This window comes from Lepidochelys kempii, chromosome 24 (assembly GCF_965140285.1).
Source record: "Lepidochelys kempii isolate rLepKem1 chromosome 24, rLepKem1.hap1, whole genome shotgun sequence".
NCBI classification, from domain to species: domain Eukaryota; kingdom Metazoa; phylum Chordata; order Testudines; family Cheloniidae; genus Lepidochelys; species Lepidochelys kempii.
Window position 1 is genome coordinate 4,550,904 of NC_136403.1, and position 283,540 is coordinate 4,834,443.

The window sequence follows — 283,540 nt, forward strand, 5'->3', positions numbered from 1 at the left end:
AGGATCCACTCACTGCCTTTGCCTTCAGCTATAGATGCCTGATGCTTTTACACCTGGGATGCAATGACCCAGATGGTTCATCAGCATTCTCTGAGGCTGTGCCTGAAGACAAAGGACTCATCTGAGAAAGCCAAAGGAGGGCACTAAACCAAACAGGTCTGGGGGGAAGCTGTTTTGGGGGTTCTTCTTCTCAAACAACGAGGATCACCTCAGCAACATTTGAGTCATAGAATATCAGGGTTGAAAGGGACCTCAGGAGGTCATCTAGTCCAATCCCCTGCTCGAAGCAGGACCAAGCCCCAGTTTTTGCCCCAGATCCCTAAATGGCCCCCTCAAGGATTGAACTGACAACCCTGAGTTTAGCAGGCCAATGCTCAAACCGCTGAGCTATCCCTCCCCCCCTTAATGTCATGAGGTTGCAGGGCAAAGTTCAGGCATTTAATGTTTATAATGCACTAGCCCCCTCCCCAACATCTATTGCAATGGCCATGCCCCAAAGAGCTTACGATCTAAATACATACTCAAGCCGGACAAAGGGTATGAGAGGAGATATGACGTGGCTACGGTCACACAGTAAATCAGAGGCAGGGATGGCACCCAGGGCTCCTATTTTTCTAAATCGAGCCACTGGACTATGCTGCCCCTGTAAAAATGACTCTCAGGGCTTGAATTTACTTCACTGCGTAGCGTCACAATCCTCCGGTTGCGTTCTGAGCAGAGACTGAGTCCAGGGTCTATCATTCTAAAGTACTGGTCTCTATTTGCAGAGCTACAGAATCAAGAGCTATATTATTATTGTTAGGTTCTACCTAATCCATCACTCTGTCAATGCAGGAAGCTTCTCAAGAGTACATTTTTTAATGCTTAGAGTTAGGCTGTTCAAATGCTCCTGAGATACCAGCCTGGCCCATGTCACGCTGAAGCCTTTTTAATCTCCATTTGTAAGGAAATATGCCTCGGAGAGATTGGCAAGATCTCAAACGTATCGTGCAGGAGAAAGCCAAGCCGGGAGGTGATGCTACAAATGATGATCTGGTGTATAATTTATAGGTTGGTCCAATAAAAGGCCCGACATTATCTGACTTTTACATGTCTCAGGCAGATATTGATGCAGACATCCCAACAGAGAATGGGCCCTGTTTTTATAGGCCCTGAAGTGGTGAAATACTGGCCCCAGCAAATCTGCAGCTGTGTGCCCATAAGCCAGTTCTATGAGCGAGAGGAGAGATGGGATTTATTTTTGAGTCCCTGGGGGGAAAATTTGACACAAAGAAATTTTTTTTCTCTTTTTCGCCCCCAAATGTTCTGCTTTTTGTCAAAAAGCCTAAACTGTTAGGGTTCAGGTTTTTGATGGAAAGCTGAACACTTTTGACACAAATTGACTTGGATTCTGGGGAGGGGGATGCACTTTCCTGTTTTGTCGGAAGACATTGTTCATTGGGGGAAAAACCAATTAAACATTTAGCTATAAAAATAAAATTAATACAAAAATACAAACTAACATCAACTCTTTCTATTTGGAAAATAAAAATGCTTCATTTGTGAGTATGAAGCAGGTAAAGGTGCACACAGAGAGAGGGGAAACTGAGGCACAGAGTGATTTGAAAGAAAGACATTAGGAAGCTTTATAAATTTTAAGGCCAGAAGGGACCACTATGATCTTCCTTTCTGACCTTGTACATAACACCCACCAGACATCTTCCCTCATCCCTGCATTGAGCCCAACAGCCTGTAACTGACCTGGAGAATATCTTTTAGAAGGCTGTCCACTCCTGAGTTAAAGATTTCAAGCGATGGAGAATGCACCCCATCCCTTGGTGGACACAGTCACCTAGCTCACTGATCTCAAAGTGCCATGTAAAAAAATCACAGTTCCACTAGGCCCATTTCACAGACGGAGAAACAGGGCCGCAGAGAGGGGAAATTTAAACAACAGCCCATTGGCAGATCTGGAAACCGAATCCAGGTCGCCTGACTTCTGGCCACTACACACTGATTCGCGCTGGCTCAAATGTTGTCTATACAACGATACTAGTGGGCACAAGGTGGAATCTTCTTGTGAATGGACCTGGGCTTTTCAGGTGCAGAACCCGCAGGTGCTTTTTCAACTAGGAGTCTCTATAGAAACGATTTATATAAATCACTGTGAGCTGTGTAGGATCAGATTTTTAAAGATGCAGACAGACCCCTCGTGGGAGTTTCAAAAGTGACAGGTGCCTAAAGGCCATTGATTGCAAGTGAATGTTGCCCCTAACTCAAAGTCCCAGCACCCTGGAGTGCAGCTAGTCCTCCAGTGCCTTCCCACAATTCCCCCTGTGCACCCAGAAAGGACAGAAAAGTTCCCCTACAATTCACTGGGAAAGATGTCCTAGAACAGTTCAGCTTCCTACAGCTCAAGCTAACTCAGCAGCAAAGTCCTACGCAAAGTTACCAACCGGTTAAAGAAGCATCACCGGGCACGTTCGCTGGAGAAAGGGACGGCTGTCGGGATGCTCTGCTGCTCGACAGACGTGAGGACAGAATGTTACAGATGCGGGATCGTGGCAGTCAAAGTGTCATACACAGGATGCAGGTCTCAGCATAATCCTCTTTGGTGGTGTAAATATTTCTATTACAATCACACCTAGTGATCATAGGCCTGCTGTGCAAGGCGCTGTACATTCACTTAGCAGAGGCAGTGCCTGCCCCAGAGAATTTATAGTCTAAATAGAAAAGACAGGCCAAGGAAGGATTATTCTTCCCATTTTACAACGGGGGAACTGAGGCCCACAGAGAGTTCACTCTTCAAAAGTGCCTGCGTTTCATTGAAAGTTAATGGAATTTAAGCTCTTAAATCCCGGAGGCACCTTGGAAAATGTTAGCTTAAGTGACTTGCCCAAGGTCACGCAGGGAGTCTGCTGACAGAGCTGGGAACTGGACCCAGGTGTCCTGCCTCCCGGTCTGCTGCCTCAGCTACAGACCTTCCAGCACTTGTGGGGTTCTGTTTAGCTTTCACCCATTGTGTCGCTACCTGGTGCCACCTTGTGGCTGAAAGGAAGAATTACTCCAAGTTGTTGTCAGTGGAGGTGCATGGCTCAAACTAGCTGTTGCTACAAGATCAGTGAAGTTTTGGGGTCTGGTTTGTTTTTTGTTTTGTTTTGCTTTTACAGAAAGTGAATTTAGTGCAACCAAGAGCAGCCAGGAAAAAGAAATTCTCTGTTTTAGAGAGAGAGAGAGAGAGAGAGAGAGAGAGAGAGAGAGAGAGAGAGAGAGAGAGAGAGAAAGAAAGAAAGAAAGAAAGAAAGAAAGAAAGAAAGAAAGAAAGAAAGAAAGAGGACTAGCACAGAGTGTGGCGGTATAAATAGCCACCTCCAACCATCCAGTACCCATGTGAATCCTGACCCAAACAGGTCAGATCTCTACTGGGTCAAATGAAAGATTTGCTGAACGTGACACAATCTTTTCCCCAATTTTTCTGGTATTCACCCAGCTCCAGTAGAGAGGAGAATGGAGGCATGAACCCGGCGCACCCACCCCCCCCAAAAAACTACCACTCTGATGAGGCAGCATGGTGGCATTTCAGAATTGAAATATTGTGTTTTTCAGCTGAAATTTTTCAGTTTTTGGCTGAAAATGGAAAAGGTTTGGAGACCTTTTTTGGACCTGAAAGAATCAAGATTTTTCCACAGAAAACAGACACTTTTTGCAAAAAATTTTAACGTATCTGAAACCCCAATTTTCCATCCAAAAACAGTTCCGATGGAAAAATGTCGACCATCCCTAGGCCTGTACAGCTTCTGTGTAGGAAGCAGCACCAGGCATGGAACAAAACAGGGCGGACCGTTTGTGCTTTGCGTTAATGCTTTGTCGTTTGGCTCCTGGCTTCCCAGAGAGACGATGCCCATGCCCCTGCATCAGAGAGGCTTGCTAAGGAGGCAAGTGGGTGGCCTGGAGGATCGAGCGTGGGGCTGGGACTCAGAGACCTGAATTCTCCGCCTGGTTCTGCTGCCGGGTGATCTTGTGTTTAAGTCACTTCCCTGTCTGTAAAGTGAGGATGACGCTACTGACTGCTTTTGTAAAGTGCGACAGGTAGCGCATTTGGTCTATCAGCGGGAACCTGCCCCTGCAGCACAAAACTCCGTGCTGCAGAGATGTGCAACCACCCCCTCAGCTGTGGGGTGAGAACCTCGATGTCTTTGGCTGTGGCAATTCTTCGGCTGCATGAATTAGAGGAGAATCACCCTCGGTACTCACCCCTGATAGGTCTTTCATTGCTTTTCTGTGCACCAGCCACTGGGGGAGGGGGGTAAATGCACATGCAAACACACATATGCACGCTCTGTACAATTGCTCAGCCCAGCCACTAGACAGAAATGACCCGTGCCTAGGGATAGTGGGGGGTGCAAAGTGAGGGCAGACAGCTTCAGCAGATGTTACTGAGCATGCTCAGTCCATGTCAGCATGCTCAGTACAAGCCCGGCAGCAAATTGGGGGCGGGGGGGCACATGATCCAGCACGCTCCCCCCCCCCATGTCACCCCTCTAGAAGCGAGTTGTACAGACGTACACCTGTACAACTGCTCTGCCCAATTAGGCAGTTTGTTTCTCTAGTATTTAAATGCAACCAAAGGTCCATTTGACCAATGCAAACAGATAAATGGCCCTTAGCAGAATGCAGCTCCCAGTTATTTCTGGCAGTGCACTCTGGGGCATGAACCCAGAGCAGAGGAGGTGTGGGCGGGCTGGTGCGAGAACAACCGACCCCTTCACGAACACCCAGAAGCTAGTGCAGAATGCAGCCACCTTCTCAGATAGGGTGAGAGCCAGTCAAAGGTCCAATCCTGCAAGGTGCTGAACAAAGCTGAGTGGTGGTTCCAGAGAGGATGGTTCTAGACTATTCTCAGTGGTAGAAGAGGACAGAACAAGGAGTAATGGTCTCAAGTTGCAGTGGGGGAGGTTTAGGTTGGATATTAGGAAAAACTTTTTCACTAGGAGGGTGGTGAAACACTGGAATGCGTTACCTAGGGAGGTGGTAGAATCTCCTTCCTTAGAAGTTTTTAGGGTCAGGCTTGACAAAGCCCTGGCTGGGAAGATTTAATTGGGGATTGGTCCTGCTTTGAGCTGGGGGTTGGACTAGGTGACCTCCTGAAGTCCCTTCCAACCCTGATATTCTATGATTCTATGAAAGCTCATCAGTGTCCTTTGGAACCAATTAGTTCGTCATCAAAAAACTTTAAAATGTTTTTTTTTAAATACTAAGTTTCCAAAACTTTTCAACAGAAACTTCTGATGCAAAATGGTGTCTGTTTTTTTGGTTTCTGGGCGTGATTCTCATTTACATAGAGGTGCCTTTACACGGCTGTGGCTGTATAAAGGAACCATCAGTGAGTGTAAATTACACTCACTTTAAGACCCCTTTGCACTGCTACAGTGAGTGAAAAGAGCCTTTACATAAATGAGAATCAGGCCTTGTGTTTTGTTGATTGGTTGGTTGCATTGATGGTTTTCATTTCCCCTTTTATGGCGGTATCACCAATACTAAGAACTTAGCTTAGTTGCAGATTGGGATCTGTCCCCCCAAAATGTGAACATTTTCCAATTCTGAAATCAAAAAAGTTGCATTTCCAGTTTTCAGTAATGAAAAATAAAAATAATTCTGTGTAAAAATTCTTTTAAAACACAAAAATGCATCCCCTTTCAAAAACCACATGACCAAAAAATCTTTAGAATTTATTGCAAAATTAAAAACAAAACAAACAAACAAAGAAAACCCCTCCCCCTTTCCAATCACTCTAGAATCTGATCCAAAACCCACTGATATCAAGAGGGACCAATTCGTCCATGTGTCCTAGATTACCACCCACTACATATGCCAGGGCCTTATATGGCCTCTTACTGTAGTAGCTAAGCACTTCACCACCTTTAATGCACTTATCCTCAGAACACAACTGTGAGTGCTGGTATCCCCAATTTACAGATGGGGAACTGACGATTAAAAAGCCCAGATCCTAAATACGTTTGAGGTATGGACCATCCTTCCCTTCCAGCTGTTTTACTGAGCTAGAAGATGGAGATCCCATGGTGAAACTGGTTGAAAAGAGGAAGAAAATTACACCCCACAATTTGATTATTTTCCCCCTCAGATTTCATGGGGTTTTTTTTCCCCAACTTTGAAATTCCATCAAGATTTAAGGGGAAAAAAAGTGATCCACTCTATAGCTGACCAGAAAAAAGGTAAAAAATTGGCAAACATGTCACTGAAATGCTCCCCTCCCTCCTCCCAGTGAATTTCGAATTTCCAAATGAGAAAACTCTCCCCCCGCCTCCCCCCCCCCCCCCGGCAAGCTCTAGCATTCACACAGTCACGCTCAGAAAGAAGGGGGGGGGGAATAACCAGAGGCGAGGAAAGTTATCAGAAACGTGTATTTTTTTTTCTTTTTAATAGTAAACCTCTTTACAACAAATATAGTGAAAGAGTTTCCAAACAAAACTCATCAGAATTTTTCATGGTCATTTTTTTTTACCTCTTTTTCTTATCGTGTAATATACAATAACGCATCACCATACAGCACAAAGAAAGGAATATTGAAAAACCAAAACGGACATCTCACCGACGTGCTGCTGTCCCTGGGAAGGAGCCACTGATTGTCAAAGGGGTGGGGGTTGGGGGTGGGGTGGGAAGGGACAGGACTGGGACTAAGAAAGCAAGGATGTACCAAGAAAGAGCTCCCAGGGGTTGGGAGATTAATATAGAAGGCCAGACCCCAGGGATTGCAAATGCCTAGAGAAAGATGGACCTAACCAAAGATCCTGGATGGAAATTTACAAGCTACTAGCATGTATCCACCTCTCTACTGCCTTCTTGCTTTCAGTGGATCAATGGACTCCCAACGATCCAGATGTATCAAAGAGGGGCAACACCCCAGAAAAATTACCCTTCCCCACATATCTCTCCTACACGAAGATCATGGATTTTTTTGTTTGTTTTAAACTGATCTGCTGCCACCCAAGAGAACAGAATCCCTTAATTCACACACAAAAAAGGGGAGGGTCTGGGGCATGGGAAAGAAGAGGTTAAAATATGTATATATATATATATATGTATATATATATGTATACTTTTAGATACAGAGTATAGCTTTTTTAAATTGCCTTTCTAAACAATAAATAAAACTAATAAAGGGAAGTGCACAATTTACTGAACGTTTGCACCATCACGGGCGGGAAATGAAAGCTGCCTGTGACAATATAGGAGGGCTGAACTGTGTAGGCAATTCGACTAACCACACTATATATATGTTGGGGTTTTGTTTTGTTTCTTTAGTGCATAATTTAAAGGGTTTATTCTATTTTATAAAGGTTTTTGCACATAGCCCAGAGAACACTACATCTATCCCGATCTATCTGACTTACAGGGAGCGAGGAGGGTGGGGAGCTGGAGAGAAAGAGGACCTGATGTTAACATCATCCATAAGAGATCTGAGATAAGCGTGCCATGGTCAACCACAGTGCGGCCACAATCCTGAGAGTTTTTAGCATCATGCCACTAGCTATTCTGAAACAGGTGGCTATGCGGGGGAAGAGGTCCTGGGCTGAGCTGACACAAAGAGCAACTGCCCCAAGCGTGTCCAGAAGTGTACTTTCTGGTTTCTCCTTCCTAGATTCTCATTTACAATTTTACATAATTCTGGCTGGGTAAAGGGACCATAAAGTGGGCACAAATTTATACACTACGACCTCCGTTCTGCTGCCACAGTTGTGTGAAAGAGGTTTAAGGCACACAAAAGTTGTTCCACTTTATACCAATATAGTTAGACAGAGAAATTCCCCCCAAGTGTGGATGCAAGTATACTGGCATTAAGGGGTTTATATTGGTACAGCTATTCCCATATGGGAAGGGGAATACATGACCCAGTACAAGGCACCTTTATACCGGTTTAACTGCATACACACTAGGGGTTACACTGGAATAACGATATCAGTAAACTAATCATCCTCCCTAACTAATATACTGGGACAAAATCTGTGGGTAGAGCAGGTGTCAGTGTAAATGAGAACCAGGCCTGTAGACAAGGGGTTGGCAGATCACTTTCCCTACCTTTGATCCCACTCAGTTGTTGTGGGCTTGTTCTCAGATTCGTTTTCTCTGCTGGAGAGAGTGAAATGAAAGGATCGGACAGAAATACTTGAACGGGACAATAAATACAAGTCTGCTCAATTCTCATTTACACTGACGCACTTTTACCCGGCCAGAACGGCGTAAAGGGGCCTCAGGGTAAATGAGACCCAGTGGGACAGCCAGCGTAAATCAGCGTAGCTCTATTGACTTCACAGAAGCTATCCTGAGTTACAGCAGCTGAAGATCTGGCCCATTGACTCCAATGGAGCCATACTGATTTCTGGGAATCTGGCCTAGTTCCTATAACATGTAGAGGGGATACAGAAGAACCGGCTCAGATTTGCAGGGAAGATTGTCTCTCCCCAGGACAGTCACACACAATTTCCTTTCCACTAGCAAAGCGAGGTTTATTTAACAGACAGGGACCCCCCTAGTACTTCGGGAAAGTTCTGATCCACACCGGACTTGAGGTAATGAGGTCTGAGTACTCCTGTTTCTGCTGCAATGTGAGGACTTCTCTGTCTCTTATGGGGAATACAGAGGAGGGGGTGCAATTCACCCACTCGCAGATGGGCCAGCACAAGGCGTGTGCATCACTTCCGATCGATTTTGAAGGCTTAAATGGGATTCCTGTGGTTCATGCTGGCGTCTCTGAACAGGAGGGGAAATTCACCCAAGACAACCACCCGTGTTCTGTCTGGGGCATGATCATGACTCCCTTTGCCAATACTGCTTCCTAGCGGTTCATTGCTGGCAGTGGGAATCAAACCTGGCACCTCCAGCTTTAAAGGCAGGAGCCTCTACTGCTTGAGCTAAAAGACCCCCTTAGCCAAGGTGGTGGCAGGGCCAGTCACCTCCGTGTGGCCCAGACACCACTAGCAGAGAACAGAACGCCACAATGAAACTAAGCAATGGGGACACCTGGACTGGAATGCCACCAATCTGGCCTTAAATCCATTTCCGTTTTCATACGAGCAGGGGGACAATCACATCAGAAACCACAGACTCAAGTAGCGGGCCAGATGCTCAACTGGCATAAATCAGCATAGCCCCGTTGTCTTCAACAGAATTCGGAACACATTTACTCCATCTGAGGACTTAGTTGCTACCTGCTAAAGCCACTGGGAAATACAGTCCTGATTCCTCGCTGCCTTTAACCTGTGCTGACCCAGCATGATGCTGTCCCCTGTAGCGGCTAGCAGCTAGAGCAGTTTATGAGTTTTACTGCACACAGGCTAGCTCAAACAGGAGTAAGACACTCCTGCTTTCAGATCCAAGGTCTCAGGTTCATTCCTCAGACAACCCAGCCCGGAGAGCTGTAACACACAACTGGCCTAGTCACTGACACCCATGCAAAGCTAGTGCTTTACACCCTGACTTTGCACTGGTGTAACATGCAAAGGAGAGGGAGAATCGGACCCTTGGACTTTCAGAACTTCTCTACGAAGGATCTTTCTGGGCTCTGTTACAAGCTTTCTCTTTGCTCAAGCCATCACCAACTCCTGGCCCTCTCTCCACCCTGGCACGTCGCCTGGATGGGTTTAAATTCTGCGATATAGAACAAATCAGGGAGGGGAGGGGAAGGGGGAGCAGGTCTGTGGACAAAGGAAAGGAAGAAGGACAGGTCAAGAGAGGGTAAAACAAGAATAAGCTGTACAGTTGCGGCCATGTTGAAAGTCAGTATTATTACAATATACTCTGACAAAAATATAATCTCATTTCATATCAATACAACAAAAAAAAAAACAGTTTCCTGTACTGTTACCATTGCTAACATATTGAAACTTGCTATTTACAATTACAGTAGCCAGGTAAAATACTACAAGTTAAAGATCAGAGAGAAGGGAAGAAAGACCGGGAGACTGGAGCTCCAGAAGAAAGGAAAGCCAGAGGAAAGGACCTCTTCTACAAACTGTTCATGGCTTCTGGTTTTCAGATGGAAAGAGGGATGACAGAGGTAGTGAGAACGTTAACACTTAATTAATGGGGTGGAGTGGTTTTTTAACAGAGGGAAGGAGGGAGAGCGAAGTTGTGGGGGAAAGGATGGAAAACAGGTGAGAAAGGAAGAAAATGTAGGACCTCGCTCTCAACCCATGTAAATTGGCTTCATCAATGAAATGCCACTGATTTACACCAGCTGAGGATGTGGCTTATGCTAAGATGTAAGAGAGAGGAGGGAAATGTTATTTTCTAGGCTCTTGGATATCTGCGGTGCCAGGACAGGTTGTTCCTTGCCCAGCTCCCACTTACCAAGGCAAGCTGGCCAGATCTGACCCCATCCTGCTTTCCCAATGCCCCCCAGGGGCAGCTTTGGGGTGAGGGGGGAATGCAGGATCAAGCACTCTTCTCTCTTTCCTCGCACAGCTAGTCAGGATCTTATTACGGCTGCAGGGGGGCATTCCCCAACCTGATTCCCATCTTGATTCGAAGCTTCAGTTTGGACTTAGAGTCTGGCCTTTTATAACAGTAGAGATGAGCCCTCCCCGCACCTCAACAACCTCTGAATGGCTCTGCTCCAAACCCGGCTCGCTTTCCTCATGGGAGTAAGCCCTGTGGATTTCTCTCCTGCCATCTACAAAGGGGAAGTCCCATTCAGCCTTAGCTTCCCCCCACGCTGGGTCCCACTATCACGTGTTCTAGCAGGCACAGGTTGGAGACCAGCGGCCCTGTCACAGCGAGCGCTGATCTACACCCTCTCCCCCCCGCAAACGGGGCCTTTGACCTTTTCAGCAAAGCTGCTGCAACACACGGGATGAGCCTGCCATGTCCCCCTCTAGTGGCTGGTCTGTGCAGAGGATAAGAGCTTGCTACTGCTACCAGCTAAGGGAGATACTCCTTTTGCTCAAGTGAAAGAGGCCTAGGTTTTGGGTGCTAAAGGTCCTAGGTCGCTCACTGGCTCATCTTGCATCAGCCTTGTATAGAGACCAGGGTGGGGGTGCGGTAGAGTATTTAAGTTTATGCCTGTGAGGCATGAGGCCTCCTTAAACCCGACTGGGGAACCGAAACTCGAGTGCAGGGTCGCCATCTTGCCAGTGAGCCGTTCCCCCTCCACATCCAAGGCAGCCCTTGGTGTAGGGTGGGAGGCAGCCACCAGGCCACCACTCAAGTGCCAGGCACACCCAGCTCCCACAGCCCTGTTCTGACCAGTGCAGGATCTGGCTTTCCGCCATCCCTCTGCCAGCCTCTCCTCACCCCCACTGCCACCAAGCCATGCGGCTGCACGGTCGTGCACCAACCCAAATGGGGAGCAAAGGCAGACAACCGGACAGACCAGAGAGGAATCGGGCAGCTCCCTCCATTGTCTCTCGCCCTCCCATGATTGTATTGGGCAAACAGAATTGTTGGCCAGCAGAGAATATATTTCGGATGCTTTCAATGGACGGGATCTCTCAAAATCCTACCCAATGTTTGGGGGAATGAACTGGGAAGAGAGGACGACATCATGATGAAATGGGGAATGGCATGGAACAACAGGCATGGGAAGAAGCACACCTGAAACCTTTTAGCAAACTGAAAACAATTCTTTGACTCCATCAGGTTACAAAACCATGTAAACGTTCGCTAGAAACCTTGTCGCTATTAGGGATAGTTAAGCAATGTAGGGAATTGGCATTTACCAAAAAAAAAAAAAAAAAAAAAAAAAGGAGTTTAAGAACTCCCATGTAGCCATATATATTTATATATATATATATTCTTTTCCTGCAATATCTCTTAAGAGAGCCACTAAAAGAAATAAATATTTCTCTCTAGATTACCCGTCCACGTGGTTATTAAAAGTTTTACAATGTTTATCCTAGAGCTGGTCAAAACGTTTCAAATTGTGAAATTTGTGAGGGTGGGGTTTTTTAAGCCAGTCAATGTTTATTTTTCAAAATTTCAATGGAATTTGCTGGCCCCAAAAAAGAACTTTTTTAAAATAAAAAAAAAATCAATGTGTTTATTCAGATGGATGAGATTTTTCAGCAGTGTGGAAGTTAGACAATTTTCTTTGCTTCCTGCTGCCCAACACAGTTGCTCTTGGGTTGTTTTTTTTCAACCGGCTCTGTTTACACCAAATTCTGCCCTCAATTATATCCCCACGTGAGCTTCTGGGTAGTAATATTGCTTTATGGTTGTATAACTGAGGGTGGGGTGGGGGATTAGCATAAGACCCTTGGTGTGCAAAATTTCAGAAAACCGTATGATTTGTTGCTGATAAAATATGTACTATGGAGGAAATTTGGGCTAAGCTTGAAGGAACGAGTGGTCGTAGGAGTGCCGAGTTTGAAGAGAACTCAGTTAGCACAGCCATCTCCCCAGCACAGGGATTCCAAAATGATGCCCCCTCCCCCAATGCTGAGAACCTCAGCATGGCTCCACTGGCTCCAATTTACACCAGCAGAGGATTTGGCCCCATGTGCTTCGCTGCCTAAGTCCAGAGGTGGGCTCAGACTGCAACAATGCTCTGGATTTTGATCTCTCTGATTCACAGCTGCCCGGCCCCTTGTTCGCTCATTGACGTCAGTGCAATAGGAGTGTGACACTACCAGATGAAACGGCAGTGTTTTACACTCACTTTGCAGCGGTGCCAGTGATTACAGGAGAAGCGGGCCCCTTGTGTTTGGCTTTCACCCACTATAGAGATAGGACCCAAATATGAAATTTGCATTCAGAGCCGACCCCCGAAAGTGAAGGGGTGGTAGGGTCCAGAATTTTCCTGTCGGCTTATCCCCATTCAGTACTTCATTCAATCCAATTTATACCCCTTCCCATATGCAATGGTACCTGATTGCCACTGGGTAACTCTGTTAGGAGTTTGGCTATCCATTTGCTTCCAAGCTTGCATTCTCCTTCACCCAGGCCCCTTTACACCACTCTGGCAGCATAAAGGGGCCTTAACGTAGGTGCAACTGTAACTGACTCTGACTTTGAGATCCCTTTACTCTGCTGGGGAATCAGGCTCTGTAAAATGTATCTCCAATCTCTAGTCTGCACTCTGCTCCAGCTTGAGCGAGATCTTCTCTCTGCCCTTCTAATGCAGGAGATGCCATGTCCCATAGCCTGATTGCACCTTTGACAATATTTTGCTGAAAACCCAAATTTTGAAAATACACCGATCTCTGAAATTTTGCTGCCCCTGCTCCGCACCCCAGTTCCTTATTCAGAAAGACGTGAATCAAACCTAACCCCTTTCCTTAAGGGATGACAGGAAATATATTATTATTTTTGAAGTGGCCTAAAATTTCCATAAGCCTTAGGGCTCCAAAACCCATACGCATGACCACAATCTGGCCCAACGCAGTCATATGGTCTCTGTCATGGCCAAACATAAGCACACTCGGGTTGAAATGAACAGCAACCAGGGCACCAAAATGCTACAACTCCCAGGAGCACCATCTCTGATGTATATGGAAGAAACTCCTGATCCAATTTCATTCACTGGAATCTACTCGACAAAATATGACTTTGAACAGGAGCCTAGCGTTGTGTTTGATTCTTAATTTACCCAGGAAATCCTCAGTGCACGTCTTGATTTGTCTCACGCCCCATCCTTGAAGGACAATTTTGTTCTCCTGATGGGTTAAAACAGTCTTTGATGGAGCATTTAACCTATGGTTAAAATCTGTTCATAACCTAGGCTATGCCCTACATTTTTGGTGTTGGTAGGGAAGGTACCACACATCAAAGCAAACCCCACATCTGAGTCGCTTGAGAAGTAAACCTGTTACACAAAGGACTCTTTAGGTTGCTCTGGCCGCATAAAGCAGCTTTAAGATCATGCCACTGTAGCTCTTCCACAGCAATGTAAAGAGATCTTAGTGTAACTTCAAATAGGCCCCTTGTATTTAACCCCAGAGTATGGATGTTGAAGGATCCACATAGGTTTCAAGAAGGAAAAGATCAGAAACAGACTTTGGTAAATAACCACATCTTTAGAAAGTAATATATCATTTTTTGAAACATATCAGTGCATACTTCTTATATGAAAATATACACAATTGTATTTCATTCTCAAAAAAAAAAAAAAAAAGGAACAATTAAAAACAAAAGCAAACTAGCCAAACACAATATATTAGCTGTTTTTCATTGTTGTCATCATTTAAATTTTTTTTTTAACGCTACACTTTGTTCAGGTTACACTTTTTTTGTCTTTTTTTGTTTGTTTTTGTTTTTTGTAAATGTTTTTTTTCTTCATGCATTTTACACCTTTTATAGCTTTTGAGAATAAATAAGCTCCATTTGCTTCCATATCTCTAAAAACTGCAGCATTTGAACTGTTTGTCATTTAAATCGTGCAATTTTTTTTTGCAACACCCCTTTTTAAAAAATGGAAAAAATATATATATATTTTTTAAAACTAAACCCTATACAACGCAAAATTCCAAATTAAAAAACAAATTATACACAATGTAACTGTCAACAGTACAGTGGAGCACGAGAAATAAAATTAAAAGATCAGAAACATATTTATAGAAGCACAAAGGAGGGTGTTGATTTCTTAGATTGTCATTCTTCTGGTTGTCTTTTGAAAATCAAGAGGCGTTTACTGGATTCTACAGTCTGTGGGGAAATAGAGAATAACCCAGACCAAAAAAACCCAAAAATCATTTCACCCGAACGGTGAAGCTAATGCGGTTGTCAAACCCCACACCCCCCACCATCAATTCCCACGGTGCAGTCCCAACTTTCCCACAAGCCGTATTTCCAAACAGGTTGAGCCAATGCACGTTTTAGAGTCCCACCACCAGATTTCTGAAGATCACCTTTGAACCTCGGCTTTTTATTTATTTGAAATGTTAGCTGCTTGGTGCCACAGTTTAATGCCATTTTGTAACTGATTTAGCCAGTCAATTGGTGGTCTGTCTCCATCTCTCTCTCGCTCTCAAAATATATATATGCATCCAGGTTGCATTTTTATTTTCCAAGCTCTCAGCTCCAAGGTAGACATGTCAAGTTGGGAGTTAGAGTATGAAGTTAACGAGCAAAAAGATTTTTCCTCAGGTTTGTTCTACATTGATGTTCGAGCAGGTCAGATGGCTGAGTACCAGATGGTCTTTTATACCTGTCAATGGAGTTAACCATTTCGGATCCTCTTGACTACAGAATGCACTGAGAGCTGCAAATGACATTCCACCATAAGTCTCCCGACAGGAGAGAAAGTGTTTATTTGCAGGATAGTGACGGAAAAATAAAATTGATGAGAAATGCTTTGTAGTCTGCTTAATTTCAAAGCAAGGCCATGAAAAGCCTTTGGATGGATGGATGGTACCCATACATCGCTAACGTAATAAGGTGGGCGTGGTCTGATTTTAATGGTCAGCTAAATTTCAGATTGGGGACTTCAGCTTAGATTGACATATGGAGGCAATACAAAACCTGCCACAGAGACCTCCCACATACTGCCCAGTTTGCAACACAGCCCCCCGTAGCCTGGCAAAATTCCACTCTGGATTGCGAGCCCATAGGGAAAGTAGTCAGCATTTTTACTGTGGGAAAAAAATCTGTTGACATGTGGAAACTTTTTTAACAGAACAAAAAAATAATAATAATCAAAACTTTTTCTCAAATAAAGTGTTGTCAAAGTTGCAAATTGCTCAACTTTCGAGGTCTCTTTGACAAGCAGACAGAATAATTTGTTGATTTGTCCATCATTATGGCGAGTAGGATTTTGCTCCCAAGCTGCTCCATTTTCACGATAATTTTGCAAGGCAGCAGCAGTCCCAGAATTCACCAAGGGCCAGATCCTTGGTGTAGATCAATGGAAACACACTGATTTACACCTGCTAGAGATCTAGCCCCCAGGATGAAATTCATCCGTACGCAGAGGGTCCGACATGAAATGTGTATGCCACTTAATTCCTATTTAAGCCCTATGGATTGGGTCTAATGCTCCTCTGGCCTTGATTGGGCCTTTGCACATAGAGGAATTTCATTTAAGGGAAAAAAGTCATGGTAGAAGTTATCTATGCAAGAACCTGCTAGCGAATTCATCTGAATTGCCAAACAAAGCGCTAAGTTAGCATCTGATTAAATAGGACAAGCAGCACCAGTAGAGAAAGGCTGATGGGCCTGGACAATGAAGTCCTTCCTTGAGTCATAGAACCATGCAGTCAGCGGCATAGCTACTGCTATTCATTGCTCTGGAATGACTCCCCGAGGGCAGGTCAGTCTCTGTGCACGTTCAATCCATGGCCTTTCTAGTGAGGCTGCGAGCAAAGGGGTCTAATTTGCACCAGTGACTTTTGCGATGAGAGCTCATGACCACTCGGGGAATAAACTGAAATCTGCCAAGGAGAGCTGAGTTTTAATGGCACAGATCTATTTAGAGAGGCTTTAGATCTGGGAGAACTAGGCCAAAAAAAAAAAAAATTAATGAAAAACTAATTCAACAAAAAAAATGGCCTTTTTTTTAAATAAAAGAAAGAAAAATTTCACCTCTCAAAATTAGATTTTGTTTACATTTTCCCTTTTTTTCCCCCGAAGAAACCCTGCGTTTATTGCATTGCATTTTCATGTAACTATTCATTTTTGGGTTTTGGAGGGCTTTTTCCCCCTCTCCCCTTATTGCTAATTTTGGTCGGCCAGCGTAGTTGTGTGGAAGGGTTTTTCCAAAACTGAAAATTTCCTAAACCAAAAACTTTCATTTCAAAACTGAAAATGTCCATTTTTCTAATTGAGAATTTTCAAAAATGGATCAACAACCAAAAAAAAGATGAAAAAGTTCCATAATGTTGTGGAAAATGTTGAAAAACAAACAAAAATGTCCTGTTTTGAAACCATCTCGCATTTTAGGGCTTTATTATTCTTATTCTTTAGCTGCTGTAATCTCAACAGGTCTCTGCTTCTCGATCTTCCATCTCGCGCTGAGTTGGAAGTATTCTAAAAGTCTAGAAACTTCTGGAATAAATGATGGGCTACAAGAAGCCGACTACACCCGCAAGTCCTACCATGACTTTTTCCTCCTCCACTTTGAAGTATTTCTGGGCCTGTTTGGTGGATCTCAAAGCCACTGAGCTTGTAGATGCTGAAAGAGAATTCGCTTTCTCAACTACCTCAAGGAGCAGCGACGAATGGTAGCAGAACTCCTCTGGCATGGGTAATTAACCCAGTGAAAACAAAGCTCCCATGCACCAAGCTGTATAAACACCACTGCAGAACTGAGATGCCCTTGCAGGTTTGGTGGGGGACCATGATCCCAAGCGGAGGATAAACATAAAAGGCAGGATGGGAGATCAGGTAAGGAAATAAACTGAGCCCTGATATTAATGCTCATCCATTCGCAAATGCAGGCGAAAGGAGGGACTCAAGGTTTGTCAGCTGTTATCTGCGGGAGTTCCCAAAAGCCCTTCGGGACAAGATTCCTGAGCTAACTGCACTGGCTTCCCTTCTCATTTCAATTCGCTGACCCCGGGACTGTGGTGGGGAAGGAGGCAGGAGTGGGGATACCCAGAGTGGAGAACAAAGCATTTGAAGATCTTACCTAATGATGAGAGAGGAACCTGCCTGTCCACAGCCTCACCAGCGTTTGCTAGTTGGGCAATGAACTGGAGGTACAGCACACATGTGTAAACTGAACCAATATTCACAGGGAGAAGAATGCTCCCCTCTGTCGCCACTCACCCCCCAGTCTCCCATGCTCCCTGTACCTCGGATGACCATGCACGTTGCCCATTCCTCAGCTGGTGTCAATCTGGCGTTTACATGTCAACGTACACCAGCAAGGATGTTGCCCTTTGGTTTACTTTATTTTGGGGAGGGAGGCTTGGGGTGGGGGGTTAAAAGTGAAAAATGTGTTCCTGCCTGCTGGAGATCAAGGGGCAAAATAAAAAAGATCAGAGATGTATGGGATGGGAAATTAAAGGAGTAGATTATTGAGGGAGAGGGGAGTCTTGGCATTTCTGATTGGAATGTCCAGCGGCTGCCATTTAAACACAGCTGTGAACCATGGTGATGCCTTGCAGCTGTGCCAAGCCTTATGTGACACCAACGTGGCAAAGGGGTAAGTTTGAGTGACCTGAGACCCGCAGTGGAGAAATATGCCATCTCCTGACTTTGAACAGATCTTCTAATTCCACACACTACCCCTAGAGGCAATAACCAAAGGGGACAAAGGCCCCATCAGATAACTGCTTAACATAATCACACGGCTCCCGGCCTACTGAAGTGAATGGGAGCTTTGTACCATTTACTTCAATGCAACCAGGGATTTGGCAGGATGGCTGGAATTCAACCCACGCAGATACGCCAGCCCCATGTCTATACATCACTAGAAACCCCCCAAATAGGACTTAAGTGGTACACGGGCCTCTGCCTGGGGTGAATTTTAGCCTACACGAATATGCACTAAGCACATAAGCTCTCTCTCAGCTCAACCCTTAGGCATATATCTTGCTACCACTGAAATCAGTGGCAAAGCTCCCATGGACATCAGTGGGAAGTCAGATCAAAGGATCTGGTCCCTTACAGAACGTATTTTTTTGTCCTGCTAATTCATAAACCTGATCAGGGTTTTATCAGTCTCTGTTTGTACTATGACTCGGATAAAGTCTTATAGTGACAACGTTGTCATCCGTAAAGGTTAAGCAGGAGAAACGTTAATTTCCCTTCCACAACGTGTGTGTTTCTGCTCATTGGATAGTATAAAGCTTTAGCTGAGCCGATTACAGTATATCAGGGTCGGGTCAGTACAGTACATTGGTGGTAATATTGTCAGGAGGGGATGAAGATGCATGATCTGTTCCATCTGTGATGTAGCTAACTGCCTGAGCCACTGTGACAGTAGAAATCAGCTTGAATGGCTTGCACTGGAAGAAAGTATCACAGGGCGATGCCCTCACCAGTTTATACCGTGCTGACTTTTCACAGTTGAATCCCTAATGTAAACCGTTAAGTTGGAGTTTTTCAAATCACAAAGAAAATTTTAATCAAGGTTTTGATTTTAAAAAATAAATGGGAGGGAAGAGCAGTAAAAGGCTTGCCGTTTTTTTTTTTATTATTTTTACCTATTTTGCGACCAAGCGATAGTACAGCCCAGAACTTTTGAGTTTCAAAATGATGACCAAAAAGTTCTGGATTTGGATGAGGGGGAGGGGAAGGAAAACAATTTTCAATGAAATTTTTGTACATTTTCCCCTAATTCTTCAACCAGGTGTAGAATTGACCAGAACTTTCCAATTTCAAATTACTGGTGCAAATTTTGCATCTTGAGGAAGAAAAAGAGTTGATGACATTTTTGCAAATATTCCCCACTTGTTGTTCAAGGGCCTTTTCAGAATTCTTCAAATTTCAATGAAAAATTAGAATTTCAATGAAAAAAAATCTTTAGAAATGTCCATGAATCATTTTTCCTGTTTTTTTAAATCAGCTCTAATTTAAATCTACAACTTCACCGACATCTAATTAGTATGAATTTTAATTGATGTGAGATTTAGACATTTCTTTATCATTTTCCCCATCTGTCGTTGGCGAAACTGTGTTATTAAAAAAAAAGATCTTTTCCCCCACTGTAAATATTTTTTTTATTCAGGTATATGCAATAGTTCCCCTTTGTACCATTCTAGACCTCAGTGGGGTGTCCGAAAAACTGCCATCTGCAAAGGTGGGTGGCACTAATCTGACGATCTATCAGTGGGGATGTTTTCTTTAATTAAATTTAATCGGAACTGCCAGAAAAAGACCTAAAAATCAGGGGCCTGATTCTCATTTACACTAAGGTCCTCGATATGGTTCTGGCAGTGCAAAGTGACCTTTAAGTGGCATGGATTATACTAAGATTTGCTAGACTGCTCACCAATTATACAATGCAGCTCAGGTGACTTACACTAGCTGAGAATCTGGCCCTATAGATTGCACTGGGAAAGCTCTCTTTGCATGGATGATTATTAGTATTCATTTTTAATTTGGCAACATAATTGGAGTTGAAACTGATTAGATGAAGCCAAGCCTCCTAACTGGCATATTGATCAGTATTCTGATCTTTCCAAGCGTGCCGGGCTGTGAGAGTGAGCTACATACAGAGCAGAGATATGGCATCTGACCCACCAGCACTGGCAGGTTACCAGTTCATGCTGGGTGACATCCACCCCTGTTGTGCTGAGGGGCCAGGAAAGGAAGGCATCATGTAAGTCTCACTGAAGTGCTATGTTTTTGAGTGGAACTTAAAGCAGTGCATATACCTCACACTGGCCATTCTGCATGGCAGTCACGGTTACCCTCTGACTGGGAGCATGGGGTGCAAAAAAATCTCAGCTGTATTTGAATTTGGCTGCAAAGGGCTTGCACATCAGTGGGAGTTTAGAGTGCACAGAGCCTTGTGAATCTGGAACTAAAATGTGCATAGGGATGTGTGTGCATAAGAAATTCTCTGCATCCAAATAGAAGTCTTAGGTGCAGTTCCTTCAGCACCCTTCTCATCAAAGGCACTCTTCTCTCACAATTAGGTCCAACCTTACAAACTGGGCACGCATCTCGAGCCCTCCCCGACTTCCAATCGCCAGTGGGTGAATTTTATCGACAACAACCTAGCACGCACGCCCGACACTTGCTCACTGGGATAAGTGATTGATTTTTTTTTTGGTGACACGTTCCTTCCCCCCCACTCCCCCTTATTCTTGATTCTAAGCTGCTCTCAGCCATGGAGTGCCTTACGTATTGCAAACGTTGCCTGCTGCACTAGAATGAATGCCTACAAAATCCTAAAGCTATTTCTCAGGCAGTTTATAATATGTCCCCGCCCCCAACCCAAACCCAGTTAGCTCCACCCCGGCCCTCCCTTTTCCCCCCTCCCAACCCTGCCACTGGTAACAATCCCACCCCCACACCCACCCCCCCCAACACACACATCTGCCCGCCCCCACCCGGACATGAGCAGAAAGTAGCTCGAAGAGAGTTGGGACTGGTTATGTTACCCAGGTGTCCAGCCGCACGCGCTTTACGGACGGGCTCTCTCCCTCGGCCTCGGTCGTGGGTCTCAGGAGGCCGAGGGACGAGCCGAAATCGGCTCTGGCGGGGTCATCCCGCTCGTTGCCTTCATAGGAGCTGGCGTTGCTGCTGAGGCTGTCGACGGGAGAACGCCCCGTCGGCTCGTGCCGGCTCTGGTGCGGGAAGGAGCTGAGCGGCGTGGCAGTGTTACGTTCCCGGTTGGGCGAGACAGGCTCCGACTTGATGCTGATGTTGGGGTTGGTGTTGACAGTCAACGTGGTGGTGTGAGATAAGTGACCCCCTTGTCTGCGGGTGGCAACGGAGAGATGGGGAGTGGAGAGAGGGAAAGGGGAGACAGGAGAAAAGAAGGGAATGGGGGAAGGGAGGGGAAGACGAGGGGGAGAAAACGTAGAGGGGTGTACATGTGGGATAGTGAAGGAATAAGAGACAGATGCAGAGAAGGTGAAAAAGAAAGATGGAGAAAGGGGAAGAGAGACATATTGATAATTAACATTTGTAAAGGTCTTTTCTATCATAGAAATTCAGAGATCTTATCATCCATCCATCTCAGTGCAGTTTAATATTATCAGTCTATACAGTTGAAGCTGAGACAGGGAGAAAGGAAAGAACTTGCCCCCAAATCACCGAGATCTGGGGCAGACTCAGGGTGAGAACCCAAGTCTCTTAAAGCCCAGCCTAATGCCTTAGCACAAGACCTGGCATCCTCCAGCCCCATTAAGGCCCCTTTATGCTGCTCCCTCACGAGAACCTGGCCCCTAATGTTCAGCAGTGAAACCCGCTGTGTTAGCAATCACAGCACAGCATCAAATGTGCTTCCTCGAAGGGCGAAGGGCGTCTGTGGCATGAGGGAGTCATCGGGGTTGCCTGGAATTAAAAATCCTAGGGTGCTTCTATAACTGGTCAGCTGCCATGGATGGTTTGATTGTTCTGGGGCCAGAAAGATGCTACTCCTTGCTACGCAGCTATTGCCGACGGAATAGCTTGCTGCTGCTAGTGGGCTCGGAAAGGCCATACAGTCATGGAGAACGCACTAGACGGGGAACCAGGAGAGGTGCACTCTGCTCTCGGCCACGCTGCCGGCCGACATGACCCTGAACCTGTCACTTCCTCTCTCTGGGGATCTCTTTCCCATCCCAGCCTTTGTTTGTCTTGTCTAATTAGACTCTAAGCCGTGTAGCTTGAAGCTCGTCTCTTTCGCCAAGGGAAGTGGGTCCAATAAAAGATACTGCCCCACCCACCTCGTCTCTTTCATATTCTGGGACCAACCTGGCTACAATAACACGACAGAAAACGTTAGTTGAAAATGACAAAATATGAATTAAAAATTTTCACCGGGATAAACCATTTTCTAGCCAGTTCTATTAGGCTGTCAGCTCTTTGGAGAAAAGACGGGCTCTTACTATGGCTTGGTCTATACGAGGAAATTAGCTTGGCAAACTATGTCGCTCAGGGGTGTGAAAAAGCCAACCCCATGAGTGACCCAGTACAGACCCCCAATACAGACAGCACTAGAATTCTCCCGTCAGCCTAGCTACTGCCTCTCGGGGAGGCGGATTGCCACACTGACGGGAGAACCCCTCCCATCGTTATAGGAAGTGTCTTCAGGGACGCACTACAGTGGCACCCCTGCGTGTAGACAAGCCCCCTAAATGTCTGTTGCAGCCCCTAGCACAATGCGGGGGGATCTTGGTTAGGTCCTCTAAGCACAGTTCTGTGTTTGTACAGTGCCTAGCACACTGGAGTGCTGCTGGTCCATGAATAGGGCAACTAGGCACTATGGCAGGGGCAGGCAAACTTTTTGGCCTGAGGGCCACATCGGGTTTCCAAAATTGTATGGAGGGCTGGTTAGGGAAGGCTGTGTCTCCCCAAACAGCCAGGTGTGGCCCGGCTCCCGCCTCCTATCCGAACCCCCTGCTTCTCTCCCCCTGACGGCTCCCCCGGGACTTCTGCCCTATCCAACCCCGCCCCGTCCCCTTACGGCTCCCCTGGGACTCCTACCCCATCCACTACCCCCTGCTCCTGGACTGCCCCCAGAACCTCTGCCCCTGACTGCCCCCTGCCACCCCATCCAACCCCCCCTCTCCTTGCTGACTGCCCCCCTGGGACCCCTGCCCCATCCAACCCCCCCCCCCCCCGTTCCCTGCCCTCTGACCACCCCAACCCCTATCCACACCCCCGACACCTGACCAGCACCCCCCAACTCCCCTGCCCTCTATCCAGCGCCCCCTGCTCCCTGCCCCCCCAACCGCGCCGCCCAGAGCACCGGGTCAGGCCGTGGGTCTGCAACTGCGCTGCCCGGCAAGAGCTCGCAGCCCCGCTGCCCAGCGCATTGCACAGGCGCGCTGAGGCTGCGGGGGAGGGGGAACAGCAGGGGTGGGGCCGGGGGCGAGCCTCCCGGGCCAGGAGCTCAGGGGCCGGTCAGGAGGGTCCCGCGGGCCACACGCAGTTTGCCCACCTCTGCACTAAGGCAATACAAGTAAACCATCGTCATCATATGAAGTGACCAGCTTTACACGACTGAGCCTCGGGCCTATGACACGCCCTTCTGATTCCAGCCAGTAGATGGCAGTGGCGGGCACACACCCAGTAGCCGGCTGACTGCAGCATTGTCCTCTGTGCCTGTAATCCGAATACACTCTGATCCCCTTCCCTGCTCCCTGCCACGCGAGAGACTTCAGCGCAGTGGCCACCCAAGCAATGCGATTCCGTTACAGCAACTGGGCCAAATCTTCAGCTGGGGGGGCTCCATCGCTGCCGATTTGCACCTGCCGAGGAGCTGTCCCCCTCCCCGCAGTGTGTATTTCGGTCCTGCCGCGGGCAGCTATTGGGGCCGGTAGCAATGAAAAGTGTTTTGAGGGGAGAAGAGCAGGAACCCGTCCGGATTGGGGACTGAGGATCAGGCCCGTCCAGATTCCATATAATGTGAACAAACAAACTGTCCCTGTCTGGAGTGAATGCACCTTCCCAGCAGACAACCCAGCAGAACACTCTGCCCCGCTCAGCTCAGGCCAAGGATGGAGAAAGGTCACACACCCCTGCACAGACAAGGCTCCTGCTCATTCCACTGACAGCTCGGCCTGAATGCGCGGCGCTTCGCTTGGTGGATCAAACCTGGCAGCCTGCCTTTGGCTCCCCGACAATCCCCCAGGCTAGGATTCCGGCAACCTGGGTCCAATTCCTGCCTCCACCACCTGTGCGTTGTGTGACCTGTGGCCAGCCACTGTGGCTATGTCTGCCCTGCACCTGGGAGCAAGATGTTGCTTTGAGGTTATCACTCGGGGTCTCAAGCCCACCCCCTCCTGGGCTTGAGAACCCGAGTTGCAACATCCACACAGCTTTCCTTAGCGCACCAGCCTGAGTCTGTGGACCCCAGCTGGGAAGTTCACTCTCAGATACCCTTAGGGCTTGTCTGCATGGGGAAACTGACTGAAGTTGCTCCCTGTGTGGACACTCTATTGCAGAATAATTCCTCTGCTTGGGAAGCACCCTATTTAGTCCAGAATAAAGTGTCCACAAGGGGAGATATTGAACAAAAGCTGTTTGGGTCAGTGTCCGCATGTAGACAAACCCTTATTCTTTCTGGGATTCAATTTCCCATTTGGGAATGAGGATAATAATTCCCCCTTTGCCTATTTAGACTGCAAGATATTTGGGGCAGGAACTATCTCTCAATAAGGGTATGTCTACACAATAAAAGACCCGTGGCATGGGCATGGTTGACCCAAGTCAGCTGACTCAGGCTCGTGGGGCATGGGCTGCGGGGCTATAAAATGGCAGTGTAGATGTTTGGGCTCGGGCTGGAGCCTGGGCTCTGAGACCCCGCAAAAGGGGTAGGTCTGGGGGGAGGCAACTGCGTCCCATGTCCCCATAGCAAATGAAGCCTCTGGCATTAATAACAGAGTTCAGATACAGAATTCCTCAAAGCTTGTGGCTGTTTTGGTTTGGTTCGTTACAGGGATATAGTATGGGCCACCCACAATGTGTACATCAATCTCGCTACTGCTAAAACCTGGAGGCATGTCACTGGCCCATCTTAACGACAGTGGTGTCTGTAGCCTACAGTGGAATGTGTAACTGCACCGTATTATTACTCAACAGCAGCTTCAGGCAGCAGGTCCGACAGGTTCTGAACTGGTCGGGAATTTCACATTTCGCTTTGAATATTTTGCTTTCCTCTAGTGATGACACTCAAGAGAGCTAGGGCAGGTTTTCGACGGAAAAATCAGGTTTTCTACTAAATGAATTTTTTTGGCCGAAAAGTGTCCGCTTTCCACAGAAAACTTCAATTTTCATCAAAAAAACGAACCACTTATTTCAGCCCAAACACTGAAATATTTCGATTCACATCGCTTCTGTGGGGCCACATCGGAGCCGCAGCTCAGGTTCCTCCTGTCCCTGCTCTTGACTACATCTCCCATGCCAGGGACTCCCATGATGCAACCGCCTCCCCTCACGGGGGGGGGGGGGGAAACCATGGTGCATCATGGGAAATGTAGTCTGTTGAGGAAGCCCAGCTAGAGAAAATGGGAGCGTTAGGCACCTGTACTACAGCTCCCATGAGGCACCCCAGCAGAATAGAAATAGGTGAGTTTTTGATTTTTCACCAAAATGTCAACCATCTCAAACATGAAAGAAATAAGAATGTGTCCTTCTAGAGACATGTCTGGACCAGAATCTCAAAACACCTAAATTAAGGCCCTGTGAGGTAGATCAGTATCATTCTCCTCATTTTACAACTGGGGAAACTGAGGTACAGAGCAAGGCAGTGACTTGGGAATCCATGGCAGAGCCAGGCATGGAACCCAGGAGCGCTGGCTCCACATTCCCTTTGCTCCAACCGGGAGGCAAAACTGCCTCCCCAAATCAGGAATAACTGCTATCAAAATACACATCTGCCGTGTGTGTTCGAGGAAACAAATTCACTGAGGACTGAAATGCTTTCGTCTAAGCCAAGGCACAGGGCTCGATAGAGGGGTATCTGGGGGACAGACTGGATGGTCTAATGATCCCTTCTGGCCTTAAGCCCCTATGGAACCATGCAACGATGAGCCGCTGCTCAGCGGAGGCCCTCCTCCATTTCCCTTACATTAAGTTGCTTAGTGATACAGGAACAAGATGCTGCTGCTGCTGCTGTTGTTGTTGTTGTTGCTGCTGATGTGGCTGTTGCCAGGCCGAGATGTTGCCAAGCGACAACCCGCTGGGTGAGCTGAACGCCGGGAGCGAGGGTAACTCTGCACTGGTCAGCGGATAATCTGAAACAGAAGACATGCTCTTCAGAAGCAATCCCTTCATCGCCGCTGTGGCCAAGTCGGTCTCCACACCGAATCCTGGGCTTGGCGCCTGCTACAGAAGAGGGTGGAGAGCAAATCCTTCTCCACGTTGTAACAAATCTGTAAGCAGCTCAGGGACCTCGCGGGCGTCACCGTGACAGGCACAATGGCTGCTTGGAACAGCCCAGCAAAACTGGGGATAGAACGCATATCCTCCTAGTCCAAAATCACAGACCCCTTCCGCTCGAGCTAAAGGAGAATCACCATTCAGTGTGTGCACTATAGGGCTCATGACACACAAACAACATCTCTGATTCCATCCAAGAGACTGCAGTAGCTCATGCACACACAAAGGGATTATATCCAGTACATGGAAGTGGTGTAGAAACACACACACGCTGATTCCATCCAGTAGAGGGTAGTGTATATAAACCACACACACACACACACTCTATATCCAGTACAGAATAGTAGACTATAAACACAAAAAATGCACACCGATTCCACCCAGTATAGGGCACTAGTGTAGACCCACACACAGAAGTACGGGGCAGTGGTGTACACATGCATACGCTTACCCAGTTAATTACACTCTGTACAGTGCACCAAGCAGGGACTGGTACGTTCCATTGATTAGAATTAGTTTACATCTGAACCAAAGACACACGTGCTTCTTAATGGAATAATCAACCTTTTATGTTTGATCAGCGTCTTATTTTGTTATGAAAGCTCCTTGAGATGCCTCGCATGATAAAAGCGGCTGCAGACATTGATCTTGCCGCTGTTTAATTGAGTTAGCTGACACATCAGCAAGGCCATCACTTTAACATACTCCATGTGATCATACTGCATAATCAGATACAAGCTATCTTTGCTTCCAAATCTGCTCCACTCCACCTTCCAGTGCCCAGCAGCCCCCTCCTCTCCTTTCTTCTCCCTCCAGCCTCAGCCTTTCAAAGATCTTGTCATCTCCTTATTTATACCGTGGTAGCAGCCAGAGGCCCCAATGTGCTAGGTGCTGTCCATGCCGAAGGCAGGAGGAGGAGAAGGCAGAGCGGGCAGCCTGCTGGCTCTAAGCCGGAGCTAAGGGTCAGAGAAAGCTGAAGGCAGGGGTATATTGGAGGAGCTAACCTGCTTCCCACTGGCTCCCAGCAGAGAGGGCTTTGGGGGCTCTTACAAGGACTATTGGCACAAAGACTGTTTGGCCTCCTTCAGGGGAAGTCTTAAAGGGGAAGCTGAGGCAGCTGTACCTGTCATGCCTCTGCCACGCACGGAGAGGGGAAGTGACTGGAATCAGAACTTGTCTACCCCAGGAAGTTGCTCCCGCTCTAAATGTCTGTGTGGATGCTCTTATTTCGGTTTCAACCCGGCTCATTTCAGTTTCCCTTAAGTCGCTTACGGATCAAGTCAACTGAATTAAACCGCTTTCTTACATTGAAATAAGAGTATTTGCACTGATTTCATTAAACTGGTTTTGAAACCAACTTTAGTTAGTTTGGGGGCAACTTTCTCATGTAGACAAGGCCTTGGGCTGTCAACAGCTTGTCTTAATAGCTGCTCAACTAGGAAACAATCTTGCAATGAGCCAACAACTTTATCAAATATCAATAAACTTATAAACTTATGAACAATATTACACACCCTATTCTCATATGCCAGTGGATGGCATTCATATATACTAACTACTAGAGGTGAGCAAAAAATTGGTTGCTTTTAGTTCTGGGTTCGGTGGGGGCGTTAATTTTAATTTTTATTTTTTGGTTTTGTTTCTTTCTTTGTATTTTGTTGTTGTTGTTGTTTTTTTAATTTGGTGGCCAAACCAAAAAAAATTAAAACATAAAAAATCCCAATTTGTTTTGAACCAAAATGGAATTTTTTCAGTGTTCCGAACAAAATGAAAAACCAAAATGGTTTCACTCAGGTCAAACCAAACGTTTTGAACATTAATTCAATTTGGCATTTTGTTTCAAAAGAGTCAATCTGAAATTAAATGTCAAAATAATCTGGTTTGATACTTTCTAAGCAAAAAATTTTGACATTTTGGAGATTAGCGTTCAGGGATTTGGGGGAGTGGGGAGGAGAATGAGGTGCGGGGTTTGGCTGAAACTATTTTGCAAATTTGATCCAAATTCACAAATCGTTTTGGTGCCCTAAAAAATGCATTGTTGGGCAGGAGGGTGGGGGAACGGCAAATTTCTAGTGACAATTTTTGTGTGCGCATAGGTTTAGTAACTACACACAGAGAGATACTGGGCCTTACTTTACATTAAGGCTTCTTTACTCCACCACATTAGCGGATGTAAGTATTTTTTATATATACAATTCTTGTAACCTCACAGAGGCTAGAGATCTCTGTTATGCACCTCAATCCCAAAGAGACAATAACAGTTTTGCCAATCCCAGGTGCGTAAACAGCATGAATCATATCCCTGAAAAACCACACGACTGGCTTAAAAATCTGTTTTTTGAGCATTCAGGAGTCATGTTTTCCAGCTCTTCTCAGCAATCATGAGGGCTAGAAATGTAATTAAAAAACGAGATGACATTTCATATAATCACATGACTCCAGGAGCAGGAACTTTCAGAAAAAGACTAAATATCATAAAACGTGCTGTAAAATCAGGAGAGCTGGCCAGGCTGCATCGCCAGAGAATTGTTTTCTGCTAAAAGAACTGACCTTTGATCAAAGGCGGTTCTGCTGTATTGTCTCAGTATTTGATTCACACACAATAGAACCAGAATTCCTGTGCACAACTCATCAGCCACCGCACCCCACCTCTCACGTTGGGCGTTTGCGATTTCAGTCTTCCCCACCCCTGCAGCGACAAACCTGCCTGCAGCAGCACGTCGCAAAGAGATGGCTGAAGGGGAGCTGAAAGGCCGCCAAAGTTACTTATTCCGATTTGCGGCACACCCACCAGAAAGTCCCACCCTTTATTCTCTGCGACCCTGTGCCTGGCTCAGTCATTTCCACCAGTTGTGAACCGTTCAGGCTTGGTAGCACTTTACAGCCACTGGGCTTGACAGCCACCAGCTTTGGCCAACGTTTGGGGATTGAACGGCAGGATTGAATGTGCATTGCTATAGTTTGAGCTAATTTGGTAGGCTCCGCAGAGCAGACATAGAGGGGGACATATAATACACACGGCTGAGCGGGTTATACACTTCTCCTTGATGGAGGATGCTCACCCCAAGCCCATCTAAAGCCCAGGGCAGTTCAAATTCCAGATAACCCTAACTGGGGTTTGTGTACAGGGGGATACTCAGGAAAATTAATCTCTTTACCAAAAGGTGTGAATTGAAAGTGGATTAGTTAAACCGGATTAAACCCCCGTGTGGATGCTCTCATTCAGAATTCAGGTAGGCTTAACTGGGTTTAGTTTAATTCATTTTGGAAATGGTTATTATTTAAGAGCAACAGATTGGCTCATCCGCTAGCATATGCAGAGCAGAGAAAAATTCTGCATTGTCAAAGAGCGGCAGAAAGACGAGACCTCTTAGCTGGAAGATTTTTGGGGGAAGAGACTGTCCCTCTGTGTGTGTGAGCATGCAGCCCCCAGCACAAAGGGGCCCTGGTCTCATCTGGGGCAGCGGGACCTCACAGTAATATAAGCAATGGTCATCACAATAGCAGCTCTCATACCAAGCCTTTTAGCCAAATATTCAGGCAGCCACATTTGAACACTTCTCCCCTCTGACCCCTATGCAGAGGGGTTAGCTCAAGCCTGTGCTGCATTCATAATCTAGCCTTGCACTGGACACTCTGAGCAAGCTTGAAATCCATGCAAGGAGAGGAGACTTCTACTTGCCTGTAAGCAAACATCTGCTGGGCTACACCTATTAATTATAAGAGGGTGTTCCCCACCCGCCTACTCCAGGCTCTTCCAGACAAACAGCTTCATACAGCATTTTTACAAGATATTCTCTGAGCAGGTGCCAAACTGTGTTATACAAGAAACCAATAAACCTTCCATTCTGCACGGGTGTGGGACAGGTTCCAGAGACACAGTGCCTTTTCTGGGGACAGGTGTTCCATAACCTTCCTCTCTCTTTCTTCCTAGCCCCAATCAGTTAGCATCTGGCTTATGCCCAGAAGGATGCTGGGTTTTGGTCTGGATGCTCATTTGCACTAAGTCTTCTTTACACTGCATTGGAAGCATAAAAGGGCCATGAAGTGGATGTAACTGCCATTAGCACCCACTTCAAGGCACCTTTAGATTGCCACAATGGAGTAATGAGGCCTTAGTGTAAATGAGAATCATGGCCTTAAAATCCTTACTGATGTAACAGTGGATGTTCTCATTATCCATATAAATGACCACTCTTTAAAAATAAAAAATACTGCTACACTCTTATCCTCAGCAATATCTTGTGGCAATGAGTTCCACAAGATGTTATGCATTGTGTGGGAAAAGTCAGCAACATCCTGGCGGCGGGTCCAATCAACACCATCATTTCATGTCCATCGCACTTACCTGTGTTGTATGCTGTGGGCATGGCAGAGAAAGGCAGGCCCTGGGTCAACAAACTTGGAGTGGCCACCGAAACGACTGGCGTGGTTAAAGAATGAGTTGCTTGGGAGACTCCTAACCTCTGTGCATTCTGCTGGGGAAGCAAATGGAGAAGGAATTATAAACTGGATGCATTTAAACCACCGGTGGGTTAGCTTTCCAAAATCTCGTCTGTAACCGCCGACTGCAGGGCTCCTGGCACCTACCCCTGGGCACTGTTCGAGACAGAGCAGTAGGCTAGACGGAGCGCTGGTCTGAGCCACTCGGGAAATTCCTGTACACAGCAGACTAAAACAACAGACCACTTTCAAATCCATCAGTTACCAGCTCTCAGGACCCGTATGACCTCCGGTAGCTGGATCATTTTACGCTGGGTTTTATTTTATTCTTTTCCTTCTGATGTTTAAAATACCCCGGGCCTGATTCTCCATGGCACTAAGGTGCCATTTCCCTGCCAGAGCAGGGAAAAGAGGCCTTCGTTTAAAGGAGAATATCGTTCCATGTAACTTGCCTTAAGTAAACCAGCCAAAGCAAATTGGTTCAAAGAGATGGTTGTTTTTTAAACAAACCAGCAGGGGAGGCTGTAGCAGTGCTTTCAGGGACATTCACCCCGCAGAGAGGTCTCCTATGTGCCACTTATGTCCCACTTAAATCCTATTTTGCTGGCTTGCATAGGTCTCGTGCTGGCACTCTGCACAGTGGTGAATTTTACCCTTAAGAAAAATGCCCTGAGGTTGCTCTAATTTACACACCAGGGGCTGGAAAGACTATTTATCTTAAGTAATTATCTGGCTCCCCTCCCTCCATACGTGAGCATGCTACATCTTTAACGCATTTTGTCCTCACAACCCCCCTTGTGAAGTAAGGCAGTGCTATCATTGTAGAGATGTGGAAACTGAGGCACAGAGAGACTTTGACTTGTCCAAGGTAATTTATACGCAGTTCAAGGACCCTTTATGTTACAGAACAGTCTGAAGGGATTCTGGTGTAATTGAGGATCAGGCCCGAGAAGTACAAAGATGACTTAAAGCTATCTTAACTTCCTCCACCCCTGTATCGAACGTGCCTGAGAATCAGCCCCCAGGACTTCCCTGGGAATCGAGGGTACATCTCTTGGCAGTGCTGGATGGGGCCCCGAGTGAGATTTGTGGGCCTCAGTCATAAACATGCCCCCATTTTAAGAGTGGCCCAAGGCCCACTGAGGCCCCAAACATGCTGCCCTGGGATATCAGCACTTAACCCCTCCCCCCAGTTATTTGGGTGGATCTGAGGGCAAGATTAGGCCCTGTTTGCAAATCAGATAATCCGGGCTGCCTATGCTAATCTGATTTAAATCAGACTCAAGAGGCTTGACTCTAATCCGTGGCACCTGGGCACATGTAACCCAGTGAAGCCTGAAACAGAATCCAGCTTAGACCGTGCTTGGCATGGCACGATGCCCCCTGGGTCATTTAGGGCCCCGGTTGAGACAGCGAGTTGCTGTCTGCGCCCGGTAATGGGAGTTCAGGGCGACAGCTGCCTTGCGGGTTGAGAACGACAAGGAACAAGGGAACCATGTCAGAAAACGGCACATGAAGATGCCGCCAGGAGACCTCAGCTGTGCGGATCTAATTTACCCAGGAAGAGTTCAGAGACGACGAGACGGGTGCTATAGGCCTCTAGACAGAGACAGATTCAGACAGGATTCATGCTCAAGACTGATGCAACTCCCGAGCCTCCCCACTCCACCACTCCTTAGCATTTAAAGGCACCAAACGGTCAGTCAGCGTCTCCTTAGCCTGGCAGCACCCTGACGCACCAGTTTCAGAAGCCAGCTCTTTGCAAAGCGGCAGGTCGGTGAACTGATCGGCTCCAAATAACCAAGAGCAGACAATTATACGGGCTATAATGACTAAACCTTAAGGCTGGAGAAACTGGTTTCCCAGGCGCGCATCCTGCAGCCAGCAATAGCCCGGGCTGTGACCACTGCCCCATGGGTTAAGAGTATTTAAGACAAATGCCTTAGTGGTGGCTAGGATTTAGTTTGGGGTCCAGCCAGCCCATGGTAACAAGCCAAGACGACGATTACCTTCTGGGATTGGGAGCAGTGTGCTGCTCTGACCCTGACCTTCCAAAAGCCATTTTTTGTCTTCTCTGGCTCCTGAGAAGCCAATGTACAGACCTTACCTGAGCTCCTAGGCAAGGGGAAAGGAAATCAGAGCTGGGATCCACCAGCCAAAGGACCATGCACCACTTCAGTCTCATTTCAAGGGCCCGGTTCCCCCACTGCCTTGCACATGGAGCCTGATTTACATTTACACTAAGGCCTTGCCTACACTAGAAAGGGTGTCACTCTCACTTTAAGGTCCCTTTACATAACCGGAGCAGTGTAAAGGAACCTTAGAGTAAATGGGAATCAGGCCCCTTTTGAGTCACACCAGCGCAAAACAAGTGCAAAGATTGGTGGTATTTTGCATTTACTTTGCCCAAGGTAAAGGGCAAGAGAGAATCAGGCCCTTAGTTCTCAGACTAGGATTTACATGGAATTTGTAAGGGTATGTCTACAAGGAGAAGTTATCTCAGAAAAAAGTAGGATGGAAATTTCAGGGCTTGTCTACACCTGGGGTTATTCTGGAACAGTTATTCAGGAATAACTCCATGTATAAAGACAGGTTTCAGAGTAACAGCCGTGTTAGTCTGTATTCGCAAAAAGAAAAGGAGGACTTGTGGCACCTTAGAGACTAACCAATTTATTAGAGCATAAGCTTTCGTGAGCTACAGCTCACTTCTTCAGATGCATATCGTGGAAACTGCAGTTTCCACGATATGCATCTGAAGAAGTGAGCTGTAGCTCACGAAAGCTTATGCTCTAATAAATTGGTTAGTCTCTAAGGTGCCACAAGTCCTCCTTTTCTTTTTCCATGTATAAAGGCTCTTATTCTAGAATAAGAGTGCCTTAATCAGCTTCATCCGCTTTGGAAATTGGCCCACACATGGAGTTACTCAAGAATAGGTATTCTGTTTTAAATTACCTTAATCTGGAGTAAATCTAGCGTGTAGACAAACCCTAAAGCACTATAGCTATTCCAGAATACAAGTGTCCACACAAGAGTTCTTCTGGAATAGTTTTTGTAGAACAGTTTATTGCACAATAGCTATTCCGGTCAATTCCTCCAGTGTAGACAAGGCCTTTAGATTTTCTGCAGACCCTCTGCACAGGAGTGAATTTGAGCCTGTACGGAACAAGCGCTGCTCCTATTCCCTGACTCTGAAGATTCCGGGAAGGCTCAGGACGAAGCCAAACAAACAGCTTTCCCCCCAAACAATGTGAAAAACAACTCCCATAAAGAGCGAACGCAGAGAGGCAGCTTCTTCCGTTCTGCAGGGTTGATGGGAGTGTTACACCAATAGCAAGATGATAAAATTGTAAAGCACACAGGGGCCTGCGGCCCTTTGCCACCACTCTGGCAGGGTAAAGGGGCCTTAAAATAGTTGTAAGTGTAAATGAGAATCAGGCCCCAACACTGCAATCAAGTCAGCAACTTAGGACTCGCTGTGATTTCACGCCATGCCAGGTTATCTCAATTAACAAAGTTTTAGTACCTCACCATGCAGGCAAATTTTGTCAGCATTTTAATGCTCTCCACTCCCCCTGGTTATTTTGACAGCCCTGCAAGATCATTAACTGTTCTGAGTACCACACTTCCATTCAAGATCATTACAACATCATGCATACATGCTCCCAGGTGGAATCTCTTGTCCCGGAAGTCGTGGTGGATGGGGATTGCTCCACACTTCGAATTAAAAGTCTCAATGTTGTGTATAGGAATAAGGTAATATCCCTTTAAATAGTTTGTGAACCCTCATGTGGTGCTCTCCATGGTCTATGGTTTAGAAGCTGCCAGAAACACGCCCACTCTGTTAGCTGGGGTTGATCCTGCTGGCAAAGAGTTAAGAGGACTCTGCTGACTCACTGAGAGGCAGGTGACTCATTGCCATGCCTCTGTATAAAGGAGGTGGGAGAGGTGGTTTATAGGAGGAGGACCCGGGGTGTGGGCTGAGCAAAAAGGAGGGAGCCAAGCAGGAGGAGAAGGTTTGAGCTGACCTTCGTGTTAACAGAGCCAGGGGATTGTTTGCACTAAATGGGATGGGTTTATACAGTAATAATACTGCCTAGCTCTTAAACAGCACTTTTCATCAGCCGATCTCAAAGTGCTTTACCAAGGAGGTCCTTACCGTGATCCCCATTTTACAGCAGGAGAAACTGAGACATAGAGCAGGGACATGTCTTGCCTAAGGTCACCCAGCAGCAGAGCCAGGAGTAGAACCTACATCTGCTGAGTCCCCATCCAGTACTTTACCTACTAGGCCACACTGCTTGTTAGCAGAATGGGAAAGGCACCTGCCCGTGTCTACCTGCAACTTGCCTCCGGAGACCTTTCCATCAGCGCTCTGCCATCCATTGCCCTGTAGCACTACAATGTATGGCTATTACAACCTTCCCTGACTGCCACGACCCTGTTACCCGTCCGCACTGCACCAGAATAGCATCAGGACGAGATGGGATCATTGCCACAAACAAGGTGACAGCACTCACTTTGCTGGCAGGAAACGCTGTAAAAATAATGAGAAGCCGTGTTCCTCTGCAGAAATTAGTTCTTGTGAATGAACTTGTGGGACGGTGAATTCCGATTTCACTTTCCGGTTTTGGGTTTTGGGGTATTGTTTTGTTTTGTTTTTTAAGAGTTTTTAATATTTGAAGAACTTGATTTATTTCCTGCTTCTCTTGTAACGGCGTTAGGCCAGATCCCCAAGTGGTGTAAATCAGCGTAGCTCTTTTGAATGTACTGGAGCTACGCTGATTTATACCAGCTGAGGATACGGCTCCGTGACGCCAATGCTGATTTATCCTAGCTGGGGATCTGGCCCATTGACTCCAGTGGAGTGACACCAGTCTACACCAATTAGTCCAGTCTGGTCCATTGACTAGACTGGAGTGACACCAATGTTAACACCAGCTGGAGAGTTGGCCCTTTGACTTCAATGGAACCGTGCTAATTTAAACCAGCTGGGGACCCCGGGCCTACAGCTTTTCTTTGCCATGCAGAAAATGATTTTCCCTAACATATAGATTCCTAGGGCCCAATTCTAGGTGGCTCTACAAAATCATAGGACTGGGAATTAGAGTTGCACTGACTTTAAGGCTCCTTTACACCACCAGAGCAGTGTAAAGGGGGCCTTGGAGAAAATGAGAATTAGGCCCATGATATTCAGTGCCTTCTTTAACCCTGCCCCCATCCCTCCAGGCCTGGTGTTTAAGGAGTGTTAAAGGAACCAAAAAAACATGTCACCCCACAACTCTAAGGAAACACACACAGCACAAGGCAACTCACCAGATCCAAGTGGTCCTCCGTCTGAATGCAGAAGAACAGAAATAAAGCCAAGAGGCACAGTTACATTGACGCCTTTCGCCAACTGCTTCCAAGCCCAGCTCCAAAGGTCTGATTCTCATTTACACTAAGGCCCCTTTACCCAGCTCTGGCAGGAGAAAGGGGCCCTCAGGTGGCCATAAATGATATCAACATCCACTTTAGGACTCGTTTACACTGCCATAATGGCGTAAAGAGGCCTTAGTGTAACTGGGAATTCAAGTCTTCAGTCTTTACTGCTGCGTTCTCATGAGCAGAAATAAAGAAGCTAATGCATTTATCTTCCTGAGAAACTTCTGCAAAATAGCTAAAGCATGCTCTACACACAGTTTGTGCACTGGTATAATTATATAGTTTAGAAGTATGACTTTTACCAATACGGTTAGACCCATTCAACCCCTGTACAGGAAAGTATAAGCATCTTTACATCAGTCTAACTGTGTCCACACTAGGGGATGCTGCATCCCTTTAACGAGACTGGTATAGTTAACGTGGGACAACTTGTGTGTGTAGACAAGGTCTCAGAAACTTGGTGTGATCCCCGTCTATTATTTTGGATTTGAACTGGCCAATATTGTTTTGTTTTTTCAAAACTTTTCCCTGGCTTTTTGTGCATTGGAATCTTTTGCTTCATTTTATTTTTTGCATAGACAGTTTTGACGGATTCTCTTCAGTCCCAGTCCTGCATACACTCATGTGAGTAAGTAACTTTCAGCATGCAAGGCCTGGGCTACACCTAAAAACATAGGTTGACCGAGCTGCGTCGCTCAGGGCTGTGAAAAACGTCACACTCCAGGAGCACAGCTGCCATGCAGTACCTTTGCTGTTATAGCAGCTGTAATGTAGACATATTCTGAGTGCTCTGACTGGGACTGTCTAGGCTGAGAAGAAAGGTGTGAGGGGGTTTTAAAACCAAGTTAGCTAACTCAATACCTGTGTCTTCACTACAGAGTTAACTCCAGTTATCTCTCAAGTTAACACCACTCCAGTTAGCAATTCCTGCACAGAGGGCAGGTCTACATTGCAAAAAAGCGGTGTTCTTAACTTGGGTTAGCAGCTTGAGTTAAAGCCCCGGGGGAGCCTGGGGTTGACTTTGAGCTCTCACCCAATTTAAAAGCGGAGTTACCGTGTCTTCACTGCTATTTTAACCCAAGTTAGCTAATCCACATTAAGCTCACACCTTTTATCTGCAGTGTGGACAGAACCACAGTGTTGTGTTAGCAGCTGATGGGTTAACTCAAGCTGTAATCTATACCCCTTCACGGGCCAGTCAGCGTGAGTTAATAACACCACGCTTGAGTGAAGGGTTTGTGCGTGTGGACAGGACGCAAGTGAGAGGCAACGCTCAGGTTATAACTCGAGTTTACTTTGCAGTGAAGACAAGCCCAGAATGAACATCCCTTTCCCGCCAGGGCTTGATTCTTATTTACACGGAGGCCATTTTACACCGCTATGGGCATCCAAAGCTGCCTGAAAATGGGTATAAATTACACTTTGTAGTCACTTCATGAGGGGTTTAAAGGGGCCTGGGCATAACTGAAAATCTGGTCCACTGTATTTACGCTTTCTTTAAAACTTCTTTGTGTTACCAGACACAGTCCTAGTGCAAAGCAGTCCTAGTCTAAACGAGAGTCGGGCCCCTAAAACAGAGCCAGTCATACACCTTTACAATCTGAGAATCATCAAATCCTAGCAATGGCGGGCTGGAAGGGACCTCGAGAGGTCATCTAGTCCAGTCCCCTGCACCTGGGAGTGATGGGCTACTCCTGGGGAACACTGCAGTAGTCTATAGCAACACCATTGTAAACTGCAACATTATGGGTCATTACTGGGGAATACTAAGCGTACTTTATAGTAATAATCCAGCGGCACCTCTGTCATCAGCTGCAGCATAATGCACTGTTACTGGGAAATACCGCAGCAGTCTAGAGTAACAAGCCAGTGGTAACACCCCGGCTTGCTGCAGCCGGATGGGCTATGACCGGGGAATCTGGTTGCCAGTGGGAGCTGCCGCAGCCCAGACACTGAGAGAATTCTCCCTCCGCCCCCTCAGAATTCAGCGGCACTCACCAAATGGTGCATCAAACCCTTTGCGCCCTGCGAGGTGATCACGCGTAAGTCCGGCTTGCGGCTGTTGGCGGCGAGCTGCGTGCCGTGGGAGGGTGGCGGCGGTGACTTTGCTGGGATGATCTTGCCCATGGTGTTGCCGTTTGAGACCGGGAGGAGACCCGGCGAGGCTCTGGCACTGACATACCCATTTCCTGCAAGGAGGGGGAAGCAAAGACATTTCGGAAACAGTCGGAGGGGGAGATGTAGGGCTCGGTTCTCCATTGCCCTGCACCTAGGACCCCATTCTCCATGGCCTGGCACATCTTGCAGTCATTTACACCCCTGCAGAATGAGTGTTCAAAGGCTGCAAAGCCAAAAAGTAGGGGCGTGGTTCTGACTTAGACGAAGTCCCCTTTACACCATGCAGGCAGAGCAATGAGGGCTTAAAGTAATTTCTGCCCATTTTGAGGCCCCTTGCACTGCTAGAGTGACACGAAGGAGTCTTCGAGTAAAAGAGAATCAGGCCCAGTGATCCTTCCTTGCTCTCAGCCTTTGTCAGTTGGGTCTCTTCGAACTGGGAGCTCTTTGGGGCAGGGGCAGTCTGACAAAAATGCCCAGCGCCCAGCTTAGTTCTCAGCTGGTCCCACCACCACAGTCTCTGAGCACCTCACAAGCCATAATGAATTTTTGTTGTCATAGATTCCAAGGCCAGAAGGCATCGTTGTGATCATCTAGGCCAGGATCCCCAAACTTTTCACAGTCGCACCCCGCCCCATCCCTGTCCGTGCGTCCCCCCAGGAGCCGGTAGGGCCATGGCTGGGTGGGAGGGGGGCACGGATGGGGTAAGTGGGCCAAAGATGGGGCCGCAGCTGGGGGCGAGTCTGGGTCCAGGGCCGGGAATGGAGCCGTGGCCAGGGGCCAAGGCTGGGGGTGGGTCTGGGAATGGACCAGTGCCGAGGCTGGGGGCGGGGCCAGAGTAGGGCAGGGTGGCGCTCCCTCCCCACCCCCCATGGGGGCTGGCCCAAGCCCCGCCGCACCCCACCCCAAATGTTCTTCCTTGCCCTCCTCCATGGGGGCGCGCCCCACAGTTTGGGGACCTCTGATCTAGTCTGACCTACTGTGTAACACAGGCCAGAGAACTTCCATAACATAATTCCATCTTTTTGAAAAAGAGCCAATCCTGATTTAAAATTGCCAGGGATGGAGAATCCACTGTGAGCCTGGGTCAAGCTATTCCAATGGTTAATTACCCAAAATTGTGCACTTTATTTCCAGTCTGAATTTGTCTGGCTTCAGCTTCCAACCTTTGGATCATATTGGACCTTTCTCTGCTAGATTTAAGAGCCTGTTACCAACTATGTCTTTCTTATGTAACAATGCTGCCCTGGCTGAGGCTCGCACTCAGAGCCTTCAGCATCTGAGACGGATATGCTGGCAACTGTGCGAAGAAGGAACCGGTGAAACTGATTTAGTTTTAAATCTGTGGCAGTGCTGAGATCTAAAGCCAGCTCTCCTGAATTCCAGTCTAGTGCCAGCCCATCCTGGTCATACAACTCTGCTATAAGGCAGAGTAGAGTTGTTATCCCCTTTTTAGAGATGGGGAACTGAGGCACCAAGATTTGCCGAATGTTGCACCAATGTCTGGGACTTGACCCCACCTTTCTAGAGCCTCAGTCTAGAACCGTAACCACCAGATCACCCTTCCTCCCACTTACTGGGGCCTCCAGACATTACTGCAATACAAGTAATAAATAAGGGCCTGATTCTCATTTATAATGGGCCTCTTTGAGCCATTTTGGCAGCATAAAGGGACCTCAAAGAGGGCATAAATCACAGTCACACTGACTTTAAAGTGTAACTGAGAATCAGGGCCCCTTATCCCAACATCCCCGTGAAGTGCAGAGGTCTGCCCTCCTCTGCACACACCTCCCCCCCGCATCCCAGTTTAGAATTTTACTTGCAAAGCACACACACAAAAATGATAAAAAGATTTGATGAATGTCAGGAAAAGAATAAATTGGATGAGATTATTGTTCTGATGAGATTATTATTATTATTATTTTTTGAATAGGCCCCTAAGATAGAGAGACATTTAGCAATCACCAAGATTCAGCCCTCATATTCATCACACATGAGACTGGGGAAAATAGCTCACTGATTGCATTATTAATCAGATTCACCATCGCGCTACGTCTGCATTTCAGGGGGTGGCTTGGTGGCAGTGGTGTTTCAGACATGACATGTGCCCAGCTGGGGTGAAAACCTGCTCAACCTGGATACTGGTCAGTCGTCCCAGAGGTCTGACCCACCTCATGATTGCTCTGGTGCAGGGGTCTTCAAGTGAGTTGTATTGTAATTTATACCCACTGATTACCCTGCCAGATCTCTGACTCCAAATGGTAATGCCCTGACACTGGAGGGAGGTGGGCGTGGGCGTTTACATTGGCCTGGGGCACAAATGCAGTGTTCTGCACAGCTACAAATCTGGAACTGCACTGAAGTCAATGAAGCCACCACACCCCTATACGTGTCTGACTTTGCTGAAGCTGATGGAAATGCTCCCACTGACTACAGCTGGGCTTTGGCTCAGGCTCCGCAGAAGAGGGGAATCAGGCCCAACGAGAACGTGACGATGTGTTGTCAGATTACTGGGCCCAATCCTCAGCTACAGCTAAGGAGCGTTTGACACAGCTGAGCAGGAGGGTGATGGCAAAGCTGTCGTAGAGCCCTCTTTGCTCTCATCCGCTTCTAGGACTGCTCTGTCCTAGCTTGGAACCCCCCAAGTAAGTTAGAGAAGCCTCAAGGCTGCTCTAATTTGCATTGGCTGCCAACGGCCTCCAGAATTTGGCCCGTAGCAGAAGATCACTGGAACATAAAGGAACTCTGGCTGTGCCCCTTTCCTTGGCAATGCCCCTATGCTGGCCCTGGGAAGGGGGTACAGTCAGAGCTGGTACAGTGGCTGCATACCAGTCAAGAATATAGAGGAGGGAACTTCTGGGGGGAGTTGAATCTGCTCTGTATTGAAGGAACATAGGAATTGCCAGACCCGTGGTCTATCTGGCCTAGTATGCTGCCTCTAACCAGTACCAACTGCTGTCGCCAGTACCTGCTGCTTCCAAGAAAGCGCCAAGAACCCTGGTAGCAATGGGATAGCTTGCCCTTGAGGAAGCTTTCCTCCTGACCCCAAATAGTTAGAGGCCGGCTTATGCCCTGTAAAGGGGCTCGGAGGGGTGTGTGCACCCCTGCATCAAATGCAACTCCCGAGCATGTTGGTAAATCAGTACATTAGCCTGGTCCATGGGTGCACTGTGTTCTGCATAGACCATATCTCGTTTGCAAGGCCACCAGCTTTTATATTAATTGATGATGGAGGTGCATAAAATTTCCTGTGCGACCTTCACCGCTTTCAGCAAATTTCTTTTCACAGCCGCTTGCTATAGAGTTTTAGGCAAGACCATGTGCAAGCAGAGTGGGGCAAGGCCAAATAATGTTCAAAACACTTATGTTTTCCAGCGATAAGGCTTCCTTAACATAAGACGCACAAATGGCTCCCATGGTAACCATTTTGCCTTACTGTCTGGGCAGATGTGGGGGTGTATATTGCAGTGGGCTGGCTGATGTGTATGTGCAATACTTCCCTCTGCTGGGTGGAATCAGAACTTCTCACCATGTGTCATAAGCCCTATACTGCTAGCAGGGATTCTCCTTGAGTTCAAGCAGCATGGGCTTGCACTGTAGGAGCAGGAGGATCTGAGTTCTAACCCTGAATAGCAATAATTATGCAATCCCCTGTATCCACAGAGCTGTGTCTTTCAGGGGGTTGGGAGGGGCAGTGCAGGGACAGGAGGGAGATGTGGGCTGCAGGTTGAAGTTCGGCTGAAGAAAAACCTCACACATTTGAACTCCTCTGCATCCCACCCCCATGGTCAGCAGCACGGCTGGCCAGATGCCTGCTACTGTTTGCTGGCTATCTGCCAGCATCTAGCCCAGAACCCTTATGTGGTGTGTTAAAGCCACACAGGAAACATGCTGCTCTCAGAAACCAACGTGACACATGTCAGCTGTTCTGCTCTGTCCCCTCCGCTGACCGCAGGGGGGCAGAGGAAAACAAGTCAGCAGAAAAGCAGGATCTCAGAGCCTTCTGCTCAGGCCCAGTTCCCCTCAAAAGCCCTGGCTGGATTCCCAGCGACATCCATCGCCGCCGGATCAGACACTCCATTGGCCACAAACGTCCGGCACTTCGACCCAGAGACTGTCCTGTGTTTCTGATCCCCCATCTTAGGGAAAAGGGAGGGATATGGAGAGAGGGAGCTAAAAGGCAGCAGTGCTGGTTTCAGATGGCCTGCAGTGTATTACTGCTCTCCCGAAGACCCTTGTCCTCTAGCCCTGCATTGTTCTGCAAAGCAGGACTCAGTGTAAGCAAGGGAGGGCTGAAAACACGGGGCCTGATTCTCAGTTACTGTATTCCTGTACTTGGGCGGGGGGACACCTTAAGATGTGTCTGCACCTGGATCCTGAGATTGTTTGCAGCCAGCCCAGCCCCGCAGGTAAGTTAGAGCAGCCTCATGACTGCTACGCTCTGCTCCCTATGGATCCTGACGAGCACAGAATAGCCACGGCAGAGTGTGCTCTGGCCGTGCCCCCGATCTGCCCCCTGTGAATCCTAGGGATCGGAGAACAGCCGCAGTGGAACGCACTCTGGCCAGGCCCCCTAATCCCCTCTCTCTGCCTGGGGCTGGATGCTGGGTATGGAGCCAGTACGTCAGCTCCACACTGGTTAGGAATCCCCAATGTGATCGAGGCCTGTGGTCAAAGGGAGGAATGCGCCCGAGGTCACAGGTGATCTCACAGTGCTGACTGGGTGCCTGCCAGGCTCAGCTCCCTAGCTGAGGGAGCGAGAACAGAAGAGAGGCGTTAGTGACGGGGACAAGGCTGGAGGAGGGGAGCGACTGCCTCAGGTGGAACCCGAAGTCGAAGGCTGGCCCCAAGATTTTGGAAGCTCCATAGAGCCCCATCCACCTAGTGAATACGAGGAGCGTGCCCCCCTTCCCCACTTCTCTGCCCCAAAATGCTGCCATCTGAAGTTTGCCTGGGGCTTGGTGGGGACAGGGGCTAGATGGGATCTTGGGAATGAGGCCTGGGTTGAAAACAACAGGAGCTGAGAGAATCGCAGGGCTCCCTGCAGCCCCGCTTCCATTTCCTGGAGTGGCTGGAGGAATGAGAGGAATGCTTCAGTGACGTCAATTCTGACATTCATGGGACCTGCCAAGCTAGAAGCTGGAACAGCCGCTCACAACAGCTGACGTGGGGGCCGGGAGGAGGTGGGGGAGTTTCAGGGGGGGATTTGACAGAAAGTGACAGAGCGTGTCTCTGCCTGGAGGTACAGGCCAGTCCTTAGTGTCTCTTTCCCAGCAGCCCTGACTTTGCAGATGAGCTCGAGCAACAAAATTCAGAGCCAGATTTCGAATGCTCTGAAGACCCGGGGACAGACTCTGGTCCCTGCTCCCCACTCTGGCAATATACTGGAGGCCTAAAGGCACCACAATGGGACAAGGGAGGGGCTGTCTGACATAAGCTGCCTTATGGTGAACTGCCCCCACAGCCAACCCTGCATATGGGGCATGCTGGGCCCTGGCTCCTAGTGCATGGTGCGATAGGGATTCTGGACTACATGGCAGCCTGGGATGGGCAGCACAGAATCAGCACAGTGGATGTGGGGTTGGAGTTTGGCCCTGTTCTAAAGGGTCCATGTGGCTGTAGGATCCAGAGCCCAGGGTTTTCAGTCATAAGCCAGCATCCTGAATCCCACTTGGGAGCGTAATTCCAATCTCTTTTACATCAAAGCATTCAGGGCCAAACTCACCCTTGATTGAATCCCCTCTATGCTGCACCAAAGTGACTCACTCTCATTAAACCCAGCCACTTCATTTGGATTTAGGGCTCTTTTTGCTTAATTTTGCTCATTATTATTGGAAGTAACAGCACGGGAGCACCTAGAAATCCAACAGCGATCAGGGCTGCCCTGCGTGAGGGGCTGTACATGCACCTGATATGAAACCGTCCCTGCCCTGGAGAGTTTACCATTGAAACAGACACAACGTGGGACAAGTGGAGTATTATTAGCCCCATTTTACAGATGAGGAACTGACACAGAGGACCCAGTTCTCATTGACACAAAGTCCCTTCATCCCACTCTGGCAGTGGATGTTGTAGTTTAAGGTGCCTTTATGATGTTGGAGTGGTATATAGGGGCTTTAGCATAAGTGAGAAGCAGGCCCTAAATGTCTTGCCCAAGGTCACAGACGGAGTCCGTGATACAGCTAGGAATTGAACGTAGCTCTCCTAAGTCTCGGCCAATTGCATTGGCCACACGGCTACTGTTCTCCTCCACCAGACTAAGCAAAGTTTGACTCAGATTTAAATTCTATTGGGCTTATGTCTCCCCTGAGACATAACTATAAAAAGGGGCAGAGATGGGAGAGAAAAAATTATCCCCTACAGCAGAGTCAGGAACCAAACCCAGATCTCCTGCGCCCCAGACTAGCAGTTTAACCACAGGCCTATCCCGTCACACAAAATTTACTGACCTGAAAATCCACATCTAAAAGACTTGGTAGTGTTTGAAATTGCACTTCAGGCCTGACTTTAGCTGTCTGAGGGGATCTTTACTACCAGTAATAACACCTAGCTCTTTCCATCAATAGAGCTCAAGACACTTTACAAAGGAGGGCAGTATCAATATCCCCATTTTACAGGTAGGAAAACTGAGGCACAGAGCAGGGCACTGACATGCCTACAGTCACCCAGCCCGTCAGTGGCAGGGCTGGCAACACAACCCAGATTTTCTGAATCCCAGTCCAGTGCTCTAGGTCAGTGTGCATCCAAAAAGGAGGAGGGCTGCACTCTTACTCACCAACTGGGCTTGGGCAAGCTCCGTTGGTGTTGTTCAAGTCTCCCCCGAGCATCGCCCCTGGAAAGCAACAAGAGACGTGGAGACAAAGTTAGTTCAGAACTCAGTGCATTGAGCAGTGGTTGACTATTTGCATGTGAGGCAAGGGGGGAAATCAACAGTGTTACATTCCCATCGAGAAAATCCAGGGTAAAATGTACAGCACTTCCAGGCGTGGAAACAATATCTACACAGATACATTCCCTTTGGGCATACACCACAGTCGCTCATTCCAAAATACTAGGCTTGGAAAAGAGCATGGCTTTGCTGTTCCGAGCCTTCCTGAGGACACACGCTCTGCAGAAGGGAATCCACCCCCGGCTCCAGGACTGGAAAGAGGATCTATCACATAACATTTGCACCGAATGGAAACCATTCCCAAGGCGGCTGGAGAGGCGTGATGAGAAGCCTGCCGTGCTGGTGTCATGTGAAGATAAACGGTTGGGAAGAGCTGCTTTTCACTTAGGGCTTAGAAAGCTCTTCCCAAGGAAGGTTTGCTATTCCCAGGGAATCAAGCCCTTTATCCCCTTTGAGTTTGCAACCAGATTTTGAGTTTTGTGAAGTTATTTGCTATTTTGAATTGTTCAACCACATCTCGAGACTGTTATTTCTTCCAGCAATCCGCACTTTCTCTCCCTCACTATAACCACCCAGACAGCTGGGAAAGGAACCCAGGAGTCCAGATTTCCATTCCACTGCTCTAACCACTAGCCCTCACATCCCCTCCCAAAATCAGGAGCTAGAACCCAGGCATCCTAATTCTCAGTCCCCTGCTCTAATCACTAGACCACGCTTCCTTCACGGAGCAGGAAAGAGAACCCAGGAGTCCTGATTCCCAGTCCCCTGGTCTAACCACTACACTGGAATCTCCACTCAGAGCTAAGAATAGAACTCAGAAGCCCACATCCTCAGATGACTATCTGCTCTAGGATTTTCTGAACCAGTAATTTCCAGTGGTAGATAATTAGGGCCAGATTTTAATTTACCTTAAGGTCCCTTTACACAGCGCTGGCAATGTAAAGAGGCTTTCCAGGGGATATACATTACAGTTACACTCACTTAAACGCCCTTCTACACAGCACGGTGCGAAGCAGCCTTCGTGTAACTGACCTCAGATTCCTGATGTTCTAGGACAGAGACACACACAGTACACAGGATTCTGCATCCTCGTTTCAGAGATGCCTTGGAGCCGCGGGCGCCAGCCTTTACCTCACACAAGGCAACCACATGCTCTGCTGCATTACCGCTGCTTTTGATTTAGAAACGACAGTGCGGCTCGCTGTTCTCCTCTGACATGCGTCGAAAAACGCACTTTACACCATGCAAATACAGGATTTCTGCGACGCACAAAAGGGAAGGCTGATGGCAGTGGCCTCAGGGGGACCTCTGAACGGATGGGGAAGGAATGCTCTCCTCTCGAAACAAGTGGTTCAACCCAAATCGATTTTTCCATGCCCCATTTTTCGGAATTGTCAACCAACTGAAAACTCTGTTCTTTGCCCAGCTCTAGGGGTGATACAGGAATTGCGTCTGCCATTTGCATCGCATGAGATCTTTGCTGGGCATCCAGGACCTGTTCAAGTATTATTATTATTTATTGCTTGTACGGCAGGAGTGCTTACGAGCCCGAGTCACGGACCAGACCCTACCGTGCAAGGTGCTGTAGACAGCAGATAGAAGGGGTGAGGGGTGAGAGGAATGAAGACACTGGTGCCCCCTCTTGGCTATTCTAGCATTAGGCCAAACACTCACCCGCGCTGGCTGGCCTCTGCGGCAAACCCGGTGACACAGTGTTTCTCTGCAGGGCCGGCTGCTGTGGTGAGAGGAGTCTTGGATCCGTCAACGAAGAGGTCACCAGCGACTGGGTCACCAAGGAGCCCCCGGGGTTGCTGAACTGTAACGTGTTTTGATTGGTCACCGGAACCGTCACTGGCATGGCGAAGTTCGGAGCGGGCACTGCAGACTGAACAGAGAGGCAGATGAAAGCGGGGACTGCAGCTGAGGGAGTCACCCAAAGGCACTTCGCCAAGGAGCAGGCTTCTGTTTGGTTCACGGCGCGACAACGGGCCAGATCCTCGGCCTGGAATGCAGCGACACTGATGTACACCAGCTAAGGATCTGGTCCAAACATGCACCCTGTTCATTATTGCCCTGCAATTTGTGTGGTCATTTATACGAGTGCAAAGTGGGTGAAAGCTAGCACCATTCTCATTTGCTAGCATTCTGCAGCCACTTTACATTGGTGAAAATGGTGGAGGGCAGTGGGGAATCTGGCCCCAGGCACAAAGGGGCATGGATCCCCTCCAGGAAGACGGAGAAAAAAGGGCAAACGGATGTCCACCTGGGCACACTGAAGCTAAAAAGCATTGTAACCTGCTGCTTTGGGGGAAGAGGGGTGTTGACTAAACGCCTGCATATATTTACCTCCAGAGCTCAGCAAAGTGGTTTTAAAACAGCTCACAGAGAGGTGGAAATGTCTCAAAGCGGCTCCCTTGGAATGCCAGAGCGGGGAATAACGCAGTGCTCTTAGCACTGAATCCACAGGAGACAAGGGCCAGCAGCTTCCCTTCAACCTCTGAGGGAGATAAACGGAGCCCCGTGGAGTTTTAACAGACCAGGTCCTCCGCTGGTGTGAGCGGCCAGGGCTCTTTCGAAGTCAGCGGAGCTACGCTGACTTACACAGCTGTGGATCCAGCTGAGTCTATCTCAGTGAAAAGATCCTGTCGATTCTGCACAGAAGTGTAAGATCCCAGGGCCCTACTCACAGCTACTATCTGTATTCCTGTAGCACCCAGATGCTCTGATCAAGATTGTGCGAGGCTCTGTACGGATACACAGACCCAGCCCTGAAGAGCTTCCTCGGACAACTTTGCTATTCCCTCCATAGTAGTATGAAGTTTGATAGCACCTGTGCTCATTCTCAGGGGAGCACGGTCTTAGGGTTACAGTACTAACCTACCCTCAGACTCTGGGGCATTCCCACCTCTGCCACAGACCCTATGAAAGACCTTAGGCAAGTCACTGAATCTCTCTGTGTCTGAATTCCCCACCCCTTCAATGGGGATAATAATACTTCCTTTGTCTAATCAGATCGTAAACTCTTCAAGGCAGTGACCATCTTTTACGAGATGTATGTACAATGGGGTCCTGTCTTGTCTCACTGTGCATGCTGCAGAAAGGGCCCCGATTATTATGTATGTTCTGTATGGTGCTAGCGCCTAGGAGTCCTGGACCCGGATCCCACGGTGCTAGGTGCTGTACAAACATAGAACAAAAAAGACAGTCCCTGCTCCACACAGCTGACCCCAACTGGAGCCTCTAGGTGGATACTGTAATAGAAAGAGTGACAGATCGAAGCATTTACAAGGTGCAGCTTTGCTCAAGAGAAGCAAGCTGCAGATGGCTCCTATCGACTCCAGTCAGTGGAAAGACCTGGGGCTCTGACCTTCAAAGCAGTGGAAATGCCTCTAATTCATGATCCTTGGCCCCTGGCTCAAGGGACAGATTCACCTCGCTCGGTTCCTGTTAAAGCCAGACTTTGCCCAGATTATCCAATCACTCTATCTTATGCTCTTCATTAGCGAGAGCAGGCACCTGCTTGGAGGCTCTCTCAGGGCTTTGCTAAAACCCTCTTTTAATTCCATTGGCCTTGTGAAGCCAGGAAGCTTCCCGGCCTTTTGGTGTCACCGAGAAGTCATTACAAAAGCGCTGCTGGGCAAATGCAGCTTTGTATTGCAGGAGAGGAAGAACGAGCGTGAGAGAGAATGGCGAAGTCGCGCCTCTGTCCTCCCAGGAGCTCCTGGCTTGGAAAGCCACCCCCCTACCAATCATCCCCCACCTCCTTCAAAGATCTCCAGGGCATCCAGCTGTTTCAGGCAGCAAGCAGGTGCTAAGGACCACTCTCTGCTTGGGGCTTCTGCTGCCACAGATCACTTGACTTGAGCTTTAAGACTGCAAGCTCTGCAGGGCAAGGGACCTTACGAGCCAGATTCTCCTTGACGCTAAGGCCCCTTCACACAGCTCTGGCGTAGCTTTATGGCCACTTTTTTTTTTCCCGCTCATCCCCCCACCCGCCTCCCACACACACAGCCAATGTGGCATAGAGGACACTCAAGGCTGGTCTACACTACAAAGTTACATTGGCTTGACCACATTGCTCCAGGCTGTGAAAAATTTGCAGCCGGAATGACGCGGACCTAAGCCACAGTGTAGACACAGCTAGGGCCAGGTCTACACTTACAAGCTTACAGCGGCACGGCTGTCCTGAGTAGCTCTCCCGTGGACATAATGAAACCAACTCAACAAGCAGCAGCAGCTATGTTTGCGGGAGAGCGTCCTGCCGACGTAGTGCTGTGCCAAGAGAGCTCACGCTGGCAAAACTCTGTCGCTCAGGGCGGGTGTTTTTTTTACACCCCTGAGAGACAAAAGCTTTGCCGAGCTCAGTGCTAATTGAGACACGGCCTAAGCTGGTGAAAGAATTCTTCTGTCAGCCTCGTTCCTGCCTCTTAGACCACGTCTCCATTACAGACACTATGTCGCCCTAACTTTCGTCGGCGTGTAGCCACCGCTATTAAATCGCTTGTGCGCGCGCACGCTTGGCTCCTGGCGTCGGCGGGGCACATCCTCACAGACGCACTTGTGCGGACTGTATTGCCGGGGTGCGGCATTGTGGGAAGGCGGCTGAAAGCCGGTAATAGTCCGCAAAAGCAAAGGTGTGTCTGCACGGACACTGCGGCGTCCTAATTACGTCAACCGTGACTCGACGCCGCTTGGGGAGCTGGTGTTACTCCATCGGTGTCGAGAGGCGCTTACGGGGGCAGGAGCGCAATTTACATGAAGGCACTTCCACAGCTGGGTTGACAGAGGGCAGCTTACGTCGATCTAACCCTGTCGCATACGCCAGGCCTCAGAGAGATGGATACAGCAACAGAAGAAATCCTTCTGTCGTTCTGTAGGAAGTGTCTACACTACATCGATGCAGCTACTGTGGCATTACTAGTGTAGACACACCCCGACTGTCAGTGAGAATCAGGCCCTTAAATGTTTGGCTGTGCACTTCTACAATGCAATAGTGCGCAATAAATAACAAGAAAGAAAGAAAGACTAACGAAGGGCATAATTCTACCCCAGATGCACGTGTGAAACCTGCTGACATGAGAGTTACATGAATGGATTGGAGGACAGGATTCAGCACTTAGCTCTTAACTATCACATTGCGCTTTTGAACCACTAACCGACCAATCTTCCCCATGCTCCTGCCCAGGTGGGGAGAGAGTTGTGCGCACGCAAATGACCACTCAACCAGCAGCTCTCATTCCCCCAGAGGCCAGCAGCTGATTGCAGAACTCTGGGAGCTGCAGTGTTACGGCAGGCAAAGGTTTGGAATGAACACAACAATCCAAAATCCGGGGGTGAGGGGGGGAAGGTTCATTAATCAGCCAAACGCCAATGACTTTTCTTTTTCTTGGAAGTCAGTTTCAAATGCACTCAGAATGCAGAACCCTGTTAAGGCCAGTTTCTCTGTACCAGGGAGTCCTGAGCTTCCCCGGCAGATGAGTTGTGTTAGTTCTCATTATCACACAAAAAGCTGGTTAAAAAGAAAAGCACCTGCTCCAACAATCCACAATTCAATCCTGTTGCAAGAGAGGTGAAGTCAAGGAGGCAGATGCTCTGCTTTTGTTACTAATCAACCTGCTTCTGGGATGCTGCACACTGCAAGGTTTTGGGGACAGGGACTTTCCTTCTTTTATACGTGTTCACAGTGCCTAGCATAATGGGGCCCTGGTCCCAGACTGCAGCCTGTAATCACTACTATAATACAAATAATAAAAAATGCATTGGTTGATCGCACCCCGTTTCCCCATTCGCCTGCCCTTGGGTAACTATCTGCTCCAGGGCAAAGCGAGTGCTGAATGCTACACACTCATCTGGCAGCGTCTTATACCCACTTTGCACTGGTGTAAATGATAGGACAAGGCGTAGGGCAGCTGAGAATCAGACCCACAGATTTGAGGGCCAGAAGTGACAATTGTGATGGTCTTACTCTGACCTCCTGCGTAGCACAAGACATAGAATTTTACCCTGCGATTCTTGTACCAACGAAGACAGTGGCAAAGCCCCAGATGAACTGCATGAGGCAGAATCAAGCCCAAGGAGCTAAACTTTCCTTAAAATCCTATTCCAGGGGCTCGATTCTCATTTACACTAAGGGCGTGTTCACAATGGAAAGTTAATGCAGATTCATGTAGGGTGTGACTTTAAAGTTCAACAGCTGTAACTGAATAACTCCATGTGTGGATGTTCTGAATCAGGAATAAGAGGGCTGTATCCTGTGGTTAGTTTAACCCATTTTCTGAGGGAGTTAAGCTAAGCAGAAAGAAGGCACTCTTATTCCAGAACACAACTGTCAACATATGGAGTTATTTAGGAACAACTCCTTCAGTAGATAAGCCCTAAAACCAGTTTTACCCCACTTTGGTGGTGTAAAGCGCATGAGACAGTTACACTCACTTGAAGGTCCCTTTATGCTGCCAGAGGGGTGGCATGGGGAAAATGAGCATCCGGCCCACAATCTCTTACTGGCAGAGTCTGCCCAAAAAAACACCTCTGGCTTTGCACGAGTGAAGTCTCAAAAAAAGAAAAAATTCACTCCCGTGGCCTTGTAAGGAGCAGCAGGAAGGAGTTGGGGTACTTTTTTTATCCTGCATCCAGCACTTGGAAAACTGCCTTCCTTTCTACTCCCGGCAATGTTAGTTAATTACGGCTGCCTCCCTTGACAGGCTAATCCCCCTGAAGATGGCTTGCCTGCCTCAATAGTCTTTGCTCCCTTGAACTAACCACTAATTTGCAATGCCCCTCTTCCCTCCCTAGACACAAATCCCTTTCATCGCTGTCCTGATGCCACTCCAGGGCCGTCGTCTCAGGCTAAAGCCACCCTGAATTTCTGCCACATCCACTAGCTGCGCCGGGAGCTTTATGGATTCGCATGAATTGAAAGAAAAGTGGCTCCGAACTGGATCTGATCCCAAAGCGGGTGCAACTGTCATAACCTGACCCTCCCTTTCCCCACCATGACTCATATTCATACAGAGGTTCTGAACTCAAGCAAAACTCCCACTGAAGTTCAGAGGAGTTTGCTGGAGTAAAAAAAAAACCCCTCAGGATTCGACTCAGTATTAATCGCAATGGGACCGATTTTTAAGGTTATTGGTCTTAACATTTCCAATGTGGGGGCTCAGAGTTAGACAGCAAAGCCCAATGTATTTAGGTGCCTAACTCCCTTCGAAACCAATGGGAATCAGGCACCTAAATATATCTGAGGATTTGGGCCCTCGGGCCGGAGTCTCATTTACGCTAAGGGCGTCTCTGCTGCATTGATCAGTAAGCAGTGCAACCCACCTAGTGCAGCTGCAGTTACAGTTCCTGTGTCTTATGCTCGTACAGGGAGGGGAATAAGCTGTGCTGGCAAAAGGCACTTTTCTAACTGCAGCCACACTAGGGGCTGGACTAGTATAATGATTTCAGTGAACGGTGATCCCTCTCTCCCAAGCAAAAAGAGTTATACCTGTAAAACTTTTAAGTGCAGACCAGGCCCGAGAATTCTTCATGCCACTCTGACTGCGTAAAGGTGGGTAAATTATACCCATTTTAAGGCCAGAATGGTGCAACTGAGACTCAGGCCTTGTATAGGAGGGAACAACCGTAATGTGTTGTGTTCTCGCCGTGCCCCCGATCTGCCCCCTAGGCCAGAAGAGGAGATTAGGATGGGCACAGGATTGTTCTGCCAGCTCCATACCAGCTGGAGGGAGGCATTTCCACCCACTTTAACACCTCTTTATGCTGGCAGAGTGACCTACAGGGGCCTCGGCATCACCAAGGCCTGTTTCTAACCATTAGACCATTCTGCCTCCCAGACATTCCCTAGCCCTGGGTTTGCTACGCTCGATGGGAGCAAACGAACAAGGCACAGCAAGGCTCCGTAAGCAAAGCCATGCACAGTGGTCACCCTCGCCGCTCTGCATTCTACGTTGCTAGGGGTCCAGGGCAGGATGTGCAGGCCACCAGCTACTCACTGCGAGCCTGTAACTCTGCATCATTTTATCAAACTCCTCATCAATCTTTTTATATTTCTCCTCCGTCTGCGGGGTCAGCGCAAAGACCTCGTCCCCTTCTGGGCTCTCGCATTCCCTGTGCTTCTTGTTCAGCGCCTGTTACGTTGAGAGGGCGGGGGAGGTGGCGGGGATGGGGGTAGGATTGGAAAGAAATCGAACAAAAGAAAAAAAGAAAAACATAATGAAGGATTTCTGGCCAGAGGGGCGCAGTACTTACACCGTATCGTTTGAAGAGGATATCCAGATCCTCGCTGGCTTTGCGGTATTTATCCTCCATCAGGGGGCTCTGGTCAATGGAGTCGTCTCCGTCGGGTTCCGGGCTGTCGCAACCGTTAAAACCTTTCTTTCTTAATGTCTGAAAACATAACCAGGACAGGTTGAGATCTGGAGCAGGGGAGGTACGTTGGAGAAGGGAGAGCCAGCAGGGTGTTGGATGCAGGTGCGTGATGGATGGAGGTGGCAGGGGCTTGTTTAAAACATTGTCACTACCTTCCCAGTAGACCTGGTTTGGAAACGGGACGGGGGGGCAATATGGCTGAAATATGGGGGAAATTTACTCGAAATTTGGGGGGGAGGGGGAATCAATATTTCAAAAAACAAAAGAGTAAAAACATCCACAAAATGTAAAGGGGTCAAAAATTAATCCCAAATTTAAAATATTTGAAAAAGACAAATCATTTCAAAACCACTGGAAAAAACAATCTACAGAACGTTAAAAACTGGATTGGGGTGGGGGGAAGCATTAAAATTTTTATTTAAAAAAAAAAATCACCAAAAATGCAATCAGCTCGACTTCCCAGTTACAAGAAAAGGCCTACAAGGCCGGATCCTCATTTACACCGGGACGCCTCCACATTGCTTTAGTGGGATGGAGCTGCGGTTACGACGCTGTGCCTGTTATAATAATTGTAACTCTTCCGGCTTCATCCTTACAAGCTCAAAGCTCAGCTTTTCCACAGACTCGTTATGTGATCATGGGCAAATCCCAGGAGCCTGGGTTCTTATCTTTAAAGTGGGTGTATATGTAACTGATTGCCATTTTAAGGGCCCTTTACGCTGCCAGAGTGGTGTAAATGAGAATCGGGCCTGTAGTATTTAATAGACAACGGGTCTTTGGAACCCTCCTATAGAATTTAACAGAGTTTTATAAACTAATAAAAACGCACATTAACCCACGGAACTCACAGCCACAAGAGACCACTGAGATTAGCAGGATTCAGAAAGATTAAATTATGCGCCTTACTCTCATTTGTAATAAGGATCTAACCCATAGGATCTGATTAGGATTGTGCCTCTATTTTAGAGGAGAATATGACCCTATGACAGTGCAAGTGGGTGGAACTCCATTGACTTCAAAGGATCCATTTACAGCATGTATTTGGCCCTGTGCCAGCTCAGACACAAAACCTATTCTCCCACCATTATAATGATGGGGGGGGCAGAGGAAGAGGGGGGGACCCCTAATGATATTTCCTCTCCTATTAAAATATTTCCTCTCCTATTAAAAGACAAAAATATTACTTGCCCCAAGCAAAACGGGTGGGTGGAATTCTGCAAGATGGTTTTAAACAGATGTAAGGGGTTTGGGGCAATGTTCAATGGAACCTGCCAAGACCAACACAGCAGAACTGTATTAGAGATGTAGGTTGTGTCTGCACCAATAAATGATGTATCCTTTGTATGGCAATGACCTTCTTTAACTTAAAAAATAAACAAGCTCACATTTTTCATTGGCCAGCAGCCAAATTCACCTTTTGGCATAAGCTGGGTTACAACTCGGTTGAAATCAGGGGGTCAGGTTCTGATTTCACTTACAGTGATATAAATCCGAAGCAACACAACTGCAGGGGAGTGGAGTCACTCTGGATTCACACCCAGGTGAGATCAGAATCTGTCCCGGTATATTTAGCAGCTCTCTCTTTGTCATTGTCTTACCTGTTATTTACCAAATGCCCCCAAATTGCTAGGCACCTCACAAAACAAGGGAAGACCTGATTCTGTGCCAACCTGGCCTTTGGGGCATTCAAAATCTGGACCCAAATGACCCAGTTAGAGCCGATCTCAAAGAAGAACGTTGCACCCAGAGGAAATGCAGATATGAGCTAACCTGACCGAACTCTGATCTTTGCAGTGTTTGAAATCTGGAGCTGAACTTTGTGGCTTAGCCACCTTGGTCTGATTCTCATTTACACTAAGGGTCTTTTTACATTACTCTGCTAGTCTAACGGGGCCTGAAAATGGGACGTATTTCCATGCAAGAGCAATTGCAGGCCTGGGTTACACTTAAGAGTGTTACCGATAAAACGATTTCAGTTAAGAGGGTGATTTAGTTTACTCAAATAGACACAAGTAAAGGCCCTAGTGTGAACAGTTCTACTGCTGTAAAGGTGACTTAGACCTGGTCTACATTTCAAATTTAGGTCGACATAGCTACACTGCTCAGGGCACCCAACCACCATAGCTGTGCCAATCTAGTTCCCAGTGTAGAGGCATCTAGGTCAGTGGAAGAGAGGTTCTATCAACCTAGCTACGGTCACCCAGGGAGATGGTGTTCCTGTACTGATGGGAAAACCCCTTCTGTGGGCGTAGGCTGTGTCTACACTATGGAGCTGTAGCTATGCCGTTATAGTCCCTATCATGTAGACAAAGCCACACCTACGGTGATGTAGCTTGGCCGGTATAATCTCCATAGTGTCGGCACACCTATAGCTACACCAGTATAAACACCTTTGTGCCAATATAATGGCAGCCACTGTATCACTTTAACTACACCAGCATAGTTAAAGCAGTGCGGTTTTGTTTACACTAGCAATGGCTGTCAGGGGTGTGAAGAGGCGCGATCCTTGACTGACAGAACGGAGACAGCAGAAACCCACGCTGTAGACTCAGCCAATAGTCTACACTTAAAATGAGACTGACCTAGCTACGTCGTCAAATGTTGCACCCTGCGCAATCTAGTTAGGTTGACCTAACCCCCCCGTGCAGACATGGAAAAATTCTTCCCTCGACCTAGCTACCGCCCCTCGGAGAGGTGGAGTAACTGCATTGATGGGGAAACCCCTTCCATCGATGTAGGAAGCATCCACGCTACGAAGCTACAGCTGCAGTGCCATAGGTATGCCTCTGTGGGGTAGAGATACCCTCGGTTATACCGGCAAAGATGTGCTTTTACGAGCAGAGCTTGTTTCATGTGTGGGGTTAACAAGCTATACCAGTAGAATGTAACTTTGCAGAGAGAAGCTGCTTCCCCACTAGGATCGCTTTGCTGGTGCAGTATGCTGGTAAACACTCCTAGTGTAAACATGACCTAAAACTATCTAGGGTGGACAAGCCCTTAGCCGGGGAGAGAATGCAAGCCAAGGAGTCTGTAGCAGAGCCAGGAACTGAATCTGGAGTTTGATGGCAGCTCCTTAACTGCAAGACCATCTTTGTACTCTTAAGGAAGTCCCATTAATTGGAAACACAGGCATTCCATGTGGAGGCTCTGCATGCAGACAGTAAGAATCCTTCGGAGAGTTCGTACAAAAAGTTCCTGTCTCGTGTTCAGTAGCCAATTTACAGATTGCATTACATACGCACATTTAATCATTTTATTTTCAAAATACCAGAAGCAATTAGGCATTATTATGGAACCAGCACTTGCCAGTTTTGGGGTTTTTTTTTTTAAAGTCAAAGCAACATAATTTCCTGGAAGTCTTGATCTCTTTTCATGCCAAACTTGAAAGAGAAAAAAAAATGCCTTGACAATTCGCCTCTCATCTTCCCAAACACAGATAAACATATCTGCTGCTACTAGGCCAAATTTTATCTCAAAGAGATTCCTTACCTACACTGTGAGCGCTGGGAAATATGGGTTTATAATGGAATTGACGCAGCGACGGTGGATGTATCTCTCACTTAAGATTCTAAGGTCCTTGGGGCAGGGACTGGCTTTTTGTTACGGAGTTTGTACAGCACCCTAACATTGGGGTTCTGGTCCATTTCTGGAGCTCATAGGTGCTACTGCAAGAAATAATAATATTTTTAAGTGCTTGAGATCTACTGATGAAAAGGTGTTATATAAGAGCTAGGTATTCTATTTTTATTTAATGATATGATGTAACGTTTTCTCTTATTGTATGCCGCTGGTCAAAATAATGGGAAAACCAATTTTATGACACATTTTGAAGCTGCTTCTGTTTTGTTGTGTTTGAAATGAACCCGCTCTTTCACCAAAAATTTTTAAAAAGCAGTATTTGTTACCAATGTTTTAATTGAAATCATTTTCAAAACTGTTTGGGTTTTCAAGTAAGCACACCATTCTGCTAACAATTTCGATTATAAAAGATGGAAAATTTAGCCAAAAAAGGCAGAAATTTTCAGTCATACATTTTTCGTGGCAAGATAAGTTGCCAAAAAGTGTGCATGCATGCACGCACACACACACACAAACCTTTTTTTGTGCATAAAAATTTCAGTCATCTCTAATCCCTTGGCTGAATGAAAGTGAACTCAGTTTCCTTGCTAACTTACTTCAAATCTTAGGGGGCATGCTGGTTTGTTATTGTAGGGTGATCCATGAGCCAGGAATGCATCGACTAGTTAATTATTGCACAAGTGTGCACCATGGCTTGTCACTGTGCGTTGTTGCCTGTTCCATTCTGCTTTTATACCCTGCTCTTCACCGTAGTATCTAGCTTGTTACAGATTGCATATGAATGGAGGGACGCACCCACTAGCTGACTATTGCCTGGTTGCCATCAGTTTTATAATAATGAATTATTAAGTTATTATTATTTTGAACATTAAAGGGCTGTAACGTACTTTCTTCTCTCTTTCCCGCAATGTACACACATACAACCCATGCACACACTAATATACGCCGTCATTTTCAAAATGTAACACATTTTGCAGCGCTCGTATGATCTTGTATTGCCCGAGCTACAACATCTCAGCATCACCTTTGCAAGACAGGAGAAGGCTCCTTGGGCTTGGCCCAACAACAATATTAAAAACAGGGACAGGGCCTTGAGTCTGAGGTGTGGACGTGGAACTGAAGAAAGTGAGTCGGGTTTCAGGAGGGAGCTAGTCTGATGTGACGTCTAGCGGCTCTGGAGTGCAACCTGATCTCCAGGCTGCTACCAGACAAACACAGGCCTTTCAGTATGTAACAGGCCTCTCTGCACATTCAATAAAGATCTCTTTCCTACAACTCTAACTGTCTGCTGCATCAGTTATTGCTCGTGAAACAGGGCCTGTCATAAGCTTCAGATCCCAATGCCTTGGCATTAGGGTTACCAGCTTTGGCTGGATGACTTCCTGGAGGTTTCATCACATGACATTGTCTTTAATTAAAGATTAATCTTTAACTCCTGGAGACTCTAGGACAATCCTGGATGTTTGGCAACCCTACTCAGCACTGCTGAGCATATCAAAGCCCAAACCTCCCAAATCCAAATACCCCAGTACTGCTGCGACAGGATCCGAACAGTGACTGGGATCCTAATTTCATAGCTTAAAGTTACATCTGCGTAACTCAGTTCAGAATCTCAACTTAACTCTGTTGAGTTCCATCGTGGTGAAGGCCAAAAGTATAACTGGGTTCAAAAAAATAATTAGATCTGGTCATTGTTGGGCCTATCCTCCATGAACTGTAGCCAAGATGGTCAGGGGACGCAACCCCGTGCTCTGGGTGTCCCTAAACCTCTGACTGCCAGATGCTGGGACTTGATGACAGAGGATGGATCACTCAATAATTTCCCTTGTTCCGTTCCCTCTGAAACATCTGGCCCTGGGCACTGTTGTAAGACACGACACTGGGCTTTGGTCTGCCCTCTTATGTTGTTAGAACAACCAGGTGTGATGTGGACCTCGTTTGTACACTGTGTCTAAAAGACAAATATCTCCAATCGCATGCGCTTGTGCTGGATGCTTCTCCCAAGAGAACAGCGCCTCCTACTGAGCTGCTCAACCTGCTTCCTGTAGCACCAGCCTCCGCGCTGGGGTATTTGCGTCAGCACTGACTCAGAGAGGAAAGCACGGTCCACTGCCCCTCCCACGCTGCTCCCTGCAGCACAGCACCCCCTAGCATAGGGGTTCAGGAGTAATTCAGAGGGAAGAGCCGGGCCTGCTTGAGTCACTCACACCAATGAAAGCTGAACAACTTCATGCCGTTTTACGGGTTGCAAATGAGGCAATGCGGTCTCCAACGCCACACTCCGGATTCTCTGAGCCAGAGATGGCTGGAAATGCTCCTCCACAAAGAAAGCCCATTCAAGGCATCTGCTTACTCAATTTAGCAACTTCAAATGCAATCTGGCACCTAACAATTCAGAGTATCTACTGCATCTATACTGCAGCACAACTGTATATATATATGGGCAGATACGCCTGGAACAGTTAAACATACAAGGTACAGGCAACAGGGAGTCTGATGTCTAGACCTGAGTTCTAAACCTCGCTCTGTAGCATCACTCTCCTTTTCTCTTTCCTGTCACATCCTGTGTCTGTCTTGTCTATTTACAATGTAAGATCTTTGGGGCAAGGACTGTCTCTAAAGGCTTGTCTACATACAGATTTCCACTGGTTTAGCTTGAGGCGCGGTGTTAAATTGGCACAAAAGTCTGCTCTTCTTCCGGATTACACCAGGTTTATTTGGGTTTAGTTTAGGGTTAAAGTTAAATCAAAAAAGATCAGATGAAACAAACTGCTCTTGAAGCAAAATAAGAGCCTCCACAAAGGGTTTATACCAGTTTAATTAAATCAGTTTAAGAGCTTGTCTACACTTGAAAATTATTTCAGATTTAAGAAAGGGTGTGAATTTAAAGTGCATAAACTGTTCCAGAATAACTCCACATATGAACACCCTTATTCCAGAATAAGAGTGTATTCCAGAATACCTATTGCAAAAGAGCTATTTTGCAATAGCTATTCCGGTTAATTTCTGCATGTAGACAAACTACATGCAGACAACCCCTCACGATGTGTGTGTACAGCACCATCCATATGGCCATTCTTATGTTCTTAAGCCCCAGTCCTGCAATAAAATCTGGCCGTTCCCTACACCTATGCAGACTACTAGGGTCCTCAAAGGCCCCAGATATCAGCGTTCAGGTCGGAGCCAGGGCAAGAGCTAAAGGCTTGGTTTCTCAGGGGTTTATCTGAAGGCCTTTGTCTGGGTCGGGGTGAAGGGTCTGCCAGGGGGTGGGTGTGTGTGTCAGAGACTCCCACTGGGAAGTGGTGCAAAAGGGCAGGTTTAAAGGTCACGATGAAAGAACCCAGTGGTTTCCTGCCTGGAGAGAGAAGCAAGCCAGCTGGTAAGGCCACCAGCACAGGAAAGGCTAAAAATAAACCCAGCTCCAACAACAACAATCGCGTTTCTCAGCAGCTGCGCTTGGCATGCTGGTTCGCTTGGCGACCCAATCACAAATGGAAGTGACTTCCCAGAGCAGATGGGACGTGGCAGCAATTTGGAAGGAACCTGGTACCGGCAGAACCCTAGCTACACCCAGCACAGCTGTGTGGGTGGCCTGATGGAGAGAGATGGCTTGGACGGGTTCACAACCACGGCCAAGGATTGGCCAAGACCTCCGGCTCCCACCCTCCTCACACACACACACCTTGAAAAAGAACCAAGGGATCAAGTTTTAACAAAGTAAAGACTTTCACAGTATTTTTCTTTAGAACTGGTAAAAAAAAAATCTAAATAATTTTTGGTTTGGTTTTTGGTAGAAAAAACTCATCCTTGTTTGAGAATCGGAATTTTTCCTGAAATTTTCAATTTTCCCAGCAATGACAAATTTAGTTGTTTTCTCTGGTTTTTGTTCTAACCTTTCTCCTCACTCCTCTCCCTTTTCGGTGGTGAAATGGAAAAAGCAAACAACAAAAATGGGAGCTGGGAGTAGAAAGGGGGGGGGGGGAACCCCACTCCAAACCAAAATTTCACAAAGCATTTCAAATAACAATAATCCCTATCTCTTATCTAGTGCTGGTCATCAGGAGGTCTCAGGGTGCTTGACAAAGGAAAGCAGTAGCATTATCCCCATTTTACAGATAGGGAAACTGAGGCACAGAGCCATGCATTGACTGGTCCAGGCCAGTGGCTGAGCCGAACGGGGTTTTCACGATCAGCAGCAACTACAGGTCTCTCACAGCGTATATCTCCCTGTCCCATTGCTCTGAAATCTCGAGCAAGAAAATGCTTGGGGGCGGGGGGGAAGCAGTGGGCAGGTGGTTTCCTTTGGCAATGAGGTTACATTAATTGCCTCCCACGTGAGTGGGTGAAACGGAAGATCAAAGAAGGCTCCACGTAACTTTCAAAGAGGTGAATTCAACCCTGGCTGGCATTTCCCATAATGAATACCTGGGCTGAACCTTTTCAACTACCCTAGCTCTGCCCCAACCCACATATATATTTGCCGTCTGGATATAGAACAAAGCCGCAGATGGAAGTGCAAAGGGAGAACAATGTTCAGACGAAATCTCCTTTAAGTCTGCCCTCAAAGACGTTCTGTGTGAGTGCTTAAAAGCCTCTCCAGCAAAAGGTACATAGGGTCCCATCCAAAGCCCACTGAAGTCAATGGATATCCTCCCACACTGACTTCAAAGCACTTTGGATCAGGGCCTGACTGTCTGGCATACCTAACACGATACGGTACTGTAAATTTAGGCTAGGATTGAAATGACAGATCTAGGGCTCCTGTAAGATAATTAAAAGCAGGGTTTGTCTTGTGCTGGGCCAGGTATTACCTACCAACCAGGGCTGGCTGAAAATGTCCATCAAAACGGTGATTCAGAGGCAAAAAGGGGGGTTTCGACTAAATGCCATTTTTCGTTAAAAGCATCTTTAGCTCTTCAGCAGGTCTTGGTTTTTCACAAGATTCAGCCAGAGGAGGAAAAACAGGCCCTTCCTGTTCGAATAGCTGTCTGGTTAATTTGATGGACACACCACACATGGCAGGTACAGAGTTTAGCATGGCTCAGATTCACTGGAAAAACAGCAAATACCTTTGGCCAAGTGGGGAACATTCCACCCTCACAAGCGGGCTGTCTCTGGGGACCAGGTGTTGGCTGGCACTGAGAACAGGTGATTTTACAGAAAGTACCGTACTCCATTAATTATAAAATACCTGCAGTCAAGGGAGCTGCACCAGTTTACACCAGCTGAGGATCTAGCCCGAGGTTCCCCACGAAACTAGTTCCCACTTCCCACCGCTGGCCAGCACTGCATTTACCAGCAGCCAGCCCGCCGCTAACCACGGCTACTTAGTCGGGCTGGTCCAAATGTTTTGAATTGTGACGTTTCAAGGACATTTTTTCATCAAAATGTCAACAAAGAAAATGGAGTTGGGGGAAATTCAGCTCCATTTCTGGGAAAAAAACAACAACAACCATCCCTTCTGCCCCTTTTAAGAGCAGCTCTTGATATTATTTTTTTGTATTCCAGTAGCACCTGCAACCAAGATTTGGACCCCCGTTGCCCTGAGCTCTGTGTTAAGACAGCATGAGAGCGCTGCAGTGCTTACAGGAGGGGAGGGGAAACTGAGGCACAGGGAGTAAGTCATTTGCCCAAGGTCACACAGCAGGTCAGGGGCAGAGCTGGGATTAGAACCCAAGTCTCCTGACTCCCAGCACAGTCCAGTGCTGTATCCCTTGGATCACACCACCTCCCATTTCTCTCTACTGGTTGATTACAAACACGTAAGCCTCCTAAATAATTACATGATCATACACTGCTCTCCCAGCCCTCCTCTGCTGGCTCTCATCTTAGACTGAGCATTCTGGGGCAGGGAATCCATCTGCAGTGGGGAAGCACAGCGCACTTCTGTGGAAAACAACAACGCCATGTGTCACGTAGGTTGCAGATTCTTTAGCACTTGCTAATCTCCATCACGGCCCTTTCTGGCCTTTGGGCAGCTTGTTCGGAGGAGGAGGAAGGGGGAGACCACGATTTGTTCAAGAGCAAGGCTGGTTCTTTCCAGGCTCAGATGACACGCTGCTCTGATGGATTGAAAGTGCCACCAGCTGGAGCAGAGACAGCAACCACGGTGGGCCGCATGCTCAGAGCAAGGCTTTGGCCTCTGGATCTCAGAGCTCTGAACTGCATTCAAAGGACAAAAGGCCGAATCCAGGTCCCATTCGATCAACAGCTGGAGCAGTCAGAAGAGCAAAGGTGGGTCGCAAATGGATTTAAGACAAAATTTTTCACTTTTTAGTTCCATCGAAAAATTGGAACATTTTCAAACAGGAGGGAAAAAAACCATTCCGTTCGTTCAAAATTTTTAGTGGAAAAGAATTCCCAGTTTTCAACCAGCCTTAGTTCCATTGATAAGAACATAAGATCGGCCACACTGGGTCAGACCAAATGTTCATCTAGCCCAGTGTCCCGTCTTCTGACAATGACCAATGCCAAGTGCCTCAGGGGGAATGAACAGAACAGGTGATCCTCAAGTGATCCATTCCCTGTCGCCCATTCCTGGCAAAACCGAGGCTATGGACACCCTCCCTGCCCATCCTGGCTGAGGAGCCATCACTGCTATGTCCATTGGTTTGTCCCTTCAGTGTGGCCTACCACAGATGCCCTTCCCTTTCACAGATGGCAGCTCTCTTATTTTATACCCAGGAAGAGATTCCCAACCTGCTTTGCTTTTAAAGAACAGCTCTCTAACTCAAGAGCCAGAGGGAAATTCAGGGCATGTGAGAGCAAAGGATGCTCACTCAGGATGGGGGTCAACTTCCTTTAAAGGCTGTAATTGAAACAACCCCAAACGCTGGAAAAGTTTGCATCTTGATCAGAACTTACCATCTTCACCCTTGTATGCCGGATTTGCCATCCCCTGCAAATTGCATTATCATTTAAAACCAGCGTAAAGAGCCGCCATGGGCAGCACAAGAATGGCCGGAAGGGAGAAAAACCAGGCCCCAGATAGGGCTTCTGTACGCGGGAAGGGAAGGGAAGAATGCTGTGTGACTTTAAATGGATTCAGAGCGTCCAGTCCCCTGTCAGCCGTGCTCCCGTCCAAGTCGCTTACCAGAAACTGGCACATCAGGCAGGCAGTGAGGAAATGAGAAGCGACAGCAAGGAGCAAAGCCGGCGTGATCTCAACTTTAACCATCACGTGGCTGCCAGCGTGCCTGTCTAGGAGACTCATCTGTCCCTCGCTCGATTAAGGAAACCCCCCTTTGCACTCAGAGAGATTTTCCTCAGACTTAAAAGCTTGGAACAGCCAGAACTTTGCCAGGGCCAGAAAGAGCCACGGGGGCCATGCAGCTAAAATCCTCTGCTGACAGGCGCTGCCATTTTCACTAACGCTTGCAACATTTCTCTGCAGGGCATTTCATCCGAGACGGGTCCTAATGGCAGCTGGAGTTCAAGCAGCCCTCTTAAACTGGGCCAGATCTAGCCCTCTCCAAACTGTGTGACTCATGCCTCACTCTCTCCCGCCCTCTCTCTGATTATCCACTAGAACCTGCAGTATTACTTACATTCAAACATCATGATGCAGGCCCCCGCAAACTCTTGAGATTGGCTTTAAAATCATAAGATTGACTTTAGCGTTATATGTTTGTTTCTTTGCGTTTATTTTCCATCTGATTTCTGTGCTTTCGGATGCCCTGTTTTCAAGCATTTCTCCACAACCATAAGGGCTAGGAACTTGTTTTTTAAAAAAATGAAAACTGAGATTCTCAGTCATCACAGGATTCCAGGAGCTGGGGCTTTAAGAGAACCACGTGCAAGACTCGAGACAATATCATGAGCTGGCAGCACCTTATCAGTGTTTGGAAACCTTTGAAAACTAAGCTGCCACCCTCCTCTCCTTGCCCCAATCAGGAAAATGAAACTGATCAGCCCCATCAAAACCCTGCCATGTGCTGATAGCAGCCTGCACAGCTTCCTTTATACATCTGCCACCCCGTCTCTCATTTTGAGAAATGCTGGTGGACAGCTTTATAATAGGACACTTCTCCTTTCTTCCATGTTTTCATGATCTGTGAGATAGTTCTCACTGCTGACACTCCATGGGTGAGCGCTACCATCTGAGTCAGCGCCCACTGAAATGAATGGGGCAGCAGTTATTTCAGGCTCTCTGCAAATTTCTCCTGTAATAATAATCCCAAGCTCTCATCTAGCACTTTTCATCAATAGATCTCCAAGCATTTCACATAGGAGGTCAGTACCATTATCCCGGGGTCTAGCAAGGGGCATTTATTCTTCATGAGCCTTCTGTTTGCCCTGCACTCAGCAAGGAGACCAGGACATTGCTTCTTGGGTCTCCCTTCCATCGTCAGAGAAAAGCAGGGAGGGATAGCTCATTGGTTTGAGTACTGGTCTGCTAAACCCAGGGATGTGAGTTTAATCCTTGAGGGGCCGTTTAGGGATCTGGACCAGAAATTGGGGATTGGGCCTGCTTTGAGCAGGGGGTTGGACTAGATGATCTCCTGAGGTCCCTTCCAACCCTATGATTCTATGAAAAGAAAACGTGCTTCGCTCTCTGCAAATCACCCATGGAGAGCACAGAGTCACTTGCCATCCTTTCTGGTTTGTGCAACCAGGACACTGGCGATCTAGCTCCAGACCCATCTGGCTGCTGGCGTTTACATGCAGGGAAATAAAAGAGGATGGGGGCTTCTCACTGCAAATCATATGACAAGTCAAGGCAATTTCTTGGATCTACAACATACCAAAGGTTGGGAAGAAGGGGGGTCAGATTCGCAGTTACGCTAGCCCAGAAGCTCAAAGGTATTTAGGCACCTAACTCCCACTGATTTCCGTATCTGGGCCTCTGTTCCTGTACTCATGTCCAGGATAAAGAGAGGCCAGTTTTAAGCCATCTTTGTGCTCCCCATCTTTTAGGGTCCTGCCTGGCCCCCACAGGTAAGATAGAGCAGCCTTTAGATCTCTCTACCCCACACGTATGTGCACACATGAAATCACACACCTATGCTCAAGCTCACATTCACACACACACACACACACACAAACACATGATCACATGCACTCACATGGCCACGCTCACACATGCATATACCCACTACACACACGTTCGTTCACACATGCATATTGGTGTATACACATATACACGCTTGCTCTTGTACTCAAACACACATATTTACATTCACACACACACACATCCTGTTCCTCACACACACACACACACACGCTCACATTCACACACTTGCCTACATACACACACACGTTCACACTTGGCTGATTCTCAGCACCCTTCCTGCAGCTGATACCAGGCTAAATTGACACTTCTCCAGCTAACACCAACCCTCCCTGCTTCCCCAGCCAGCAGCTTGTCTCCTTGCACAGAATAAACAGCTGCCTCCCCCCTCAGAGACCAATGCCATCACCTCCTCCTGGCTCCCACCCTGCACATCCCAATCTGCCTGCAGACCAGATTTTCTACCACTTGGACTTCTCGCTAAAAGTGCTTACCAAGGGTTCGTTAATGCAGATCAGAGCCGATGCTCCATCCGGGACTAGAGACACATAGGCCAGAAGGGAGAGGCAGGAAAGCAAGTCCATTTGGGATAGAGCTTTGCATCTGAGGACAAGGTCACATTTAATGCAAAGGAGACCTCTCTGATAGGGTAGCAGCAGTGTCAATGATACTAAAAGATATTGTATCCCGGAGTGGCATTAATATCTCTTACAGGCACCAACCGAAATCAGGGCCCCACTGTGCGTTGCATACAGCCAGAGAAAATCCCTGCCCCGAAGATCAGACAAGCTAAATGGACAGGACAAAGGATGGGAGGGGACACAGAGAGAGACGGCAAAGTGACTTGCCCAAGGTCACCTAGCAGGCCAGTGGTGTGGTTGTGAATAGAACCCAGGTCTTCCTGTCCAACACACTAACCACTGAGCCATGCTGTCTCTTCTGAACAGGAGGCAAGGAATCCCCATTGGCTTGAATTTGCAGGGGAGGGAGGGAAGCTGTGTAGAGAGTCCAGCGACACATCCTTATATCAGGGGTCCCGATCCCTCAGCTGGTGCAAACTGATGGAACTCCCTTGCAACCAGGTGACACCAGCTTAGCCTCTGGCTCGCCACATCTTAAAGCAAAAGGTCCCCAGCTGCTCTGCGAGCCAATGCCTGACATTAAAAAAACAAGCCACTTGCTGCTGCTCCATGGGGATGAGCCGTCTAATCCCTTCTCGATAGGAAACACCTTAACAGAGATTTATATATGGGCTTGTCTCGTTGGCAAAGCGAAAAAACAATCAGCTCAGGTAGCAAATTAAAAACTCTCTGTCCTCAGGGCTCCAAAGGAGACTCTGCGTTCCGTGCACGCTGGAAGCTCAGTCATATGATGAACCTCGTTAAGATGCTGTTCAGGGTGGAGGGCAGCAGACAGGGAATTGCACCAGGCGCCCAAAGCAGCTTCCAAACCACGACAAGGACCCTGCTGCAATTTCTGGCTGTTACTGCCTAGGAAGGGTCAATGGAACCTGCTCCCCTGAGCCAGGTCCTCAGCTGGAGCAAATCAGCGTAGATCGCTGGCATCAGTGGGAGTCGTCTCCAGCTCCTAAAGATGCAACTTCCTGTCACTCAGTGCATGGATTGTGGCTAAGGGAAAGGGAGCATGTCTTAAGTGCCTCTGAGTGCTGGCTATCCCTGGCTGCCTGCACAGCCTTTTAGGGCTGGGGGAAGCTGGGAAAAATCTTAGCACAGCCTCGAGGCTGCTCTAAATTGTGCTGGGGTAGCAGTCTGGGGCAGGAAGGGTTAAAAAAGAGGTTTAAAAGCCCATCCATATGGGGTCTTCCTCTGCTGGGTGGTTGGGTAGGGGAGAATCCAGTGTGTTTGGCCCCACTGGCAGATTGCAGAGCCCAGAACATCAGTTTTCTTGCCCATCAACTAGTATTTTTCCTCTCCCGATTCATTTTTTTCTTATTTCAGTTTTGGATGCAGATCCATCTATTTATTTGATGCAAACAAAGCATTTCCCCGAGTGCCAGGGACTGACTGACGAAACTCGCTGGATTTCAAGTGTTTGGATCTTGGACCATAAGGAGAGGAGAATGCTGCCCAAAATGTTTATGATATTTTTAGGCCAAGACAAATCTGTCGAATGGTGCGAGCTATGCGGAAATAGCACCATGGAGAAGGCTGGCGAGGATGTTTTATAGACTAGCAAAGAAGGGACTTCACACAGCTCCACTCACGTGGGAGCAAATGGCTACATTTCTTGGGTGGGGGCAGTTATTCCGCCCAGGCAGGGGGATTAATTCTGAGCTCACTGGCACCAGGGTAATTCCACCGACTTGAGTCACAGAGGATTTACACCAGTGCCAATGAGAGGAGTATCAGAGCCATTGTGGGCCTGGATCTAAGCTCGCTCAGGACCTTGTATGGTCATCTACACCAGCGCAAAGCGGGGGTGAAACCCCATCAGATCAGGAGGGCAGACTTTTTCACTGACTTTGCAGCAAGTGTAGATGCAACTACCCAAGGGACAAGGTTCTCATTTACACTCAGTCCCCCTCACACCTCTACGGGAGTGGGCATAAATTACTCTCACGTCAACACTTCTCTATACTGCCAAAGTGGTGTAAAGGGGCTGTCACGCAAACAGGTCCCATAAGAAAGACCAAACGGCATCATCCCTTGTCGCCCAAGTGAATTCCGAGCGCTACAGGTTGTGTGTGTAGACACCACTCTAACTACCCCGGTAGAGTTAAAGTGGTGCAGCTCCCTAGTATGGATGCAGATCTAGCAATGTAAGGTTCTCACACTGGTGTAGCTATGCCTGTACAGAAGGAGAACAAGTTATATTGGGATAGGACAATATTATACCCACATAGCTGCACCCACACTAAGGGTTGTACTGTATATCGGCAAAAACATCACACCCCTAACAACCGTAGTTATACCAGTACAAAAACTGTGAGAGAGACCATGGGTTTGTCTACACTCACATTTGATAGCGCTCCAACTTGCTGGCCCAGGGGGGTGAAAAATCATCCCCCTGAGTGCAGCAAGTCTGAGAGCTTTAAAGCCCTAGTGTAGGCAGGCAGCGCTTTGAAGTTTCCAGTGTAGTTACACCCCAAGTCTACATGACAGACTTCTGGTGGCATAGCTGTATCAGTCAGGGTGGGTGGAGGGGGGTGGTTTCTGACCGACAGAGCTTTGCTGGCACAAGATGAAGTTCTAATGGCAACACTTCAGCTTGCTTCGCTCGTAGGAGAGCGGCTTTGCTATGCGGGTACAGAGCACAGCTTTGCCCGGACAGCTGCGTCCACTCTAGGAGCGCTTTGCCGCTCTAGCAGACTGGTATTGCAATACCGGTAAAGTGCTCCGAATGTAGACACAGCCTCAATGAGAATCGGGCTCCAGGATTTTATCAGCTGAACAAAGAGGTGGAAAGCTTCTTAGTTCAAAGCTTGCTCTCCAAAAGCAATGAGGCATATATTTGAAAGAGAAAAGAAAAGAAAAGAAAAGAAAAGAAAAGAAAAGAAAAGAAAAGAAAAGAAAAGAAGCAAGATTTGGGAGGATTCCAGTCGCCCCCACTGCCCCCATGAAATCAAAGCCTCAGAGAGATGAGGGAGGCTGCCAGATCGCACCACAAGGATTGAAAAGTAGACATGACATGGCCAGAACAGCAGGGGGGAGAGGATTTCTCTAGCAGCGGTCTGAAGAGGTTAAACCTTGCTGCTGCGTGAGGTCCCAGCACCATCATTCTGCCTGCGCAGTGGTTGTGCTGCTCCTTTCAAGGGTCCTTTGCATCCAGGCCGCCTCTAGCAGACAAACTGAATGACTAGAGGCTCTGTGTGCTCTGCGTGTGTTAATTTACGTCCGCCCATAATGGCAATAATTACCCAGCCAGCCCATTCATTTGTCTAAATTTGCCCGGATGCAGAGGGAGTTGTCCACATGCAGCTTCGTCATCAACAGTGACAAACGCAGGGCTCTAATCACAGCTCTCTCCGCTCTTAGGAACATGGCGCCTGTCTCGCTGATGCTTTTGTGCTTGTGAATTCGCTGCTGGGGGAAGGGAGCTGGATCGACAGCTGAGAGGTGGAGACGATTCTCAGTTCTGGCTGCGTCAGTGGAAGTTCTGCACAAACACGGCCATCTTCACTGAGGAGTTACCTCGAGTTGTAACCCCAGGGTTGCCCCAACCCCATCCACACGCAAAACCCTATCACTCCAGTGCAGCGATGCGATTCATTCAAGCAGTCTGGCCGGAGAGGGATGTACAGGCCAAAACCTGAGTGAGCGCAACTCATCGGCTGCTAACACGACCGCTCGGTAGTGTGGACACAAGACAGCAGCACGGAGTGCTTTCCCACAATTCCCCCCGTGCGTCCCTAAAGGACAGACAGGGTCTCCCACAATTCCCTGGGAAAAAATTCACAGAGCAGCTCAGCTTCCTGCAGCACAAAGGACCCCAGGATGTGTCCCCAGAAGTCCTAGCACCACACGAGCGAGTGCAATGCCAGTGTGGACACAGCAACTTGAGGGTTATTTCACAATGTGGCAGTCCTCACCCGAGCTCGGCTCACACAAGAGGAATCACTCAAGTGTAGATCACTCGAGCTAACTCTGCAGTGGGAAATGACGCAGAAAGGTCATCTATCAAACCGCAAGTGAGCACAACTCATCAGCTGCCAATACAGTCACCCTGGAATGTGGACACAGGCTAGCGCTCAAACACACCCCTACGTCTGGTTTTTTTCAACACCCACAACTGGGTCTAGATTTTTAGAAGAGTCCAGCTTCAAAGCTGGCTGGGAAACAACTCTTCCCCACCATCTTGGTGAAAAATGCTGACAAAACATAACAAAAAGTCTCTTTTTGTTGAAAAATTTTCTGCCCTGAAAATTTTAGGGTTGTGACCGTTCCCCCCACCCCCCACCCCCCCGGTTTTCAACGAAAACCCAAATATTTTCATGAAAAAAGAGTGCACAAATACGTGGCTTTTAAAAAAATCTGTTTCTTTTTTGACAAAAATCCAAATATTTTTGTCAACAAACATCTTTTTTTGTGTGGAAAATTTTGTTTTTGATTAAAACCCCCCTGGTTTTTGATGAGTTTTTCATTGGAAAAAATGCAACGAGCAGAACTGGTTGCATTTTTTTCCACTGAAAAGCTTTCACTGAATCAAAAAACAAAAAAACAAACAACCAGCTCTGCTCAGCATCCATCTAGGCACTGGAAGAAGCAGCCCACGAGCAGGGGGTGGGACTAGATGACCTCCTGAGGTCCTGTCCAACCCTGATATTCTATGATTCTATGATTTGCAAGAGACTTCTGCACACAGCAGCTCCCACTGTGACACTGATGGCCAAACTTCCAGAAGAGCCCAGCACCCAACACTTATCCAATGTGCTACACCCTTGTGCAAACCCTGCCACTTTTTTAGGTGCCTAAAATGGGAGCCGAGCTCTTTGGAAAATCCAACCCCCATGGTGGAGGCTGACCCCTTGGAAATTTGTCCCGGAGTGCTTCCAAAATTCTAGCCCAACTACTGTGCCTCATTCCTAATTCGGCTGGATCCTCATGAGGGCAGAGATGGGAGCTCAGTGTCTATCGCCCATACACTCCTTGGCCCTTGTGTTGAAAATGCCCAGAAGGCAGCTAATTAATGTAATGGCTGATGTGTCTCAGTGACCACTTGCCCACTGGAAACTGGACCGAGACCCACCAAGCAGCAACCAAACGTGTCCGAGTGTTCGTCCTGGATTGGATGTTAGCAGCTGGCCTAGAGGTGAAAGGGAATGCTAGTGATCTCCTACATCAATCCAGCCATCTCCCCCAGGCACCTATCCTGTGCACCTATATCTCAGTGCACAACACCTAATCGTATGAAGGACTCCCTGAGTGCGGCGAATACATGCTCCTTTCATGAAATCTGCTCCAGCAAGCTTTCCTCCTCGTGTAAATACTCCCATTGAGATCAAGGCGATTACACAGAGGAGCAGGGATTGTGTGGGGGTAGGGATCCTGGTTTCCATCATCCCCTCGATCCTATTTGCAATTTAGAGCTTTATCTCAAGGTCAAGATACTCTGCTCCATGGCCTCCTTCCATCCAGAACCAAGAGCCCCTCAGTCATGCATTGCTCATGGAAGAAGCCACGCAGTAGACTAGGGTACAGCTCACGTTAAGAGGCAACCATCCATAGCTCAGTCATGATAGTGGCAGTCCCATGAGGCAACAACTGATGCCCACTCTCCTCTGGGGCAATCCCACATTTCCCTTCACTTGCCTTTCATTTGCAAGGGCAAAATACATCAAGTCATGGTGTTTAAAGGTCAGAAGGGACAACCAGATCATCGAGTCTGAATGGCTTGCAGCACAGCCCACAAAACACTGCCCAGCACCCACACACCAAACCCAACAACCGAAGTATCACAGCCCACAGGAGACTGGACTTGAATGAGCCACAGGCAGAGAACAGGAGGGACCGAGGTGCACCAGGGCCCGAGGCCCCTGATTGAGATAGACCCAGATAATCCTGCATTCACACACTGCAGAGGAAGGTTAAAAAACCCAATATCCCTGCCAATCTGACCCGGGGGAAAATTCCCTTCCCACCCCACAGATGGCGATCAGTTAGACCCTGAGCATGGGAGCAAGAACCAGCCAGCTAAGCACCGGAGAGAGAGAATTCCTCCCCTCCAATGTCCCATCCACAGCCGTGGCCGCCCCTCGTGGTTTGGAGAAAGAAGGTAAAGAAATACCCCCTGAACACATGGGAAGGGCTGGTAAATACAAACGTTTGCAGAGTGTCTACATTAGTATTTTCCAATGGGGTTGGTTAACTCGAGTTAATTGGCGCGTAATTAGCTGGAGTGACATACTGCCCCTCCTTATCATTCACGACCCAGGAGTCAGACCCAAGAAATCATGAGTTTGGCTTCAAAAATAATGAGATTTATAAAAGACAATAAATTTGGGCTTCTTTTTATTTGCAATTTGGTTTTGAGCCTTCAGGGTTCACTCACACCACATTTTCCAGCTTTTCTCCACAGGCAGGGCTAGAAACTTACTTAAAAAAAAAAAAAAAAAAAAAAGCTTACATTTCCACATCATCCCATGACTCCAGCAGCTGGTGCTTTAAGAGAAACACCACACAGTGCGAGACAATGGTACACCTGCGAGAGCTGGCAACACTGGAGTTACAGAAGCACCAGCCCCAAGCATTCCAAAATCATGAGTCGGGTCTAAGGAACCATGAGACTGGCTTTAAAATCAGGAGATTTTAAAGAAATAAATAAAGTTGGGATCCTTTCACTCGCCTTCTCATTTCTGAATCTTTAGTGGCCACATTTCCCAGGTTTGCTCTGCAATCTCCAGGGCTAGACACGTCCTCCTTTTTTTAAACAAAAGTTAAGATTCCCCCACCATCACACGCCTTCAGGAGCTGGGACTTTTAAGGGAGACATCAAACACGGCGAGGCTCGCCATTCTAGCAAATCTGCAGCGACTCCGGATTTGGCAACCCTGGAGTTACAAACAGGGCCTCCGACTCTAGCCTCATTGAGGGTGGGGAGAAGGGAAGGCCAGGTCTCACCTCGATTATGTCTGCATTGGTCCGGCTCTCGTGTGGCTCATTGTACTCGGTGTATTTGAGAAGCACCTTGTCCATGTCCGTGCTGGCGTACTGGAACAGCTTGTTTGAGTGGTTGAAGATGATCAGGGCGATCTCGCAGTCGCACAGGACGCTCAGCTCGTAGGCTTTCTTCATCAAACCGAACTTCCGCTTGGTGAAGGTCACCTGCAGGGAGAAGGCAAGAGATTCATAGACTCATAGATAGATCCTGCAGCCTGACCTGCTGCCTCACAAAGGCCGCTGAGCTCCATCCAGTTTCCCCCGGACTGAGCCCAGTGACTTGTGTTTGACTAATGCGTCTCGTCCAGAAAGGCATCCAATCTGGATCTGAAGGGGGGTGGAAAGACTTTGGATCCATGTGGTTTATGTGGGTCATGGATCTCCTGACTGGGCCAGCCATGCTGCTAGCATGGACAGAAAGGGGCACAAAGGTTGCATATCACAAGCAATGGGTAGGCTACCGAGCGAGGCGTTACGGAAGATTTAAAGGGATATGCAGCTGGAGTGGTGGGAGCAGAAGACTGGGAAGGAGTTGGAACCATTTTGGTCATTAACCATGAGAAAGAGAGAGGGGAAAAGGGGAGAGAGAGCGTGCAAGAGACAAAGATAAAAGGGAGGTAGAGAAAAGGAGGAGTGAGAGAGGCATAGAGAAAGGGGAATGGAGTGAGACAGAGAGGGAAAGCAAATCACAAGGCAAGGACTTGCCCTCTTTATGCCTCAGTTTCCCTAACTGGACAATGGGTAGGATAATACTGAGCCTCCCCCTCCTCCTCTAGGCCCTTGTGGGGCCTAACCGATTCATATCCTCCAAGGCGGATGCTACCGAAGTGCAAGGATGATTATCGTGGTTGGAAGTTACATATTGCAGAATCAAGGGAAAATACATTTTAGCAAAATCCCCAACAGAGCCACCATCTGTCTGGCTTTTAAGGCTGATTTTTGAGCAGGAGAGATCTCTTTGGCACGGGCTGCTGTAGCTCAAAGCGCACGCTTCACTGGAAGCTGCGGAACTAAAGCCAAGGGGGCTGATTCGCAGTTCTGCTAAGGCCCCTTTACCCGACTCTGGCAGGCCTAAGGCCAGATTAGGAAAATGGGCCTCGGAGTCATTGAGAATCAGGCCCCGAGGCTCCAATGACAATAAGAACTGCAGACCCAATTCTCCACTGCCCTGCGCCTTGTCCAATCATTTAAACTAGTGCAAGTGGGTAAAGATCACCGGGGCACGCCTCATCACACCAGTATGACAAGGCCTTACAGTGGGTGTCATGGCCTTTTTTGTGTAATTATTTGCTCTTGTGCAAAGGGAGTGGGAAATGCTCCCAAACCCAAATGGTAGCGTTTTACATGCAATTCGCATGGGTGTAAACCACTGCACAATGCACCAGACAAACAGAATCAGGCCTGTAGGTTTCTGTGATCCCGTCTCAAAGGCATCGCAAATTCTGGGCCTGATTCTCTGTTGCCTTGAACCTCGCGCTGTCAATCTATACCAGTGCAAAAGTGAGCAGGAAATGCTGCCCATTCTGATCTGGGCATGACACTTTGCATGACAGGTGTGTGAGTCCCTGGAGAATCAAGCCCTCTCCCTTTGGCACCAAACTGGCACCTCTCGCTACTGCATGACACAGAGGTACCATCTAGAGCCCACTGCACATAACTCCCTGCCATTGTACTCTGCCTTCCCTTGACGGTCACTACGGGTCTTCTGTGCTTCTGGCACACATATAGTGGGTTCTCTCACACAGCATCCCAGCTCCTCCCAAGGCCACAGCCAATGCTGGCTCCTTCCCCCTTTGCTTCGTTAACCACTCACTGCTCTGGCCCTTATTAAATCCACCATTGCACCAGCCACCAATTCACATGCTAAGGGGCAAGGTGTCAGGAGTGCCCCAGTGCGCCACTCTGTAGCCCGCATGCTGCAGCGAAGAGAAGGGGGTCGGTGCATTAATCTCAATGGGTGGAGAAACAGAGAGGAAGGCCGGCCATGGGGTTAAGGTATCGGTTTGGGTATCAGGTACATGGGTTCCATTCCTGTCTCTGCCACAGACTCCCTAAAATAGCTACTTAATCTCGTTGTACCTTAATTCTCCATTAGTAAAATGAGGACAAGGCTCCCTGTCTTCATCCTTTATTTGTATTAAACTAACACATGCATTCTACGATGCCTAAGGGATTTAGGAACACAAGTCCCAAATCTCCCCATGGCGCTGTACATACATGCTCACCGTTCCCAAAGATCTTAGGGTCCAGGGAAAAAAAGGAAGAAGGGGGCAAGTGAGACACACAGCAGGGAAACCTTATGCTTTAGACAGGGTCTAACTAATAGGCTGTGTCTACACTACACACAAAGCCTGGGCTCTGACTCAGGTTTGAGCCCAAGCTCCACTTCCGTCCACTCACAGATCAGTCTGACTCAGGTCAGCAAGCACTTAGGACCTGCGTCTGAGGACCGTGCCTGTGGTGTGGGTCAGAGCCCAAGTCCTACTGGGACTCGGGTCCAATCCCTATCATTTTGCAGTGTGGATGCAGCTCAAGCCTGAGTCAGAAGGTCAGCATAGTGCAGTGTGTATGCATTAGCAGGGCTGAAGCTGGTAGCTGTCAGAGCCAGGATCCTGGAAGAGGTGAACCTCAGATCCGATCCCATCTGACAGTTCCTATGATTTGTCTTCCTGGTCATCCAGCGTCTTAATGGCAGAGCCAGGATGGAACCCAGGTCTTCTACCTGTACTGGCCTACTCACTGGGTCAGTTGCCTGCCTTGCCAGTTCAGGGTGGAAGCTCTAGGGCAAGGACTGTCTCTTCTTGTCTACATTGAGAAATTAATTCAGATTAAGGTAAGGTGCGAGTTTAAAGCGGAATAGTTATTCCTGATTAACTTCTTGCATGGATACTCTTATTCTGGAATAAAAGGTCCCTTATTCCAAAATAGCTTAATCCGCTTCCAAAATGGATTAAACTAATTCACTTTGGAAGTGGATTAAACTAATTTGGAATAAGGAACTCTGATTCCTGACTCGAGCCTCCACACAGGGAATCAAGCAGCCAAAGTTAATCAGGAATAGCTACTCCAGAATAACTCCCCTTACTATATGTTTGTACAGCACCTAGCGTCACGGTTCCCCAATCTCAGTTGCAGAGCTAAGTACTAGGATATTTCATATCAATAATAATAGCAGCTTGCCCCTTCTTTCCAAGGAGCATGGGAGGGCCAGTACGCACACCAGTCCCTTTCTTCCTGCAGGCACTGCTCTTTTCTCAGAGACATGCTGAACATTTGGATACTTTAAACACACCAGGGTTGTCTCTTCCGGTGTCCCAACACATCAGATACAGCCCTCAGCTGGTAAAGCCTTCACCACCGCTGCATCCCCACTGTCCTAATGACCTTGTCCGCGCGTTTTTCCACATCGCCTGTCAGATCTGGAGGGTCACTGCACTTGTGACCGCTTCCCCCATCCTCCCCACCCGCCCTGCCTCTAAATTAGCTGTCATTAACAATGTCGACTAAAGAGGCGTCCTTTGCTGGACGGATTCTCTATTCCTTTTGCTGCTGACAAATGGGAGCGCTGCCTGCCCTTATCTGCTGATAAGGCCACCTGATCCGTGGCAGGCTGCATCTTATTGCACTGTGCACTTCAGCAGAGGGCACGGCAAATGGAAACGGAAGAGCGTTCAGAGGATTGGCTTCTTATTGGATTGAAAAGCCTGGGTCAGGGAAGATTAAAGGGCTTGATTCTCCATTGCCCTGCAGCTTGTGCAGCCATTTGCACCAATGCAAAGCTGGGGTGTAAAACACCGCCATGCTGTTGTGTTTATTTTGCACACTCTTTGCACTGGTGCAAACGGCTGCTGGACAACCAAGAACCAGATCTGTCAGAGCGCAAACGACCTCCGGGCGTGCCTGCAACATCCTGCCATCAATCTCTCCCTCTGTCAGCCCCAGAGCTAAACTCACAACAGATCAGTCTCACATGCATGTAAACTCACTCCCAAATCCCAGATTTCACTACCGGAGCCTACTCTGGTCTGAGCTAGCCCCAGTCTTTGCAGCTTCCTGCTGCTCTGTATAGGGGAATCAGCCAAAACCCTGCTCAGGTGCGTGCCTCCTTTGGGACTATGGTTGGCAGGCCTCCCCCGTTACAAGGCCATAAAGACTGTAGCATGCCTGATGGTCATTTTAACAACTGGGCCCCGATCCTGTTAAACCCTTTCTCCCACCAGTAGTCCAATGACACACCCACAGGAGTAAGGAATACTCAAGAGAGAGCAAGGATTTGCAGGATTGGGCCTTTACCATTCAGACTGAAATAAGCCCAAGTCTCATTTACCCTAAGGTCTCTTTACATGGCCGTGGCGGCGTAAAGGGGTTTCAAAATGGGCGGAAATCCTTTCGTACTGCCAGACATTGGTGTAAAGGGGCCTTAAGTGCAAATGAGGATAATGCCCTTAGAATCACCCTCATGCAATTAGGGAGGGCAAAGAGGACCCAAGCAACCAATACAGCCAATCAAAAACTAAAGCAACGCCCCACAGACTTTGAATGCTTGCAAACAGCTGATGGAACAAGAACCACGTTGCTGAAATGACCCAGCCCAAAATTTTGAACAGCAAATAACTCTCGACAAAATTGTCAGAGGAGAAATAAAGCTTGAGGGAGAAAAAAACTGCTCTTGAATAATGTCCATCCATTAGGAAAAAAGCTGTAAGGTGTCCTTTGGAGGGAGGGACTGTCTCTCCCTGAGGTATGTTCTGTGCCTAGCGGAATGGAGCCCTGAGCTCACCTGGGGCTTCTACCATAAAGTGACACTGCATCAAGTTGGGGAAGCAGAGAAGACCCCACCAGTGAGCTAATAAATCTCTTTTGTTGTCCGGCTCTAACATCAGGATATGTATCTGCGGGCTACACATGCACATGAAGAGAGACAGTCCTGGCCCTGATGAATTTATAATCTCATCCACACGGACACTTAGCTCACAGCAAGCTGGGGTGAAAATCTACCCCACCGTAGCCTGCCGCACGCCAAGGTTACATCTACACTGTGTTCTGGAGCCCGCAGGAGCTCCACAGACTCAGGCTAGCGGGGCTGATGGCGGTGCTCTGAAAGCAGCCCTTTGAAGCTGTGGCTCAGGCTGGAGCCCAGGGAGCGGGGTGGTCCATTTAGGCCCCAGTTCAGGAAAGCATCCCTGGTTCAGATGGACTTCGGCACTTAAAGTTAGGCACCTGCTTCAACCCTTCCTTGAACTGGAGCCTTAGACTGTAGACTCGTGGGGGCAGGACCAGTCTCTCACTCTGATCCCCGGGCTTTGGCAGTGTTACCGGGGCCTTCGCCCTGGTCTGCGCTAGAAAATCAGAACAATCCACACCCCTGAGCAGCATAGTTAAGCCGACCTAAGTCCCTGTGTAGACAGCGCTAGGGCAATGGAAGAATTCTACCGCCTCTCGGGCAGGTGGACTATCGACAGCGACGGGAAGACAGACCCCCTCCTATCGGCGGAGTTAGCATCTACTCTGAGGCACTGCAGCTGTGCGGTGGTAGAGAATCGGTAACGAGAATCGGGCCCTGGCGTTTACATTGTGTTTCACAGCTTCCCACGCGGGACTTCGCTTTGGTGGCCGCCAGTTCCCCTGGCCTCCTCCCTCCCCCGTCTGGGGTGATTAAGTAGAAATGAGATTCGGCTCTAATCGTCTCAGCCCTTTTAAAGTGCAGGGATGGCACACCACGCAGCTGTTCTCCACCACGTGAGGCTGCTAACCCCTCGGAGACTGTGTCTTCTGGGCTAACTCGCTCTCCCTCTCTCTGACTCTGAGCCCTCACGGTCACGTTGCCAGGGTCTCCGAGAGCTCCGGCCTGCTCGACGGCAAATCAAATTACTTCAGGATCAGCACGGGTGTCATCGCCAGACTCCATCTCTCTCTCTGCTGCCCGCTGACAGATTGGGGGAGGGGGGAGGAGGCTTAGCTTTGCTGCATGATAAGGATATCTTGGCAGCTCGAAACTTGTGCTCCCAGGAGCTTAAGTGGGGAGCCCCTGGCCACTCTGGCTCCTGCTAGGAGAAGGAAATTAAAATGCCCCGTGTGGCCACATTTATAAGGGGCAGCTTCTCCCATTGAAAGCCATCTCATGCTGTCGAGTGGCAGAACAGTTTAGTATCTGAACAACTGAGTCCAGGGCTCAGAAACCAGATAGGTGGGCACTAGATAGATAGATAGATAGATAGATAGATAGATAGATAGATAGATAGATAGATAGATAGATAGAGGGGGTGTATGGGGATAGATAAATCAGTGATATTCAACCTTTTTTCATTTGCAGACCCCTAAAAATTTTCGAATGGAGGTGCAGACCCCTTTGCAAATCTTGGACATAGTCTGCAGACCCCCAGGGATCTGTGGACCACAGGTTGAAAAACACTGGATTAGATAATGAGGTATGCATGGGGATAGCTAGATAGCTAGAGGCGGGTTTATGGGGATAGATAGATTAGACACACAGAGCTATACACATGAACTGAGAGCGAGAGATTGAAATAAATCTGATCCTCCCGTCTGCAAAGAAAAGGTTTCTTGAAGAGCTGGGCAAGTAACTCCCACAGCAGCTGGTACGTCTTCTCACGACTCCAGGCGGGGAGTCGGCTCCGCTCTTATTCCTGGAATCATTCCCCCCACGAGCAGCCACGTGACAGCCAGGTTATCCGTGAAAACGGCCACGAATCCCCAAAGCTGCCCCAACGATGTTTTGTTCTCAAGTCCACCGAGCGAACCCCTCTCATCCACACTGAGGCCCCTTGACAGGGCTTGGGGCAGCACAAAGAGGCCTTAAAGCACAGGTAAATTTCATTTGGCGCCCAATTTGAAGCGCCTTCACGCTACCAGAGAAGCATAAAGGGGCCGAAAGGTATCTCTGCACCTGGAGGAGGAATGCCCAGCTCGGGGAGACATACCCGCGCCAGCTCTGATCAAGCTAGGGCAGCTGCGGCACCGCAACCAGCTAGCCACCCCAAGCATGGACTCGTTCAGAACACTACATACGTCCTCCGGTGGCTAGCCCCGTCTGCTACGTCTGCCGCCACACCTACAGTCTCTTCCTAGGCGCTGCTCAAAGTGCAGACGTACCTTCTTAGTGCAACTGAGACTCTGATGCTGGGAATATAGGCAACTGATATTTGCTGACTCTTTTCACCTTCCGTTTAAAAAGATTGCTCTCCCCAGCTGGACGATGGAAACCTCAGCATGTGACTGAGAGGACCAGACACACAGCACAAATAATAGATACCTTGCAAACAGCTCATGGGGTTGAAAATTAGTAAGTTGTTTGATAGACACCGATGCACAAGAAATAGGTTCACAGAAACTGGATCTGTCCGTGAATGATTCAGCTACAGGTGATTGGGTGAAATTAATCCGAAAACTTATTTGTGTTACAACACTGCCTCTCAGGCTGCCTTCAGGGATTGAACCCAGAAAAGTGGATCTGAAAGCACAAGTTTCTAGTGCAGTGGTGGGCAACCTGCAGCCCGCGGGCTGCACGTGGCCCATCAGGGTAATCCAGTGGTAGGCCGTGAGACAGTTTGTTTACACTGACCATCCCAGTGGCTGCAGTTCGCCGTTCCCGGCCAATGGGAGCTGCAGGAAGCGGTGTGGGCCACAGGGTTCTGTTTACCAGAAGCTGGGAATGGGCGACAGGGGATGGATCACTTGATGACTCCCTGTTCTGTTCATTTCCTCTGGGGCACCTGGCATTGGCCACTGTTGGAAGACAGGATACTGGGCTAGTTGGACCCTTGGTCTGACCCAGTAGGGCCATTCTTATGTTTTTATACATGGACTAATCACTAGAGGGGGACAAAGAGCCAAATTTTGTTACCATGGGTTACACTTGCAATGAATAATGCAACCAGCTCTGGGGGACTATTTTAGAGGTTATTTGTATTCCAAATAAAACTTCATTACCTCTAAGTTTATCTGATCCCATTTCTCCAGCCTTCAAATAACAGTAAACACTGTGCCTTTGTGGGATAGAAAAAGTCAGAGATAGAGGTGGTCGGAAAAAAACAGGAAAATGATTTGGCAAAAAATTTGAAACTTGTTTCCATTTCATAGGCTTCAAGACAAACTCAGTTTTTTCATGAACTTTTCCCACAATACTTACTTTTTTTACTCACAGTGTTTTTCTACCAAACCCGCCCTGTTTTTCAGGTTTTCAGTACACAACAATTTTGAAAATGATTTTTGTAAAAACGTCAGGAAAATATATCATGGAAAGTTTTGTGGAAGTGAGGGAGAAAAAATGATACTGTTGATGAAAAGTTTTGTTTTTGAATAAAAAAGGCTATTATTTGACCCCAAAAAAAGTTCACTCAAAAAATGATGACAAGCTTTACTTAGAGGTTTCCATTTTGGGAATCCACAAAACATCGTGCCAGATTCATTCCCAGTCTAATTGTTTCGCCTTTGACTGAGTCACACCAAGCATGAACTTGGAATGGCTGAGGACCTGCAATGGCACGTGGACAGACGACAACTGCACTAAGTAGGTACATAATGCTACCAAGTCCGGATCCTTCACTCAGCTCTGCTGATGGGGGTAGCATTTCACACACTTCAACCAGGTGTCAATGGCCACATAAGACGCACATCCCAAGGAAGAGTCAGGAGCTATAATGATTTGATGCGGTGTCATGTGTCAATCAACAGCCGATACACACTGTGCTGTGAGGTTTCAGTGCGCGGTGATGGGGGTCACGGTTGGAGTTTGTCTCGTTAGACCAACACAAATGCTGGCTATTCAACGCTATTCAGAGTGACCAATAAGAGGGATTTCTGGGAGAGATGGGGCAGGGAGGCGGCTCTTGGCCATGCCTGGAGGTCTGAAGCTGGAAAAGGGAGAGAGCAAAAAAAGCAAGGCCTGGCTGCTCTCAATCCTCTGAGAGAGGAAGGATGGGCCAGTGGTTAGGGTTTGGAAGACTTGAGTTAAATTCCCTGCTCTGCAAACAATGTCAGGCCACTTACCCAAGATTAACAACCCAGTCTCTGGCAGTGTCAGAAATAGGACCCAGGAGTCCAGGATCCCCAATTTAATGACTAGGTTATACTTCCTCTCCAGAAGTAGGAACTGAAGCCTGGGGAGTCCTGCCGGCCAATCCCTGCTGCTTTATCCACTAAACCCACCCCTCCTTCCACCCTCAGGGATAGAACCCCGGAGTCTCAACTTCCAGTGCTTAGTTCTAGCCACTAGCAAAGCCCCTGACATATAAAACCATCAATTACCATTATCCTGCCATTCAAGTCTACCAACATTATTGTGAAAAGGGAAAGAAACCCAAAACCTTTCAACTATAGATAAGCAGACAGGCTGGGATTTACATGGGCCTGACCCTCATCTAGAAGAATTAACCTTATAAGACTAAGAGGGTAATTAAATCTCATGTTTCAGGGCATAAGCTGATCACCATAGGGGTCAGGAAGGAATTACTTCCACACATGGTACTGTGCTATCAGAGGATTTTTGCCCTCCCCTGACACATCAGGCACTGGTCTTTGCCAGACCCGCCTTGACGGACTAGTGGACTGATGTGTTAGCGCAAATCTTATCCTATCCTCTAATGTCATTAGCGACTATTACTGGCTCTCCTCTCTTGTGTTTGGCTTCTGCACTAGGGACTTGATTCTGGTCTCACTGATCAATGGTAACTCCATTCATTTCAGGGGAGTCATCCTGATTTCCTGGCTCAGCAGACAGGAGCAGAAACATGCCCCTGGGCTCTCAGGAGAGCTCGGCGCAGCATGCTAGCCCTGAGGTTGCAAAGGCGCAGATACGGTCGGGCAAGGTCCCTGCGAGACAGACACAGCACAAGAGAGGAAGATTGGTCTTGTAACTAAGGCAGCAGACTAGCTCTCAGGAGACCTCTGTTCAGTTTTAACTTGGCCACAGACGTGCTGGGCTTTGGATCAGGGCCCCAGTGTCCTGGAGTTCCTTACACGGCAGAGGCCAATGATTATTTATGAATTAAATTTGCACAGGGAGCGGAATCACTGGTTACTCCCCAGAGAACATCCCCACAGGAAGGATGGTCTTGTGGCCAAGGCTCTGGAGCTGGATTCAGGGGAGCTGGGTTTAATTTATGGCTCTGGCCCAGACTCCCTTGTGTGACCTGTGATGAGTCACTTAATCTCTACAGTCCTCAGGTCCCCCATCTGTAAAATATTTCCTTGGTCTGCCTTTTCTGCTCAGATCATAAGCTTGAGGGGAGGGATAGCTCAGTGGTTTGAGCATTGGCCTGCTAAACCTAGGGTTGTGAGTTCAAGCCTTGAGGGGGCCGTTTAGGGAATCTGGGGCAAAAATTGGGGATTGGTCCTGCTTTGAGCAGGGGGTTAGACTAGATGATCTCCTGAGGTCCCTTCCAACCCTGAGATTCTAGGATTCTGCAGAGCAGTGTCCATGCCTTACTCCCTGTCAGGGCTGGCTCTAGGTTTTTTGCCACCCCAAGCTCTGAGAACACAACTGCCCAAGCCCCTGGAATTGGGCCGCCCCAAGCCCGTGCCTGCTTTGCTGGTGCCTAGAGCCGGTCCTGCTCCCTGTGCATGCAGCACCCTAGCAAAATGGAGTCTGGTCTAGTTTGTGTCCTTTATGTGCTACGGTAATACCTATAATAATGACGGATCAGTCATCTCTGAGAAAAGGGTGAGTGCCTGGGAACCCTTTTACACTGCACGTTCTTTGGGGCACGTGTAATGCGTTTGTACGGCTGCTATCACGGTGGGACCTGGACTCAAGGTGCTACAGCCATAGAAATGTTAAACAACGGCAATCCAAGAACCTGGCAAATTGCAAGTTCTCGGTGAGGTCTGGTTCTGCTGGGAGCTAGCAGCGCTGGTATGCAAGCAAGCATGTACACAGCAAAGAGCACACATCACACACGCACACAGGCATGTGCAGAGACATCCCACATGCAAAGCAGCTTTAACTGGAAGACCTAGATTTCCAGAGGCAGAGCCATGGCATGAAAGCACATGCATAATTCAGCAGCATCAGATTCCTTAACTACCGGTTAGCAACATGAGAGAGGAGAGATTCTCCCCTCTCTGAACCTCAGGAAAGTTTTCTGTGGAGACGGGGATGGAAAATTTACCAGCTGAGCTGCACAACGCATGGGCTAAGGATGCAGGGCAGACCTGAGCTTTGGATTGAAGCCAGTTTTCCCCACCCCACCCCAGAGAGAATCGAACATTTGGAGTCAGTCCCGCGCAACTAGTTCGGCCAGTTCCATAGTCATGCTATGTCCAAAACACATCCCTGTGGACAGTTTAGATCAGTGGTGGGCAACCTGCGGCCCACCAGGGTAATCTGCTGGCAGGCCGCCAGACAGTTTGTTTACATTTGCATGGCAGCCCGCAGCTCCCATTTGCATGGCAACTGGTTTAGATCTTTGAACTGAAACAATAGAGGGGAGAGAAATGATGGAAGAAAGGTGGAACCTTTGTTAGCGCCTAGAGACTGCAAGTGAAATCAGGGCCCCTTTCTGCGAGGTGGTACATACACATAGTGAGAGAAAGCCCCTCCCCTGAAAATCTTACAATCGAAACAGACAAGGGCAGGAAAAGGTAGGATTATTATCTCTGTTTTTCTGATGAGGAACTGAGGCCTGAAGACATTAAGTAACATGACCACAGTCACACAGGAAGACTGTAGCAGGGCCAACAGCAGGCTGCAGGTCCCAGGACCATGCCTAATGGATAAGGTGTCTGACTTTGGATCAGAGGGCTGTGTGCTTGCCTCTGATCATGGGTTCAGCTGGCCAGGTCTCAGCTATGAACGTAGTGGATTCTCCATCACACAAAGCCTTGAAATTGGAACTGGATTTCTTTCTAAAAGTTACACTGTACTGCTGCCGGAAGATAAAGGGCTTGATTCGGGAATCCCTGGCTGAGTTTCTAAGGCCTGGACTAGGCAGGAGGTCAGACGACAGGATCATAATGACCCTACATGGCCTCAAAGTCCATGAGTCTTCAGAGTGTCAGATCGGCACCCAATCCACTGGGCCACACAACCTGGGTCTGTGAGGGGCTCTGGTACTAAGGCCAATGGGACTATAGAAATACCTAAATAGAACATGGGCCACATCCTGTGCTGATTTACATCAGTGTACAGCCTGTGACCTCAACAGAGCTGAGCCCGTCTACACGAGATGGGGATCAGGCCCACTGTCTTCCAGAGCCTTGCTTTTTTCTTCCAAAAGCGACTTCTTTCCTCTCATCCTTGCTGGGCAAGGGAAGGAGAGGGGGAAATAATTGATTCCGAAGCCAGCTCAGATGACCAATTAAACAGCTCTGCTGCTTCGTTAACTTCCTGGCTCTGAGAGGGTTTTGCTGGGTTTGTTTTAAAAGCCAACTGATACCTTCCTTGATCATGCAAAGAGCGTGGTTCAAGGCGGGGGGGTGTGTGTGTGGGGGGGGGGATCTTTATGGAATCCGAGCGGTGTCAGATAAGAAGCATCCCCATTAGAAATGTTTGTGATTACAGTGAGAGGGTAGAGGGAGAACAAGATGAAAAAAAAAAAAAAGTGAGAGAGAGAGAGCTGCAGGAAAGATAAAGGCGCCCCTTGACTCGGCCCCAGGCAACCGTTCCAGCCAGATGTTCTCAAGCCCTCAATTGTCTCTCTCTTTGTATCAGACCACTTTGTGTTTTTATTATAGGTAACATGTACATGCTGTACTCTCTCTCTTTTTCTTTTTCCATTAGCCCCTTTATAGTAACTATAAATCCCACTGCCAGATTCCTTTTTTTTTTTTTTTTCTTTTTTGTCCTCACGCTGGCTCCCAAGCTGCCTGCATCTCTCCTGCTGGTGGCGCTGCGGCAAAGCAGGAAGAAAGGCGGAGGAGAGAGGTACTACGGGGAGTGAAGCGTAACCTGGTGGACTGGGCCCAGAGCGGAGACTCTGGAAACCCGGGTACTAGCAGCAGAACTGACTTCTTGGGTAAGTCACGTTCTCTCTGGGTCTCATTTCTCCCCCGATTTCTCTATTTAGATTGGGATCTCTTTGCGGTATGTACAGCACCTAGCTCACTGGGGCCATGATCTCAGTTGCTTTTATATTACCAAACACCTAGGAGCATGGACCCAGCCCCTGCGGTGCTTGATGCTGTACAGATACAGAACAGATGGTTCCTGACCGATCTAAGTGTACATCTACCTTTGAGCTGGGAGGGGCGTTTCCTCCCTCTGCTTGAGCTTGCACCTAAAAATAGCAGCGTGTCCCTCGCAGCACGGGTAGTAGCTTGGGGTAGCTGTCCAAGTACGTACCCGCCGCCGACACATTTTTAGGCACTAGCTCGAGCCAGTACATCTCCGGGAATCTCACCTCCAATGTAGACATACCCTAAGAACAAGACAACAGATGGATACTGAAGATGGGGGAATACAAGGTGACAATGACATGGTATCGGTCAGCATGATAGCCGGTGGTCGGGGATCCAGTGCATACAGCCAAAAGTGGTTCTTAGTCACCCGGGGGACATCCGCAGAGCTGTCAATTTCAGCGTGGGCTGTCGTGCTCAGCACCCCTGGAAATCCAAGCTTAAAAATCATGAGCTATAAAGAAAAAAAAGGCACTTTCTCTACGCTTTCTGGTTTCTGAGCCTTTTGGATCACACTTGGGTCATGTTCCCAAGCTGTTCTCTGCAATCGTGAGAGTTAGAAATGTACTTTTTTTAAAAAAAAAGTAAAGCAAGCTAATATTCTCACCTAATCACCTGACTCCAGGAGGTGGAGCTTTGAAAAAAGCACCAGGTATTGTGAGACTCGCAATAAAATTGCAAGCATTGGCAACCCTGAGTAGTAGCTCCCGTGGGAACCAGACTGTCACAGATGTCTTCTATTCCCCACCCTACCTTCACAAGCTCAGCCGAGAAAAGCACTTCACTAAGGTGACAGGCAGGCAGGCGGGAGAAACTGAGTCCGAGAGCCAATATTCCCCTCCTCATTCATTTTTACAACTTCTCCTCATAGTTATTTATTTATTCGATGATAGCAAAGAGGGAGTCCCTGATTGAGGTTCTGTGGTATTAGGCGCTGTACAAACACAGAAGCTCCCTGCCCCGAAGAGCCTACAATCTATGTATAAGATGACGGACCAGGGATGGACTATCCCTATTTTACAGCTGGGGAAACTGAGGCACAGAAAGGGGCAATGACTTGCCCAAGTTCACCCAGGAGGACAGCTGAGAATAGAACCCAGGTCTCATGCGCTGGGCAGTAGGCCATCTCACCCTGGTGTTCCTTTGTCACTAAATGAAATGGGGCAATTGGGTATTAGAGTCGAGTACAATAACTTTACTGATTGGGAAATTTGAGGCACGGAAGGATTAACTGTCTTGCCCACGGTGAGTCAGTGCACAAAGCCGGGAACTGAACCCAAATCTTCCACATCCTACTCCAGCGCTTTAATCTCAAGACCCTGCTCCAGTCCCAACCATCTTCTCACCAAAGCCTGACTAAAGGAACTCACATGGCATATAGCAGCTCAACCCCCCCTCCCGCGCCCAGCCCTCAACCTACAGCTCACTTGGACCCTGGGCTTTGGCAGCGAATTCACTCTTTCCTTTCCTAAAAGGTAATAAAAGAGGGCTAGAAGAGGCTTTCGGACTCCAGGATTACTAAATATTTTCCATTCATTTTAACTTTGAACAGAGCTCCAATAACCAGCTTTATATATGTTCTAACCTTCCGCCCATGTACGGCATTCAGCAATGCACTGGCATGCCAGATAGCTGTGCTGCCCCAATAAAAAAAGCTCCAGCTCCTTTAATAATCACTAATGCACCATTTCCTGCTCGTTATGGAAATAAACACTGCCCTGAGCAAGTGGGATACTTTCAAAAATATTCCACCACCGCCCCCCACTCCCCCGCACCTTTGCCCACCCAAGTGAAACTTTAATGAAGAAAACCTGCAATTTTCTGTTGTTTCACCGTGGAACAATAAAGCTCCTGGAAGGAACTCGCTGCAGATGGTTTAATGGTTTTCCTTTTAGCAGCAAAAGCCCTGCGCTGGGTTAGGAATGATGCGGAATCTCCCATCGAGTTTGACGGAGAAGCTACAGCGACCGACTGTGGGCCCAGAGATGAGACCGAAGACCAGTTTCGGGCTGCAGCCCCATCCAGAAGGGCCGCAGCTGAAGGCAATTGAAGGTGAACGTGCGCGGCACGCTGCTTGCACCTTTACGCCTCGCGTGTCTCTCCAATCGGCGAGCTCTTGGAATCTTTCAGTCCGAGGGGGTGCCACTGTGGTACCGTCCGACCTTGTCCCAGGCTAAGAGCACCCAGGTGCTGAGGTCCACATTGCAAGACTGGAGGCTGGCTTTGAAAGGAAGGCAAAGTGGTCCTCAGAAGAAGCACCTTTCTCATTGCAGGAGACACGGGGGTTCAGTTCCTGGTTCTGCTATAGCTGTCCCATGCGACCTTGGGAAGTCACTTGAAGCTAGGCTTCTTCAAGTTCTCAGCACTGCTGGGGTCCTATTTTCCAAAAAGCCTCTCTCTCTTCTAAGCTATAGAGGTCCTTATCCCATGTGTACCACCGTAGCCTCAAAGCACCTTCCAGTCGTGCGTTACGTGACACAATTAACAGAGGCCATTCAGGCACTGAAAGCAGAGCCAGATTTTCCATAGTACTCAGTCGCTCTAGTTGCGTGTCGGGAGCTGGGGATCTTTGGAAAATCTGGCCCCGGCAGTCTAGATCTCAACTCCACCCCGTTCTAGCCACTAAGCTAAACTTCCTCCCATAACTGGAGACAGGCCCCAAAATTCTCACTGCCCGCCCCTGAGCTCTAACCATTAGACACCCTGGGAGCAGAGCCCAGGATTTCTAACGCTTATTCCCCAGCCCTGACCACTAGACCACACAGCCTCTCAGAATGGGAAATAGAACCCAGGAGTCCTGCTTCCCACTCCCCAGTCCTGACCACCTGACCAAACTTTCTCCAAAACCAGAAAATGGAACCCAGGAGTCCTGACTCCCTGCCCCCAGCTCTAAGCACCGGCCCACCCTCCCTCACCGAGCTTTTATCACGCAGAATATGCACACCAGGGCTTTTATTTATTTGTTTTAATGTGCTTCAGAGGCATTTCTTTTAAACAAAACATCATCCCACGGATTGCCACCAAGGTAACAAACCCACTGGAATCCATAAGGTAAGAACTACTCAATAGGGCATCTGTCACGGTGGGTTAATTTTAAGACCTCACAATTTTGAGGGTGTTCCCTGAAGGTTAGGAGAATTCTGCTGCAGCAGTAACCCACAACTTCCCCATAGCAGCCAACTTGAAGAATCTCCAATGCTAGCTACACAACTGCTGGCAGCAAGTACAGCCATCAGCATGGCACGTTGCAGATGGGGGTACGTTTTGCTGGTTATAAATAAGAGCTTTGAGAGACAGAAAGAAAGGCCTGGCTGATTATCTGATCCCCATTATCTGATCCATCCTCCTGCTAGTGCAGACTCATCCCCTGTGAGATTGTTTCTCCTCCTCCATGTAATCTCACCCATGCCGTCCACGCTCAGGGAAAATGACAATCCCCCGCCCATCGGTTTGAGCGGAGACAGTTGCAGTCTTTTGATGTTGCAGCAAGATTGATGGATTATGGGGTGATCATTATCGAACCCGACACCCTCACCCCCACTCTGTGCTCAATCCACAGGGGATATACAGTGTTACAGCTCCAGATCACGGACCTTTGGCTCTTCAGATCAGGCTGCAGCAGCCGAAGCTTTGAGGTTGAGAGATCCGCAGCTCAGTCCCCTGTGCTCTGGTCAAGATGTCAGCTGGCCCATAGCAAGGCAAGCCCAGGGTCACCCTAAAACTCAGGCAGAGCCAAAGGTGTCACACACTCATGCCCAAAATCTTGCAGCTGAGAAGGGACAGACTGATACTCTGGATGCACACCACGGGCCCGATCCTGAAAAGCACTGATGGGGCCAGCCGGAGGGTGGGGGCAAAAAGGGACAGTTTCCCCCTCACCCCCACCCCGCAGTTTGCACTGCCCTCCAAACTGAGTGCTGCCGCAACCTGGCGTTCGGGGTCGCAGCAAAGCTCAGGTTTGGCCCCGCGGCCCCTCTATCATGACGGTAGAGCCTCCAGGCTAAACCCAACTGGGCCAGGTCACAACCCCCTGAGGATGGGGGGCAAGGGGGCATTTTCCATCTGGAATAAAATATTTCAATGGAAAAGCTTCGCTGAGCTCTAAGAGGAGAACTCCAGATGCAGCGTCTAGCCCCTGATTTCGCATTAATGAACTGCTGTGTTGTAATGCCACTGCTCTGCACCGAGCTGGGGGCTGTACCTCTAAAACTCCCCAGGTGCAAAACCAGGTTGCCAAAGCGACTAGTGATTCTGGTTGCCCTGACTTGAGACACTTTAAAGGAAGATTTTTAGGGAGCAGATGCTCTGCACGGTCTGAAAAATCAGCCTCTTTAAGGCGTCTCAGCTTGGGCAGTCAAAATCGCTCATCACTTTGGAAAATGTAGGCCGTTATCCTCAGGTTACAGATAGGGAAACTGAGGCACAAATAAATGGGAGTTTGGTCTTTGAGCATCAATTGGGGTGGGGTGGAGGGGCAGAATCAGCCCTACAAAACGTATCAAATCAGGAATTACCGACCTGTCGATTTCGCTCATCCGTGATCCGCTGGATCTGGATCTTTTTCCTCCCCATCTTCTCCGGAAATCCTCACCGTACGGGGACGACTTTCTTGTTCAGGGGAAGGGGAAAAATAACCCTGTTTTAAAACGTTTTCATGAAAGAATTTTTTTGTTATGTAAAAGCTTTTAAAACCAAAACCAAAAAAACAAACAAAAATCCAGGTTGCTTTTTTCTCAGTTCATGTTATGCTGCCGTCTGGTTAATTCCAGGTGCTTTGGGCCTCCAGAGGCTGCTTGGAAACCTAGGGAAGAGACGAAAAAAAAAAAAGGAATTAAAACATTTTTCAAGCAAAGCCTTCTAATTATTATTATTTGTATTACTGTAGCCCCTAGGAGTTCAGTCACGAACCGGGACCCCATTGTGCTAGGGGTGGTATAAACAGAACAAAAAGACAGTCCCTGAGCCAAAGTATGGTAGCACCTAGAGGCCTCAGTAAGTATCCAGATGCCATTGTCCTAGGTGCTGCATAGACGCATAGTGAGACACCATCCCAGCCCCCAGGAGCTTGCAATCAAAATAAATTCACCAGCAAAATGACCACCAAAAAAAAGGACTCCAAGCAAAATTCCTAGCCTCAGGACAAACACAACTGCATTAAGATTATTTACATCGACTCTGGTAACAGAGAGCAGCTAATCTCTCTCTCTCTCTCTCTCTCTGTTTATACCATGCCCATCACCACTGTGTCTGAGTTCATGTCTACACAACAGACACTGCTAGGCTACCGTAGCACCCTACTGCAGATGCTTCCTACATCAACGGAAGGTGGATTTCCATTCCCGTAGTTAGCCCACCTCTCCAAGAGGCAATAGCTAGGTCAATGGAAGAATTTTTCTATCAGCCTTGTTGCACCTGGGGAGTTGGCGGGGGATGGACACTCGGCTTAACTACACTGCTCAGGGGGGTGGAAGGTCAATCTAGGCCTTGCCTAAATACTGCTTTAACTCTATACTATACTGCGTGTAGATGCAGCGATTCTGGTAGAAAGGTGCTGACGCTGATGCAGTCATTGCCATACAGGAAGGGGACTAGGCTATATTGGTGCAAGGCTCCTTTATACCAGTGTGAGTGAGTCTGTGCTCACGCCGGTACTGATATTATTATATCAGTTTTAAAAAAGAAATCACCCCTCGAACCCACAGTTATACCAGGACCAAACCCATGTCTAGAGCAGGTTCCAGACTGCCTAACTTAACCCAATCTGTTTGCCCAACCAAGGTATTTCTTATATCATTGTCTAAAAATCTAGGCAACGTGCCGACAAATGAAGACTTGGCATAAATTCACCTGCAGTGGTTCCTTGCATTTTAATTATTTATTGCATGCAAAGCCTAGGGGTCGGGACTGAGCCAGGGGCCTCACTGAGCCAGGTGCTGTACATACACATAGGGTTGACAACTTTCTAATTTCTGAAAACAGGACCCTCCTGCCCCGCCTCTCCCCCCGAGGCCCCGCCCCCTTCTCCACTTCTTCCCCTGAGGCCCCGCCCCCCCTGCTGGCTCCTATCCCCTCTCCCCCCATCACTCACTGCTCTCCCCCTCCCCCAGCTCGATTCTTTCCACTTCCCACTTCCCACTCCCCACCCCAGCTGGGCTCCCTCTGCTCCGGGGCTGGGATGGGAGCTGCAGTCTGACTCAGAGCCTGCTGCCTGCCTGCCCACAAGATGCAGGTAGTAGGCATCCCTGGCTGAGCTGGGGCTGATGAGGGTTAATGACCTTGCATCTCCACCACCTCTGCCTGTGTTAACTGGACTTTTTGTGTCCAGTCAGTAAATCTGACTGGACACTGCCAGGTCCCCTTTTTGACCGGACTTTCCAGTGGAAAACTGGACACCTGGCAACCCTACATACACAGAGTGAGCCACAATCCCTGCCCAAAAAAGTTTACAGTCTAACTAGACACGGCGACAACAGTGCAAGAGAGGGAGAACTTCTGGGGCTGAATCTTATTTACCCTAAGGCCCCTTTATACCACTCCAGCAACCACAGGACAGGGCAACTGTGCGGCCAATCTCTTGAAATGGAGTTTTTTGAATGACCCGTGATGCTGCTCATTTCAGACTCTGTCACATATCACTGTCGAGCGCCCAGTGACTCATTTCGACGGCGGGCTATCGGCTCTCCACCTGGCTGATGATGACGCTGTTAAATGACTGGGTCCATTGCACATGCGCTGATGACCAGCACAAAGGAGCCTTACAGCAAATGGAAATTTCACTGACACCAGGACATATTATACCCATTTTACAGGAGTGCAGAGCGATTCATGGCCAGCTTTCCATAAGACCTAAGGTCTCACTCAGGCACCAAATGGAGCAGCATAGAAGTGGAGAGTAGGCGCTAAGCCCTTTTGAAAATCTGTTCTTTATTAAGTGCCTAGCTGGGAGCTGAAGCACTTTCAAAAATACCCCGAAACACAGGCACTGAGCAACTCAAACCCTGGCTGCAGGTTGTGCAGCAAGTCTGGGATACAGCGGGGAAGTGAATCCAGGGTCATATCTTAGCCACAAGTTCCGCAGGCCTGTTGAGAGAGCAGAGAACCATCCAGGGCACAAACAGGAAGCATTTTTGTACACATGTGAGGATGGGGAAAGACGGCCATAATAAACCAGTGAATTTCTGTTCCTTTTTGACACTCTGGAAAAGCAGGAGGGGGAAGGCGGTTGTTTTTTGGTTTTTAAGACATAAGAAGTCAAGTGGCCGGTCATTAGCCTGGGTCATTTAAATTCTTTGCTGCTTTCTGAGTGACTCTTCAATTTTGCATTTTTAAATATCTGTACCTGAACAGCCAATAAACAAGCTGACATGGAAAGATATTTCTTAAGGGGTACTAGAGAGAAAATTTTAAAAAGAAGCCAAGACAGCCCTGGAGTTTTTCTGTTACTAACACCAGTTGGGTTTGGAGCGCTCTGATCAATCTGGTTTGACGTCTGTGTTTCTTTAAATCCTTCTGTTTAAGATTCTGTCCTCAGAAAAAGCAAGCACAGCAATATGGGGTGGGGGGCAGATGTGTTGTCATTCTTCACACATCACCAAGCAAGGGAATCCCGGCTTTAAGCGCAAAACTCAACTCATTCCCAATTACAAAACCATAACAATAGCTAGCTATTCCTCCTGCTCCAGGAAACCTGGGACCAAGTGTGCAGCGCTGCATGCAGTGAAGAGACAGGTATCAGCTGTGACAAGGAGAGGAAGGATTTTGGGAGGGTATGGGGGAAGCACTAGACTTTTTGGGTCCCAGCTCTGACAGAGACTCCTGAGTATGTCTCTATACTAAAGTCACGGGATGTGACTGCAGCTCGACAGACACACCTGTGCTATACAAACCCGCCTGGATCCCTGGGTAATTACTCTGTTGGTGAGGTCCCCTGAGTTGCCACCTGCCACGGCTCCATGGCTCTGCTCCTCGAGTGAGCTAAAGTTCGTTCAGGTATGTCTCCATGAGCTGCAATCACACCCCCAGGCTGCAATGTAGGCATACCCCGCAAGTCATTCTGGGCCTCAGTTCCTTGATCTGTATAAACGGGATAATTGCACTTCATTGGTTTATTCAGGCTTGTGATCCTGCCTTCGGTAGCACACAGGCAGAATGCTGCTGCAGGGAAGTCCGAGCATAAGGCGATTGGGGGCATTTTGATGTCCCCGATCTCACAATCTTTCCTGTGTTTATCCTCCCAAGACTCCCGTGAGGTAGGGCAATGCTTTCCTCTCCATTTTATAACGGGGAACTGAGACAGCCCAGTGACTTGACCAATGTGACACAGGAAGTTTGTGGAAGAGCAGGGACTTAAGCCCAGGTCTGTGGCTGCTGTTCTACCCACAGCCCACCCTGCCTCTCCTCTCCATGCTTACTACTAGCCCTCAGCACAGTAGTGAATTTCGCCTGCTAAATGGCCCTGGAAAGAGACCTGACCGGCAGAAATCTTTCCAGAGGTTGTTTCGAGGAGGCTGAAGTGACCCAGCAAGGCAAAGCACCAAGCTGCCTAGCATTACAAGCAGCCCCAACGAGACAGCATGTCTCAGCAGGGAGTGGGTCTAAGCTGCATGCAATAGGATTCCAAAGTTGGCAGCTCTTCATTTTTCAACTAAGCTGAGCTGTTCTTGCTCTCCGCATCAACCTTAAAAGCTCTTGGCAGCTTCTTTTTCAGCCCAAGCGTTAGCTCCCTGGCTGGGTTTTGAGCCCCGCACAGTTCCTTTCTGTGGACAGTAACAGCAGCAGGAGAACATTTTTCAAATTTCAACTTTCAAATTACAATTTTTCCTTGAAAACGTGACGTTTTGGTAGGGAAGATGGGGATGATATTTGTGCATCTGCTTTTCCCTCTGCTTCTTTTTACAGGGAGCAATAAAAACAGCAATAATAATATTACACTGTATTACAGCAGTGACTTGAGGGCCTGGATCAGAATCAGGACCCACGTGGTAGGTGCTGTACAGAGACAAATACAGTCCCCGCTCTTTCATCCCAAGATCTCCAAGGACTCCACCAATGCAATTTCAGCCTTACCACACAAAATGACAAAAGGAAGTACTATTTTTTCCCCCACACAAAGCATCATTAACCGGTGGAACTCATTGCCACAAGATAACAGTGAGGCCAAGCAACTTACCCACTGCTCTACTGTACCAAAACTATGAAGAGAACTTAGGAATGTTGATACCTAGGCCCCTGCTCTGACACTAGACCATACTCCCTCCCAGATCCAGAATACCCAGGACTCCAAGTCCCCCTGTCCTAATCACTAGTCTACACCCCCAAAAACCAAGCAATCCCAGCCTTCCCTGCCTCATAAGCTTGCCATGAAGTTTGCCAGTGTCCAATTTATTTCTTCTGCATCAGCTACTTTAATTCTGGGTACAAGGGTTGGTATCAAGGGTATATGGATATCTATAAATCACATTTGCTAATAATGCCATAAATAAATGGCACAGCAGCAGGAATTGGCTTCTTTGTCTGTCCTGTTGACCCAGGTATCAAAGCATACAAGGGGGAAGATTTCTTCTCCGAAACCCACTATTCATTTTCCATGAAAGAAGAACACTCGGAAGCCTAAGACACACGTATTCCCAGGAGGCCACAGACATACAAGCAACAAAAAGTTCCTTTTACCTCCCCAGTACCAAGGGTCTTTCCAAGGACAAGTTGCATTGAAATGACATTTACCAGCTGAACCCCGGTTTTCTTTCCTTCGTTACTGAAACGTGTGCACCTTTCCCTGTGCCGTTAATAAACAGCAGTGCAGCTGCAGTGCTCTGGCAATCGAAGAGCGGCAGCAAAAGGGAAGTGGGACCGATATGATCATGTGAGATGGGGGCCCGCTCTATATGATGATAAGATAGGACACACCATATGGGATCATTAAAAAAAAGAACTAGATACATTCATGGAGGATAGGTCCATCAATGGCTGTTAGCCAGGATGGGCAGGAGTGGTGTCCCTAGTCTCTGTTTGCCAAACAGGGGATGGATCACTTGATGATTCCCTGTTCTGTTCATTCCCTCTGGGGCACCTGGCATTGGCCACTGTCAGAAGACAGGACACTGGGTTGGATGGACCTTTGTTTTGACCCAGTAGGGCCATTCTTATGACCAGTAGCTCAGCATCCCACTTTCTGCCACACCAAGAGAAATCACTGGTCCACCAGTAGCTCACCTTCTGCAGTACCAAATCATACCATGAGGCTCTCTAGCCCCGTACCCCACTTCCTGCTCCACCAGATCAGGACAGTGGTCTAGCCAGCTAAGAAGAATGGTCTAGAATGGTGCTTTTCCACCTGTGGTCCGCAGACCTCCGGGGGTCCGCAGGCTATGTCTGAGATTTCCAATTTTCCATTCAAAATTTTTGAGGGGTCCACAAATGAAAAAAAAGCTTGAAAACCACTGGTCTAGAAGATAAAACTTTCAGCTAGACGGCTAGGAGATCTGTCCCATGAATTGGCCCATGAAGTGGAGCTGTTTGTGTGGTTTTTCCCCATTGAGATTAAACAAAGAGTTCAATTCTTTTTTTTTTCTCTTTTGGTCAAAACATGAAACATTCCTACTCCAAGGGTATTTGCTATTTAAAAAAAGGGTTTCAAAGGAAAATTTTCATTCAACTCAAGGTGGTATATTACTAGCGGTTTATATCACAACAGGAAGGATCCCGGTGCTGGAAATATACATAATGGGACCTCAGCTAGCATATATCAGCCTAGAAATTAGGCCTAGAAACTATCTGACCTAGTAATTAATGGGGGGAAGGGGGTGAGAGAAATCTGTAGTGATTACTCTATCATGGATACTTTATGTTGGTTCTTCCTTTGTTTTCTGGTTTCCTTCATCTGAAATACAAAGCATTCAGGCTGAGAGGGCTCTATGTTCTGCTCAAGGTGTATGAAATAACACAACATACTGCTGTACAAATCAGACCTTTGGTCCATTATCCCAGCATCCTGCCGCTAACAATGGCCAGCATCAGCTGCTTCAGAGGACGATACAAATAACCCGCTAATGTACAAATATGTAATAATCCGCTCCTGAGAGAAATTTCTTCCTACCCTAGGCATTTCTGCCCTGAAGCATCAATATTTACATCCCTTGTAAATGTTTGATCCTATCATATATAAGTGTGTATGTCTTTATTATCCATATAAATGTCTAATCCTATTTTGCATATGGCTACTGCAAGCCTAAATAATATCTACCAGCAGTGAGTTCCACAAGTTAATTATATGATGCATTAAAAATGTGCAAGTTGGCAACATTGCCTAGCCCTTTCTTTTCAAAACCAGGCAGTGATTTTAGGTGCCACCTTAAGCTGAATTTTCCAGAAGTGCTGAGTACCTGCAGCCCCGCAAAAGACAACCAGAGTTGAGGGTACCTAACACTTCTGAAAAGCAAGCCCCAATCACCTGATGATGGGTACATAAATGGCACCCATAACGGTCATATTTGGAGTTTTAGGCCTCAGGATCTAATTCTGCACCATTAGAGTCAACAGGAGCTCCCCACAGGTGTTCTGTTCCACGATTAGCAACAAGGTATTATCGAGGTCAAGAGTTCAGCAGAATTTAAAAAAAAAAAAAAAGGATACTGAAGTTATCAGAGTTACAGCAGAAGCAGTGGATGTTTAGTACATCTGAAAATCAAGTTATAAGTGACTTGCCCCAAGTCACACAAAGTAGCAGTGGCAGGGGTAGACAGCACTCCCCTTCGGGTGTCATAATTTAGGTCAGCTTCTTTAATCACTATACCATATTCTTTCCCAGAGATGGGTGTGGAACCCAGGAGTCCTGGATCCCAGTCCCCTGCTCTGACCATTAGACAACACTACCTCCCAACGTTGGAAGAAAACCTAGGAGTCCTGGCAACTAGCTCCTTCTTTTAACCATTAGACAACAGGCCTGCCTGACCTGGATGAACCAACCCTCTCCCCCGGCATCCTGACCGCCAGTCCTTTCCTCTAACCACTAAACAACGCTGTAGGGAAAAGACATTTTTGCACTGCTTCTGTGACCGTCACAATGGGGAAAAAAAGAATCAGTGACTTTTACAAAATGTTTCCTTTCCACCCCAAACAAACCAACAAACAAAAAATAGCCCAAGACAAATTCAGATCTTTGAGAGGGAGAAGAAAAGGATTCAGAAAAGCGAGGCGTTATTAAGATCCCCTTTGAGATTCGGCTGTCAATGAACAGAGCTGGGTTAACCCTGATACAAAGGGCATGACTTGCAAGGCAGTTGCTGCTCACAGTCCTTGCCTTTTCTTCCCTTTTTCAATAATGAGCAACACTGAGGCCCCCTGAGGCAGAAAAACGAGGCTCCCAAATCTGACAGGCCAATCAAGGCCCCACAGCCCCGGGACGCTAAACTTCTGCTGGGTTTCATCCTGCCTTCTCATATGCCGTGTTTGTCATAAGGCAGGGGAGAGAAACGGAGATCTGTCTAGGTGTGGAACTTGGAGCCGACTGTTCTAAACTCATAGCTTATATCGGAGCAGCCCTGAAGCCACAGTGTCCGGAGCCAAAGTCAGTCAGGATGCCTGGGTTCTATTCCCACCTTGAGGAAGGGAGTGTAGCCTAGTGGACCGGGCAGAGGACAGGAACCTGGAGCTTCCTCCAGAAAGGAAGCATAGGAAACCAGCTGCCATAGAGTCTTGGGGTACACCTCCACTCATAGGTGCAGAAACTAGGGGTGCTGGGGGTGTTGCCGCACTCCCTGGCTTCAAGTGGTTTCCATCATATCCAGGGTTTACAGTTTGGTTCAACGGCTCTCAGCACCCCCCTCTATACAAATTGTTCCAGCACCCCTGTCTACACTGCATTAAAAGCCCCACGGCATAGCTGACTTGGGTTCACAGGGCTACGAAATTGCAGTGTAGATATTCAGGCTCGGGCTAGAGCCCAGAATCTGAGACCCTGTGAAGGGGGAAGATCTCAGAGCCTGGACTCCAGCTTTGGTGTCTACCCCAGCTATTTTTAGCCCCATAGCCTGAGCCTGCTAATCCAGGCTCTGAGACTTGGTGCCAGGGTTTTTTATTGCTGTGTAGACATAGCCTTGGGGTCCATCCCCAGTTCTGGGAGGGACTGTAGACTAGCGATTAGAGCAGGTGGAAGGGGCATGCCAGAACATCGGCTTCTATTTGCAATTCTGGACAGGAACGTTGTCTAGCGGTTAGAACAGGGGGAAACTGACGTGCGTTTTCTTCCCAGGTCAGGGAGGGGGTGCAGTCAGAGCAGAAGCAAGGACTCATGATTTCTGGGTTGCAGAACTGACGCTGGGCACTATTCCTGCCTTCCTCAGGCAGTATTGTCTAGCAGTGAGCACAGAGCCTACGTCAGGACTCCTGAGTGCAGTTACTGATTGTGATACTGGCTGAGTGTATCATCCTGGGAGCAAGTCACTTACCATCTGATCTTCAGAGGTGCTGAGCATGCAACAGCTCCCATTAGCTAGCACTGGTTACATGACTGAAATGGAAAAGGTATCTAAGAGCCGAGTGGGCTTTTTCACCTGGGACGCAGACCCTAGGGCAGCAGCCCTTGATCAAAGTACAAACAAGGGACGAATGGTCAGGCAAAGAAAACACAGGAGACCTGTGGAAAGAACCACCCCATCCAGATCAATCCACATCAATGAAAAACCAGGAAAGGAGGAATTAACCTCACATGACAGATGTTAATTGTGTCATGCCAGCAGCCACTCAGATATCACTGCAGCCGATAAGGCACTGCCCTGAGAGTTAGAAGAGATGGGTTCCATATCCAGATTTGCCATGTAACCTTGGCTAAGTCACATGCCCCCTCTCTGCCTCAGTTTCCCCACCTACCAGTTGGCTATATTGACTGTAAGCTCTTTGGGGCGGGGACAGTCTCTCACTAGATGTCTGTGCAGCACCCACCCACTGCCTATAGTTTAAGGCCAGATGGGACCATTAGATCATCTAGTCCAGGGGGTCTCAACCTTTTGCTTTCTGAGCTCCCGCCCAACATGCTATAAAAATTTGACAGCCCAGCTGTTCCACAACAACGCTTTTCTGCATATAAAACCCAGGGCTGGTGTTATGGGGTACCAAGCTGGGCAATTGCCCAGGACCCCATACCACAGGGGCAACACAAAGCTAGGTTGCTCAGCCTTTGGCCCCGGGCTGCAGTCCCGCATGGTGGCACTTCGGCTTTCTGCCCTGGGCCCAAGCGAGTCTAATGCTGGCCCTGCTTGGCAGACCCCCTGAAACCTGCTCGCAGCCCCCCAGGGGACCCCAGACCCCTGGTTGAGAACCACTGATCTAGTCTGACCTACTGTGTATCACAGACCATTACGTTTCACCCATGTTCCCCTACATCAAGCCTAATCACTTGAGTTCAGCTATAGCATTTCAGTCCCTAGGAGACTAAATGGATGTGTGCCCCAGGCAGAGAACAGGAGAGACTGAGGTGTGCCAATGGCCCAGGCCCCTGCAAGGGAAGGGAATCAATTAGGTGAAGTGACCTTGCATGGAATCCACCTAGTACAAGGAGGCTTCTAGATGCTGCTCTAATGCAGTAAGAAGAACCTGAATAGAAAAGAAAGGAAGCCACTTGCAGGCAAACAGCTCCCAAAGCTGTGGTGGGCTTTATTTTGAGTTCAGCATGCAAGCAGAGGTGAAGATGTCAGTAAAGAATAATCCAGCCCTTGATAGACACGTTCTTAAAGATACTTGAAAATCCACCCATCTGCCTGGCTATTTCAAAGGGAGAGAGAGATAGCCTGACCTGCCCTCGCTTGCAGCGATGGCCAGTCGGTGCAGGGCAATGTGTGGGTGATCAGCTGGCCAAGAGAAGGGACAAGTCACCTGCATTAGTGAGGCTGCAGTTTGATTGATTTACACATACTTTAAAATCCACTGGTTCGTTCAAGTGGCTGGACCAGATGGCTGCTTAGACTAACCACAACAGGTGCTTTTGGCCAGTACTTGCATTCAAAGGAAATCTAGTGAGAGGTCCTTGCGCCCCGCACCTCATGCAGTCATCGACACCAGTGCCAAGTGGTGTGGAAACACTGCCTTCTACACCAGCGCAAATGACTACCCAAGACACAGGGCAATGAAGGCAACAGAAATAAAAGAATTGCTGAGAGAGCAGGGAGGCAGTAAGGTCTAATGGATAGGTCATGAGAGTAGGAGTTAGGAGAGCTGCATTCTGTTTCTGCCTTGGCCACTGGCCTGCTGGGTGACCTTGGGCCAGTCACTTACCCTGTCTGTGCCTCCACTTACCCATCTGTACAATAGGGATAACAATGCTGACCTTTCTCTGCAAGGGACCAATGAAAAATGACTATCAGAGAGGGAAGATTTATGACCTAACACACCACAGGACTATCCCCTCCTAACCCACTGGTTGATTTGTGCTGTCCTTCAACTGTAAATTCTCCAGAGCAGAAATCGCCTCCTCCTAGGTGGATGTAAAGTGCAGAAGATAATGGATCCCTGACCCTTGACTGCAGCCAATCGGTGCTACCCCAATACAAATAATATTTGATTAATAATAATGAATATTATTATTAAGTTGAGAGAGATCAGCTTTGTCCTGATACATAACTTTTGCCATTTCACGCTACACAAGCACATAGCTGTGTTATTCATTAATTGGTTTCATTTATATGAGCGTAGCACCTGGGAGCCCCAGTCACAGACCAGGACCCCATGGTGCTAGGCGCTGTACAAAAAGATGGTCCCCGCCCTAAAGTGCTTACAATCCAAGGATCTAGCCTTCATCCCAGTAGTATCCCAGATCCTCGCGATCATTAACAGATTTTCTTCCCTTCCCAACACCCCTGTGAGACACAAGCATTATTTCCATTTTATAGATGGGGAACAAAAGTACCGTTTATGCAACTATTATGTTTATTATGTAACTAGCCTAAGTCATAGAAGGAAATCTATGGCTGGAGCAGGAACTGGGCCCGGGTCTTTAGAGCCCCGCAAAGGAACTACCCCATACTGTCAGTAGGAATTATTTTGGGGAAGGTCTGTGGCGTGTGTTATCCAGTGGGTCAGACCAGGTGATCACAATGGGCCCTCCTGGCCTTGGAATCTAGGACCAGTCCTTCCTTAGCCTAACTCCAACCAGCCTGAATTTATCCCCGTTCCATTGCCGCCACCGTTTTTCTATCGCCTTTATCTCGCGGCTCTGAGCGCAGGGCACAAAGCGAGCCAGACACTCTTAAGACATGGCTACGGATGAGGTGGTCTCCATGGCAACCATCACCATGCCACAGCTCTTCGGCTTTTCTTCCCTCACTCGCCGGGTTTTTATGCCATTTGGTGCAAGCGGTGGCAAAGAAAGGCGCTGAGAATTGCCCCGGCAGGTTGACTGGCGAGCGCTCGCTTGTGTCAGGGACGCCAGCGGCTCTGCACTAGTCTGACTGCTTTTTCCAGACCGTCTCCAAAGATACGCAGCAACCGCTCGCCCATCGCTAGGCACGGCCCTGCCGTGCCAGAGCCCCAACCCAAACCATTTTTATTACCGTAGCGTTAGCGTGCTCAAGAGCGTGACAACCTACCTTGTAAAATGGGATTGTCCTACTGCAGATGGCAGTTGTGAAGTGCTCAAACACTACAGTGACGGTGGCTAGAGAAGTCAGAGATACAGAGGGGCAGTGACTCACCCAGGGCCACACAGCAAGTCAGTGGCAGAGCTGGAAGCAGGATCTGGCTCTCCTGAGTTCCATTCCAATCCTACTACACCACACCCCCATGGACTACAACTGGGACTGCAAATGGGTGGAGGGGCCTCTTTGTAAAGCACGTTGCAATCTCTAGCTGCCATGCCCTATAGAGGAGGTATGTGTTATTGATATGGCCCCCTGAGAATCTGGCAGTGTAAGGCAAAGGTCAGATCTGATCCAGACGTCCCGGATTCCACTCCAGGTTTTTGGTTCAGGCCTTGACTTCCCAGCCTGCACTTGAAATTTGTCTCCTGAGAGGCAGAATGGGCTTCCAGTTAAGGCACCAGGCTGGGATTCAGGAGATTTGGGTCCAATTCTTTGGTCTCCTGCAGACTCCTCATGTGACCTTGGGTAAAGCCATTCACCCTGTCTGCGTCTCATCACCCCACATGCAAGGTGGGAACAGCTGTTCTTTTCTTGGCTTTTTAGATTTGAACCTCTCTCACTGTGCGGTCCCTCTGCACCTCACGCAATGGGGCGCTGACTTCAGTTGAGACGTCTAGGTGCTACTGGACAACAATAATTGTACAGTTCAGAAGAGACCTATATAGCCAGCCCACCGGCTTGAGGGACCTGGGTCCTTTAAAGGGTGCCCAATACATAACCATCAACTCAGGAAGGTGATAGATCTCTGGTGGGTCCCTTCTGCAAGGCACACAGCAAAGCACTTGGGCTGTGGAACCCGTTAGAGAATGCAGGAAGCAGAGAACTCCAGAATCACTTCTCCCACCTCCTCGCTATTATACAAGAATGACTATCACAGCAATTAACAGACATGCCAATTAAATACAAGCAGGTGCTGGTTAACTCTGCACTGAGTAATTCATACCCGACTCCAGCTAAATTGCTTTAAATTGGAGAGACGGGCGAAGGAGCAGAGTTTGCAATTGGCAAAGCGCGGTGGGGAGGAAGGGGAATCATCTCTGCTGGGAAATATTTTTGCAAAAGCAGGGGTGCTTAGGAATCTGGGTCCACTTGATCCAATTCCCCCAGATTTAGGGAGCGGGCAATTCAGTGAGTGGGTTTGTATCTCATCCAAGTCTCTTACTACTGGACAATGGATTCTATGGGGAAAAGTATTTCCTTTCATCATTTTTGAATCTGCCACCTTTCAATTTCATTGAAAGTCCCCTTGCTCTTATGATACAAGACGCGGTGAATAGAAATTTCACATCCACTTTCTCTGGACCATTTATTATTCTGTACATCTCATCGCTTTCCAAACTAGAAGGCAAATAAAAAACTAAGTTTTATTTATCTTTTAAAAGCTCATTATTTTTAAGGCAAACTCATGATTTGATGGGGGGAGGGGAGTGACTTGATTTTTTTGAAAGTTTAGGGCTGACAACACTGGAACAATCCCTATCTTTGCAGTCTCTCTTCATGGGACCTTTTCCATGCTCCTAATCACTCTGGTCTCCAGGCTGTCCCTGAACCTCCTCTAATGCAAAAATACCCTCTCCAGAGGGGATGCTCAGAACCCCGCAGGAGGACAGTGAGCTCAAAGGCTCAACGTGAAATTGACTAGAAACTGCCCAGCCTTATTTCATTGTTCAAGGTCACTCAAATGTAACAAAGCGAACAATCCATAGAGAGTGAAATGTCACTTTGGGTTTTAAAACCCCTTTCCGTTTTAATCATCTCAATATTATTAGTAATACCGTGACATTTCTTGTTTTAAATAGTATTTTAATAGAACTGACCTGTAATCTTTTTTTTTTTCCCAAAAAGAAAACTTTAATATCTCAAATCAGTGAAAGAATTTGTGCAGACAACTGCATTTTTAAAAGGGTTCCTGGAAAACCTAGTCCTGATTCTCAGAGTAACTTGTTATTTCCAAGTGCCCAACTGAAGATGCTTTAAGGGGCTTGATTTTCAGGAAGTGGATTCTCAGCCCTTTCTGAAAGTCATGGCCCTTTCAGGTCTCTCAAGCTGAGCTCCTGGAAACTGAAGCAGTCAAAATGAGTCGGCTCCCTTGAAAATCTTAGCCTCAGTGTGTTTAGAAAGCCTTAAGTTTCAGATCCTGTGTTCCCCTGTCACAACAAGTATCAGTGGTTAAATCTGCCCTCTTTGCACCAGTTGCAGAGGGTGAGGTCCTCCTGACCTGATATAGCAGAAGCATAGACTCCTGAACTTAGAAAATGGAAGATAAGTAACTGGTTTTAAAATCATATGGATTCTCTTCTAATTTCTTTTCAGCCTTCTTCACTTTTTCTGGAACATATTCAGCAGCCTCTGCTTCAATGTAGCAATGGGGTCTAGTGGTTAGATCTGAGAATGGTGCACACACAGGGGTTCTAGTCCTAGGTCTGTGAAGGAATATGGTCTAGTAGTTAAGAGCGAGGGGAGTGGGAATCAGAACGCTTAGTTTTGCCACTACATCTCTCATCTGCAGAACATTTATCCACAAGGGCATGGAGAGTCTTAAAAAGGGAATGTTTGCAAAGCACACTGAGACCGGTCGATGGAAGGCAGCTCCAGGCGTGCAAAGTATTCAAAACAGAGATTTGGTCTTGCCGGTGTATTGTGCCACTGAGAGTCTCCCGACCTCCGACCCTCAAACCTGCTGTCCCAACTGCAACCCACGCAACGGAGCTGCGCAAAGTTGTAACCTGCCCAGAGCCCTTCTTTTGTCGTTCGTACCATGCCTAGGCATCAGGGGTATGGGGAGCAGGGCAGAGTGAGAGGTTAAGAGGGGCTCATAGATGAGAGACACGAATGATTAGAGGCCTGGAAAAATCTCTCCTACGAAAAGAGACTAAAAGAATTGGCACTGCTCATAGAGGAGATAAATGAGTGGGAACCTGATCAAGTTGATGAGATACTGAATGAAGGCAGATTGGGGGCCATGCCCTATAATGTCAGGGGCAAGGGATGGTCAACGAAAGCAGGATGTTTAAAGCTGATAAAGGGAAACATTTTGGTTTGGACAGCAACATGAAGAGCCAGAGGTACAATAGTCAGTATTTAAAAAGTAAACAAGACTTTTGCAAGAGAAAAATGCTCCTGCTTCCAGACAAAAGCCAACCTCTCATTAGGATTTGGAAAACGCTTTCCTTGGGGCAGGTGTCATAGGGCGTGGCTGCCCTAGAGTGCCCCCTGCTGGCTGAGCATGGCTCTGCAGGTGCTCCCTGCAGCAATTTCCCCTCACCCAGGGATTCACACTGCTCAGGCATCCAGCCGGGTCGCTCAGAGTTGGATCCCTTTCCAGAGGGAGGTCAAACAAAAGGTTCTTCTGTCCCCCTTTGAGCTCCTCTGCACTCATCCCTCTGGGCTCAGGTTCCAGTCCCTTTAGGGTTATCTTTCAGTCTCTCTGGAATAGAGCCTGGACTCCCAGGCTTCTTCTCCATATTCCCTTTGCACATTCTCAGGTCCCCTAAGGTACGTTTCAGTCTTCCCAGCTCTGGGATAGATCATTGACCTACAGACTATTTCCCTGGAGTCCTGCCGGACCCGACTTAAATGGGGCTTCTGTGGATGGCCTTGATTTCCTGCCATTCCTCCCCAAACTGCCTTCTCTGCCCCTTCTATGAGGCCCCGGGCGCTTAACAGGCTGCCACCTGTCACCAATTAGTTCCACCCCTTAGGCTGGAGGCAGCTGATTGACCAAGGCTGGCTAGCCCCAGGCCTCCTGGTCTTTAAGGGGCAGGCCACCCTAGATACGTCCGCACTGCAATTAGACACCCGCAGCTGGCTCAAAATCCCAGGGCTTGGACTGTTCCAAGCCAGCTGCGGGTTTTTAATGGCAGTGGAGGCATACCCCTGTTACAGCAGGTGATCCCTTCACTAAAGGGTGTCTTGCCCCAGCCTCTGAAGCAGCTGGTGCTGGCCATTGTCAGAGAGAGGATACTGAGATACCTGGAGCCCAAATCCAGGCTAACAATTCCTGTATTCTTCTGTTCCTAGATTTGAGTTGCTCAGTTCTTTCTTGCACAGAAATAAAGTGGGCTTAGAACTGGCAGCCGTAGCTCTAAAACCATGCCAAGAAAAAAATCCTTACAAGTAGATTTTCATTATATTTATACATCTGGCTAAGTTCCCATTGAAATCAACGAGACGTACTTGTATCCTGCTGCGGATTTGGGGTCTGATCTAAACCCCATTTAAGTCAACGCAGGAATCTTTCCCATGGAATTCAGCGGATTTTGGACGGTTGCCCTTAGAGCGCAGAATCTGTAAGATATTTACCTCCTCATCTCCTGAATGACTTGTGTCCACTGAGGACACATCAAATTAGAAAGCCCTAGAGTTCACAGATGCCCTGATTTTATAGGGACAGTCCTGATTTTGGGGGCTTTTTTTCTTGTATAGGCACCTATTACCCCCAACCCCCGTCCCGATTTTTTACACTTGCTATCTGGTCACCCTACTGGTTCATACAGTTTTTATGTAGCATCTCACTGTACAACAAGCACCTGGAAGGAATCGATCTAGGCAAGGGATCTCCCCAACATTCTCTGTGGTGAACACTGACAGCATGAAATCACGTCGTTTCATTGCACTACCTTTATCCTCCTTATCGTCTCATTTTACTCCCAGCTGCCCCCCCCCCCGCAATTATCATGAAAGCTTCCTGCTTCTCATGAACTTAAGAGGACAAGCTTCTGATCTCATGTGTGCTAGCGTAGAACTAGAGTAAATCCACTGACTCAGTTACGCTAAGGCCTGGTCTACACACTGATTTTTTACCGGTATAACTGCTGGTTAGGGGTGTGGTTTTTTACTGATACCATTATACCAGTACAGTGTGGACACAATGCTTTATCCTAACATAACTTAGTCCCTTTCCCATCTGAGAATGAACTACCCCAGGATAAACAGTTTTATACCACTATCATTGCATCCGCAATAAGGAGGGTTATACCACTTTAATTCTCCCGGTATAATTCAAAGGGTCCAACTTTTGGGAGTAGACCAGACTGCTCAGCCAGCGTAAAGGGCCTTAAAATGGGCCAAAATGCACTGTCAAAAGACCTAAGTGACTTGCCCAAGGAAATCTGTGGTAGAACCAAGATCAAACCCAGATCTCTTGGGTCCCATGGCAATGTTGAACCAAAAGACTGGCCATCACTACTCCAGATATAGGTTAGATTTCCATTTTCTACAAAATACATATTTAGCTATAATAACCTCTTGAACTTGGCTATTTAACCACAGTTCTTGCCTTCCTGTTTCCTTTTCATAGAGGGCTATGCATGCCTTCTGTGACTCAGTTATTGTTTCTTACTTATCCGCCACACTGAGTCTAAGGATTGTACTTTCCTCACTGGCTTAAGATTCTTGTTGACTAGCTTCCTTTAAAAAAAAAAAATGAATAATCCTCCTTTCTAAAATTTAGTGTCAGAGTGTCAATTTTTGGTACCTTTCTTCCCCCTCCAAAGGATATTGAACTGAATCACATTGTGGTAACTCAACGACAGTTAACTTATTGAACCAAATCCTGGGCGATTCTTGTAGCTTTTTTTTTCTTCTTCACATATTCTAGCTTTAGCTGTTCTAAGAAGCCATCATTTAATGATCTCACAGGCTGGACATTACTGGTCTAAATATCTCAAAAGAAAAGCGGGTCATAAATATGGCAATTATTTTTCATGCAAAATTTAGGGGAGGGGAATCATTCCCTCCCCCCCAAAATTTCCTATGAAGATTTTTCACTTTATTAATGAAAATCTGAAAACTTTTTTTAAAAATACAAGTATTTGGGGTTTTTTGCTAAATATTTGTTTTAAATTTTTTTCTTCCGGTTTCTGTCTGTTTGTGTGGGGGGGAAGAACAGAAAATGTTTTCCAAAATGGAAATATTCTTTGAAAAAAGTCATTTTGGTTGAAAAAAGAGAGAAGGGTGATACAGACTGACAGGGAAGCACAAGGAAACAAGACGACAACCCTGGCCAGCAGGATAAGCTGTGTTCTCGGCACATAGGCATCACAATACAGGAGAGCTGAAGGAGAGATTTAAAGGAGACCACTGAGTAGCTGTGTGGATCTTTACAGGGAGATTTTCCCAAGCACGAGGAGGGCAGAATGCCCGTACAACCTATGCAAAAAAGGGGTGGGTGTTTGTCCCCCTCTAGCGGCTGGTCCCTGACTGTGCTACAGGTTGCAGTTTGGAGGCATTAATCCTTTAGCACAAGCAGTTGAGGTTGATGCTGTTACAGTCTCGGGCGCAATCCCGACCGGCGAAGAGTTGTGTCACTTCTTACCCTATAACGGGTAAGTGCCTTAAGGCTTTGCGACTGTAGTTCTCTGCCTGGGGGGCCCACAATCAGCCAGAAGCACGCGCTTTCTGTCCATTTATTGGGCAGCCCTGGTCCAACACTTCGGATGGAGGCGCCTGCCTGCAATACCCCAGTTCTTCCACCAGGCTTGGTTAACAATGCGTCAGGGGACTCCACATTCTCCCCCAGTCCCAAACTTCCTCAAAAACGTGTGTTCTGAAACGTCCGGTGTCCTGGAACAATCAAAGGAACGTGAACCTTCGTTGCTCCTTTAAAGGGTCAGTGTCTAGCCATTTGTTCCTTTAACTGGAGTCACCAAACAGTTCAGGTCAAACACAGTCCTGGATTGGTTTAGGGGAAAAGGATGACATACCCCCTTACTGGTCTGGAACTGCACCTCGGTTCTGGCGACAAACGCTCATAGCGTCAAAGGCCGTAGGTTCGAATCCCACCAACGGCCCGGGCAAAGTTGGTTAGAGCAAAGAGGCTGGGGAAGGGGGAACCCTGGTCTATAAGAAATGGGACTGAACGCTGCACGGTAAGGGCCTGGTTTTTAAAGGTGATGAGCACCTGCCACTCTCATGGACTCCCTCTGCAGTTCTGAGCACTCGCCCTCTGAAAATTAAACCCAGCACTCATTTGGTGCAAACCCAGCAAACAGCTCGTTGCAAGAGCTGCACAGACCTGCACTAAAGCCCCTACTGCAGAAGCCAGAGACATGACATCATGTGTGATGTCATGTGTGTGTGCGCGTGTTTTCCCCATCAGCCCTGCGGAGACATGGAGTGTAACAAGTCACCAAACGCAGAATTGTTTAGCACCTCTTTATCTGAAAACCAAGATCAAAACCGCACAAACATGTTCAAGTCTCTTCCAAAGCTTCTATTCTGGTTTCAGGATGATGCTATCTAGGTTCCGGTGTCGAGCCTACAGACACGGGGAGGGGAAGGAGAGTGAACAAAAGTGCAGCCTTGAAACAAACTTCGCCCTCGGAAATGCAGCTGCAGGGACCAAGCATCAGAGTCCTGCTCCTCTCGGCTCAGCCTCACGGAGCCAAATTCCTCCCGCCTACGGATGTAAATCCAGAGTAAACTGGACAGGAGTCAATGGGCCTGATTCCACTCTCCCTTCCAGGGATCTCTCAGCAGTGTCGTTCCAAGGATTTCAGGAGAAATGACTCCTGCTTTGCACAGATGTATCAGATTAGAATCAGGCCCAAGGGGTTCCTGGCCCGTTCCAAAGCGGAGTGCAGTGGATTGATTGGATCAGGCTCTTACACCTGTGTAACAGAATCCATCCCCTAGGCATCAGGTACAATCCTCGAGAGGCTCCGAGGATAAAAATTGAGGTTGGATTCAATAAGGCCCCTGAGGAATTTTAAAAGATACATATATTCCTGACCCAGATTCAGGCATTCTCTGGAGAACAGCAGATGCCAGCTGCACAGTCAGCTCTGCTGAGCTATAACAAAACCATAGTCCATGCCAAGATCTACAGGCTCTGTGGAGAAAAGCACAACCCTTCTACAACACTTGAAAACCAGGGTGTGTGTGTGTTGCCGGAGGGGTGCTGAAGGGAAGGGTAAGGAATAGCAAATATACCGGGCCCGCGTCTCTGCCACCCTACACGTTATGCAGTCATTTGCACCCGTGTAAAGAGTGTGTGAAATGCACACACACTTTTCACTGGCGCAAATGACTGCAGGAGTTGTAGAGCACTAGGGAATCACGCTGACTGCCTTTTACCACAGCATTTCCAGAGTGTTCATTGCTACAGGAAGTGAGCAGCTCATAAACATTAATGGTAGTGCGACCTAGTGGATAGCGCACTGGTCTAGAACTCCAGAGACCCGAGTTCTATTCCCAGCTCAGCCACTAACCTGCTGGATGACCTTGGCCAAATCACTTCCCCTCTCCGTGCCTCAGTTTCCCCATTTGTAAAATGACAGCAGTGACACTGACCTCTTTTGTAAAGCACTTTAAAATCTATGGATGAAAAGCACTAGATAAGAGCGAAGGATTATTATTAATGTAACACAACATCCCCGGAAGTAAGGAAACATAATCCCATTGTACAATTGGGGAAACTGAGGCACAGAGATTACATGTGACTTGGTCAGAGGTGGTAACAGAACACAGGAGTCCTGACTCCCAATCCCCTACTTTAGCCGCCTAAATCCCACACAGCCCCAGAACTGGGGACAGAATCCAGGTTCTCTGATTCCCCCTCCTCTGCTTTAACCTGCTTCGGTACTAACTCAGGGTGGCTACAACATACACTCCAGCTGCACAGCTATGGAGCTGCAGCCAGGCCACTAGCGCGCCATAATGCAGACGCTTCCTCCATCAACAGAAGCGGGTTTTCGGCTGGCAAAGCCAATCCAATTCTCTGAGAGGCAGTAGCTAGGTAAACAGAAGAATCCTTCTCTTGACCTAGCCACACCTACACCGGGGTCAGGTTGACCTAACTGCAGTGTGAGATTTTCCCCAGCTCTGAAAGACGTGGCAGGGTTGATCAAATTTTTAAGCATAGACCAGGCCTTAAAATAACCACAGCATGGTCACACCAGCCACACCCATGCACCAAAGGCTGGGAGCAGGCCCATATGCCATCACCACACCAACCAGGGAGATCCTTTGCCTCGAGGGAGGGAGGGGGGACTCAGTGGGGGCCATCTGCACCCACCCTCAGCGCTGCCAGCATGGCCTAAAGGGGCTTTAGTGTAACTGAGAATCGGGCTCGGGATTGTACGTGCTGCAGCTGCTTTTTGGAAAGGACAGCTGGCAGTCAGCAATTCTAACCGGTGATCTCTGACAGCGATATTGCAGGCATGTCCGCAACTCCTGTTCAGAGCCCACTGAGAGCCAGTCGGCTTTTGAGTTTACCTACCCTGAGCACAGGCCGAGAGAAGACTTCGAGAGAGAGTTTAGAAACTCAGGGCAAGCGAGGATCTGCAACTCATTAGCCTGAGTGGTTGCCCAAGGAAAGCCAGCCGATCCTCTCCTGCTCACAGAGAAACACAAGGAAACAACTGGGCTTGTCGGCTGGCCACAGCATTTTCCCAGCTTCAGTGGGACGTTGGCCCATTTACACCAGTTGAAGATCCCGGGGGAGTGGGAGGGGGGAGGGGGAAGCAGCATGGGGATGAGACACCGTCTTTCCAGCACTCCTCCGGAGTCCTGTCTGCAGCCAGCTCCAAAGCCCGTTGAAGACAGTGGAAAGACTCCCGTTGGCTTTGGATCAGGCCCAGAAACCAGTAGGGACAGCATACGGGGTTTATAGTCCTTTGGTTAAGTGGCCTACCTGGCACCCCAAGGACTGCCAAGGCTGGGTAAGCGAAATTCTGGCTTAGTCTCTAAAGCAGCACAGCGACCCTCAACCTCTTCAGACTAGCGGCCCGACAGAGTGGCCACGACTCCCTGGCACCCTACGTGATCCCTCCAGCTGGACACATTGCCCTTGAGAGAAAAGCCCTGCCAGCACCACATCCTGCTGGTTTTCCCCAAAGGTCTCCCACCCCGTGACTGAGCCAAGCCAACGCTGTGAAACGTGGCAAGATTTGAAGCACCTTGAAATGGACTCCAGGCCCAGAGTTTGGAGCCTAAGCCCCACATTCGGCTCTGGAGTCCTGGTTCCGCCCGTTACGGGACTAGGACAAGCTTCCAAGCCTGGATCCCAACTCTCCAACATTCAGTGGCTGCTGATGGCTGCTCACTGGAAACATATTTCGATGTGAACAGCACATGGCATGTTACAAAGTACTTTGTGCCTCGTGTGTAGTAATTATCGTTCCCATCACACAGGGGGGTAAACTGAGGCCAGCAGCTTGCCCAAGGTCTCACAGCATCCAGAACGGAGCACAGGAATAGAACCCTAGAGTCCTGTCTCCAAGCACCCTACTCTAATCACACTCCCTCCCAGGGGCAGAAGAGAACCCAGGAGTCCTGACTCCAAGCACCGTACTTCAATCACCAGCAGGCAGACAAGCCAAGAGCAAGTTGAACTAAGTTATTTGAGTTATTTGCAGCCTGAATTGCAGTTTCTTCGCCAGCAGGGGGAGGGGAAGGGGGGAGTAGAAGTCTCATTCGGAGTTGCTGTTTCCCTACCGTTCTTTATCAATCGACGACTCCCAAGCTGGGGACTCAAGTAATTTTCCTCTGCACTAACTACAGATTTCTAAATGAAGGGAAGTAAGAGCCCATTAAAATTGCTCCCTCGCCCACCCCTCTCGGCTCCCTGCAGGGCATGAAATAACCACCTGCCAAGTCCCCAGAGCTGCATGCCATGGCAGGATCGCTGCCGCTTCCCCTGTCACTATTGTCAGAGCAAAATTTAGATACCTGGTAATGAGGAGGTTTAATGTGACAGATGAGAGGTTGGCTCATTAATACACACACACAGAGAGAGAGAGAGAGAGATGATTATAGGCTGGATTCTGTTCTCATCCACACTGGGGTAAAGCAGGAGACTGTCAGTAGAGTTTCCCCAGTGATCTCAAGAGCAAAAGCAGGACTTCCTCGCAGGCCAGATCTCCACTAGAAACTTTCATGGTTGTAGCATTGTCAGTTACAGGTAAAGCCAGATGAAATTTTTCACACACAACTTTTTGGGGGGGATGGGGGGAAAGGAGGAGAGGAAGGGAGGTAAAAAATGCAGATTTGGTGATGCCTGAATGTTCTGTGAGTTTGTGTCAATTTGGCTAAATTGTTTCAGTCCAAAAAAAAAAAAAAACCCAGAAAAAATCTAAATGTTTTGATTTTTCAGCCTGAAGTGACTTTTTGTTTCTATGGTTCCTTTAATTTTCCTTTACAAAATTACAAATGCTTTAATAGAGTCAAAATCAAAGCCAGGCATGTTGGTTTCATCTGAATGAAAGGCTTTGTTCAAGACCAAACATTTTTCAGCTTGTCTGTTCACCGAAAAGTTTGAAAAAATTCATCTGAAGTTTGAATTGACACAATTCTTCCCCTGGCCCCCCTCCCTCCCAATTGCAAGTGAATCCAAAAGTCCCTTATTCGCACAGCTCTAGGTAGGGGGGTGATTTTTTTTTGGGCCACATTTCTATCCTGGCAAAAGCCCTGGTGTAGACGCAGTTACACTGATCTGCCATGGGGCCTTGGGTTAATCATTTCCACTCTGTGCTTCTCTTTCCTCTCCCAGCCTCGATCTGGCCTGTCTAATTAGACGATACCTTCTTAGGGACAGGTGTTTGTGTTTGTTTACTTTGTGTTTGTACAGCACATAACACAGCAGGACCCTGATCTCCATTGGGGCCTCCAGCCACGACTGGAAAATACATAATAATAATAACAATAATTAATAATAGTATACCAACGCGTAAGCGGCTACCGATGGATCGGGAGGATAAGCTGCAGTCAAACAGCAGTTTAAGTGGGGAAATGGTTTGCACAGAGAGCGAGCTGCCTATGGTCTTGCAGGGATGCGGCTGTGCAGACATCAACAGTAGTCCAGTCCCAGCCACGTCCTCCTCCCCCTCCCCCCAGCTTTAACCACTAGGTGACACCTCTCCATTCCCTAACACCTTTTAAGTCAGTTTGGCTGTCACTGACCATTTCGCATCTGTGGCATCTGAAACTGAGACCTCATCAAAGCTGAAATTTGTTCAGCTCCCGTACCACGGAAGGACCTTGATAGCGATCTCAGATGTAGCCCTGCACACCTGCCCTGACCAAAGAGCTAAGCTGACTAAACCACCGTGATCACCCTCATCACCTAGCTAGCTGTCTACAGACTAAAGCTTCGTCTACACACAAAAGTGGTGCCACTTTATCTGTGCCAATACAGTCAAGGTTTCACAACCCCTGGGTGCAGTTCTACGGACGCAGTTCAGGACCAAGGTGCCTTACAGAGATACAGCCCATTCTCCCTCTTGCGTGGCAAAGAAGGTGCATCATAAGCCCGAATATTTCACACTGGGGTTGGGGAACCAGCAAGCATCATTGGCTTCCCTTGGCCTGGATCTTCAGGAAGAGACAGCAAGGCAAAACAAGGCAGCTCGAGCTGTGCAGTAAGCCTACAGCACTCCATCCGGGGACGTGACCAAAGCTCAGAGACCCCAGCAGCCAGCAGACTGGGCAGATGGATGAAGTGCAGTTTGCCTTCACGTCTGGGCGAGGAAAATTTGCTCCAGCTGCGCTGCTGATCCTGAGAACATCACTGGCGCTGGGCCGCACAGATCGACGTTCGTCTGTGTCCCGTCCCCCATCCCCGCCCCAGCTGGAAACGGCACGTGACAGAGAAACAGTCGAAAAGCCATGGAGGCCTAAAGACAATAGGCAGGTACGTCCATGGCTCAGATCCAGGTGACAGAACTTGAGTACAACACGCACTTCATGAGCCTATCTACCTACCTAAGCTACTTCTCCGTCCTTCATCATCACAGTATCTGAGAACCTCACAATCTTTAATATGTTTATTCTTCACAACCCTCTGTGCAGTAGGGGAGGGAACTAAGCCATAAGAACCTCTATAGAATAGAAGGTGAAGAGAGACTTAGTGACTTACCCAAGATCACACAAGAAGTCTGGGGTAGAGCAGGGATTTGAATTTAGGTCTCTCAAATCCTAACCCCTGGGCCATGGGAATCAATGGAAGGACTGCAGTGAACCAACTGCATCAGAAGGGCAGCGAGTGGGATAGCAGTTTAGAAAGGGGAAGAAGGAAATGCCAAGACGACCCCTAGGACGGTATGGAAGAGCCTAAGAATGAGATTTGCGCCCCCCAAGTCAAATCCTGTGCACCGGAGACTGGAACCAAGGCAAAACACCAAGTTAAGAAGCATTACAGGGTGCAGAGAGGAGGATATGTTCTGAAAGAAAGTTAGGGGCTATCCATAATGGGAGTCGGGTTTTCCCCCAATAATCATAGCAGCTAGTCGTCCTCTCCGATACATGGGTTTTACCCAAGGGAAACTCCACTGGACCTGATTCTCTGTTGCCTGACATCTTGTTCAGTCATTCAGACCAGTGCAAAGCGGGTGGGAAATGCTACCATTCTGATTTGGTACCGTTTTACATCCCACATTGCATGGGTGTAATTGACCTCACAGGCTGCAGAGCAACAAGAACCAGGCCCCATTCAACGGAAACACTCCTGATTTACACCGCCATAAATGAGAGGAGAATCAGGCCCATTACCCCCCAACTCTTCCTTCTCAGAGAGATCTCTGGATGGACAGCACTCAAGTCCACCAGATGTTAGCTATATTGCTTCCTGCTTTACTGCCAGGCACTCAGCTGTTACAGTGATGAAGGCAGTAGAAGAATCTATATAGAATAGAATAGAATAGAATAGAATAGAATAGAATAGAATAGTGGTTCTATGTTTGTACAGGGCCTAGCACAATGGAGTCCTGGTCCATGAATGGTGCTACCGCAATAATGAATAATATTTATAATAATATAGGTAGCAAGGCAACAATTAATGAATACGGCTCAAGCCATGGCATATTCGCAGTGACTGGAGCTGGCTGAAATTTTTGGTTTGGAAAAAAAAAAAAAACTTTTCAGTTAAAAGTGGCCATTTTTTCAAATACAACAATTTTACAAAAACATTTTGATTTTCTCATTGTTTTCCATTTTTCAAACGTTTCTTCTCAAAAACAGGGGGAGGGAGGGTGTTTTAAACTGTTTTCGTTTTTATTTTCTCAATTATTCATTTTTTTCTCATTTTCTAATCGCTGGGGTTTTTTCAGTTATTTTCAATTTCCTGTTACAATTTTCCAGTTATTATTTTCATTTTCCAATGATCCACTTTTGTTTACCACTTTGGGTATTTTTTCCCCTGACCGAGGCGCTACCGACATACAAATAATAGCAATCGTTGTGTTCTATGCTGCGATCCATCACCTCCGTATCTGACCATGTAGAACTAACAGAAATAGCAAAGCCTCTCTGGCACGTCTCCATTTTCAGGCTCAAAGTTCTGCTTTGATTTTTGGAGAGGAGGAGCTTGGTAGGAGTTTAGAGGTACCATGTCATTCTGGATTTCCTCTGAAAATCAGGCATTTTTAATATGTTTCAAGATGGGCATCCAAAATCCTTAGTTACTTTTGAAAATCTTGGCCAATAATATAACAATAATAAACATCATGGGGCTGTGGGTTTTTATTTGCATTACCCAAATGTTAATTGCACTCGTGTGTGAAGCACTGATCAATCAATCCAGATCATACACACAAATGAAATACAGAAGTGTACATAGTTCCCTCCATTCCCCCATCATGATGCACTGATCCTCTAATCAACTCAGACCCCTACACACACACACTGCCAGTTCAAAGCCTCACTTTATGTACTGAGAGATTTTGTAGAACCAGCGCTGCTGGACATTAAAACACAGAGTTCCTTTAGGCACGAAAGTGAAGATTTCCAGCAGGCAGAACTGTTGTAAATAAAGGGGATCCGGTTTCTGATTGATTTATTCATTATTTTTTGTACTGCAGTGGAACCGAGGATGATCAACCAAGATCATGGGGAAACGACTATCTTTGTACAGCCCCGAGGACAACTGGGTCCTGGTCTGTGACGGGGGCTCATACATGCTACTAATAATTTGAGTAATAAATAGTAGTGGTTCTCAATGTGCTAGGCGCTGCAGAGACACAGCCCTTGCCCAGACAAGCTTCTTACAGTCTAAGCAGACAATGCACCGGAGGCGCAATTAACCACCTACCCTCACCCAGAAGCAGCAATGAGAATAGACCCTAGCTTTCCTGACACACAAGCCAGTCTCCCAGCCACTAGACCACACTACCTCTCAGGACTAGCATTCTAATACCAACTGCTGTTAACATAGTGACAAGTTAGGGTGGGAGTCACATAGTTCAGAGCCTGGCTTTGTACCTCTCTATTTTCAAGGGATCCAGATTTTTTTATTTATTTATTGGTTCAGCCATAAAATTTGTACCTAGATTCTGAACTTTCCCTTTTGGGGGTGCGTGGATATCGGGATTCCTGCCACGCTGCTCTCTGATAATAGCAATACTAGGCCTGATTTTCCATTGCCCAGCACCTTGTGCAGCCAGGGCAAAGCGGGGTGAATAGAACCAAATCCAAATCAAGGAGCATTTGGCACGCCCTCTCCACCGGTGTTTTTGACCACACAAGGGGCAGGGAAAACTGAGCCCAGGGGATGGGTCCCTTTTGCCTTCAGCTGCATGACTCATGGCTCCGCCAGGGCATGTGACTGCAAGACAAGGTACATTCGGTCATGCCTATTACCGCATTCAGAGGAACGCGACCGATTCACAGGCACATCCCTGGGCCAGCCTGGACAAAGGCCCTTCCCACCTGCCAGTAAGAAATACAGCTCCATCCCCTAACTCGTTAACAGCCCCCACGCACATATGTCTACAAGCAAAAGGCTAACAGGGGAACCTGGGGACTGATCCTCATCTCTAAGGTCTCTTTACACCCAGTCAGGCAATGTAAAGGGGCCAACTGATACCTACATTAAAGCCAGATTGATACAAAGGAGGCTTGGTGCAAAAGAGAATCAGGCCCTGGGGCTCTTTAAGGAACTGAAATGCAAAGAGACAGCTGGTTATCAGCTGTTGCCACTCACTCATAGGAAACATATTCTACAGACACACACAAAACCTGTCCCCCCTGCTCTGCATAACTGGCCCTGTTGCTTGTAAATTACATGGGTTGAGCTGGGACAAATTGGAAGTGAAAATTAAAATAAATAAGCTTGCCCCGTCTCACAACACCGAAGAAAATTTCATCCGGACTCACTGCATAATGTTTCCTGTTCGCAAAGAAGGCTACCCCAGACCAGATCTGCTTTTATAAGGAAGTGTTTTAATCCCATTCCTGTCCAGTCCTCTTAGAAGCAAGGAATTTTTCCCCGCAGAAGCAGCCTGGCAAACTATTGATGTAAATCAGTGGCCCGCTAGGTACCTCTGGGCTGCACCACATGAACATGTAGTGTGTTCTTGATGGTGACGGGGCGGCTAGACCCTTAATCTTACTGCTCAAAAAAAGCAGGTCTCTGCCACCTAAGCAAAAGGAGAATCACCCCTAATGCTTAGCAGTATAGGGTTATGATACATAGCTGGGCTGTTCTGATTCCATCCAGTAGAGGGCAGCTCTCCCACGCGCTTGTGCTCTCTCTCATACACAAGCCAGTTCATGACACTTCTTGCAAAAATCCAAGTTCTTCACCCACCCCAGTGGAAACGGTATCCTTCAAATCCCAAAAGCCAGCAAAGGCAATAGCCATGTTATGAATATTAACATCCCCTAACACAGCATTTAAGGGGAGCCATGGATGGATGGAACTATTCTGATGGCCTGAAGTCAGGCAGTCATCCTGCCAGCTCCCACCAGCAAACCAGGGCCACCAGGAGAGCATTCAGCAGGGAGGCCTCTGCAAATAGAGGAAACAGTGATTCATTAAGTGGCGCTAATCCTTCTGAGTCACTGCTGAACCAATGCCAAAGGACATCTTGCTGGAGTGGCCGTGATTCTGACCAGACACAGTCAATGTACCTTGGAGGGTAAATATACCCATTGCACAGATGGGGAAACTGAGGCAGATGAGTCTTGGCCAAAGTCATGTAGAGAGTTGGTAACAGAACCCCTGCATAGACACACTTCCTATCAAAGCCAGAAATAGACTCATGGCAGGCTACATTCATTCCCAGAGCTGGCCCCCTAGGAGTCCTGACTCCCAGTCCCCTACTCTAACCACCAGACCCTATTATCTTCCAGAGCTGGGAATGGAACCCAGGACTGACTCAGCTAGGAAATTTGGCCTTCAGACATCTCCCCAATAAATATAGTTCCACAAGACTAAATGGCTTTACTTGAAACAACATTGCTTTATGTATCGTAAATCCATGAGACTCCCACAACAGGCCCCAATAAACCCTTACACAGCTTCCAAACCAAAAGACATGGCTTCACATCCATGGGGTGAAGACCCCCGCACTGTAGGATGGCGGAGTTCACGCGAGTTGCGCTTGGGCTGATGAACTGAGAAAATTCTGAGAGCGGCTCCATATGGAAGCATCACCTGCCGGCCATATGGGATGGCCGTGGATTACGGCTGTATATGCTTACAAACTGGCCTGAAAGAGAAAATCAAGGGCTGAGCTTTTCAAAGCTGCCTCAGGTATGTGGATAGCAAAGCCTTTCGAGCCGGGACGGAGGGAAGCAAGAATGGCCTAGTAGTGCTTAAGGTGTTAGCCTACGGCTCAGAAAACCTGCCGTCAGCTCTCTACTCTGTTATGGGCTTCTTGCGTGATCTTGGGAAATTTTCTGTGTCTCTGTTGAACAGAGATAATATTATGGCCCTACCTCAGGGAGATGTTATGAGGATAAATATCTTAAAGACTGTAAGGTGCTCAGAAGTAGTTGTGGTCATTTAAGGGTGACAGATAAAGGAGCAAATCTATGGCTGATGTGCTTGATCACTGGAGCTGCTCAGAAAACATATGTACGGCAAAAAAAATTCTTTTAAAGAAACAATTTTCATTTAAAAATATTTTTCATAGAATTTTATTGGGGGAGGAAGGCTCATTTAAAAAATGTACAGTTTTCAAAACCCCAGACATATTTGGATGGAAATGAAAACTTGCTCTGAACATATTCATTTAGTGTGTGGGGGGAAGGGGGGACAAAACATTTTTTGTTGAAAAAAAAACTTCCAGACAAAAATGTGCCCAGCTCTATTTGTTTGCATGAAAGAGAGCAAACAGGGACTTGAAAGGTCATTGTAAGTGTCTCAAAACTGAGTAAACTGAGGCACAAAATAGAGATTCATGTATCCAAGATCAATGGCAGAGCAAGGAACAGAACCCTTCCTGTCACTCTAAGTAAAAATGTAGTAGCTCGTTTGGATGGATACAGTCACTTTAAAGATAAAAACAGATAGATCCCTAGGCTGGATCCGGCCTGAGGTCCATCTTGCCCAGTATCCTGGGTGCTATGGGTGCTGCAGAGGAATGTATAAGACCCCAGCAGCAGTAGCTCTAGGGTAACCTGCCCCCCCACATCACGTCTTCTCCTGGTCTCCTTCTGGTTTAAGCCTGAATATTGAAGTTTAGTATCTCCTCCGGAATGTTTATCATGAATTATGACAACTCTGGATATTCTTGATATCCATATCAATGTCTAGTCCCTGTTTGAATCTTGTTACATTTCTTGCCTCACTTACTTCTTATGGCAATGAGTTCCAGAGTCTAATTGTTATTTTGGGGGGCAGAGAGCAGGGGGGGCGGTGGGAAAAGTATTTGAACAAGACCTTGTTTTCCTTCTTAGGCACTTTTGCCCTTTAGTTTTTCATGGAGGTTTTTACATCTACATTATTATTATTTATATTTCAGCAGTGACTGGAGGCTCCAGCCAAGATCACCATGTTGCACAGCCTCTACCCCAAAGAGCTAACGGTCTAAAAAGACAAGACAGGTGAAGGATTTTCCCCAAGGTCACTCGCAGAGCCAGTATAGAACCCAGGAGTCCTGATTCCCAGTGCAGTGCCCTGTCCATTGGAGGCAGAAACGTTTGAAGTTCTGTGGAATACTCATTGGTTTTCTTTACGTTGCCTTTCCACCATAGTCTTCACAGTAGTAGTAACAGTGAGATTATTAAGACATAACAAAACTTAGGTCTAATCAACCCTAACCCTCAAGTGCTTTAGAAAGGGAAGCAAGCATCAATTACCCACTTAGTGAGATTCAGAGAGAAGAAGTGACATGCACAAGATCACAGAGCAAACAGAGCAGGACCAGCACCCTGGGCTCCCAACTGCCAGCCCAGTGCCCCACCCACTGGGCCATACTGCTTCCCATAGAGCGTGAGGCTTCACAGAGAGGTCACTGAGAGTAACACTTAGACAAGACAAGAGAGCACCAGGATTTACCACGTTCTGTTCACACACAAGGCGCACTGACCTTGACTTCACGGATACAAGCATACAGCACATCATGCACAGGAGCCAGCCAACACACTGTTTATGGGAATAAGCTGTACTTTTTTATACCAGCATAACTGCATCCACACTAGGCATGTTTGTAACCCTTTATCTACACTGGCTTCTAAGCAGATACAGTGAAAGGGATACAAAAACGGTGAGTGAACCAGAGAGCTGGTTGGAATCTCTCCAATTTTTCAACCTATCCAATTATTTTTTTGAGTTTTGAAATTTTGAATTCCCCACCCTCCCCCACAAAAATCTAACCCTCCTCCACAAAAAACACCCCCAAAAAATCCACACACAGTTTTCCCCCTAGAGTGAGGAAAAGAAAAAAAAAAAAAAAAAAAGAAGGAAAGAGACTCACATGAACAATGCCAGTCCTATCGCTTGATAGTGCTCAGATACCATGGTAATGGGGGAAGTGAAAAAAACAGAATAGGAGAGGACCCCTGCTCTTCTTTAAAACAACAAATTTGGGGAAATCTCCCCAACTTTGCACAGATGCAAAACGACGGCACAAGGTACTAGAAAAACAGGCCCATCATTAGAAGATTTTCATCCTGATTCTGGGTCGTTGCCGGATGATTTTTTCTTCTGCTACATGTTATGCAACTGCTTCGTGAATAGGTCTAGGCAGCAGAGACCATCAGCCTTCAGCTTTCAGCCGGGATTTTCAAAACAGCCTGCTGGGAGTCCCTCAGGTAGCCAACAGCCCTATCTGATCCAGTACGATTAGGCCAGAAGTTTTAAAAAAAAACTCAGCACACTTCATCACGCAAAGTATGTACGTTCCACCCCTTCCCCCCATCCCGTGTTTGCGGCCTCTATTTGATTGTCAGCTCTGCGAGACAGGGACTGTCTACCATTCTGTGTTTGTACAGCGCCTCGCACAATGGTGCACCATTGTTCTCCAAGTGGTTCAGGAGCCAAATTAGCAATCAATATTACCCAAAAGAGCCACAATAGTGTGACAGATTTCAGAGTAGCAGCCGTGTTAGTCTGTATTCGCAAAAAGAAAAGGAGGACTTGTGGCACCTTAGAGACTAACAAATTTCCGATGAAGTGAGCTGTAGCTCACGAAAGCTTATGCTCAAATAAATTTGTTAGTCTCTAAGGTGCCACAAGTCCTCCTTTTCTTTTTACAATGGTGTGAATTCATTGTTTCATTTACTCTCTCTCTCTCTCTCTCTATATATATATATATATAAATTCTCACAGCAAAATGACTGACCAAGTATTCTTATTATTTTATCAGTTACAATTGGTTAATAACATAGTAAAAGCATCCTGATTGGTTCATAACTTAGACTGTTTAATAATTAAATCACGTGTTTTAATCTCATGTGCTGCAAAGAGCTGCAGGGGACACATTAAAGAGCCACTCGCGGCTGCTGCACCTCAGTCTGAGTATCGCTGGCCAAGTGGCTACAATGGTTGACTGGGACTCATTCAGGAGACCTGAGTTTGATGCTTGGTTCTGACCCAGTGGGTGACCTTGGGCCAGTTACTTCCCCTCTCTAGGCCTCTGTTTCCCCATCTACAAAACAGGGGTGATTACGATGGCGACCTCCTTTGTAAAACGTGTTGAGGTCCACTGACAAAAAGAGCTAGGTGTCATTAACAACAACAATCCAGGGCCATATTTTTCAGAAGACCTCAGCTCCCATCTTATCACCCACAGAAATAGCTTCATATCCGCACATTGGCTGCTGAGCACTTCTGAAATCTCTCCACCTTACTTCGGTGCCTAACTGGGTGCTGATCTCTTCGGAAACCCTTACCCCCAATGGTTGGTGCTGAGTTCTAGGAAACCTGGGCAATTTTGGAAAAAATCCAACTCCGGACACATTCACCGTCCCACCCAAGGAGTAAATTTCCACTCTGCAATACAATAAACCTGATGGAAACAAAACAACCCTGTGCAATTGCTTTTGCAGAAGGGGGTTAGAAAAAGAAAAAGAAAAAGAAAAAAAGACCTCAGACTATAAACAGCCTGGGTAAAACCTAGTAAATAAAGTGGGCTGCTCCCAGCCCTGCTTCCTGTTTGCTTTTGCAGCATGTTCCGGGCTGCCGTCACAGCCCTGAAATTGACCATCTTACTATGTTTGAGAGCTGCCATGCTGAGGTTAGATATTCATCCCTGCACTGTCACATGGAGAGTGCGGGAAGCAGCTTATATCTCCCCTACTCTGGGGCTTCCTGAGCCAGTTGATTCCCAGTGCTGCCCTAATTTATTATCTGTATTGCAGAAACGCCTAAAGGCCCCCCCCTTTGCCCATCAAGGATCATGGCCCCACGGTGCTGGGTGCTGTACGCGCCTACAAAGAAAGGACGGTTCCTGCCCCAAACAGCCTACAGTATAACTTGCCTCCCGCACTGCCATAACTCTGTAGGTTTTGTGGCAACCAGGAATTTATTATTAATAATAATTATTAATCAGTTGTATTACCATAGAATGTAGGAGCCATGGATCAGGACCCCACCCCGGCGCTAGGCGCTGTACAGACAGATTTCAAAAAGACAGTCTCTGCCCCCAAAAGCTTACAATTTACTAATCACACCAGCTATGTCTCCAATTCCCTGCTTACCCCAGAACAGACTCCTGCAGAGGCTGTCGGATCTAGCTCTGTGCTTGGCAGGAGCCATTCCCCAGGGGGAGGGCTTTAGGCCAGCCTCCTAGCAGAGCCAACACAAAGGTGCTGCAAGGGTGTCCGCTGAATCCAGTCTTTCTAAACACCCTTGTCCCTGAAAGATGGGAGCCCTTTCACTTCTTAAATCAGCAGCATTCCTCTTTCTGGGAGAAAAGGGGTTCCCACCCCCGCACTCCACTCCCACAATGCAAACTTCTGTGGATGTCAGGATGCCTGTTTTTAGTTAGGGGTAGGGACAACATTCGGATGTGAATTCTGAATCCAAGCTCTCGACATTCTTATCTGCATGGCTGGGCTTTTGTTTGTTTTTAGGCAGCATGGCCAAGTGGCTAGTGCATTGGACCAAGACTCACAAGACCTGAGTTCTTTTCCTGGCTCTACCACTGGCCCACTTGGGCAAGAGCCTTCCCTGCTTGGTGGCTCAGTTTCCCCATCCCACCTTTTGTCTGACTGGTCTATTTAGACCACAAGCTCTTCAAGGACAGTCTCTTGCTATGTGCCTGTGCAACACCTTACACAACAGGGCCCCAATCCCTGGTGGGGCATCTGGGTGCTACCATAATACACATAACAACTAGCTCCTGACTTTGCTCAGAAAGTGACTCAAGAAGAAACACACACCGAAGGTCTATTTCAGGGGTACTACTACTAACAACAACAAAACCTCCAGCTAAAAAAACAATGCAACAAAACCAGAGAGTGACAATAGATAAGAAGGCTGAACACAGCATGGTTTCTCAGCACAGGGCAGTCTCTCTGAAAGCTGATCGGGTGGGGAGCGGGGGGGAGGGGGGGGAAGGCGGGTTGGAGGACACACGGATGTCAGCTGCTGAGTTGTCTCCTAAACCCCATGGGCCACTGGAGCATCATCCAAGCTTAAAACCAAAACCAAAAAAAAAAAAACAACCCCAACCCCTAACCCAGTTCGGCTGGTCAAGCTAAAGCAAAGCCTGGTTGTTGTTTTTTTTAAAAAGAAGTTGCTAATTTTAAACTCCCCAGTGGAAAGAGTGAGAGGTACTTACAGGAGACAGGATGGCTGCGTCCTTTTCCACGTATGCTCAGCCCTGGATGTCTGCAAGGAATCTCTGACGACAAGGGAGCCAGTCCCAGCCCTGCAGGAAAGCCGTCTTGTGTCCCGTGTTCCTCCCGCCCCCCCCTCGCCAGCGCCTCAACAACTGTCCCCAATCTGTCACTGACAGCACCATAGAGGGAATGAACCAACCCCCCTCCCTTTCCCCAAACACTGTCCTAGAGTGACAGAAAGAACTCGGCCTGTCTAAAGGGCAGAGACAGATGTAAAACTAGAGGGAGGTGATAAAGCGCGGGGGGGGGGGGCGGGGGGGGATGGGAGAAGCCAAAGCAGCCTGCCTGGAAACAGCTGTTGAAAGCAGCGGCTTGGTTCGCTTCCTTTGCAGCCAAAAGAGCAGTGACCACAGTGTGTGTGTGTGTGGGGGGGGGGGGGGGGGTGGTTGGGGCTGCCTAGCAGTTCAGACAGCAAGGCAGTCTAGCATTACCTGGATCGAAAATCCTTCCAATGTCCACACCCACCCATGCGCGCCCCCTGCACTTCCATGCACCGTAATCCGTCCTGTCTCTATCGGCCCACTCGCTCCTGCAATCTCATGATGGAAAGGGAACTGGTAAATAAACACCCAGGGCCGGATTCTTCCACTGAGCTGCATGGCGGGTGGACATTTGCACCAGGGCCCGGGGCCCTGGAAAAGGCTACTGGGGTAAATGGTGGTGAGTGATCCAGACACATGGGGCTTGATCAGAGCCAGAGGATGCCTGCACACTTGAGACTTTTCAAATTAGTTTGAAACAAATACGCAAGCACAGGGAGACTCACTGAGGGTGTGTGTACACATAAAAGTGTACAGCTTTAACTACACCAGTGTAGCTAAAGTCATTCAATGCCCTAGCGTGGACACAGTTGTACCAATATAAAGGTGCCTTATCCCAGTATAGCTTATTCCCCTTCCTATACAGGAATAGCTATACCAATATATGCACTTTTGTACTGAGATAATTGCATCCACCATAGGATACACGTATGGTTAAAGTAGGAACACACATGTAGACAAGAGTTTCTGATGAAGACGGCATGAGAGGCCGTTTCCTAGGAAAGGATGCTTCCTTCTGCGGTTTGAAAATGGATCTCAGTCAGTTGCAAAATACCAAATGGCAATGGAAGCATTGGAAGGACAAAACTTGCCTTACACTACTTAGATGTAGAGTGGGTTTGCTACAGCTCACTTCATCAGATGCATACCGTGGAAACTGCAGAAGACATTATATACACACAGAGACCATGAAACAATACCTCCTCCCACCCCACTCTCCTGCTGGTAATAGCTTATCTAGTGGGGTGGGAGGAGGTATTGTTTCACGGTCTCTGTGTGTATATAATGTCTTCTGCCGTTTCCACAGTATGCATCCGATGAAGTGAGCTGTAGCTCACGAAAGCTCATGCTCAAATAAATTGGTTAGTCTCTAAGGTGCCACAAGTACTCCTTTTCTTTTTGCGAATACAGACTAACACAGCTGTTACTCTGAAAACTACTTAGATGAGTGACAGAAGTGAAATCTAGGGGTCAGAGTACAGGGGCTGGACATCAGGATTCCTAGGTTCTCAGTCTGATTTCTGGAAGATGTGATGGCCTCCTGGTTTTCAGGACTCCTGGGTTCTATTCCCAGCTTTGGGAGAGCAGTATGGTCTACTGGTTGAAGCAGGTAAAGCTGGAGAATCCAGATTTCTGGGTTTTGCCCCTAACCGTACCACTGATTTGCTGTGCAATCTCTGGCAACTCACTTTGCCTGTCTAATGTGAATCAGTTTCCCCATCCATGAAATTAGGATTTACTGGTTAGGAATTTTTCCGAACAGCGAGGACAGCACCGCCCCTTCACCAAAGAGCAAAGCATTGCCCACCTCACCAGGGGCTTTGGGGGGACTAAGGCTTTTTTCCTGGAAAGACTGGGGAAATGTAATTAAAAATTGAGATTTTTCTCCTATGAAAATTTCCATTTTTGACAGAAAGCCATTTCTCATTGAAAGGAAAGTTTCTGCATGGCCAATGGAAAGAACCCAAGATTGATCTCTTTTTTTTAATAGAATGCCGTATTACTATTTGCTTTGCAGTAGCATTTAGTGGTCCCATCGGCTACCAGCTCCTCATTGTGCTGGGTGCTGGACATACATATAAGAGGCAGCCCCTGCTCCAAAAAAGTTTATGGGAAACTGAGGCACAGAACGGGTAAATAACCTGCCCACGGTCACACAGGGAGTCTGCTGCAGAGCAGAGAATTGAATCCAGGGCTCCTTAGAGAACAGAACCTTAAACATCAGGCCCTTATTTTCAGTGCTATGTACTGAAGGTCACCTTTTCAACCCTGGGACACAACAATCCAGATACTGCATAAGCTAAACCAAACCATGAATTCATTCAAACTAGAGATGGAGTCCAGCTCTGGACCCTAACTGTCTCAGAGTTTGGGAAGGGCAGGGTGTGGGATACGGTTTGAGCATAATCTATATCCTCATCAGGCCAGATTTTTAGGGGTAGTGAGCAACCACTGCTCCCACTGACTCAGCGCTTTTGAGAATCAGGCTGATGGCATCCAGTGTAAAAGGGAGGCTCATTTAGTGAGCCTTGTTCCCGGACTGGCACAGGCCAAAAGCACAAGCCCTGCAGATGGACTGCATGGTACAACCAGGCACGTGATTTCCCAAGCACGATTGCAATGGGACGGTGCTGCGGGCGGGGAGAGGTGCAAGCATCAATTCAAGGAAGGTCACTGTCCCGGAGAGCCTTTCTGCACCAGAAGTGGTTGGGTACAAAATGCAGGAGAGGTTTTCTTGGCGTACCTCAAATTGCATTGGACACAGAAACCCAAAGTGCCTATTGATCGCGGACAGCAGTGCCGTGCGTTCCAGGACACGAGGACGTGGCCATGGGGGTTTTAAATCACCCCGGTATTGGTGGTCACATACTCCTGAGGCAGGGTCAATAATGCGCTTATATAATCGCTCGACTCCTCCCACGAGGCTGGCTTGGGGAACGGAAGGGTATGAGTTTCAAAGCAGCACTTTTCAGAAGTCTTCCTCCAACCTCAAACCTGCTGCATCAACCCACTGAGTGAGCCATTCTGCAGCCTCAGAGCAACTGCTCAAAGCCCTGGTCTGATCCAAAATATAAAGCGTATCAGCCACCGGTCCTGGGGCCTTCTGCCCTACAACTGAAGCCTATGTCTGGACACCCGGCGACAACCCGTGTCCTCCAAACAGCACCACTTTGGAACTGAGGCCTGGTCGACACTGGAAGAGTTATACCAACATAGCTAGGTTGGTTAGGTGGGTGATTTTATACCAATATAACTTTAGCCAGTATAAGTCCTAATGTGGATCCAATTACACCAGTCTAACTGGACTTCATACCTGTACACTCAGCTGTTCCTGAACCAGCATAAGCTATACCCGAATAAGCTCTTTTATACCAATGTAGCTGCGTCCACACTAGAAGGGGTTTATCGGTTTAGTTTCACCAGTATGGTTAAACTTACAAAACTTTCTAGCGTAGACAAGGAATGTGCAGATCAGGATTCACAACAAAAATGGAAAGAATGGCCAGGTGGGTAAGAAATAGGATGGGGAAGCTGGGTTCAGCTCCTGGCCCTGTTACAAACCCGCTGTGCAACCTTAGTCCCTATGTGAATCCGATGGGAGCAAGGCACCTACATACCTTTGTGAATCAAGAGGTGTACCTACGCTACAGTGACCCAGCTCTGGCGCTGTGCGTCGCTGTAGCGTGGATGCTTCCTGCATCGACGGACGGGGCTTGTCCATCGATGTCGTTAATCCACCTCAATGAGAAGCGATGGTAGCTAGGTCACCGGAAGAATTCTTCCGTCATCGTCCCCTGGGGTGAGGTCAACCTAACTATGTCACATGAGGCGCAAAATTTTTCACAGCCCTGAACGATGCAGTTAGGTCAACCTAAGTTTTAGGGGTAGACCAGGCTTGGTTCATACGGCCTGATTCTATTTTCTACATCCCAGCCTGATCTACACTGAAAATGAGGTGGACACACCTACATTGCTTAGGGGTGTGAAAAATCCACACTCCGAGCACCATAGTTAAGCTGACCTACCCCCAGGAGTAGAAGGGGCTGGGTTGATGGAGGAATTCCCCATCGCTCGGGGAGGCGGATTACCTACCGCAACAGAAAAACTCCTTCTGTTGAGGCAGCACGAGTCTACACTACGGCGACAGAGCAGCAGCGCAGCTGCTCTGCCGATGTAGCATCCTTAGTGTAGACGTGCACTTAGACCGTAAGCTCTCAAGGCTGGGAACAGTCTCTCTTTACATGTCTGTGCAGCATTTAGTCCTGATCTTGGCTGAGGCCTTTATGCACCTTCTGTAACACATAATAATAATAGTAATAAACACCACATTACGATCCAGCAGATCTTCCACCTCATGAGATACTACGGGATCTTTATACTGATTTTACACTGGCATCTCTCCATGGTTTATTCCGGTGTCATTTCGACCAGAATTAGGCCCTCCATCTTGACCTTGCAAGGGAATGGACAATGATCTCACCCGGTCTTTTCCATATGCAGCCACTATGATCTCAAGTTTATTATCTGCCCCCGATCTGATATTAAAAAGCCATCTCAATCCTCTTCTGAACATCCAGCAAAACCTGCTTGCTCAGCAGAGAAAATAACCCAACGCCACCGCCCCACCGCCCACTTCAAGGGCTGGTGTCAGATTATGTTTAAAATCTCTCCTTGTATTGATTTTAATATCAGATACAGAATATACATTACATGAAACCATAAAACCCTCATAAAACGGTTACCCGGACTTGTCTCTACCCACAACCTCATTACAGACAATGGAGATACAAACATTTACTGTAACAGCAATAAACAGGGATACAAGTTCTAGAAAAAAAATACCTTCTTTTAAACTGTTCCGACACCACCCTGCCTCCCCCCGTTAATGCCACCAGCAATCCTAATTTCCGGGGAAGGGAAGGAGACAGGGACAGGATAAGAGTCTTTTCACACTTATATTTCATGATGGATGAGACCAAGTATACAATCTGCTTTCACAGGAAGGGAATGTTGTCTAGTGGTTAGAGCACAGGACAGGGAGTTGGGGCTCCTGGCATTGGAGAGGAGTGGAGTCTAGTGGTTAGAGCAGAGAAAAACCTGGGTCTGCCCAGGTCTGCCACCTCATCTCAGTGTGGTCGTGGGAAACTCCCGTCACTATATTCGTGCCTCGGTTTCTCCATTTATAAATGGGTGATGATACTTAACTAGCTCTCAGGGTTGTAACGAATGTTTGCAGAGCACTTTGAAAGCCTCAGGTGAGAGTTCTTCCCATAAAGGCAAAGAATTATTTGACAGAAAAATAGATGCTCTGAGATTCCTCTCTTCCGTCCAATAGCTTCATGGCCACACCCTTTACACAGACATCTGGGGCATGATTCCTATTTACAAAGGGGCATTGAAGTGGGTGTCAATCTGTTACACTCACAACTGCTTTAAAACCCTTTTACTTTATCACAGTGGCATGAAAGGCCTTAGTATAAACGGGAATTCAGACGTTGGTCCTAAGAGGCACATGATACCCAGCTGATGTCATTTCGTCTAGCTCTACTGTCTTCAGGGGAGCTGCAGCTGATTTACACCAGCTCAGGATCTGGCCCTGTAGTTATCTCTAATCAGCACTGCTCCCAGACCCCTGCAAGCTGGCACAGCAGAAGACCAGGTTTTCTGCCCACGCCTGAGTTCTTGCATTAACAAGCCCAGCCATTATGGCCAAATCTGCGCTCATCTTGTTCTTTGTTTATTGCAATGTCTTTTGACGTGGAAAACTTACAAACCTTGTTGACAGGACTTATCCCATTCGGGATGCGGCTGAAGGAATAAAGGCTTGGAGACATCCACTCAGTGCTTTTTGTGGGACTCTTTGACCAGCTACAGAACTTTTAAGTGAGTATCCTTCCCGATAAACACACACATCCGAGAGCCTTGTTGTGAGAAGATTTAAGGATCTGATTCTATGTCGTTCTTCAGGTCGTGTATCCACTTAAACCAATGCAGAGTGGATGTAAAACACTACCAAACCCCAAAGGCACTTTACACTAGTGCAGACACTTTCCACTAGTGCCAATGACACTGGCCTGATTCCGAATCACACTCAGGTGTGCTCTACGCACAGGTTTTATACTGGTAAAACGATGTCAGTTAGGGCTGTGATTTGCTACCAAAATACAGTACAACTCCTACTGTGGATGCAGCTATGTCAGGGTAAAGGTGACTTATACCAGAATCACTTTTTCTCCTTCCTTTATGGGAATAGCAATACCAGTTCAAGCACTTTTATACCAGCAGAACTGCTTCCACAGGAGGGGGTTATATCCCTTCATCTACACCAGGACAGTTCAAATGGTACAACTTCCCACAGAACCATAGAAATGCAGGACTGGATGTTCTCTAGACCGATGAAGTGAGCTGTAGCTCACGAAAGCTTATGCTCAAATAAATTGGTTAGCCTCTAAGGTGCCACAAGTCCTCCTTTTCTTTTTGCGAATACAGACTAACACGGCTGCTCCTCTGAAACCTATCCAGACCAGTTTTCAGAGGAGCAGCCGTGTTAGTCTGTATTCGTAAAAAGAAAAGGAGGACGTGTGGCACCTTAGAGACCAACAAATCTATTTGAGCATAAGCTTTCGTGATGAAGTGAGCTGTAGCTCACGAAAGCTTATGCTCAGATAAACTGGTTAGTCTCCAAGGTGCCACAAGTACTCCCTATCTAGACCAGTGTTTGTCAACCTTTTTGATACCAAGGACCAGCTTGCTGCCATCCTAAACTGTGCCAGGGAGATCTCAGAGACCGGCGCCGGTCCACGGACCAGTCGTTGAGAAACACTGATCTAGCCCATCCCCTTGCACCAAGGCAGGATTAAATATAACTAGACCATCCCTGACAGATGCTTGTTTAACCTGTTCTTAAAAACCTCCAGGGATGAGAATTCTCCAGCCTCTCCCTTGGTAGCCTGTTCCATTGCTCCAGCTGAGACCTCGCCAGTGCCGAGTACGGCAGAACAGTTACGGCCAGCCTCTTCCATAGGACGCTCCTGTGAATACATCCCAGAACGCCTTTTCACACGGTTGACTCACATTCCAGTTTTGATCCACGATAACTCCCTGATCCTTTTCAGCAGTACTGCCGTCCGCCAGTTATTCCCCATTGTGTATTATGCATTTGATTTTCCCCTCCCACATGTATCACTTTCCCTTCTCTTTCCCAAATTCCACCTGGCTGAATTCAGACCAATTCTCCCGTTTATCACGATCATTTTGAGTTTTCAGCCTGTTCTCCAAAGCGCTTGCAACCGCTCCAGGCTTGATGCCATCCGTAAATTGTATAAGTGTACTCTCTACTCTGTTAATGCAAATATTGAATAGTACTGGACCCAGGACGCACCCTGTGGGACCCCACTTGAAATGTCCTCTCAGTCTGACCGAGTGTAGCGGGTGTATAAAGAAGCCTTGAGGCCGCATTACACCTCTCTGGCAGCATATAAGGGCCTTAAAAGCATTGTAACCTAGTATTTAGAGCACCTGGGCTCTGTCCCTGGCTCGGTCACAGGTCTGCTGGGTGACCTTGGACACGACACTTCAGCGCTCTGTGCCTCGGTTTCCCCATGTGAAATGGGGATAATGATGCTGACCTCCTTTGTAAAGCATTTTGAGAGCTATGGATGAAAAGCGATACAGCATATAAGAGCTAGGGATTATCATTGTTATTAAAATAGGTATAAATTATAGTTGCATGTATGTTAAAGGCCCCTTTGCACTGCCAGACTAGTGTAACTGGGAATCTGGCCTGTCATGTGGATTCATGGCTAGATTGTCTTTTACACGAAGGCCCCTTCATGCTGCCAGAGTGGTGCAAAGGGGCCTTAAAGGGGAAGCAACTATAATTTAAGATCACTTTAAGGCCCCTTTAAATTGCTTGTGAATGCACTGATGAGTGAAGACCTCTGTTTACACACACACACACACACACAGAGAACAGGTACAGCATGGCCATTGGTCCGGTGCGATTCCCATGCAGATGGCCCCCTGCCAATGTGCCACACTTCTGAGTCCGGTGGGACCGTCTCTTTCAGGGATGAGGGGAATTCAGAGCCTGCTCCCCTCCTGCCCTGCACCTTGTGCGGTCATTTGCATCAGTGCAAAGTGGCTGTACAGTTCTGACCCAGTAGCGCTTCGCTCCCACTTTGTACGAGTGTAACTGACTGCACAAGGGCTAACTAGTGCCAGCAGGTGGCAAGCAGGACCGCAGCCAGCCAGGGCTTGGGCTGAGCCCCAGCTAACTAGTTTCACACAAAGACCACACAGCACCCCTCAGATGGCAATGGTTTCACTCACTACACACCTGGGCTGGATTCAAACCAACGCCTTATAGGCTCTGGATCCCATTAGCTACTTAAAAGGATACGTGCATTTCCCCAGAAGTTGTAGGGGTGGCACCAGTTCTCTGATTTGACCCTAGGACAGTCCCTTAGCTGCTCCCCGGCCACTGTCCGATTCATTTCGGCTACAGAGCCCCCCACTCCTTCCGCCCCAGCATGCAAGTTCTCTTTGTGAACTGAATCCTCAGCCTGTGTTCAAGACGGATTAGGCAGTTACCGTACCACCTATTGCCTGCAACTGGTAACAAACGGAGATTTGGCCACAAACCTCACGCAGGGCTCACCAGTGGAGGCTGGCAAAGCCGCATAGGGGGTGGGCAGCCTCGTGCTGTCGAATAGCTGCACATCAAACTGTTACTACCCCCTCCAGTTTGACCACAGGAAATGTGATCTCAGCTCAGCCTCTCCTTCCAAATAGGGAGGGGAAATTTCTGCCTTCTCGCTCGCACTCTGCAAACAGCAGGCCAGACGGAAGACACTGCCATAATTGGAAGGGTGGAGCACACAGGACACACACTCCCTAAACCTAGCAGCTCTCCAGGTTTTCCCCGCAGCCCAGGCAGAAGAAAGATTCTCTCCTGAAAACACTTCATCCTCTACCCTGTGTACCCGCCCCCCAAGTTCCCACCAATGCTGGGGTCCCAAAACCTTTTGCCCCGTGAACCAACTGGCCAGGGCTCTGCAGGGAAATGGAGGCTTACGAAATACAAGCCAGAGACCCACAATCTTGTCCCGTTAAGAAGGAAGATGCCCTGGAGAGATTGAACCAGGACTTCAGCTGAATTTCAAGGGAGTGACTCTGGTTTGCACCCGCTGGAGATCTGGCCCATTGACATCAATGGCCCCATGCCCATTTACAGAACACCACACTGGACAGGGAGGAAACCTGCTATTTTTCCCCCTATTGCTTTCTGCCTTGAAACAAAATACTAGTTAATAATTAGGGGTCAGATCCTCAGCTGCTGTAAACTGGCGACACGCTCCTTCTTTCGGAAGCTGCACTAATCTGCACCAGATAGGGACCTGGCCCACTGATCCCAAAGGAGCTGCCCCAATTAACCCCCCCACTGGGGATCTGTTCCCAAAAGTCTTCTCTTTGTCAAAAAAAAAAAAAAAAACCAACCAATAGCGGGTGTTAAATAGGGATTTTCCCTCCTACCTGTTAGTCAGACGGCTGCATCTTCAGCTCACTCCAGTCGGCAATTTGTAGCCATTGCCCGTCAATCAAACTGAAAAAGGGAAATGGCTGTCAGTTCCAAGGGGATAAAGTGACGAATGCAGGTAAAGTGCATATTCTGTCCTGACCTGGGTATAAGGGGATACCGGGAATCAGGGCTCCTGTCCTGTCAGGGCATCCCTTGTCCCTGAGGGGCTGGGATCTCAGTGTTCATACTCTGTGCAGTCATTTATGTGTTTAGTTTGGAGGATTTCATCCAGATATTTGTTCTGACCTGGCTGACAATTACAAGAATCCTGACAGAAAGGCAGCTAAGACCCTGATCCTGCAAGTCTAAGGGCTCTCTACTCCTTGGAGCTGAGGGACACAAGACCTTGCAGGCAAGAAAGACAGAAAGAAAGAAACCCTGTAAAAAATATGATCTTAAAGCTTTAAGAAACGGAAAACCAGCTGTCCACCCTGCCAGCTGTTCAGGAATAGCTGGTGGACTGAAAGACACAGCTGAATAGCCCACAGTGCCTCAGGTTGAATTCAGGTGTTACAAAGCCTGAGCAGTCAAAGATTGCATAACCCACTGCGGCTAATGCTTCAGGTCTGTGCAGTTTGCACATTCTGCTCTCAGCCGCACTGGTGTAAATCTCGAGTACTCTTGGAAGTCATGTTTCAGAGTAGCAGCCGTGTTAGTCTGAATCTGCAAAAAGAAAAGGAGGACTTGTGGCACCTTAGAGACTAACCAATTTATTTGAGCATGAGCTTTCGCGAACTACAGCTCACTTTATCGGATGCATTCAGTGGAAAATCACTCACAAATTTATTTGAGCATAAGCTTTCATGAGCTACAGCTCACGTCATCGGATGTGAAAATTTGTTAGTCTCTAAGGTGCCACAAGTACTCCTGTTCTTTTTTTGGAAGTCATGGTTCATGATGGGAAACGCAGTGTGGCTAGGGGAGATCAACCCAGACTGGAGAATGGGGACATGAGATAGTCGAACAACTAATACCACAAGGTACTGCCACAGCATAGCCAAATTGAAATACTTTAGGGTTTGGCCTTCAATTTTTTGAAGAAAACATCAACATTTGTCATGGAAAACTGACACTTCTGCTGAAACATTTAACTAAATCAAAAACCCAGTGTCCTGTCAAAACATGATTCAGATGGAACGTTTTCAACCAGCCCTACCAAACACAGAGCGCAGCCGCTGCACGTCAGTCTGGGATCTGCCTCAACCCAAGGACTCTAGCGGTGGAAGCCCACCAGAGGCCACCCTGGGCTGGTTTGCAAAGGTGCTGAGCACCGACAGCTCCTCCCATTGACTTCAACTCGGATTGCGTCTGCTCAGCACCTCCGGAAATCAGGCCCTGGTTTTGGAGGCCGTGCATCCCACTGGCAACTAAACGACATCACCAAACTCGTTTCCCTTGTGACTCGAAACAGACAGGAACCCAGGTACGATTCTTCCAACCGCCTCTCGGAGAGGTAGATTAAGTACATCGGTAGAAAAGCCCCTTCCACAGATGAAGGAAGCGGCTTCACTATGGTGCCACAGCTGGGCCGCTGTAGTGTAGACATAATAGAGGCCCCATGTTGGGCCGCTGTAGTGTAGACAGTTGCTATAGTGAACGAAGGGGTTTTTCCCATCGCCGTAGTGAATCCACCCCAGGGAGAGGCAGTAGCTAGGTTGGCGGAAGAATTCTTCCATTGGCCAACCGTTTGTTTACACTGGGGCTTAGGTCAGCTTAACTATGTCTCTTGGGGGGGGGAATTGAATTTTTTCCACCCCTGAGCGACGTAGCAAGGCCAACCTAAGTTTTCAGTGCAGACCAGACCTAAGTGATTGGTCCAAGGTCACACAAGGAGTCTGCAGCAGAGCTGGGAATGGAGCCCACTTTGTCTGAGTCCTCTGCTTTAACCACAAAGCCAGCCTTCCTCTCACTGAGCCGCCTACCCCTCACCAGCTCATTTCCTGACGTTACAAAATTCAGCCCGAGCACAGATGGGCCAAAGAACCGCACAGCATCGAACCTCATCCAAGCCCTCCTACCCCCAGCACAGCTCAGGTCTGTTGGAAGCCAGCGCGGGGTTCAGTTCATGGCCCCATCTTGAACCCGAGGCCTTCGCTGTAACAAATATCTCCTCACCAAACGGCCTGGGATAGGAAGATGCTGTACGTAATTCCCCAAAACAGGTGAAGCACAGACTGCTTTCTAGCTGTCAGAATGCATTAAACCTTGAAACGTGAGGGCCAGATCCCTTCAGACATATGAGCTACAAAGTTTTCCAGCTTCTGAAGCAAATCTCCTTAGTTAAAATTGACAGAAAAGGGGTGGAGGGAGATTCCAACCCTATTCCTCAGCTGGATCTGGGGCAGCAACAGAAATATGATGCATAATTAACCTCAAACAGCTTCCCGGCACTTTATGGGCTATATTTTGTGTTAAGTTCAAGTCAGCTCAGATTCTGGCCCATCGCTTCCCTTAACAGAGAGGAGCAGTCCAAAGAAATTAAAGCTCCGGATCTGATCAATTACTCTGTCGCAAGGGGTGAGGGGGATTTTCAAAGGGAGGAAGTCTGGGTCTTATGGTAAGGCACTGGGCTGGAACTCAGGTGAGAGGGATTTAATTCCTGGCTCTCCCATAGGCTCCCTGTATGACCCTGGCCAATCCACTTGCTTTCCCTTTTGCCTGTTTAGACTGGAAGCTCTTTGGGGCAGGGGCCATCTTTCACTACTGGTTTGTGCAGCACCTAGCATGATGGGCCCCGATCTCAGCTGGGGCCTCTAGGTGTTACCGTATTGGCATGTGCCGCTCCCAGTGACCTCTGCAGAGGCCACAGCTGCTCTGAAAATGAGTGCTCTTGAAAGGGGCATTCGGTGTTGGTCTGAGTGCCCCGTGACCTGGGCAGAGAGCAATTTCCCAACACCCTGCAGAGGGAAGGGATGGGGGCTGCTGTGTGGGTGGAGGATGTGTGAATATGTGGTTTAGGTCACTGTGCAGGGTTTGCTCTACAAGGCTGAGCCCTAACCGCGTCCTCTCCCCACACCTCCACCCTCCTCCCCTGCCGCTGTGCTGGCTTCCGAGCACATCCACAGGGGCTCTAAAAGGCAGATGAACATGCAACTCTGCAAGCTCTTGCCTGCAGCAAACACATCCCTGCACTCCACGCACGGCAATCCTTTCAGATCTCCAGCTAATCAGGGTCATTCCAGGCCAGCAGCCCCCCTTATCTGAGTGGAGCTGGGTTCTGTCTTTCAGACCATACATACGACCCACAGCAACACCTGGCCTACCGAGGTATCACACATAGGAGTCAGAGTGTTAACCCTAATGTCCCGGCCAAATCCCACTTTGGGTAATTACACTCTAGCTCCCGTGTGCGCACGGATAACCAGTACAATTACAGCGATGCGAACCCCCCAGTCTGGACACAGTTATACTAGTGTCAAGTGCTTATATTGGTGTAGCTTATTCCTTTGCAGAAAGGGAAATAAGTTATAGCAGTATAAAGGGACCAGTGCATGCACACTGGCGATTGTACGGGTTTCAGTAAAATATTACGCCCGAACCGGCATAGTGATACCAGCACAAAACCTGTGTATACCCCAGGCTTAAATTCCCTCCAGCAGTTAACAGTGTTGCAACCACCGGGCATTCAAAAGTCGCGAGACAGGGCCTCAAAATATCCTGAGATATGATTTTTTAAGACAGAGGGTATTATTTAAACTATACATTTGGGTTCTTTTTATTTGCCTTCTCCTTTTGGAGCTTTCAGCAGCCACATTTTCAAGCTTTTCGTTGCAAGCACAAGGGCTAGAAACTTACTTTTTTTGAAGAAAATGAAAGCTGAGATTTTATTTCTTGAGTCCAGGAGCTGGGGCTTTAAAACACCAAATTATCATGAGGGCCGTGATAAAAATCACAAGTGTTGGCAGCCCTGAGTTGAGTGTATCTTTCACTTCCCTCCCGCAGTTGCTGGGCAGTGTTGCCCCATGTTGCTAAAACAGCTGCTGCATTCCTGCTCAGAGGTGGAAGCATTTCAGTGGCGAGTGAAGGGGTCACTATATTATACATAGTGCTCGATCCTATGCTGCCTTGCACCATGTGCAGTTATTTCCACCAGGGTCAAGTGAGCGCAAAGTGGGTGTGAAAAGCTACTTTTCTCATCTGGCAGCATTTTAGACCCACTTTCATAGAATCATAGACTATCAGGGTTGGAAGGTCATCTAGTCCAACCCCCTGCTCAAAGCAGGACCAATCCCCAATTTTTGCCCCAGATCCCTAAATGGCCCCCTCAAGGATTGAACTCACAACCCTGGGCTTAGCAGGCCAATGCTCAAACCACTGAGCTACCCCTCCCCCCCACTTTGCACTGGTGGAAATGACTGTTCAAGGGGCAGAGGAAATGAGGCTCAATAACCTGGACTACGGCTATCTCTACACCACAAATGCTACCACATCTCCCTTCAGAAGGGGGGGGCTTTCCATCATTGTAATAAATCCACAGCTCCAAACAGTGGTAGCTCGGTGGACAGAAGAATTCACCGAGCCGCGTCTACACCGGGGGTTAGGCTGACCCAACTAGGGTGCTTGGGGCACATCATTCTTCACAGCCCTGAGTCAGGATGTCACTAGGTTGATCTAAGTTTTAATTATAGACCACACCTATATATCAATCAAGTGTCCTTTGGCCTCTGTCTATCATAGACATCTGGCCTCCATTACCTCACTGTCTGAGCATCTCATGCTCTTTAACATAACCTCACGGGTGTGGTGTTATCTCCATTGTATAGAAGGGGCGCTGATGCACAGAGACAGACTAGGTGACTTGCCCAAGATCACACAGGAAGCCTGTAGCAGAGCAGGAACTTAAAACCAGAGCTCCAGCGTCTCAAGCCATGCCTTAACCACTTGGTCTCTTAACCACAAGAGCCTGGCGAGTGTTATAGAAACGCCAGCTATTGTTTACAAAGACCACAAAATAGATAGCAAAAAAAAAATTGTTTCGGTTTATTTAGAGAGACATTTTAATGGAACAAATTGTTCTATTAATCATAGAGCTGTCGGGCTGGAACAGAGCTCAGGAGGTCACCTAGTTCACCCCCCCCGTGCAGGATCAAATATATCTAGACCATCCCTGGCAGGAGTTAGCCCAACCTGTTCTTAAAAACCTCCAATGATGGGATTCCACAACCTCCCTTAGTTCCCTGGTCCAATGCTTAACCACCTTAAGGTAGAATGTTTTTCCTAATAGCCAACCTAAGTTTCCCTTCCTGCAAGTTTGTCCCATCCCCAGTAAGCACAGAGAACAATTGATCGCCATCCCCTTTACAACAACCTTTTACAGATTGGAAGATTTTTCTGTCTCTCGTTACTATGACTGTAAACAATCGCAGCCCTCTGGGAACTGCTGGCCACGTGGCTCATTGTGTTTGACTGCTACGGAGTGACTAAGAATTGTGACACACAGCTAGTCAGTGCTAAAACATCGTTAGTCCTTTCTTCCTACCCCCCACCTTCTTGATTTCCACCACCACTACATCTTATCTTTTGGACTGCCAGCGCAAATCATCAAAGGTCTGTAGGTTCCTAACTTCAATTTATTTCACTGGAAGTTGGGCACCTACATATGTTTCAGGATCGGAACCCCAGCTCTTCGGAGAGGGGATTGTCATGCCTGTGGGTATGTAAAGCTCCCAGCATAATGAAACCCCAAAATGGCAGGCCAGAAGCAATGCAGATAAATGATCAGAGCGCTGGCCTGTAACACGTGGGTCTGCAGTTACCGATTGGCCGTCTGTCTTTGGGGAAGTTGCTACCCTTCTTTGCTTCCCCTTTATCTGTTTTGTGTAGTTAATTGTAAGCTCATGAGGGCAGGGACTGTCTCGCCCTACGTGTCTGTGCAGCACCTATCAGCATCCTGATCTCAGTCATAGGGCCTCAGGGAATGTCTACACTACAGGGTAAGCCCAGAGTTTGAACTCAGGCTCAAGCCTAACCCCCGTTCTGTCTACACACAAATCGCACTAACCCAGGGCTTGGATCTAGGGTCCCAGGACCCCACAGGGGTGGAAGATCCAAGCCTGAGGCAAGCCGGGACCCAGGGTTCAAGCCCTGTTGCTTTGCAGTGTAGACTCACTCACACTGGACTCATGCTCTGGGAGTCCGCCACAAGTACCCCATAATCCCAGGACCCACGGGCAAACTTCCTTAGTCCTCTGGCCGGTCAAGTTTGGTGGACAGCTAAGCTTTTCCACACTGCACCACGAACAAAGGTGGACTGGCTACCTTTTGAGAGGGTGCTTGGAACTCTCGGATATGGATGGTGGGACTCAGGCCCGCACAACGCAGTGAAGATGCTGCCACCCCAGGATGGGACCCAGGGTTCAACAATTCCTAACCTAGGGTTACAAATGAATGTAGACTCTCCAGCCCCAGGTTAACAAACCCAGGATTTGTTAACTCGAGTTCTCCTAACCCTGGGCTTACACTGCAGTGTAGACAGACCCGCAGAGTTTAAGGCCAGAAGCGGCCACCAGACCATCTAGTTTGACCTCCTGTGTATCACAGGCCACAAACCAACACCCAGCACCCACACGCTAAACCCAACAACTGAAATTAGACCAAAGTATCACAGCCCACAGGAGACTATGATGTGCCACAGGCAGAGAACAGGAGGGACCAAGATGCACCAACGCCCCAGGCCCTGGCAATGGCAGAGACTTGATTAAGTGAGATATACCCCGATGACCCTCGCAAGTGACCCACACCCCAGGCTGCAGAGCAAGGTGGAAAAAATCCAAGGTCCCTGCCAATCTGACCTTAGCCTCTAACTGGTATATTTATTTTACACAGGAGGTATTAAGAGATTTGCCTGTGGTCACACCTGGAGTCTATAACATAGCTAGAAATTGAATCCAGGTCTCTAGGGTCCTGACACACGGTTAATAGCCCATTCCACCCTATGGAGCAGCACTTGATGAGGCAAGAAGCTCCTTAGAAAGACATGTCTACCCTGAATCCCATTGGAACTTTGGCTTGTCTGCTGAGCGGTGACATGAAGACTCCTCCCGGCAGCAACTGGACAGAGACCTGACACCCACCCACCCCAAGACATTTCACATTAAAGGCCACCGAAAGGTACCAAGCCATCAAGTGGTAAAGATTTTTGGTCGCTCAGAACCCTGTGCTGGACTGGAGCTGGCAAGCTGAGATTTATAGCTTTTGGGAAATAATACAGGAATCACACAATGTTCCCTGGGAGCAGGTTGGAATCGAGGAGAGCAGACAGCTTTTATTCATGGCAAAGCCAGTCACGTGCTGTAATTCATTCACAGAGTTTAAGGCCTAAAGGAACCCTAAGATCACCTAGTCTGTGTAACTCCTGTATAGCCCAGACCATTACATTTCACCCAGGTGCCCTGTACTGAGCCCAATAAGTTGTGTTTGGATCCAGCACCTCTTCCAGAAAAACGGCCAGTCTTGATTGGAGGACCTCAAAAGATGGAGAATGTACCACTTCCTGTGGTAGTTTGTTCCCGTGGTTAATCGCCCCTCCCGGTTAAAATACATGCCTTAAAATGTATTGTAATGATTGGGGGAGGGGTTCAGAGAGTGTGCACATGCACATTTATCATCCTCTAGTCAGTGCGTTCAATTGGAACTTCTTGTCTGTGTGTCCTATGCCCTATATTGCTATCAGTTAATGGTGATTCTCCTTAAACTCTTGGATCAAGAGACTGTGGGTTCTATTCCCACTACTGCTACGACATTTCCACTGGCTATGACATACAACACGGTGACACCTCAGAAGCCCTCAGTTACCCTGGATTAGTCACAGGATAGTTTAACCTGACAGGTGGTTCTTGAGAAAGCAGGGGGTTGGATTTATGAGAGCCTACTCCAAAGCTCAATTAAATCAATGGCAAAACTCCCTGGCTTCAGAGTCAGGAGGCTCCAAGCACCTTCCTAATTCATCTACATGCCAGAAGCTGGGACTGGATGACAGGGGATGGATTACTCCGTAATTGCCCTGTTCTGTTCATTCCCTCGGAAGCACCTTTCCCCCCGAGGGCTGCAACTATGCTAACAGTTATTGACCCACTGGCGGGGACTGTTTTAAGCACAGACAGCTCAGCCCCCCCGCATGAACCTCGTTGGTTTGCATTAAGAACCTTTGCAAGTTTGCCTGGCTCCGTGCTAGAGTTTCCATTGCAATGCCCTCTGGGTATTTATCATGCCACACCTGGCACAACTCCCAGAAGCAGTGCATTCTGGGAGATTTCAAAAGGTCACGTAATGCACTGTGGCGCAGCAGCGGGGTGGGGAGAAGAGGGGGAGTGAGCATTTTGGCCAATCTGCATCCCAGGCTGGGACTACAGTGGTTCAAACTGACAGAATTTAGGAGCTCACAGCAAGAAGTCTAATCCAGCCGTATTTGGCTCACATGTCATGTTAAAATGGCTTTTTTTTTTTTTTTTTGACAACGGAAATATTTGTCCAAAAAAATAATCATTTTGGCAGAACCTGAAAACAAAATATTTTCAGGGTTGGCTTTTGGGGGTGGGGGGGTGTATTTGTTTCTTCTTCTCCTCCTCCGTCCTTTTCAGGAAAAAATGGGGAAGGGGGGAGAGAGGGAGGAAAGGGAAGGGGAGGAGGGGGAAAAAGAAAATGTTGGACCAAAGCTTTTGAAAAAGATCCTGAATAAAGGGAAAATTGTTCCTTTCTGAAAACGGAAAGTGCTTCTCTTTCGCCCCGCTGTGGCAGGTGTGACTCCCTTTATTTCGGCAGAGACGGAAACAGACACAAAGAGGATCAGACAGACAGACTGAAAGGGAACACCAAGGCAGTGACAGAGCCAGGAAGAGAACCCAGGAGTCTGAATCACCAGTCGACCCACTCTCACCACTAGGCCATACCCTCCTGCAGAGCCAGGACTAGAACCAAGCGCTGGCCTACACACAGTGTTGTTCCTGGGGTAACTATGTTCGACAGGGGACTGATTTTTTTCACCAATACAGTAATACCAGGACCACCCCAGTGTGGACGGAGTATGACTGGTATAACGGTGCCTTAGACCAGTATAGCTTATTCCCCTTGCCATATATAAGCTATACCTGTACACACACTTTTTTACCAATATAACTGCATCCACACTAGGAGGGGTGGGGGGGTTGTATTGCTGTAGGGTTAGTTAAAGCAATACATTTTTAGTGCACAGACAAGGCCCAAGGGTCCTGACCCCCAGACCCCTGCTCGAGCCATTAACCCACACTTCCCTCCCTTCTGTGAGGATTTGCTATGTTATGCCAGTCTGTGATAGGGAGCTCTGGTAGGTGCACGTTCTTTGGAAATTTGCCTCTTGTGGAACAAGCTGTTTGTGCAACGAACCATGTGTCATAGCCAGCTGCTAATGACAATCCTCAAGACCTGCTCCACCCGACAGGTTAACCCCTGCTAACCTCCACCCAAAGGCTGAAGTCTTTCGGTCATTCGAACAAAGTCCCGGCCCCATCATTAAATCAGTCGTGAGCCAATGAAGCCACTGATGTGAATCGCCGGGGACATGGGAACCAGACTCTCTACTGCATTCCTTGGACGGCCCTGCTTGGATAAGGCAGGAGGATGTGGCTAATGGCTGCGAAAGACCAACTCCCCATGGAGAGTTTCTTAAAAGCGGTTTCCCCAGAGACCATGGGGCTCACAGCAGTGTGACTTTCATGCTTAGCTTAGGGGGCATCTGTTAAGACACAGAGCCTGATTTTCAGGTCCTCTGTTCCTGCGCTCAGGATAGGGGCAGAGTGGGGTGGGAAAAGGTGGATTTAAGCCACCTCTGTGCTCTGGCCCCTGGTATCAGCTAGAGCAACCTCGGGGCTGCTCTAACTTATGCTTTGCTCCTCACAGTCCCCTATTGGCCCTGGGAAGCAGCGAGTACCCATAGTGTGTTGCACTTCAACCATGCCCCCAATCCAGCCCCTCCACCAGAGGCTGGGAGCAGATCCCTTATGCCAGCTCCACACCAGCCGGGAAGGCCCTCTGCCCTGGGGAGATTCTAAGGGGTGCATTTCCAACCACTTTACTCTGTCAGAGCAGCCTAAAGGAATCGGAGTGCGACTGAGAACTAGGCCCAGATTGTGGTGGGGGAAGGGTGGCATTACCACAACCTCCCCTTCCCTTTTTTTGAGTTTCCTCTAGCAACGAGCCTGGACCACAACATTTGGTCTCCGACCCAAACTTCCCCATCATTCGGGGAGCATGCGGCTCCTAAGCCATCTCTGATTTTTGAGGGCCTCTGGGTACCTGGCTTCCTGGCTTCCAACGGGCCAAACTTAACACAGAGCAAGTCAGGACCTCATTCTCATTCCACAAAGGCTCCATTACACCACTCTGCCAGCGTAAAGAGGCCTTAATGGGAGGAGAAAACACCTATATGCTCGCTTTAAGGTCCCTTTGCACAGCCAGAGCGTGACCAAAACCAATAAGAATCAGCTCTTCTCCATCTCAGGCCAATAAACATGTGGCCCAATATTCAAAGGCTCCGAGGTGCAGACAGCTCGCCCTGGGCAGAGGGAGTTTCCCCAGCTCTGCATTGGGCCAAATGGGGCTTCTGCCTCTGCGCTGCCTTCAGAAGACAAGAAGGAAGGAAATCTTGTGAAGAGATCGGAAAGTGGGGGCGGTGGGAGGACGGACAAAGCTTCCCCAGCAGAACGGATATGGAGAAGGCTGTGGATTTCCCAGACGCGTACTCCCCTAGGAAAGTTACTGCAGCTGAGAGAACAGGGGCAGACAGCGCACTAAGGGGGAGCCGTCATGGAAAGAGGGAGCTGTTTCCCCCGGCCTCTAGGGGCCTGGTTCTCAGCAGTGTTGAGAAGCCACAGAGGTTGGGGTTGGAATTGCGGGTGCTCTGGAAACCAGACCCTAGATTCCATGGTAGCAGGAGCTGTAGAAGCCGAGGAGAGAGCAGACTAGGAAAGAAGGGAGAGATACAAATGGACACTGGAGACTAACTAGACAAATGTAGGTTTCAGAGAAACAGCCGTGTTAGTCTGTCTTCGCAAAAAGAAAAGGAGTACTTGTGGCACCTTAGAGACTAACCAATGTATTTGAGCAAAAGCTTTCGTGAGCTATAGCTCACTTCATCGGATGCATACTGTGGAAAGTGTAGAAGATCTTTTTATACACACAAAGCATGAAAAAATGGGTGTTTACCACTACAAAAGGTTCTCTCTCCCCCTACCCCACTCTCCTGCTGGTAATAGCTTATGTAAAGTGATCACTCTCCTTACAATGTGTATGATAATCAAGTTGGGCCATTTCCAGCACAAATCCAGGGTTTAACAAGAACGTCCCGGGGGGGTGGGTGGGAGGGAGGGAGAACAAGGGGAAATTACTATTACCAACCGGAGAGTGGGCTTGTGGGGGGGGAGAAAACCTGGATTTGTGCTGGAAATGGCCCAACTTGATTACATACACATTGTAAGGAGAGTGATCACTTTAGATAAGCTATTACCAGCAGGAGAGTGGGGTGGGGGGAGAGAAAACCTTTTGTAGTGGTAAACACCCATTTTTTCATGCTTTGTGTGTATAAAAAGATCTTCTATACTTTCCACAGTACGCATCCGATGAAGTGAGCTGTAGCTCACGAAAGCTTATGCTCAAATAAATTGGTTAGTCTCTAAGGTGCCACAAGTCCTCCTTTTCTTTTAGACAAATGTATTGGGCCAGATCCCCCGCCAGCATAAATCAGCAGAGCTCCACTGACGTCAAGGATGCTGAGCTGAGGATCTGTCCCACAGAAAGCGAAAACGAAGAAGCTAACAAGGAGGTCCAGTGGATCGGGTATTGAGCTGAGGATCCCACCATGGGACTAGTCTTAGCTCTGATGCTGGCCTGCTACCTAAATCCTTTGCTTTACCCCTCACCCTTTGTCTTAGGTGGTACATTCTTTGGGGGGCAGCACCACTCCCAGTGTGACACTGTGTAGGTACAGGCCCCCAGAGGCTGGTTGCTACTACCTGAATACAAACAATAATGAGGAAGACAGTGGATTAGATAGAGAGGAAGGCTAGGTCTTCACTGCCCAGACAGGTGTGTGTTTCACATGGAGATAGCTACCCCAGCATAAAATCCTAGTGGAGACAAGGCAGAGGTGGCTCTTAGCTTGATTTAAGTAGTCGAGGTCAACACTATACACCAAACACAGCTGGGGGATATAGGAGTAAGGTAATCTTGAGATAACTCTCTGGGCTTAAAAACACACCTTTTTTTGCTGCGAAGTCATAGCTACAAAGAGAGAGAGCAAGCAGAAGAGGGAGAAAGACAGGTTAGGAAAGGACGGACGATCCAGCGGTTGGAGTCAAGTTGCAGGCCACCAGAAACTGGGATTCAAGTCCCCGCTCTCCCACAGACTCCCTGAGCAACCTTAGGCAAGTCATTTAGTCTCTCTGTGCCTCAGTTTCCCCATCTGTAAAATGGGGACCATAAAAGTCCCCAAGATAGACAGACCATAGTTGCTCCACCTGGTGGATGTGAACAGGTGTTGGGGAAGCATCATCCCTCCCCCTTTCTTTATTGCTGGTTGGGTGGGTCCCTGAAACATTTTCATGTTTTAGCCTGGGGTCACGGTATGGGCTAGGTCAAGACGCACCGAGCCAGAGGGACAATTGTTGAGTGGCAAGGAGGACTGGTGGGACAGCAACAGAGCAGCTTGACGGACGACGCAGCAGGTGTTGGGAGAGGGGCCACAGGCCACGCCAGGCCCGTGGGATGCAAAGGAGAGAATGTGGGGTGATGTGTGACCGTTAGAGCCGCTGAGTTTCGCTCTCACTGGCCAACTTCCTTCTTGCCAGGGCAGATACAGAAGTGAAACTGACAGCTGGATGGATGCTGGAGGGGGGTGAGTGGGCAGGGGGGGTGACGAGTAGGAGCGGGAGGTGTAAGAAGAATGGGGATTTAGCATGGAGCCCAATGTAAACAAGTCATCGGGCTGAGACAGGCGCCTCAACAGCCAGTTGCTGCGCAACGGAAAATGTTAACGAGCCAAATATTTGGGACATCTACAAAAAACGTTGCACTGACCTGGGCTGGCAAGTACCTGGCTGCAGCAGGACTCTCGGGCCCCCCCACTCCGCACCCTAGTAGAATCAACATGAATCCACCCCTCCTCCCACACGTGGATGCAGCAGGAATGCCCCTCTCCCCCCACACATCTGGACGCAGCAGGAATGCTCCCCAGCCCACCCACCCACCCATGCAAGATCCTATCAATGGAGCCAAACCAGCTCACACCATCTGAGGACGCACGGCACGGCAGAGAGCAGCGGTGCCCTTGGCACTTTACAGAGTTTGCCAGCTGAGGCTCTCGCAGTGCCCTGCACGCATCATTACAAGCCTCTTGCTGAAGGGGAAACTGAGGCACAGAGTGACGACACCACTTGCCACAGAGCGCGAACAGCAGACTTGGAAACAGAACCCATGAGTCTTAGCTCCCAAGCCCAGACCCTATTGACTGCGCTGCATTGCCTCTATCACGTACAGCCATGCTCCCGACCCCTACCTCCTACCCTATGATGCCTCCCTTAGCCACTCTGCACCCAGCATACCATCTCCACCCTGCTCCCCCATTCCTGGCCAGAGGATTCAGCAGGCGAACTTGGCAATGAGAACATACAGGGCGGGAGAGGTGGGCAGACACTGGTGTTGAATTGATTTTAGAGCTGAACCAAGGACACAGAGGGCCTGACAGTCTCTTGCCCTGCGCCTCGGGCAGTCATCTACACCCGGGCAAAGTGCAGAGCGCACGCCCACTTTGCATGGGCGTACCTGGTGACGCAAGACACAGGACGAGGGAGACTCCGGCCCTATGTTTTTCATATTTGCCCTACAGAATGGAACTTTGACCCACAGTGACACCTACTGGTCCAGGCAATTTAGCAGTGCCAAACCTCTCTGCCAGCCAGCCACGGTGCTTCTGAATTACCCAGCACTCTGGCAGACCTCCGGGCACTTTACAAGTGGTAATTAACCCTTACAGCTCCACTGCGAGGCGCTATTACTCCTATTTTACTGAGGAGTAACAGCGGCTAAGAGACTTGCCCACAGTAAATCAGCGTGAGAGCCAGAAAGAGAATCCAGAAGTCGCTATAGTTCTAACCACTTAGCCATACTCCCTCCCAGAGCTGGGAACAGAACCAGAAATCCTGATTTCTAGTCCTCCCTGCTCCAAACACTTGACTACACTCCCTTCCAGAGCTCTGTATAGCAGTGCTTCACAACTAGGGGGCCGTGAGCAGGTTTCAGGGGGGTCCGCCCAGCATGGCCGGCGTTAGACTCGTTGGGCCCAGGACTGCAGCCAGGGGTCCGGACCTAGCCCCATTACCCGGGGCTGAAGCCGAAGCCTGAGCAACTTAGCTTCGCAGGGCCCACCAGGGTGTGGGGCCCCAGGCCACGGCCCTGCTTGCTACCCCCTAATGCTGGCCCTGGCTTTTATATGCAGAAAACATTTTATAGCATGTTGAGGATGTGTCCGAAAGAAAAACGTTGAGAACTCCTGCTGTATAGAACTCAGGAGTCCTGATTCCCAGGCTCCCCTCCCCCCCATCCTAAGCAGCTGGCCCTACTCCCGCACAGAGACAGGGAAAGAACCCAGGAGTCCTGATGCTCTCTTCTCCCTCTGTTTGTTTTGACTTATATCCCTCTAACTGTTTTGGGTCCCTTCTTGTAGTTGCAACCCTCTATGGCCGCAAGCTAACAGCCCCCCAAGTTGACTAGGGGTTGGAACTCATTGCCTGCCTCAGTTTCCCAGAGCCTGGATTTTGCCGCCTTCAGGACAGAATACAGGTCTCAGAAGGCTGGTTGGTGTTAGAGGCAAAAAGGGTCTGTCTACCCTGCACACTAAGCCTGGGATCTGACTCAGGTTTGAGCCCAAGCCCCCTTCTGCCCACACACAAATCAGTGTGACATGGGTCAGCAAGCGCTCAGGACCAGGGGCCTAACGTAGAGTTGCCAAGTGTCCGGTTTTTGACTGGAACACCTGGTCGAAAAGGGACCCTGGCTGAGCCCTCTCCTGCACCCGAAACGTCTCATCCTCAGCCCCAACCCCGAGCCCGCACCCCCCACACACACCCCAATCCCCTGCCCCAGCCCAGAGCCCCCTCCCACACTCCAAACCCCTCGGCCCCAGACCAGTGCAAATGAGCGAATGAGCGAGAGTGGGGGAGAGCAAGCAACAGAGAAAGGGGGGATGGAGTGAGCAGGGGTGGGGCCTCAGAGAAGGGGCAGGGCAAGGGTGTTTGGGTTTCTGTGATTACAAAGTTGGCAACCCTAGCCTAACGCCCTGCTGCGGAGGGAGGGTGAGAGCCCAAGTCCCACTGAGACTCTGGGCCAAGCCCTGCTATTGTGCAATGTGGACTCAGCTCAAGCCAGAGACCCGAGTCAGAAGCTCGGCATAGTGCAGTGTGGATGCGTTAGCAGGGCTATGAGATTTGGGTCCACCAACTGTAATCCCAGGTCTACAATGCAACATGGACACTCAAGAAGTGGCTTGGAAACACCGAGTCCCACAGACCTGGGTTTACAATGCAGCGTAGACATACCCAAAGAGAACCCAGGTGTCCTGACTCCTTATCCAGTGCTTTATCCACTAGACTATGCGCCTAGTGGTTTTACTTAAGGATTTATGGTACCCATTTTATAGTTGATTAAAACTCTGTATCTACTGCAGGAGATTTTTAAAGAGATGTGCCTGTGAAATCTAAGTAAATTACCTGCCCCCAAACTTTGTTAGCGTGGAGTTAATGTTGTCCAATGCTGCCTCGTGCCCTTCCCAGTATGCGGCTAAACTTAAACCTCTGAAACCCAGGACATCGCTAAGAGATGTACTCGTGAACTCGAAATCAACCTGGCACAGAAATGTCAGACACCAGCCTCGGTGCGACTGCCCACGCTGCAGCTCCAAACACCATGCACTTCCAGCATGTGTCAACACCGAGGCAAAAAGGTCACAACATCTAATCGACAACCACATTCACGTCCAATCAAAGGAGTCACCGCTCAGTTTTCTTAGCTAATTTTTGACCTACTTACCAGCAGACCTGGACGGCTGCAAAGCTCATGAGGCATTAATGATTTAAAGGCCTTCAGTTAATCACATGCCAGGTACGCTGCAGTGTTATATAATACTATAGTTAGCTTTAGCACAGCATCACCCTAAACAACGAATGTGAGCCAGTGCTAACCGTCCTCCTCCACTGCTATGTATGGGCCTGATTCTCTGATGGCCTGCACTTTGGGCCTGATTCTCAGTTGCACTAAAGCCTATTTACGCTGCCCAAGCAGTCCAATGGGGCCTTAAAGTGTAATTTACGACAACTTTAAGCCCTCTTTACTCTGTGCGTGAGCCCTTGGGGACACAGGAAAATTAATCTGAATTAATTTTTCCGGGGGATTAGTTAAACCGCATTAAATGTCTGTGTGGACACTCTCATTGAGAATTGAAGTGCCCTTAATTTGGGTTATCTTAATTCACCTTTTATCTTAATTCACTTCCAAAATTAATTAAGCTAAACCAAATGAAGGCCATTTTAAATCCAAATGAGAGTATCCGCACAGGTGTTTAATGTGGTTTAACTAATCCGATGAAGTGAGCTGTAGCTCACGAAAGCTTATGCTCAAAGAAATTGGTTAGTCTCTAAGGTGCCACAAGTCCTCCTGTTCTTTTTGCGGATACAGACTAACACAGCTGCTCCTCTGAAACTATCCAAATTAAATTCACACCGTTAGTTAATTTGGATGCATTTTCCTGAGTGTCCCCATGTGCGCAGGAGAACAAAGACTTTTATCCTGTCATTTAGACCAGTGCAAAGGGAGTTTAAAACAGTGCCACTCTAATACGATAGCCTTTTATGCACATGTGATACACACTGAACAACGGCTTACACAGACACACAGAGCTTATCCACACTAGGATAAAAGGGGAGGGGGGGAGTGTTAAGTCACATTAGCTAACACGTTTTAACTAACATGGTTTAAAAACCTCATGCAGACAAGGCAAATTGTATCGTAAAACATTTTCACTAGTGACAGTGAACACTAGGTTCCCTCCTAGACGTCATCTTAACCGGCTAACATGTGTTACCACACATCTTGTCCTGTCTACACGAGGGTTTTAAAACATGTTAGTTAGGTGTTTTTTAAATATCTTTGAGCCTAGTATGGACATGCCCCAAAGGCCCATAAATCCCATACCAGCACAAACCCTGCATTAGGAGAACCAACCTGCACACTTAGCGCTCCAAACCTCTTAAGTGCTGAAAACTCGGTTTCAGTCCTTAATGAGGACCTTGTGGATGTAACGGAACAGAGAAGCTGTGCGGAGGACAATAAGATCGGCCTAAGCACAAGGCCGATAGGTATGCTGCTTATGCATGCAGTCAAAGATGTGCTAATGTGGTAATCTAGGTGTTTCAGTCCTTTGGTAAATATCAGACTGCACAAAATCTAGGCAGTGCAAATCATATTAACTTAAGTCTCAGAGCTCTTGCAGGCAGGCTGCCACAGTAACAGACAGCCAGTTAACGAGTGATTGTTTGGGGACTCCATTTATTAATGTGTATTACCAATAATACACAGAGGCATGCACCAACTGAGATCGGGGCCCAATTTCGCTAGGCGCAGCACAGATGCATAGCAAGACACATTCCCTGCCCTTAAAATAACCAGAGGCAGTCTGGCTCACTGGATAGGGACCAGGACTGAGATTCAGAAGACCTCAGTTCTATTCCCCACTGAGCCATGTTTGGCACATCGCTTTGCTATACCCTTTGACCGTAACAAATAAGACAAAGGGCGGGAGACAGGAAAATCATCCACCTCACTTTGTAGCTGGAGAATTGAGGCACAGTGAGATTAATGCCAGGTTTTCAAAAGCTCAGTCACTATCAGGTTAATTCGTACAGGCGCCTGGCTGGGAGCGGAGCCCTTTAGAAAAGCCAATCTTGTGTAACCTTTCCAAGATCATGCAATGAGTCTACGGCAGAGATGAACCGAACCCACAGCCACTACCTTAACCAAAGGACCATCCTCCCTCCCTGCTTGGGACCCACTGCAATAAAAAAAAAAATCATTCAAAGACAGTTTTGCTTCATCAGCTGGTGGAAAACTCCATGGCAGCATCGGACGTGTTAGCGATGGAGAAGATTCATTAAGCATCTGGCCAAACTCCCTGCATCGTCATTCCCTACAAGTATGTTTCTTGGCTTTTGATCCACCCAAGCTTCAGGGTACGTCTACACCAGCACAGCTGCAGCGACGCTGCTGTAGTCACTTACGACAGCGATGGAAGGGGTTCTTCCGGCACTCCATTAAATCCACCTCTCCAAGAGGCGGGAGCTAAAAAAAAAATTCTTCAGGCAACCTAGAGCTGTCTACACTGGGACTCAGGTCGGCTTAACTACGTCTCTCGGGGGGGGGGGGTGATTTTTTCATTGGCCTGAGCAACGCAGCTAGGTCAACCTGACTGTCTAGTGTAGACCAGCCCTGAGAGGTCTCCCTCACTTTCTTTGGAAGCCTATTCCAGAGTTTAATACATCTCAACCTCAGAAATTCCCTGCCCCCCGGTACTCAGCTCAATTGATATCAGTGGAGTAAAGCTGGTTTAAGTCAGCTGAGGGTCCGGCCCAGTGAGTGTAAAGTGGCAGATCCAAAACGCATTTTGCATCCACTTTTTATGCCAGCGTAAATGACTGCACAAGACACAAGGCCACTAGCGGGATGTCTGCACTACAGGGCCTACGTCTGCACAGCTATCCCAGCAGAGCCCCCCAGCGTAGACTCAGCCTAGTTTTGCTGTCGGTGTATGTCAACAAAAGCCCTCTTCCCTTGACGCAGCTGCGTCTACACTGTGGGTTTTGTCAGCTTAGCTATGTCACTTGTGGGGCGTGGTTCTTTTTCATAGCTATGTGGATGTAATTTTAAGCAGCAGAAACCAAGACTGAGAATCAGGCTCTCCGTTTGCTTTATTGATTTGTTCCTTCCATTTGTGATTGGAGCCCCTTTGCCCATCGATTGGAGCGATTTCACAAGAATTACAGATACACCACGTAGCGATCAAACCAGTGCCAGCAATGCACAAGATTTTTCGGTGGCGGGGAGGCCACTTTCAAAGGCTCTGCAAAGCTAAAGCTAAGCCCTACTTGTTTCTCCACAAGCCACAACTGCTGAGCAGTTGGGCATGTTCAGAGCAGCACTACGTTTGCAGTGAATTGAATTTGAGGGGCCCTCTTTACCTTCCAAGCGCAGCTGCGTTTCTGTAGCCAATCCACAACACTCTCATCGCACCCTGTTACAACAGTCCTGGTTGCATTGTGCAAGCTTTTTTGTGCTGACCATGTGTTTGTACGGCTGTTGCCAGACCAGTGCATTCTGGGAAAATCCAGGCAGCTATCCCACAATGCCTTCACGGATATAAAGTGCCCGGGAGACGGGCACACAGAAAGGCATCAGCACCACATGCAGCAATGCATTCTGGGATGTCCCCCATGGCACAGACAGCTGGGAAGTAGGCATAGCCAAACTGGTTCCATAAACACAATGAGGCGGGTGCTGCCCGCCTTACAGTGAACCTGTGTGTGGAGCCAGCTACTGGAAGACATCCATGCTCCAGGCTAGGTTGCTGCCATGGTTCCTGAGAGTTGTGTGTGGAAGCAAACTCTCCTTGGAGCCAACTCTAATGCAAAACCAGTTACAAACTCACTTAAAAGCTGTTGTGTCAATGTATATGGTAGTACACAGAGGCTCCACTGGGCTGAGCACTGCAGACACACATCAGGAGAGGTACTCTCTGCCCCAGATAGCCTACAAACTACAGACACAGCAGGCACTGAGTGGCAGGGGAAACTGAGGCACAGAGGGGCAGTAATTTGCAGAAGGTTGCCCAACAGGTCAGTGGCAGAGCCAGGAACAGAACGGAGGTCTCGGACATACCTGTCAAGTGTGCTAACCACTGGGCCACGCTGCCTTTTAAACCTTAGCACTGACTCATGAGAGGACAGGCAGGGCAGGAGCTTCATATAATAGGGTTTAACAGGAAAGAGTCCAGATTTAGTAAATTCAAGCCAGTCTTCTCTCTTTCCGGAGCATTTGCAATGAGGAAACCTGCTGAAGAGAGGAGAAAACTCTGCTACCCGGGGACGGATTTGGCCCTTAGCATCCGGCGAAGGAAGCGAAGCTGCCAGCCCGGCCGATATCAGACAGGCCATATCACCTTTCAGCCTCCCAGAAGCTAGGATTTTAAATCACCTGGGAGGTGGCCAGCTCTCATTAGGGCTACTCACCGGATGAGAGCTGGGTAAGAGATACCCTCCGCCCCCTCCTCACATGCACCCTCCCCGGCAGGGCAAACGGACGCTTAGGGAAGCGGGGGAGGGCTGGGGCAAGCTTCGTTCTCGGGCCCTGGGTGGGGAACGTGGCCTCAGAGCTGTATCGGGGAGTCGGGTTCAAATTCCACGGCCGGCAGGTGAGGCGCAACCAGCGGCAGGCTTCACTCCCGGGCGAGGGATGAGCGAGGCAGGGGCTGTGAGTCTGATTGCGGGCAAGGGCCCTTCCAGAGATGGGCGGAGAGAAGGGGAAGATCAAGGCTCTCGCTCTTTCTTTCTCACACCACCACACTCCCCTTTCACATGAGTCAGCAGCCGCCTGCCCTGTAACTTCCATGGGACATTTTATACCGCACAAGGTCCACGCCTCCGTGAGCAGCTCCGGGCTTTGACTGACGGGTCGGTCTGTCCTCTCGCCATGGAAACAAAACAAACACGTCCGCCCCGGTCCAAACCTTCCAGCCTATAACTCTCCTCGCTCTGACAAACAGAGGCAGGTCATAAGTCACCTCCTGGCTGTAATTAAGCCCTAATGAGTTGAGGCACAGCGCTTTTTCTGGGGGGTTAATAACCGACTGGGGAGAAGCCAGGGGACCACACAAGCAAGTCATTAATCTCTTACCATGCCCAGCACCCAGCTGATTATTAGTTACTGCAAATAAAGACCAAGAAATATCAAAGGCCAGGCCTTGAGATGTTTTACGGTTGATGCAGTTGCTATGTACGGGGCATGCATGAGCTGTAAATTAGCCAGATTGCTTTGAATCCCCTCACGGCTTTCCATTCAGCTTTACGATCATCCCACCTCTGGATCAGGAGAGCTGGATTTCACTACCGAGCCCGGCAGAAGGGTACAAAAAACACCAACCGCCTTCACGACCTGGAGCTTTCAACCCCCCTTAAAGGTGTCTCGCCGTGGAGAATAAAAAGGAGCTTCTGCCCAGAGAACAGCTGGCCTTGTGCTTACGACATCAGACTGGGACTCGGGAGATCTATCTTGAATTCTTGGTTCTGCCACAGACCCCCTGTGTGACTTGCTCCTTCTGAGCACAAAGGCCTATGGCCCTTGCTCAGGTGTGGTTATTTAGGCTGGTACCCCTGTGCTGGTTTGAATGACGACACATGGTGCAGGGCAATGAAGAAGCAAAGCTCAGTTCGTCATCTGTAAAATGGGGAAAATATAATCTTTCCTTTGTCGATCTTGTCTCCGTGAGTGCTTTGGAGCAGGGACTATATGCACTAGAGTTAGGCTTGGCAGAATTCTGTGTTGGCATTTTTATAATTTCGATGGATACTCTCGATGTCATTTTTAAGTTTGGGGTTTTTTTTTCAGTTTTTATCTGTTCAAATTTTCACACTTGCAGGAAGTTAAGAGGGGTTGAGGGGGGTTCAGACAATAACTGTTTAGTGACAATCAATATTGAGAGTCCAAGAATTATAGCTTTATAACCGTTCACACACAGTCAACATCCCCATGTCAAATGATACAACGTAAATACCTTTAAATCACGCTCTGATCAGTCCCCCAGCAGCATTCTTCTTACTTTGCCTGTCTGTAAATTTCAGCAGTCATCCACGAAATCAGTTTGTGTATGTCTGGTGAAATCAACCCTATGCAGGAGGTCAGACACTAGATGGTCACAGTGGACCCATCCGGCCTGGCAACCTATGAATCATGATTGTGGCCTCCAGATGCTACTGTCATACGCAGAATATTGGGCCGCATCACACTATGCGCTTGTACAAACAACACTGCCCTCGACTCCCAGGAAGTTTTAACTGAGTCAGGACCGCAGGACTCTGCTTGTTAAGAATAGAAGGTGCTTTGCATGCTTCCATGGGAGCTAAGCCTAGAGGTCGCAGGGTCTCGAAGCCCAGGTGTATTTTTACAGCATAGTGGTAGGTGGGTGCATCCCATGCTACAGCCCTGCTGGGAAACTCCTCCCAGAAATCACGTGAAAGGCCTTCGTGTGCTGACCTCCCTCAGAGCTGTCTCTGATTGGAATCGGTTTGATTTGTGACTGCCGCAGGATCCAGCGAGCACAAGCAAACAGGGGAGGGGAGAATGCCCGACTTCCAGCCAGGGGTGGACACAGCAACCGCCAGAAAACCAAAAATCTTGCAGTGGGGCTTGCAAATGACAGAGCCACGTCTTCAGCTGATGTACATCAGTGTAGCTCCAAGGCATTCAGCGGGGTTACATCAACTTCTTCCAGAAGATGAGCGCAAATCAGGAATAGCTATTCCAAAATAACTCCCTGTGTAGACACAGGGACAATAGGGATGGTTCAGGTCCAAGAGGAGAGTTGTAAGAAGTCTCAGAATGGACAAGGAACACTGCGATTTCTGTGCCATTAAAGGGCTTTTACAAAAGTGGCTGGGCCTAAAAACTGCCCTGATAGGACAATGGACTAATCTAATAAATCTTGCCTCAACAACTCTAAACAGATGACTTTCTCTGGAGAGGAAATATGATCTTATGGTTACAGGTTTGTCTACACGGGGAGATACTTGATTTCAGATGTGGGTACGGTGCAAATGTAAGGCAGAATTACTATTCCTGATTAACGCCTTCCGCAGATGCTCTTATTCAGGAGTAAGAGTACCTTATTCTAAATTAATTTAATTCATTTCCAAAGGGGATTAAACTAATTCAGAACAAGGCACTCTTATTCTGGAATAAGAGCGTCCACACAGGGAGTTAATCAGGAATAGTTAATCCACTTTAAATCATTCTGGATTAATTTCCCTGTGTAGACAAGTTAGAGATAGGCTTAAGAGCTATTTCTTCCAAACTTTATGTTAGCATGAACTATTTTAACTCTGGATATTAAGGTTATCCAAGTACCCTGGCCCATGGGCCTTACTTACGCATAGAATCTGGCATTCTGCCTTGTATTTGACACCCCTCCTCTAGGTGTCAAAAAGCAATCACCAAATATCATAAGATTGATAACATCACAAGAGGTGACAATGTTGCTACAGAATTGCCAACTTGTACAATTTTATTGTGAGTCTCTCAGTATGGGGTAAAACCTTGGCTCCATGAAAGTCATTGGCAAAACTGCCACTGACATCAGTGAGACCACGAGTTCACCCTTACTGTTTTTTCTTCAAGTTCTAGCTCCTGGACTCATGTGATTAGGTGGTAACCTCAGCTTTCATTAAAAAAAGTAAGCATCCAGCCCTTACAGTTGTGTAAAAGAGATTTAAAAGATGAACCCAAAAGATTCAGAAACCAGAAGTCAAATAAAAAGAACGTAAAATGCAGTATTTTTTTAAAAAATCATGATTTTTGGGAGGCCCAACTCCTGAATGCTCAGGAGTGGAGAATCAAGGCAATATGGTTTATTCCTGTCATCTTCCCCTGCATTATACGTATCACACATTTTTCTCAGAATTACTGTACTATTTTTTTTTTAAATTCAGAATTTTCAGAAACTTTTTAGTCAGGGAACTTCTTCCCCGTGGTGGGCAGGGAGTTTTACATTTTAAAAATACTCTTTCACTTTGAATTGGGCAGTCAGAGGGGGTGATCAGTGAGGGGTAGTCTAATTTCCTAATTCCATCCCCCATGGGATGAAAAGGGCTTAGAAGTTTTGTCATAGCAGGCCTGGTTTACACTTAAAAGTTCTACCATCCTAGAGTGGCAAACCTCCCTAGTGCAGACACATTTATACTGAAATAGAAGGGCTAACAACAGGATAGCTTATTCCAGTTTGGCAAAGCAAAACTATCTACAGTAATATAAAGCACTTTATACCAGTATCATCGTGTAGGGCTTGGAGAACTCCTGCATAACTATTTCAGTAAAAAAAAAAATCACATCCTTACTGACACAATCATGCTGGTAAAGCCTAGATCAGTCTGAAGTTTGTGCTTCATCAAAAGACCAGAATTTGCCCCTGTGCCCCATCAGAGCAGCTGGAAATTAGAGTCTAATTCTCACCCAAAGGCCTTGTTTACATGAAAAAGCTGCATCGGTTTAACTTCAGGTGTGATTTTAAACCATTCTAATTAAACTGGTTCAAATTCCTGTATGGATGCTCATTAAAAGAGTGGCTTCTTTTGGTTTAGCTTAATTCAATTCCTAACTGACTTCAGCTAAACCAAAACGAGTGCGCCCACATGGGGTTTTGCACGAGTTCAGCTAAATCGGTTTAAAAGTCACTAAGTTAAATCAGTACAGCTTTCTCCTGTGGATAAGGACTAAGGCCCCTTTGCACGACCCTAGCAGCGTAAAGGGGTCTTAAAATGTGTGTAAACTACACCCTGGCAAAGCTGGGTAGAAGGGCCCTAATTTCATGTAAATGAGACTCAGAACAATACGTTTTATTTAAAACTGTAAATTGGACCTTAACCACGTCACGCTATAGATTTTAATCATTTTTACTGCCTGAGCATCAGCTACACTAAAGCCGTTGGACCCAACTCTGGACATAAATTACATCTTCATGTCCCCTCCAGTCCTACGATTCACTTGAATATAATAATAAAACAACTTACGCTTATACAGAGCTTTTCATCAGTAGATCTGAAAGCGCTTTACAAAGGTCAGTATCACGATCCCTATTTTACAGATGGGGTAACTGAGGCACAGAGCAGGGAAGTGTTTTGCCCACCAGCAGCACTGGGAAGGGAACCCAAGTCTCCTGAGTCTCAGGCCAGTGTTCTAGCCACTAGGCCCTCCCAGTTCCCCGGAGCTGCTTTGAGAGAGGTGTACAGGGGCCTTAGCTTAAATGAGACTCTGACCCTTACATGCATGAATAACTTGTCTCCTGCTGAGCAGAGCCACTGGGCCTGACTCTCCTCCTCCCTGTTATTTACACCAGTACCAAGCGGGTGTCAAATGTTACTGAACCAATGAAATTTACATTCACTTTAAGGCCCTTTACCTATGTCAGTACAAAGCGGCCTTCTTCCCCTGTAAAAAAGAATCGGCCTCTAGCAGTGAACAGCCGGGGAACTATGTAGCTATAGTTACACCGCTGCCAATTTCCCTACCTCTAGACAGGCCCTAAAACTGGAGGGGGGAGGGAGGGGAAAAACAAAACAGAAAAAAAAAAATCCCATGCAATAAACAATTCACATTAGGGTGTAAGATTCATACTGAAATTTGCACAACCCTAGCATTGCATGCACCCACTCCCTCCTTTGGCATTCTGGGTTTGTATAGATACCTTGCAACAAGCTGAAGGCGGCTGGGAATTTCAGCCTCTTTGTAGGCCCAGCTGTGCTGTGTTACACTTAAGAGGATCATTTTGTTCCTTCAAGCAACGTAAGGTGGGGGAACATCCAGGTGCCCTATGTGCTCCCCCCTTAAGTTATTTTAGGGAGCGAGCTGCATTTGCCCCATTTTCTTATCGCATCGAAAATTCCACAGCTTACCCAGCTGTGAAAGTAGCTCTGTTCCCAGGAATTTCAGAAGAGGCCATGACCTCTTTCCAGGATTGTACAGGATAGGGTGGCAGGGAGCCAGTGTTAATTATAGGAACAGGAAAAGACAAGAGATGCATTTGAAAGGCACTGCCCTCTCCGAGCTGGGGAGCTAAGCAGCACTGGGGCAGGCAGCTATGCAAAGTAAGGGCAAGGTTTAAAGGGCTTCATGCCCCTCGGTGCAAAAAGCTGCAGGAGAAAAGGAATTCCAAACATTCCCAAGCACCTCGTGAAGGGCTTGATTCCCATTTACACCAAGGCCATTTTACAATGCTCTAGCAGCATGAAACTGGGTGCAAATTACAGCTGGGCTCCCTTTAAGATTCCTTTATCTGTCAGAGTGATGTCAAACAGCCTCCACCTGCATGAGAATTCAGAACACAGTCTTCAATCTTTGGTCACTCAATTACAGACCTAAAAGTGGCAATTCTTCAACAAAAAAAAGTTCAAAAACAGACTTCGACGAGAGACTGCTGAATTGGAATTAATTTGCAAACTGGGTACAATTAACTTAGGCTTGAATAAAGACTGGGAGCGGATGGGTCATTACACAAAGTAAAACTATTTCCCCATGAAGAAAAGGAGTACTTGTGGCACCTTAGAGACTAACCAATTTATTAGAGCATAAGCTTTCGTGAGCTACAGCTCACTTCATCAGATGCATATCGTGGAAACTGCAGCTGACTTTATATATACACATGTTTATTCCTCCTCTTCCCCCCCCCCCCACCTTGCTCAGACTTCTTGTCAACTGCTGGAAATGCCCCACCTTGATTATCACTACAAAAGGTCCCCGTCCACTCCCGCACCGCTCTCCTGCTGGTAATAGCTCACCTTACCTGATCACTCTCATTACAGTGTGTATGGTAACACCCATTGTTTCATGTTCTCTGTGTATATAAATCTCCCCACTGTATTTTCCACTGAATGCATCCGATGAAGTAGCTCACGAAAGCTTATGCTCAAATATATTTGTTAGTCTCTAAGGTGCCACAAGTCCTCCTGTTCTGTTTTACACCAGTTCTCCACTGGCATAAATGCTCAGACCTGCTGCAGGGTGAAGGAAGAGACAGCGTTGCCAGCTCTCGTGATTTTACTGGGAGTCTTGCCAGATGTAGCATCTTTCTTGACGCTCCCAGCTTCTGGAGTCATGAGATAGTATGGGAATTTCAGCTTTCCTTGACAAAAACAAGTTACTAGCTCTCAAGATCATGGAGCAAAGCTTAAAAACAAAAAACCCTACAGGCTTTGTAGCCAGAAGGCAAATGAAAAAAACCCTACATTTCTTACTGTTTAAATCCCATGATTTTTAATCCCAATTGCAAGACTTTTGGGGGCGAGAGTCATGGGTTTTTCAATGGCTGGGACTGGCCATAGTGAGAATGAGGTCTCTGGATTTGATTTTGGGCTCTGCCACTGGTCTACTGGGTGACCTTGGGCAAGTCACTTTCCCCCCCTGTACCTCAGTTTCCCCATCTGTGAAACAGGGATGAAGACACCGAGGCCACCTTTGTAAAGCCTCGGATGAAAAGTGCTACGGAGCATATTTTTAATAATTCATCAGTAACATGAATACAGCAATTTATTTAGCCTGCCAGGTTCTCTTTAGAGCCTGCATCCCATAATTATCCTGGGCCTGACTGTCAGATACATTAAGGGCCCTTTACACTTCCCTGGCAGTTAGACTCACTTTAAGACCCCTTTACATTGCCAGAGTGGTGTAAAAGGGCCTTAGCATAAAAGAGAATCCCCTCCCCCTCCCGTGGGCTTTTAGAACCTTCCTACATCTCTTCCCTTGGGAGCTTGCATTAGAATTCCAGACTGTGTGCTGCCCAAGAACATGTCACTCTCGTTGCTTCCCCAGTGAACTCTAAGCTGGCCTGCCCAGTGGTCGGCTGGATTGAGTCTGGAATTGACTAAGCGGCAACTGACCAGCTTCCCCATCCTTGGTAGATTTCATCATAGCAAAATGGAAAAACACGGAGCAGTCGGGGGCATGGAATGCTCTGGCAGGGTTAAAAAAAAAAGGGGAAACATCCATGTGAACGTAACGGACACCTTTTAAAAGCCCCTTTAGTGGAGTAAAGGGGATTTAGTCCTTGTCTTCTTAAGTTTCCAACCCATGATAAGCGAACCGGTGTTAAAATCCTCGTGAAGATAAGGCAGTTTTAACAGATTAGCCAAACAAGGTAAATCCACCACTCTGCTACTAGGGTTTACCTGGACTAACACAGTTTAAAACAACAACTGCCTTGTCTTCACTAGGATTTTAACACCAGTTATCTTAACATGGGTTAAAAATGCACCTTTCCTCCTAGCGCAGACACAGCCTTAGAGCACCTATGAATCAGACTCATCATGTTTGTCCCAAAGAGCTTCCGGGCTAAAGAGACAAGGACTGGAGGGGGAAAAGGCAAAATGACTTGCCCAAGGTCATGCAGCAGAGCCACGAATAGAACGCAGGTGTCCTGACTCCCACGCAGGTGCCCTAGCCACCCTGCCCCTCACATCTTAACTATTCTTTCAAGTTTAGTAGCAATTGAAATGAAAGGGAGTGGCCAGCATTTGACACTCTGAAAATCAGACAATAGGTGACTGGTCACAGGAGTTTAGGCTGGTGTACCTTACATCTTCCTCTGCATGTGCATGACTCATAGGCAGACACCTGCTTGAGATTATGCATCCTCCCCAAGGCAGAGAAAAACGATCTGCCATACAGCGGAACCCACCTCTCTAACTGCGGGGTATCGAAAACGGGGTTAAAATTGCAAGCTGTTACTTCAAATTTTCTGGGGATTTTCCTAACCGTGTTTGCAGGCTTGGGGGCTTTGTAGGGAAGCATGGGTTCTGGGTCTCGTGCAGTCTGACCACAAAGAGCCAGGCTAGAGCAAAGTGGGGCCTGGCCTTAGGGGCAGGTGATCAGGCCAGTCGCCCTGGGTGACAACTTCTGGGGGCACAAAATCAGGATCAAGAGGGGGCATCACATTGCTCAGTCTTTTGTTTTCTTTTATGGGGGGGGGGGGGGGCACTTTCTTCCCTGGGCAGCAAAATACCTAGGGCCAGCCCTAGTACAAAGTGTTCCCAAACCAGAATGGAAGGCTCATACTCTCATTCACATAAGGGCTTGTCTACCTGAGAGAATTACATTGCCAGAGGTCCCAGGGCTCAAGCAATGTTTTTGCCTTCGTCACTGATGCAGAAAGCCCAGAGGTGCCGGGGCTATGAATGGCCAAGCCCAGAGCTGCCAGGGCTCAGCCCTGGCAAACCCTGGCACAAATTAAGCACTGAGCGCAATGCAAAAGGGGCCTTAGCACAAAGGCGAATCAGGCCCTACCATTCTGGCCTGGTGACACTTTGTATCCAATTTGCATTGATGTAAAGGACTGCACAAGGGCAGGATGACAGGGTACCTGGTGCCAATGGTAAAGTTACTCATCTATGTGGAGATTTTCAAAGGAGCCCAAGGCAGCTGGGAGTTGACTTCCTCATTCAATGGGAGGTACTACTATTTATTTGTATTACCATAGTACCAAGGAACCCCTAGTCATGGACCAGCGAGGTGCTGCTGTGTATATACAGAACAAAAAGACAGTCCCTGACCCAAAGGAGTTTACTATGCCAAGCCCAGGTGCTCCAAAATCCTAGATTAGGGCCCCCAAAATCATGAGATTGTCTTAAAAAATCACAAGATTTTGAAATAAAAATAAGATTGGGGGTGGGGTTCTTTATTAGCCCGCTGGTGTTAGAGCTTTTCCAAGCTTTTCTCTGCCAACACAAGTGCTAGAAACTTTTTTGATTTTTTTATTTATTTTCAAAAATGCAAGCTGAGCTTCTTACAGGAGTCCAGGAGCTGGGGCTTTAAGAAAGACACCAAACATCACTAGACTCACAATAAGGAGTTGAGTGGGTGGTGCCCAAGTGCCTTAGGCCCCCTTAAAAAAAACCCATCCCTAATTTTGGCAAAGTTGTAAATTACAAATGCAACCCAAGGAAGGCTGGGGGCAGGGGTGCTGGAATGAGGGGTGTGGTAGCACCCCCTGGCTTGAAGTGGTTTCCGTCATATACAGGGTTTACAATTTTGTTCAATGGCTCTCAGTACTCCTCCTCCCTCCCCCCCAATACAAATTGTTCCTGGCGGAGGGGGGGTGGGGGAGGGAATCAGAGGGAATTTGAAAACATCCATGTCAGAGACTTTAAAACAAATCAAATGAAGATATTTGGAGCAGATCCAGATGTTTACTAGTGACGCACATGGAGGTATAAATAAATTATCTGGTAAGAATTTTTTTTCACAGGCATCTTTCCCTTATCTTATCAGATCTCAGAATGGAGCATCCCAAAAAACAACCAACAACAAAACCAACCCTTGAGAAAACCAGACTCAAAATGAAATCACTAGGAACTTAAGATTCAATCCCATTAATCATCAGAGATTTGGACCAGAGTTTCCAGGACCTAAATCTCATCTCAGCATAGCTCTTACGAAGAGGGGGAGGACTGAGTCCCAGAGGGAGCCCTGGCTCGGACTCAGAATCTCTATTGAAATCCCCACAACAGAAGCCACATTCCCACTGCTACACCCCACTGATATGCAGTTCAATATGCTGCACTAGCCACAAGGGGGAAGCAGAGCCATTGCCCCGCCCCTTTTGGGGGCCCCCAGGAGTCCGCAGGGAGGTAAGGACACTGAGCCCAAGGGCTGCAGTTCTGCTCGGCCTAAATGCCGATCATGCAAGGGGTTTTATTTATGTATTTCTTCGGGGCGGGGAGGCGGAATAAGTGCCCCATGCCCTGCTCTGCACTGGGAACGTCCTCACAACCAGGATGCAGTAATATACTAAACAAAGCACTGATCCTGCGAAGCAGGCTGGATCGGCGGCCCCTTTCGGCCTTTCCAAATCAACAGCACTCTCTCTGCCCACACTGATCAGGGCCTCATGGATCCCCCAGCTGGCTCTAGCAACTTGCCCTCCACAATGTCGATAACGGTGATATACAGTAACCAGGCACTAGAGGGGGACAAAGTCCACCCTGGATCAACAGGGGTCATCCTGATTTGGGAAACCCACCCCGAGCTTCAGAGCTCCCCAGCACTGGGCTCTATTTCTGGTCCAGGGTTAGGTCCCAACATTTCCTAAATGTACCACTTGAACCCCTGGTTCTTTCAGCTTGGGACCAATGAGATCTCCGTCCAGTCCCCAGACTTCCCTGTGTGACCTTGGGAAAAACCGCTTAATCTCGCTGGTTCTTAGTTCCCCATCTGTAAAAAGGAAGGGGGGGGGGTACACACCCACCCTTTATCTATTTAAGTCGTCAGATCTTAAGGACACGGACAGTCCCTTACAATGGAGAGCTGACGTCATCCAAGGCCTCTAGACCCTAGTGTCATACAAATACAGAATAATAAAGATCAAGGAGAAGAAGAAGAAAAATAAAATCAGTCTTTCTTTATCCGTCACACAGCAGGGAAACAAGCGAGCCGGTTTCTAACCAGCAGAGAGGTTTTACAGCAGCAGGCAACAACAACCTAAATAGCTGGAAGATGGAGCTTGATCAATTTATGAATGGGAATATATGACGGGGCAGCCTTGTGACAGCAGACACCCAGGAGGTCCCTTTCAGCCCTGTGCCCTTGGTTCTGACTAGCCTACTTTATTCCTGTTCTCCTCAGGTCACCTTGGTAGTGCTTTATGCCTCTCTCTCGCCATCTTCCCTTTGGGTCCCAGCTCTTGTGTGTTCTCCAAGTTTGCATCAAGACCTGAAATGAGCCAGCTCCCCCCGGCAACTGCATCCACAACAGAGAGCCTTTGCCCCCACGTTCCTGGGATTTTCTCTCTGCGGAGATCTAGCCAGCTGACCCGCTTGCTAATTTTCAATCCAAAAATCAAAGCATTACCTCAAAGCCAAGCACTTTGTAATTTACGTCTGTGCGCCACTTCCCAGACTTTGGGAAGCACAGCATCATCGCAAGGTTAGCGTTTGTGGTAAATGTACTGGGGGTGGGGGTGCCCTCAGGAGATCAAAGTTCAATTCCATGCTCTGCTACAGGATCCTTATGTGACCTTGGGCAAGTCACTTAGGGTGTGTCTACACTGCACCCTACGCCCGGGCTCTGACTCAAGCCACAGACTCAAATCAAAAGGTCTCCGTTGTGCAGTATGGACGCGTTAGCAGGGCTGTGAGACCCGGGCCCAACGACTATAAACCCAAGTTTACAAGGCAACGTGGATGCCCAAATGTGGGTTTGGAAACACCAAGTCCACAAGTCCGGGTCCCACAGACCCAGGTGTACAATGCAGGCTAGATGTACTTTTGGAGCCAGGTTTTCAAGAGCGCTCAGAATGCTGGACACTGCACTCTTTTCTGGATCTGACCCTTATTTAGGACCAAAATGGGCACCGAACTCTTTTGAGAATCTAGCCCCACTCGTGGACTCTGAACCCTTGAAAGTCTGGCCCTCCATGCTCAATTCACCCTGCCCTACACCAGTGCACAGTAAGCATGAAACGCCAATTCCCGATCAGAATGGCAGAGTATTATATGAGTGCAAAGTTGACTGTGCAAGATTCAAACCAACAGGGAGCTTCAGGACCTTTCTTTCTTGGTGCCTCATGTCCCCCTCTGTAAAATGGGGATAATAATACTTTCTCCCAGATTCATATTTACACTACAGCCCTTTCACATGGAGAGGAGACAAAGTGGCAGTAAATTACAGTGACGCCTAACTTAAAGTGTGGTGTGAAGGGGCCTTCAGTCTCCTCTTACCTACACTGTACATTGAATGATTCAGGAACTACTACTTCTGAATAAATCCAGGTGTAGACCCTCTTGTTCCAGAATAAGGGTGTGGTGTTCCTGTTTAGCTTAAGGCACTTTGAAAGTATTATCAATACAAATACTAAATAATACTATACTTTAACAAGTAACACCAATCCAGTGCCTTGTGGGTTTCCTAAGGTTATATAGGCTAAAAAGCATTTTTGTACAATGCCATCCTACTTCATAATTGGTCATTTTCTTAAATCCCTCATGCCCAGTTCCGGCTAAAATTGGCTTGACACTCAGGGCAGGCAAAGCTGATAATTGCAGACGAAGGAGTTCGTTGTTGTTTACACTAACACCCCTTTATACTGCTCAGTAAAGTGGCCCCAAAGTGAGGGGAATTGTAATTTACCCCCCACTCTGAGGTCCCTTTTCACTATAATAAGGGCCTTTAGTGTAAATGAGATTCAGCCCCTTAAATTATGTTCGAAGACCAAAACAACAACAACATTGCAAGGCCGAGAACACTTCTCCGTAATTTAAGAATACAAATCAATCCCAAGAATGCTGCAATTATCCCCAGAATAAACCTTGCAAAGCCAGGGAATTCAGGGTTAAGGCAAAAGAGCAAAGAAATCCAAACACATCCAGGGTCAGGAAATACACAGTAAAGGCACCCGAACAGTCTTACTGTATGGACTACACAGTGTGATTGGAAGTGCCACTCTTTTCCCATGTGATCCATGCTACTTCCGGCCCCGAGTTACATTCAGAAGTGACTTTTATAAACTACCAAGGGAAGCGGTGGATTTTCCATCTCTGGATGCCTTTCTGGAGAAGTTTCAGTCAAACACATGATTGGGCTCAATACAGAGGAAACTGGGGGAAACTCTCTGGCCTCTGTTATACAGGAGGCCAGACGAGATCAGCGGTTCTCAAATTGTGGGTCGGGACCCCAAAGTTGGGACCCAATTTTTATGGGGTCACCAGGGCCAGCATTAGACTTGCTGGGACCCAGGGCTGTAGCTCAAGCCTGAGCTCCACCCCAGCCTGTGGCAATGGGGCTCGGGCTATAGTCCCTTCTCCCCCCACCTGGTGCGGCTCGGCTTGGCCTGCGGCCCCTTTTCCCCCACCCAGGGCAGCAGGGCTCGGGTTCTGACCTCCCGCTCCCTAGGTGTCATGTAGTAACTTTATTGTCAGACAGGGGTTCACAGGGCAATCAAGTTTGAGAACCCCTGGACTAGATGATCTAATAACCATTCTAGCCTTAAAATCTATGAATCTTACAGAGGGGGAAGATGAGGCCCAGAAACAGAATTCTGGCTTTTTATGAACTATAGATTCATAAAAAGAAAAGGAGTACTTGTGGCACCTCAAATAAAGGTAATAAATAATAATAGCATGCTCAAATAATAGCATGCTCAAATAAATTGGTTAGTCTCTAAGGTGCCACAAGTACTCCTTTTCTTTTTGCAAATACAGACTAACGCGGCTGTTACTCTGAAACCTATAGATTCATAGATATTTAGGTCAGAAGGGACCATTATGATCATCTAGTCTGACCTCCTGCACAATGCAGGCCACAGAATTTCACCCTCCACTCCTGCAAAAAACTTCACACCTATATCTATGCTATTGAAGTCCTCAAATCGTAGTTTAAAGACTTCAAGGAGCAGAGAATCCTCCAGCAAGTGACCCATGCCCCATGCCACAGAGGAAGGCGAAAAACCTCCAGGGCCTCTTCCAATCTGCGCTGGAGAAAAATTCCTTCCCGACCCCAAATATGGCGATCAGCTAAACCCTGAGCATATGGGCAAGATTCATCAGCCAGATACTACAGAAAATTCTTTCCGGGGTAACTCAGATCCCACCCCATCTAATAAATAGAGAGAAGAGGAGATCTCATCAAACGTTGTCCCTTGTTATCTGGAGATAGCCCTACGAAACACATCTGTTACCACCTCTGAGCTCGACTCAAATTGCCCGGTAAGGAGACACAACTGTCTCAAGTGGCTTTTGGATCCAGCAGGAGTGAAGACATCACATGGTACATCCCCATCCTGTTGTCCCAAGACAAACACCGGTGAGCCAGGGGATGCAGGCTGTCATCTGTGTCAACTGGTTTCAAAACCATCAACACACAAGAGGCACCTGAATTTTAAAGAGGCCAAAGTTTAGGGAAGCTGAGACTGGAAACTTACAGAGGAAATTTGCTGCCCTGGTCCAGCAATGTGCTTGTCTCGACTGGTGGGAAAGTCTCTAAAACTTCAGGAAAAAGAAACAAAATGCCCTCCCATTTTATCCCCTTAGGACTGAAAACCCAGGGCAAAGTTAGGCCTGGATGCTGCAGCGTTTCTGAGTTCCTATGGAGTCTGGGCAACCTGCCACGAGCAACAGCGGCTCCGGGGGTGTGGAAAAAAAATAAGTGTTTATTTTGGGGGATGAGAGAAAACTTGCAATGTACAAACTGCGGAGGGGAAAAAAAAAAAGTGTTTCTGCCGCTCCTGCCAACACTGCGCGCCTCACAATATAAAGACTTTTGTTTAAGATCCAAGATTTCTGGTGGGAATACTTAACTTACTAAGTATATTCTTTCCTGGGGCTTACGCCGAGAGACTCTAACAAGATCTCATTCATATACCACCTAGGAGAGTCAGCCCCTCTCATCGCAAGGATGGTTTCCATGTTTGCCATAATACCCTATATGGCCCTCTTTTTAACATAGGGCGGAGGCTCAGAATGATCCAGTGATTTGGGCACTGGGCTGGGAGCCAGGAGACCTGGGCATTGATTCTGAGCTGTGTTCTGGTCCCTTTACTCCGCTTCTTGTGGAGAATAGCCACATCATCCTCTTCCTGCTACAAAAGCTCATGTTAAAAGCTCTCTCCTTCTGCTGCAAGCTGACAGTTGGGCTAAAGGAGAATCCCCACTTGCTGTTAACAGTATAGGGCCTATGACACACAGTTGAGCCATTCTGATTCCATCCAGCACAGGGCAATCTTACATACCCATGCACGTGCAGACACCCAGCCCATTATAATCCCTGCCTCATAGTGCACTGGGAAAGATTAAACGAGCTAATACTTGAAAAGGACAATCTATGTGCTAAATATCCTTCTCACCTCAATTGTTTTCTCCCTTGCCAGCAGCATTCAGCGCTGCCCGGATAGCATTAGGAATTACTGAAGAGACACGGGAGGACAAGCTTCCTCCCAGGGTGACCCAGATTCCCCTTCTGCCTGATCCTTCAGTGAAGTCATAATCCAGTGGGGGAGGGGGATTGGGGTTTTTTGTTGTTTTTTTTTTTAACATCCCAGGGTGTTGCCATGGAAATGACTCTGATGCTATCATTTGTTAGCAGAGGAACCAAAACTGTGCTGGAGGAAAAACACCTGGGCTCAAACCAGACGGCCGCTAGAGATGAAGGACAGCTCTGGAGCTCAGACACTGCGCTGAGGTTCAGGAGACACGGGTTCGATTTCTGCTTCTGTCACGGGGCGTGTCCGCAATCTCTCCGGAGAGAGGATACCCAGGCTAGCTAGCAGGGCTCAAAGCAGCAGTGAAGACACAGCAGCACCTGGGGCCCTTGTGTTGCTAGCCCCCGGCTGCTGTGTCCTCTTTTTAGCCGTGCTAGCCAGATGAGAGGTAGCTAGATTGGAGCTAGCATGCGTATGCAAATCCATGCTGCAGTCACACCCCGATGGCAGCACAGACCTACCCGCAGACTCCCTGGGTGAGTCAATTAATCTCCCAGTGCTTTAGCTTCCTATCTGATTATAATCCTTTCTTTGTCTGTTTAAATTACAACCTCTTTGGGGCAGGGACTGTCTCTTACAACTGTCTCTGAACAACTGGAATGGGGCCCAGCTCTTGTCTGGCTGTAGTGATGCACCCAATGTAATATAAGCGGCAATAAAGGCTCTTTGATCATTAGAAAATGGGGTAAGGGCCATTAGGGGAAAAGGAAAAACCAATTAAATCTTTGAACCAAGCTCCTCCTGGGTGGAATTCCATTGACTTCAGCTTCCATTGACCCCAGCCCCCTCCCAATCTCAAACCTAGGTGAGCAGATTTGGTCCCATGCAAAGAGACCCAGCTGACACGAGGGTATCTTTTTGCAGCTGTATCGATGGGAGCCCTAGTGTAGATAAGGCTCCTGCAGTCACGAGCATTCTCCACACTGTGCCTGAGACTTTCAAATCCACCTAGAGAATTTAGACACACACTGCAATAAATGGGAGCTGTGGGTCAAAATTCTCCAGGCAGCTTTGTCAGTCTCTGTCCTTATTTGCATCTGCTGTGAGCAAGATTAAATGGCAAAGCATCTACATTAGGGCCTGGGATGACACACAAAGTTTTACCGGTTTAACTAGACTGGTGATTTTGTTAAACTGATTGAGTTAAACAGATGCAAACCCCTATACGGGCACTAATAACTTGATTTAAAACAGGTTGGTTTTTCAAAAATATTGCCACACCCTAGTTAAGGTTGAGCAGAACTCCCAGGTGAAAAACAAATGTTTCTAAGGACTCTGAAATCCACCTGCATGCTCAGATTGTCTTGAAAATGGCTACACCTCAACCAGGCTCAGGGTGGGGTCAGTGGTGCAAATTTGGGGCCACTTGGTGTAGAGGTTCCAGAGATACAGTGCCTAGAGAACAAAAAAAAAAAGAGACGGGCCATACTTTTTGCCTATTCTTAGAACTTTTCTGGACACCGCTGTGGCTCAAATGACAGCGCTGATCTGCACCAGCTTGAGCTCGCCTGCTTGGATTTGACCTCAGCTAGTTCTCCATCAAAGCCCCAAAGGAAGCTAGAAAGCCCATGGGGCACCACACCACCTCAGCCCATTGCCACCCTCTCCCACGCACCCAGATAGTCACAACAGCTGAAGCCTGGCAGAGGAGGCGAGAGAAGCAGCATCTGCTCTGGTGTGCAGCACCTGGGACGAGAGCCGCAGATGGTATAAATCCGTACAGCTCCCCGGGCTTCAATGGAGTGATGCCTATTTACTCCAGTTAGGGATCTGGCCCCAGCTACACCCATTTACACCAGCTGGCGATCTGGAACCAGACTTTTAAGTGCTCAGAACTGGGACTGGGATTTCAGCGGAGCCCAGTACTCAACTCCTGGCCTCGATGGGAGCTGAGCTCTGAAAAATCTGCCCCCGGAGTCTAAGGGGAACGGTTGTGTCGTAGGTAAGGTTGCTTTTAGAAGCCTCCTGAGCAGACACATTTGCCTGAAAACTTACTCGTCTTAGAGAAGCTGAGCCAACCGTCATTTGCATAACAAAAAGACCCCACATCTGCTTTGTTGGATTGTGTCAGATCTAGATCATATGCAAAGCAACCTTCCCTACCTTTTCAAGTACCGCAGCAATACACGGAGGAGTATAGGAACTGACACATCAGACCAGCGATCCATTTAGTTCTCTCAAAACAGCGGCCAGTACCAACTACTTCCGAGGAAGGTGCAAGAATCCCTGCAGTGATTGAATAACCTGTCCCTAAGGGAAATATCTTCCTGACCCTGATCAGTGAGAGGTTGCTTTATGCCCTGAAGCATGAGGTTTTATAGCACTTCTAAGTCACCAGGGGCTCCTTGCATTCCACCTCACAATCTCCCTGTGAGACACTCTCCTGCCCTGCCCTATTTCAGAGACTCCCTGCAACTCCTCCCAATTTTCCCCCATGCCAGGAGTTCCGAATACCTCCTCCCATACCAGGGTACCTTAGGTTTTCTTAAAATCTGCTGAGCATTTACGCATCTAGCTCCCATTGACTTCAGTGAGAGTTAGTTGCCTAAATACCCTTGAGGATCCGGGCCTTAATCTCCATGACATCATGTGGCAATGAGTCCCACAGTCTAATCATGTGCTGCCTTAACACAGATTTCCTTTATCAGTTTTGAATTTGCCTTCTTTCTATTTCATCAACTGTTCCTATGTTCTTGTATTACCTGCTGTCACTACTCACCTAAATAAAATCCTCTTCAAACTGATAGACCTTCTAACACCTCAGTTATTACAAACAATCAGCCCTCCAGTTCTTTTCGAACGGATGCAAAACACATTGTCAACTCTCAAAATTTTACTGCAGTATAACTGTTATTTTTTTCCTCAAGCCCCACCTCCTGGAGCCCTGGGAATCTGAGAATCTCAGCTTTCACCTGAAAAAACAAAAGCGAGTAATAGCCCTCAGAGCTGCAAACCTGACCTCAATGCATCCCAATCAGATGAGTCTAATGGTCCATTCTGGCTTTAAAAAATCTATGAAGCCCAAAGTCTCAAAACCCAGAAGATAAATAAAAAGAAGCCAAAATGTATTTTTATCTCATTTTTTAAGCATGATTTTGGGGGAGCCTGACTCATGATTTTTGAACATTTGGGGTTGGCAACACAAAGGACATACCAGCCTCCAACCCACCCTGGAAGAGTTTGTAGTGAGTTTAGATTTAGTAGTTCTGGGGGGGGCAGATGTGCTTCCAGGAGGAGGGGGAAGGAGACGTTTGAAATCCTCAAAACCACTGCAAGCTGCTCTGTGTTTGTACAGTCGATTGGGAGCCCATCCGTGAAGTCCTTTGGGAACCTCCGATGCTTTCACGCACGTCCATCTCCTTCGGTATACAGAAAAAGGTCACCGCCCGACGCTCCTCCAACCGCCCGCTTACCAAGCCCAGATGTTGCGACCGACCCACACCAGTCTCACGCTTCCCGGGCCACCCCACCTCTGCCGAGTGACTCCGAGATGGTTCCTTAGAGTCAGAAGTTGTGGGGGGAGGGGGACCCATAACAGGATTCACGGAAGGCTGGAGGAGACAGAACAATCTGATTGTGCGCTGCTTTCTCCCACCCGTCGGACGTGCCAGATCGGAGCTGCTGTACCGTAACATGTAGGAGGCTTGGCTTATGTTTTAAAAAGGATAATGTTCCTTTTAAGTCTGAGCCACCCAAAATAACAACGACCCTGAAGAAGACAGTTCCTCCTAGGCCTTGTCTACAGTGGGATCGGCTGCCTCTGGGCAAGCCCCCAGTGTAGACATGTTTTGCACCGGTGCCTGGCTTCCAACCTGGTAACATGCACCAGTGCAATTCCCGCAGCGCTGGTGTCAACCTTGTCTACATTAGGGCCCTGATTGCCCAGCACCTGATACAGTCATTTCCACCAGTGCAAAGTGAGCCTATAATGCTACCAGCTCAGTTTTTCACACTCAATTCACACTGGTGCAAATGACTGCAACAGCTTAAACTGTAAGCCCCATGGGGCCAGGACTGTCTTTTTGTTCTGTATTTGTACAGCACCTAGCACAATGGGGTCCATGCAATACAAATCATAAATAATAACAAGCGCCTCCTTCCGCTTGTGGCTGGGGGGACATGCACCAGCGTCTAGTTAAAACAGGAACTCGCGTGTGCACCTGAGTGAAAAGAACTGGGAAACATGCTTCCATGCTGCTAAATGCTTGGCGTCTTTTTCACCAAGCACCATCCCACGCGAAAGGACAGCAGCAGCCCCCTTCCAGTCGGTTGGTGCAGGGAGCAAGAACCATACAAGCCACCAGCTGCCTAGGAAGAGAGACATGGCTGCTCAAGCAGCAAGGATCCTGCTTAGACCATCTGGTCCGCTTCTGTTTTAAAAAGCGAGGCTCTTATAGATACACGTCTCCCATTCTCCCCACTGCAGCTCAAGGCGACAGAGTTCTGCAGGGTGAAGAGTTAGCAGCACCCAGCTAGAGATCTGGGCAGCATCTTCGGGACTGGGCTTCGGATACTTGTGAACAAATGAGTAGCAAAGAGCTACTACTGTCAGCTTTCTATGTGGCATGTTGCAAGCCGGTAGGAAGGATGGCTGTACGGGTGTCAAGGAAGGTTGAGTTTGTGGTTCAAGGATCAGACTGAGGCTTAGTAGATCTGGGTTTGACTCCTGGCAAGTCACCTGGGGCTAGATTCTCAAAAGCACGTTGGGTACGGAGCTCTTGAAAACATGGCCAGAAGTTTGACAGTGGGAGGTGCTGGAAAACTTTCAAAATCTGGCCTTTATTTTAGGTGCCTAAACAGGAGCTGGACTGTTTGGGGGCGGGGGGAGGAGCCCCACTTGTGGACGCTCCACCCTTGAAAATCCAGCCTACAGCTGAGATGTGAACCGAAGACGGGTCCCCTAGCTGCCATTCCAATGCCTTAACCACTGGGCCATCCTTCCTCTCCATTTACACCTGCAAGTAAAGTTGCATTGCATTGAATTTGCCTGGGGTTGAGCCCATGCATGGCATGCAGCTTCATTTTAAAAATCAGAACTAAATAGCATCAGCATAAACGTTACTCAAAAAGCAAAAAACCACCAAACAAACCCCCCTTTCCAGTGCAATACACTAGCATTTGGGGACCCGTTTGATGCCAACTGGCCCAGTCCACTTTCCTGTCATCAAAATAAATCTGCTTCCCTAACAGAGTTTTCGTAAGAGCAAGAGGCAAGTCTCAAGGGTGTGCCTGGTGCACCCTGAGATAACCACACCCGGGGGCCCAAGCGATGAACTTCCCAGCACTTCACCCCTTTGCCAGGACCCTGGGCAGCGTGAGAATTGTAGGAGAGACTCAGTTCTCAGTGCAAACACATGACTTAATGCATTGGGTTTCCAGTAAGTTATTCATCAAGGTCTGTGAACTGCAGTATATATAGATATAGATGGATATGGATATATAAGTACCATTAATAATGACACGATGATTTCATGCATCTGAAGCTCAGGTCTTTGGCCAGCATATTTCTTAGCTGTGCAGCTGGCAAATGCAAGAGTCTGTGTATACATTCCACAGAAATGTTCCTTTTGCACACACCACCATGGCTTTAAAGGGTGAAATTCACAATCCTTATGCAGTACTTATGTGCCTCTGAAACCTGGGGCTTATGCTTTCCTCTTTGCGTTTACCATTTCTCAAGCATCTAGTTTTCAACAGCTCATAAGCCACGCTAGAACAGCAGTTTTCAGTATCATATGAATGTCAACCACTGTAATATTGATGCTCCTTTTTCCAACATCAGCGTCATGACCATCATCCCTCTGATGGGCAGTAGCAGGTATCTATGGCCTTTGCATATTGGCCTCCCAGAAATTAGTGGCGTAAAGTCTGGGTATGTTCTAAGTGTCGCTTGCTTTATTTACACTTATCTTCCAGAGACCTCCCTCAAACACAATGCCGCAACTCCATCCCAAGAGCAGACTCTAGCAGAAATTAAACCTTCCAGCTGTTCGCAACTGCTTTCTCTACAGAGAGCCTTGTAACTAAACCAACAGCAACACAAGCTTTCCTTCCAAGACTAAGAACTTGCTCGCACAAGAAGAACGTGGAAAACTGTGCGTAACGGTGCCACCTGGTGACGTCTGCCACAACAACAGACACAGCACAACGGTGGGCTGGTCTTGTGGTCGAGACATTGGCCTAGGGCTCCAGGAGGCTGCGTTCAATTTCTGGCTCTGCCACAGACTCCCCTGGGCAAACTACTGAGCTCCTCTGTGCCTCAGTTTCCCACCCCTAAAATGGGGATAATGATCCTTGTTGGCCTTGACTAATCAAACTGTAAGCTCTCTCATGCTCTGTACAGCCTAGCACAACAGGATTTCGAGGCACGGCTGTAACACAGATAATCACAATGACTTTCAGATTCAGCAGAAGATGAGAACAACTGTCCCCAACACTGAAAGACAGGGGCCCGTCCTGCCAACTGTCCACTGATTTCAAGGAATGCCAGAAGGATGCCTGCAGAGTGAGGTCCCATTCAATTATAATTAGAGAGATCACGACTGTCAGGAAAACTGGTGCGTGCAGAGGGAAGCTCCAAACCAGCTCCCCTGACAGGCCTGGCTCCCTTCTCCCCAACACCAGTGTGAAATCAGGATTAACCCCCAGTGACGCCAAAGGAAAGAATCAGCCCACAAGCATTTCATGGAAAGGTAGTTTCCCTTTCTAGACTTCAGGGTAATAACTTGGCAGACCAACAAACCAACCTATGTATTCAGTGGAGTTATGAAGACCTGTATTGGACAAGCTACCTGCTCGGCAGCTCCATGACAAGTAAATTACAGGGCTCTGTCGTACTGACCAATAGGTGCGCGGAGATTGGTTTCATGACAAATCCCACGCCCTGAGACACACACCTTCTTTGTAATTGCCTCCGGATTGCCTAGCACTGACTAAAGGGGACATGGTCCAGAGTTTAAAAGCACAAGACAAGAAGCTAAGAGAACTGGATTCTGTTCCTTATTATTTTTTTGTATTATGATAGTACCTAGATGCTCTGGTCCATGACGCTGGCACAAGACAGATCGTCAATAATAACGACGTCTATCACACGGTTATACCATCATTTATTAACCCGTTCCAAATGATTTAATCAATTTACTCAATATAAAATAAAGGTGCACCTTAGAACCCTTTGTGGCAGCAAGACAGAAGCAGTAGCATTCAAGCTTTGCAGACTGCTCCTTTAAGGCCCAGAGAAAGCAGCCTTAGTGGCTGGTAATTGGCTTTGTCGGTCTATTAACCATCTTGAGATGCTGCTTTTGCACTAACAATGACTTCAGCTGATCCTGTACAAGCCAGATCCCTTCTGCGGGTGTAGCTCTCTAGACGTCAATGGAGTGGCACCGGTTTACATGAGCCGAGGATCTGACCTATTTAAAAAGAACAGCAAGACCAAGCTATCGGGTGCGTTTACATTTGAGCCGAGAGGTGTGATTCCCAGCTCACGCCGAGTTGCCCTCAGTAGCTCCAGCAGAGCTGGTGTGCTAAAAATAGCCGGGTGGCCAGGACAGCATGGGTGGCGGCTCAAACTAGGCTCCCAAGTACATACCCAGGGGGTTCAAATGCCACCCTGTCACACGGCTATTTTTAGCATGCTAGCTCAAGCTAGCGCAGGTAGGCCCACATGACACCTCCCAGCTCAAATGTAGATGCACCCCTACATTTAGGCTCCAGTTACCACACCTGGAATGGGATATTGTTGATTGGTGCCATCCGCTGTACAAAGAAAGGAGACTGTAAGATTGCCCCATTTATTTTCCACTAGGAAACTCACACCTGCTATTCCTACCCCAGCTAGCATTCACCCCAAGATATATAAATTTAAAATAACATGATGCCTTTTACCTCAGTGCACTTTACAAACAAGTCACTGGTCTATACAGTATTTGCCCCATATGGAAGGATGATGTCCAGGAGACCATTACTGTGCAAATCACTAATTTGTGCCTCATGGAGAACCACGTGATCAATTTCATGCATCTTTAACTCTTTCACCTGCACTCTGCCCACCAACACATCTCTGGTGGGGTGACAACTTTTCAAAGCTACGAACAGCTTCAAACAGGGCACCATTCGAAAAACCACCACCACCCACTAGGAAACGTCTCCTTCTTCTCCCCAGTCAAAAGTGGCATGTTTTACCCTCCCCCTCCTCCAACTAAAAAGAAAAAAAAATGGCACTGGATGGGAACTATTCAGTACTTCCCAGGTTAATTCACCCATTGCAAATTACCTGCATTTTGAGACAGAGGGTCTAACCCTGAGTGTCCTCAACTGACTTCAGTGGAAGATGAAGGCGATCGGTACCTGGAAAGACCCTAATTACTATTGATTTAAAGGGCCTGATTCTCATTTATACTAAGGCCCCTTTCCTCTGCTCTGGATGTAAATTACAGGTCTGGTCTACAGTTAGAATTTAGTTTGACATGGCTACAACACTTAGGGATGTGAAAAATCCAAACCTCTGAGCACCGTAGCTATGTGTAGATGCCGCAGGTCAAAGGCAGAATGTTTCCTGCAATGGCAGACGCTTCCGTCGCTTGTAGGGTGCCTCTGTGTTACAGGCCTATGCCACTGTAGTTAATCCACTACAGCTATGCCACTATACCCACTGTAGTGTAGACAAGTGCTTGGTCACCTCACTTTAAATCCGCTTTGTGCTGTGATGGGGCCGGAGTGCAGATGTCAGATCACAGTTTTTAAAATCATGCCTAAAATATCACCGTGCCCCAAAAAAAGCCCTTTAGACCTTGTTCCTGCGAACACTGAGGCGCATGAGCAATTTTACTCCAGCAAGTCGTCCCATTACCTTGGCTGAGATTACTCACATGAGTAAAGTTACACATATGTGTAAACTGTTTGCCAGACAAGGTTCTTATTTTAATCGTCTGGGGCCAGACTCTCATTTACAATAAGATCTCTTGACACTGGTCTGACTGTGTAAAGGGGCATTGGGTGAATGCGGCTCTGAAGCACACCCTGTTTAAGAACCCCTAATTCTACCACCGAGAAAGAATTCAGGCCTCCATTTTAGTTTCACCATCCTATGATACTTCACTGCATGTTAGTAAGTATCTATTTGATACAAAGAATAAAATCCTAGTCACAAGAGTATCTGTTGTTTGGATCTTTACAAAGAAGCAGAGAAACAGAGCGGCAGGTTTTTTGGCATTGATTATAAGGTCTATGACTTCAGTTCCTCTCTATACAAACACAGCACATGTATCAGGTAGGGGCCGAGACATTTACACACAGCAATACTAGCCAAAGCGTGGCAGCATTCCAGCTCCACCGGCGAGCCATACACATTCGGCCTCTAGAAAGACCAGCACTTAATTGCGCGTTGCAGGCATAACATATGACCTGCTTGTCACAGAGCAGTAAGTTAAACACGCATCTCTGACGCTCGGCGCGTCCCTGGCTGTTTCAGCGGAGGAGCTAGTAAGAGCTGGGAACGTTTCAGAGCCAGTGGGATGACTTCTCGGGCGGTGTAGCCGACCCCAGCTCGAGCATGGCTGACACATTCACATGTATTCCTTCCTTCACCAGCTAGTGCCTCACTCCCCTTGCCCCTCCGGGAAATCCTTCATAACTGGCAGCATGGCCTAGCAGATAGGGACTCAAGAGAGCCGAGTTCGATTCCTGGCCCTGCCGCTGGCCTACTGGGTGATCTTGGGTGAGTCACTTCAGCTCTGTGCCTCAGTTTCCCTTGGGGGACTGATGATACTGACCTCCTTTGTAAAGCACTTTGAGATCTATGGCTCAAAAGAGCTATATTATGAACTGATCTTCCCTCTCCTTTCTAACATATTTAGTCGAACTGAGAAATACTTGCCATTGTCGACATTTATTGCACCCTGAGCATCTGAGTTAGAACCCATTTAAATGAATGGGGCAATTGACACTTTAGAGCTATTGTTCCAGGCTCTCTGCAAACTCAGGCTGAATGGGCTTTGCCTACAGTAGGCAGTTTCACTGGCAAAGGTTTTGCCGGCACAGTGCCACAGACAAAGCTATTTTGGAAAAGCGCATTCACACTCTACTACTTGGCGCTTTATGTCCATGCAGCTCCTGGTATGTCAGCACCAAGCATAGTGCATTGTGAGGAGGCATCCCAGTGTCCCCCCGCCTTCAGACACACTGCCTTGTGGGAAATTGTTGCTGCGTACAGTGGGCCAACTGCTGTGTACAAGTATTATATTGTGGGGGCACCCAAGAGCGTCAGTCATGCCCTGTCGTGCAAGGTGCTGTACATAAAGAGAACACAATGGCCATTCTTGCCCCCAAAGAAAGAACAATATCATGGGAATACCTCTCTGAGAATTGTGGAAATTTGGGCAAGCTTTCCCAGTAAACATTTTTAGAATAGAGCAGGTCGGAGTTTGAATCATTCACCCCACATGTCCCTCCCCTCTTCACACACTCTCTCTCTCTCTCTCTCTCTCTCTCTCTCTCCACCTAGCCCTTCTGCTCCAGGCTTTAGAAAGCACTAGTCAGTTGCCCAGTCCAGAGAGTAAAGTGGTTTGAATACATTTCTGGATACTTTTGGCAGGAAGATTTATTTATTTTATAGCCCCAGTGCTTTTTAATTTCAATGAGAACGATTGTTGTTTTAAATAGGAGGAAAGAAAAAAAGCTGCAAGCAAACAAGTGCAAAGAAAAAAAGGACGGAGCACATGACACCAGAGTGAAAGATTGAAAACGACAGATCTGCGAAGGCAGAGCTGCTGGCAGACGACAGTCGGGCGAGGGCTAGATTCACCTTAAAGAGAAAAGCACCACACGCAGCAAACGGCTTCTTTAATAAAAAATTACATACTAATAAAAGGTCAGCCTAGAGGTCTCCCAACATCGCCTAAGCTCCGCTCAAACCAGCTGTTTAATAAAATACAGCGCTTTATTGATAGGTTTATGTAATTTTAAAAAAAGAAGAGAGAAATGCCAGGGAGAGAAAAGTATCAAATGCCATTTCTTAGGAAGCCGTAGGCTGATCTGTGCCATCTTAACTCTGATGGACTAATTATTTCTTATTTGAATGGCAGTGCACCAACCAAGACCAGCACCCCATTGTGCTGGGGGCTGTACAAGTAAACAGGACTTTCTCTACACACAGAAATGGCACTGATTTAATTCAATCAGTTTTTAAATCGAATAAGGGCTTGTCTACAGGGGGCCATCCAGAAAAATGAATCTGAATTAAGTAGAGGTGTGAATTTGAAGTGGATTATTTCAACCCTTGTGTGAGCACCCTCATTCAGAATTAAATGTCCTTAATTTGGTTTATTTTAATTCACTTTTGGAACCAAATGAAGGCCACTTTCTTTCGGAATAACAGCGTTCACACAAGGATTTAATGCAGTATAACTAATCCGCTTCAAAAGTCAGACGTGGGGGTCTCCTTTACAATTAAGGCCATGAAGAAATTTGCACTCTGTGTGCACCGTAGCTAGGTCCTAACCCCAGCTGGAGATGCAGCTGGATCAATGCAACAGAACCAGCTGTGCTGCCATCGTGCTGTAGTGGACACATAGCCCTACTTTCTTTGGATTAACTTTCCCCATGTAGACAAGCCCTAACTCGAGCTAAGAACACTCCTTTTGTCCAAGCTACCCAGCGTGGGAATTTCTTATTCTGGAGCTAACAGTGGCTAAAATTAATTGTACCAGTGCAAACGGCAGGGCAATGCATTGCACTGAAATAGTTTCCGTTCAACTACACTGATTAAAGCTACACCAGCACCTAGCCAAGCACTTAGCTAAAGTCAGCTGGGCCTGGTTGTCATTTACACTGAAGCCCTGTCTACACTACAGGGACTACAGTGGCTTTACCCCTCGCATCAACCCCAACTTCCCAGCAGCAGCAAAGGGCCTTTAACTGGGTATGTTGTAATTTACACTCATTTTCAGGCTGATGCAAAGGGGCCAGAGTGTAAATGACCATCAGCCCTGGTTTTAATTCACACTTTTTGTTATTTCAGTGGACATTTGTGCAGAGGTTGGCTTTTAGCTAAGTCACTGCTATCGCCTTCTGTGGACTTTTTTAAACCAATTTATGGCAAGGGAGTCACACCAATTTAAATACATTAATTTAGAAACAGGGTTAGTTAGATTAGAGCAAATTCTGCACGCAGGTTAAGCCCCAGCAAAAGACAGTGTGGCCTAGTGGATAAAGCACCAGGCTAGGACTCCAGAGACCTGGGTTCCTCTGTTGCCATCTGACCTTGGACATGCCCTGTCCTCATTCTCTGCCTCAGTTTCCCCACATGTAAAATGGAGCTAATGATACTGATGTTGATAAAGCACCGTACGAGAGCTTGGTGGTATTATTATTCCAAAGAGCTTGCAATGAAAACAGACAAAGCGTGGGAGTGGAAACAGATGCACAGAGATGTTCTTGGTCAATAGCAAAGCCAAGAGAATAAACCCTAGGTATTCTACATCCCAGGCTAGCACCCCATCAACAACAAACACGAATTTAGGGACGCCAACGTCCAAATACCGATTTTCACACACACAAAAGTAATTGAACAGAGAGAAACAACTCAGGAAAAAAGAACAGGAGGACTTGTGGCACCTTAGAGACTAATTTGTTAGTCTCTAAGGTGCCACAAGAACACCTGTTCTTTTTGCAGATACAGACTAACAGGGCTGCTCCTCTGAAACTGAGGAAAAGAAAATCTGAAACTGTTTCAATATTTTTTTTTTTTAAAAAGCAGCATTTCCTTGAGATACATATATTCAACAGCGACCCGTTCTCTCTCCCCAGACTATTAGTTTGAGGAGTGTTATGGTGAGGTCCAGACACTCGAGCTGAGATCACAGCTCCCTTGCGGATAATGGTAACTGACCTCTTTTGGGCTGTGAGATCTGCTAAGAAGTAGTGCTAGATGGGGGTTAGGTATTGTTACTGTACTAGGTTACACACACACTTAAGATTACATTAACAGAGTCATGCCAATTTCTGTTCCCAACTGGCTACGCATTGCGCACGTTCTATTATTTTTGCTACCTTGCCCGACCTCACATATTGACACCCTGCTTATCACAGCCACCGGTTATGTCTTTAAGTCTCGATTCTCTGGGAGCAGGGACTTGTCATTTGCTATATGTTTTACACGGCACCTAGTACAATGGGATCCAGGTCTGATCGGCCTCCAGGCGCCACCACAATACAAATGTTCAGTAATAAAACTAAGAGACAGTCCCTGGCCCAAAAGCCTTATACTCTAAACAGACGGACATCAAAGGATGAGACAGAGAGCTATTATTATCCCATTGTATAGTTGAGGAAAATGAGGCATAGGGACAGTGAGGACCTGTGAACACTTAACAAGTAGTACTGTATTGCTTTAATTATACATGGCCTATGAGGAAAGCTTGAAAGAAATGGGCATGTTTAGTGTCGAGAAGGGAAGATCGAGAAGGGACACGATAACAGCAAAACGTTGATAGAAAGAGGACAGTGATCAGTTGTTCCCCCACGTCCACCAAGAGTACGACAAGAAGGAAAACCAGCCCAATTTGCAGGGAGATTTAGGATATTAGGACAAACTTTCTCATTCTAAGGGGAACAGACGTCCAAAGGAGGTTGTGGAATCCCCATCATTGGCGGATTTTCAGAACACGCTGGACAAACGTCTGTCAGGGATGGTCTAGGGTTACTTGGTCCTGCCTCAGCAGAGGGGGCTGGGATGAGATGACCTCTCGAGGTCCCTTCCAGCTCCATAGTTCTCCGATTTTATTCCAGCACAATGAAAGCGACAAAAAAAACCTCCGCTGTGGATGCAACCATAGCGGCATCGAAGTGCTTATATCAGGGTAGCTCACTGCAGTTGAAGCAAAATAAGCTCGCTCAGTATAACTCAATCATACGAGGGGCATAATTATTTCGGTAAAAAACAAAATCACACCCTTCCCCCACCCCCCAAAAAACGTGTTCTATCGCTAAGACTTTAATGTCCAGACGAGGCTTTGCCCAAGGTCCTACAGGGTGGTGCAAACTCCCCTGCTTTTCACCTTGAGTTCTTATTTACACCAGTGCCAGGTGGGTGCTAATTTCTACCAGAGCAGAATGGTACCTTTTGTCACATCCACTTTGTAAGGCTTCAGTTCAACTTAACACTTAAACACGTGCTTAACTTTAAGCAGGGGAGTGCCCTTGACTAACTTCAATATCGCACGCTAACAGTGAAGCACGGACTTAACTGCTTTGCTGAATCAAGGCCTGAGGGGATGCACTGAACTGGGGCTTGCTGAGCATCCGCACGGCAGAGCCACGCGCCCTCCAGACCCGTCTAGCCGCAGCCACGTTGCAGTGATCCGGGTCTGACACTAGGATTTCAGGGGGTGTTTCGCAGGGTTCTTCGCGCCTCGCTGACTTGAGCCGTTCTAGGAGCTGGTTCGTGGCATATTGTGGGATAACGCGTCTCTCCCTCCCGAGCCTACAGCTGTAGGGCAATGGAGAACCAGTAGTTAAAGTGATATATACCCCCCTTGGTGTGAATGCAGTTATACCAGGATAAAAGCACTTATACTGGTATAGCTAAAGGGGAATAAGTATCCCAGTATAAAGGTAGCTTTTTAACTGTACCACACTACTGGTTGTGCTGGTGTAACCATCAGAGGGGCGGCCGTGTTAGTCCGTATTCACAAAAACAACAAGGAGTCCGGTGGCACCTTAAAGACTAACAGATTTATTGGGGCATAAGCTTTCATGGGTAAAAAAAACCACATTTCTTCAGATGCAACTATATCAGGGGGAGGAGAAATCACACCCCTAACTGACCTAGTTATTCTACTGCCAAATCTGTGTTTCAACCAGGCCTCAGGCCCCTTTGCGCAGCCAGAGACGGGTAAAGGGTCCTCAGTGTAAATGAGAATCAGGCATTCGAATGGGCGGTATGGCGCTCAACGATCACTTTCCAAACTGAGCAGTCCTCGGTAGGTGAGCTCCAGGTTCTGTTCCGCCAACAGTCGAAAGACCCAGCACTCATCTCCCATTAACTTCCCAAAACCAAACCGGCAGGGAGAGTGGAGAAAGGGCCCCCTGTGAAATGTCAGCTCCGCACAGCCGGGAGAGCCAGGGGCAGTGGATGTTGAGGGTGGGGGAAGAGCGCGCAGGAGAAGTAAATGGACCAACTTGTGGCTGACCCTTCCCAGCCATCACCCCCCCCTTCCTGTCACACGTGAAGACAGGTACTTGGGGATTTGGCACTGGGTGAGAACAGACACCCAGAGTGCAGAAGGAAAGAGCCATGTCTATGTCTGTGTCTGTGCAAGAGACAGACAACATCCAAGCAAAGGGGCAAGCAGAGATCTACTGATGGCAAACAAGCATCTCAGATGCAACACATACGCTAAACAACACCCAGATCTGACAGCACCTCAGCAGGCCTCTGACACATAGAGTCCTTCTTAAACCCCAACCTCACCACCACCACACACACACTTCCCCCTGCGATATGTCTGCTGGCCTGCTGCCCCATTCAGGTCGTAGGACATGCCTCTGACTCCTGTCACCCTCAGCAACCCTGGCACCCTCCGAGACAAGCCTCAGCATCCCCTGGAGCTGCCAGGTGCCAGAAACCCACAAGCACACACCCGTCCTGTGGCGACTGCTGCCACCCCCCAGGCATGCACCCCCCACACACACACACACACACAACATCCCCCACCCCCTCTCGGGGGGGTGTCTTGGCTCTTCGCCATGGCACCTTATTCTAGCTTTTGTCAAATGGCAGAAATGCCTCGCCCCCCGCCAACCTCCACCCCCACACACAGACCAGCCTTCAGCAGCATTTCAACCAGAGAGGAACAAACAACCACAGCTGTCAGTCCCCAGAACAGGCAGCCATCCAAGTCATTGAAGCCCCGGGACTCTATTTACCATTGCCCTTCCTAAAAGCTGCTGTTGCCAATCAAATACCTCCCCCCCACCCCACCCGGTGCTCCATATACTAAGCCAGCCAGCCTCCCAAACACAGAGAGGCATGGCTCCAAGCTCCCCAAACAAGGGGGGCCTGTTGCTCCCACCCGCCCAAGCACAGGGTGGGGGTGTTGCGCCAGTCCCCCTGTCCCATTCTGGTGGCTTTAGCTGTCGCCCATCACCCCAGGAAGGAGCAGCTGCTCAGGGCTCTGTCCCTCCCCATGACAGAGACACACACTTTGGCATTTAGTAGCTCTGGGACCCTCTCTCTATACTTACTCCACACTGCTGCTCCCGCCCCCCAACTACCAGACACCCTCCCTGCCCCACATAAGACACCTCTGCCCCCCACCCTCAGCTATCAAATACCCCCCTATGCTCCACCAGATACCCCCTGCCCCCCACCAGACACCTCTGCCCCCCCAGACACCAGGCACCCCTGCCCCCCATCCTCAGCTACCAGACACCACCCTACGCTTCACCAGACACCCCCTGCCCCCCACCAGACACCTCTGCCCCCGCAGCTGCCAGACACCCCCTACCCCCCACCAGACACCTCTGCCCCCGCAGCTGCCAGACACCCCCTGCCCCCCACCAGACTCCCACTGCTCCCCCAGCCCCCCTGCCCACTCACCCTCCTGGGGCAGATCCTCCTTCCCCTCTACACCATTTTGGTGACTGCTGCTAAATGGCAGGATCCAAAGTCGTCGTCGTCGTCGCCCCCCCCCCCCCCGCCCGTAACCCTCGGCAACAACCTCAGCTGTCAGCTACACACACACACTTTCCCCCAAACAACGGGTGAACACCACAGATCTGACACTCTCCCCCCCCCCCCCCCCCGCTTCCCAGCTGCTGTCTCCCAGCCCCCCTCCCTCAGGCAGCCCTGCGGAGCTGTCAGCGCCTTGGCCCCTCACCGGTCCCCAGCGCTGATCCTCCCCCCCCCCCCCGCCTTTGCAAACAGCCGCTGCTGTCAGGCAGACACAAGGGAGGCAACACCTCGCCGCCGCCTGTATTCCTCCCTTCACCTCTGCACCATTTTGGCGAAGGTTTGTTTTGAAATGTCAGAGGCGGCTGGAGGGTGCGCTCGCCACCCTCCCGCCCCGCAGCCCGAATCGATCCCGGTCGATGGATCCAGCTCCCTGTACCACAGCCCGCCCCCCGCCGCCGCCCATCACCGTGGTACCCAGGCCAGGCCCGACCAGCTGTGCTGCTTTTCTAGGAACAGTCCCCACATTCGGGGCTGTGTCTTATACAGGCGCCTATTTCCCTCCCCAGTGTCTCTATATTTCACACTTGCTCTCTGGTCACCTTAACCCCCCCCCCCCGGCTGTTGCCAAACGGTTTCCACCCAAGCCCCTCCCCACCCGGACTCCCAAGAGCGGTCAGTCCACCGCCACCCCTAGGCTACCCCCACTCCCCCCAGGACTCGACTTACCCTCCAGCGTCCGCTCCCGCGCCGCCTTCCCCCCAGAAAGTCGCTGCCAGGAGCCCGGGAACGGGGTGATGTGGGAGAAGAGGAGGCTTCAAAGAAGCAACAACAAACAACAACAAACAACAACACCGCCGCCGCCACACTTCAGAGGCGAGCCCAGGCAAGCAGGAGCAATCTCAGTGTCTCAGTGAACTTCCTCCCTTTGGTTGCGTGTGTGTGTGTGTCTGTCTGTCTGTCTGTGTGTGTGTGTGTGTGTGTCGATTCCTTCCTTCCTCCTTTTTGGCGACAAAGGTAACTACTTCCAACCCACTGGGGGAAAGACACAACGTAACCACCAGCCAGCGCAGCCTAGCATGCCGGGACGGCCAGATGGCTCCCCACCCACCAATGGCCAAGCCCTACGCACGGCCTGGGGAGGGAGGGCTTAGCCACCCAGCTCCGGTCCTCCCCCCTTGCACCCAAGCCACCTCCTCCCAAGCTAGGCTGCAGCGTGGCTTGCTGCAAATCCTTCCGCCCGGAGGACCAGCGGCAGCCTGGGTGGGTGATTTAGGAGCCTGATCTGTGCAGGGTTTAAAGGGCCCTGGCTTCCACTTGGCTGCTGTCGGGTCTCCATCACTCCATCCCCCTTTCCCAGCTCATCACTAGAGGTCAGGAGCACGCTCCGTCAGACCCAGCTTGCACCTCTGTTTTTTGCACACACACACACACCCCCGAGGGGCGTCGTTCTCCAGCAAAATCCTCCAGGCGTGGCCAAGTGCAAGCCCAGTTCTGGTCTGCGTCGGTTCTCATGCCGCGACCCTCACCGTAGCATCTGAGCGCCTTCCAGCCATGCACTAAGTCACCGATGCAGAGGGGCTGGAACAATGTGTATAGCGGGGGGGTGCTGAAAGCCATTGTACCAAACTGTAAACCCTATATATGATGGAAACCACTTCAAGCCAGGGGGTGCGGCAGCCCCCTTCCCTTTTTGCCCCCCCTAGTTCCAGCAGCACCCCTGCACCAACGGTGAAATTCAGAAGGCAGTGGGGTGTTTTTGGACATGCAGCGAGCAACGCGGCGTGATGTATCTCAGATAAAGAGCAGTGCGGCCTAGTAGTTAGAGAAGAGGGTGCTGGGAGTCAGGATTCCTGAGTTCTATTCTTGTTTCTGGGAGGCGGGTTTGATCTAGTGTTTAGAGGTAAGGCTTGGATGTCAGAACTCCTGGGTTTTTGTTCCTAGCTCTGAGAGGGCATGGGGCTAGGAACAAGGAACTGGGCCCTGAATTGCAATGAATGCCACTTTACACCAGCTAGAGATCTAACCCATTGACTTCAATCGAACTAAGGTGATGTATACACACAAGGAATCTGTCCCATTGATTTAAATGGAGCTACATCAGTTTAAACTAGCTCATGCTCGGGCCCAAAATGTTTAAAGCCAAAAATGTACTCTTCCCTTATATAATAATATAATAATAAGTAATAATACTTAGTGTATTACAATTTCCAAGCACTGTACAAACATTCACTAGCACCCAACAACCCTTCAGTATGGGGAGGTGGCAGATTATCAGCATGTTAGAGGGGAAACAGAGGCACAGGGCAGGGAAGCAAGGTGCCACAAGTACTCCTTTTCTTTTAGATCAACTCAGTGGCAGAGGCATGATTAGAATTCTGGAGTTCTTGGCCCCTAGCCCCATCCCTCGGCATGAGTCATTACTAGTCTTAAAATTCACACTGGAAAATGTGTCTTGCTCTTTGCTCCTCTAATGTTTCAAGACTGAAAAAGGTGGTCCTGTGGCTAAGGCGTCGGAATGGGACCCAGGAGTTCTGATTTAGTTTCCGGCCCCCCACAGCCTCCCCAGGTGACCTCGGGCAAGTCACTTGATTCCAGTATGAAGCTCACAGCCTAACCCAAACTGTTGATTGCACTGGATCATTTCCCCTCTCTCCCCCGCCCCTCACCAATTTTGGGGCTTGTCTAGACTAAGAAAATCTGCATCAATTTAGTGACAAGGGTGCAAACAACTAGGGCCTGATCCTCATTTACACTAAGGCCCCTTTACACCTCTCTGCCAGAGTAAAAGGGCCATTAAAGGCAGTGCTAATTATACCTACATCCACTTTAAGGCCTTTTTCTACTGATAGGACAAGGAAAGGGGGCCTTAATGTCATGCCCATTAGTGTCTGTCAGGTGCTTAGACAGCAGGGGGAGGGAGGGTGGCCCCTATATAAGTGAAATTAAAAGTTCCACTCACCCTATCAGGGAGCAGAAACAATACCATGTGGTTTAGGGGGCCAATCACACCACACAACTTGAAGCAAGTCGTTTGCTAAACAAGCCCATTGTCTGAAAATAGTTTGTTCAAAGTGTTGGGCCAATAATATCAAACACACCATAGGAAACGTGGGACGGGCTCTGGAAAGCTGGGCTAAGGGATAGTGCTACTGGATCTACAAATCAGTTTGCTCGCTTTTAATATTGGTTGCACCCCAAGGCTCCAACCAACATAAGGTCTCTTCGTACTAGGTGCTGTATAAACACTTAGCAAGAGACAGTGCCTGTCCCAAAGAGCTTACACTATGCAAAGAGGTGAAATGATCCCCTCCCCCGGCCCCGCCAGGTCACCCAGGATGCTGTATATTGGACCAGACTGCCTCTCTGGTATAGGCATTAATAGAAATTCTATCCCATTCTATTCTAGCCCTTCACTCTCCAATTTGGCCACAGTGAGAATAAAACTAAGGATGTTAATTCTTTCTTTTTAAACTACAATCTGACTTTTACTAAGTCAATCAAATCCATATACCCAACTTCCAATACTAATATTTTTCTTGTGGGCCACAATTTCCTGGCCCAGCTCCAGCCCAGGTTAATTACATTCCATCTTCTTAAATTCATCCGGTATGTAGTTTCAATCTGGATTAATTATGCTGGGGTCACACTCCTTTAAAAAAAAAAGGAAAAAAAGGTTTTCTGCAATTATTCAAGCTGCAGTATTCCACCCCCTGAAGTAGGGCCAGTTTAAGGCACAGACTATATAGACCCATGCCTGGAGCTCCTGTTCATGGCATCCCAGGAGAGCATCTCAGAATCTCAGCTTTCATTTAAATAAAGAATTTATGTTTATAGCCCTTGTGGTTGTGATGAAACACTTGGATATGTGGCCTGAATGTAACCAGCACAGTGATATCTTGCCTGAGTCTGCAGAGAGCCTGAGACAATTGCTCTGAAAGCAGCGAGTTGCCCAGAGTGTAACCAATGCAACAGCCATTAAAGCCAAGGGAGAAGCCGCTGGGCCCCTACACCCATTCTGAGCTTGACTGAGACCTTTACTAATCAGTTCCTGGAGAGTGGTCTGTGAGTGACAGGTTGGGAATGACTTCTCTGGGAAATTAGATAATCCTCTGGAATGCTACAAGCACCACACAGTTACCGCAACTGTTACGTAGCATCCCACTTCCTCTGTGATGTGGTCTGCAGACACGGCAGACACCTGCCTCCTTCTTAATGGAGGATCTGAAAGACCTGGTCCCCAGAGACAATAAGGCCCACTTAGGCCGCTCCGGCAGCACAGAGGGCCTTAAAGTGGGTGGGTATGGCCCCTGAGAATCCCCCCCTGCACAGGGATCCTCTCTAGCCAGCGTGGAGCTGGTATAAGGACCCTGTTTCCAGTCCCAAAATAAAGGTGGTGTAGCCAGAGCACACTGCATTATGGGAGCCTGGGAAACACTGTGTAAATTAGAGCAGCCACTGGGCAGCTCCCACTTACATCAGGACCTGTGCAGAGCCCTACATGGCCTCAGAATCTGAGAAGCAAAAAAATGGCCTTAAAGCCACCTTCGTCCCTGCCCCAGCCACAGGAACGGAGCAAATGAGTATCAGGCCCATAGAATAATCAGGGGAAGCATGGAGTGGGGAAGACAACAGGCCGAGGACTGTATTTCTGCCAGCAGAAAGGAATTATGATCATTATTTATTATTTGTGTGGTGGTCACACCTAGTAGCTCCAGTTATGGGTCAGGACCCCACTCCATGGTGCTAGGGGCTGTACAGACACAGACCCAAAAGAATTCCAATGGAGTTAGCGGCTCAGCCATATGCAGACTCCAGTTAGGCCTCTTTGACACAAGCAATCAGCTTCTTCCAGTGCATAAGTTCCAGCGCCGGTGGGAGGATCCACAAAGCGAGTGACTCAGGCTGAGGAGGAATAGGGAAGTTTTACAATACATTTGGCGTAGGAGGAGGCTCCCAGTGCAAGGAAGGTAGGCGGCGAATTGCACAATGTGTGTGTGTGAGTGTGCACACACACATGCAGCATCAGAAGACTTTATGGCAGGGAGAGGAACATAAACACTGCATTTATACTAATGTGGAGCTAATAAAGGACGTTGTATGTTCCAGTATGGGGCAGGGAGATCTTCTGAGACAACCGCCTGTCATGCTGACCAATATGGTTTCACTGTTTCCTTGTTTCCTGTCCGTCTGTATCTGGCTGTTGTCTCTTGTCTGATCCTTAGACTGTAATCTCTTTGGGGCAAGGGCTGTCTTTCTGTTCTGGGTTGATACAGCGCCTAGTGCAGCAAGGTCTTGGTCCGTGACAAGAGCTCCACGGTGCTACTGACATACAAATAATAAATAAATGATGGTGAAAAACCCCCAGGGTCTCTGCCACTCTGACCTGGAGGGAAAGGCCTTGCAGACCCGAAATACGGCCATCAGTGCCTAGCACAATGGGATCCATTCTTCGCTGGCCCCTTGGCCCGACCACAATAAACAAGGCTAGTACTAATAGTTGTTCCGACGTCATGGTTCTGTCTTCACTCTGGAAGTGAAGTTAGTTGTTCTGTCTTCACTCTGGAATCGGGAGACCATCCACACACAGAACAAACACCCGGTCTTTGCTCCAAAGAGCTTCCAGTCCCAACGGAAAGAATCATAGAATCATAGATCAAAGAATCATAGAAGGTTAGGGTTGGAAGGGACCTCAGGAGGTCATCTAGTCCAACCCCCTGCTTGAAGCAGGACCAGTCCCCAATTTTTGCCCCAGATCCCTAAATGGCCCCCTCAAGGATTGAACTCACAACCCTGGGTTTAGCAGGCCAATGCTCAAACCACTGAGTTATCCCTCCCCCCAAGTTGCGACACAAACTGAGCCTAGGGCAGGATCGGGGCCGAGAAGCGTTTGACTGACCTGTAAGGAACCCGTTTCATGCAAAGGCCTCTATCAATATTAGATTTTACTTTTGTGCAACAAAATGTATTTATACCTTATTATTTTTAGGAGACCTAAAATTTGGACCTGAGTTCAGTGATAAGGATCATTTAATTAACAACGCTGCCATCTTCCCTTTGTCTGCCATGGTTACAGTTTCATAGACTTATTGAGGCAGGAAGGGACCACTTAGAGCTCAGGAGACTCAACAATTGTGGTACCCTAGGCCGAGAACAGGGAGGATTATGGGGAACAATGCCAGTGGAATCGACGAAACAAGAAATGCCCAGCTGATCCCAGCAAATTTCATGTCAGATCCTTTCCATGTCATCTCAAGATGCATCTTTCTGGTGGACTTTTCTGTTTGGCTTTTGGGGCTGTTTGCGGTTGGGTTTGTTATTATTATTATTATTGTTACTGGTCCTATTTTTAGCACCATATCAGTTTATACTGAGACAGAATTAATCATCCCACTGAGGGTTGTTTGCACAGAATCTTGGGTGTTTGTTTTCCAATCAGCTGCAATCATGTAACCAGGAAAAAAAAAAATTATCTCCAATGGGCCCCACTTTCTCTCCTACGCCAGTTTAGTATAGGAGAATTCCTCCTGATCTGCACTGGTGCAAACAAGGGAAGAATGAAGCCCAGAATATTTCCGAGGCTCCTGGCAGCCCCTGGAAGATTAGAACATTACTGTGAGCCTCAAAGTATTTTGGAAAGTCAGTTTCAGCTGCAATTTTTCTCTTGGGAACCAAATGCTGAGTAACTCTCTTCCCACACCACGGCGATGGGTTGGTCTTTTCGTACAGCTGGTATGCAGTCTATTGACAATGGAAATTACTTTCTCTTGCCCCATGCCGGGGCAGGGGGGATAGGAGGAGGACTCCTGGGTGCTCACACATAAATATGCGCCACCTACGCTCAGGCAGCCCAGACGAAGGGTGAAAAACGTTTGCGACTTTCACGCAATGTGCAAATAGCAGGAGTATCATTTCCCCGCAGTTGGGATGAGGATCATCCGCTGGTGTAAGTCAGCATTGACTTCAACAGAGCTATGTGGATTTACCCCAGCCAGAGATCTGGCCCTTGGGACATAACTATGGGTAGCACGCTGGCATGTACCACACCCCTCTCTAGCGGCTAGTCAACTAGAGGATAACAACTTACTACTGCTGCCGGAGGAACCAGCGCCCATTGGGGCCATTGGTGGGGTTCAAATTCACAGGGCTTTTAGCTTTTGCTAAAGAAGGGCTTCCATTAGCCAGCGTACACAGAGTAGCTGCTAAAGGATGAGGAAGAGTCACAGTGCACCATGGCATGCCTCCTGAGGCCAAGTGGCAGCAGAACTGAAAGTCCTGCGTTCAGACCCTGCTGATAAGCCCCAGGGGTGTTGTTATTACATGGGCATTTCCCAGCTCTTCTTGCCTCTGGCTGGTCAGCCACTTCTGCTTATTTCCACTGGTGCTGTTGGATTTGGTTCAAGTGCAAACCAGGCTGCTGTGGGAACGGCCTCTTTTGTGGGGTGGGTTTATGGGGTCTATAATGGGGTTAAAAACCAATCCCTGGCTCTTATATCACATTGTTCATCCACAGAACAAAGGCAAATCAAAGCATCATTATCCCCGTGACAAACATAGTAAAACTGAGGCATGGAGCAGTGAAGTGACTTGCCCAACGTTGCCCCACGGCAGAGCCATGAACAGCACTCGGGTCTCCTGAGCTGTGGTCCAACGGGCTAGGGTCTCCCCTGCAGCAGTTCACGCAAAGCTGGAAAAAGCTGAATATAGGTATAATTATACTTAGTACTTCAGTGGCCCCTTTCTTCTGAGGATCATTAAGAGTATTTTTAACACAACTTCCTCCCAAGGTAGGTGAGTACCATTCGCCTCCTTTTATAGATGGGGAAACTGAGGCACGAAGAAGTGAATCAATGGCAGATGTGAACAGTTTCACACCTTTGGCAAGAGGCAGCATGGTCTAGCGGTTGGATAACAGGGCCAGGACTCCTGGATTCCATTCCTAATTCTGTCATTGTTATGCATGATAGTATTATACCAGCAGCCCAAGCAGAGATCAGGGTCCAGTGCTCCAGGTACTATATAAACAGAGACAGCCTCTGCCCCAAGGAACTTACAATCTAAATAGACAGGACAAAGGGCAGGAAGGGAAACAGAGGTGACTCTCTCAAGGTTATACAGCAGGTTAATGGGAGAGCTGGGAACAGAATCCAGGTCTCCCAGCCCATTGCCCTATCCACTAGCCCACACTGCCTTTCCCACACTTGTTGCGCTGACTTTGGGCTCATGTTCATTTCACCCTCTGGGTATCAGTTTTCCCTATCTCCAAAGTGGGCATGTTAATACTTCCGTACCACGCAGGGGTGTGGTGCCACTAGGACGGTTGTTGCGAAGCCATGTGAGACAGAAGCACTATATAGCATAAGGGCAAAGTCTATCACTCATCAAGATGTAAATCCTCCCAGTTGTTCCATGGTGCAAAAGGCATATCCCTGATCAGCAATGGCTGACCCCACCCCACAAGGCTCGACAGAGAATTCAGGAGGGAGCAAGGCAGAGCCTGAGCCTGCAGCCTCCATCCTCTGTAGCACTGCACGTTTTCCAAGAGCCAGGACTATTCTTAATCCCGCTCCTGCTATTATGGCAATGGCTCCTGCAGGACCCGTGGGATCCTAGTCCAGCTGCAGGGCTCTGCACTAGTCCCATGCAGGGCTCTCCCTTGCACGGTTACCTGCGCCAGTAGGAACAGTGTGTCAAATTCTCCCAGATCACGAGAGCTAGTCGACATTTTTTTCCTCCAGAAAACGTGCCCTTTTCAAACACACAAATGTTTTTGCAAAAATAAAAAATTCCTGCTTTTCAAAAATTACGGATTTTTTGGATAAAAAAAGAGACCAAAACTTGTTTTTGATTTTCAAAACCTGGCATGAAAATATTTCATTTTGTTTGTTATTGTTTTTCTCTCCTCCCCAATGTATTTCCATGGCAACATTTTAAAAAGCCCACTCGCTCCTCCATCTCCCTCCCCCCAGGGGCCTCTCCCTAGGGTTGGTGACTGGCCAAGAGTTCTATCTAGGAGCCAACACTGTGTATGCACTGGGCCAGGCCCCTGGAGATAAGAGGTGCAAAGGGGAACGGGGAATCAGTGCTCCGAGGCGGCATGCGTGCCGGATATACAAGGGGCAACAGCCATGGGGCGCCCCACTTGCGGCCCCGCTCGGGCACAGCTGGGGACACGTGCACACCAACCAGTGGGTCATGCTTGCAAGGTGGTGAAAGCAAAGCCATGGTCAAACGAGGGGCTGACCTGGGGCCATGCCAGGAGTGGGCCCTTGCAGGGAGCAGCAGCCCTGGGATCTGGGCATGCACCAGCCTTTGCCAGAAGGAGCCAGGCTGGGGGCATGCGGGATGCCAGGGGGCAGCTTGGTCAGCGGGGCTGAGGGGCTAATGTGTGGGAGGGGGCAGCCCTGGCTCTAGGCCCCCAAGTCAGCTGCTTGGCTGCTCCCAGCGGCTGCAAAAAGCCCAGCTGCCCCCCTCCCTCGCGGGGCGTCACGTGACCCCACCCCCACCCCCAAACACGCACGCGGGCGGCGGATTATTTGCCCTCCCCAGCTGGCGGCGGAGGGACACCGTGTTTATTGCACGGCCTGGGCGGTGAAGCTGTCACCTAGGGAGAAAATGGAGTTTGATCAGAGGCGGGCCATGGGCGGGGGGGGGGGGTGAATGCACCCTGGGGGGGGGCTGAGGCTGAGGCTGCCCCCCTCCCCTCCGGCTAGAGCATGCACCTGACTCTGGGCAGTGCTACTCCGCGACCCCGCACTGCGGGCTGGGCTGGGCTCTACGGCAAAGGGGCTCCCTCTCCCCCCCCCCCCAAATTCTCCCACAGCCTCCATTGACGTCCCGCGTGCGTCACCGTCTCCAGCGCGACCAGACAGCACGTGGGGGAGAGAGATTTAAAGGGGCCGGCGCCTCCTCGGGCTGCGGGGCTGCTGCAGCCCCTTGGGGGGCGTCGCGGGTGCAAACTCAACTCAAGGGCAGCCAGGGAGCCTCCAGGGGGCTCGGATTGCATGAGGGGCTCGAGCCACCCGGGGTGCAACCCCGGGCCTGCAGCAGGCGCGGGGGGCACCCTCAGAGCCTGCAGCCCTGGATTGCCGCAGGGGCTGGAAGCAAACTCCAGGGGCTACTGCCTTAGGGCCTTGGATTGCACTTGGGGCTAGAGCCACCATGGAGCCTGCCGCCGTGGGTGGCAACCAGGGCTGGGGGTGAGCTGGGAGATCCCCGCGGGAAACCACAGGCCTCGAGTTTGTGGGCGCAAGGAAAGGCGCACACAGTGACGGGCGCAGTTTGCCCCCAGGACAATACCTGGGCAGGTTCCATCCTTACAGCTGCTGCTTTCCCGCCAAATCCTGAACCGAAACCCCTTCCCTGCCAGGGAATCGTCATGGGCCAGACAAAGTGGTTTGCGTTGGAGCCACATGTGCAAACCGTTCGTCAGGGCCTTGAACCACGCTCCGCTCCACAGCGTTTCTCCAACCTTCCAGGCTGCAGCCCCAGGACACGCTGTAGCCAGGTCAACCCCCCTGTGTCCCTCTCTTATTGACGTACCAAGCGCGGTGAACCAGCTAAACCTGATGGTTTCAATTGAGGTTTGCTTTGAGATCTGGGTCCCGATGAACCCAAAACCCTGAATGTCGTTTGGCTGAACTTCCCCACTCACTGAAATCATATGGCTTTAGTTTGCACGCGAGGGGAAGGGGCTGCAGTGTGGGGTGGAATGAGTTGTGTGTGGTCGCAGCCACGGAATGGTCTGAGCTGGGTGTGGGCATGGGGTGTATTGAGTTCTGCAGGCTCTTGGGGATGGGATGGAAGGAGTTGTGTGGGGTGTTGGGCAGAATAAGATATGTAGGACCTTGGGTAGAATGAGTTGTACCTCTCAGACTGTGAGGTACATGAATTTTGCAAGGTCACAGGTGTGTTCCTTTAGATCCATTTGCCGTTTTTTTTCTCCTGGGCATTTTGTTATAACTCTAAAAAGAAACTCGGTGAAGTTTCCCAATGACTCACCTGCAGCAAGGTTGGGGGCAGCTAAGGAAATTCCACCTCCCACCCCCCCCTTGTAAACTCTCCACTTCCTGTGTAAGCCAACAGTGCAGCCATGAGAGGTATTTTTGCTCCTTTCCCCTCTATTATTTGCAATAAATGTCTGGGGTGCTAGGTTCCTATAGTATCTGTGTGAGCACTTTCATCCCTGTGCCTAATCTTCTGCCTTGAAATAGGATCATGTGACCTCTCTACCTAATAATACTGTAACAAACTGGTGGATGGCATGAGTGTCGCTGCCTTCGACTGGATGGTATTGGAACACCATAGCTGTGTGTCACAAAGTTTATACAGCTAACAGAGATTCTCCCTTGGCTCAAGAAGGGCTTTTAAAGGCTGGAGGATCCAAGTTCTAGCCCTGATTTTATTGCGCAGTTCTCAGTAAAGTGACAGCTGGGAATCATGCAGCCGTTCCCCCAATACAAGGTGGGTGAGGTAATCTCTTTGACGAGACCAGATTCTGCTGGGGAGAGAGACAAGCTTTCGAGCTCTTCTTCAAGTATCTCTTAGGTATTTATAGGGCCTCCATTGCCACAGCATCTGAGCACCCCACCGCCTGTACAATATTCATCTTCACAACTCCCCCTACGAGGCAGGGCACCACTACTGTCCCCGTTTTCTAGCTGCGGCAGTGAGTCCGAGCGAGACCAGCCGGAGATCACACAGGAAGTCTGCGGTAGAGTAAGGCAATGAACCCACAGATCCCAGGTTCAATGCTAGAACCCTGACCACTAGACCGACCTTCCTTTCTGTGGCATGAGTGGAAAAGGCTACAACACCCCTATAACAACTGTGCCAGCTGCAGGGTAGTGGAGAATTGCAGGGAAAGGGATCTAATTTGTTACATTATTATTTATTATTCAGTCCAGTTGATTGAATTTATTTTCCGATGGGGGAGAGGAGGAACCTTCCTTTTTAGTCAAGCTGAGTCAAGCTGCAGAATTTGGAGCTGGATTTCAAATACCCCTAGCGTTCAGATCCATTCATTTGGCCCACTGTCCCCTATAAATATAGCCCTGCGTGGATACAAAATTTGTATCCACATCCAATCCGCAAACATGGTCCACAGATATCCCTGGATGCGAATATCTGCAGATTTGCAGGGCTCTACCTATAAACATAAAAGACTTGGTCCCCAGCTGGTGTCAATGAGCATAGCACCTTTGAAGGCCGTGAAGCCAACTGTCCTCAGCTGAGGGCGCAGTGGCCCTACCTGCCAAAGTTGGATTTCAAATCCTCTTTGTAGAGCTGGCTGGAAAACAACATTTCCATTTTGCAAAAGCTTTCGAGGTTTTGGAACTTTTTGTCATTCCGCAGCGGCACAAAAAGAGACCTTTCCAAAAACGTTCATGAAAAAATACGAGAGACCATCTAACCAACGGGTATCCACTTGCTCCGTGCTTGGGACGCTCACCTGGGAGGTAGCAGACCCACGTTTAAGTCCCTGCGGTATCTGGCTTGATGCTGGTCTCCCACATCCCAGGTGACTCTCCTAAACACTACACCCTTAGCTCTTCCAGGGTGTTTCCGTCATGAGCAGAAAAGCCCATCCTGGACCTGAGAAACAGTTTGGACAAAATGGAATTTTTCAGTGCGAAAACGTGTTGTTGAAAATTTTCTGACAGTTGATTCACACTGAGGCTCCTTTACACAATCCTTGCCCCTTTATGCTGCCAGAGTGGTGTAAAGGGGCCTTAGGACTCATCATTTCCAAGGATCTGGACATAACACTACAGTCACTGGTACAATTGCCCCAGTGGCGGGACTAACCCTGCTGAACATCATCAAACCTGCTATGAGCACTGGTGGGAGTTTACCTCTGCCTGGGATAAAGTCAGTCGGAGCTAATCGCAGCTTTCCCTGGCTACCCTGGGGGTTTCCAGCTACCCCAGTGGCTGTAACTGGGGCAAATTCCCAGCACGCATGAGACCGTATGGAGAGATCCTTTCCCAATTCCCAGTGTTCTCACTTTATTGGCAAGGGAGGTGTATTGCAGCACCCTGGAGGACTGAGCCCAGCAGAGCCGCTTATCAGCTAACGCGGCTGTGAAAGCGTCTATCTCACAGAACAAAAATGCAAAGCGTCTGAGATTTCAAATTAGCCAGATCTCTCACTCTCATTCTAAAGCACAAAATGACACCCCGGCTTTCCCTTTTTTGGTGAGCTGTGTGGCTTTATCTTGGGCATGATTCTGAGCTCAGTGAGGCACTGATTCAGCAAGCTTCTGGCACCCCCGAGGAGATTTCCGTGGACTCCTTAAAGATACACCTTGCTGACCTCAATCAGAAGGAACTCCAAATAAGTTAATGGCATTCCACCAATCGATCAGACTCAGGCCCCAGGTTATGTGGCTAGAACACCTCAGTGGAAATCTACAAGATTTCCCCCATTCTCATCATGCAAAGAATACCAGCTGTATTCCATGGTAATGCTGCTGGGTTACTTTAAGAGCAACTTCTCCATGTAGATCAGGCTTTAATGATAGGACTCTGGCTTGACCTGCAAACTGTTACACCCGCGCAAAGTGAGTCTGCCATCAAAACATGACTGAGCACCGGCTGGTGTAAATCCACATGGTCCCACTGCCTTCAGCCGAGGAGCTGGCCTGGTAGCATTTTATACCTGCTTGACGACGGCGTAAAGGTGCAGGGCAGTAGAGAATCAATCACTGGTGTTACTTCTCCAGACTGTTCCCCTTTAAAACAAAACATCTCCGAGGCATTTGCCGTTGCAGCCTGCAGCTGCTCGTTTGCTCTTGTGCAGCAACCTGCTGCCATCCCCTACGCGCCCTGTAATCCAAGTTTCCCTCCCGGCATCCTTCGCTTTAATGCCAAATGTTGGCCAGGAGCCACTGGGCTCCAGAGAACAAATTTTTCCCGATTATGTAATGTGCAGCTGAGCTGTGTTCCTCATGTTGCAAGGGGACGTGTTGGAAATAGGGCCAGGGAGGGGAACCCCAAGCCAGCTGATTATTGCAATGCAGGGAACAGCAATCACAATGATTGTTATCATAATGACTCTTCTCCCTCATCTTCCTTCCCCTCCATGTCCCCTCTCCCTCCACTTTTCTTTCCGTTTAGCTGATCCCCTCCTAACTAAACCCCTCCCCACCCCAAAAAAATTGCATGATGTTTCCCCTCCATTGTTCCCTCTGCTGGTGGATTCTACCCCTTTCCTCCTACCCTGGTCTGGTCTATTTTGATAGTAAGCTCTCCAAGGCAGAGACCATCTGTACAGCGCCTAGCATGAGGAGGAGAGGCCGTATGCAGGTTGAGCCTGGGAAATTTTAATTGTCTGACGTTAAGTGGAATTTAACGCCAGGGCCATATTCTTGGTTGGTCCTTAGGCACTACTGTCATAATCACTAAATGAATGAGCAGTAATAGCCAACGTGCTCAGTGCTGCTGGGGCTCCCACAGAACCATCCTGGCGTTTGCTCCCCATCCCCTGGCTCGCGCTGCTTGTGGATTGGCCCTCCTTTCCCCACCCTGTGTGTGTCACGGCCAGTCAGGCCTCAGATTCTGCGTTTGGATACATGCGCGCGGACCCCCTTGGCCAGCCAAGATTCCCGCCCCCCTCCAAGACACACACACACACACCATACGCTTCAGTGGATTGCTCAGATTGCAGGATCGGGCTCTTAGACCATCAGCCCCTCGTAGCAAGGACTGTTATGGGAGGCAGTGTGACCCAGTGCCTGGAGCACCGGTGTGGGACTCACAAGTTCTGGGTTCTATTCCTGGCTCGGACATTCTCCCGCTGGGTGACTTTTGGCAAGTCTCCTGCTCTGTTGCCCGCGCATTGTGCAGTCGTTTACACCAGTACTGAGGGGGGGGTACAGCCTGATTCTTGGACCTGGTCTACACCTAAATCATAGCTCTACATCACCTCACAGCTGTGAAACATTTTGCATCCTGAGAACCATAGCTGTGATGACCTAAAACCCCGACTGTAGATGCATCTAGGCCCAGGGAACAATTCTTCTGCTGATCTTGCTACCACTTCTTGGAGAGGTGAATTAAATACAGCGACAGAAATACACCCTTCTGTTGATGCAGGAAGCGTCTACGCCACTGTGTCTACGCTCTAGCTGTGCCTCTGTAGTGTAGACGTGCCCTCGGTTACATCAGTGGAAATCAGGAGTAACTCTCATTGCCACCAATGGAGTCACACCCAGGCCCCATGAGAATCAGTATAATTTACACCCATTTACACTACCAGAGCATAGTTGTGAGACTAAACCCGTTGGTGCTCAGATCTTAGTGTTGTGGACCCTAGGGCTTTATACACCTTTCGTTCACCCTGGTGCAGCGCTCCGTAGTCAGTCGATTATTCTTACAAGACCACGCAAAAACCTCGGCAAAGAGCAAGGTCCTAGCCCACTAAGCAGTTATGCACAGGAAGGGCAACAGTCGCTGCCCTGAAGCGTTTACAGTCTAAATGGAGAAATCAGAATCGCCAGCCCCATTTTACAAATGGCGAGCTGAGCGATGACGGGACTCGGCCCCATGTCACTCACAGAGCCTGCAGCAAACTGAGGGACTGACCCCAGGTCTCCGGAGTTCTAGCCCTGTGCTTGAGGCCTGGTCTACACTGAAAAATGAGATCAACCTAGCCACGGTGCTCAGGGCTGTGGAAAATGCTGTGCCAGGAGTGCCCTAGTTAACTGCAACAACGGGAAAACTCCTCCCACATCGGCATAGGAAGCACTTACACTCGAGTGGCACTGTAATGTAGACACAGCCTGAACCACAAACCAGCCTTCCTCCCTATGGAAGCTACACAGAGGAGAACTACCCAGAGGAGAGTTCACCTTAGAGGTGATATTCTTATTGGCTCGATAGCCGGACTGTATCGACGCGGTAGCACATTGAAGAGACACCATTGTCTGCGGGCCGGCTGTGACCTATGATTCGGACCTGAGGGTGCAGTTCCAGACTGTGCCATCACTCTGAGTTAGACCACATCACTTCCCACCTCTGTTTCCTTTCGCACCTCTTGTCTCGTTGCGTGGTGCATTGAAAAGTGTGTTAAAACAACATGCTATCACTTTAATTTCTAGTTTCCTGGGTCTGCTTGCAGGCTAAGGGGCTCTATCTGGAAACATGGGATCCATCTGAGGTAGTCTGCAAAGAGCCATGCTAGAGCAAGGTGGGGTGAGTGGTGCCAGGCTGCATTAGGGAGCAGCCTGTTTTGTTTCTCTCTGGTTTTTTGGGTCTTATGTGTTATCGTGCCGGATTCTACGCAATGAAGCTGTGTTGCATTACAGCTTTCCAGAAAGAGTTTTTATCTAACTTCTCCATGTGCATGCTGGGGACACAACAGCTTGCAAGCTCCCTGGGGCGGAGACCGCGTATGGATCTGCACAGGGCAGAACATTTGCAGATTTCTAGGGGCTATTGCAATACAAAGAAAGAATAAACAGCTTCACCTCCTCAGAGTGAAATTTTTCAGTTCCCATTTTGCCCAGTCATTTTGAAAGACATCCAGACCATCCATCGGCAGGAGTCTTTCATCTAATATGTGGCAAAATTGATATGCCCGTCCAATGCCCATTATTTGAATCATCAGGAGAGACTGGGGGTAGGACATTTTGTTCCCTAGAGCCCTGCTTTCCCCTTAAATTATCCTGCCACAGATTGTAGAACTCTGTGCTATTTTTAGTCCTGGCTTGTTTAATTATTGAGAAAGATTTTGAAGGATCTATTTAAGCTCAGGAGTTGATGACAGGCGCACCCATGCAATTCTTTTCCCACTGCACCACTTCTTTGTGGGAAGAGGCCAACATCCACCACAGATGCTTCACACGCTGTAGGGGAGGCAGTGTGGCCTAGTGATTGAGCACTAGGCTAGGACACAGACCTGGGTTCTGGGCCCAGCTGTGCCACTGGCCTGCTGGGTGACCTCGGGCAAGTCACATCCCCTCTTTGGGCCTCAGTTTCCCCATCTGTATAGTGCTAAGAGATCTGCTGATGAAAGAGCTATATAAGAGCTAGGGATTATTATTTAGAGTACAGCAGCACTCAGAGGCCCTAACCAAGATCAAGGCCCCATTAGGCCATACTCCCTTGCCACATGCTACCTCCAAGCTGGGGCCCGATCATGCAGACTCTGAAGTCAGTGAGTAACTTTTCTTTCAGTCGGATTCCTTGTACAAGACAGTATAGCCTAGTGGCTAAAACTCTGGCATGGGAATTAGGAAACCAGCGTTCTACTCCTGGTTCTGCCACTGACCCGCTGTGTGTCTCCCCCCCCCCCCGTGCCTCAGTTTCCCCATCTGTACAATGAGGAGTCACAACATTGACCTCCTTTGCAAAGCGCTTTGAGGGCTAGGGAGGAAAAGCAGTGGAGGAACCATTTAAAGGGACACTGATAGCCCAGGAGACGGTGGGGTGGGGACTGGAGGGAATAAGTTGCATGTGGCACCAGGCAGCCAGGCTGATGCTGCCAGGACTGGCAACAGCTCTGTGAAGACTGCTGTAACCGCAGGGACTTGGATTCCCGCCCCTTCTTTGGGAGGTGAAAGCCCTCCGAGAGATTGATTGATGGACTGAACAGGGTGCCAGGAAATCGAGGCGAGTCTGCTAAGCAGTGACCGTTCCCCAAACTGAGCTGCTCCAGTCTGGTCGGAAGTGACCTGGGGGGAAACATAATTTGGGGTTGCCCAATAACTGGGCTGGACACTTTGATGAACCCCGAGGCCCTGGGTCCAGACTTGGGGGGAGGCCTGGCTCCCCCTATATTGCCCACTGCCCCTGCTCCTCTGTATTGACCAGACTCTGAAGGAACAATTGGAGCACTGTGGGGAGGGGGGGGATTGAGGATGCAGCTGGGGTCCTCTCTGTGATGACTAGACTCGCAGAAAATGGAAGGCCATGAGCTGACCACTAGGCCAGCTGGTCATCAGACCTTCCTGCTGCAGCCAGATTCTGAACCCGTTTACACTAGTGTAAATCTGGAGTGCTTCCATTAGAGTCTGAGACCTGATGCTCAGTCATGCTCAGGCCTCTTTGTGCTGCTCCGGCAGTGTGAACAGGCCTGAGAATCTCCCCTGGACAGGGGCCTGGCCAGTGTGGAGATAGTATAAGGGCTCTGCACCCATCATGCCCCCAGCTTCTGATATATGGGGCAGATTGAGGGGCATGGCAGGAGCACACTGTACTGTGAGTATTCTTTGCTTCCCATGGGGAGCAGAGTGTAAGTGAAAGCAACCCTGGGGCTGCTCTAGCTTAAACTGTAGCTGGGAAGGTCTCAAAATAAAGGTGGCATTAAGCCATCTTATCACCCAGATCAGACCCCTGGAGTGACTCCAATTTTACACCACTATAACCAGGATTAGAATGTGGTTCCACATCTGTATTTGCTCTGTAAGGTCCCATCCACACCTATGGTGCCCTATAGAAATATTAAATATGACAACTCTATTCTGCTTGTGCTTGAAAATACAGAACCAGGTTCTGAGTTGCTGTCAATCAGCGCAGCTCCACACCTAACCTGATTTATGCCAGCGGATCACCTGGCTCACTGCTCAGGAGTTTTTAACTCCAATAATTGGTCCGTCCTGCTTTTCTTGCTGAAAAGTGACCTTATTTTCAGCTCATTGAGTGGCATCTCAACGACAGGAGGTTTTTAAAATCAGTTCCTTTCATGTTTCTACACACACACACAAACACACCATTTGCAGCCCAGCGTGGCCTTTGTTTTAGATTAAAGGGACGCTGTCAAACATAAATCTAGTCAGGTTAAAAAAAAACAAATGAATTACAAGCAACCTACTTAGCTGATGCAAATCAGCATCGCTTTATTGACTTCAATAGAGTGACACTGATTTACACCAGCGGGGGATCTGGCCCTGTGTATATTTTCAGGAACTACACCTGCCCCGAGCCAATTTTTTTGTGGATTTACAATTGCAAATGTCCTCTTTCAGTCTTTGTGTCTCTCTGCCCCATGGCTGTGTGAGACCACACCAACAGCCCTGGAAACTGACTGTGTGGGGGAAAAGAGTAAAACTGACAACACACAAGTGCAGTCAAACATCCAAGTCAAGACGCTGACTGGGCTGCATTTCAGCCCCTTTTCTCTGCTGGGGCCCCCAAAAAGACCCCTCCCCGGAACAGGGGAGAGGAGGGTTACAATCCAACATCACTCACCCACTGAAGGAGCAAGAGTCAGACGTGGAAGGGGACAGGGCCAGATTGCTCCACGCAACAGTTAAATTGGGCTGCTGGACAGCTCCTTAGGGAGCTGTTGCAAGCACCAAACGTCAGAGCAGCCCTGGGACTGCTCTAATTTACACCGGGGGGTGGGGCCAAACAGGGGCCTCCTCAACCCAGGCAGACCCAGATTTTGGGAAGTGCAATGGCGATGGAAAGCCACCTTTGCCCAGTGGGCTCTCTATCTGGAGATGGACCCCTTGATCAGCGTCTGGATCCAGGTCTCTAGGGCACACCTCCCCTCTTCCTTACCTATGTAAAACAACAGGCCGCTCAGTGACTACCGGGCAAGGATGAGTCTAGGGTGGTGGTAGGGGGGACAGATGGGGCTCTGATATTCTAGAACTAGTGAGGGGGGGGGCTCCCAGTCCTTGCTCCTTAACACCCTGATAAGCTTATAACTATTTCATTTGTTACATTGTGAACCTTTTTAAATTAATGAACATAAGGTTGTCACGGTTGCCGTGGAGACGACACGTTGCCTCGGCAACGGCAGCGATGCAGAGCCTGCAGAGTGTAATAAGGGGTCACGTTAACGAGTGCAGAGAGAGAGAGAGAGAGAGAGGTGGGGGGAAGGAGTTGGATCCCACCCACAGCCCGAGCCACCCACAAAGTAAACGGCATCTGGCTGGGGCCTGCAAATTGCTGGCTGCCTCCCACCCCAAGTGTGAAACCTTAGGAAAGGATTTGCCAGCACAGATCCCAGCACTCTGCGTCTGGGGTCAGCTAATGAGTTTATCCATCCACAATCTCCAAATAAAATCTCCTTGCAGTGGAGATGCAGCCATTTAAGACTTGATGGTTGCTCAGAACTCGGGGCCTCCTGCTTGTAAAGCCTGGGCCACTTGAGGGATGGGAGAATCTCCAACAGCTATATAGGGCCTTTGACACATACCTGAATTGTTCTGATTCTATCCAGTAGGTGGCTGTCAAATCATTTTTCTTTAAAAAAAACCCAACCAACTTTCGGCCCGACGCAGCTGAAAATTTCAACTTTTCATACAGCAAAGGCTCTGGGAGTACGAGGTTCTTCGTAGCCAAGAAAAAAAAGTAGCTGGAGAAATCTCTCAGAGCAGAGTCGCGGTAAGTAAGTCTGTCTCCGAAGGCAGCTAGTGATGATGCTTGACACTCCTGTAGCAACTTCGGTGCAAGGACTGCATAGCGCTTCCCAAACATGAATTATTCGAGCCTGGGAGGTGGGGCTCATTGTGCCCTAGATGGAGAAGGGGGAACTAGGTCCCCCTGGGTTCCCAAGGTCACACCGCTGCAGATTTGGGACTAGAATCCTGGCTCCCAGTCCTCTGCTCTCACCGCTAAGTCCTACCCTGCCTGAGCAGAGAACAAAAACTCCTGATTCCCAGTCCCCTGTTCTACCCACTACACCCGACCCACGCTCCTTTCCCAGGACTGGGAACAGAACCCAGGCATCCTGATTCCCTGTTCCCGGCTCTGTCTTAAAGAGGACAGCTGTCTCCTGAGCCAGCGGAACATAAGGCTTGATCCAGACAACAGTGCTGTCAAGCCCATTGGTTTGCAGTTGCTGTGCTCTCTTTAGACATATTTATTTTTCTCTGTATTGGTGACTCATTGGAAGGGGGAGGAAGCGGGAGGAAACAAGACAAATTTAACAGATCTGTAGACTCACAGGAGTTAGAGGTGGGAAAGCGCCTTCTGGGAACATCCTCTCCCACTGGGCAGGATGGCCTGTGGCTAACTTGGCCCCAGCCCTCTGGCAACCTAAAGGACCCTTCGGCCCATTGGCACAGTTTACTGGAAGGCTTCCCTTCCGTTCTGCAGCTCTCTGATCTAACCCACTCCCCCCCCCCCCCGTATTACGGTAGCAGCCAGAGGCCCCCACAGTGCCAGGTTCTGTACACACACATTGTAAGCTCTCCAGGGCAGAGCATACTATCTAAATAGACAAGAGGAAGACAGGTCAAGTGACTTGCCCTCAGTCGGGGCAGAGCTGTGAATAGAACCCAGGCATCCTGAGCCCCAGGGCTGCCTCTGCCCCACACTGCTATGATGCCAGCACCCTGGGTGGGTGATAAGATGAGCTGTTGTGAGATCCTTATTGGAGGGAAACAGTCGCAAACCCTCTGACAAAAGACCCTATAGACTATGAGGAGCCATGGGGCAGTGCTGGATCCAGTGAGGGCCACTAGGTCTGGGTGAAATGCCCACCTCCCAGCAGGTGGCAGAGCATGGGTGGGGGGGAGGCGGGAGGGAATAACAGCAAAGATCCAGTCATGAGATGGGAGTGGGAGGGACAGGTGGCGGCTGAGGCTGGGGCAGGGCCGGGGGGCTGATATTAGCCTGTAACAAAGCAGAGCATCCCTTGACGGAGTTCCCTGACCTGGGGGAAGGGAGAGGGAGGGAGAGGCCTCTGCAGTCCTGATATTCCAGTCCCCCGCAGCCACGGGTGGGGTTACAGCCCGGCCTGTGCTCTGGGGAACAGGTCTAGCCCCTTCTCCTGGATCTTCCTGAGATGAAGAATGAGGGTGTGATCGAAAGTTGCAGGGTGGGGGGAGTTCTCTGGCTCTTGGGAAGGTAGCGCTGGATCGAGGCAGAACGTCAGAGAGCCAGCCCCACCCCCACCCCCGTTTATCCATAGCAGTGAGCTCTGTCCTCACTCCCTGGGCATGTCCTGGGGGTACCTCCGTTGGGGAGGAGCGGGGGGAGCTGGGTCTCCGTGGCCCATTCTGTCCTCTCTGCTGAGCTTGCCAGCAAGGTAGATTTTGCAGTATGGACACCTGCCCACTAGGGGGCAGCTTCATGCCTGCAGGGACTAGAACGGGCAGCTCGTGCCTTTACTGGGAGGCCAGTTCAGCCCCCGGCACAGGTCAGGGCAGCCTCAGGTGACACCCCAAAGGCCTTTGCAGTGATATGGGGCTGCCCAGCTCCATCCTGTCCCTTCTGCCTCCTGCCTCCCTGGGGCCTGGCAGATCCCCATTCAGGTCTCTGCTCTGCCACAGGCTCCCTGCACGTTTTTACCTAAAGTACTCTTGGTGTCTCCGTGCCTCAGTTTCCCCATCTGTGAAAGGGGGATAATAGCACTGCCCTGCCCCAGAGGTGGGAGGCGACTATAACTATGTTAAAGATGGTGAGGTTCTCTCATTATACGAGCCCTGTAAGTACCTAAAATAGAGCAGGATTGTTCCAGTCTCTATGGCAACGATGAATCAGGTCTATATAACAGAGACCCACCCAACTGGCACACGGTGGATTTGAACTTGCAAGCACAGAGAGTGTGGTGCATTGCTAGCTGCCTAACACGCCCCTGTCTCTGGTGGTGCTAACTCTTGCCTTTTCTTCTGTGCGCTGCTTAAACCTGCCACTCCTGGACTCAAGTGACGACGCGAGACGCTTAGCTTTCGTTTACAAATAAATACTGAGACCCAGATTCTCAAACCTTTGAGGAGCTGGGCCCAAGCGTCTAGCCGAAAAACCTGACCTATAAAGCTTCAAAAACCAGAAGGGTAAATAAATGAGTATCCAAGGATTATTTATCTCTTGTGATTTCGGGGGGACCCACATCACTGGTTTTGAACAGGTAGGGCCAACAGTGCTGCATCTCTCCTCCTCCTTGATGTGCAAAACTTTTTAGATCCCAGTGTGAACTCAAAGAGAGGCAGTTGGAGAGAACACACCCCCACACACCCCCACACACCCCCTTCTGAGCTTGAATTTTGTGCTTGGTTTCTTAACCACACACATAATCAGTGCTCCACGGTCAGAACTCTCCCAGCCCCGCAGGGAAATGTCCAAAAGTTTCTATTTTCCTCCTACGTATTTTCACTGAAATGTAAAAAGCAATTTTAAAAAAAAAAAATCACAACACTGAAGCCCATATTGTCTGTCAGTCAGGGATCTGGCCCATCGACTTCAATGGCGCGACAGCAATTGACAGCAGCTGGCAGGTCTGACCCTTAGTTTTGTTTCATTCTAGTGCTAGGGGAGAAAACTAACGCTAGACATATAGGTCCGGCGTCTGCTCTCACTTACACCGGTGTAAATCAGGAGTAACTCCACGGAATTCCATGCCCAAGTCAGGTTCTCGGGCGCTCCTGACTCTACAGAGGTCAATGCAGGAGAGCTGGTCTACACTGAAAACTGACATCGGCCTAGTTCCGTCTTTTAGGGGACGGTGACCCTTGAGCGGTGTAATTAGGCTGATCTCGCCCACAGCGTAGACCCCCAGAAGAATTCTTCTGTCAACCTAGCTACCACCTCTCAGGGAGATGGATTAATGACAGCGACAGGCACACCCCTGCCATGGCTGGAGTGAGTGTCTACACTGGCGTGCGACAGTTTTAAGGGTAGATGTGACCTCAGTCTCCTCTCATGCAGGTGGACCTCAGAAGTAACTCCCCTGAAGGCAGTGGACTTACACTGGTGTAAAGCTGGCATGAGATCAGAATCGAGCCCAGAGACGGGTTCCCAAACAGCTTGGTGCTATCCCCCACTGGCCCCATCGTTTCGGAGCCTTTCCTGGTTTTTGTCCCACCTTCTGAAGGTGCTGATGGGATGAAGTATGTGAGATCCTTGGGGTTGTCCCAGAAAAGGTGTCTAAAGGGCTGGGGTGGACCAGCGGGGCCTGGGAGATGAAGCCTTTCTAGGCTACCAAGCTCAAATTCAACCCAGGCTGATAGTCATTGGATCTCTGATAGGTTTGTCTCCACAGTAATGGAGCACCTCACCATTCCTGAGGGATCTAAGGTGCACAAGACTACTAGCTTATTCTGTGGATGGGAGACTAAGGCCCAGAGGTCCACACGTGCTCCAAGGCTCTTCACATCGAAAGTGAAATCGGTGGGAGCTAGGCAAACCACTTAAGGTGGGATTCACAAAGATATTGAGGTGCCTGAAAGACCACCAAGGAAGTCCATGGCAGAGCGAGGAATTAAGCCTTGTTCCCCAGAATGGCCGGCTAGCATCCTAGCCCCCAGCTTACCCTGCCTTTTTTGGGGTCTGTAGGACACCAGTAGGGTGGGTCTCGGTCCCGTCTAAGCAGACGGGCTTTGCCATCAGAAACACACACACACACACACACAGCTGGTCCCCTGGCTCTGAAGAGAAGTCGAGGGCTCAGTGAGTCCACTAGGAAATTTAAATTAAAAAAATAGCTAAAATATTTGCATAAGCCCAAACTCACAGCAGTCGTGTGGGTGCCTTAGAGAATTCCAGGCGCCTCTTGCAGATCAACCCCTCTGGGGCTGGCCCGTTCATGCCGGAACGGGGCAAAGTCAGCTCCCCCGCAGCCCTGTGTGGCGCACACCGCTGACTGGCAGGCAGCGAAGGCTGCTCCTATTACACTCCAGGGCGTCTGGTGACAGCTCAAGCTGATCGGCTTGAAGGCTGCCCCGTATGCTGTCAGCACAGCTTCTTTCTTGCTGCACCGCAGCTCCCTGAGCGAGAGACAGGGACACGAGCAAGTGGCTTTGCTATAGGGCCTGTCATGGGAAGAAGAGGCCTTGTCTATATGGCTCCCCGCCTGGGCTGCTGAGAGGCAGTGTTGCCCAGGGGCTACAGCACTAGTCTGAGAATCAGGAGACCTAGCGCCTAATCTCTCACCTCTGCCACTGACCTACTGGCTGACCTTGGGCAAGTCACTTCCCCTCTCACCTGTCTGCTTACATTATAAGCTCTTTGGAAGCAGGGCCTCTGTCTTACCGTATGCAGCGCCTAGCACGCTGAGGCCGTACTTTGCTCTGGGGCCCGTCAGTGCTACTGTAATGCAAATAATAAGGAGCAATGAAATTGTGTTGCCCCAGTGGGGCTTATGTCCTCCATGAACGGTGTAATTACATCAGTGTAGTACATTCGTGCCAAGCCACTGTCTTTAAAGTAGACAGAGCCCCAGGTGGCTCATGAGAGAACCCAGGGCTGCGTCCTCCACTTGCAAATCAGGCACTGCACCATGAAGGCTCCTGGTGGTATAAGTAGGAGGAGAATCATTGTAAGGTCAATGCTCCAGAGAGGACATTGCAACTGTTGGACCAGATCCTTCACTGCAGGGATAGCAACAGAGCTATTGATTTCATCAGCAGATCTCAAAGCATGTCAGTATCCTCATCTGCATTTCATAGATGGGGAAACAGAGGCACAGAGCAAGGAAGTGGTTTGCATGAGGTTACACAACAGGTTAGTGGCAGAGCCAGGAATAGAACCCATGTCTCCAGATGCCAAATCTAGTGCACTACCCATTCGGCAACTCTCCCTCCCCAACACATAAGGATCTCGCCAATTGTTCTTACATAGCACCTTTCACCCAGGGATCTTAGGCAGTTAAAAGCCAGAGGCTGTTATCTTTCCTGTAGCTTATGTTTTTAGCCTGAATGAAGCTTATTTTAGATTTAAGGAGAACCACAAGAAAGACTAAAAGTGAAGTCTCCATGGAGAACAAGAGAGAGCTCAGTGTGTGCGTCTCTTCTTTAAGAGCCTGCAGCAGCTCTGAGAACAAGAGGGCTGCTGCTTCAGTAAACAGGCAGTTTCCAGAAAGATGTACGGTTGAAGTAGACTGAAAAAAAAAGTCATTCTGGTTTCACAGCCTCAGATCTGATTGTCTTCATTTTTCCAGATGGGGAAACCAAGGCACAGAGAGGTTAAATGATTTGTCTGAGGTCAGCCAGCAGAGGAATAAAATCCAGGGGTCAGATCCCCAGCTGGAGTAAATTGGTGTAGATTGAATTATATCAGCTGAGGACTAACCCTGTATTATTGGCATTGTGGTAGTCGCAGACCTAGACTCCATGGTGCTAGGCGCCGTGGACAGAACCAAAAAAAAAGGTCCCTATGTAAAAAGCTTCTAATCTAAATATCCTGCTCCAACCACTGGACCATATGACTAACTCTGTGTCCTACTCCTGGACCAACGCCCGGATTATATGACTAACCCTATCTCTAGTCCAACCACATGGTAAGACAAACGCTGAAGCCTGCAAAAGGGAAACAGGTTTATTATTTTTAGGCCTGATCGCCATTTAAAAATGCTCCCCTGTATGAAAGTCCCTCTCCAAGGGCCCGATCCTGGTCTCCTGCTGGCGTGGCTGGGAATCAGAGGTGCCCCGCACCACGCAAAGCGAGGTAGCGTCTGAGAAGGGACCATTTGCAACTCGGGAGCATTGAGCTCAGTGACATTCCAATGTCCTGCAATCTCTCCTCCTCACCCGGAGAAGGGAGCGGTGCAAAACTCCAGTCCTTACCATACTTGGTAAGCCACTGCTTATCTCTCCAAGGGGTCATTTCCAAGGCCTGATATTTGACCAAACAGCGAAACCACAAGTTCCCCTCTGACAGCACCCAAGTCAGCATCACGTGCGAGGATGATGCTGTGCCTCTGTCCCTTTCTAGGCTTCGCTTTCCTCTCTGCTTGTGTGAACGGAGCAAACATGCAAAGAGCCCCGGCCCAGCTCAGTGTGAGGCCTCAGCTGTAAACTCAAAAAAAAAGATCGTGCTGGAGTAGAGAAAGCCATGCGGGTCTGTGATGACAACGGGCGGCCCAAGCTGATCGAATAGCGATCTATCCCCCAACGTTGCAGCAACTGCTAGCCACACCTCTGCCTTGGACTTGGCTCTGTTTACAGCTCGCTGTTATTGCTTGCCTCATGGTAGCACCTGGAGCGTTGAAGAGTTGTGCTGGGTGCTGTATAAACCCACAGTGAGACAGTCCCCTGCCCTGAGGAGCTTGCAGTTTAAATAGACATGACCCTATGTTACCGACGGGTAAACAGTATTGCCAGCTGTCATGAATTTAATATTATTTATTGTTTGTATTATCGGAGGAGCCCCAGTGGCAGGCCAGGACACCAGGGTGCCAGGTGCTGTACAGACACAGGACAAAAAGATGGTCCTGCTTCCAAAGCATGAAAAAAATCTACGTATAAACTCTGTGGCCAGAAGCCCTAGAGATGACAAAGCTCGCTATTGACACCCATAGGTGAACAGGGAGAAGAATGGCCCAGAGCTGCTTGAGAATGCCCGATGGACAGGGCGCCATAGGGAGGGAGCTCTCTGCTGCCATCTGTTGGTGAGCCAGAGGACACCAGAGAAGGGGCCAGGACTCATTTGCATGCCAGTTTGGTGTCACTTTGGGGACATTTTGGTCAAAATACAGTTATGTTTTGAGTTTGGGGGTAAGAGAACATTGTTGTCCCTGCTGGGAAATGAAAGGGCAGGATAAATGCACCAACTATGCCTGGAGTGAAGGAGTCACCCTGATTTTCTAGGGTCTGGCATGGGTGCGTAGTAGAGCCCAGAACAAGCACAAAAGAGGCTTTTCTATTTTGGATGCTTCTTTGATGGTAAGGACTCCGTTAAGGGTCTTGTATGCGACTGATCTCTCCTTGAAAAGTCAGCACAGTGCCACAGATAACACAGTGTTGGCTTTAAGATATTGTATTGAGCAGAAGCTGCAGCCGAGGTGCGAAATGCTGGGTCCTCCCTTCCTGGTACCAAAGCTATGATCGCTTCCAGCTGGGACCCGTGGTGGAGCTCCAGCAGCAGCAGTTCCCTTAGCAGGCTAGAGACCGACCTTCCTGAATTTTGGACTCCACCAGTCCTGGACAACAAAGGGGGAGCGTGCGGCAGTGGTTAATGCTCGAGCACGTTGCCTCACAACGGTGGGTGGTTGACGGAGGCTAAGACTAAGGCTGTTGCCAAGCCACCCAGGTGGGCAGCGGGGGGGCGGGGAGGGGGAAGGTCTTACCTAATGGAGATTATTAATTTATTAATTGCTGGTTTTCCCACATTTATTCGGTGCCTGACCCCTTCACGTCCACAGCCCCAATCTTGGTTTCAAACCCCTGGACTGAGTGCTTGCAGGTGGGGAAGTATTGCCAATCCCAGGGGCCATATGGAGCTAATTTATAATATGCCTACACAGCAACGCAAGGCCCATAGCACGGCCGCGGCTGACTTAGGGCTATAAAATTGCAGTGTGGACGTTCCAGGCTCAGGCTGGAGTCCAGGGTCCGAGTCCCTACAAGAGCCCAGGCTCTAGCCCGAGCCCAAATGCCTCCCGTGCTATTTTTAGTCCTACCGCCCGAGCCTGGATCAACCACCCCGGGCTCTGAGACTTGGTGATGTGGGACTTTTTTATCACAGCGGAGACATACCCGTAGCTGTCCCAGGATTGTACAAGAGGGCTTGAGCTGGTGTTATTTCAGTTCTCCGGCAGAAGGCATCCCTAGATAATTGAATCCAGCCCGACCTGCTGCTAACACCTGGCAGAAGGGTTACCGAAATATAGGACAAGAGACAACAGATGGAGACAGACAGACAGACGGGGCGTGTGCAAGGAAACAGTGAGTCAGTATGGGTCAGCATGACTGGCTGAGATATCAGAACACATGCAGCTTAACTGGCAAAGGCGAGTTTTAAGGAGGGACCGGAAGGGGAATGTGATAGTTTTGTGGATGGTTCCTGGGGGTGTCTCCCAAGCGTGGGAGAAAGCACAAAGATGCTTGTCTGAAAATGTAACAAGTAGGCAATGCTTTGTGTGTTCCTGAAAGCCCCAGCTGCTGCAGTCATGTGATTACATGAGAATCACAGCTTTTTTAAAAAAAAATAAAGAGCAAGTCAGCGTTGCGGAGAAAAGCTTGAAAATATGAACTGAGTGTAAACTTAGAGGCTCAGAATCCAGAAGACCCATAAAATGAGCCCCAAATGGGTGAGGTGTTAAAATCTTGTGGTTTTTGGAGGGCCTGACTCACGCTGTTTGAATGTGTGAGGCTGGCAATATTGGGTAACTGAAGCATAGAGAGATTACAGCCCAGATCCTCAGAGGTATTTAGGCACCAAACTCCCATTGAAGTCAGTGGGAGTGCAATAGGATTCCTAGGGGAGTTAGGCACTTTGAGGATTTGTACCTAAATGACTTGCCCAAGGTCAAAGAGGAAGTCAGTGGCAGAGTCACAAGTAGAACCTCCGTCTCTGGACTCCTAGGCCACCGCTGTATCTACTGAACATCACCAGCTGTATTGGTTGTTCAGGGGAAGGATTGTCCAGGGAATCAGTTCTGGATTTCCATATAGAGAAACATCTGGATTAGTCATGGCTTCAAGACAACCAGATATTCCTGCTATTGAGCATGGCTCTGGAGGGCTTCTAGGAAAGATGTCCTTGCCTATTGGAATGCATCGTCGGGCATTCAGTTATGATGATGCCCTGGAGGATATAGCACCGATGACTCCTCCCCCTTCAGATATGTGCTCCAATGTCCTGTGGAAACAGCCAGTCATCCCAGAGCGCAAGTACCAGGAGCTGTCAAAGGTTGAGGAAGGAGAGACTAGCATGTATCCACCTGTCATAACCCCCTCATCTTCCACTGAAAGTGTGAACAAGGTCCCAGTGGTGAAGGCCAAGGCCATTCATATCATTAGGTCATTAGTCTAGGACTGAAAGACCTGGGTTCAAGTCCTTGTTTTGCTACAAACTTCCTGTGTGACCTTGAGCAAGGCCGTGTGTCTCAGTTTCCCCATCTGTGCAATGGGGATAAGAGCACTGCTCTACCTTACAGGTGTGTTAGAAGGATAATACATTACAGAGCATGAGGTGCTCACATACGATGATAATAAGGGCCCGGTAAGTAGCTAAAAAAAGACTAGAATTTTGAAAGAGCTCACCTCCCATTTAGCCATCACAATTGTGGGCGCTGAGCATTTGAAAATCTGGCCCTAAGTCTCAAAATGCCCTTCTCTGGTCAGGTGGTGTCAATCATATGTCATTGCTACAGCTCTGTTTCTGTGGTCTCTATCTTTTAAATCTCTAAGGACTCGGATGGCTGCAGGGAATCATTCAGTGTTTATTTCAGAGCAGACTGTTACAGAAGAGATGCACACACTGTGCTCTCTCTCACTAAGGCTTTATTTCTGTTCTTTCTTTGGTTTTGTTATTTTCTTGACCTAAAATAAAAGTCATGAAGGGGCAAAATACCTGCTTGCCCTTAGCTTCTCCAGGCACAAAGTACTAATCCCATTTTACAGATCAGGGAAACTACATGCCACATAGTGAGTCTGAAATAGAACCTCTGTTTTGGACTCTCAGTTCCCTGCTCTAACCCATGCTCCCTTTAGAAGTGGCAGTGAAACCCAGGAGTTTTCACTGCAGATCTAACCACTCGATAACTCTCTCCTAGACTCAGGAGTAGAACCCAGGCAGCCTGACTCCTTGGTCTATGTGTTAACCACTAGGCCACCACACCTCCCAGCCGCTACCCTTCCAAGCTACCATTTCCTCTTCTCCTTCTACGTATGGCTGGGATTCCTGGTTCCCCTTCCTCACCAGATCAGAGACTCAGGTTCACACATTTAATCCCTGGGAGATAGCACCCCGGCCCACTGCACCAAACCTGTGCTTTGTTCCCTAATGCCCTCTCCAACCCCTGCCCATCTAGGGCCTCCTCAAATTCTGTTCCCCACCCTAAATCCCCCTTAATCCTCATTCCCTCCTCACTGGTTGAAGTTCCTGATCTAGCTGCCTGGTCTAATTCCTGATCAATGGATAGCAGCTACCTTCCCAGTGATCTACTATTCTCATGTCATCCAGGCCCTGTTTCCTTCACCAGCTCCTGCCCTGAGCTGATCTTCCTCCCCTAATTGCCTACACAGCTCTCTTCTCTTCCTCTAATCAGACTTTCTCTAGATAATTGCACCACGACCCGATTGCCCTCCTCATCTCAGTCGTCTCTAAGGCTCCATTTCCTCACTGAACCCGGCTCGCTAAAGCTGTATCCCTTGGTCTAATTATTCCAAGGCTCCATTGCGATACCTACTTGCTTTTCTGCCAGCCTGGTTCCCTCATCTAAAATGCTCCCCAAGCACCTGGGGTCAGTTCTGATCTCAGTTACGTGGGTGTAAATCTCAAGTGACTCTGTTTTAAGTGAATGGAATTACTCTAGATTTATGCTGGTGTAAACAAGAGCAGAATCTGGCTCATGAATAATTAAGAGTTAAAGGGCCGGATTCTGTTCTCAGTTACGTTGGTGGGAATCTGGAGTGACTCCACTGAAGCCAGAGGGTGAAATTTGTTGTTGGCCTCACCCAGTAACGTTACTCTGGGTTAATGCTGGTATAAATGAGAGCAGAATTTGACCCAAGGGCCCACTTACATAGGTATCAATCCAGAATGACTCCAAATCAACGGAGTTACACCTGGGTAAATGAGATCTGACTCAGGCCCAATGTACTCCCAGTTATTCCAAGCCTTTTCTTGCCTGGATCAACCTTCCCAGCTGCTTCAGATACAAGGAGCACATGAACTTTTTCTGGCAGTCCCTGCACTAGAGAGCTTACAAACTAACAGACAAGAAGAAAAGAGTTATCTTCCCTTTTGCAGTGAGGCCCAGACAGATCAAGCCAGATTTTTAAAGGTATTTATGCACCTAAAGATGCAGATAGGTGCCTCGTGGGACTTTCAAAAGCACCTCACTCCCACTCATTTCAATTTTCAATTCAAATTTCAAAGGCACCTACATACTTTTTTCAGAGTAGCAGCCGTGTTAGTCTGTATCTGCAAAAAGAACAGGAGGACTTGTGGCACCTTAGCGACTACCCAATTTATTTGAGTATAAGCTTTTGTGGGCTACGGCATCCGATGAAGTGGGCTGTAGCCCACGAAAGCTTGTGCTCAAATAAATGTGTTAGTCTCTAAGGTGCCACAAGTACTCCTGTTCTTTTTACATACTTTTTAAAAAGCTGGTCTTAAGTGACATGACCAAGGTCACACAATGAGTCTGTGGCAGAGCCAGAAGCTGAACACAGGTTTCCTGAGTCCCATTCCAGCTTCTTAACCCCTACACGAGTGGCTCTCAACCTGTACGGTATTAGGGCCCTCACAGGAAAAAAAAAGAAAGATTCAGGGAACCCCTCATCTAGGTAGAAAGAAAACAAGAGTGTTTGCAGCCCCCCTGTTTTGGAGAACACCCCCACACAAACACTGAGAACCAATATGTTAGATCCTTATGTCAAGTCCTCACTGCATTCTTTGTTGCATTTACTTTACCAGCCAGTCCTTTTGCAGCTCCATTCCCCTCTTCTCGTTATCTTCAATCCGTGGCCTCTTTCTGCAGCTAATTGAGCCACTGTTTTGTTTTCTTATCAAATTACTCCCAGCCTCCCCTAATCAATTCTCAGCTCCATCTCCACTGCGAGCCTCTGGGAAGCTTTGTTTCCAGAAACCCGCCGTATCTAATCGCTGGGGGACTTTACCTAATTGGTGTAAAACCTGATTTCTCTCCCTAATCATTCCAAAGTCCTGATTCACTTATCTAATCGCTGGGCCTTGTATCTACTCTCTTTCTGTCCCCGGAGCTCCAGCACCTTGACTAATCACTCTCTCTCTCGGATACATTCCTTACTCCTGCAATGCCTTGGCTTCCCCCAGCTCTAATCTCTCACAAATGCAGCTGCTTTAGCTAATTGCTCCGATGCTTGAGCCCCATGGCTAATCCAACCGCAGTTCAGGCCTCTTGCTCACCTACTGCTTGGAGGCATAGCCAGGGTATGTCTCTATGCCACCTTCCTGGGTGAGTGGTCGTCAGCAGGCATAGAACCTACAATCTTAGGAACGTAATGCTTGAACCTCAGCCGAGGGGGCACTAGAGGAGGACAGCACCACATGGACTGGGTGTGGCTTTATAATGACTCTCAAGGTGCCCTGGCCCAAGGGCAAGCAGCCACACCGCAAAACACTTGCGGTGCTGTACCCAGACCGGTACTGCAGTCCCTTGCGGATGGCTCTAGGACTTCTGGGGCCATGTCCCATGGTCCTTCGCACTGCACACACTCTCAGTTTCTTCGTAGTGTGTCCGGGGAGAACTTGTCTCTCCCTTCTGGGCAGAGTTGTTAGCCCAGGAACTTGTTCAAGTCAGTTGCTTGCAGCATGGTGCGCTCTGGATTGCTAGCCGCGGCCTTCGTTCCAACCAGCAGCAAGCCACGGCTCCTGCGCTGAGAAGCGAGCTGTGCTGAATGTTGGCAGAATACACAGGTCCCTCGCTCATTAGGAAGGCTCATCTGAGACGGGAGGACAGGCTTGAAGGCCCTGGAGATCTTGGTTCTATTCCCTGGCTCGGTCACGGGTTTCCTGTGTAGACATGGGCAAATTGCATGCAGGTGGTTTTCCCCAGGACTCCCTGACCAGAAATGGGCCAGATTTTCAAGAGAGTCCAGATCCCATTGAAGTGCCAGCTCTTCCAAAGAGCTGAGGGTGTTGGGTGGAGTAACTGGTTCTAAGGGTCACAGTGGGAGCTGCTGGGGCATGAGCACCTGAAAACCTGCCCCTAAATGAATGCTGAGTTCTGTGGGGACTGAGCCGTGGGGTATCTGTCCTTCTGTGCTCAAACTTCCACGTGTAAACGGAGGAGCCTGATCTTTCCTTTGTCTGGCTTGTGTATTTCCATTGTAGGCTCTTCAGCATAGGGCGGGGCTGTTTAGGCACCAGTACAGCACCTTGCACAACGGGGCCTGATCTCAGTTTCGGTCGTGAGGTGCTTCTGTAATATAAAGACTAAAGGCGCCTGTGTATTTCCCATGAGATTTCAACCCCTCCCAGTGGTCGTTCCTGTGCCGACGGCATTGAGATGCTGCGCCCCGGCAGAAAAATCTCTCCTTTCAACTTTTAATTGGGACCCTGGGCTCAACCAGTTCTGATTCTCTGCTGTACTTGTTTATCTGGGAGGGATGCAGGGGGTGTGGCTGGGAGGAAACAGTCCCTGGCAGTTTGAAAATGAGACAGAAGAAGAAAAGAAAAAAAGAACTGAGATTCACAACAGTCAAAGCCTCTGGCTCTTCTGGATAATGGGCTAATGCAGGATCCCCCCACACCATCCAACAATTGCATCGACTGTGATCGGATGCCACCCTTTGCATGGCCTAGTGTGGTTAAAGCCGAGTCCTGGCAATCAGGACGCCTGGATTCCTTTTCTAGTTCTGGGAGACAAGTGTTGTCTAGAGGTTAGTGTAGGTCGGGTTCCTGAGTTCTATTCACTACTCTACTGCGGTTTGTCCTCAGGCAAGTCATTACCCACTCTGTGCCTTAGTTTCCCCATGCATGAAATGGGGAGAATAATGCCCTCTGGAACAGTCGAGGGTTGCCCGGCTCAGCTCTTTGATATCTGAAGGTGAAAGTGCGAAGGTGTTAATGACAGCAAAGTGCTGAGAGAGCCTTAGGTGCAACGTATTAACTAATTAATAATTTAATACCTGGGTAAGTCAGACACACTGGTCTGGATTCTAATCAGGTTTACCTTTGTGTAAAGGAGGAGTAACTCCAGTGAGGTCAATGGGGTCACACTAGCCTGTGGGAGAGCAGAATCCCGTCCACAGAAGCTGAGAACATAGGGCAGACTGTTCTCAGCTACGTTGATGTAAATCCAGAGTCACCTCATTAAAGTCAACAGGGTGACTCTGGATTTACACTGGTGTAACTGACATAAGCCTCTGGCCCTAACTGCATTAATGGCAAAGGAATGACTCCGGATTTACAGCAGTGAGACCAAGATCAGGATCTGGCCCTAGCTCTGTCAAGGTCAACAGAGTGACTCTGGATTTACCCTGGTCTCAGAATCTGCCCCTCCCACCTGCCCAGGGTCTGTAATGAACTGATGAGAGGAAAGAAAAACAGGGTTGATTTGGTACCATCCTCCCCATGTGACTGTGGAAGGAAAGGGGGGGAAAGGGAGGGAGGCTGGGAGCAGGTAGTGGAAGGCTGCATCTCTGGGGGCTCTGCACTCTGCCAAGGGCAAATCAAGGACACAGAGGCAACAGGGCCATGGGGAGGCAGCCGAATGGCAGAGGTGGTGCAGTGGGGCCTGACAAACCGGAGCACAAAGGAGGCTTTGGCACGAGGCAGCGCCAGGGTTGCTTAGACCTGCTCAGCTCCTGGAGCAAGATAAGGCCCAGTGGGAGGCAAGGGACAAAGAAAACTGATTGAGGGGTGTGGGGGTAACGTTGCACCTTGTGTGACCTTGGCCAACTCACTCTCTGTTCCCCATCTGCACAGTGCCTTGATTCACAGGGGCCTTCTGAGGCCATAAAATCATACAGTGATGGAGGCCAGATAAGCACCTAAGCTAAATAGGTAGGGAACATTGCCTAGTGGTTAAAGTAGAAGATTACGAGCCGAGACTCCTGGGTTCTATTTCTGGCACTTGGAGGGAGTTTTGTCTAATGGTTAGAGCAGAGAACAGGCACCCTGGTCAGGCTCCTGTCCCCACACTGTGCCTCAGTTTCCCCAGCTTAGAAATGTGTGTCACGATACTGACGCAGGTCTGTAAAGGGGCTTTGAGATCCACAGACCACCTAAGCGCTGTGCCTGCAGGCACTGAATACCCACAGTGGCACACGCATGCAGCGATCCCCCGGTCCTTCCTTGGGCTGCCGGCATGGTGGGAAGCCCATGGGACTGTTTGCGAGCCAGTGGCGACCCTGAAGGCCAGAAAGAGAATGAGCTGGCTTTGAATCCAGGGCTGCAGGCAGACCCTGCAAAAGGGTGAGCCCTTCTGTTAAGGCCGCACCTCCTGGCTTTGGCTCAAATATGTGCCGCTTGGAGACAGGATCATTCATTATTTAATTAAACCAACCCCCTTAATTAACTCAGAGTTGGAGCTTTCTATGCACCTAACTTCTAGGCAACACACTCCCTCCCCGCTTTGCTTGGCAGGATAGATTAGGAGGGGTGTGTTGCCTAGAAGTTAGGATGAGGGGCAGCGTGGGGATGGGGGTCAGGATTCATGGGTTCTTTTCCCAGCTGTGGGAGGCAAATTGGGTCTAAAGCAGGGAGACTGGGATGCAAGACTCCTGGATTCTATTTGTAACTCTGGGTGGTGGTGGTGGCTGATGGTTAGACCAGGAAGACTGAGAGTGATCAGGATTTGTGGGGTCTCTGAGCCCTTGGAGGGGATGTGGTCTATAGAATAGACCTGGGCTCCTCCATAGTAATGGAAGCTGAAACCCTTCGGTCTAAGGTCACCGATTCGAATCCTGCGTCGGTCGGTCATGAAAGAAAGTGGTCAATACCCAATGGTGACCTACATGGAGTGAGTTTGCTGAGCCTCAGCCCAATCACTCATGGACAGGCATCTACGTCGCAAATCACCTCCACTGGTCTCCCTTGTTAGCAGCCTCAAGCAGACACAGAGGGCTGGATGCCTGGTCCCAGCAGGGGCAGAGAATTCAAACTGATGCTGCTGCAGGAATAAGCCATGGATTTGGGTCTCCAGCATACAGGAGTCAGGGGGCCTGGACTCAGGCAGGTCAGGGGCTGGCCCCAGACCCTGGAACAAACTCCCATGGGAGCAAAGGATCATCCCAGATCTTCTCACCATGCCTCCAAGCAGCCTTCTCTGACAGGTACACAGAGTAGTGTGGCCATTTAAAAAGGAGACCCTACCAAAACAATGCACCCACCCCAGCGCATACTCCCTTCTCCCCTGGGCTAGAGACAGAAGGAACCACACACGAGGGACGTGGGCCACATGGCTGAATGTCTCAGAGTAACAGCCGTGTTAGTCTGTATTCGCAAAAAGAAAAGGAGTACTTGTGGCACCTTAGAGACTAACCAATTTATTAGAGCATAAGCTTTCGTGAGCTGAATGTGCGACTGGAAGGGGCTCAGCAAAGGCAGTGATGAGAGTGGAATAAGAACCTGCCTAGAACATAAATACACTTGACACATCATTAAACCTTGAGTTGATTAGACTGCTCAAGAAGATGAGTCTGGCCAAGGACAATGAGGCAAAGGTCTAGAGCGGCGTTTCTCCAACTGGGGGGCCTGACTCAAGAGGGGGTTGCAAGACTACTGTTGGGGGGGGTGGGGGGGGTCACGGTATTGCCACCCTTACTCCTGCTCGGTCTTCAGAGCTGGGCAGCTGGAGAGCAGTGGCTGCTGGCCGGGGACCCAGCTCTGAAGGCAGCGCTGCAGTCAGCAGCAGCGCAGAAGTAAGGGTGGCATGGTATGGCAGGGTTGTCACTTTTTTGGGGGGTGGGGGTCATCACAGCCTGAAATATTTTCAAAGAGGGCCCAGCAAAATAAGTTTGAGCACCCCTAGCCTTGAGGACGCTAACAGCCACACTCTGTTCTCCTGGCATGTGCCCTGAAGAGCAACCCCCCCACCACCACCAGAGATGAGTGGGGCTCAGTCCAGTTGCCCCGTCAAAAGCAGATGACCCCAAAGAAGGTGGAACATGCTAGCTGCCTGCTGCACCCGCGAAGCCATGACCCACCCAGGAGCCGGCCCAGCTCAGTGGATCTTCTCAGCGCTGAGCTGTCCTCCTCCAGCACTTTGGGGGTTAATAGGCAGCCGCAGAATGCATGGGTGTTTCAATCCAGCTCTGTGCAGCCCCAGAGGCAAATTCTTCACCCGCTCCCCATGAACAAAGTTAAGCCCCGGGGGACGCCTCTGGGCGTTCCTCACTGGCTGGGGGCTTGAAAGCGCTGCTCCGCTCGTTGAGGCAGGTTGCTTCAGAGCTGTGGGAGCGTCGAGGAGTGTGGGGAGTGGGGGAAGGGCCCCCACCCACCTATCTCCCCCTGGAGGTGGGCAGGATCCTGTTCTCAGCCCCCTGGCTTGGCTAGAATGGTTCTCCGGCAGCTCACATTAGGGGCACTGACTGAGCAAGCAGGGGATGGCACTTGAGATTTTCCCTGTGCTTAAAAGCAGACTCCGGAAACCCAGCTTCAAGCCCCTAGTCACCACAGACTCCCTGCGTGATGTGGGCCCCTCTCTCCAGGGGCTACAGCACCTTTAGAGCTGCACTAGGGGATTGTACCTGCAAAAATACTGGTTAAAAAAAAAAATCACCCCCTTATCTCCTTTGCAGCAGGTTCAGCCCATTATTTCTTGTCCATTACTTCAGTGGACACAGGAAAAAAAACGGATCACAGTTATACTGGTGTCAAATCTGTACGTAGAGCAGGCCTTAGTCTTCTGCTCTAGCCACTAGGCCTATGATGCTAACAAACAGCATTCAGTCCTGCCCAAGATACTAATTCAGGAAATCAGATGGTGCTTAACCTTATGGCTTCTCCACGCGCGTGTGTGTGTGGGGGGGAGGGGGGTTACTTGGGAATAAGGCAGGGTGTGAATTTAAAGAGCTAGAGCTATGCTGGATTAACTCCCTGTGCGGACATTTTTATTCTGGAATCACTCTTCCGGTCAATTTCCCCATGTAGACAAACCCTTCCTTTGTCTTCAATGGGACCTAAGCACATGTCTAAATGTAAACACTTGCCCCTAATGAACCAGGGTCTCCTGGTGACTGATGTTTTTTTTCCCCCCAGACTGTTGAAATGACCAAAGCCCAGTGGGGAGAGGGGGACCCCTCCCCACAAACCCTCCCCCGGCCATTTTTATTAACAGTGCATTGGTACCCAGGATGCTGCAGCCTGGCATGTCTTCCCTGGCATTGCCATGGCAACCACAGAAACACAACAAACAGCGACAACACACAGCAGACAGTCGGCAAACATTCCCCTTTTATTTGCTTCCCCCGTTCGATTGGTCCTTTTTCCCCTCTCCCGCAAGGAAGCTGCTACCCGCAGAAGAGAACATGAAGAATAATATTCTTGTATAGTGCCTTCTGCCACCCAGACATAGGTGCTGGAACTAGGGGGGCTGCTGCACCCCCTGGCTTGAAGCGGTTTCCATCATATACAGGGTTTGGAATTTGGTTCAATGGCTCTCAGCCCGCCCCCCCCTCACTATACAAACTGTTTGAGCGCCCCTGCTCCCAGCAGGATCTCGGCGTCTTTTTGCCAAGTTACAGGGCCCTCAGAAAGGCAGCCAGCTCTGGGGTGGAGTACAGCCACCCCCCCGTATTGACATTTTAAATCTAATCAGGCCGGATTTTTGTTTCCCCTCAGTGTTGGGGATGTGGATTTTCAGAGGTGAAAGAATCAGGGATGCTCAGAAGAAGTAACTGTGGCGGAGAACAATGGGGCTAATTCCTCCTCTTATGCAAAAAGGGCTATGGGATATTTACCAGCCACACACTGCTGTGTGCCCTCACTGCGATATGCCTGAGACCCCCCAGAGATGCGGTCCCTGCTGGCTAAACCACTCCACACAGATGGTGTCAATACAGGCATCAGCCTCATTCAGAATAAGGCCATGACCCAAATTACAAGGCCTTGTCTTCTCTGGGGTTGCAGCCGTGGTGACTTGTTTCACCAGTGCAAACTGGGTAATGCCACCCCACTGCAGCGGGGCTATATTGGCAGTTAGTGCTTGCATGGTTTGGGGTGGGGCAGTGAGAGCACTGGGTGAGGGTGCAGGAGCCCTGCAGTGTTTTATTTCTGGCTCTGCCATTGACCTGCTGTGAGGGACTCACTTTGCCGCTCTGTGCCTCAGTTTCCCTATCTGTAAAATGAGGATGCTCTCCTCTTTTGTAAAACGTTTTGATATCTAGGGAGTACATAGTTATTGCTATTGTGTGTGTTATGGAGCACCTAGGGGCCTCCGTCATGGCCCAAGCATCCACTGTGCCAGGCGCTGTACAAACAGAACAAAAAGAGTCTCCACCCCAGATTGCTGACAGGCTAAGACTGGATGATCAGAATGGTCCATTCTGTGGGGGTTAACTCTGAATCCTGAAAATCTGACTGCGTTACCTGTGAAATATTTCAGACGCGCCCCATCCCCAGACCGTGTCGCTCTCTCATGTCTGGTAGCATTCCATCACTTTTAAAACAACCCCCACCCCACCCCCAAGAACACACCAATCTGTCACATCATTTAAAATAGTTTATGCTCGCAGAGGCAATTATGATAATAAATAACGAGGGAGACGGAGCAGGGCTAGGAAGCGGGAACACTGTTGCTAGGGGTTGCATGGCAACTGTGATTTGTCTCACTCGGCAGCTGCATCCTGGGCGAGAGGACACGCTGTACGCCAAGCTGGGAAAGTAGAGGGGCCGTGCTCGGTCTGGTGGGAATTACAGCAGGCAGCTCAGGGGCAGGTGTGACCGTCCAACTGCCCTGCGTCTCTATCCCCAGCACCTCACACCCCTGCGCCCGACCCTCAAACGTCTCAACAATCCAAAAGATGATCCCTCCTCCAGCCCCTAGGAGAAGCACATAGGGGTAGATGGAGGTGAGGAATAGCACAACAAGGAAGCTTAAGACTTGCATGTGGGTAGGACAGGGCAGGGCCCCTGGCGCTATGGTCTCTAGTTCCTGGCCTGATACATCACCATCCCTCTTTAATGCCTTGTTTATTTAGATTTGAAGCTTTCTGGGACAAGGGCTGGTCTCTGCCTACACGTACGTACAGTGCCAAGCACAACATGATCCCGATCCTGGCTGCAGCCTCTCGCTGCTAGTATTATTATATACATAATAATGATTATTATTTGCACTCAGGTAGCACCTCGGAGCCCCATGGACCAGGAAGCCTGATGCTAGCTGCGCTAGCCAGAACAAAGAGGCACCCCCCTCCTCCAAAGAGCTTATCAGTTAGATTGTAACAAGTGGCCCCCTCGTGCCTCAATTTCCCCCTCCTTAAAATGGGGGCAGCGTGACATGGCCACTGCCGAGCGCCACAGCTGAACCATCATGTAAGCTCGCAATAGGATTGTCGAACAGCACCGCTAGACTAACAGAACAGAATCCCCCACCGGCGTGCGGTTCCCCAGGTTACAATGACATCTAGCGGAGCTGCTGCCGGAGATCAGGCTGGCGTGGCAGCTCGCTGACATTTTCAGCGTGGTGCCCCACCCCCTCTTTTAAAGCAGGCAGTGAGGAAACAAAAACGGTCACCTGGTTTTGACAGAGAGCTGCCCAGCAAGCCTTAAAATCCAGGTGCACTGGGGCCCAAAATGAAGCCAGCGGCTTCCCAGATTTAAGGTCAAAGCCCAATGTCATGTGAGTCGGCAGCTCAGTGCCACGGGCTATGGATCGGTGCCGATTTACATCGGCTGGGGATCTTCTCCGTGGACTTGTGCTTTGACACCAGTGAGCCCACTGCTGAAACACATACACGACCTGAGCGGGGAGCCCTGTGCTTAAGACGCTGCTCTAGGACACAAGAGATCAGGCTTTGATTCCTGGCTTGGCCACAGACTCCCTTGTGAGTCCCAATTCACCATTGCCCTCCACGTGCACAAATCTTTACACCAGTGAAAAGGGAGATAAATGGTAGTGTGTTTCCCTTTCACTTTGCACCGTTGCAAATGACAGCCACCGTGTGCCTGGCAACAGAGACCCAGACACTCTGTGCCTCAGTTTCCCCAGCTGTATAACGAAGAGAATAATACTGTCTGCGCAAACACAGAGGGGTGGGGTGTGTAAGGTTTCTGGTGCACAGACACCCTGGGGATAAGCATGATAGAAGTGTCGCAGGCGTAAGGCTCCCACCAAAAATCTAGGCCACAATTTTCAAAGTGATTTTTAGGTATTCAATTAAGACATCTTCAAGGGGACCCGATTTTCAGAGTGGGAGGAGACAATCTTGCCTAGAGATAGAACACCGGGACTTAGGAGACTGCAGTTCAATTCCAGGCTCCACCTTTCCCTTGCTGGGTGAACTTGGCCAACTCACTTCCTTCACCGTGCCTCAGTTTCCCCAAATGTGAATGGGGATTAATGCTACTGACCTTTTTAAAGAACTTTGAGATCTACTGCTGTAAAGACGCCCAAAAAATCACTTGTTACTTACGAAAGTCTTGACGGCAGCTTCCTAGCTCAGACCACTTTGGGGCAGAAAGGTTTAGATTGCTGAGAGCAAGGGGAAAACACACAGAGTCCCAACTAAAGAGATAACTATGGGCCTCAGAGAAGGGTCTATTATTTCTGAGTCGCAAATGGAAGAAAAACCACATAACCACCCCCCAGCCTGACGATTCATGCCCATGATCTTCCTCCTTGCGGCACAGCACCCAACAGGGTAACTACCGCTCGCTCCTATGTTAGAACGTGAAGCATTTCTGCAGCTTGTGACAAATTTATTCTTTTAAAGATATAATCATAGTCTTTATGAGATGTAATCATAGTATTTATGTAAGAATTAAGTGTGTCTGAAAGTGGCCTAAATTCCCTGCACAAGAGCTGAATAGATACCTAAGCATCTGACTCAGTGTGACTTAAATGAAGCCCATTCCGGGCTAATGTTGCTATTATCTAGCTCATTATAAACCGAGTCAGCCGCAATGCATATTAATCTTTGGGGGGTGCATCAGACTGCAGGCGAGATGGGGGGGGACAGTTTGCTGCCGGAGCCTGTTTCTCAGCTCCATGGAATTTCAATGGCTACAAAAATGAAATAAGAATGCGACCTCCAGGCCTTGCCTGCTTGTAGACGGTTCAAACCACACAACAGCCCAAAGAGCAAAACCCTGCCCACATGAACAACACCTAGTTAGTCAGTCAGTCATCCAGCTGGCCAGCAGCCCCCACTGCCCGATCAAATCATTAACTTTGGCTGAGGTTCTCCAACCGCTATTTTGGAGCAGCCTCCGTGGGGCTGGATTGTCAAGAGGGCAGGTACTGAGAAATCAGGCCCCTTTAAAGAGACTGGGCACCTGTGGCAGGTGGAGAGAAATTCACTTCTCCCTTCTGGAAATTCCTGGCTTACTAGAGAAGCAACCCTAACTGAACTGGGGCCCCATTGTGCTGGGTGCTGTATGTACACTTAGGGAGAGACACTCCCCTGCCCCCAAAGAACTGTCAGTCTAAACACAGGGGAAGACATTATCCCCATGTTACAGATGAGGAACAGAACACAGAGGTTAAGTGAGTTGTCCAGCACAGTGAGGCTGTAACCGAGTCAGGGATCGAAGCCACATTTTGCCAGGCCAAACCCAGTGCTTTCACCCCAGTACCAGTCTTTCTGCCTGTAGGTCGGGCCGCTGTTTACCTCTCAGCCATAAATTCCACATGGTATCTCACTGCATAAGCTCAGGCTAAGGCATGCTTTGCAAGAGATGGGGCTCCTCCCAATGAACTGGGATGGCCAGGGGGCAATGCGAGAATTAGAAGCCACTTATCCTATTTCACTCTTCATAAAAGCGGAGGGAGGGCAGTGCCTTTGCCTTAGCCAGAATCCCATGACTGTAATTACATTTCTCTTGCCTTAAGAGATTTCATCTTGTGGTTTGAGCTGGATGTAGCTGCTCCAAGGAAAGAATTGTATGTTGCTATGGAACAACAAATGTGCTTCACCCCAGCAATGGCCGCATTTCACAAGAGGGTCAAATGATTTTTGACCTCTACACCTAGTGCTCAGAGATCCCTCTAGACGTGAAGATGCGTCTGTTTAAATATTGTGGCAAGGCACCTCCTTCCTCTCGCCAGACTTAGCCCTTCCCCCTCTGGCAATGGCAGGCCTTGGGTAAATCAGCCCCACTCTGGGCAGCGTTTACCTTCCCCCTAGTGTGCTCCTTTGGCTATGTTTTCAGGGTTGGTCTAAGGGGTGATCCTCCACCATATGAAAAGGAAAAAGAAAAGGAGTACTTGTGGCACCTTAGAGACTAACCAATTTATTTGAGCATGAGCTTTCGTGAGCTACAGCTCACTTCATCAGATGTTTACCGTAAATGGTAAACATCTGATGAAGTGAGCTGTAGCTCACGAAAGCTCATGCTCAAATAAATTGGTTAGTCTCTAAGGTGCCACAAGTACTCCTTTTCTTTTTGCGAATACAGACTAACACGGCTGTTCCTCTGAAACCTGTCATTATGAAAAGGAAAGAGTTTTGTAAACACAAAAACAAACAGGGATACCTTTTCCTGCCTCCTTGCTGGGGCAAGTTGTCGTCCTGTTGCTTGTCCGGGGGTGTCCGTCTTTCTCCTAGCAGGCACTCGGGTTTGGCTGTTCCCCTTTAGGAAGGGGCACAACCTCTCAGCCTGGAAATACTTGTTTCCCAGCTGCCACTAGCCTAGCAGTAGCTTGTCTTTCTCTTCCCCTTTGCTCACCCCAGAGGAGGGTGCTTTTAAAGGCCTCTGTTAGCCCTTAATTGGATTCAGGTGCCCTAACTGACCTGAGGTAACCCCTTCTCAGCTTGTAGGGAAAAGGGCCTTTAACATTCTTGTGCTAACATATCTGCCTTTCAGGACCCTCCTGCAGCCATCCGGCCTGACTTTGTCACAATATAAAAGTGTTTATATGTGGCATTTCAAGAAGATCAAGCTTGGGTCACTTTTGGTAAGAGTATGGATTGAAAGGCATTCGCCCAGTCTCCTTGCACTTTGAGTCTGTCCCTGGAAACATGCATGTTCCTCCTGTTCAACCCACTCAGAGTTACACGCCTAGACCAGAGGCAGAATTTGGCCCTTATTATTACCTAAAGTAGTATCTAGATGCCCCAGTTTAAGATCACAGTCCTGCTGCGCCAGGCGCTGTCTGTCTAGATCAGTGATGTTCAGACTGAAGCCAAAGAGCCGGAAGTGGCTCTTTAATATGTCTCCTGCAGCTCTTTGTAGCCCATATTAAAACACTGGTTAATGACTTAGATTGGTTAATAATTAAATCACCCCATCAGGCTGCTTCTACTATGTTATTAACCAATTGTAGTTGATAAAATAATAATATTTGGTCATTTTGCTGTAAGAAACATTTTATATATATATATATATATATATATATATAAAAAAATAAATAAAACAAAACAGTGCATTCACACTACTGCGGCTCTTTTGGGTAATGTTGATCACTTATTCAGCACCTGAATCACTGATATAAATGGTTTCCCCTTTGGCCAGCTTATCTATTTAGGTTTAAGGCAGAAACAGAGGCACAGCGCAGGGAAGTGACATGCCCAGGGACACCCACTAGGTCAGTGGCAGAACTAGAATCCAGGTCTCGGGACTCCAAGGGCCGTGCTCTGTCCACTACACCACGCTGTCTCCTGCTCCAGAGTTGATCTGTAACAAGGACAACTTAACTACCGGTTTGTCCACATACAGACATTTATTTAGAATAAACCGAGCGAGGCGTGGGCACGGAGAAGGAAATGGAGATTCGAATACAGCGGGCACAAGCCTGGAGAGGCAGGATTAACACACTACGTACAGCAATTGAATGACAAAAAACAAAAACACAAAACAGACAAAAATTCCTTCCAGGGACATAGCAGGAACAGAGCTCCAAGACAGACAGACTTAGTTCCCCACTTAACGCCTCTGAGAGAGAATAACCCAGAGCAGCAAGATGACACCCTAAGGGGAGTTACATGAGCAAAGGTATTGATGTGAGGGTCTGATTCTCTTTCACACACAGGGCCCCTTTGCGCTGCACTGGCCGGGTAATGGAGACTCAGATTCAATATATGTTACAGTTAAAATAGAAGGCCCCAACTGTAATTTAGACTCATTTGAAGCTCCCTTTACACAGCCAGAGTGGTGCAAAGGCTGCCTCGGTGTAAATGAGGGTCAGCTCCTTGATTGCTACCAGAATCTCTTGTTAGGACCCCGTTCTGCATGATCCCCAGCACTCACTATCCCTACTGTCATCTACCAACCCAGTTCTGCTCACCATTGTTTCCCTCTAGCCGTGAAATGCCGCCGACTTCTGCAGAGGTATTCTCAGTTTACTCCAATGCAAAGAGGAGCAGGGTCTGGTCTCAAGGGAATGGAGCATGTGCAAACCTGGCAGGATCAGGCCCATTTTGGGGGGCTGGATCCTGGATAGTGCAGAGCGCTTTAGCCCCCATTAAGCACGGCCAATAGCCCCATTCACTTCAATGGGATGAGTCACCTGCTTAGCAGTTAAGCACGTGCTTACAAGCTTTCCCGAATCAGGGCCAGTGCACTCAGCACCCCGCAGGATTGGGCTCTAATAGAACAGGTGGGCAATTGGTTGACAGTAACATCACTAGACAAAAAGAGCGTCCAGTGTTCTTTGGTCTGGGTTAAAAATCAATTGAAACAGCCCCTGGATGTGTTAGGCCTTTTCCGGCCATTGGGCTGGCCAGAAGTCTAAATCCAACATGTATTATTGCATAGAAAGCAGTTGCGACAGGTTTAGCTCAATTCCTGCCTAATTATGCTCCGTTTTGAAACGGATTCCAAACAGCATCAGTTCTAACGCTAAATAATGAGGAGAGCAGCCGCCAGGCTGGATGGGGGAGCATCTCCTGTTTGGGCCACACAGCCAGAATCCTTTTCGGTGTAGGAGATCTTGTGTTTGGCCAGGTTTGTTAGCCCATCTAGCACAATCCTCATTTATATTAAGGCCCCTTTAAGAGTCTTTGGTATTGATCTGCCTTCCAGTAATGTAGTACCCAAGCACCTTGCAATCTTCAGTGCACTTAGCCTCACACCCACGTGAGTGTGACTGGTTTACAGCTGCTTTAAGGCTTCTTTATACTGCCCCAGCAACATAAAGGGAACGTGAATCAGGCCCTACAAAGCTGCAGCCTTGTGGAGAATTTCTGAGAGTAAATCCCCGCCCCACCCTCCTAATTGGAGGGCCTAGCGGTTAAGGTGCTGGACTAGGACTCAGACCGGGGGTCTCTTTAATTCTCATCTTCCTGGGTGAAAGCAGGTTCGATCCTGTTGCCTTGCAGTGGGTTGTACATTGCTACATCAGATAGCATTTTACACTCATTCTGTCCAGACACAAGAGGACTCTGCGAAGATCAGGGCAACAGAGATTGAAGGCCAGGCACTCGGGGTAGGTATACACAAGCCTCCCAGCCCAGGTCAGCTGGCTGGGGATAGCGCTCTAAAAACAGGTTTCAGAGGAGCAGCCGCGTTAGTCTGTATTCGCAAAAAGAAAAGGAGGACTTGTGGCACCTTAGAGACTAACCAGTTTATTTGAGCATGAGCTTTCATGAGCTACAGCTCACTTCATCGGACGCATCCACTGAATGTATCCAATGAAGTGAGCTGTAGCTCACGAAAGCTTATGCTCTAAAAACAGCTGTGCCAGCAGCTCAGGGTGGGCTCAGGCTGTGAAGCCCAGGGAGCAGAGGGGGCTTCAGACCCTGGGCTCCAAAAACTAGCTAGGGGCTGTGTAAATATAGCTCGGCTCCCCATCTGCATACTGGACGTGGACAAAAGTTGGGAGAAAGGGATGGTTTATCTTGCCTGTTTAGACTGAGGCCATGTCTACACTACAGCCTTCTGCTGTGGTAGCAATGTCGATTTCTGATCAACACGGCCGATCCAGTTACGCTGGCAAAACCATGCTTTTAGCGGGATAGCTTGTTTCGCTCAGCGGTGGGGTGGAATAAGCGATATTGCTAATTGTGCAGGTTTGCTAGAATCGGCTGCGTCCACAATAGGAACTCTTTGGCAGTATAGTGTACTGGCATAGCTATACCTTAGTGCAGACCTGGCCAAAGCTCTATGGGTCAGGGATGGTCTCTGACCATATGTATGTACAGCTCCTGGCACAAAGGACTTTCAGATCTCCTAAATTTAGAGCTGGCTCTTTCTTCACATGGCGTATAAATCTGATGGCTGTGGGGGTTATGAAACAGCCAGTCGAGATGATAATGGATGAAGTACACCTGAGACTTCTTTCCTACTAGCTAACCTAAATCTCCTTTACTGCAGATTAAGCCCATTACTTCTTGTCCTACCTTCAGTAGACACGGAGATCAGATATGATCAGAGTGGTCAACTGAAGACTGATCCCCTCCCCTCAGTCTTCTGTTCTCAGGTCTAAACATGCCGAGGTTTTTCAGTCTTTCCTCATAGGTCAGGTTTTCTAAACCTTTGATCATTTGTGTTGCTGTCCTCAGGATTCTCTCCAATCTGTCCATGTCTTTCCTGGAGTGCAGCGCCCAGGACAGGACACAGGACTCCAGTAGAGGCCTACCCAGTGCTGAGCAGAGTGGGACAATTACCTCCCATGTCTTATATACAACACTCCTGTTAATACATCCCAGAATGATATTAGTCTTTTTTGAAACTCCACCACTACATTCTTGGTGCGTATGCACTTTGACCTACCCTAACTCCTAGTCCTTTTAAAACTATAGACGATTTAATAACCCCTCACTACTTAGCTTCTGCAAAATCATTATGCCATGGGGGGGGGGGGAGGTTAATTGGTATAAAACTGCTTTATAAAACTAATGCCAACTCACTGTCCCGGAGTCATACTCATTCAACAAGATTGAAGCCGAAACGTATTTTAAAAGGCAATATTCTCTTAGGCCACTAGGTGTCACGGAAAAAAATAATGAGGAGGACTTGTGGCACCTTCGAGACGAACAAATTTATTTGGGCATAAGCTTCCGTGGGCTAAAGCCCACTTCATCAGATGCATGCAGTGGAAAATACAGTAGGAAATACAGTGGGGCTTGAAAGTTCCTACTGTGTTTTCCACTGCATGCATCTGATGAAGTGGGCCTTAGCCCCCGAAAGCTTATGCCCAAATAAATTTGTTAGTGTCGAAGGTGCCACAAGTCCTCCTCGTTCTTTTTGCTGATACAGACTAACACAGCTGCTACTCGGATAGGTTTTATTGTGTCAGCAAAGGAGAAAAAAGAGTTCATCACTGAAGCTGGACTTTTAGCTAAATTTTCTGCAGCTGCTAAAGCAATTGTCCTTCATTACTATGAATGCCAAACTCAGGGAATTTCTCTTGCCTTTTGAAGGCTGCACCCTTATACATGCTGGGACAGAGCCTCAACTGGTGCAAGTCAGCCTAGCTCCATTGCCAATTTGCATCAGATGAGGATCTGGCCATCAGTATGGAAAATGCCAGCATCCTAAGTTATGTATCTATTATCTAGTCTAAGATCTGTTGGGAAGAGACCTGCCAGTTTTAACACATGGCATTAACACAAGGCTTTTCATCCACAGATCTCAAATTGCTTTATACAGGTGGATAAATGGTTATCTATATAATGAACTAGGTATTATATTATCCCTGTTTTACACAGAGGGAAACTGGCACATCCAAGCTCACTCAGCTGGTCCATGGCACCGCTGTGGATAGAACCCCAGTCTCCTGGCTCCCAGGGCACTGAATCACACTGCCTTAGCTACAGTGATGTCGTCACTGCAGACTCAGGTTACGCCTCTCGAGCTACGCCTAGCCTCGCTCCAGTGTGGCTGCTCACACTTAAGTTACACTCAAGTTGCACAAAGCAACTGCGGTAGCCGACGAGCCGTGCTAACTCAAGCGACAGCTGCTGAGCCAGCCAAGCTGAGTTAAAGGGGGTGAGTGCGTGTGTGTGGACGGAATTTGAGCTAGGGACAGAACTCAAGTTAGAACTCGAGTTCCCTCTGCAGTGAAGACGAGCCCCATGAAGCGTCCCGCCCACCCGTGACGCCATCTTATAAACACAAGTAATTTCAAGCATTCACGGGCTTGTTCTGTTGCCTGACTATACCAGGCACTTGTAAGCGTTCTCAGAACATGCCTTGGAATAGGCAGTGCGGTGTTACTGGTACTAGGGTGGCAAGTTTCATTAGTGTCTTAATAGGGTTCTAAAAGTTATTTAGAAGAAAAATTCAGAGTCAATAAGGTTGTAAGAAAGAGAGGGGCTTTGTAGTACCGGCATCAGCAAGCCTCGCCCCTGCTCCCACAAACACATGCTCAGCTTCAAGCACTGACTCATGCTACTGGCACGTTTGATTGAAAACTCTTGGGGGCAGGGGCGGTCTTTGCGTTCTGTGTTTTGACAGCGCCTAGCGCCACGGAGTGCTGGGCCACGGCTGGGGTGCGTAGACGTTCCCCCCCGGTTCAAATCCATAACAGCGCTCGTACTTAAACACGTGCGTGAGCGTCTCGCAAGACCGAGGTCCTGGTTTGTACTTCCCATCCCCTTGGGATTATTCATTCTAGAGTCGCCTGTCAGATGTTAACCACTCGCTTTTACCCTCCTTCCTATCCTTCAAAGATGGAGAATGATTTCCCCCACCCCTCTATTCCTTCCATTTGCCAGACCACCCAGAGAACATGAAGATTTAAACCAAAAAACAAAACAAAAAAAACCAACCAATCACACCATCATGGTCTTCCCTAATTTTGACATGCCCATGCCCCCCTCCCCTAAACTTTATGACAGATTGCAATGGGTGAGCCAGTCTGGCCAGGGCTCCAGGGTGAGCTGAGCTATTTTGATCCATTTTTCCCCATTGGAACCCCTTGGAGGCTTTTAAATGAAGTTAGTTGCCTTAATTAGGTTTCAGCTTCTCTATATTGCACACTGGTTTATTATTGTAGGGCTGCCAATGGCTCCCAGGCAGCCCACACACTGTGTTTATTATTGTAGGGTGGCTAACACTGGTGTGTTTATGGGATTTTTCTTCTTCTATGAGCAGTCTAATTCTGACTGAGAAAACAGAGGTAGCCAGGGTTTTTTTGCTGGGGTAGGGGAAAATAATTACAATAAATGTATTTAAAAAAAAAAATGTAAAAGACCAGGTCTGCAGCCTACAAACCTTCAGTGTCCTTAAACAGCCACCAGCAGAGTGACCCGAGAGAACTAAACTCAGAACTCAAACATCTAAAAATACTAGTTTAAAAAAAGGGTTAAATATACATTAAAAAGCCAGAGACTGGTAACTCCCCCCCCCACACACACACAGGTACCACGCCTTGTGATGAGTGATCCGATACCAGCTATTCAACTAGCCCTGACCCTGATTTGCTGCTGTTCAGCAGAGACCCTGCATGGGAAAGGACCCATGCGTGGTATGTGGGTTATTTGCACGCATCAGTGCAGACCAAGAGCTCTCACACCAGCTCTGTCGCTGGTGTCACCCACGGTGGGGGTGAGGTGTGAAAAAATTTCCAACCTCACGCTCCTGTGGCTGAGAAGGGATGAGCCAGAGCTCAGCAACTGGATGCTTAAAAAGTCTCAGCCTAGTTAAAAAAAAAAACACGCAAAATAAAACCAACTATCGCCTTGTTCATAGGAAGTGGGCGGCAGCTCTGAGTAATAGTGTTTCCTATCTAGTCAAAGCAGCAGCATGGATAAGGCACCAAGGAATCAGAACCTGGGGCACCGGCTCGATTGCCGCAAAGGGACTGCAGATCAGGCATAAGCCCCCCAGCTGCAGGGGGGCAGGCAGATGGGGCAGACATGCACACCAATCATCCTAGACCACTGCAAAGCCCCCTAGGGACCATTGCAACAAAAAGGGAAACTGTAAGGGGTGCTCTACCCTATGCCAGGGCATGCGCCAGCCCCTGAATAGCCCCCCCACCCCCGTGTGTATGCTGGGATCTAGATTTAACCCCCAAGGCAACAAGATGCAGCTTGAGTGTACCAGTTCTGGGCAGGAGAGAATTAACAGCAATGCCTCTAGTGCTGTAGTTTTCCCCTCTCCTTGGCAAGGTACCATTCAGAAGCCGGATTCTGGCCCTGAAGTCTCTTTGGCAGGTTCCCTCCCCCTCCCCCCTCGTCCCATTCCCCCCCCCAGCTACTTCCTGAAGAACTTCTTGTTGAGGAGAAAAATGAGCAGGTTGACGTTGACTTTGGCCTTGTCGAACAGCTTCATGACGGCCACACCTTCGTACTGCAGCTGCAGCAGGTCCTGGGAGGGAGAAAGCGCCACTGGGGACAGGTCTTTGGTAGCACCCGAGCCAACGCCCCTGGTAGTCAAGGGAGAATCTTTCCCTCGACTTCCAGCTCTGGAGCCTGCCCTCAGCTCCTTCCGAGCGAGAGCTGCTGCTGGTGCATCATGCTGGGATTCTATTGCCAGAGGCATCCCAAATTCCCTGAGCACCGGATGAACGTTCAGTCTCCCAACACCCCCGCCAGTGGTAGGGATTATCCCCCGTTTTACAGATGGGGAAACTGAGGCAGGGGGGAAGCAACATACACAGCAAGTCAGTGACAAAGCTGGGAATATGGAATCCAGGAGTCCTGCCCCACCCCGCTCAAACCACTAGATCACACTCCCTTCCAGAGCTGGGAATATAGAACACAGGAATCTTCTCAACCAATTCCCTACTCCAAACACTCTTCCTCCACAGAGGTGTTTACTCTAGTATAAATTAAGGATTCTAGGTAGATATCTTATCAGCCTCACCATCCAGAACACCCCTGGCTGTGCTCCCACTAGGGAGGTTAAAGCTAACTGATTGCTGGGTTTACATTCCTGGGGATACTGAGGCCCAGTGGAGAAGGTACTTCCCTTAGATTATGGAGCAAGCTGGCTGCGCTGTCAAGAAAAGAACCTAGGGAGATTTCAGGTCTCCTGCTCCAAGCACCAGACTGCTCTCCCCTATCAGGAGCCAAACCCTAGCTTCTGTTCCTGGCTCGGGAAGGGAGTGCGGTCTAGTGGGTAGAGCACGTGGCCTAAGCCAGGACTCCTGGGTTCTATCTAGTCCCCTGCTCCAACCAACCATTACATAGACTCCTAAGGGTTAATGTCATGCATGCCTCTTGGATGCCAAGAGTTAAATGTAGCTGTGTCACCTCATTGGTGCACTGACTCCACCTCCCTTCGTCCGGGCTGCGGTAGGCTCCACACTGAAGCATCCCCACCCGCGAAGGAGCCAGGGCTGCTTCCCTACCTGATAGTGAAGCTGGAACTTCTCCATGTCGATCCCCATAAATCTGGCCTTCACCTGGAACTTGCCGGCTTCCCCGCACGGAACGATGTCGAAAATCACATTCCGGAACCTGGAAGGGGAGAGCGTCAAATGAGGGCAACGGAAAGGCCGAGATCAGCCGCGTCAGGATGCCTGGGTTCTAGTCCTGTCCTGGAAGGGCAGTGTTGCCTAATGGTTACAGCGGGGGGGGGGGGGGGAGGGGTTGGGAATCAGGACGCCTGGGTTCTAGTCCCACCCTCTGCCGCTGCTCAGCTCTGTAGCCTTCACTCTGTCTGCTTCCTGTTGTACAGTAGGCGATTCTCTGCTTCACAAGGAGTATATTCCAACCACCAGACTCGGAGGAAGAAAGCACCTGAGATTCTCCCAATTGCTCAATTTTTGGCCAGCTCGAATAATCTTCCCTCTTACACTGCCCTGCCCGAGGCCCCTCTAGGGTTCAAAAGGAGTTTCACAACCTGTACGGCCTCTAGGCTGAGACAGTCAGCGAAGGGGAAGTGAGGGGAGCCAGGCTGAGATGACCTGGTCTTATCACACAGGCAGCTAACTGAGTGGCTGTTGGACTGGGGCAGCTTTCAGACCGGAGCAGCACCGTGGCGGTGAGGCTACTTACTGGCCGACAGGCAGGTCTTCTATCTCAAGCAATACGCCCTTCTCAAAGAGCCGTGCCGCCGTGTAATGCAGCGACTGCTGCTTCTTGCTCTTCCCATTGAGCCTTAAAAGAAAAGGAATGCGGGGGGTCGGGGGGGGCTGAAATGAAGCCACGCAGCTGCCTGCCTGGTACGCGATAAATGCAGCGAGTCGCTCTACACGGACTCGTTCGAGTCACAGATCTGGGCCTATGAGTCTGATCTCTCATGAAGCCAGAGGGGTTTCCAGATTAAAGGGATGCAGGGGAGAAGGCTCTTGAGCCAAGAGAGGAAGTAAGTGCTGCATGAACAGAGGAGGCCAACTAGCAAGAAGGCTCATGTGGTTAACTAAAGAGGGATGTAATGCTGCATACAGAGTGGAGAAGAATTCCTTCCTGACCCCTGGGTGCTGATCAGCTCATGCCCTGAAGCATGACATTCAGTTACCCTCTGCGCAGGATCGTAAGCATTGGCGGTTACAGCTTTGAGCTCTTTTCCGGCCCATACATAGCCCAACGTACTTGCTGCTGGCAGCCAGGTTGTCCAGACATGTCCGGATGTACTGATTGTAATAGTCGATTTGCTCCTCATAAAACGAGGTCTTGGAGTGGAGGCCGTGGAGGGTCTGCCGCAGTTTCACTAGCTCCCCCTTGCGGTGCTGCCGGTAACGCCTCTGATTGCGAATATCCTGGAGCATGGGCAGGGATGAAGAAAAAAAAAAAAAAAAACAGCTGGAAAACCCCTTGCCTGGACCCAGTTTACTGAAGTGAGAACCACAGCGGACTGCAAGCTGAAACGCCAGTTGGATTCTGGAAACAAGACAAGGACCACAGGGCTTAAAGCATCGAATTCTCTTTTGAGCACTTAGAGGAATGCTCGAGTGGCCGGGCTCTGGCCCGGTGAACAATTCCCTTCGGCCCCCGAACGCATCTGCTCCCTCCAGCAGTAGCTGCCCCCGGTAGCTCTGTTGTGCAGATCAGTATCTAACGTGAACTCCATTACGGTCACATCCAAGCACTGCACAATCATTAGTGTCTTTATGCTCATCCAAGGTCACGCAGGGGAGTCTATGCCAAAGTAAGGACTTGAGCCACGCTGTCTGCTGGAGCCCTCTGCTGTCTGTCTGGCCACCCAAGTGCTTAATTTGGCCCCCCTCTGAACTGAACCCTTCAAACATCAATGGGCTCTATGCATCCAGCACCTTTGGCTTATCCTGTTATTGTCCCAGCTGAGCCTGTTCCTAACCCCTGGCCTTCTCCTAGGTTCTCTAAGCCGGGGTAGGCTGCAAGGGGTGCTACCTTGGCCATCTCGTTGATGATCTCCTGGTACTGATTGGCCGAGTCCACCACCCCCAGGCTCTCCAAGCGCCGCAGGTTCCGGATGACCTTCCGCTTCTTCTCTTCCATGGAGAGCTGGCTGTTGCTAGCCAGGGAGCGGTTGCGTTTCAACCTGTCTGGGGTCTGGGCCTCACGCAGGGCCCGCCGGCGCATCTGGTGGTGATGGAAGGCTTCCTAGAGAGAGATGGAACATTTCTTCCATCAGCATGGCACCTGTGGCAGCATCCCCGGAAGCAGGTTTCAAGACTTGGAGGCCATGGGGAGAGCATAGGGAGTCAGCTCCCTGCAACCACACACGAGCCTCAGGCCAGACAGAAATAGGTCTCCTCCCTGAGCAGTGAACTCTGGCTTCTCAGATTGGGTGGGGCACAGGTGGGCTGAAGGAATCAACCATGCTCCCACGCCAGGGTGCGCTTGTAACAGGCTGGCCTGCCCCTTTCAAAGGCCAAGAGGCCACTGGCAGCCCCTGTGCCATAATTAGCTGCCTTCCAGCCTAAGGCAGGACTAACTGAGCTCAGGTGACAGCCTGATAAACAGCTGGGCCTCAGGAGAGGGCAGAGAACAAGTTGGGCTCCCGGGGAAGGCCCTGAAATAGGGTGTGAAAGAAGCAGGGGACTCGGCTCTATCCCAGAGCAGATAGGGAGCCCAGAAGGGACTGGAACACAGCCCAGAGGGTGGGCTGAAGAAGAACCTTTTGTTTGGACTTGTTACCCTGGAAGGGGTTAAGTTTTAGTTGGTGACTTGGCTGGAGGGCTAAGCCAGGGCATCCACTCCAGCTTGTGTGGGGAAGGCCGAAGGGGCCCACCTTGGAGGAGTAAATTTAGGCCAGGAGTGCCTGCAGCACCAGCATACACGACTAGCAGGAGGCGCTACGGGGCAGCCACACCTGTGGTATATGCTCCAGTTAAGCACCTCTCCTTTGCAATGATGTGTGCTTGCAGTGTACATGTCAGCCAGTAGATGGTCACTGTGTGCTGTAGCAAGCACCAGGCAGGGTGTTAGCCCCTGGTAAACAAAGGAAGCAAAGCTGGGATTCAAGCTGGGTGGAAAGCCTGTTTGTTATTTGTAGCAGTTGTCTTTAAACAAACACCTCCTGCTTAAGACAGGCTGCGATTCACCCAGCCTCCAATATCCCCCACTGCTGGCCAACCCCTCTCTGCTATTCTCCACCCTACCTGATCCTCTGATGCAGCTGTCTGTAAGATCTCCAAGAGGGAATCCCCCAGCTGGGCCTGGATCACGTCCACTAGCATCTGTTTGGTGCTAAAACAAAAGAAAAGCAGCACAAGTTACCCGTTTTGGTGGCTGCGGAGGAGAAGGATGGGTTGAGCTAGTTAGCTGCAAGTCGATGAGCCAAACAGTGGAAGATTTCCTTGCAGATGCCACTGTCAGGGCATTTAAACATATCAGAGCAAAGCAAGGAGCCCAGACCAGCCAAGATGGCCATTTACTGGCTTGGCTTCTGGAGTGTCAGAAAAGCTTCACTGAATCTTTGGGCCACAGGGTCCCTTTCAAAGGAGGACGTGCCACAGACTCGCTGGATGCTGGATTGCCACGTTCAGAGGGACGCACTCACCTCAGCAGCAAGCTCCTTGTATCTGCCTCCTCGCTACTGGCCTCCACCACATCGAACTTGTTGGCGAGGGTGAGCGAGACCTCCAGCTTGCCAAGCTGGGCCAGCGCTCGCTCGGGGCTGCCGTCACCTGGGTTCGGAGGGCTCTCACCTGCAAGGCCAAAGAAAGTCAGGAGTAGATACTCAGTCATTCATCAGGGGAGAGGGGTGATCAGAGCCAGAGGGGGGAGATCTGGGTTCCACATGGCACCCTGCCACCGGTGCGGACTGCTGTGTGTGGGGTAAATCACTCCGAGTCCCTCTGTGCTTCTGCTTGCAAGCTTGAGGCTTTGTCCCACTGAGTGGTACCTGGTGCCACCATATTCCTTGCTAATCAGTAATCCTCCCAGCTCAAAGGAGGAAAAGGAATAACCCTGACCATCATAGAAATAAGTAATGGACCCTCCCAACCCGATCAGAAGGATGGGAAACAAACGAACACGACAGCACTGCCCACCCGATGCAGTCGAAAACCCACAAAATGGGCTTTGAAAATCAGGGAGGAGATCGAACATATAAATAGGGTTCTCTTTGCATCTCCCCCCCCTTTCCCTCCGGATCTAAATGCACTCAGGTCACGTGGTCAAGCTTTTTCTTGCAACCATGAGGACTAGAAACTTGGTCTTCTAAAAAGACGGTGAGCTGAGGTTCTACCAGTCGCATGACTTCAGGGGTTGAGGCTTTAACAAAAACCCAAGGAGGGTTACTCGCCCAGCACAGTAAATTACTTGGCCCAGGTGAATGGAATGTAGCAAGGCTACTATCAGAGGGGATAACAGGCAATATGCGTTCACTTGAAAGAAGACATGCAGGGGAGGGTGTTCTTGAAAAACTTACAAGGGGTCTGCACGTACCTATCAGAGACTGGACAGTAGGCAGCTCATCAAGGTCTTCCAGAAGCTCATGCAAAGGGTCCTTGTGATCGGGCGAAATGGAGTCCTGATGCTCTAGTAACAGCTACATCACCAGAGGGAGAACACGAGCGAGGTGGAGAGCACAAAAAGGAATGGGATTAAAAACCATATTCCAGACAAGCAGCGCCCCACCATTATATAAACCAATGATACGGTCCAGCCTTGTCTGGAATACAGCATGCGCACTGGTCACCCCATGTCAAAAAGGATATTGCAGAAAGAGAGCGGTTCACAAAAGAGCTCGCTGAGATGCCTCAGCACCGTCCCGCCGCGGCAGGCAGGCAGCATGGCACGCAGCCACGGTCTCACTGAGCCCATGGGCAGGAGCAGAGCTGACCCGACCTGGGCGGGGAGCAAATGGGTTTGTTTTCTGACCCCACCCCAGCATTCGTCGCAGGCCCTGGCTGGGTTGCCGGGCTCTACTGTTGATCTGAGGGTCCAAGGTTTCAGCCCTTGAGCCCCCCTTCCCCTCCCGATTGCAGCAAAGGGTGTGAGGCAGACGCACAAATCCTTTCCGGACCCCTTCACCTTGTGGGTGTTAATGAGCTCCACTGCCGTGATGTAGATGACCGGCTTGGCCACAGCTACCATCTCCGAGTACTCATCCACATTAAACCTTTCTTCCGGCTCAGGGACGGAACAGGCAGCACTGATGAACTTCCTATGGGGAAATGGGGGGGTGGGGGAATAAAAGTGTCCCTTCTGTGACTGCTGAATCCAGTCCAGGATTTAGGGTGAGTAGGGAACAGGCTGCAGAACTAAAGAACCAGAGAGAACCACTGGGCCTGCCTGTGTCCAGCAGCCTCAGTAGAGAGAATGCCATTTAGATTCATCACAGCCCAGTCCTCGCTCTTCTGTATCCTCAGGGGAGTAAAGCAGGAGTGATACCGTAGGAAATTTCACTGCAATGCCTTATTGATCCAGTGACGGGAAGCAACAGCTGCTGAGCAAGCAACAGCTAATCCCAAAGCTACACTGTTTTTTGTATCTTCCTGCGGCCCAGGTCGCACTTCGAGACACGCTCCTGGGCTAGCTTGATCCCAGGCTGGCGAGTGCGGCGTTCCTGGCTGCAGGTTCTGCACCCGTCATGCTCTACGGTCCATTTGGCGGGGGGCGTACATTGCAATCGAAGGGTGCCTGCAGCAGACACACCCGAGCTCACGTGGCTCTAGCTAGCTCGAGTGAAAACAGCAGTGAAGCCCAGATAGCGTGAGTTGTACAAGTCCATCCGGGGTACACAGCAGAGTGGCTGCAGCTTTGCTGTTGTTACTCAAGCTAGCTCCGGACTGTCTTCGTGTGGTCTGATTGCAGCACCGTACGCCCTCGGCAAACACCCTTCACAGTTACAAACCCTTGCACTGCAGCGAACCCGGATTGCACCTTGAGCTCCTGCTGCTGGGCTCGAGGAGTCAGCCACCGCCGTCCCCCGCCCCACCTCCCCGCAGGACTCTTTCCCTAGAACAAACCCCTGGCTATAAGGGACGAATGGTTTGGATCCCCAGGGATTCGTTATAGCGAGGGTGTACTGTATCAGCTTACTGCCTATCTGCTCCTTCCTTTGGGTTTTTGTGATGCATTAGCTAGGGGCATGTGCTTTTGGGCACCCAAACAGGCTAGAACTCACCAAAGCAACGAGGCGTGAAAGGCAGCAGCATGGCTGCGTTACCATATCCTGCATCACCCTCTGCTGCCCCTTTAAGAACACACAGCTCCCACTTCTAGGTGCTCTTCTTGCAAAGTGCCGTCTTCCCTCAGCCCCCCACTGGAGTCTGAGCACCTCACAGGATCGGGCCCCTTCAAGCAAATCCCAGAGATTTGACACTCTTTGGGGCAGGGACGGTCGTTTTGTTCTGTGTCTGTGCAACACCTGGCAATGTGGGTGCTTTTTCAGGACTGAGACCCCCAAGAGACACTATAAATAGGAAATCAACCCTGATGACCCTGGTCAATAATCGGGCCTCAGCCTGGGACTGGAGCCCGGTGCTGCTCCCCATACAGCTAGACCCTCTGCCGTTTTAATTCTGCTCTGCAAACTACCGCATTAGCCAAGTCCATCAGCTGTCCCCCGAGAACAAGGTGGAGAAGCAAACACATGCATTCTTCTAAGTGCCTAAAAGGTTTTTAATTATGGACTAATTTATTCACTGGGGCCGACAGGAGTGCCAGGAATGCTGTTTAATCATTGCACATTCGTTTTCACTCTGATCTGCTTATTGAATCCTGATGTACCAAAGGGGCACATGCTAATTACTCTCAACTGTTGCCAAATGCTAGAAATGACAGAGGGCTGGGGAGGGAGAGGGGGAGGTGGAAGAGTTGCATGGAACCCCCCCAGACTAGTGTGGATACAGTTACCAGTATAAAGGAGCGTATACTGGATAGTCACCCAGGTTTGGGGAACTAACATAAGTTATGCTGATCTAAGCACAGCAGAACCTCAGAGTTACGACCACCAGAGTTACAAACTGGCCAGTCAACCACACACTTTATTTGGTCTTGAAAGGATACAATCAGGCAACAGCATAGACTCCAAAAAAGCAAACACCGTACAGTGCTGTGTTAAACTACTAAAAAAATAAAGGGGAAGCAGCATTTTTCCTCTGCATAGTAAAGTTGCAAAGCTGTACTAAGTCAATGTTTAGTTGTAAACTTTTGAAAGAGCACCCATCACGTTTTGTTCCGAGTTACAAACATTCCCGAGGTGTTCGTAACCCTGAGGTTCTACTGTACAGTCATTCTGGTATAACAGAGTCCACACTATGGTTTTACTGGTGTAGCTAGATCAGTTGCTTAAAAAAGAAAAAAATCACTCCCCTAATTATGATTACTTATTTGTATTGTCAAAGTGCCTGGGAGCCTGTGCCATGGAGCAGGACCCCATGGTTCTACCGGCTGTAAAAACACATAACAAAGGGACAGTCCTGGCCAGTTTTTAAGTGTAGATCCTCTTTTCCACCCAGGTCCCTAGCTAAGAAGTGAGCTGCCCTCAAAACTCAATTAAGCTTTGCTGTTACCCCCTCCCCCCCTTTGCAGCAGCATTAGCAAAAGGAAGTCTGGCCTTGTGGTTGAGACCTTAGCCTGGAATTTAAGAGACCTAGATTCTGGTCCCAGCGCTGCCACGGACTCCCTGCAGGAGACTCGGCAAGTCACCTTGTCTCTCTGGACCTCAGTTTCCCCATTTGCAAAAGAGGGATGAACAACACCTCATGTCAGCCTTGTTTGTTTCAATTAAGCTCTTTAGGAGATAGGAGCAGTCTCACTACATGTACGTACAGTGCCTAGCGCAATGGGACCATGGCTACAACCGCCATCGCATGGCACCAACCTGAACTTAGAGTGGGTTTCTTCCAGGTACTGGTTCACCACCCGCAGGTGGCTGTTTTCCCCCTCGAACATCTTATTGGCCGCCGCGTGCTGCAGGATCTTGGCAATGGAGCCCAGGTTGCGCCGGTGCTCAGGGTGCAGGGCCACGCCAGCAGAGATATCCACGATATCGAAGCCGTCCGGTGCCACCACGGCCGGGTTCATGAACCGGTAATAAAGCAGGTTCCCGACAATCTAGGGGGCAGCAAGCAGAGAAAGGGAAATATTACTACTGATGATGCCTAGCTCTTACGTGGCTCTAGCTTTGTCTGGTCGCAGCCTAAATCTTTGTTCCAGGCTATAACACACTGGTAGTTTACTGTACAGCTTTACAGTACGGGGCCCGTGAAACACAGTTCAGAAGTTCTGATTGCAACCCACAGTGGGCAGCAGTGCCCATGCACTAGCCAGCTCATTACACTAGGATTATCCCTCTTAAACCGATGGGGAAATGGAAGCACAGAGCAGGCATGTGACTTGGAATAACTGGAATCCAGATCCACTAGGCCACACTGCCTCTCTGACAGGATGCCGGTGGGGAGGGCAGGAGAGCTATCCAACGCCTCTCCAGACTCGATGTTCAGAGGCAGCCAGCTGCAGCTGCCGTCACCTTGCCTAGCTCTCCGCGTTCTCTACGCACCTTGCAGATCTCCTCCTCACCGGCGTCTGGGAATTTCTCAGCCAGGGATGTCTTCAGGACTTTGGCCACGTAGCGCATCCCGTAGCTAAGAGAAATCAGAGAAGAGGCTCATTACATGGGCAGAGGTCAGCCAGCAGGCTTAGAGTCACATACGCCAAGGCCAGAGCCCGTTAACAATCATCTAGACTGGTCTCCTACACAACCTCTCCCAAGGGTTCCTGAATCCAGCCCAGGACAGCAGATCTATGGGAAAGAGATACAGTCTTGAGATGCTGGGAGAAATCCACTGCATCCATAGCCCAGTTGTTCTAATGGCCAATTACCCTCCCTATTAAAAATCTGCTCCTTAATCATTATAAGCCCATTGGTGTCTTTGTTCTGTGTTTGTGCAGCACCGAGCACCGTGGGGTCCTGGGCCGTGACTGTGGCTCCCTGGCACTGCAACAAAAACAGCGACTTGGTACAAGTGACGTCTCCACTGCCAACAAAGCCCAAGCCAGGCTCGACTTTCCCTGGGCCACCTTGCCTAAATGACAGTGTAAGCTCTTTGGGGGCGTCTTCCTGTACGTGAGGCCAGCCTGTGGTGCCATAGGCCAGCCTGCGAGCCTCTCTGAGACCTCTCAAAGCCCTCTGCTCTCTCTTAGGTAATCTCCATGGCACCACTCTCCTGCGTATGGAGGTGCAGAGTATTACCCAGATTATTATCTCCATTTTACAAATTGGAAGGGGAGGGAGGGAAACTGAGGCACGACTTGCCCAAGGTCAGGCAAGGAGGAAGCCCAGGTCTTTCAACTCCCAGTCCCACATTTTAACTGCTAGATCCCACTCCCTCTCCATTACCGGTATCTGAACTGCAGAAAGGAGAGTTGCACTCCAGGAAAGGCAAGCGAGTCAGAACAGACCCACACCCTACTTCTGGATCAGCGAGTAGGCACCTGCAGCAGGAGACGCCTCCCACAAGACTCGCTAGATGCATTTTTCCTTGAAAGCACCTTTGGCATTCATTAAGCTAGCATGAAGAGTCCTGCCTGACCCCTCTCCTCTACAGGTCTGAGCGCTCCATGGAGGAAGGTTGGGACTGTCATCCCTGCTTTACACATGGGGAAACTGAGGCACAGAGCAGGGACATGACTTGCTCCAGGTCATACAGCAAGTCAGGGGCTGAGAGTAAAACCCAGATCTTTTAGCTCCCAGCCCAGTACCCTTTCAATTAGGCCACTCTGCCTCACTGACTGTAACAGACAGGCCCAGGGCTACCTACGGAATTTTGTCCACGGAAGAGGTGATGGCAGAGAGGAACTTGTCTGTCACTGCCAGGAGGTTGCGGATAGAGATGTCCAGGCGACGCTGAACCTCGGGGTGGCTCAGGGCCTGGTCGGGGCTAACATCATATGGGAGCTTGCTGTGGACAGAAGAAAGACATCCTTAAGCATCAGCACGGGGCAAGCCAACGTGGCCTCTGTGGCACGGCTAGGCGTGGGCCAGGCCTGACCTCTTTTGTCCGCTCTGAGACTCCATCTGGTTGATCCAGGCCTTGTAGATGTCCACGGGGTTGGTGCGGATGCTGAGGGTTTTGTCCTGCAGAACCTCCTGTACGGGGCCGCCCAGGATCTGGCGCAAGGCGTTCTGCCCGCGGGCATTCCGGTAAAAGCTCACCACCAGCCGGATCACGGTGGGGTTCCCCGTTAGGATGTCGCGGAGCTGGTCGACTTTGGACCTGGATGGGGGGTGAGAAAGGACAAAAAACTGATCTGGGCTCGAAGGTGCAGCCAGCACAAATAAATAGCCACTGAAGACAAGCAGCGCCGTTATTGTGCCGTAGGGATCTGCCAAGCTGTGGAATCAGCCTGCCTCCTGGTACCACTGCCTACCTCCTGCATGTATAGATTAGTCCAAGGGGATGCTGGTGGCATGGCATCTCCTCCAGAAGGCGTCCATGCCCCCCAGAGACGTCAGTGCTCAGACTCTAAAGGCCTGGCTGCACTAAACCCAGAGGTGGGACTGCAGCCGGCGTAGACGCACCTGAGCTAACTTGGGCACCAAGAGCAGCGAAGCCATGGCCACACGGGCTCCCTGCCTGAGCGCGCACCCGAGATCTCAGCCGTGGCTGCACAAGCCGGTCTTCGCTGCTGTCGATGCCCAAGCGATGTAGATTAAAGCCAGCTCGGGTCTGTCTACACATGCTGCAATCCCATGCCTGTTTGCAGGCGAGCCGTCCCCTAAGGGGGATAAGCACCATAACCTGGTCAATAGGCGTTTGGACAGGAGCTAGCCCTACGTCCTTGCCCAGACGGCTGTGGAGCGTAAGCATCCACGTGTCTCAGAGGGTTCTAGGAATACAAGAGGCATCCAGATGAGACGGTTTCATCTGAATGCAGGGAAGAGACAGACGGACAGCTCCTTGAGACAGACAGGCGTTCAAGCCCTGGGATCAGGGCAGCCCTGGTTGGCCAAGGGAGGCCAAGATGGTATGTGCCCATCGCACTTACCTGATCTCCTCCTGCAGGGCGGTTTTGAAGAGCTGAAGGAGCAGGTAGGCCTCTCGGGGATTGGACGCGTAGTTGTAAAGCGTGAAGACCACCGATTCCATGAACTTGGTTGATTTGTTCTGGGGCATCTGGAAAATCAGCTTAGCCAGGTACACAGGGTGGGTCTGCGGACAAAGGAGAGGTGTTAAAGAGGAGAGCTATCCTGGGGTCTGAGGGCTGGAACAGTCAGCGTGGTCTGGTGACTACAGCCCTGGACTGGGAGACCTTGGCTCTTTGCAGCTCTGCCATTGACCTACTGGGTGACCTTGGGCAAGTCACTTCCCTCTCTGTGCCCTCCCATCCTTTGTCTTGCTTGATTAGACAAAGCTCTTTGGAACAGGGACGGTCTCTTGCTGTGTTCACATGCAGGCCTAGAACAATGGGGCGCTGATCTGTTATGGCCTCTCGGTGCTACTGTAATACTAGATAACAAATTAGCACTCATCGCAGGAAAACTAATGAGCAGATCCCAGCGTCACAGCCCCCTGGGATGCAAGCACGCATCCCTGCGCCTGGCTGGGACAGGTGACAAAGCATCCTGTGACGGCAACTCAGACGTGGCGCTTCCTTTTAAGGAGGGAGCTAGCCCAGACCGAGAAGGGAGCCCCAAGGTCAGAGGAAGGAGTCCTCACAGAGCATAAGGCCAGAAGAGACTCTTGGATCAAGAGCCCCAGGTGCCAGCAGTGCCCAGGTCCCTGCAATGGCAGGGAATTGATTCAGCGAGAGATGCTCAGGTGATCCCCGCCAGCAAACCACACCCCATTTCTGCATCAGCGAGAAGACACTTGCACTAGCCACTGCCTTAGCTGGATGTGGCTTTAGGAAAGGCCAAGGCAGCAGAATCCAGGCTGAGCAAGGTTTCCATCTGATCAGACATTGACCTGTTGGTAACCCCCTGCCTGAAGATGGGGTTGTGTGCGGACTCCCTGAGCCCACATGCAGTCCCTTCATGGAGCTGAGCTGAGGAAACCAAGGCAGCAGACACGTGACCAGATGGGTGGGTTGTGGGGGATGCAGACTGTTCCCGTCCCCCCACTCCCCAGCAACAAATGGCCTCCCAAAACCAGCAGCCAGCTCACCTGCAGCAGGTAGAAGAGGTGCTGATAGGCCTCCAGCTTCTGGCGCTTCTCCTTGCTGAGCGACTTGAGGCCCTTCTGTTTGTCGATGGCCATCAGGTTCGACAGCTGCTCTTTGTTCTTCTTCGTTAGCTTCTTGCAGTGGGAAACCACCTCCTGTCATGGGGCAGGCGAGCAGACACTGGTGAGGTTAGCAGGAGTGCCTAGGTGATTTAGGAGCATCCACCCCATTGACCTAGTTGAAGCCGAGTGACTTGGGAGCACAAGTCTCATTGGACTTGCAATGGGAATTGTGCTCCTAAATCTTCTGGGAAAATTCCACTCCTTTGGGCCTTGGGATTCACGCAGCTTTGCCATTTACACACCATGGGGAAAGTCATCCCCCATCAAACCACACCCACCAACTCCTGGCTCGCTCTGCGTGCTGTTGGCAGGCTCCCCATTCCCCAACAGGCCTCATGGAAATCAGCAAGGTGCTGCTGACCGCAGGCAGTGTGATTTAGTGCATAGCGCCGGACTGGGAGTCAGGACACCTGGGTCTATTCCCAGCTCTGCCACTGGCCTGCTGGCGACCTTGGGTGAGTCACTCTCCTGCCCTGTGCCTCAGTTTCCACACCGGTAAAAATAGGGATGTGATATTGACCCGCTTTGAAGCGCATGGATGAAAAGCGCCACAAAATAAAAATAAATACGCAGCTCTTATACATTGACCCAGCTCATCAGGGGCTGGATCTGAAGCCCCCTGAAATCAGGGGAAAGATTCCCGCTAACTTCAGTGGGTTCTGAATTAAGCCCTTTGACAGATATGGCAATAACCTGGACAAATGTCACCGCATTAAGTTACGTCTTATTGAATTCAGGTTCGGTATCGTTGTAGGGCAGGGATTGTCTACAATTCCACGGGGGAGGGGAAACCCCAGCCCTCCAGGTTCTCCAGGGACGGGGGTGGGTGGCATGATTAGGCAAAGTCCCTGAGGTTGTAACAGCTCCCAGGACGTGCCCCCGGCTGGAGAGGCTGGCATATACTGGTTCACACTGGGTTCTCTAGAGACCTAACAAAGAAAACCCCTGAGTTTGAACAGGCTCAGGGCCTGCTTTCAGATCCAGCAAACGGATGGGACCTTCTGTCCAAGGGGGGCCCAGTCCTTCCTGGGAAGGGTTGGAAGGACTTCACTTATTTATGGGGTGGGGGTGGGGCTTGTTCTTAGCTACCAGCTGCTATGAACTTGTGACCATAGGAAACCCCCTGAGTGGGGTTTGAAGGACTGACCACCAACTGGAACGCTTACTGGACCTTGGGTGATCTCTGGTCAGCTTATTAGCACACATATAGGTTTTACTGTTTTTAATCTGTGTTTTCTCAATCTTGCTTTCACCTGAAGAAGAAATCTGCTTGTTTAGAAAGGGCTGGGTGACCACTTACACCTCTGGGCAATTAGGCTGTTTATAGCCTCGGGGGAAAAAGCAAAGGAGGACTGCTTAAACAGTCTGACTTGCTAGGGAATTCGCAGTATAGTCAGAGAGCTGGGGAGTCTAGATACCCTGGTCAGGAGAGAGATGTTGATCTCTCCCCGAGAGGGGACAACTGGGGAGCCAGGTGCCCTTGGTAGGATACAGAGGGGGAATAGAAGTGCAGTCACCCTGAACAGAAACAAGCCCGAAGGGCCAAACTCAGTTCTGGCATAAGCAGGCATAGCTCCATGCCTACACAAGGACTGGATTTGGAAGGAAGTTTTCCAGAGGCACAAACAGGCACATAAAAGGAGCCTAGAGGGTTTAGGAACCCTAGTTTTAGTCTAGTCCAGGGCAGTGACTCCAGAATCGCACTGGTGTAACAGAGAGCAGAGCCTGGCCCCTGAATGGGAAAGTAGCATGAGTGGAGAAAAAGCCTTGGGACAGCTGAGCTACTGCCCCGATTACGCCCCCCCACACCCAGCCCGTGACCCCCTGACCTGCAGCGTGATCCTGTTCTTAACCAGAAGCCCGATCTTGATGTCCATGAGGTTGAGGTCGCTCTCCAGCTGCTGGTTGGAGCGGATCCTCTTCACCACCTCCTCCCGCAGCTTCAGCAGCTCCGACTCCTCCCAGAAGTCATGCTGGCTCTGCTCCAGCAGGTGGGCGAAGCGCCGGACAATGCTCAGTGGCGGGTCCCTGGCGTGGACTGGCAGGGGACGGAGGGAAATCTCCCTTGAATGTGGTTAAATGGCTACTGAGGGCTTGTCACGCTCAGGGCCAGCATAAAGGGGCCTTAAAAAGTGGGTGGAAATGGGAACCAGGAATCCCCCCTGCACCGGGGCCTCCCCGGACAGCATGGAGCTAGTGTAAGGGCTCTGCACCTGCTTCCAGCATAAGCTTGGATAGGGGGTGAAGCCAACGCATGCTGCTCTGTGGCTATTTGTTGATTTCAAGCTCCCTTAGGGAACACGGCCTGAAGTTAGAGCAGCCCTGAGGCTGCTCTACCGTACACCAACAGGCTGGCATGGTCTCTGCATAGCACCAGACTTCTGGGACTGCAAAGGGGGCTTCAGCCCATACCCGAAGTGTAGGAATGGTAATGAGAAGGCAACATCCTTGCAATTAATTAAAGGCACATCTGTATTAAAAAAAAAACCTAGACAGACAAGCACTTACCCAACATCCTGTAATCCCCACGGGCCTTGTTAGCTCTCACAAAAGCCTGGATTTTAATTACAGCATTAATCTGCCAAGACAAACAGAGGGGAAGAGGGATGTTTCCTACAGCGTCCCTGCAGCAAGCAGCAAGTGTAAAGAGAGAAAAAAAATATACCAGCCATGCAGCTGGCAAACTGATTAGCTGGGTGTCGGGCAGAGGGAGCATACTCATTGGGATCCTTTTAGACAGTGAACTCCTAGTGCCTAGTCAGTCAGATGCCTGAGGAAGTAGTTTGAGCATGGGGCAGGGAGTCAGGACTCCTGGCTTCTATTCCCAGATGTGAAGCTGTGTGTCATTGAGCAAGTCATTGACCCCCCTCTGCCTCAGTTTCCCCTTCATCTGCGAAGTGGGTTTACTCTCTTCCTGGCTCACAGGGGATTTGTGAGGGTTTATATGTTTGCAGAGTGCTTAGGGTAAAATATCCAAAAGCATCTAAGTCAACAGGACTTAGGAGCCATGGTCACTTAGATGCTTTTGAAAATTTTACCCTGGGTCTTAGCGGCTGTTGCTTTCTTCAGGAGCCGGTACATTTGGCAACAGCCTAAATGAACTCCAGACACTCGGCTTCTCAATTTTCGCACACACCCCTTTACCCCAAACTTTCAAAGCGGATTAGTGACCTTGGGTGCCACACCTGAGTGGTCTTAGAGGGAGAGTGCTCGGTGTGATGTTCACAGCACACACACAGAAGTTAGATTAAAAACCTAAATCCTTTTGCTAGAAGGTTGCAATGTTTCAACTTTATTTCTTAGAATTCAGAACACACAAGAACCCAAAAACAGAGAGAGAGAAAACAGACTGCTCCCTAAGGCGACAAGGCACCGCTCACCCCACCTTGCTTTAAACTGGTTCTTTACCAGTTGATCAAACACTTACTCAAGAACCCCCTAGTCTGCGAGCAGGGCCAGGAATGAAGGAACCACACCCCCAAACGCACACATGCAGCTTGCAATTCCGACACCATCCTCAATACAACGCACTCAGTCCTGTCTGAAAAATCAGCCTTCTTGAGGAGGCTCTCATCCGGCACCCAAGATCACTAGGCACTGACAAATGTGGGCCTTTGGACATGGACACATCCTCACTTTAGGTCTTTTTCTGGAGACTTGTATATTTCAGGTGCATACTTATATAGAAATCTTGCAACCTAGGGGCAGATTCTAGCACCCCACCTAGAAACACAGAGCTCCTCCCTCATCCCTGTGGGATCCATGCTGGACCACCACACAGTTATTTTGCTGATTCACTTTAAGAGGGCTCCTCTTTGCTCCAGAGCAAGATACAAGAGGATTTGAGGGTCTCCCTCAGGCAGAGGAAGAAGAGGGTCTAAGGATTCTCAGGGTAAGTTTACACTGCAAGCTGGGGGTGTAACACAGTTGCGCTAGGTCTCCGCAGGCTCGCTTGCTAAAAATAGCACGTGGCCACGGTAGCATGGGTGAGGCATCTTGAGTCCATACCTAGCATCTCTGATAGGCACGCACTTGGGATGGCTGGCCTGCCCACCATCACCAGTGTCTATTTTTAAGCACACTAGCTCAAGTAAGTCTACTTGAGCTGGGGATCACCCCCCTCTCCCAGTGTGGACATCCTCTTGCAGATGGACTGAGGGTCTCTTTTCATAGCCTCTGGGGTTATATTTTCACTTGCACTCCCGGATCAGCCACTCACGTTCTTCCTGAAGTAGCGCAGTCGTTCCCGGTACCTTTTACGAGCTCGCCACATCCTCACATAGGCCTGGATCTGAGAGGAGGGAGCAGAAGAGACAGAGACAGATTTGGCCATTTTAACTGGACACAGGAAGCCTTGGAGGGTATTCTCCGTGACAACTATTTGATCCATTTCCACGTAGGCGCCCTTATTCCCTCTACACAGGACTAGGGGGCGCTGGGCTCCAGCAGGTATCTTTTCTGATCACAGATAATGCCAAGATTTTTGACAACCGTGGCGCTCTCGGCAAGAATTTTGGGTGTCACCCACCTAGGGTCAACATCCAGTTTGGGAAGCTATGTCCTGCCTCCCTAAGTCTCCCCCTGCAACTAGATGCAGTGACTTAGGACAGAAGTGAATAATGTATTCTTGTTGCTGTGAAAGAGCTGTTACCTTCCACCCCAGAGGTGGCTGCATCGCCACTGGGATCCCCAGATCTAGATGGGAAAAACAGCTGACAATAGGATGTTGTTGCTACTAGAAAACAGAGGAGCAGGGCTGGGAAGGGGGGTGGGATTACAGAAGCAGACAAGACTCCAGTACCTTTATCACAGCATCTCTGGTTTTTTGCAAGTACCGTAATCTTTGCAGGTAAGCACTGCGCTGTCTGTATCCTCTCCAGCATGACTGGATACACCAAAAGGGAAAACAAAAAACAAACAAACACACACATACCAATGAACTACAGCATGACATTTCTGGGGTGACCCAAGGCACCAGCTTACAGCGTGGGAGAGCCTGGTCTGTGCCCACAGGAAGAAATCCTCACACCTCTGCCAGCTGCTGGCAGCACAAGCTGCCCTAGGGAGGCTGCAGATCACTCCCAACAACCCCTACTCCTCAGCTCATCCTGCCCAGGTTAGTCCTCAACAGAGCCTACAAAACCAGGGCTGCAAGCCCCTAAAGAGAGAGGCCTTCAGCTGTCACCATTGCACTGCTGATTCGGCTTGTACGTTCCACCCTTCCCCCTACCCTGGGTGTGCCTTCTCAGATGGCAAGCTCTTTGAGGCAGGGACTGGCTAGCACTCTGTACAGCACCTAGCACACAGGTCCCCCGTTCTTGTCTGGACCCGAGGCCCTACCATAATAGACAGGATGAATAATAAAGCTGTTCTGCTCGCTGTAAATAGGGGGTAATACAGGAAGTGGTCAGGATGCCTGTACGACGCCCTGAAGACCCAGCGCTATAGAAATGATGCCGTGCACATCAGCGTGTGATGGGCTCAGCAGTTTGGCAGCACTCCTCACTTGGATTTTGATAACAGCTGGTAACTGCTCCTGCAACAGATGTCTGCGGGCCACGAGTTCCTGGCGGACAAGGTAGCCCCTCATGCGGGCCTGCAGCCGCACGACGAATCCAGCGTTGGATTCCCAGAGGCGTTCCCGGTCGTGGGCCACGGTCACGCCCGTGATCGTCGACTGCAGAGATAGGACACACAGATCAGTTCAGGAAGACTTTGTAGATGTCAGACGCATGTACACCATCCATCAACGAGAAGGGAACACCCCCGGCTGGGTCAGCAGCCGGAATTGAACTCAGGCCACCTGGACCTAAAAAGCACAATCAGCTGCTGTTTTGATCTAAAGAACCAGATCCAATCAGCTCAGAGGCAGGGACAGACTCAGAAGCTTCTTACGTGGTTGAGCCAACGGAGGGAGACAGAACCACACTTTACCAGTGCGTTACACCCAAAAGCATATATGCTAGCAGGATTCTGAGACAGAATTGGATAATCCTGCGGCTGGAGAGTGCATAAAAATATCCCTTGGCTTTTGGAAGCACTAGAAACCCTCATGCTTCAGGGCATGAGATCATCTCTAACAGGGTCAGGAGGAAACATCTCCCGAGGGCAGGTTATCCTGTAGCAGCGGGATTCTTGCACCTTCCTCTGAAGTAGCCGGTACCGCTGCTGGAAATAGGTCACTGGGCTAGATGGACCCCGGAGCTCATCCAGTCTGGCAACTCCCATAAGCTGGATGTTTAAGAGCTGGGATTGGGTCATATCACTGGAAGCAACAATCTCTTTTGCAAGCCTCTGGGCAGACCAAGAGGGCTGGAGAACTAATGGCTTTGTTATGAACATCTCTGAAGCGCTCCGACATGTCCCAGTGGGACAACAGGCTAGAACTCTGGGTGCAGCCAGAGCATTTAACACACAGCGCGTTCGCCTGGACGCCTCACATATCAACAGCCAGGGCCTAGCAGCAGCATGCCAGACTCTTCAGCAATACTCCAGCCACGAGGGCTTTGATAACAGCCCCAGCAACTGCCCCTCACCTGGATTTCCTCCCAGCTGAGGTGGATGGAGTTAAGGACACAGTCACGAGGCCGCTCCCAGCTGCCTTCGAAGCTCTGCAAGCTGAAGTAATACACGCTGCCGTCTTTCAGCTGGTGTCGGACCCAGTGGTGCTTAGCGTTCCCTGAGCGTTGCCATTGGGACAGGATTAGGGGAAGGAGAGCGTTAACACACACACACACGGCAAGAAGAGAGGCAGCTGCAGGGTTAAACTGATCCAGCAGCAAAATGGATTTCTCAAAATGGATTTCCTCCGATCAGGTTTTGAAACCAAGGCTCAGCTGACGGAACACTTAGGCAGCTCTCTATAGCCCTGTCCCCAGTTTCAGAGTTCGGCTTTCAACTCCTTGCTCTCCCCATGTACATCCAGAGCAAGAGCCTTCTCCCTCACATTAGATGCCCTTCCTATAGCAAGTATCTGTCAGCCCCCTCTCTGGTTTTGACACCTGGCTTGTCCTATTTCTCCCCTTGCAGTCACCCATCCTCCTTCTGCTCCATGAGCAGGAGCTGAGGTGCAGAGACTCGCCTAGAGTCAGTGGCAAAGCTGGGTCTCCCAAATCCCAGGCTAGGGCCCCAACCACTAGGCCATCCCCCTCGTTCAGCCAGGGGAAGCCTTGACGTCCCCCGCAATGGCCCAGCTAGCCCAGGACACTGTGTCTGACAGTAGCTGGTACCAGAGCGAATGGGGGAGTGTACAAAACAGGGCAGCAAGACCACCCAGTCTTCCCCTCGCAGCTGACGACAGTCAGAGGTTTAGGGCTGGCCATGTCTTTCCAGTGGGATGTGTGGAAATTGGGGGTTATTGACCTGGATTGCGGTAGCCCCTCGGGGTCCCAGTCACGAACTAGGGCCCATGGCGCTGTATGGACACTGAATGCTCCCTGCCCCAGAGAGCTATGGATGGTAGAGGCTAACCGATGCTAGCAGCTGGAGATGCAGCTCCGCCCCTGCGGTTTTCAAGGTCAGAGGAGTCAGGGGCCTTTTACCTGCTTGTCTCTTGGCAGCCAGGAGGGTGGCGAGCAGGGCCTGGTAGGCCCCTGCACATTCTGCCACAACGCCATGCAGGGAGACGTCCGGGTTCCGCAGCACGCGTACCGTCTGAGCCGGCTTCCCTTCTTTTATGGCCTGGTTGATGGCAGCAATACCTAGAGCCACTACGGGAAGAGAGGGGGAAGGCAGGGGTTAGAAAAGGAAGAGGGTGCATTCATCCACTCACCCGCAGTGAGCCCAGCTTGGTCCATGCCTGCCTGGATGGAGGTCACCATGGACAGTGGTCTCCAAGCTTCCAACAGGGGAGTTACTGCTATATCGGAAGCCCAGGTCACCTTTGCAACTGCCATTCCCAGTGGGTAGTTAGCAGCCGGTTGCATGAAGCTTTGGAGATGGAGATTAATCCTTTGGGCCCCTGGGGAATGTGGATTCCAGACGGTACAGAGTACAGGTTTCTAGGGGCTGCTCCGAGTCAGATTGCAATTGGAGGATCGGGGGAGAAGCAAAGAGTCTTGGAAGGTATGGCCACCAGCACAGCATTCAGTTGTGTTCACTGCTGTGGCTTATGGCACAGCATCCCAGAACTCCCACGCCTAGTTCATCTTGCAAGGCCTACCCTGATCCCTGGGGCCGGCACCTTGGGACCTCAGATGAGTGTCTCTTGCAACCCCTGGAGAGTCAGGGAGGGTGGAAGACAAGCATCACAGGGCTAGAGAGTCTCTCCCCATCCTGCATTTCTTGGCGCGCGGAGGAATAACGGAAGAGGGCCGGACTGCAGCTCCAGCTTGAGCCTGCTTGAAGTTCGCTTCCGAGCCCTTACTTCTCTTAGCTGCCTCTGTGTCCTGATTGGCCTGGGAAACCCCTTGCTGGATCTCCTCCCACCAGAGAGCTGCTCCATCATCCCCGGTCACCTAGGAGACGGGAGGCAAAAAGCGATGAGCTGGGGCATCTTTACAAACCACACGAAGAGGCAGTGCTTCCATCAGGGAGATGCAGCCACCTCTGGGGAAGGGGCGGCTGGCAAAAACAGTATTTAACGGAGTGGGAGGAAGTTGGATTAAAAGCCCCAGGGCTCTTCTGGAAAGTGCAACAGGATCTTTTGGAACCAGGTGTAGCGAGATTGTTCTCTGCCACACACTGGTTTTAACGTGTCCCAAGCAACGGTCTTTCCACCAGCCCGACAAGCTGCTGCTCTCCGTAGCGCAAAGCCAACTGGCCTACCTGGGCTTTCTGCCTTAGCGCGGCGGTCAGCACATCGTGGTAACGCCTTGCTCCCGGGAAAGTCACGGCAGAGAGCCCTGCAGAGGGCAACAGCAGAGCAGTAAGCGTCTTCTCCGGGTCGTTCTGCACCAGTGCCTCGTTGATCAGTCTGATGGCGAGGATCTCTGTGCCAGGGAGAACAAAGACAGCCAGTGAGTCAGAGCTCATTGCAGCTCACGGAGCCCAGCGCTCAGGTATAAAAGCCACTCACGATCGTTTTCTTCTCGCACTGCCGAGTTGGCGCCGTTCACGCAGGCCTGGATGTCGTTCCAGTTCAGGAACGCAACCCCGGCTTTCCCAGATCGGCACTTCAGTTTCAACAAGTCGTCAAAATAGCTGAAAGGGAAAAGACAGAGCCATTCCTTAGCCCATGACTGAAAGGTCCCGCATCCAAGGGGCTGAAAAACGCTGTCAGAAAACTTCAAAACGCCCCACCACAGCAGGCAGTCTCTTGTTTTCCAAATGGGGAAACTGAGGCACAGAGCAGTGACGGTCATGCGGTGAGCCAATAAAAGAGGTAAGAATGGAACCCAGGAGTTCTGACTCTTAGTCCCGGCTTTGGCCGCCCAGACCAGCACCCCTCCTGCCACAGGCAGAAAAAGAACACAGGAGTCCTGACTTCCATATGCAAATTCACCACTAACTTTCTTAAGGTAAGATCAACAATGGTTTCTCCCCCAGGCAGGAAGCTGGGTCCAGGCGGTGGCTCCTGCAGACTGCTGGTGAGATCTGCAGCCAGCCCCTGATGACATCTGGTAACAGAACCAGGTTACAGACAGAGTTTAACCCTTCAGATTGTGGGTTCCTGCTGGTCCTGTTTCACAGCCTCAGAAATCTCCCCACCTCACAACTTTCAGGGGCCTGGCTCTGTCATTTTCAAATGCCACAAAGCCTTTTAACTCATTCACGGCCAAGTCACTCCACTGGAATTGGTACAAGGGGCATCGTTCCCACCGAAATCCAGCCAATTACCGCTGCACGTTTGCATCCTCGATATCAGACAGGCCTAGGGCAGGGCTGACCAGGCTACTCCAGAATCCATAGACATCCCCAGCTTCCAGCACCCGGTTGATCAGCGCCACGGCCGAGAGCATCTCCACAGCAACGTACAGTTCCTCCTGCCCCAACTCACCCTGCAGAAACCGGGGGGGGGGGGGGGGGGGGAGGGGAAACGACAGATGCACACAACAATGATCCTTTTCTGCCCCCCAATCCCTACAGTACCCAACATGAATCAATTTACAGTGGGAGAAACTGAGGCACAGAGAGACTTGTCTCATGCTGTCTGTGGCAGAGATTGAACCCAGATCTCCAGAGTGCCCATCCAGTGCTTTGAGCACCAGGCCAACCCCCAACCCATGCCGCAAAGCGAAGAGAGTCACATGAAGAGGTCAGACAGCGATTCCCCAGCAGGGACTGCAGTCTGGGAAGAGCATGCCTGCGAAGGGTGGCCCCCAGGACAGCAGCAAAGAGCTGACTGTTTGAGAGCATCAGAGGCCTCTCCTCCTCCCCCAGCAGACGCTGCCCTCTCCTCACCTGCGAATGCTGCCGCTGTAGCAGGGACAGCTCCCGCTGGTACAGCTGGGCGGCGAAGGGAAAGGCCTCGGGCAGCTGGGCCTCGGGGCTCATCAATTCTCGTGCCGTCTCCGTCGCCTCCCCCCGGCGGATCGAAGCGTTGATGCGGCTCACGGCCTGCCTCCCTGCGCACCAGCGGGGCGGATGAGATGGGGGCAAATTAACTGGGGGCTGGGGGGGTGTGTGGGGGGGCGTGTGGAACTCGGGGCTTGTCGAGTTTGTGCCACTCGAGCGGCCACGCTGCAATAATAACGCTCCAGCTGTGTGGAGCGACTGCATCCCCGCTGCACAGTGAGCTCCAGCTTCAACCCTCCCTGACAGGCCGGCTATCTTAGCCCCACTGAACTCAAGCTAGAGAGCCGCGTGTACGGCCGGGAGCCGGGTTAGGGACAGCACTGTTACGATCCCGCCAGTGAAGACGCAGGTCTCCTGCAGCCCCAGCTCTGGGCTACTGAGGAATTGCCTTGCCCAGTTCCATTCAGCAGCGATAATCGTGGGGTGTTGAATTTGGGACGACGGGGGCTTCTGATGGCAGAGATCTGGGGCCAGGGCACGGCCCAGGCTGCCTGAATTCTGCTCACTACGCGGGGCTTTGCAACCCAGACACCAGGTGCTCCATGCTGATGGTCAGTTAACTCTTCCGGACCACGTGCACTTTGACCAGCTCGCCTGCTACGCAGGGGACTCAGGGCAGGTGCGATGCCCTCTGCCCAGGCACGGGACTGGCCCTAGCGGCTCTTTGCTGCCTTGGCAACAGTGTGGCATTGCAGGGCAGGGGGAGGATGGGTCCATTGGGCCAGGCAAAGTCCCCCACAAGCAGGGACACAAGTTAGGGATGGCCCAAGCCCCAGCAGCTCCCAGAGGTGATGCAAGCTACCTGCCTTCTACCTACCAGCTGGCGCATGCCCCATCCCTAGAGTGGCCTGGGCATAGCCAGATGCCAAGCATGATGTTCAGACCCTCTCCAGCTGGGGCACTGAGACAGGAGAGGGAGCAAATGCAGCAAGTGAACAGAGATAGGGAGTCCCTGCGGGGCAGGCTTCTCTCAACGATTTATTGGCCCCTCTGGCGAGGCGGCCAACAAAGGTGTCAGTTACAGGGGGTTTGTGGCGTGGGTCACTCGGAACTGGAGCAAGGCCTAGATGCATCAGGCAGGGGCCAAGAAGCCTGGATCTGGCCCCAGATTCATAGTGACCCTGGCTGCCCCCAGCTCGGTACCAGTCCCCTTCGCTGCGTGGGGGGGGGGGGCTTGGCATGACTTACTGGCATGCTCCCGATCTCCCTTCTCATTGGCTGCGTAGACCCCCACCTGCACCTCCTCCTGCTCCAGCAGGTCCACGTAGCCCAGCTCCTGCAAGGAGGAAAGCGGCAGGAGCTCACACACAGGGGGACCGGCCCAGCCAGCCTGCTCCCCTCCCAGGGCCACGCCTGCCACCCCTCCGAGGGAAGTCGCTCACATGCAGTCCGGCTGCAGCGCTTCCTGAACGTCCACGTCACAGGAAGCCTTTAGAGCATGGGGCTTTCACTTGATCCAGACCTGACCCTGCATAGGGTGTCTGGACTCGTAGGGCCCGATCCCATAGCACCGCAAGCTGCTGGCCAGAGGGACATTACTGAGCTTTGGCAAGGTGGATCAGCAGTATGAGCCGGTCTCCTCAGGAGGAGTCTCTACATCCCCGCCCAGTTCCTATCCCTGCAATATTCCTCCCCTCTCTGGTACGGGGGCTACATCTGCTGCTGGGCCTTACCAGCGCTTTCTGCTCCCGATCTGTACTCAGCTGATCCAAGTACCAGGCTGCGTTCTCCCGCTGCACACCACGCAGGGCCAGCACAGGATCCTGCAGGGCCTGGCACAAGGCTGGAGGGTCCTGCCTCTCCAGAGCATCGTCCACGTATTCCAGCGCTCCGTGCACTAGAAGAGAGGTGGTCATGCTCCAGGATACTTACGACTGGTGTCGTAGCACGCTCATCAGTAGAGCTCAAAGCTCTTCGCCAAGGAGGTCGTATCTTGATCCCCATTTTACAAATGGGGAAACTGAGGCACACAGAGAGGCAAGTGACTTCTCCAAGGTCACTCAGCGGGGTGGTGGCAAAGCAGAGAATAGAACCCAGGTCTAAGGAAGCCCAGTCTAGTGCGCTAACCACTAGGCCACACCCACTCAAGGTGGTGCCCCATTGACCTTTACCGGTGGCTAGGCCAACGTGAGCCTGCCACAGCTTCAGCCAACAAAGCTGCTCATGCACTAGAGGCTTGTGCTTCAAAAATCCAGAGATCTGGGGTTCGATCCCTGCTACCAGCCACCCACACGGGGCAATGTATTAGGGCTTGTCTACACATGAAAGCCAATCCGGAATAAGGTTGTGAATTTAAAGTGGAATAACTATTCCTGATTAATCCACTTCCAAAGCGGAGTTAAAACTAATTCACAATAAAGGCACTCATCCTGGAATAGGAGCATCTCCACCCCGGCAGTCAATCAGGCCGAGCGATTCTCTGTGTAGACAAGCTTTTATAAGACATTTACCCAGGTTACCTGTTTCAGGGATTCCCTTTGTGCGAGGGGAAGTCAGTGCAGGGGCTGTGTGGAGAACCTCAGGCTGCTCCTGGAATGAAACCCTTTGCCCCATAATGGGGAGGGAGAGATTCCCTGCCTATGGCTCCTGAGCAAGACTCTGAAAACAACCAGAGCAGAGGCCATGCCCCCACTAAAGAACCCAGCCTGAAACAAAGCCTTTTGGGAGAGCTACTTAGCATTGGGCAGATCTCCCACGGCAAGGGGACGTGCTCAGTAAGCAGCATTTCCACTCCAGCAGCTCTCGAGGGGGGTTGCTTTGCTCACCGTTGACTTTGTTGATGTTCCCTTGTATTTCAGCCTGAGTCAGACACCGGTCGTAAATATCCTCACTTTCCAGGCTCTCCTGCAGGTACTAAGAAGAGGGACAAGCCATCCACCATTGCATATCTTGGCCTAGACGCATTGTGCTACCTCCGAGCATGCCAGAAAGACTCAACCCCGCACCCCAAAGGCTGCTGCAGCTAGCCCTGGCTGCTGACAGCTGCTAGAGGAGAGTACAAGAGCACACTCCTTTTCTCCAACTGCACCCCGCTATCCACCAGCTCCACCCACCCAGCGTTCCTCCTGTGGCCAGGTCAGCGCTCCTGAAGGATCCTGCCCACTTCCTTTCCTGGCTGCAGAGAAATCCACCCTGCGTTTTCACTCGATCCATTTCAAAGACGACTCAAGCCCTAAACTTTAGGTGTCAAAGCACGAAGAGCATCCCCTGATCATGATGCACATCGCACCGCTGTGGTCCACATATAGGATAAGAGCCTACCACTACCAACAGGTAACAGAGCTTCTCCTTTCACCGCGTGCTCTGCCCTTACCCGGTTCCTGGCATTGCCAGCTTTCTCCATCTTCACCTGGTACAGCATCTCCTGGTAGACGGCAGCAAGGTTCTCTCGCAAGTTGAGCAGCACGGCGCTGGGATTGCGCAGGGCCGCCATGGTCTCCTCCACCACCCCCCTCTCCACAGCTTCGTTGATGGCGAGGACGGCAGCGTGGACTACAGCAGCCGTGGCAAGAAAGAGACAGACATGTAAAACCATTGGGTGGTCAGACGGGGAGCCAGAGGCTGGAGAGACAGGATTTGAGTCTATTTATCGGTGGCCCGGATCTACACAGTGACACAGCGTTGCAACTCCTGGCTTTCCGGGGGGCTTGAAAAAAAAAAGGTCACCAGAATCCACAAACCCTGGGTTAGGTGGTTGCTCTCTACACAATGCAAGGGGAGAGAGGGACACCTGGGAATGGGATCCACAAAAGCCAGCATGCTAGGCAGGGAGGTGCCCAAGGTAGCTAATGAGAGATGCCAACAGGTCCCACCCCTCTCCCGGGCTGGAGGCAAGGTTGTGATCCACAGCTGGGATCCACTCTCCTGGAGTCGGGGGTCTAAGCAGCATGCACCTAACTCTCCCTTGACAACCATTAGCCCTGTGGTTCGAGCGGAGCTGGACCTAGACTGACCTGTAAAGGGGCCAAACACATTCAGGGGTTACAGAGCTGGATTAAGCCAAAAGAATGCAGGGAGAGACTCATCCAAGCACCGCTGCAGGAAAAAACACTGTCAGCCTTTATCCTAGGGAGTAAAATCACCTGCTGCTTCATCCACCGAGAGCTCACTGGCGAGAATCCCACCGATCTTGCTGAAGGCTGGCATCTGGAGGCCGTATTTCTCCAGCTCCCGTTTCATGTTGTTAATTTCCTCCTCTGGAACAGAGCAAGCCAAGTCAGCAAATACACGCCTGTTTGGTCCGGGGCCGGCACCAGATGCCCTTCTGACATTTCTATTTACCAGGAGGATGGCAAGCAGAGGCCCCAGGCAGGAATGGGCACAGGGGATGCCAGGCACTGTACAGAGACTTAACCCCCACCCTAAATGGCAAGTGATGTCAATGGACATCAGCCAATTTGGTCTGCGCCAGGAGCCCCCTGTGCAGTACCACAGGCTTCCCTGGAGCTGTACATGGGCACAGGGCTCCAGTGCAGAACCAGGGCCATACGGTAAAACGACATTCAGTGTCTCAACAGGGAAAACCTAACAGAGCTAAGGGAGCCAGCAGCAGCATGTGTTTCTGTCTCTAACGTCAACAGGGCTGAATTGGGCACATACAGGGAGCCAGTCTCTCAAATGAGAGAGTGTGGTCTAGTGGGTAGGACTGGACTGGAGTCAGGACACCTGGATTTTATTCCCACTTTTGCCACTGATCTACCCTGTGACCTTGGGCAAGTCACTTCCCCTCCCTGGGCTTCTATTTTCTCTCCCACCCTTTGTCCATCATGTCTATTTAGATAGTTCAGGGCAGGAACGGTCTCTTAACAGGTGTATGTACAGCACCTGGCACAGCAGGCCACTGGTCTCCTTAGTTAGCTATGGAGATAGAAAAATTGACTTTTTTTGTATCTCAGCTTAAACAAAGCTTCTTATAAATAAAAAGCCCGCTGAAGCGTCCCTTCTGCAGAACAATTCCAGAGATACAAGCAGTAAATACAGATCAGCTGGATTTAACAAGGAAACCCCCAGGAACTAGCCCAGATTTGTCCTTTACCATCCCATACCTGTAAAGTTCACTTTCCCGTATAAATCCTGGATCTGCGGAGCCAGCCCCAGCTTAAACAAGTATAAACTGAAAATTTAAAACAAAACACACTTCATGGATGAATTTAACAATTCAATTTTTTCCTGGCACATGGTAACACACACACACACACACACTATGGGGTTTTTAATCCCTACAGTATAAGGCACAGTAAGCTCTGTGGTCTGGTCATTAGAACGCAGAACTGGGAGATCAAAGTTCTACAATGCCAGCTCTGTGACTGGCTCGCTGTATGACCTCAGGCAAGTCACACCCCTTCCCTGTGCCTCAGTTTCCCCATCTGAGAAACAGGGAGGATACCCCCTTGTAAAGCATAGACACCAGCACTATGTGATTCAGACTAGGTCTCTGCTGCCTTCCAGAGAGACGGAGGTGGTTGCTTGGACCCCGGAAGTGCTAAATAAACTGGACCCCATCTCTCCCTCCCTCTGCCAGTCACATGTGTTCAATCAGAACCCCCCCTTGGCTTAAAAGGGAGGGGAGCCGCTGTCAGGGTGTTCTCCCCTTGGCTTTGGGGGGAGGGATAGCTCAGTGGTTGGAGCATTGGCCTGCTAAACCCAGGGTTGAGAGTTCAATCCTTGACGGGCCATTTGGGGCAAAAATTGGGGATTGGTCCTGCTTTCAGCAGGGGGTTGGACTAGATGACCTCCTGAGGTCCCTTCCAACCCTGATATTCTATGATCACTCCACCCTTCTGCTCTGAAACAGCCCAGACCCAATGGCTTTACGGGCATGTGGCAAAGCCCCTCTTTATGTGCATTTGTGTGGGATGAAGGGGACTTAGCAACAGAGTATTTTATTTTTAATATTTTTAACCCCACAGGAGATGGGATTCGGTGGGATCAGCAGCGGGTCCCCCCCACCCCGTATTTTGCATGGATTGTATTTATAACATTTTGTCACGGCATTTAGAGTCTGTGGCAGGCCTCTCCATGTGCGTTTCAAAACCTAGGCTCAATATTTGCAAACCTGGGGGCCTATGAACGGACACCTAGGGTAAGTGGCCGGATTGTCAGAGGCACCGAGCCCCCCCCACTGCTGCAAAACACCTCTGGGGAACAAATTTTAAATGGCCAGGGGACCTAAGCATAGAATTGGATAACCTCAATCCAGTCACACAGATCCCACAGACACACATACGTGCCCTCACTTGACATGTGTGGGAGTCGTCTGTCAGATATGGAGTTAAAGGATCGGGACCCAAATCTGAGAATTACTGGCCTCCGGAGAAAAACATACAATGGCCACCAGGGGGCGCAAGTATCATTGGTCAAAATCTACAGGCAAAAGACCCCTCAGTTCCGATAACTAGGGCCCTACCAAATTCACGGCCGTGAAAAACGCATCACGGACCGTGCAATCTGGTCTTCTGTGTGCTTTTACCCTAGACTATACAGATTTCATGCAGGGGACCAGCGTTTCTCAAGTTGGGGGTTCTGACCCAAAAGGGAGTTGCAGGGGAGGGATGGTCGCAGGGTCATTTTAGGGGAGCCGTGGTACTGCCCTGTTTACTCCACGCTGCCTTCAGAGCTGGGTGGCTGGAGCGCGGCGGCGGCTGCTGAGGGCCCAGCTCTGCAGTCCGCAGCACAGAAGCGAGGGTGGCAATAGGATGGCGCGGTAGGGTATTGCCATCCCACCCCAACAACTCCCTTTTGGGTCAGGACCCCCACAATTAGAATACCATGAAATTTCAAGTTTAAATAGTTGAAATCATGAAATTTACGATTTTTTAAATCCTGCGACCATGAAATTGACCAAAGTGGACCGTGAATTTGGTAGAGCCCTACCTCTAATCCCAGAGAGATGCAACCCTTTTACACGTTACATCCTGGATTTCTCACTAACCTCAAAGCATGAATGCAATAGACCACCCGTGGCATGTTCTTCTTGTCATAGATGTCTGTTGTCTCTGGGTGAAAGATCTGTTGGCAATACAGACAGCACCCATGTAAATGCCAATTAACTTTAACTATTTAACAGCACAGTATAGCCAAGGGGCTAGGCATGGGCTGGAGACTTAAAAGACCTGGGTTTGATTCCCTGTTCTGCCCTGACCTACTGGGTGACCCTGACCTGCCTCTCAGTTTCCCCATCTGTAAAATGGGGACAGTGATACCGACCTCCTTTGTACAGTGCTTTGAAGACCTGAAGCTGAGAAGCACTAGGGATTATTGTTACAGTCTTTGCTGACACAGAGAGCCAACGCTGATCCATGTTGGGAGCAGCTTCCACATGGTCCCCAGGTGAGAACACGATACAACAGGCCACTCTGTCGAGCATCTGGCAGGATTGTACAGCTGTCTAGTCTTCTACTGTGAATGCAGCAACCCCTTAACGCCCCCTCCTTCCACGACTTTCATCTCAGGTCGCTGCAATTCACAGATGGAGAAGGGATCGCTCATGCAGAACTCATTGCACCCTAGAAAGTCTTACGCCCCTGTTGTGCAAGAGACAAAGGAAGGTTCCTTCACATCCACGGAGTTTCAAATGAAGGTTTTATTAGCCTGACCAGCTGCCTTTGACTCCACAAGGTGTTGATGGTACACCCAGCTGGGTGGAGTCACTCGAGTGGCTCCCACTTACATGAAAGGGCTCTGTGTTTTTATCAAAGCAGAGAGGGCGTCTCATCTTTTCCGGGCTCTGCTTTTGGCCCGGACACGCTGACGCGAATACATTACCGTAGGAAGCCCCAGGCGAGTCATGGCGTCACGCCAGTGGTTGATATTATCCGTGTGTCGAAAATGAAGTCCAGTTGCCTGGAAAAAAAGAGAGGAGAGATTAAACAAGGGTTAGAATGACCCTTCCCTTATGGGTGCGTTATGCCGTTGTTGCCCACTAGGGGGTTTCTTGTGCCTTCCGTTGACGCAGCTGTTCCTGGACACTGAACCGAAGGCACCAGCTACATCTCGTTCTTCCAAACCCATTTAAGCCAGCACAGGCCACGAACAATGCGGCGGTGACCCGGATTGACAGTCAGCTCTGCATTGTCAGGGTCTGGAGCAAGCTCTCTGTCAGAAGCATCAGATCATGCCCCCCCTCCGCAAAAAAAACACGAGAACCATCCATCCACCTTTGACGCAGGAGAGGCTGATGCCAGTTTCATGCGGCGCTCAGCTCACCCACAGACACAGCATAGCCAAGATTTGGCACAAGAGCCATTTGAGAGCCACAGGGGAATCAGACAGATCTTGCAGCACACACCAATACCACCACCTAGAATTGAAAGGATTCCTTATTCATGCCAAAATGCATCAAATCGAGTGAAGGCCCCAATCCTGCAAAGACTTATTTGTTTGTACGTACTGTAGTAGCACATAGAGCTTCAGTCAAGGACCAGGTGTGCTAGGCACTGTACAAACACAGAACAAAAAGATAACAATAGTCCCTACCCCCAAAAGAGCTTAACTTTAAGCACAGCAAATAACCCAGTGAAATCAACCGATCGGTTGCTGCGGGATCGGAAACTAACATGACAAGGCTTTTGTTAGTTAATTTCATTTTCTTTTTAAATGTTCTGCTTTTCAAATAATTTTACAAACATTCATATAGGGCCAGATCTTCCAGCGCCTTACACACCTGAATAACTCTCACATGAGTCAAATTAATCACATGCTTAACTCTTTGCGAAATGAGAGCCTTCATTCATGCACTAGGGTTAGTTAATCTAAGAGGATACGAACGGATTCAAAAGCATCCGCCCAATAAAGATTTTCCCATTGACTTCAACAGGAACAGGATCGGCCCCTACAGCTCTGGATTCCTTATGTTTTATGCACCATCACATTACAGATCAGAAACAGACACATAGGCTGCATTCATCCAAGACAGTCTTTGATGTGTTGGAAATAGAAGGGGACTTCAAAGGACCTCATGGTCTAGAATGAATCACCAGCAACCTTTAAAAAGGAGCCTTTTTTCCTGCCTTGATTCCCATTCACGCCATGCATCTGGAACAAGGTGCAGAGATTTAATAAGCAGCAGGGATGGAAGCTTACAAAAAGGGGGATGGAACCCATATGCTGCTGTGTCAGCAAAGAAATAAATTGCTATAGTAAATAAATTCCATTTTAGGTCACGTATAACAAACCTGTCACATGTCCAACACAGGCAGAATCTCCCATGCCAGTTGCATACTGTGGCTAAAATGTTGCTGTGTTAAGAGAAATTGAGCATTTAAGAGAAAGTCATTGGACCTAGCAGAGTGGATTTAGGTTAAACCTATTAGGGGCCTTAATTATCATTCATGCCAAGCTCCCCCTGGCTTTTTACAGCGCTCTGGCAGTGTAAAGTCTTCTATGCATGAATGGGTTGAAATTTGCCCCGTTACAGAAAGCTAGCAAAAATGCTGATGTGCGTAAGGTGGGATTTTCATCAGCAGTAAAACTCCCATTGACGTGAACGGGTGCTGAGTTAGGCCAACGTGGCCGGCTTTTGAAAATCCCAGGCGTGAAGATTTTAAAGCCCCAATTTGAAGATTTAAGCGGCTCACTAGCCTCTGCACTGGCCTCTTTGAAGGGTAAATTTCTGCCTTATATGAGCGAGACAGAGTGAAAAGCTCTGAAGGCTTCCAATATAGCGCATCCTTGCATCACCACATGCGGTTATCCAGGTGAGCCACCCAACCAGCATTTCTGAAGGGTTTTATTCTGCCACCCGTCACCACGGTAGTTGAGCATCTCAAAATCTTTCATGGCAACAGGTAGATTTCAACCAGGGATCTCCTGATCTGCAGAGAAATGGTCTTCTACTGATCTATACCTCCTCTACATGGGTTGAGAATGCTACCCAGCACTCGAGAGAGCTGGATGGGCACTAATTAACCCCCACAACACCCCCATTTAATTTGCAGAGGGATGGATTTTATTCAGATTATTAAGTGAATGTAGGATGGTCAGTTTCATTCATGCCTCTGATCAGTTTCACTTCCAGCATTTCCTTCAGAGAGGATCTGGTTTGCACAAGTGCTGAGCAACTGCAGGTCCCGTCAGCTCCAGTTGACGTTGTAGGTACCAGCAGCTTAAGGTATTTGCCCAAAGCCACACAACAAGCCAGGATTGGAACCCAGGTCTCCAAAGTCCCAATCGCAAACTCACTCCCTCTAACCCAAGCAAATCTCTTCACCCGACTCCTTTACCTTGTAGCGCATCTGCTCACAGTCATAAATTTTTTTCAGTGGGACAACGTCTGGTGCAAAGCAGTGTCCCAGCTTGGCGAGGATGACCCCGTTCCGTAAGCTCTCCTCCAGCTCCGTAGGGGAGGCCAGCTCCTCATTCAAACAAGCCTCCATCCATCTGGCACAAAAGACGGAAAACCAGTTAGGGAGACCGTTGTTTTTTACAAGACCAGTATGCTGCTACCATGTCAAGTGCAGGTCTCCCACCAACCCTATGGGGCATTCCAGACACAGCATAGCCACGGGGTTGGGCTTCAGGATACTGAGATGTGAAGTGATGAAAATATTTTGCATCTGTTCAAATAGTGCTTCTTCCTCCTGGGTTTCTGCATTTTACAGACAGGAGACAGCAAGGCACAAAGTGGAAAGGGCAGCAGTCAGGACTAAAATCCACTTGCCCCTGAGCCCATGCTCAAAGCCCTTTGCTTCCGCTTATTGTTTGCTGATAGTCTAACAACGCTGCCTCCGGCTTGTCAGGCTGGCCACCCTTCATTCACAGACAAAAAGTGTCATTCCCCGCCTTTACATTTATTATAAGAGTCAGAGTAGAAAAAAGGCACTGTTGATAGCTATAAGCCTGTGTAGTTGGTGTGTGTGTGTGTGTGTTTTGAGAGACTGACAGCAAAGACAACCTTGAAGGGTCAGGGTGCGCAAGATTGTCTTTGCTTTAGATTGTAAGCAGTTTTCAGTTACTTCTCCCGACTCCCCCCCCACCCCCACTGCCTTTCATGTCTCCCCCCGTCCCCCCCCCGGGGTCACGACCCACTTGTCAAGAAACACAGATCAGCCCATGCATGCCAACACTGGGGGAAATGGTGTTTTAAGATCCAGACTCCTCAAAGAGCGACTTAAAGTCCCAACTGGTGTTTGATTTAGAAGGCAAAACCTGTTATACAGGAGACAGTTAAGCTAGGTCAATATAACCCCGACAGGGCCCCTCTAATTAATCAGTCCTATTGGAATGCTCTCTCACCGTTTCGCTTCCTCTAAGCGACAGAGATATTGATAGGCGACATTCTGTCTCCTCTGCTCATCCATCTCATCGGCAGTGAGACGCTCATCTGGACAATTCAAGAGAGAGATGCCAGGTCAAGCGCAGACAAGAGTTTAGGTTTTGTTAAAAATCAGCAGCAGCAGCATCATAATTTGAATTAAAATATTTCAATTAAGATTTCATAAAACTTAGTAAAAATATTCCCCGGATTTCCAATGCCAGCAGCCTCTCAGCATCTCCTGCATTGTTTTTAGCACATATTTTGTGCCACTGGAAATGCAAGACAGAGCCACAGCATTGGTGGTGAAGGACAATTTTTTAAAACTGTTGGTTGCAATAAGCAAAAGGCATTTGCCAAAAATCAGAGTTTTTAAATATGGTTTTCTAACCGCATTCTCCCATTTCGCTCTTAGATTTATGCAAAATTACTTTTTAATATCCATAACAGTATGAATTTTATGTTTTGGTGGCCACAGCAGCAGACTCTGCCCCAGTCCCATGTCCTGCCTAGCTGAGTATTAGCAGAAATTAAAAGCAACAAGCTTCTATCCCCACCATGGAAAATACCAACTCATAGACTTTAAGGTCAGAAGGGACAATTATGATCATCTAGTCTGACCTCCTGCACAACGCAGGACACAGAATCTCAGCCACCCACTCCTGTAACAAACCCCTGACCTATGTCTGAGCTACTGAAGTCCTCAACTCGTGGTTTAAAGACTTTGAGGTGCAGAGAATCCTCCAGCAAGTGACCCGTGCCCCACGCTGCAGAAGAAGGCAAAAAAAACCACAGGGCCTCTACCAATCTGCCCTGGAGGAAAATTCCTTCCTGACCCCAAATATGGTGATGGGCTAAACCCTGCGCATGTCGGCAAGACTCAACAGCCAGACACCCAAGAAAGAATTCTCTGTAGTAACTCAGATCCCACCCTAACTAGTGTCCCATCACAGGCCATTGGGCATATTTACCGCTAATAGTCAAAGATCAATTAATTGCCAAAATTAGGCTACCCCATCATATCATCCCTTCCATAAATTTATCAAGCTTAGTCTTGAAGCCAGATATGTCTTTTGCCTCCACTCCTCTTGGGAGGCTGTTCCAGAACTTCACTCCTCTGATGGTTAGAAACCTTCGTCTAATTTCAAGTCTAAACTTCCTGATGGCCAGTTTATATCCATTTGTTCTTGTGTCCACATTGGTACTGAGCTTAAATAATTCCTCTCCCTCCCTGATATTTATCCCTCTGATATATTTAGTGATGTCATCTAGGGTTATAAATCACAAGCTGGGTGAGGCAATGCCCACACTGCAGAGAACAGTTGTACATTGCTAGAAGGGGGAAGGACTATCACATGACTTAATAACCCTTTCCATCTAACGGCTACTATGCTCTGGCTGGCTACTTTCTTTTTTACATGTAAACAGATCTGGTTTTCCCTTCCCTCGCTGCATGGCCAGCCAAAAGAGAGAGCATGAGCTGGGTTAACAAGTCCCTGTTGTACTCAGTCCATAGGTCATATTTAAAATGTCTTCAGCCAGATTTGTATTTTTTGCATTCACACACGCCTTGTGTGTTCAAATCTTCCCAGAGACAAAATCAGACACACACACACTCTAAGGTCAGGGTTTTGCCATATGCCCTAGAAATCTTGCTAGCCCTCCCCCCCACCCCCCGTCTCCTGCTGTGTATTGGCTACCATCTGAAAGGGCTCTGCCCTCACTGACATCCTACCCATAAAATATTACCCCTACCCCAACGCTCCTCTCTTTTTGGCCCCATTTCCATAGTATCCAAGCACCTCACAATACTTATTCTCTCATCACCCCTGTAGAGTGCTATTGTCCCCATTTTACAGATAGGGAAAACGGAGGCTCAGAGCAACTAAGTGACTTGCCCAAGGTCACACAGGGGGTATGTGGCAGAGGAAGGAGTTGACCATGGGTGTCCCAAGTTCTAGACTGACCACTAGATCATCGCCTGACTCTAAGGAGAAACAGGAATCACCCAACAAGACCCACAGACTGTACCCTAACTGGCAACTGTCAGTCTGTCTGTCCATCTCAGGGCCAGCACTCTTTCCCACACCCCCAGATTCCTTTCTGATTGTCCATTCTGGATGCTGTTTATCCTGTCAGCTCTCTCAAGCCCTGTCCACACACCATGGGCTGGCTGGTCCAAACCCACCTCTCTGCCGGATCCCAGCCTGCCTGTCCATCCTCTGGCACCAATCCCTGCAGCACCCCAATTATCTGTGCCCTGTCTACAGTCAGGTCACTGGTCCCTCCCCCACTGGTGTGTCTGCCCCCTCCTGCACACCCAGACCTGTCCCCTGTCTGCCCTACGGTCGGGACCACACCCATCGGTTCCCCCACCCCATTGTCTGCCCCCACTTGTCTGCACCCACCAGCCACTCCCCTGTGTCTGTCTGCCTGCCCCTTCCACCACACCCCTTCCTGTCTGCCCCCCTGTCCATCAGCCTGGCTGCTTGTCCCCTCTCCTCCCCTGCCCCACGCCAATGTCTGCCCATTGCCCCTCCAGCAACTCCCCACAAGTGCTGTCCATCAGTCTGTCCCCAGGCCTGTCTGTCCCCTTCCACCCACCCCTGTCTACAGCCCCCCACTGCTCCCGTCCATCAGCCTGGCTGCTTGTCCCGTCCCGTCCCCTCTCCTGCCCTGCCCCACGCCAATGTCAGTCTGTCCCCCTGCTCCGGTCGGTCGGTCGGTCCGTCCGTCCGTCTCTCCCCTGCCCGCCCGGTCTCACTCACAGCCCGCCCGGGCCGGCCCGGCCTCGGCCGCCGGCTCCATCCCGCGGCGCTCGGCTCCGCCCGGCTCGAGAGTCGGGATTTGAATCTCCCGCCGCCTCCGGTCCTCCCCCGCCAGCTGCTCCGGGACACGTGGCTGCGCCGCGGGGGAGGCTGGGGGATGTAGTCCCGGGGGGCGGGGCACAAAGGGGGGAGGGGTTCCCCGGGCACAGTGGGGTTCTCTGGGCACTGAGCACTGCCAAGGGGGGGAGGGTTCTCCTGGACACAGGGGGGTTCCCTAGGCACAGCTGGGGGGTTCCCCTGGACACAGGGGGGTTCCCTAGGCACAACTGGGGGGGTTCCCCTGGACACAGAGGGGTGGGGAGTTCCCCTGGACACAGAGGGGTTCCCTAGGCACAGCTGGGGGGGTTCCCCTGGACACAGAGGGGTGGGGAGTTCCCCTGGACACAGAGGGGTTCCCTAGGCACAACTGGAGGGGTTCCCCTGGACACAGAGGGGTGGGGAGTTCCCCTGGACACAGAGGGGTTCCCTAGGCACAGCTGGGGGGGTTCCCCTGGACACAGTAGGGTAGGGAGTTCCCCTGGACACAGGGGGGTTCCCCTGGACAGGGCGGTCCCAGGGCACAGCTTGGGGGTACCCAGGGCACTGGGTACAGCCTGGGGGTGGGGGTAGTTTTGCAGACCCCGACCCCCCCAGGGGCTCATCTGCTGCCTGGCTCCATAAACCAGGCTCCAAATCTACCCCTTTCCCCACTGCACCTCCCTGCCCCATGCACCGCAGCCAGGGGCCCATAGGATATGTGAGGAGGGGAGAGGGGGAAGTGCTAGAAAGGGGCAAAGAGACTGTTCCAACCCCTGCTCTCAGTAGCCCTATAGCATGTAGGGAATGGGGGGGCTGTCTCTCCAGGGCAGGCCGGGTGGAGCAGCTTGCATAATGCAGCTGCTGCCACTGCATCTCTCACTGGTATTTGAGTCCCCTGCAAAACAGCCCTTACATTAGTGGGGAATAGAGACCTCGCTCTCCTCTAACACCTGCACCCCTAATATAAAGCAACAGAGAAGAAGCAGATCTAGTGGCTAGACCAGGAAGAATGGGCAGCAGGACTCCTGGGTTCCAGCCCCACCTGTGGGAGAGTGGGGTCTAGTGGCTAGAGCAGGGGGCTTGAGAGTCAGGACTCCTGGATTCTGGGACTGACTCACTATGTGAGTTTGGGCAATTCTCTTCCCCTTTCTGTGCCTCAGTTTCCCCATCTGTGAAATGGGAAGGACGAGAGGGTGCCAAAGCCACTTAATTCTTCGAAGCTGTCACTAATGCTGCGCCCACTCAGAAGCTTACAGGGACGGAGCTGAAACATGGGCCCCCTCTCTTCTAAGCGGACAGACCCCTGCCACTTGAACTACAAGAGAATCTTCATTAGCTTTTAGCAGCGTAGGACCTGTGACACACAGCTGAGCCCTTCTGATTCCACCCAGTAGAGGGGCAGCAGACCGCACATGCTCGCCAGTTCCTTGCAGCCGTCACCTACCTCCCAGGGGTGTTGTGAGGTTTAATTAATTAATGACTAAGGAGCACAAGTGAGAATGGCAGGGTGTTATGCTCACTCTCTTAATACACCCTAAAGGGCTCCGATGTTGTCAGGGTTATAATGGAGGCAGGTGATTGTGCTGCTTTGTCAGGTTGTTTTGTGCTGTTCATGCAACCATGACCTGGAACAATGCAGAATGCAGGGCTAGATCCATCCCTGGGGTCGATTCCACTGGAGCCCTGGGAGTTACACCAGGGCTAACTGTGGCCTGGGATTCTTTGTGTCTACTTGGAAAGGGGCCTGTCTTCCGCACCTGTCAGGCATCATGAATGAGCTTGAGCAAGGAGTTGGCCTCCTTTGTTTTACAAAACACCCTGCAAAAGCCACTAATTAAGTGACCCATGCTAATCCTGTTGGCTTGCACACTAAATTACCCAGCAGCTCCAAGGGCTGTGGGTATATCCCTAACCCCCACGCACCCTGCCCAGTGCTGGAAGTCAGGATGCCAAAACTAAAGGAAGGAGAAGAGAATAGCCCTACAATTAGACTGAGAGACAGTGTGGTCCCGTGGCCTGGGGCTCCGGAGATTTAGGGGTCTGTTCCTGACTCTGCAAAAAGAAAAGGAGTACTTGTGGCACCTTAGAGACTAACCAATTTATTTGAGCATAAGCTTTCGTGAGCTTCACGAAAGCTTATGCTCAGATAAATTGGTTAGTCTCTAAGGTGCCACAGTACTCCTTTTCTTTTTGCAAATACAGACTAACACGGCTGTTACTCTGATTCCTGACTCTGCCACTGACTTGCTGGGTGACCTTGGCCAACTCACTGCAGCTCTGTGCCTCAATTTCCACACCAACCTTTTGTCTTCTCTCGTAGAGTGTAAGCTCTTTGATTCAGGAACCTGTCGCTCACTGTGTTTACAGACAGCACTGTGCTTTGCCCAGTGGGGCCCTGATTTCAGATGGAGCCTCTACACGCTAATGTAATACAAATGATCGCAGAGCTCGGCCGTTGTGCAAATCTCTTAATGCCCTTTGATGGTGGCTGAAGACAGAACTATGCAGCGGATGGTGTCTCAGGAGAAGAGCTACCAGCTCCCTTCCAGTGGCACCAGAATAATAGCCAGACCCAGCTGAAACTCCCATACAAATGCCGGGGAAGCAGCTCCTGATGGCAAATCCGTTGCTTATGTGCCGTGAGTTTGATGGGTCGCAGCAATCCACAAAACCAGCCACCTCATTTTTACTAACTGGCTCCTTTGCTGGCTCCAAGACTGAATGGGTCGTGAAGAGCCAACTGCGGGGGAAGCAATACCAGGGCTGCCCCCCTTCTGTGAATAAAGAGGACTCTAGTCGCCAGGGCGCTTGATCAGGCACCTTCCACCTGTGCTCCATTCACCCAATTTTTATTCCTTTAAAATCCATAAAGTTTGATTCATAAACACCCACCCTAACCGAGAGCCCTGAGAGGCTGATTTAACCATCCATCAGGTGACATGCCCCAGCAGGGGAGGGCCCAGCATTATTGAAGCCGGTTGCCATGGGGCGGCCCAATGTGTCTCAAGCAATCGGAAGGAGATTGAGAAGAAACCAAACCCCTAAGTGCCATCATCGGAAAGCATTCCCGAGAGGAAGAACCCCAGAGCTCCCTAGACCCATGCATGCGCACCTGCCTGGGTTTTGCGCATTTCCTTAGCGCTTTCTTAACACTCAGAGGTACGAGCAGCCTGTTGCAGGCTTGAGTGCAATTCACAGGGAGCTGGTCTGATCAGAGCACGCAGCTCCAACTTTCTGGTGTGTTGCAAGGTTGGGCATTGAAGCAGCCTGGCCCAAGGATGATTTCACGGAGCCTTAGACATTCCTGAGCACCATTCAGGGTGCTTCTTTGAGACCACCTGCATTTTGGCATAAGAACCGTGATCTGCAGCTGCCATCTAAGATCTTTGACACGCTCTGCAAACAATCATGAAACATTAGGTAAGTAATGTTATGGATTATTCCTGGTTTGCAGCTGGGAAAACTGAGGCTCAGAGCGGGAGATTTTTCATGGCATTTAGGCACCTAAATCCAATGGGAGTTGTGTCTTTGAAAATCTACCCCCACAAAGTTAAGTGACTCACCCAGTGTCACCTGGCAAGTCAGTGGCAGATGCAGGACTATTAACCTGCAGGCTATATTCCCTCAGTTACTGTGCCATAAGCTACACCCCTCCTCTTGTCTTCCACAGGCCCTCCATGTCCCCTCCTCACCCCGATTCAAGTAGGAATCTGCAGAGGGAGCAGAAAGCTTAAGGAACTCAGAATGTTGATGTTCTGTATAATTAGGGCTCTGATTCCCATTTACACTAAGGCCCCTTTACATCACTTTGGCAGTGTAAAGAGTTGCACCCACTTTAAGCCCCTTCACGCTGCCAGAGCAGTGTAAAGGAGCTGTAATGCGAATGAGAATCAGGCCCAGAAAGAGTGTAAACAGATACCGCTGTCTCTCCATTTGAGTCTCCATCTAGATAAACTAGGTATATTTAGTTTTTTTAATTGATCTTCCAGCCCCTTAAACGCTGTTGTTAACTCCACTTTGACATGTTTCCCAATCACCCTGGTACCTGAGCCCTGCCAGGTCAGTATGATTCTTGCAGGTCTGATCGAAATTTTAAAAGCATCAAAGTCAGGACGTCCCTGGAGCCACCCTCGCTCAGCTACGCCACACATGGGTAGGCAGGAAATGCTAACACAGCAACCAGTGACCCAAGATTCGATGCACGGATAACTCAGCTGTGCTGTAAACTCTGGTGATTTAGCAGCAGTAAGACCAACCCCAAGGGTTCAAAAGCCTCCCTCGAAATCATGAGATTTTAAATAATAATACAATTTAGGCTCTTTTTATTTTCCTTTTGGATTTTTTTTTAATAGTCTCTAGGGCTGTGCCCAGGTCATGTTTCCAAGCTTTTTCCCTTCAACTGTAAGATCTAGAAACTTAATTATTTTTGAAAAAATGAAAGCTGAGCTTGTCATGTCATCCCCTGACTCTAGGAGCAGGGGCTTTCAGAAATACATCAAGTATCCCAGGGGCTGCATTTGGCCCCATATGCAGCAGAGGCAGCATGGTGAATGGCAAAATATTAGCCATCATGGCTAGGAATTTAGGAATTGATCAGACCAGGGGGTCCATCTAGGCCACTATCCTGTCTCGAACACCAACAGCTTTAGAGGAAGCCAGCAGAAGGCTGCTATGGGATAGTCCCTCCTTCGCACCACGACCCCAGGCCTGGGAAAAATTCCTCTCATCTCCCATGAATTAGACGTTGGCTGCACTTGGAGCTTGGTGTTGAATCTGCCCCTATATACATCAATGGTTGGATATTAGGAAAAAAAATTTCACTAGGCGGGTGGTGAAGCACTGGAATGGGTTACCTAGGGAGGTGATGGAATCTCCTTCCTTTGAGGTTTTTAAGGTCAGGCTTGACAAAGCCCTGGTGGGGATGATTTAGTTGGGGATTGGCCCTGCTTTAAGCAGGGGGTTGGACTAGATGACCTCCTGAGGTCCCTTCCAACCCTGATATTCTATGAATGTGTAGATTCCTTCCAGAAGGGACCATTGTGATCATCTTCTCTGCCCTCCTGTGTAACACAGGCCAGAGAACTTAATTCCTAGAGCAGACCTTTTAGGAAGACATCCAGTCTTGATTTTAAAATTGCCAGCGATGGGGAATCCACCACGACCCTTTGTAAATTGTTCCAGTGGCTAATTACCCTCACTGTCAAAAATTTACACCTGATTTCCAGTCTGAATTTGTCTAGCTTCAACTTCCGGCCATTGGCTCTTGTTAGACCTTTCCCTCCTCACGTGCTGCTTGTGGGAGCGATTGCCTGCAAGGAAATGCTGGTGATTGCAGCCATGCAATG

General features: G+C 49.1%; 2 protein-coding genes across 11 annotated transcripts; both read right to left on the reverse strand.

Moving 5' to 3' along the window:
- Positions 1 to 13,216: 13,216 nt before the first annotated feature.
- Positions 13,217 to 189,839, reverse strand: MEF2D (myocyte enhancer factor 2D). 9 transcript variants are annotated; one of them, XM_073323278.1, is made up of 14 exons: positions 189,447 to 189,839; positions 186,292 to 186,533; positions 136,203 to 136,272; positions 91,511 to 91,793; positions 73,820 to 74,023; positions 53,534 to 53,671; positions 46,958 to 47,168; positions 45,170 to 45,226; positions 38,278 to 38,468; positions 36,172 to 36,192; positions 30,764 to 30,893; positions 26,105 to 26,270; positions 20,985 to 21,303; positions 13,217 to 15,193 (listed from the first exon to the last, which is right to left on the reverse strand). In XM_073323278.1, the coding sequence occupies exons 4-14, from the start codon at positions 91,562 to 91,564 to the stop codon at positions 15,152 to 15,154; spliced, it is 1,533 nt and encodes a 510-aa protein (XP_073179379.1). In that variant the 5' UTR covers positions 91,565 to 91,793; positions 136,203 to 136,272; positions 186,292 to 186,533; positions 189,447 to 189,839; the 3' UTR covers positions 13,217 to 15,151. The 9 variants fall into 9 exon arrangements, with proteins under 9 accessions (XP_073179379.1, XP_078706650.1, XP_073179378.1 ...); XM_078850524.1 differs by lacking the exon at positions 186,292 to 186,533 and having other exon boundaries at positions 30,764 to 30,890; XM_073323277.1 differs by lacking the exon at positions 186,292 to 186,533.
- A 50,447-nt stretch (positions 189,840 to 240,286) lies between these two features.
- On the reverse strand, positions 240,287 to 278,178 carry IQGAP3 (IQ motif containing GTPase activating protein 3). Of its 2 annotated transcripts, XM_073323024.2 has the most exons (38): positions 278,118 to 278,178; positions 275,331 to 275,418; positions 274,319 to 274,475; positions 271,863 to 271,940; positions 271,030 to 271,106; positions 269,144 to 269,211; positions 268,181 to 268,294; positions 267,412 to 267,590; positions 266,864 to 266,951; positions 265,772 to 265,935; positions 265,287 to 265,374; positions 263,985 to 264,148; positions 263,421 to 263,581; positions 262,660 to 262,784; positions 262,410 to 262,573; positions 262,009 to 262,099; positions 261,185 to 261,352; positions 260,180 to 260,322; positions 259,150 to 259,320; positions 258,445 to 258,528; positions 257,863 to 257,934; positions 256,152 to 256,221; positions 255,473 to 255,681; positions 253,524 to 253,676; positions 252,406 to 252,569; positions 251,409 to 251,633; positions 251,178 to 251,318; positions 249,917 to 250,001; positions 249,239 to 249,471; positions 246,442 to 246,574; positions 245,854 to 245,956; positions 244,964 to 245,111; positions 244,563 to 244,650; positions 243,349 to 243,561; positions 242,572 to 242,738; positions 242,035 to 242,136; positions 241,386 to 241,494; positions 240,287 to 240,400 (listed from the first exon to the last, which is right to left on the reverse strand). In XM_073323024.2, exons 1-38 carry the CDS (start codon positions 278,155 to 278,157, stop codon positions 240,287 to 240,289), a joined length of 4,941 nt encoding a protein of 1,646 aa, XP_073179125.2. In that variant the 5' UTR covers positions 278,158 to 278,178. The 2 variants fall into 2 exon arrangements, with proteins under 2 accessions (XP_073179125.2, XP_073179126.2); XM_073323025.2 differs by lacking the exons at positions 274,319 to 274,475; positions 275,331 to 275,418; positions 278,118 to 278,178 and adding an exon at positions 272,255 to 272,316.
- Between the last annotated feature and the right edge of the window lie 5,362 nt (positions 278,179 to 283,540).

Excerpts from the sequence above, each read along its gene's own strand:
- MEF2D (XM_073323277.1), bottom strand. The coding sequence starts at position 91,564 with ATGGGGAGGAAAAAGATCCAGATCCAGCGGATCACGGATGAGCGAAAT. Across the intron at positions 53,672-73,819 it reads CCAATGCAGACATAATCGAG|ACATTAAGAAAGAAAGGTTT; the intron begins GTGAGACCTGGC and ends TTATGTTTTCAG. Across the intron at positions 26,271-30,763 it reads GCCCACAGCATACAACACAG|ATTATCCGCTGACCAGTGCA; the intron begins GTAAGTGCGATG and ends CTTCTGTTTCAG.
- IQGAP3 (XM_073323024.2), bottom strand. The coding sequence starts at position 278,157 with ATGGAGCCGGCGGCCGAGGCCGGGCCGGCCCGGGCGGGCT. Across the intron at positions 274,476-275,330 it reads CGCTTAGAGGAAGCGAAACG|ATGGATGGAGGCTTGTTTGA; the intron begins GTGAGAGAGCAT and ends CTTTTGTGCCAG. Across the intron at positions 255,682-256,151 it reads TGGGGATTACAGGATGTTGG|TCCACGCCAGGGACCCGCCA; the intron begins GTAAGTGCTTGT and ends GTCCCCTGCCAG.